General features: G+C 42.5%; 5 protein-coding genes and 1 long non-coding RNA gene across 13 annotated transcripts in view; 2 read left to right on the forward strand and 4 right to left on the reverse strand.

Annotated features, from left to right (window-relative positions):
- LOC115193946 (uncharacterized) overlaps window positions 1-3,139 on the reverse strand; it is a 6,187-nt gene extending 3,048 nt beyond the window's left edge. For both annotated transcript variants that reach the window (XR_003878266.1, XR_003878265.1), the window contains exon 1: window positions 2,555-3,139. This is a non-coding gene — a long non-coding RNA (uncharacterized LOC115193946). The remainder of the gene's footprint in view (window positions 1-2,554) is intronic.
- A 12,035-nt stretch (window positions 3,140-15,174) lies between these two features.
- Window positions 15,175-27,233, reverse strand: LOC115193948 (L-threonine ammonia-lyase-like). The gene is made up of 11 exons (XM_029753100.1): window positions 27,000-27,233; window positions 23,350-23,707; window positions 22,942-23,058; window positions 22,352-22,593; window positions 22,002-22,167; window positions 21,775-21,877; window positions 21,557-21,632; window positions 20,119-20,244; window positions 19,739-19,906; window positions 19,164-19,221; window positions 15,175-15,406 (listed from the first exon to the last, which is right to left on the reverse strand). The coding sequence occupies exons 1-11, from the start codon at window positions 27,098-27,100 to the stop codon at window positions 15,308-15,310; spliced, it is 1,614 nt and encodes a 537-aa protein (XP_029608960.1). The 5' UTR covers window positions 27,101-27,233; the 3' UTR covers window positions 15,175-15,307.
- A 30,113-nt stretch (window positions 27,234-57,346) lies between these two features.
- Window positions 57,347-207,989, reverse strand: LOC115193952 (serine/threonine-protein kinase 32C). The gene is made up of 12 exons (XM_029753110.1): window positions 207,404-207,989; window positions 160,921-160,976; window positions 111,050-111,201; window positions 95,410-95,583; window positions 81,610-81,647; window positions 80,578-80,667; window positions 80,256-80,359; window positions 79,655-79,771; window positions 73,920-74,045; window positions 72,607-72,735; window positions 71,642-71,709; window positions 57,347-59,979 (listed from the first exon to the last, which is right to left on the reverse strand). Exons 1-12 carry the CDS (start codon window positions 207,483-207,485, stop codon window positions 59,778-59,780), a joined length of 1,338 nt encoding a protein of 445 aa, XP_029608970.1. The 5' UTR covers window positions 207,486-207,989; the 3' UTR covers window positions 57,347-59,777.
- A 340-nt stretch (window positions 207,990-208,329) lies between these two features.
- Window positions 208,330-214,834, forward strand: LOC115193951 (leucine-rich repeat-containing protein 27). 6 transcript variants are annotated; one of them, XM_029753105.1, is made up of 13 exons: window positions 208,330-208,359; window positions 208,919-209,229; window positions 209,330-209,460; window positions 209,555-209,613; window positions 209,868-210,020; window positions 210,755-210,983; window positions 211,421-211,561; window positions 211,742-211,843; window positions 211,993-212,098; window positions 212,401-212,559; window positions 213,287-213,426; window positions 214,287-214,413; window positions 214,537-214,834. In XM_029753105.1, the coding sequence occupies exons 2-13, from the start codon at window positions 209,023-209,025 to the stop codon at window positions 214,642-214,644; spliced, it is 1,662 nt and encodes a 553-aa protein (XP_029608965.1). In that variant the 5' UTR covers window positions 208,330-208,359; window positions 208,919-209,022; the 3' UTR covers window positions 214,645-214,834. The 6 variants fall into 6 exon arrangements, with proteins under 6 accessions (XP_029608965.1, XP_029608963.1, XP_029608968.1 ...); XM_029753103.1 differs by having other exon boundaries at window positions 208,342-208,405; XM_029753104.1 differs by lacking the exon at window positions 208,330-208,359 and adding an exon at window positions 208,408-208,474.
- Window positions 214,835-214,880: 46 nt separating this feature from the next.
- On the forward strand, window positions 214,881-222,442 carry LOC115193949 (PWWP domain-containing protein 2B). 2 transcript variants are annotated; one of them, XM_029753102.1, is made up of 4 exons: window positions 214,881-215,403; window positions 215,677-215,985; window positions 218,209-219,940; window positions 222,309-222,442. In XM_029753102.1, exons 2-3 carry the CDS (start codon window positions 215,846-215,848, stop codon window positions 219,938-219,940), a joined length of 1,872 nt encoding a protein of 623 aa, XP_029608962.1. In that variant the 5' UTR covers window positions 214,881-215,403; window positions 215,677-215,845; the 3' UTR covers window positions 222,309-222,442. The 2 variants fall into 2 exon arrangements, with proteins under 2 accessions (XP_029608962.1, XP_029608961.1); XM_029753101.1 differs by having other exon boundaries at window positions 218,209-219,936.
- An 11,196-nt stretch (window positions 222,443-233,638) lies between these two features.
- Window positions 233,639-242,522, reverse strand: LOC115193953 (cysteine sulfinic acid decarboxylase). Its single transcript, XM_029753111.1, has 14 exons — window positions 242,399-242,522; window positions 242,036-242,190; window positions 241,615-241,741; window positions 241,377-241,467; window positions 240,897-241,119; window positions 240,734-240,813; window positions 240,567-240,621; window positions 240,162-240,278; window positions 238,812-238,876; window positions 238,508-238,589; window positions 235,465-235,664; window positions 234,483-234,534; window positions 234,306-234,395; window positions 233,639-234,163 (listed from the first exon to the last, which is right to left on the reverse strand). The coding sequence occupies exons 1-14, from the start codon at window positions 242,478-242,480 to the stop codon at window positions 233,990-233,992; spliced, it is 1,593 nt and encodes a 530-aa protein (XP_029608971.1). The 5' UTR covers window positions 242,481-242,522; the 3' UTR covers window positions 233,639-233,989.
- Window positions 242,523-253,909: the final 11,387 nt, after the last annotated feature.

Genomic DNA, 253,909 nt, shown 5'->3' on the forward strand with positions numbered 1-253,909 from the left:
AAAAAAAACAAGCACACATAAAACTTGAAAAAGCCATACACGCACATGAATAAAATCGAGGATAACACACAATAAAGTCTGGGACTTATTTCCATTGTGGTCCTCTTGAGACAAGATGGCTAGACAAGATCGAACACAGTATGGCAGTGAAATAATAAAACAAAAACAGAGTAGAACATCTCATCATTCCAGTTACATCATAGGGGTTATTCATATGGGCACAGAAGACATCTAACATATTTTTACTTTATTTTTAAAGCTGCCCAGAGAGGGCGTTGTTTTTATGGGCAGAGGCAACTCATTCCATTCTGAGGCTCCAGTATACAAAGTACCTTTCCCAGCATTACTCCTGAACCTGTATAAGCACACATCAGCAAAACCTGATCTGGTGCTGCGATTGTGTGCATCCCTAACACGAGGAAAGTAATCACTTAGATATCTGGGCGCAGGACCATGAATACTCCTGTAAACCAAACCTAGTCTAATCTGGGACATCCTAGCCTCAACAGACAGCCAGTTTAGTTCCTGGAAGCAGCTCCTGCCTATGTGAGCACGTGGACTCACCTTCAATACTACCCTGATCAGCTTATTCTGGGCTATCTGGAGCTTCCCCTTCATACATTTAGATAAGCCCCCAAACCAGGAAGTACTAGCATAGTCAAAATGGCATTGAATGAGGGCAGTAGCTAGCACTTTCATGGAGTCCTTATCAAGCAGCTTGGACTTTCTAGCCAAAAACTTAGTCCTGGCATTAACCATCCCTAGCACCTTATTGGCAATGCTCACACCTCCCAAGCTTCCATCAAGGATACATCCCAAGTAGTTAACAGAGGTTTTAGTAGTCAGCACCTCACCCCCTAACTCCACTCTGATTTCAGACAAACTACACAATTTAGGTCTGGATCCAAAAATAATTGCTTCAGTTTTCTCTAAGTGCAGAGATAGCTTATTATCTCCAAGCCATTTGCTAATGATAGTAAGCTCTGTGCTATGTATGCTCTCCAACATAGTTTTACTTTTGTGAGACACCAGAAGTTTAGGGTCATCCGCATAAAGAAAAAGACGGCAAGAACAAGCATCTTTCATATCATTAGTATACAATAAAAACAGCAGAGGCCCAAGCACGCTCCCCTGCGGAACACCACAACTCATTGGTTTTGCCTGAGACAGTGAACCATTAACCGCTACTACTTGCTCCCTTCCTGATAAATAGGACTTTACCCAGCCTAGAGGGATACTGCTTAACCCCAGTGCCTCCAGTTTGGAGATTAGGAGACAGTGGTTAACTGTATCAAAGGCCTTCTGTAGGTCAAGCAGTACCATTCCACACAGATTTCCATCAATCTCTTTCCTGATGAAATTATTCAAGTAAAGTAGACATGAATTAGTGAAGTATGTTTTTCTAAAATCTGACTGAAAATCATACATTAGACCCTGTTTGTTAACATATTCATACATTTCCTCATGTACAATTCTCTCCAGGATCTTTGATGTTACACAGAGGATAGATACAGGCCTATAATTCCCAGGGTCAGACTTACACAGAGGTATAACTTTAGCTTGTTTCATGTCCTTGGGAAAGGTGCCTTGTTCAAGAGAGAGATTAACGATATGCGTAATACGAGGGCCAATTTGCTCAGCAGAATCTATAAGAAACCTTGCAGGAACACTATCCAGGCCTGTGGCTTTGGAGCATTTAAGCTCTGCCAGCATACTGACTATTTTGGCTGTTGCTACCGTTGCAAAAAAAAAAAGAGTTTGGCTGAACCCTTAACTCTACATAATACTTCTTGACTTGGTTGCTTCCATACAAACCAGAACTGGTGAGCAGCTTGCTAACCAGCTTGCTGGCAACAGAAGTAAAAAAATAAAAATTAAAAATAAAAATAAAAAAATAGTTGAATTCATTGGCATCCTCTGCTTTTTCATATACCTCCCCCTTATACATCTCCCCCTTGATGTTCAGTCCAATACTGTTTTGTTTGTTTTTGGTAGTACTACTACAGCCTAGTTCCTTAAATGATTTCCAAAGCTTTTTAGGGTCATTTATGTTCTCAATTATTTTCTCAGCAAAGAAACCCCCCTTAGCTTCATCCATCCTGCTCTGTGCTTCATTTCTGTGACGTTTATACAGGACAAAAATCATGCTGCTCTTGAGAGTTCTTTAATTTTTTAAAGGCCTTATTCCTTGCTTGGATATATTTTAGAATCTCATGATTAAACCAAGGGCTTGATCGCTGCTTTATCCTGACCCATCTAATGGGAGCCATCACATTCACCACATCAAGGAATCTACATTTAAAGACTTCTCAGGCACTGTCTACCGCTACACTATCTAGCACAGGTGACCAGTCAATTTTACCCACTTCCTCCCTAAACATTTCAACACAGTATTTGTTGAGTCCTCTGATTCTAACGGTTTTGTGACACTTACATATATCTTTAAAAATCCTCCGTGTGCAAAATGTAATTAAATTATCACTGATTCCATATACTATTACTCCACTCTGCGATATTTTAGATTTATCAGACACCAATATTAAGTCAATCGTACTTTGCACTGTTTCACATATCCTGGCGGGAAGTGTCAATGATGGTACTGCATCCGTCTTCAAGGTTAGCTTCCTGGCAAGACCCATCGGATCTTCTCCCCAATTGATAAAGGAACTTCGCTCGAAATGCGCACAGCACCCACATACACAATCCTAATTTTTGGTGTAGCCTGTCCACCCGAAGTGAAAAAACAGCCACTAATGTCGGATGTGTTCATTCTTCTAAAATAGTGTACCGTTAAATTAACACTATGGCATCCAGTCAAAACACAGTGTGCTTTTTCCGGCATGCTGGTAAGTAAATTAGCTTGCTAGCTAAAAGTCACAACGCGAATGAAAAGGCGTTAGCTCAAGCAGAAAGATGCTGGTAACTATCTTAAAAAAAAAAAAAAATCGTGGTATACAATTGGTAGTTACAGTCCTGTCTCATCGATGCAACTCGGGAGAGGCGACGGTCGAGAGCCGTGCGTCCTCCAAAACACAACCGCGCTGCTTCTTCTTGACACGATGCCCACTTAACCCGGAAGCCAGCAACCGCGCTGCTTCTTCTTGACACGATGCCCACTTAACCCGGAAGCCAGCCGGAGGAGGAAACGCCGTACACCTGGCGAACTTGTCAGCGTGCACTGCGCCCGGTCCGCCACAGGAGTCGCTAGTGCGCGATGGGACAAGGATATCCCTGCCGGCCAAGCCCTCCACTAACCCGGACAAAGCTGTGCCAATTGTGCGCCGCCGAGCGGCGGCCGGCTGCGTCAGTTAGGACTCGAACCCAGAATCTCTAGTGTCACAGCAATGCAGTGCCTTAGACCACTGCGCCACTCGGGAGGCTTGTGCTAGCTTATGGGTTGTAAATAAAACCGTATGATGCGCACATGTGATGACGGTTTTAATGCGTTCCATAGTTATATTAGTTACGATTATATGATGCTACCATTGGTTTATAACATTTCCGGCTTTTACGTGACGTTGAAAAGCCGGACGTAATGCCTGTCTCCTGAATCCAGGCGTTTGACATGGGAGAGGGGACCAGTAACTTTATGATCAACTTTCTCAATTTACCAGCTGCAGTCATTTTTCATACTTGGGTCAACCTAGTATTCTATAGTGAGTGGCGCAGCGGTCTAATGCACTGCATCTCGGTGCTAGAGGCGTCACTACAGACTATGGCAAAATTCCAGTCTGTATCACAACCGGCCGTGATTGGGAGTCCCATAGGCCGCGCACAATTGGCCCAGCGTCGTCCGGGTTAGGGTTTGGCCGGGGTAGGCCGTAATTGTAAATAAGAATTTGTTCTTAACTGACTTGCCTAGTTAAATACATAATTATTATCAACTGGTTTCATCTAAATATCATCCAATTTGATGAAAAACATTAGTTTTACTGTAAGCAAAGGTCAATGCATTTAAATTGCATGCCCTATAACGGGTGTCAAACTCAATCAGCGCAAGGGCCAGACATAGCTTATTATGTTTGTTTAAAACAAAAACATGCATACAACTGTAACCCAAACTGGCCATTGTTTTATTAGAAAAAAAGATGGTACCTTATAATGTCCACTTATATACATAGGATGCTGTATATAGCATTTTTTACATATTAAAACAAAAGAGAGAAATTATATTTGTCCAGCCTTTGCTGCTGTGCTTGCAGATGTGCATAATAAGCTGTGACCCAAATCAATCAGTATTTAATCAGTATTTAATAACTCCAAATAACAAAAATGAAGCTAGGCTGTTGTAACATTTAGCCTAAACTTAAAACATGTTTTTTACATTTTTTTGCATTACATGGGTAACCTGTGCGGTTGAATGCAGCTTCGCTGTATGGTGCACATAAAATATCTTGTAGGCCTAGTTGAGAAGCCAGCCTAGGCTACTGCTCAAATGTTGCTGTAATAGACCTACATGTTTCTCCTTTGCGTGATGTTTTGTTGCAGGTTTTGTTTTATGGTTATTCATTGTCAAGCTTTAAAAACCAAACCCACACTGCAACATTTTAGTAGCCCAGCTAGAACTGTGGCGTGTGTCTGTACACTTTCCCTCTGGCACAGTGGACGTGTCATTATATCCATAAAACCTAGCGGTCAAACACAGTAATGGTTCCAGTCGTTTTTTCACCATTCATTTTTCACATCATTAATTTTATAAACACATCAAACTAAGTATTTGTTTGGTGTTGGCTTACCTTGGCCTGACGTTTTTGATAACCGTGTAATTCTCTCTGACAAGGTGAGTTTTATCAATATATTTATTAAAATGTACTCCAAAAATGTTGAAATGGTAATTAGCAACAGAGAAGACCTCAGCAAGACTACAAATTCCTGCAGGAAGCTCCTGCACATCGTCTCTATCCGACACTTTCAGCTACTGTTCACCAGCGTGGTCAGAGACCTGTGCCCAATCCAAGATGAATCCATATGCTGTATTGAAATGAATTGAATAGTGTTGAACTTCTTCCGTCCCATTTCTCTGTCTTAGCTAGCCACTGACTACACTTCAGCTATCTAGTTAGAACAGTAGATCAAAAAATCATTAATGTTGATAATTGTTTGTACAATATGTCAACTTTGGTGTCTATTTCAGACCTTATGTCATTTTTCAAGGATGAGCATTAAAAGGGGGAGACGACAACTATACGTCTGGCCATGTGGGAAAGTGCAGCTATAGTGAGGGCCAACTTACTGGTTTGGTCAGGGTCAGTATAAGGGATAAAGTTTATACTGTGTCGGTGAGTGTAGCTATTAAGTTAAATTTGAGCATCTTAGCAATACAATATGTTCTATACTGCTGTCAACATTCTACAAGGAAAGAGCCACTTAATCAATTATATAATCATTAACCAGATTACCCAGGATACCAGACTTAGATGAGTGATAACTCAGTTCTAGAACGTTGTCATTGATGAGAATGAATCTAAAATCTATTGACATTCAGAGTTGACTTTGTTTAGACATCCAGCCTGTGCTGTAGTTTCATGACCAGGGGTGGATCTTCAGAGGCACAGTATTTATTCGGAGTGGTACGTGCATTCACACAGTTCTGATTTGTAGTATCCTTATCACTATATGATTGATATGTCAAGTGATAAAATCCCAAGTTATCAATTTAAAGTTTATGGAAAAACTGCACTTGTCCTCATGTGGAAATGACAGATTATTACATTTTAATCCCAGGCCCCAGTCCCCACAGAAGGCCTTTTGTCTTTTGGTAGGCCCACATTGTAAATAAGAATTTGTTCTTAACTGACTTGACTAGTTAAATAAAGGTTAAATAAATAAAATAAAAGGGATACCAGGACGCTTGCGCTCAGATCACACTGGCACAGGATGTCCATGTCCATCCACCTTGGACAATGTGACAAGTGGTCCCTCAACACCCAATCCTCATGCCTCATTATTTGTTCTTGTTTCCCAATCAACAGTCTGGATCTTCCTCTTCTGCCATGGTGGATGAGATAGATACATTTTCTTGTAAATACAGGTCAATTTCTCTTTCCCACCGGAAAATGGTAGCTGCAGAGCCGAAAGATGTCACTGGTTTTCCATTCCACCCATCTGAAAGACAAACATTTTTTTTTTACTAGCTAGTTAAATTGATTACTAAAATGGTAAAATGTATATTAAAATACCATAACCCATAGTTAAATAAAGGTTAAATATTAATAAAAAGGCTTGACTGTAATGGTAAAATAGACTGGGCTTTGGTCTATCTGCACATCTAAAATCCTACTATGTGGATGGGACATTTCGGCTGGGATGGAGGAATTATCTGGAATGCTCAACTGGATTATTAGGACAGTCTAGGATATTATTTGCAAGAAGAGGTGATGTATTGCGATCAGCTATACTACTGGACTTCTGATTTTAATTCTCAAGAGGAAAGTTAAAACCCTCAGCCGTGAGTTCACTGAGAAGGTCCGACAGTGATAAGGGGGATCGTCTGAAAAATTTAAACAAACCTGTTTTTGCTTTGCCATTATGGGGTATTATGTGTAGATTGATGAGGGGGGGAAAAAAACAATTTAAATCAATTTTAGAATAAGGTTGTAATGTAACAAAATGGAAAAAGTCTGAATACTTTCCGAATGCACTGTATAACTGACTTCACAGGTCATCTGATTAGTCATGTACAGATGCACTTGTGGAATAAAACCATTTGTTTTTTCTATGGGAAAACATTGAGCCCACAAGTCCTGAGCTAGCTAGCCAGCTAATTAATGTTAGTTCACTGTTTGTGTAGTCACTTTTCCATGTGGTGACATGCTAGCTAATGTTAGCCCACCAGGCCTTTCGGGAAAGTCAGACTACACCACGGTGATATACTATGCAACGTTAGCTAGCTAATGTTAGCTAATGTAACGAGCTAGCCCACCAGGCAATATTTAACTAGCTAAATCCCTGCCCTGGTGGGCTAACGTTAGTTAGCATGTCACCACGTGAGAAAGTATGACTACACAAACCGTGAGCTAACGTTAGCTAGATGGCTTGTTCACAAAGGGCTTGTCAAAATTAAAAGGTCACAGCAGTCATAATGATAGCCTATGCAGGTTATTTTTACTGCTCTGTTAGGCTAGTTTGTCACATTGTCTACTAGCCCAGTCTGAAAATTACTAGTCTCGGGCTAGCTTCATTGCATCCCTGCTGACATTTATAACTGACTTCACAAGTAATTTGATTAGTCATGTACAACAGATGCACTGTGTGTTGTGTGGGGAAAACGTTTAGCCCATAAGTCCTTTGTGAGATGGCTAGCCAACTTTAGCTAATGTAGCTAACTAGCGAACCAAGGTGGCTAACTAGCTAGACTACCAGGCAGTATTTAACTAGTTAGCTAGTTAACATTAGCTCACGGTTCGTGTTGTCAGAATTTGTGTGTGGTGACATGCTATCTAACAGCTATCCTTGCCATGGTGCCGGCCTAACGTTAGCTAGCAAGTCTGTCTACACAAAAGGTGAGTTAACGTTAACTAGCTAACATTTGCAAAATATCCCTTCCCTGGTGGGCCAACACTAGCTAGCTTGTCACCACGTGAAAAAGTATGACTACACTAATCGGGAGCTAATGTTAACTAGCTGGCTACCTCACTAAAGACTTGTCAATAAAAAGGTCACAACAGTCATTATGCTAGCCTATGCTGCTCTTCTTTTTACTTGTAAGGAAGGTAACGTGTTGTACACGTAACTACAGTCGGGTTTTTACATTTTTTAAATTATTTTTTATTAACAGTAACATGCAAAACAAACATAACAGCCAGAGGGATTCCAAAGAAATGAGAAAAAATTAAACTATTCCATATTATATAAAATTAAATAGCGAATACATTTTTTTGACATTTTGTTTTGTATACGTTTTAAAGACTCTAAATAGTTTTACACATCAGATAAAAAAAATTAAGAAAAGGGGCTTTTTCTTCATAAATTTTAATTTGTGTATGAAACGTTTTCCTAATAAAATAAAGAGATTTATGACATACTCACGTTCAATTGTGGAATCAGTGTAGTAAAAATATTATATCAAACTTAGACATTTCAATGGTTGTATGCAATTTGAGGCCAAGATATAGTTTTACATCAGTCCAGAACACTTCACTATATAAACAATTACAGAATAAGTATTCAATAGATTCAGTTTCTAGTTCACAAAAACTGCATTCACTGGTAACATCAAGTATGTATTTAGAAATCAAACTATTACACGGATAGAATCTATGGATTATCTTAAAGGAGATCTCCTTTACTTTATTGGTCACCATAAATGTGTGGAGTGAGCCAAGCACGGCAACAGTTTACATCAAACGATGAAGCCCAACAAAATATCGCAGAGGGAATAGACTTCCTGTAGAAAATATCCCTTAATAAACGATTGTTGAATTTCGTATCTAGTAGACCAATGCCATTCACCTGAATATTGCTTACAATCGGAGATATTCTAAAATATGTATTATTCTGAAGTAAAGTTTTTATCCCACTAGGTGTAGCTTTAATAACAGTGTCATATTCCTTACTTGAAACCTCAAAGTTGTATATTTCCATAAATTCTCTCCATGTAAATAGATTCCCACTATTATCAACTAATTGGCTGACAAGAATAATGTTTTTCGAGAACCATTTATGGTTAAATAACATCTTTACATTTACATCATTTAGCAGACGCTCTTATCCAGAGCGACTTACAAGTTGGTGTTTCTATGTAATATCGACCCATTGTTCCATATAAAACATTTATGAGGTGAAAAGTTGTGTTTATACAACAAATCCCAGCACATTAAAGCCTGCTTGTGAAAATCCACCAGTTTCACAGGAAGTTTACCCACAATATATGGGCATTGTAGTAAAAAATTAAGCCCTCCGAACTTCTGAAAAACAATGAGGTATAATATTCCAGAAACTATGAGGATTTTTTATGTACCTTTTAATCCAGTTAACCTTTGATATCTGATTAAAGAGAGTGAAATCTAAGACATTTAGACCGCCATCACAAACCCTGTTGGTGATAACATCTCTTTTTATCTTATGTGGCTTGTTTTTCCATATGAAGTTGTACAAAAGCCTATCTAAGGTACAGCAAGTGGATTTGAGAATGTCAATAGATGAAAAAAGATAGGATGCACGAGATAGCCCCTCAGCTTTGGATAAAAGCGCCCTTCCTTGAAGACTTAAATCCCTCCCTAACCATGAGGATAATTTTTTTTTTACAGATTCAGTTACCGGGTTCAAATTAAGATCATTCACAGCCTTAAGATTTTTGGTGATCTTTACACCGAGGTCGGTTACAGTATCTTTTTCAGAGATGTTACAATCTGTTGGATTGACAGCTCCTTTCAAAACAAACATCTCACATTTGGAAAGATTTAATGCCAAACCTGAGATTTTGGAGAACTGCTTCACGATATCCAATGCTAATCTAGCTTGAGACACATTTTTCAAAAAAAGTGAGGTGTCATCCGCCAGTTGGGATATCTTGATCTCTCTGGCCTGGAATGTAATGCCTTCAAATTGACTTTTATGAACTAATGAGCATAACATTTGAGATACTAACAAAAATAAAAAAGGTGAAATTGGACAACCTTGTCGTATTCCTTTGTAAATGTTAAACCTTGAGGATGTTCCATGACAGAGTTTGATACAGCTATTGTCACCATTATACAGAGTTCTAATAGCATCAACAAAAAAACAACCAAATTTCAAATGCTTAAGACAATCAAAGATACAATTGTGACTTACTGTATCAAATGCTTTCTGAAAATCCAAAAATAGGATAACAGGGAAGTCATCTAATAGATCACAATACTCAACCAAGTCTAACACCAGCCTCAGATTATTAGATATATGGCGCCCTTTCATAAACCCTGATTAACATTCATCAATCAGATCATTTAAGCAAGACTTTAACCTTTTTGCAAAGATTAAGGCTATAATTTTGTAGTCGTTATTTAGGAGTGTGATTGGACGCCAATTATCAATATTTAAAAGATCCTTGTGTGGTTTAGATATAAGAGTAATAACCCCTTGCTTCAGAGAGGCAGGTAGTTCTCCCTTCTTTATAGCCTCCCTAAAGGTTTCAAGTAAAAAAGGTGCTATTTCTTCAGAGAAGGTTTTGTAAAATTCAGAAGTTAATCCATCACAACCTGGAGATTTGTTCTTTTTTAACTAAACAACCCCGTACTGGATGTCCATAATGGATAAATCTTGGCAACAAGACTGATTGAATTCTTCACTAACCGAATTAACATTCTCTATAGAATCAAGGAGATCCTTAGAGTCACTCAAATTGTTATCTAAGGAGTAAAGATTCTCATAATACTTAGTGGTAAAGTCTGATAACAACTCTCTATCCTCAGTGGTAACCCCATTAATCTTAAGTTTCCGAAGTGTGTTGAGTTCCCCTCTCCTCTTTTCCAAATTAAAAAAGTATCTACTGTTCTTTTCGCCTTTTTCAAGCCATTGTTTTCTGGATCTTATGAAAGCTCCTCTAGCCTTTTCCTCATACAATATATCTAGTTGATTCTGTAAATCATTCAATTTAGCTTTCTCATTAAGAGCAAGATGCTCAATCTCTGTGATATCAGTAATTGTCTTAGAGAGTTCAGCTACCTCACATCTCCTTCTTAAAGCAAGCCGTTTTCCATAAGTAATACAGGCTGAGCGGATTTTACATTTCAGCAGTTCCCAATATTTCCCATATTCTGCATTAGATGTAGCTAAACTCCAGTAAACAGAGAATAGATTCTTAATCACATTTTTTAAATCATGCAATAACAATGAGTTATTTAATTTCCAATAACCACCAGAGTATTTCTTACCATCATTGCTGCACATTCTTACAGTCAACCATATGACTTTATGATCCGTCACGACTGCAGGCAGTATTTTTACCTCTACAGTGTTGGGCTCAAGACTAGAGGTTATCACCCACAAATCAATTCTTGATTGTAAAGAACGATCTCTATTACTCCATGTGTATTGCATCTCTCCAGGGTTTTTTACTCTCCATATGTCAATTATGTCAAAGCTTTGGCAGAAATTCAACAACTTGTTCACACCAATGTTAGGCCTATGGGGCAATCTATCAGTCACATTAGAATAAACCATATTAAAATCTCCACCAACTATAATCTGACTGGATGGATAGTTTTTCAGAAGACTTTTAAGAATTTCTTCAATTTCCTCTAGAAGTAAGTTATTTGGAGGACTAGAACAGTATCCATATACATTACACAACACAAATAATCTGTCCATGTGGTTGATGACAGCTACTAGCCAATGTCCATTGGAGTCCATTTGAGTACACAAAAATTTCCCTTTGAAATTGTGTGCTAATATTGCAACCCCAGCTGAATGATTAGTCCCGTGGGCCAAAAATAAATGACATTGCCCCACTCATTTTTCCAATAATTATAGTCCTCTTTGCATGAATGTGTTTCTTGAACGAATACAAGATCTGCGTTGCAGTCCTTACAAAACAAAAAAAAGCTTTTCTCTTCAACTGGTTTCGTATCCCCCTGGCATTGATTGACATAAACTTCAAGTCCATATCTATAAAATAGAAAGAAAAATCCTATGCAATCTCAACTTTACCCTCTCTATAAAAAGTTGCTTCATATATGTTTTAACAGAAGTATTAACCTGTAAAACAGTAACACCATATTTCAAAACTAGAACGTTCAGTTTGCAGTGGGGAAGGAGCTACCTTGTAAACCTACCGACCGAACAAATCACCCCGGTCGTATTTCTTTTCCATTGGCGAAAAAGGCTCTGATTCCCCTGTAGTATCCACCCTTTCCTCGATTTTGGGCCTGTTGTACAAGAGGCCACAATTTTGCCTTTGCTGCCTAGTCTGCTGCAGTCAAGTCCTCACCGAATCTAAGTTCTCTCTCTTTCAGAAAGGCACTTTCCTTTGCTTTCTTCCAAACTGTGCGAAAAGCAAACTGGATGATGATCGAGCGGCTGACGAAGGCATCTTGTTTCTTCCCAATACGATGAGCGACATCCACAGCCATATCCATATATCTATCGGGGAAGTCCGGTGCCACACGGTTACAGATGTCTCTTACTAAGTGCTTCACATTCTCATCCTGGTCCTCGGGGACACCGTAAAGCCGTAGCCCCCACCTTCTCCGGTATCGCTCTGCTTCCGATAAGCGCTCTTGCATGTCTGCGATGGTCTTCTCCTGAGCAGTACATTTCTCTGACGTAGCACTGTTTGCCAGTTTAAGCTCTTCGATACTTTTGTATGGATGATTCAGAGAGGTCTCGAGGTCAACTATTTTTGATGTGTTTTCGCGTATCATTTTCTCCAGACCATCGGCTCTTTCGTTTATCTTTGCAGAGACAGCGTCGATTATGTTGACCTGTAGTTCGCGCAAAGACAATTCTTTCTGTGTCTTTTTGGGTGCAGGACTATTGACTGCATTTTCAGAATCAACCGAATGTCCAGCATCCTCCATTTCTTCTCCCGAGGAGTCAGGTGGCGGTTTTTCTCCAATGTATGAGTGCTCAGCTAACAACTGCCTTCTCCTCCCTTTGCTCTTTCGCACATTTTTTTCTTCCATTTCTCAAAGTTTCAGATCAAATTAGCGGTCAACTAAGCGTTGTTCTCTATTACGTTTACTATAAGCCAAGTTCCGTTACATTTAAGTAAGTTTGAGAGGGATAAAAGTTAAGGTTACTCGGAGCAAGCTGAAATCTCGTCTGCACTCGCCGCCATCTTCAGCGCCTCCCTAATTGAACCACTCTGCCGCTAAGCAGCTACAGGTTTGAAGCCTGCACCTCGAACCACCGAGGCTCATCCAGTCGGGGGTTATCTAGCTAATTTTCATAAGTACCTAACCATAATAGCTTGTTAGCAGCTAGCAAACAGGGCTTACCTTATCACAAAGCTCCAGCGACACCTCTCGATTACAGAGGTCGGAAAACAATAAAATGCACGTGTGCTTATCGGAGTAGTGGTTACAATCCAGTACATAGCACAGAACCATACTTGCTTCTGATCGACGGAGATACCTAAGGTTAGCTAGTTCGCTACAAAGGCCAGAGGGTAATTAAAACAATTATAGTAATAAAAAAATGCCAAAGTAGCTAGCTAGGTAATTTGAAAAATGCTAAACATGAATACACATGAGAAATACACTATATAAATTATTTACACGAGAAACTAAAAGGGCTATAATATCTACTTGCTAGGTTACTTGCTACTTGCCAATAAGAGTTTGCATGGAGAAATGTACCTTGAGGGATGACATTAGAGCTTGCAACAGGATGTGTAGTTCTGTATGATAGCCACATTAGTAGCTAATTGGCATTTCATTTTGGGGGGATAATTACAGGTCAATATATTGATAAAAGTTACCTTGTCCAAGAGAGATTTGCGCGGTCACGCCAGGGTAAGCCTTCACGAAACACACACCTTATCTGAAGTAGTTCTAAAATCCCTGACGGCTTCTTATTGTTTTTCGCTGATAGGAGTGGAACCCGGTGTGTTCTTCTGCTGCAATAGCCCATCTGTGACAAGGACCGACGAGTTCTGCGTTCCGAAATGTTGTTCTGCACACCACTGTTGTAATGCGCCGTTATTTGCCTATTTGTGGCCCGCCTGTTAGCTAGCACGATTCTTGCCATTCTGCTTCGACCTCTCATCAACGAGCTGTTTTCGCCCACAGGACTGCTGCTGACTGGATGTTTTTTGTTTGTTGCACCTTTCTAGGTAAACTCTAGACACTGTCGTGTGTGAAAAATAGTTTCTTAGTACTGACCAGGCCAAAGTTGCTTAGTACTGACCAGGCCAATGTAGCACAGCGGGGTCAGAATGTCCTCTGCTAACGAATTTAGGAATTAACCTGTCTTAATCGTCCCATCTCTCCTCTGGCGCTGTCTCCAATCATTAAATCAACGAGATATCATCTTCTGAACTATGAGGTAACTTTAATTTCAAGATCTCTCTCTCTCTCATCCTCTCTCAACAGGGAGTGGGTGTAAGAGGATCAGGTCTGATTCTATACAAGGAACCTTTGGCCCACTTTCTTTAGTTCCCACAATCTAATTAATTGATGGGTAGATGGTAAGCAGATGCTCTAACACAGCTATGAATAACGTGTTGTGCAGTTGATCCTATTGGCTGACCTTACCTGATCCTATCTCATCTGAACTGGATATACAAATTACGAAGACAAATTGTTGAATACATCATTATTATCATCTTTTATTTCCAGAACATATTTGTGATGATTGACACTACCCCTGTTGTTATAAATATAGATATGTACAACAATTCAAAAACAATGTGTATTGAAAATACTTTATACTTAATGTGTTATTATTTCTCTCAATGGAACAGTAGTGATTTTTAAGGAGAAACCACATCAAAACGCTAGCTCCTAACTAGGGGCTAACCATGAGTAGACTATGTCGGACAGTAGCTTATGCACTGGAATGTTAATGTTAATCATTATCACACTCAACGGGCCTGTTTCTGAGGCACAGATTAAGCCTAGTTCTAGACTAAAAAGTATGCTCAATGGAGAACCTCCATTGAAATAGATTTTTAGTCCAGGACTAGCTGAGCTTAATCTGTGTCCGTGATACTGGCCTAAAAGTACCCCATGAGCTCCCTAATTACAGAAGTGTTCGGTGAAAGTATTGTTTTCTCATCAGTGCAAAATATGCAGTAAATGCCATGTATTCCCGTATTTAATTGTATCTCCTCTCAGCAGCAAAGATTTCAATGCATGTATTATGTGTTAGTTTGGATACATATTCATACATATTCAATGTTTCTGTTTCAGTGTGGGTGTGATGTGTATGTGCGTACATACAGTACCAGTCAAAAGTTTGGACACACCTACTCATTCAAGGGTTTTCTTTATTTTTACTATTTTCTTCATTGTAGAAAAATAGTGAAGACATCAAAACTATGAAATAACACATATGGAATCATGTAGTAACCAAAAAAAGTGTTAAACAAATCAAAATATATTTTAGATTTTAGATTCTTCAAAGTAAACACCCTTTGCCTTGATGACAGCTTTGTACACTCTTGGCATTCAACACTCAAAACTTTTTGGTTACTACATGATTCCATATGTGTTATTTCATAGTTTTGATGTCTTCGCTATTATTCTACAATGTAGAAAATAGTACAAATAAATAAAAACCCTTGAAAGAGTAGGTGTGTCCAAATTTGACTGGTACTGCACATGCGTGTACATGCTTTGTCCATGTGTGTGTGGATGGTCAGATTGCGAGCCATGACAAGTGTTGATCACCGGTCCAGCCAGTGTAGTGTGGGGTAGCGCTCAGACAGTATCCTGCGGATCTGAGTGCTCTGTGTCTTATCCCTGGTCTCCACTACACACTCCACCTGTGGGCACACAACACAGATTTAATCCTAATAATCTCTCACTGATAGTGCTACATACACAGACTGTCTGTCAACTGTATACAAACATTGGAGTGTCTAAACTAATTATACATTGAACCACTCATACACGTTTAGAACGTACCATTGCTATGTGGTTGTAGCATCTGTCCTGCCAACAGCAGATTGACATAAAGTGTAGTCAATTTATTTCAAAGGGCAGAAATAATCTGATTGGTTAAGGGCAGAACAAATCCGATTAGTTTCTAAAAGGTCAATGGGCAGAGTGAAGAGATGCACAATTTTTGAAAGCATTGCGTAGTGTCACACCCTGATCTGGTTCACCTGTCCTTGTGATTGTCTCCACCCCCTCCAGGTGTCGCTTATTATATATCTCTGTGTTTCCTGAACTCTCGCGAGTTCGTTTTGTTTGCCAAGTCAACCAGCGTTTTTCCTTGCTCCTATTTTTCCCCAGTCTCTGTTTGTTTCTCGTCCTCCTGGTTTCGACCTTTGCCTGTCCTGACTCCGAACCCACCTGCCTGACTACTCTCTCTGTTCTGAATACCAGCCTGCCTTTCCCCTTGTACTGTTTTTGTACTCATATCTGGTTTCTTACCCCTGCCTGGCCCGACCTCGAGACTGCCTATCGTCTGGTACTGTTTGGACTCTGACCTGGTTTATGAACTCTCGCCTGTCCCCCACCTGCCTTTGCCTACTCCCTTTGTTATAATAAATATCGAAGCTCTACCATCTGCCTCCTGTATCTGCATTTGGGTCTTGCCTTGTGCCCTTATAGCATAGATTAGAACTCAGAATCTTGTTAATGAAACTTTAATTTACATATTGTAACATTTTGAAATCCTTATTGTGTTACAGTAGTCAGACAAATGTGACAATATCTCTAAAATGCAACTGGTCTCCTGACTTGAGGCAAATAGTAAAATGTAGCAAGCTAGCAGCAACATGCTAAACTAATCAGAGCACGCTTGCTAGCTAAGCATTTAGCAACCTCTTAGCTACTCATGTTGATTAAATAGATAGCGCTAGCTAGCTAATATATAGTAAGTCAGCTAACATTTGCTTTATTGAATAAGCTATATAAATTTTAGCCAAGCTAAACAGAGCTAGTTGGCTAGCAGAAAGCTATCTCTTACTAATGTTGAGTCATAGAATAGAACTAGCTAGCTAGCTAGGTCTCAAATATACTAGTTAATCACATCGCACTTTATCAAAATATTTAATTGAATAAGCCATTTAAACTGAAACATTTGAATGGACTGTTATGCTTCCCCGGGGGCAGAAACATAAAATGCTAAGCTATCTCCTACTAATGTTGAATCAGAAAATAGAAATAGCTAGCAAGTTACAGTTTATGCTGCCATTGGGGCAGAAATGTTAGTTTGGGTCAAACTACTTATGGCTTGAGGCCATAAGGACAGACTTCAAGCACAAAAGGTCATTTTAAAAAGTCTTAACTGCCCTTGGGGCAGCCATTTGAATGCACTGTTTAAATGCTTTCCCAGGGGCAGTAATGTTAGTTAGGGCTAAGATCACTTTGGTGTCCTAAGGGGAGACTTCAAGCTCAAAAAGTAGTATTTACTGCCCTAGAGGCAGCCATGACTTATCTAAGTTATATCCTATGGTTATCTTCACCCAAACTAATATTACTTCCCCTGGAGCAGCATTTAAACAGGGTATTAAAATTTCTAATTTATTAGGCTTAATCTTACCAATTATTTTTGCTCCATATAATCTTCTAATTTACTGGCATATTTGAGACCTAGCTAGCAAGCTCTAACTTATGATTTAACATTTGCTTAGCCCGTTAGTTCAGTTTAGCGTAGCATTTTACATTTCTTCCTCCAGATAAGCATAACAGTTCATTCCAATTTTTAAGTTTATATAATTAGCTTACTCAAGTAAATATTTTAAGTGGGAGTTGACTTACTGGTATATTTGAGACCTAGCTATCTAGCTCTATTCTATGACTCAACGTTAGTAAGAGATAGCTATCTGCTAGCCAACCACCTCTGTTAAGCTTAGCATTTTACGTTGCTGCCTCTTGGGCAGCTTAACTGTCCATCCACATTTTTGTTCATATAGCTGCTTCAATGTAAAGATGTCCGATGCAGAAATCGCTCCGCCATTTCCTGGTTGCAAAAATGTAATTAGTTCACCTATTTCACGCCCTGACCTTAGAGATCCCTTTTATTCTCTATTTGGTTAGGTCAGGGTGTGACTAGGGTGGGAAATCTATGTTTCTATTTCTTTGTTGGCCTAGTATGGTTCCCAATCAGAGGCAGCTGTTTGTCGTTGTCTCTGATTGGGGATCATACTTAGGCAGCCCTTTTTCCCACCTTAGATTGTGGGATCTTATTTTTGGCACTGCTGTATGCCCTACTGAACGTTACGTTTTTGTTTTGTATTCATTTTGGTTTTGTTTCGGTGTTCATCTAATAAAGAATGATGTACGCTTACCACGCTGCACCTTGGTCCGATCCTTCAATCAACGAACGTAACAGCCTAATTTTAGTTTGTGGCAAAACAAGCAAGTATAGTGTAGAGAATCATTGTAAACCGCTGTGAAATATCTTTTCCATAACCAAAAATAGTATTTTCCGCTGTTTGAAGCTAGTGTACAAAACCAAAAGTAAAAGACGCAAAAACTAAACTTAAGAACTGTAAGCATAGAAATAGTGCACATAGAACAGAGCTACCGCTTCTTGGACTTGCTTTCAATGAGAATGACAGATCTATAACTCACATTTCTATCTGAATTTGGTCGGATTGCCAAAAAAGTTACATATTGCACCTTTAACATTTCAATGAAGCAAATGCTAGCTGACTTTCTTGTATATTTGACACCTAGCTAGCTCTATTTATTAATTCAACATGAATAGCTAAGAGGTTTCTAAATGCTTAGCTAGCCAGCTTGCTCTGATTAGCTTAGCATGTTGTTGCTAGTTTGCTACATTTTATTGTTTGCTTCAAGTCAGGAGACCAGTTGTACTGTAGAGATATTGTCACATTTGTCTGACTACTGTAGCACAATAATGATTTCAAAACGTTACAACATGTAAATGAACGTTTTATTTACAAGATTCTGAGTTCTAACCTGTGCCATGTTTTCAAAAGTTGTGCGTCTGTTAAACTCCACCCAGAGCCGTATCTTTAGAGTTAGGTCAACCTTTAGAATTTTGAATATTGTTTTACTTCTAAACATTAGGTTACATAGCATTGTTTAAATATTCCCCATCAAATGTTAATAGAGCCCGCCAGCTTGTAGTCCTAAAAAACGGAAATGAGTTACTTCTGGTTCTTTCAACCATTCCTATGGGGAAAATAAATGGGGAAAGAATAGGGTTTTGGGATAAATGCCAAAAACAAGGTCTGAGGTAACAGGCTTAGGAGATCTTATAAGTTCTATGAGATAATATCAGCCAGTTAACATGACCTTTATAAATTAGGAAGGTTATGCTTTTTTTGATGACATAAATCAAATCAAATTCTATTTGTCACATGCGCCGAATAAAACAGGTGAAGACGTGCTTATTTACAAGCCCTTAACCAACAATGTAGTTCAAGAAACAGATTTGTTCTGCCATAAATCTATCAGATTCGTTCTGCCCTTAGAACAAAGTTGACTGGACTTTATGTCAACCTGCGACCCAACACTCTCCCAACACACTCAACGCACCTGAAGTCCCAATTGGGGGGGGGGGGGGGGGGGGGGGGGGAGAGAAGGCTAAGGCTGTCGTACCTGGGCCTTGAAGAGATCACCTCTGTCACTGTGTCTCCGGTGGCAAATATTCAACAACCTGAGAGAGATAGTGAGAAAAAGAGAGATAGTGAGATGGAGGATGAAAAGAACAAAAGAAAGAAACAGTGGATGAGAAGGAAGAGAGGAGCAGACTAAATTCACATTGTTCTTTGTGTTAGAGGATTTGTATGATCATCCTGCCAGTTAAAGCCTCCTCCTGTCCTGTGGCTTATTCTGACATGATTGGATGTGGGAGAACAGGGTCACAGGGACAGATTGGTCACAGTGGCATTACTGTCACTAAGAGAGAGTTGTCTAAATATGCGCACCGTAATCTAACTATACACACTCATCTCCATCCATATGTAGCACAGATATCAGGAATTTGTTGATTAATAAGCTCTGGCAGTACTGGGTTATTGTGAGTCTGTATGACCACACACTGATATGTGTGTGTGACGTGTGTGTGTTTCAGATAAATAGAGAGTAATCGACCTCTTATACACTGGGGTATTTATATTCAAATGTACAGTATAGGTCATAACTATCTGTTCTTCTGTTAGAGTTTAGCTCACTTGATGTCCTCTCTTGCCAGCATGTCCAGTAGCTTGGCCATGTCCCCCGGAAAGTCCCCCAGCTGCACTGTAAACTTGCTGACGCGGTCATCCAGAACCAGGGCGCGGTCAACACACTGTCTGATCAGGTCCAACTCCATGTTAGCACTGCTAACCACCACAGCTACCCTGCAGCGGGCAGACAAGGAGATAGATGCAGAATCAGTTCATCGGAATATCAACAGGTTACATTTTGGACACTATGGTGTGAATCCTAGTTTCCACTTAAGTCCAATTTTCATTTAGTCATGCATGTACAATATGTCAATGGGAGGCAAAGTCTTAGGATTCACTCCTATGTTTTGGTACAGTAAAAACACCATGACAGTGTGCAAACCCACCTTTTGCCCTTTAGCTCTGGTAGTTGCCCAGCCAAGATGGCCGCTAGTCCCATGGCTCCCTCTGTGTCCACTGTGGAGCGTTCAAACTCCTGGAACCTCAGCATGGCTACCAGAGAGTCCTCCTCTCTGAGGAGAAGAGATAGAGGTCAGGGAGTCTCAGAGAGAGAGAGAAAAATATTATATAATATAATAATATTATCAAAACACTCTACTGCACTCTGGGCTCAAATAAGAGACCATCTTCCTCTCATATGCTCCTAAATATTTAGCTGTACGAGCTGGAAGTGGGTCTGGAAACATATTCACCCAGATAATACATTGAATGGCAAAATTATATTTGTGTCGTTAGGCGCAACAAGCTAAGCAACAAGCCATCATTGTAAATAAGAATTTGTTCTTAACTGACTTGCCTAGTTAAATAAAGGTTAAATATATATATATATATATATATATATATATATATATATATTTCTTTAAAAAAAAAGTTCTTACATTTGTGTTTCTTGTCCGCTGCGCTCTGGCTGTTGTTACATTTGTATCATATTGCAGTGAGCAAAGTCAATAGATTGTATAATTTCACCTCATCTGTGAGAGTGAGAGGAAATTCAGCTACTCTTAAGTGCTTGTTTATTACTAGAAGTTTAACCAACTTCGGCCCTTAGATTTTATCTAGGTCTTACAGACAAAAATAAAGGAGACTTTTAAATATTTAAAAATAACCGGCTATTGGTTGGATTATTGCAACTAATCACATGTTTTGGGTTGTATTCCCGTTGGGATTAGTCCCTGAACCCATAAGAGACCATGTAGAAATATACAAATGCTTCCTTCTTTTCTATCTGTAAAAGGCTAAGGCAGAGACATATTTTTGCTTTTAACACTCTGTTTGCTCCTCAGTTCATGCACCTTGATTGGAGAGCGAGGTAGCGGCAGTGTTCACTTCCCTTTGCACCCCACCTGTGAGAACCATGGTTGCACCTTTACAACGCATAGAACTGCTAGTCTCTAGCCCAAACCATTCAAAATGTATAACTCATATGACAGGAGCTACATTTTTTTCCCTGTCTACTGCAGATTTTCAGGTCACATTTGATAATTTCATAAACCCTGTCAAGCGGGCTGCTAACTCATGTTACCTAGCTGGCTAACAACCTGGTAACTTGCCCAGTAAGATGGCCCTGGAAGAAAGGAAAGGGGATCTTGGATAGCTCCTCCGAGATAGGATTCATATGGGCCTAATCACTTTTCTGGTGCTCCTAAATACTTTGGTGCTTCTAACCTTTTTAAAGTTGGGAGCATTAGTGCTACCAATTTAGAGTCCTGGAAACACTCAGGGCACTGGGGAACTGAGGGACGTATATGTCCATATATGTAGAAAACTATGACTATGGCAAATGTGTGGTGAGAGATACCAGCCCCTTCCATAGAGATGTAGTACCTGACAGTAATGACTTTGTCCACAAATTTCTTAGCCAGCTGGAAGGTGTGGGTCCCCAGTGAGTGCTCAAATAGATCTGGGGATAGAGAGTGGGATATATGCATTAGGTTCAGTGAGTAGTGCCATGACAATTGATATCTATTTAAGAAAAAGAAAGACCATATCACAGGGAGTAGATTTGGGTTCAGATAGCCTACAGGGGTACAAGGGAACAGTACCTCCATAAAGCTTCCTGTTGGGGATGCTGTAAAGTTCACTAGTTACTGGTCTGCCTGTTTTGAGGGACTGTAGTAGCAGTGGGAATCCTTCTGGTTCAACTCCCTGTCAAAGAGAACATGGTACATGAATCCCAATATTATTTTGGAGATTTTGGAGAGCATGGTTACAACTTACTCACGGTGACAATAGTACACTAAACAAATATTGAGAGTGAGGAAACACTTACTATGACAGTGATGCGTGAGTTGAGGTGTTTGATGGCTGCTGCTGTGCTGACCAGTAGACTACACTGCCCACCTGTGGGCACAATGACTGCATCTAGTTTGGGCACCTGCTCATAGATCTCCATGCCTACAGTGCCCAGCCCTGCTACGTACACAGCACTATCATCCCTGAGAGAGACAGAAGAGGAAGAGAGAAAATAGAAAGAGAGATACAATATAACCATGTGTCCATGTACCAGGGTCACATTGTCCCCACTGTACAGTACATGTTTTGAGACAAAGGAGAGCTATGGGACAGGCACCCATCTATGTGGGGTAACCACCAAAGCAGTCTATCGCCTAGGTGACTTACTCTTCCAGGCAGAGGTATCCGTTCTCCTTGGCCAGGTGACGGGCGTGGTTCAGTGAGTCCCTGGCGGTACTACCGTAGGAGATGACCATTGCGCCGTAGTCTCGGTATATCCTGAGGTGGGGCTGGGCACAGCTGGCTGGCATGATGACAAATACTGGGATCCTCAACTCCACCGCATGGTGAGCCACGGCCATGGAGAAGCTACAGTCTTTAGCTACGATCACCCCCTTCTTCTGCTGCTCCTGTAGAGAGGGATAGGCGTTAGCTAACTGATAAAGGGATTATTATTTATTTTGCTTGTTAGCTTCTTGTTAACTTCTTGTTAGCAGGGTTGCAAAATTCCTGGAACCTTCAATAAATTCCCTGGTTTTTCAGAAATTGGAAGTTGGAAGATTCCGGATTTCCTGCTTATTCCCTCCCGATTCCGGGACTCCTCCAACTGGGATTTTGGGAAAAACAGGTAATTTATTGAAAGTTCCAGAAATGTTGCAACCTATGTGTTAGCTACTTGTTAGCTTGTTGGTTACTTGTTTTGATAAATTAGCTGTTCCCCAGCTGGGATGATTTGGGAAATGCATTGGGATTCATACCTGGTTGAGGGAGCTGAGTAGGTATAAAACACCTCTCTCCTTTACGGAGCCTGTGTAGTGGAGGTGCTCCTTCTTTAGGAAGATCTCCATGCCATACTGTTTGGACAGTCTGGAGTACTGGGAACACAAAGAAGCAGAATGCCAATAAGCTTCTGCATGAAGCAGGAGCCATCGTCTAAAGTATTTACTTTTAGAAAACAAACTACTACCTAGAATAAAAAGGTTCTTTGACCGTCCCTCCACAAAATAACCATTTTTAAGAACCCTTTGGTAAAAAGGTTTTACCTGGATACAAAATGGTTCTCCTAGACTCCTACAGGCTGGGGACTTCCAAATAACCCTTTATGGTTATAGGTAGAACCTTTTTTCCAAGGGTGTACAGAAGGCTCTGAACTGGAGCTGGCATACCGTACAAGGGGTCTTCTGCATCACTGACTGGATTTTGAAGGCTGCAGCACTGATGTCCTCGAAGCGGAGGTACTCAGGCTTGGGTGGTGGGACTGCTTTGCGCTCGCTGCCTCTCTTCTTGTTAGTCTTGGGTGGGTCCATTAGCTGGATCTCAGGGGCGCCCACCACCTTGGTCTCAAACGTTTTGACTTCCCCATTGAGGCACTCCTCCTCAATACCAAAGTCCTTCAGGCGCTCTGGGTGGATGAGCGTGGGCCGCCAGCCCGCAACCCCGTTACAGATGGGGGCGTCCTTGTTGCAGGTACTCTTGGAGGAGGTGGAGCAGCCCTGTTTAGTTGGCCCAAGACGCTGCTCCTCGCTGGTGGAGAGAGGGAGAGAAACAGGGCTTGAAGAGTAGTGGTTGGGTTTCTGTAGTGTTGGATATAGCTCTTACCGTTATACACATGCATTTCAGGTCAACAGTCTCAGCAATGGGCTGCACTCTCTCAGAAAAAAGGGTTCCAAAAGGGTTCTTCAGCTGTCACCATAGGAGAACCCTTTTTGGTTCCAGGTAGGACCATTTTTTGGTTCCATCTAGAACCCTCTGTGGAAAAGGCTCCACATGGAACCCAAAAGGGTTCTACCTGGAACCAAAAGTGTTCTACCTGGAACCAAAATGGGTTCTTCAAAGGATTCTTCTATGGGGTCAGCCAAAGAACCCTTTTAGGTTCTAGATAGCACCATTTTTTCTAATAGTGTAGAGTGACGAGAGTGAGCAGGAGGAGAGCATTTCTAAATTCCAAATTGACCCCTAACCCTTATCATTTCTGTTTCCGAAAGAATTTAATAGGAAATAATATGGTAATCAGTTCACCTTGCCTTCTGAAAGACTGGGTGGAGGTTTTGGGAGTAAGGTTTGTACGTGTGTGTGAACACGTGGGAATAAGCCACTGCTTTACATTATCTGGGAGTGATGGCAGTGACCTTGTTCTTTGTACAATATAAGATAATCTACACAGATCTTTCCATGTCCAGGTACACCAGGGTGTCCCTTATGATTACCAGAGTTTTGGCCTATTAACCACACACATATTCAAGCATGCACGCACACCTGCTCACACACACACACACACACACACACACACATGGCTCTAAGGTTAGGGAATGGTTGGAAGGAATTGATTCACCTTTCTTGTTCTCAGAGTTTCACTTCTGCTTGATATATTTAATCTCTGGTTAAAGAATGTCTGCACATGATTTATAATTATTGAATAGTCTTTCAAATCAGTCTTTGGTACACACAATAATTACCTATAGGGTAACACTTGACATAACCTGTCATAATATGGTCATAGCACTGTCATGACCCATATATTTACACCTGTTGTGACATATATTGTGTTATTTTATGGCTGGTTATGACACCTACATAAGTGTCAAAACTCACATTTATTCCAATTACTTTTTCCCTGCCAAGAAGTATATTTTCGTTTGAAAGTTTGTTTCTTAAATCCTTTGTTGTTGTTGTTGTAATCAATTCTTTACAGTCATGTTTTTTTCATCCTATTTTAAATGACTTGTAGAAAACACACTTTATGACACTCTCATGAAGCATTATGACCACCCTGAGTCACTTTACTTGGACTAAGAAAATACACTTTGCGACACTGTCAAGAAGCATTATGACCATCCTGTGTCACTTTACTTGGAATAAGAAAATACACTTTATGACGCTGTCAAGAAGCATTATGACCATCATAATCATACAAGCCAGATAGGCCTATCACGTACAAGGATGGTGTCTTGTCCTGCTCCTGAAATCTTATCCTGCATTCATTCCAGTCATCATCAACAGAGCATTAGGGTAGGTGCATGTCTGACATTAACGTGTGCACAATTAAAATGTTCATTTAATATGATCAATAAAAAATATTACAAAAAAATATATATAGATAACAAACATACTGTTGACATGTACTTTAGGCTATGGTGTTTTGGAATGTTTTGCCTTGTGTGGTAGATTTTGTGGGTTTTTACACTCTTATGTAGGTGTCATAATCAGCCATAAAATAACTATGGTGGTAGATTTTGTGGGATTTTACACTCTTGTGTAGGTGTCATAACAGCCTTAAAATAACGCAATAGATGTCACAACAGGTGTAAATATATGACAGTGCTATCACCACATTATGACAAGTTATGACAACTGTCAGCTGTTGTGACATAATATGTCATGGTTATGACCGTGTTATAATGCTGGGTGTCATGTAAAGTGTTACCAAATATAGCATGTGATGAGTAATGTAGAATCAGACAGACACTTATTGTTGATTTAATTGGATTGTTATTAATACCAATACTTAATATAATAGTACTAAAATCATGTAATTACTTTTTCTTCATGTCAAAACATTGTCGAATTGTTCTGATAATAGTTAATTAGATCGATAATATATTTCAAACATCACATTTATTTATGAAGCCCTTTTTACATCAGCACATGTGACAAAGCGCATATACAGAAACCCAGCCTAAACCTCCAAAGAGAACCAATCTAACCATGTTTTTGTGTTTATGATAGATAGTTACAAGATATTATCCACTATATACAAAACATCAAGAACACCTGCTCTTTCCATGACATAGACTAACCAGGCGACTCCAGGTGAAAGCTATGATGCCTTATTGATGTCACTTGTTAAATCCACTTCAGTCAGTGTAGATGAAGGGGAAGGAGACAGGTTAAAGAAGGATTTTTAAGCATTGAAACACTTGAGACATGGATTGTGTATGTGTGCCATTCAGAGGATAAATGGGCAAGACAAAATATTTAAGTGCCTTTGAACGGGGTATGCTAGTAGGTGCCAGGCGCACCGGTTTGTGTCAAGAACTGCAACACTGCTGGGTTTTTCACACTAATAAGTTTCCTGTGTGTATCAAGATTGGTCCACCACCCAAAGGACATCCAGCCAATTTGACAGAACTCTGGGAATAACTTTTAACACCTAATGCATGCAATCATAGAAAATTGACACTATAATTGACTTTATAATGTTGAGGAGAGACTGACATTAACCATTAAGCAGTAGACTATTTTGTATCCCTCAACAGGCTCCTACATTTTGCTCACAATATTCACTGCTGAAATGGATAGACTTCACGGTATAATTCAAACCAGCTGGTAGACTTTAACTTCACTTTAAGTTTCCATTGTGGTGCCAGCTACTGTGGACCAGGGGAGAGCAGGAGCAGGGGAGGCTCGATGGGGTGGAGGGGCTGGTTCAGGTGGAGGAGGATGGGGATCAGAGAGGGCTTTAGAGGCTTAAGATTTGGGGACAGGAGATGCTGGATGATGAGACAGTGGTTTACTGGTGGATGTAGAGGACTTGGTAGATTCTTTTGGCACAAGGAGAAGGAGGAGGAAGATGGTGGAGGGTTAAGGTTGTGACTGGCGGGCTTGGTTGACTTTGGGTAGAGAGAAGAGGCGGTGCAGGGGAAGAATGAAGGGGAATGAGGTGCTACAGGAGTCACAGCAGGAATCACTACAGGAGTCAATATAGCTGGAGGCTTTGGGGGCTCCTCTGGGTGGGTGGGGGGGGGGTGCTGAGGTAGGGAATCCCTCTCTGTCTAGTAGGGTACTCTGGGTGGTTGATGAATCTGTAGTGTCCCACCTCTGCCAGAAGGGGTCATTCTCACTGTCGTTGAATCCCACTCTGCTGGGCGATCCATCACCGGCGTAGTTGGCGTAGATGAACTGGGCGGCAAAGTTCATCCTGGACCAAAAACTTTTCAGCTATAGTCCAAGGATCCACTCTAGATAAGTTCCGAAAAGTCCTCTCCCTGCTCCTCCTGTGTGTGTGGCACGTCCAGGAGTGTGTTGGACAGTGTGCCAGCTCAGAGCGCTCCCATGGTGTTAACTGCGCTGCCCTAGATCCCTTCCTGGGGCTATTTAAGGTGGGATTAGCCTGGGGTACATGCCTAGTGGCACTCAGTCTTCAAATCCAACCTGCCTCCAGCCCTGGCCCCTCCCTCCCCTTGGCTCTATTCTAGTCCAAGATCTGGATTAAACCTCCAGGTCTGTGACGTGTTGCTAATCAGATGCTCTAAGGGGATAGATTTGGACTTACAGTTTATCTAGGGAACAATGATCTGGGGGCTTGGGCAGTCAGTCAATAAAGACACTAGGAGGATCAGAGATGAGACTGGCCGGTCAGGCCTGGATAGAGATGGGAAAGAGTGTGTGTGTGTGTGTGTGTGTGTGTGTGTGTGTGTGTGTGTGTTTCAGAGCGAGAGAGCACTGGCTTTCTAAACAGGCAGATCCTAGTTGGTCGCGATAAGAAGGTAGAAGGTTCCTCCACCACTGATCTCTAAACTAGTATGAAGATGTCCCCTACAACTTCCCCCACAGTCAATGGAGGATCAACACATCCTTTGACTTACTTCAGATAGTATAGCTGTATAGCTCACTCATTTGCATATTTCTGTACTATTGTCATAAAAACCGGACTACACCACCTGGTGGAGGTTTGGAGCACCAGAACGCTTAACGGTAGAATGGTTGAGTTCTTGTGACCAGTTTGGAACCGCAGTAACCATGAAACACCATGAGTCAAGATTTCTTTAGTAGGTAGATTGGAATTGTATCAAAAATGATGTAGGCCACCCACTAAAGGGGTTAGGGTGGAATCGATTCCACAAAAGGAAAGAAAATGTTTTAGGGGATAGGGGAACTCTGGTAGCCTGCCTGCTCCTCTCATCGCCGCTCCTCGTTTTACTCATGTTCTGTCCGCTCATCTGAATGAGCCTCTTAACAGTAATAGTCCAGTCTTCAAATCAATAGATACAGTAATGTTTAAATCTTCAACTTCAATTGTCAGTACTAAGCAGTGAGCCCTCAATAGCAAGTACAGTTGAAGTCGGAAGTTTACATACACTTAGGTTGGAGTCATTTTTCAACTACTCCACAAATTTCTTCCTTGTCTTCCATCCCGAACCATTCTGGCACACGTTGCTTCCATGGCCTTTTAATACACACCTCAATCTGGTCAAATGCCAATGGAAATGTCATTGAGTTATTGATACTTGCATTCTCATGAGGGGTTGAGAATTCCGGGAAGTGGTGTGCTCCCGTATTCCCTCCATCGTAACACTCCAATGTTGACAGCGATGCTCCTATGAGTAAACCGTGAAACTCCAAACAAGGGTAAGTGAAATGCTTAAAAATACACGATACACAGGTGCAAAAAAGGTGTGAGGAAGCCATCTCATGGTGGAATGTACAACAATAAGACCTTTTTATCACTTTATCTTCGTCATTTCATGACACTATTACATTCAGTGTGATTAAGTCAGCAACATACTATCTAGTAAATACTGTAATATTTGATGTCCTCAATATGTGAATCTGGGAATCAGTGGGAAAGGGGGAGGAACACTGAGAGAAGAGATAAAACATGAGCACAGTAGATCTCTGTATCTCTCAGACAGTATATCCACTCCCATCTACACAAATAAACACACACAAGTCTGTTTTACTATCCTTGTGGGGACCTAACAATTGATTCCCATTCAAACTCTGTCACGTCATGACCAGCAGATGGAGCTATTGTATTAGTTTTGGGGTCAGGACGTGGCAGTTTTTGTGTATGTGAATGATTGTGTTGTTGATTGGGACTTCCAATTGAAGGCAGGTGTGTTGAGTTGCCTTTGATTGGAAGTCCTATATAGGTGTGTGTGTTTTTCTTTGGGGTTGTGGGTGGTTGATTTTGCACAGCGTTTAATAGCCTGCAGAACTGTTGCTACCTTTATCGTTTTGTCAAGTGGATGCTTTACTCTTTTTTAAAAATTAAATATGAGTATTCACATACCTGCTGCGGCTTGGTCCATTTCTGAAGACAGCCGTTACAGAACCACCCACCACCAAAGGACCAAGCAGCAGAAGAGGAGGAAGCCACAGGATAAAAAAATGGAGGAATGGACATGGGAGGACGTCCTGGATGGCAAGGGAGCCTACACCTGGGAAGAGATCCTGGCCGGAAGGGATCGCCTCCCATGGGAACAGGTGGAGGCACTCAGGAGAGTGGAGGCAGCTGGACAGAGGAACCAACGGGAACGTTATGCTGGAACACGGTTGGGTAGGAAACCCGAGAGGCACCCCCAAGACATTTTTTTGGGGGGGCACACGGGTAGCTTGGCCAGGCCAGGGAAGAGCCGCAAGCCAGCTACCCGTGACTACAGGGAGGTGCGTATGAGGTGGAGGGCGCCATGTTACGCTGAGGTACGCACCATCTCGCCTATACGGACGCACAGCCCAGTCCGCCCGGTACCAGCGCCCCGCAGGTGCCAGGGCAAGGTGAGCATCGAGCCAGAAGGGGTGAAGCCAACCCTGCACTCAAGACCGCCAGTGCGCCCTTTCGGTCCGGTGTTTCCCGCTAGACGCACTAGCATGGAGGTGCGTGTCTCCAGGCTGGCACGTCCAGTACCAGCCCCACGCATCAGGAGTCTAGTGCGTCAGCCCAGCCTCGCCAGTCAACAGTCACCAGAGCTGCCCGCCAGTCAACAGTCGCCAGAGCTGCCCGCCAGTCAACAGTCGCCGGAGCTGCCCGCCAGTCAACAGTCGCCAGAGCTGCCCGCCAGTCAACAGTCACCAGAGCTGCCCGCCAGTCAACAGTCACCAGAGCTGCCCGCCAGTCAACAGTCACCAGAGCTGCCCGCCAGTCGTACGTCGCCAGAGCTGCCCGCCAGTCGTACGTCGCCAGAGCTGCCCGCCAGTCGTACGTCGCCAGAGCTGCCCGCCAGTCGTACGTCGCCAGAGCTGCCCGCCAGTCGTACGTCGCCAGAGCTGCCCGCCAGTCGTACATCGCCAGAGCTGCCCGCCAGTCGTACGTTGCCAGAGCTGCCCGCCAGTCAGGAGTCACCAGAGCCGCCCGCTAGTCAGGAGTCGCCAGAGCCGCCCGCTAGTCAGGAGCCGCCAGAGCCGCCCGCTAGTCAGAAGCCGCCAGAGCGGCCCGACTGCCCGGAACTGCCAGAGTGGCCCGACTGCCCGGAACTGCCAGAGTGGCCCGACTGCCCGGAACTGCCAGAGTGGCCCGACTGCCCGGAACTGCCAGAGTGGCCCGACTGCCCGGAACTGCCAGAGTGGCCCGACTGCCCGGAACTGCCAGAGTGGCCCGACTGCCCGGAACTGCCAGAGTGGCCCGACTGCCCGGTTCTGCCAGAGTGGCCCGACTGCCCGGAACTGCCAGAGTGGCCCGACTGCCCGGTTCTGCCAGAGTGGCCCGACTGCCCGGTTCTGCCAGAGTGGCCCGACTGCCCGGGTCTGCCAGAGTGGCCCGACTGCCCTCCGGGTCTGCCAGAGTGGCCCGACTGCCTTCCGGGTCTGTCAGAGTGGCCCGACTGTCTTCCGGGTCTGCCAGAGTGGCCCGACTGTCTTCCGGGTCTGCCAGAGTGGCCCGCCTGTCTTCCGGGTCTGCCAGAGTGGCCCGCCTGTCTTCCGGGTCTGCCAGAGTGGCCCGCCTGTCTTCCGGGTCTGCCAGAGTGGCCCGCCTGTTCGGGGCTGCCAGAGTGGCCCGCCTGTTCGGGGCTGCCAGAGTGGCCCGCCTGTTCGGGGCTGCCAGAGTGCCCTGCCTGTCAGGAGCTGCCAGAGTGGCCCGTCAGTCAGGATCAGCCCGAGTGGCCCTCCTGTCCTCCGGCCCAGCCCGAGTGGCCCTCCTGCCCTCCGGCCCAGCCCGAGTGGTCCTCCTGCCCTCCGGCCCAGCCCGAGTGGCCCTCCTGCCCGGCGCAGCTATCGGCGCCACCAAAGTGGGCGACGCCGAAGGTGGAGCGAGGTCCACGTCCTGCACCTGAGCCACCTCCAGGATAGGTGGGTTGGGGAGGGAGGGTGTAGCACAGTGCCGTCGGTGACGGCCGCCACCCTCCCTTCCCTCCCTTATTGTTTAGGGGTTATTGTTTATGGGTGTTTTCTGTTGGTAGGTGCATTCCGGGGTCTGCACCTTGAGGGGGGGGTACTGTCACGTCCTGACCAGCCGATGGAGCTATTGTATTAGTTTTGGGGTCAGGACGTGGCAGTTTTTGTGTATGTGAATGATTGTGTTGTTGATTGGGACTTCCAATTGAAGGCAAGTGTGTTGAGTTGCCTTTGATTGGAAGTCCTATATAGGTGTGTGTGTTTTTCTTTGGGGTTGTGGGTGGTTGATTTTGCACAGCGTTTAATAGCCTGCAGAACTGTTGCTACCTTTATCGTTTTGTCAAGTGGATGCTTTACTCTTTTTTAAAAAATTAAATATGAGTATTCACATACCTGCTGCGCCTTGGTCCATTTCTGAAGACAGCCATTACAAACTCTTATTTTCCTTAAGCTAGCCCCAACCTTAACCTCTAACCCTAACCTTAATAAACCTAACTCTTAACCTAACCTTAACCATAACTTTAACCCCTAACCTTAATTGTAACCCTAAATATAACCCCTAAGCCTAAAATAGCTAAATGTCGCCACTTGTCAGAATTGTCCTTATTTTAATCTCCTTGTGAGTACTTCTTGTCCCCACAAGGACAGAAAACCAAACACACACACACACACACACCAGATTTAACCCCTAATCCCTTTGTTAGTGAAAAGGAGGCATGTCTCTGCCAAATAGTTAACCGGTATCCAAAGCTGGCCTAAGCTCTTGGCAGGACAATGGGGTTTTCTAGGATCTGCAGAGTGCTTTTAACTAGGAGACTGGGCATGAACTAAGACACTGAGCATGGGCAAGCTGTCCCTCTTCCCCCACTAAATTGTCTTTGATGATGGTCTGTGTACCACACAGCCAACCACTACTCTGGAGCTTTGGGGTTTAGATGGCTGGGAGGCTCTGTTCCATTCAGTACAGCTCCCTGTCTATCTGATGATGACGCTCTTGGCAGGCTAACCCCTGTTGTTCCTGGAAAGGCTATTGGGGAACCTGGTTGTGCTTCCCATGCAACACTCCTTCCGAGAGAAAGGGAGAGAAACAAAGAGAGAAAGAGAGAGAGATATGATCCCTGCATCCACCCTCCCCCTCTCTTTCTCTCTGTCGATTTTCCCTTCATTTTCCCCACGTTGGCCAGCCCCCTAGCAATTCGTGTTCAACCAATGAGCTTCAGTCCCTCGCCATACAAGTGACAGCTAGCAAGATGCAACCACAGCAGAGAGAGAGAGATAGAGAGAGAGAGAGAGAAATGATGTGGTGCACATATTTACACGTGACGCAGTACGCAATTGTCGGGGACCCCTTTTCTCTCGTGAAAGCTACTTTCAAAACTACTGGCTAAAAAGTATACAAAAGTACCCGAGAATCCCTTTAAGTCTAAATTGAAAAGGTATTTCATTTTATGTTAAAGAACTTATCTATTCACCCTTTCAATCCTTTCGGAATATTGTTTCAAACATTTTCTCAAATTACATTACATAAAGGATTATTTGTCTTATACTGTTGAAATGTATTATGAATTTATGAGCAATGTAAAAAAAAAGAAGAAAAAAAATACGTCATATTCTGTGGTACTAGTTCCATGAATTTCAATGTAGCGTTTGCCCCCACTGTTGGACACGGACAAACAGTACACCAAACGATGCCTATTGACCTGCCCATTCGTTTGGTACTTATCTCTAAAACTAGGTCCCCTACAACTTACCCCACAGTCAAAGGTTGATCAACACAACCTTTGACCTTAGACTCACTTCAGATAGTATAGCTGTGTAAATGCTCACTGATTAGCATATTTGTGTGCTATTACACTCACTTGACTAATACTGTATTTTCTCATTGTGATTTAGATAAAACATAAAATATTGCATTCTTTACTAGATAGTGTATGTTGCTATGTTTTCAATATGTGAATCTGGGAGTCAGTGGGACTGACTATACTCTGTCAGCATGAAGGGGGAGGAACAGTGAGAGAAGAGATAAAACAGAGGCAAAGGTCACCATTGATTTTTGTTTATGAGGACAGAAGATTCCCATCTTTTCGGTACACACTACCTCGCTCGCACATTATAAATACTTTATTTGAATCCACCAATCAAATGTACATTCAAAAGGATCCAAACATTTCAAAGGTCCCTCTATGCATGGACACTCAAGGATACTGGTATTTAAGAAGTTTGTCGGGGGCCAACGTCTAACTAACTTCGATGAGATAACACAAAGATGAGAGAACACCTCAATTTTATAAAGCCCTTTTTACACAGAGAGAGAGAGAGAGAGAGAGAGAGAGAGAGGGAGAGAGACTGGATCAGCAGCACAAAAACAGAGGGGACAGTCAGGAGTCATCAGGCCAAGTAGTCCTGAGGCATGGTCCTATTTTCAAGTTTTGAAAAATGGTTAATTACTCTGAGCTTTATTATCGGTTCACAATGCACATTAGTGGCATCTGCTGGTCGTTTTTTAAACTGTTTTCATCACAACTGTGGCGCAGCGGTTAGTCGTTGGCTTTAGTAGCCCGCAATCAGCTTTGCGATTTCGACGCCTCCCCCGAAGCTCCGGTATCAAACTACAGAATGAGTAACGCTAACTTGGATATATACACGGGTTACCAGTACCGAGTCGATGTGCAGGGGTACGAGGTAATTGAGGTAGATACTGTATGTACATATAACTAGGACTAAAGTGACTAGGCAACAAGATAGATAATAAATAGTAGCAGCAAAGTATGTGATGAGTCAAAATAGTTAGTGCTAAAAGGGTCAATGCAGATAGTCCGGGTAGCTATTTGGTTAATTATTTAACTAACTATTTACAGTCTTATGGCTTGGGGGTAGAAGCTATTCAGGGACTTGTTGGTTCCAGACTTGGTGCATAGGTACCACTTGCTGTGCGGTAGCAGAGAGAACAGTCTAGGACTTGTGTGGCTGGAGTCTTTGTCAATTTTTAGGGCCTTCCTCTGATGCCGCAAGGTATAGAGGTCCTGGATGGCAGGAAGCACAAACTTTTACCCTCACAAACTTTTACAGATGCACAACTGAGAGCATCCTGTCGGGCTGTACGGCAACTGAACTGCCCTCAACCGCAGGGCTCTCCAGGGTGGTGCGGTGTGCACAACGCATCACCGAGGGCAAACTACCTGCCCTCCAAGACACCTACAGCACACAATGTCACAGGAAGGCCAACAAGATAATCTAGGACAACAACCACCCGAGCCACTGCCTGTTCACCGAGCTACCATCCAGAAGGCGAGGTCAGTACAGGTACATCAAAGCTGGGACAGAGAGACTGAAAAACAGCTTCTATTCCAAGGCCATCAGATTGTTAAACAGCCATCACTAGCACAGGAAGGCTGCTGCCTACAGACAGACTTGAAATCATTGGCCCCTTTAATAAATAGAACACTAGTCACTTTAATAATGCCACTTTAATAATGTTTATATATCTTGCACTACTCATCTCATATGTATATACTGTATTCTATACTATCTATTGCATCTTAGCCTATGCCGCTCTGACATTGCTCATCCATATATTTATATATTCTTATTCCTTTACTTAGATTTGTGTGAATTAGGTATTTGTTGTGGAATTGTTAGATATTACTTGTTAGATATTGCTGCACTGTCGGAACTAGAACCACAAGTATTTCACTACACTCGCATTAACATCTATGTATGTGACCAATAAAATTTGATTTTGAATTAGTATGACATGTCATGTTTGGTATGGCTACATAAGACAGAAGGTTACTTAAGGCAAAAATGAATAACGCGAACGTCTAGCAACCCAAAGATCGCGTGTTCGAATCTCATCTCGAACTATTAGCAACTTTGCAACTACTTACTACTTTTTAGGTACTTTGCAACTACTTAGCATGTTAGCTAACCCTTACCCTAACCCTAATTTTAACCCTTTAACCTAAACCCTAACCCTAATCCTAACCTTAACTCTAACCTCTAGCCTAGCTAATGTTAATCACCCAGCAAGCGTTAGCCACAAGAAATTGGAATTCGTAAAATATCATACATTTTGCAAATTTGTAATATACTGTACGAATTGCATTCTGTAATATATCATACAAAATGGATGATGGACATCCACAAATTAATACCTACCCTATGTGACCGACTGCCTCGATTCGGTTTTATGTAGCAAATTTGGAAATTGTGTTTTTTACATAGGATAAAAGTAGACTCAGAGCTAGAAAAAGGTATATCATACATTGCAGTTGAGGAACAATGGGAAAGTAATTCTGCTTTGAAAGTTGATAAACTTGTAACACCACTTTTGAGAAAATGGCCATTGAATGTTTTGGTACACCTACTGGAGAGCTCTTCTTTGTCTCCACCCATTCAGCATTGTTCTCACCCTCTTAATTAGGGCAAGGGGGCAGTATTGAGAATTTTGAAAAAAATATGTGCCCATTTTTAACTGCCTCCTACACCAACTCAGAAGCTAGAATATGCATATTATTGTTCACGTTTGGATAGAAAACACTCTGAATTTTCTAAAACTGTTTGAATAGTGTCTGTAAGTATAACAGAACTCATATGGCAGTCAAAACCCTGAGACAAATTCTGACAGGAAGTGGATACCTGATGTGTTGAATTAGCTTTAAGCCTATGCCATTGAAACACACAGGGGCTTATTAATCTTTGAGCACTTCCTATTGCTTCCACTAGATGTCACCAGTCTTTACAAAGTGTTTTGAGTCTTCCACTGTGAGATCTGACCGAACAAGAGCCATGGAACGGTGATGGCCGATTAGACTCTGGCGAGCGAGTTCATGTTGGGTACTCTCGTTCCAATACGTTTTAAAAGAGAACGCAATCGTCCGCCTTGAATATTATTCATGTTCTGGTTAAAAAAGGCACTAATGATTTATGCTATACAACGTTTGACATGTTTGAACGAACGTAAATATTTTTTTCCCCCTCGTTCATGAAGTGAAGTCCGGCGGGCATAGATCATGTGCTAACAACACAGAGCTTTTTGGACATAAATGATGAGCTTTTTCGAACAAAACTACATTCGTTATGGATCTGGGATTCCTGGAAGTGACATCTGATGAAGAGAATCAAAGGTAATGGATTATTTACATAGTATTTTCGATTTTAGATCTCTCCAACATGGCGGTTAGTCTGTATCGCAAAGCGTATTTTTCTGGGCGCAGTGCTCAGATTATTGCAAAGTGTGATTTCCCAGTAAGGTTATTTTTAAATCTGGCAAGCCGGTTGCGTTCAAGAGATGTAAATCTATAATTCTTTGAATGACAATATAATATTTTACCAATGTTTTCAAATAGTAATTATTTAATTTGTTGTGCTGACTTGACTGCCGGTTATTGGAGGGAAACGATTTCCTGAACATCAACGCCATAGTAAAACGCTGTTTTTGGATATAAATAACAACTTGATAGAACTAAAAATGCATGTATTGTCTAACATAATGTCCTAGGAGTGTCATCTGATGGAGATTGTCAAAGGTTAGTGCATAATTTTAGTTGATTTTCTGGTTTTGGTGACGCCTGTCTTTGAATTGACAAAACATTACACACAGCTATTGTCAATGTACTCTCCTAACATAATCTAACTTTATGCTTTCGCCGTAAAGCCTTTTTGAAATCGGACAACGTGGTTAGATTAAGGAGATGTTTATCTTTCAAAGGGTGTAAGATAGTTGTATGTTTGAAAAATTTGAATTTTGACATTTAATTGGTTTCAAATTTGCCGCTCTTGATATTTCACCTGTTGTTGATAGGGTGCACCACGGGTGGCACGCTTGCGTCCCACATAGCCCCAAGAGGTTTTTAAGCCTTAGCCCCACCCATCTCTTTAAGGATTCCCATGTGAGGCCATGTGGTAAACACACACTATATCAAATCAAATCTAAGTTTATTTGTCACATGCACAGAATACAGAAGGTGTACACGGTACAGGGAAGTGTTTACTTGCATAGTAGTAATATCAAAAACAGAAAGTGTCCAGATAAAAAAATTTTATCAATATTTTATCATTATTAGACGCACTTGTCTAAATTGATGGGTCATGTGAAGGAAATGCTATAACCACCACCCAGACACATCTATCGAGGTGGATGGGTCACTATTATCTAGACACATGTTCATGAAATACAATAGATGGCCGTAATCCCTCCCAGACACACCTGGTTTATTTGATGGATCATGTAATAATCCGGCCGAAGTAGAGTCTTTTGTTTAGACATGTAGCTAGCTAGGTAACTAGCTTGTCGCCTGGCATTAAGGCGACATAGCAGTGCAGACGTGTTTGTCATTGTCCCGTGTAGATTATGTTTTTTTTTGTCATTTTTTTGTGTATATTTCAATACATTTCAATCTCTTTTACAATTTTTTTATTAAATATACCTTCCTGCAACCCGCCTCACCCAATGTGATTCGGATCTGCTATTTTTAGACCTTATAGCTAGAACCTCCATCAGTAGCTAGCCATCAGAAGCTAACCAGCTAATTAGCTACTAGCTATTTAGTCATTGTTAGCCACTGCTAGCAGCCTTTACCTTTAGCTCAGACACCAGCCGCTTTTAGCCTGGATAATACCTGCCAGTCTGCACAGCGCGATATCAACCCTGAGCATATCGGACTGCTTTTCTCCACTACATTCTCCACTACATCACCGGATTCCTGCCGTAAGCTCTGGACCATCCGGATCATCGCAGCTAGCTAGCTGCTACTGAGTGGCCCAGCCCCGAAGCTAGCCTTGAGCCAGGCCCATCTCCCAGCCTGCTAAGTGTACCCTATGAAGCCACTACATCATAGGATTCCTGCCGTAAGCTCTGGACCTTTGCATTGAATCATCGCAGCTAGCTAGCTGCTACCGATTGGCTATAGTGGCTAATGCCCTTGTCCCGAAGCTAGCACCAGTTAGTCTCAAGCCAGGCGCATCTCCTGGCTAGCAAACGAAATTACTCCAGCTACAATACCTCTTTTGCCAATTGGCCTGGACCCTTTGTCAACACAGAACCCCGCCGACCCATCACGACTCGTCCGCCGACGTGATTCCGTCCGATGTGCCCTCAACCGCCCTTTGCCAGATGTTGGTGAAGACGCTTCTGCTAGCCCCGGCCTGCTAACTTTATGAACGCTGTGTCTCCCGCTTGCTAGCATAGTAACGACTACCTAACAGCTTCCCTGTTTCATCTATTGCTGTTCACTGGACCCTATGATCACTTGGCTACATAGCTGATGCCTGCTGGACTGTTCATTAATCACGGTACTCCATTTTGTTTATCTGTTGGTCCCAGCCTCGAATTCAGGCCCTGTGTATAGTTAACTGACCCTCTCTGCCCATTCATCGCCATTTTACCTGTTGTTGTTGTCTTAGCTGAATAGCTGTTGTTGTCTTACCCGTTGTTGTCTTAGCTAGCTCTCCCAATCAACACATGTGATTGCTTTATGCCTCGCATTATGTCTCTCTCTAATGTCAATATGCCTTGTATACTGTTGTTTAGGGTAGTTATCATTGTTTTATTTTACTGCGGAGCCCCTAGTCCCACTCAACATGCCTCAGATAGCTCTTTTGTCCCACCTCCCACACATGCGGTGACCTCACCTAGCATAACTAGTGCCTCCTGCCTAGGTTTCCCTACACTGTACCTAGACCCTACCATGCCCCTGTCTGTACATTATGCCCTGACTCTATCCTACCACGCCCAGAAATCTTCTCCTTTTATTCTCTGTCTCCAACGCACTAGACGACCAGTTTTGATAGCCTTTAGCCGTACCCTCATCCTACTGCTGCTCTGTTCCTCAGGTGATGTAGAGGCTAACCCAGTCCCTGTGTGTCCCCAAGCTCTGTCATTTGTTGACTTCTGTAACCGTAAAAGCCTTGGTTTCATGCATATTAACATCAGAAGCCTCTTCCCTAAGTTTGTTTTAGTCACTGCTTTAGCACACTCCGCCAACCCTGATGTCCTTGCCTGTCTGAATCCAGGCTTAGGAAGGCCACCAAAAATGTGTACATTTCTATCCCCAACTACAACATTTTCCATCAAGATAGAACTGCCAAAGTGGGAGGAGTTGCAATCTACTGCAGAGATAGCCTGCAAAGTTCTGTCATACTTTCCAGGTCTATGCCCAAACAGTTAGAGCTTCTAATTTTAAAAATGAATCTCTCCAGAAATAAGTCTCTCACTGTTGCCGCCTGTTATAGACCCCCCTCAGCTCCCAGCTGTGCCCTGGACACCATATTTGAATTGATTGCCCCCCATCTATCTTCAGAGTTTGTTCTGTTAGGTGACCTAAACTGGGATATGCTTAACACCCCGGCCGTCCTACAATCTAAGCTAGATGCCCTCCATCTCACACAAATTATCAAGGAACCCATCAGGTACAACCCTAAATCCGTAAACATGTTCACCCTCATATATATTATCCTGACCAACTTGCCCTCCAAATACTCCTCTGCTGTTTTCAATCAGGATCTCAGCGATCACTGCCTCATTGCCTGCATCCGTTATGGGTTTGCCGTCAAACGACCACCCCTCATCACTGTCAAACGCTCCCTAAAACACTTCTGTGAGCAGTCCTTTCTAATTAACCTGGCCCGGGTATCCTGGAAGGATATTGACCTCATCCCATCAATAGAGGATGCCAGGTTGTTCTTTAAAAGTAATTTCCTCACCATCTTAAATAAGCATGACCCTTTCAAAAAATGTAGAACTAAGAACAGATATAGCCCTTGGTTCACTCCAGACCTGACTGCCCTCAGCCAGCACAAAAACATCCTGTGGCGTACTGCACTAGCATCGAATAGTCCCCACGATATGCAACTTTTCAGGGAAGTCAGGAACCAATACACACAGTCAGTTAAGAAAGCAAAGGCTAGCTTTTTCAAACAGAATTTGCATCCTGTAGCTCTAACTCCAAAAAGTTTTGGGACACTGTAAAGTCCATGGAGAATAAGAGCACCTCCTCCCAGCTGCCCACTGCGCTGAGGCTAGGAAACACTGTCACCACTGATAAATCCATGATAATCGAGAATTTCAATAAGCATTTATCTACGGCTGGCCATGCTTTCCTCATGGCTACCCCAACCCCGGCCAACAGCTCCGTACCCCCTGCAGCTACTTCCCCAAGCCTCCCCAGCTTCTCCTTCACCCAAATCCAGATAGCAGATGTTCTGAAAGAGCTGCAAAACCTGGACCCGTACAAATCAGCTGGGCTAGACTATCTGGACCCTCACTTTCTAAAATTATCCGCCGCCATTGTTGCAACCCCTATTGCTAGTCTGTTCAACCTCTCTTTCGTATCGTCCAAGATTCCTAAAGATTAGAAAGCTGCCGCGGTCATCCCCCTCTTCAAAAGGGGGTGACACTCTAGACCCAAACTGTTACAGACCTATATCCATCCTGCCCTGTCTTTCTAAAGTCTTCGAAAGCCAAGTTAACAAACAGATCACTGACCATTTCGAATCCCCCCGTACCTTCTCCGCTGTGCAATCCGGTTTCCGAGTTGGTCACGGGTGCACCTCAGCCACACTCAAGGTACCAAGCGATATCATAACCGCCATCGATAAAAGACAGTACTGTGCAGCCGTCTTCATCGACCTGGCCAAGGCTTTCGACTCTGTCAATCCCCACATTTTTATCGGCAGACTCAACAGCCTTGGTTTCTCAAATGACTGCCTCGCCTGGTTCACCAACTACTTCTCAGATGGAGTTCAGTGTGTCAAATCGGAGGGCCTGTTGTCCGGACCTCTGGCAGTCTCTATGGGGGTACCACAGGGTTCAATTCTTGGGCTGACTCTTTTCTCTGTATATATCAATGATGTTGCTCTTGCTGCGGGTGATTCTTTGATCCACCTCTATGCAGACGACACCATTCTGTATACATCTGGCCATTCTTTGGACACTGCTCTTAAATGCAAGTTAAACTAAATATATGCTCTTCAACCAATCGCTGCCCGCACCCACCCGCCTGACTAGCATCACTACTCTGGACAGTTCTGACTTAGAATATGTGGACAACTACAAATACCTACATGTCTGGCTAGACTGTAAACTCTCCTTCCAGACTCATATTAAGCATCTCCAATCCCAAATTAAATCTAGAATCAGCTTCCTATTTTGCAACAAAGCCTCTTTCACTCACGCTGCCAAACATACCCTCGTAAAACTGACTATCCTACCGGCCCTCAACTTCGGCGATGTAATTTACAAAATAGCCTCCAACACTCTACTCAGCAAACTGGATGCAGTCTATCACAGTGCCATCTGTTTTGTCACCAAAGCCCCATATACCACCCACCACTGCGACCTGTATGCTCTCGTTGGCTGGCCCTCGCTACATATTCGTCACCAGACCCACTGGCTCCAGGTCATCTATAAGTCTTTGCTAGGTAAAGCTCTGCCTTATCTCAGCTCACTGGTAACCATAACAACATGTAACGGTTGTCCAAAGGAGTAGACCAAGGTGCAGCATGGTAAGTGTTCATCTTAATATTTATTTTTACTCAGAACAATTAAACAAAATAATAAACAATGGTAAACGACCGTCACGTCTTGCTGGCTTACCGAGCAGTACAAAAATAAGATCCCACAACTCAAGGAGGGAAAAAGGGCTGCCTAAGTATGGTTCCCAATCAGAGACAACGATAGGCAGCTGCCTCTGATTGGAAACCATACCTGGCCAAAACATAGAAATATAAAACATAGAATGCCCACCCCACACTCTGACCTAACAAAATAGAGAAATAAACCGTCTCTCTCTGGTCAGGGCGTGACAGTACCCCCCTAAAGGTGCGGACTCCCGGCCGCAAACCTGAACCTATAGGGGAGGGTCCAGGTGGGCATCTATTCTTGGCGGCGGCTCTGGTTTGGGGCGTAGCCCCCACTCCGCCCGCTGATCCTCCCGCTTCTGTGTCGCCGGAGGAACCAGACCGTGGATCATCGCCGGAGGCTCTGCACTGCCAACCGCCGCTGAAGACTCTGGACTGCAGGCCGCCGCTGAAGACTCTGGACTGCAGGCCGCCGCTGAAGACTCTGGGCTGCAGGCCGTCGCTGAAGACTCTGGGCTGCAGGCCGCCGCTGAAGACTCTGGGCTGCAGGCCTCCGCTGAAGACTCTGGGCTGCAGGCCGCCGCTGAAGACTCTGGGCTGCAGGCCGCCGCTGAAGACTCTGGGCTGCAGGCCGCCGCTGAAGACTCTGGGCTGCAGGCCGCCGCTGAAGACTCTGGGCTGCAGGCCGCCGCTGAAGACTCTGGGCTGCAGGCCGCCGCTGAAGACTGTGCTGCAGGCCGCCGCTGAAGACTCTGTGCTGCAGGCCGCCGCTGAAGACTCCGGGCTGGGGAGCGTCGCTGGAGGCTCCGGACTGGGGAGCGTCGCTGCAGGCTCCGTGCCATGGATCATCACTACAGGTTCCACACCATGGATCATCACTTGAGGCTTTGTGCCATGGATCATCACTGGAGGCTCCGGGCCATGGATTATCACTGGAGGCTTTGTGCCATGGATCATCTCTACAGGCTCCGGGCCATGGATCATCCCTACAGGCTTCTTGCCATGGATTATCCCTACAGGCTCCGGGCCATGGATTATCACTGGAGGCTTCGTTCCATGGATCATCCCTACAGGCTCCGGGCCATGGATCATCACTGGAGGCTTCGTGCCATGGATCATCCCTACAGGCTCCGGGCCATGGATCATCACTGGAGGCTTCGTGCCATGGATCATCCCTACAGGCTCCGGGCCATGGATCATCACTGGAGGCTTCGTGCCATGGATCATCACTGGAGGCTTCGGACCATAGATCATCCTTGGAGGCTTCCTACGTGGAGCTGGAACCGGTCTCACCGGACTGGGGAGACGCACAGGAGACTGGGTGCACAGAGCAGGCACAGGGTATACTGGGCTGTGGAGGCGCACTGGAGGTCTGGAGCTTAGGGCTGGCACACCCCGTCCTGGCTGGATGTTTATTTTAGCCCAGCAAGGGCGGAGCGCTGGCACAGGACAAACTGGTTTGTGCTGGCGCAGGATAACCTGGGCCGAAGAGACGCACTGGAGACCAGGAACGTTGAGCCGGCACACTTCTTCCTGGCTGACTGCCAACTCTAGCATGGCAACTGTGAGGAGCTTGCACTGAGCGCACCGGGCTGTGAGTGCGCACTGGCGACACAGTGCGCATCACCGCATAACACGGTGCTTGCTGGGTCACTCGCTCCCCACGGTAAGCATGGGGAGTTGGCTCAGGTCTCGGCCCCGACTTCGGCAATCTCCCCGTGTGCCCCCCCCAAAAAATGTTTTTGCCGCTGCCTCTCGGGCTTCCGTTGTTGCCGTGCTTGTTCCTCCCAGTATCGCTGTTCCGCTTCCGCTGCCTCTATCTCCTCTTGCGGATGGCGATACTCCCCAGGCCTTGTCCAGGGTCCTGCCCCATCCAGGATTTCCTCCCAGGTCCAGTCCTCCTGACCACGCTGCTTGGTCCTTTGGTGGTGGAATCTCCTGTAACGGTTGTCCAAAGGAGTAGACCAAGGTGCAGCGTGGTAAGTGTTCATCTTGATATTTATTTTTACTCAGAACACTTAAACAAAATAATAAACAATGGTAAACGACCGTCACGTCTTGCTGGCTTACCGAGCAGTACAAAAATAAGATCCCACAACTCAAGGAGGGAAAAAGGGCTGCCTAAGTATGGTTCCCAATCAGAACCAACGATAGGCAGCTGCCTCTGATTGGAAACCATACCTAGCCAAAACATAGAAATATAAAACATAGAATGCCCACCCCACACCCTGACCTAACAAAATAGAGAAATAAACCGTCTCTCTCAGGTCAGGGCGTGACACAACACCCACTCGTAGCACGCGCTCCAGCAGGTATATCTCACTGGTCATCCCCAAAGCCAACACCTCCTTTGGCCACCTTTCCTTCCAGTTCTCTGCTGCCAATGACTGGAACGAATTGCAAAAATTGCTTAAGTTGGACACTTATATCTCCCTCACTAACTTTAAGCATCAGCTATCTGAGCAGCTTACCGATCGCTGCAGCCCATTTGTAAATAGCCCATCCAACTACCAACCTCATCCCCATATTGTTTTTATTTACTTTTTTAAAATTATTTTACACATCAGTATCTCTACTTGCACATCATCATCTGGACATCTATCACTCCAGTGTTAATTTTCTAAATTGTAATTACTTCGCTACTATGGCCTATTTATTGCCTTACCTCCTTACTCCATTTGCACACATTGTACATAGATTTTTCTATTGTGTTATTGACTGTACTTTTGTTTATCCCACGCGTAACTCTGTGTTATTGTTTATTGTCGCACTGCTTTGCTTTATCGTAGCCAGGTCGCAGTTGTAAATGAGAACTTGTTCTCAACTGGCCTACCTGGATAAATAAAGGTGAAATAAAAAAAAATACAGATTTTAAAGGATTTATTTTTTCTTCACTCTGAATTCACCCAGTGTGTCATTACATATCATACCGTTCCACAATGATTACAACCCCACCTTCATGCCCTTCCTGCTAAATGATATCCGTGTTGGGATAGGCTCCAGCTCTGCTGAGGAGTTCCACCCTAGAAACAACCCCCCACCCCTCCCCTTCCTTAGCCCCCTCCTCAGATAAAGGGCTTTTGTTCTGCATCTAATGTTTTCACTGGGAAACTGGGTGCAGCCGAGGGAAGAGAGACAGAGAGAGAGACTTTCAATACGCTTTTGGGCACTGAATACACTGTGAGTATTTCTTTCTCCCTTTATTCCTCTTTCTTTTTTACTTCCTCCATATTTCTCTCATTGCAAGAGACAGTTAAAGACTCTACTCTTACCCTCCAGCTGGACTCCAGGTTTCCTCTCCTACGCCATGACCCGCCCCTACACCATCTCACTTGGACTCCTGCTCCTCCTCATTGGCTACGCAGCGGCAGGTAAGAGCCATGATTGGGTATTGCTGGGGTTAGAGGTCATAGGGGAAAGGGCAGGGGGCACAGGAGATGTGTAAACAAACCATCAATAGGTGTGTTGTTTACTCTGTCAGATTCTGTTCTATCTGGAACCAAAAATGATTTTCCTATGGGGACAGCCGAAGAACACTTTTGGTACCTTGTTTTCTAAGAGTGTAGCGACGCAGAGTACTCACCATGCAATGGAGTTGAATAGTTATTTGTGCTTCGTGAACAGCTGGAAATCATTTTTTAAATCAATCTTAAAATGTATTTATAAAGCCCTTTTTACATCAGCCGATGTCACAAAGTGCTGTACAGAAACCCAGCCTAAAACCCCAAACAGCAAGCAATGCAGATGTAGAAGCATAATGTGATGTCAAAACTTACATGAATTGGGGATCTTTCCACTGTAAAATGGACCTTCTCTTTAAGGAATATCAATCTTGGGCATTCAGCATATAGGTTACAGGATGTGTGTGTGCGGAGGTGATGGTTGGATGAACATGTGTGTGTGTGTGAGAGAGAGAGAGAGAAAGGCCGTGTCTGAATACCCAGACTAGAGTAGTAAGTAGCATGAGAAAAAAATATGTTTTACAGTATGTGAAATTTAGAAAGTAGTTTTCTGAATGCATCATTAAATGCGCAAATGCGTTGACTCCCACCATGCTTTAATTTTGGTGCAGCGCGTCAATTTATCTGATTATCAGCTGTTGTCGAAAAGTCGGATCAGACAATTGAATTAAAATGCCGAAATGGGTATACAGTTTATGTAGTACGCTAGTCTGGGTATTCAGACACGGCTAGAGAGAGAGAGAGAGAGAGAGAGAGAGCAGGGACTCATTGGGTTAGAACATCTGTTTCTTATTTTTAAAGCGGCATCGACCATTCTCCATGTAGTACTCCATCAGTACAGTGTTTGACTACAAACATCTTCAATTGTGTCCATATGTCCCGTGTCTGTCTCCAAACCTATCATTCCAACCTTGTTCACTGCTCAAACTGACTTCCAGAGAAAATCACAAACACTTTGGTCACTCCTCCATATCCGACTCTATATAGGCTTGAGTGTGACTTCATACACCAGGAATGGCCAACTATTGCAACAACACATAGAACCACGCATTTCTCGCTCTCTCTGCCAACACACTATCGATCCAGGAAGTACCCTGGAGATCTGACTAACGACCTGTTTGTCTTATTTCCATTGGCGGGTCTGTATTAGGCAAGAGCTGGTTTGTGGGACCACTGGTGTTGTGTACTAACTGATCTAATGCTCTGGCTCAGGCTGTGTTCTTCATTATTCACTCCACCGCAAACACGCACGCCAACTTCCGAACCCTGTCTCCCAGGGCGAAGTGTGTTAGATCAGGCTCCTGTGGGCTGCTGTTTTTTCCTTTCCTATTGGCCGGTTTCCTCTGAGTGTGTGGGTCAGTATTTCTCAACCTCCTGGTGCAACTGTGATAGAATACACAAAAGGAGTGTGCACTTCATCAGGCATGTCATCATCTGCCTCATTTGCCTTTGTCCAACACACGCTCCCCCCCAGACAAGCTTTAGCTGCAGTCTTAAGGCCTTTTGGTGTCCCGACATGTTGATAGCCAAACCAGAGAAGCACAGGCTGTTTTAACTACCAGAGCAGGGAATTCTGGCATTCAACTATGCTCAGATTACATACACTGGATAGCTATAGAACTGAGACAGCATCCTGCCTGCATCGGTGTGCCTGTGTGTTTGTTTGTATCACGTGCTAAACTTTGATTCAAAGACGATGCCCTCCATGCATCTTTCACAGATTGTGATCAATTGACATGTCTTCCTCGGAAAAAGCCTTGAAGTTTGCCGACTGGCTAATATGCCCAGATGGATTTCACATACTGGATGTTATGGGTCCGTCTGTAGTACTGACGCAGAGACATGTGGTGCGTTTTTCTATTGAATGAAATCCAAAGAGGAGCTCTATCTTACATTCATCCTTTGGGTTTCCTTGGCTTTTGTCCTGGGTCCACTTGGCATGCTCTGTGGTGGTGTAATGGAGCTTATAAAATTGTACCGTGGGATAGCGCCATAAAAACAGCACAACTGGTAATTCATGGCTGCTGTTCACAGGGCACTGGAGGACAGTCATGATGTTGGAAAAGTAAATGGTCCTTATGTTGTGTTACTTTTATGACAGGCAGGGGACAGACTACTATACATGTGAGAGAGGCCAAATTCAAACCTTAGACTGCTATATATATGTTGTATGCAACGGTCTTTGTTCTGTGTTTGTAATGCCTTTTAGTGTGCATATAATGCTACATAAAAAACGTTCCTAAGGTCCTAGGACGATATATAGTAACAAAGACATTTCCAGCTTGAATGATTTATGTTAAAACGTTCTGTGACGTCATGGAAACCAGGTACAACAGGAAGTGTGGCTGAAGAGAATAGACAGGGCTCCATGCCATAGATTATACTGTACATGTTCTATGCTCCATGCGTCATTAAGAAGACACCTGTCTTCACAGACATACGGACCACACATCCCAGCCACATTCCTCACTGCCATAGCCACCAGCGACCAGCTCTTAAGCTCACAGAGAAAAATAAGGGCTCTTAAAAAGGGGTAGGTGGTTAATTGGAACCATAAAACCTGCATGGCGAATGGAAAAAGGTGGTCGAACAATGTATGGAGGTTTCTCCACCACACCCAACCCATAAAGGTTCAAGGTTGACTCCAACTGAGAGCACCTCGCAGTTCACTGCCAGACAAAGTGTTGAGTTGTGTATCAAAGCTAAGCAAAAGGTGTAGTCTACTTGACCTAAGGTTATGCAAGTATGCAATGCTGCACTAACTCTGTCCCATACTGCACTGACTCTGGATCATCGGCATCTCTTCTGAATAAACTGTGTCACGTCCTGGTGAAAGTAAGGGTGTACTGATCCCAGTTCAGTTTGCTGGAGCGCCATGTCAGCAGAATGGCATGTGGCCAGGGGTTGTGGTGAACTGATTGGCTGGGCTGCAGGCTGCCTGCAGAGCGGAGATGTAGAGGTAATAGAAAACACGTTGAACGGGCTGTGAACCAGACAGACGGGAGAGGGAGGGAGAACAAGGAGAGGAGACAAGGAAGGCTTGTTTTGGTGACCTTTACCGATTTGCTGGATTTATAATGGAACAGAACTGAGTTTTTTCCATTTCTGCTGAGAAGAAATTAGGCTGTGGATAGATAGTATACAAAAAAAAAATACACTGGGTTTTCTCAGGGAGGATTTGAGAATTCTGCTCTGGTGTGTATTGAAGTCCATAAGTATGTCCTCTAGTCTAGCCCGTTTGAAGAATGTACAGTAAGACTAAGCTATTGAAATGATAAAAGAACCCTTGTTGGTAAAGTCAGAAATAAAGTTTAAAACATGATCTGTTCTTCAAGATAACACATATTTGTCTTGTAATCAAAAATGATGTCTGCTGGCCTATGTTTTCCATCAGGACCCGAGTCTGAGCTCCAACCCAGAGATGTCCGGTCGAGTGCCTGTCAGGACCACAGTACTCTTCATGACAGAATGGATGTAGTGGAGAAGGTGGAGTAGTAATCACAATGCTTTTCACGGTCTTGTTTGGTCACACGTTAAACAAAACATATCTAATAAATCCTTCATAAACACTTTATAAGGCATATGTTGCTGCTTCACAAACCACTCATAACCAAACATCATAGCATATTAAAAGGTGATATAACAGGTCCTTGCAAATGCTGCTTTTTAAAATTTGGCGTAACCTTTATGGCACTCTTTAGTATGACATAGTAGTATTCTTCTAAATGATTTATGTAGTAGGACTTAAAGGGTTCAATCAGACATTCGATCTTTGAAGGAATTTGGAAGATTTCCCAGTGGTTTGTAACATTAATACTGTATATCAACTTGTTTTTCGTTTGATCGACGGCCAAACTATCTGCACTATTTCCTTTTAAGGATATGATTTTTTAGCTAAAGTGCCCATCCAAACGACTTGAGCAGTGGAATTCACTTGAGCAGTGGAATTCACTCAGTTACTAACATTTCTTCCTCTTTAAATTCACGCCACCCAGAGAGTATTGATGTTGAGTGAGTATTGAGTGCATCTGAGGAGAATCTATCCCTGGCGGGTAGCCTAGTGTTTAGAGAGGCGAGCCAGCAACCGGAGGGTTGCCAGTTTGAATCCCGGGTCTGACAGGAAAAATATGTTAGGAAGTGAGCTGATAACTGGAGGGTTGCTGGTATCAAATCCTAGATGCTGTTATGCCCTTGAGCAAGGCACTTAAACCCTCACAACAGCGGTGGGTATAGGACAGTTAAAAACAATGGTACTAGCTTCAGCTTGTACATTGATATGCTTACTTACTTACTATCCAATTCTTTAAAGAGATTCTCCGGTACCTTTTAGTCATTAGTTCTGAAAGTAGGCTCACGACCCAAAAGTGGTCCCCGAAAATTGCTTACTACGTCACATATGTGCAGATATGTGCACCATGTCATTTCTCTCTCAATCGTTCTGTGTGCGCATCTTGCTAGCTGTCACTCGATTGCTTGGGGGCTGGCCCACGTGGGGGAAATGTAGGGAAAATGGCACCGCACAGCTCCAGAAAACAGTTGTTTTCATACTAGGGATTATGTGGGTAATTAAGGTAAAACAGTAAATCTGTTCATAGATTATGTATGTATGAACTACACATTGACACATCCAGCCCAAAGCGGGAGTTAAAAAACAATACTTACTAGTCGCTAAAGTTCCCGGAGCAAGTCTTTAAGATCGACACTCAGGTCTAGGTTAAAGGGATAAGGCCTAAGAATCAATGTGAGTTTGGCTGATAGATGACCCTGTCTGTCTCCTGCAGCATGTAGAGGACACAGTACAAAAGCTGGAGGCTGAGCTGGCCATGCTGCTGGACGCCATAGAAGTCCCTGAGTGGAGTCCCCTGCTGGAAACTGTTGGAAAACCTGTGGTGGACATCCTGGACGGCCAGAGACTGGGAGAGAATGGCGACTCCTGAGAGAGGAAGAGGAGAAGATCTCTGTTGAGCAGCTACTCATGCTACTTCACTCCAGCTTTAGGAAGTGATGAGGGTGCACCTGGCTAGGGCAAACAATGAAAGACTAATGTACAGTCTCTGCCGTTTTGCTGAAGTTGTATTTTGTAAGTGGACAAAAACAGTATAAAACAAGCCCTTTAAAGTGTAAACACAGGCTTAGTATATATTCTGTGGTACAGTCGATAGATCACAACACTAAAGCTTATTTTTCCCCGTAATACACTGCTCTATTCCTCGGGCACTCTCATTCTTTCTCTCGTCTTTGGCTAAACTTGAATCCCTACACTCAGGGGTAACTGTGTCTCCAGCCTCTCAGGATGTTTACCTCAAAGTCCTAAACCATTGATTGTTTTATCTGGTAATGTATTCTGTTTTGGGTGGGATTGACCCTTTTCTGTCCCATGCCTCTCTTCCGCCCCCTGGTGTCAATCAAGAGCGATACATGCAGCACCGAGTCACCAAGGTAGACCTTGACCTTTACCACAGATTAAGAATCAGGTTACCCCAACCCCCAATCCTATACAAACATTTTACATTTACATTTTAGTCATTTAGCAGACGCTCTTATCCAGAGCGACTTACAGTAGTGAATGCATTTCATACATGTTTTTTTTTTTCATATTTTTTTTTCATACTGGTCCCCCGTGGGAATCGAACCCACAACCCTGGCTTTGCAAACACCCTGTATCCGTGGTTAGGGACCACTAATAATCTCAATGTGGATGAATGACAAAAACAAAATCATTACAGACTACTAGAAGGAATGTATTTATTTATCAAAGCAGTTAAAGCAGTTTGTTTCAATACACAGAGCAGTTTGAATAGGTACAGTACATGGCTTCCACTGAGACCCAGGCTAGTTGCAAGTGTATTTATTTAGTCCCCATAAAAATCTTACAGAACATGTTCAAAATCGAATCACAAAAAGGAGAGTGGTCATAGATCATCAAACCTGTTTTCTTTTGTTCTTAAAAATAATGTACACTATTTTACTAAATGTTTCTACAAAGATCAGACACTGTTAGATGTGAGAGCGTTGATCCTTATCCAGTTCATGGTAAAGCTGCTGTGGTAGTTGGTCACTCGCTCTGTAACAACGCTGTTTGAAACACCCAGGTAAATACACTTACAACAATGTTATCCAATAAACTAGAATGCAAACACATTGGTAAGAACATATTTTCGATTTTTGCGAGTTAGGCAAGCAACATCCGATCGGGAATGGAGGTGAATTTTAGATACCAAGGGAATGATATTAGGCTACAATACTGTTGAAAAAAGCTACCCAGGGTTCTATTAAATTCAATGACTATTCATTACAAATACTAGACATAATTACATGGCCATTTCTAGCAGTGGAGACTGAGCATTCAATCAAGTTTGTTTTATCTAATCGTCATTAGAGAGGACAATGTAAAGACATGTCGAAGAGCTGTATATATACTGTATATAATAAACCTGCGGTTTGAATTGAAGAGGGCAGTCCATAAGCGTAGAAGAAGGATATCAAGGATCTGGAAGGATTCTGTATGGAGGAATGGTCTAAAATCCCTCCCAAGGTTCTCCAATTCATAAAACATTAAAAAAATGTCTCAGTACCGTTATCCTCGTGAGGTATTGAAAAAGGGTGTCAATAATTTTGACCCCTACCTTTGAAAAAAAGTAAGCTTTTTCAAGGGTGTGAATCATTTCAGACCCCACTGGATGTATGCACACAGTGCATTCGGAAAGTATTCAGACCCATTGACTTTTAAAGTTTTTGTTACGTTACAGCCTTATTCTAAAATGGATTCAATAGTTTTTTCCCCCATCAATCTACTCACAATACCCCATAATGACAAAGCAAAAACAGATTTTTTAGACATTTATTTAAAAAATGTAAACTGAAATATCACATTTACATAAGTATTCAGTCCCTTTACTCAGTACTTTGTTGAAGCACCTTTGGCAGCGAGTCTTCTTGTATATGACGCTAAAAGCTTAGAACACCTGTATTTGGGGTGTTTCTCCAATTCTTCTCTGCAGATCCTCTCAAGCTCTGTCAGGTTGGATGGGGAGCGTCGCTGCACAGCTATTTTCAGGTCTCTCCAGAGATGTTCGATCGGGTTCTTCAGGTCTCTCCAGAGATGTTTGATTGGGTTCAAGTCCGGTTTCTGGCTGGGCCACTCAAGGACATTCAGAAGCCACTCTTGCGTTGTCTTGGCTGTGTGCTTAGGGTCGTTGTCCTGTTGGAAGGTGAATCTTCGCCCCAGTCTGAGGTCCTGAGCACTCTGGAGCAGGTTTTCATCAAGGATCTCTCTTTCCCTCAATCCTGACTAGTCTCCCAGTCCCTTCCACTGAAAAACATCATGATGCTGCCACCACCATGCTTCACCGTAGGGATGGTGCCAATTTACTCCAGATGTGAAGCTTGGCATTCAGGCCAAAGAGTTCAATCTTGGTTTCATCAGACCAGAGAATCTTGTTTCTCATGGTCTGAGAGTCCTTTAGGTGCCTTTTAGCAAACTCCAAGCGGGCTCTCATGTGCCTTTTACTGAAGAGTGGCTTCCATCTGGCCACTCTACCATAAAGGCCTGATTGGTGGTGCTGCAGAGATGTTTGTCCTTCTGCTGGCCTTCCCTGTAGCTCAGTTGGTAGAGCATGGTGTTTGCAACACCAGGGTTGTGGGTTCGATTCCCACAGGGGGCCAGCACAGAAAAAAAAAAATGTATGAAAAAATGTATGAAATTGTATGAAATGTATGCATTCACTACTGTAAGTCGCTCTGGATAAGAGCGTCTGCTAAATGACGTAAATGTAAATGTAAATGCAAGGGTCTCCCATCTCCACAGAGGAACTCTGGAGCTCTGTCAGTGTGACCATCGGGATCTTGGTCACCTTCCTGACCAAGGCCCTTCTCCACCGATTGTGCAGTTTGACCGGGCGGCCAGCTCTAGGAAGTGTTTTGGTAGTTCCAAACTTCTTCCATTTAAGAATGATGGAGGCCACTGTGTTCTTGGGGACCTTCAATGCTACAGAAATGTTTTGGTACCCTTCCCCAGATCTGTGCCTCGACACAATCCTGTCTCGGAGCTCTATGGACAATTCCTTCGACCTCATGGCATGGTTTTTGCTCTGACATGCACTGTCAACTGTGAGACCTTACATAGACAGGTTTGTGGTTTTCCAAATCATGTCCAATCAATTGAATTTACCACAGGTGGACTCCAATCACATTGTAGAAATATCTCAAGGATGATCTATGGAATCAGGATGCACCTGAGCTCAATTTCAAGTCTCATAGCAAACGGTCTGAATACTTATGTAAATATAGGTATTTCTGTTTTTTATTTTTAATACATTTGCAAAAATGTCTAAACCTGTTTTCGCTTTGTCGTTATGGGGTATTGTGTGTAGATTGATGAGGAAAAACAACTATTTAATACATTTTAGAATAAGGCTGTAACTTAACAAAATGTGGAACAAGTCAATTGGTCTGAATACTTTCCAAATATGTGTGTATGTATATGTATCTATACACTACTGGTCAAAGTTTTACAATACCTACTCATTCAAGGGTTTTTCTAGATTTTTTTGTGAAGACATCAAAACTGCGAAATAACACATATGGAATAATGTAGTAACCAAAAAAGTGTTAAACAAATCAAAATATATTTTATATTTCAGATCATTCAAATAGCCGCCCTTCGCCTTGATGACAGCTTTGCACACTCTTGGCATTCTCTAAACCAGCTTCATGAGGTAGTCACCTGGAATGCATTTTAATTAAGAGGCGTGCCTTCTTCAAAGTTAATTTGTGGAATTTCTTTCCTTCTTAATGAGTTTGAGCCAATCAGTTGTGTTGTGACAACGTATGGGGGTAATATAGAAGATATCCCTATTTGGTAAAAGACCAAGTCCATATTAAGGCAAGAACAACTCAAATAAGCAAAGAGAAATGACAGTCCATCATTACTTTAAGACATGAAGGTCAGTCAATCCAGAAAATTTAAAAGAACTTTGAACGTTTCTTCAAGTGCAGTCGCAAAAACCATCAAGCGCTATGATGAAACTGTCTCTCATGAGGACCGCCACAGGAATGTAAGACCCAGAGTTACCTCTGCTGCAGAGGATAAGTTCATTGGAGTTACCAGCCTCAGAAATTGCAGCCCAAATAAATGCTTCACAGAGTTCAAGTAACAGAACAATCTCAGCATCAACTGTTCAGAGGAGACTGTGAATCAGGCATTCATTGTCAAATTGCTGCAAAGATACCACTATTTAAGGACACCAATAATAAGAAGAGACTTGCTTAGGCCAAGAAACATGAGCAACGGACATTAGACTGATGGATATTTTTCCTTTGATCTAGAGTCCAAATTGGAGATATTTTGTTCCAACCGCCGTGTCTTTGTGAGACGTGGTGTGAGGGAACGGATGATCTCTGCATATATGGTTCCCACAGTAAAGCATGGAGGAGGAGGTGTGATGGTGTGGGCATGCTTTGCTGGTGACACTGTCTGTGATTTATTTAGATTTCAAGGCACACTTTACCAGCATGGCTACCACAGCATTCTGCAGCGATACGCCATCCCATCTGGTTTGGGCTTAGTCCCACTATCATTTGTTTTTCAACAGGACAATGACCCAACACACCTCCAGGCTGTGTTAGGGCTATTTTACCAAGAAGGAGAGTGATGGAGTGCTTCATCAGATGACTTGGCCTCTACAATCACCCGACCTCAACCCAATTGAGATGGTTTGGGATGAGTCGGACCGCAAAGTGAAGTAAAAGCAGCCAACAAGTGCTCAGCGTATGTGGGAACTCTTCAAGACTGTTGGAAAAGCATTCCAGGTGAAGCTGGTTGAGAGAATGCCAAGCGTGTGCACAGCTGTTAAAATATATTTTAATTTGTTTAACACTTTTTTGGTTACTACATTATTCCATGTGTTATTTCATAGATTCGATGTCTTCACTATTATTCTACAATGTAGCAAATAGTAAAAATAAAGAAAAACCCTTGAGTAGGTGTTCTAAAACTTTTGACCGGTAGTGTATATATTTTTATATATACATATATACATATATACATATATACATAAATACAGTACAGGAACAGTCAAACGTTTGGACACACCTACTCATTCAAGGGTTTTTCTTTATTTTTACTATTTTCTGCATTGTAGAATAAAAAAAAATAACACATATGGAATAATGTAGTAACCAAAAAAGTGTTAAACAAATCAAAATATATTTTATATTTGAGATTCTTCAAAGTAGCCACCATTTGCCTTAATGACAGCTTTGCACACTCTTGGCATTCTCTCAACCAGTCTAATGAGGAATGCTTTTCCAACAAGTTCCCACATACGCTGAGCACTTGTTGGCTGCTTTTCCTTCACTCTGCGGTCCAACTGATCCCTAACCATCTCAAATGGGTTGAGGTCGGGTGATTGTGGAGGCCAGGCAATCTGATTAGGCACTCCATCACTCTCCTTCATGGTCAAATAGCCCTTACACAGCCTGGAGGTGTGTCATGGGTAATTGTCCTGTTGAAAAACAAATGCTAGTCCCACTAAGCCCAAACCAGATGGGATGGCGTATCGCTGCAGAATGCTGTGGTAGCCATGCTGGTTAAGTGTGCTTTGAATTCTAAAGAAATCACTGACAGTGTCACCAGCAAAGGACCCCCACACCGTCACACCACTTCCTCCATGCTTCACGGTGGAAACCACACATGCAGAGATCGTCTGTTCACCTACACTGTGTCTCACAAAGGTTGGAACACAAAATCTTAATTTTTAACTCATCAGACCAAAGGACAGATTTCCACCGGTCTAAAGTCCATTGGTCATGTTTCTTGGCCCAAGCAAGTCTCTTCTTATTATTGGTGTCCTTTAGTAGTGGTTTCTTTGCAGCAATTCGACCATGAAGGCCTGATTCACGCAGTCTCCTCTGAACAGTTGATGTTGAGATGTGTCTGTTACTTGAACTCTGTGAAGCACTTATTTAGGCTGTAATCTGAGGTGCAGTTAACTCTAATGAATTTATCCTCTTCAGCAGAGGTAACTCTGGGTCTTCCTTTACTCTGCGGTCCTCATGAAAGCCAGTTTCATCATAGCGCTTGATGATTTTTCTGACTACACTTGAAGAAACTTAAAAATTTCTTAACATTTTCCGGATTGACTGACCTTCATGTCTTAATGTAATGATGGACTGTCTTTTCTCTTTGCTTATTTGAGCTGTTCTTGCCATAATATGGACTCTTTCACCAAATAGGGCTATCGTCTGTATACCACCCCTAACCTATCACAACACAACTGATTGTCTGAAACGCATTAAGAAGGAAAGAAATTCCATAAATTAACAAGGCACACCTGTTAATTGAAATGCATTCCAGGTGACTACCTCAAGAAGCTGGTTGAGAGAATAACAAGAGTGTGCAAAGCTGTCATCAAAGCAAATACTTTTTTGGTTACTACATGATTCCATATGTGTCATTTCATAGTTTTGATGTCTTCACTATTATTCTACCATAAAGAAAATTGTACAAATAAAGAAAAACCCTGGAATGAGTAGGTATGTCCAAACTTTTGACTAGTACTGTATATGTATGTATGTTATTTAGCAGCCATTTATGACTTTTCACATAGCTAAGACCATCTAAGGGCATACTTAAACACTGCCCCAAACCTTTGGGCTTATACCTTTTCCATATACATAACAAAGCACATAAAACTCAAACTTACCCACATTGGAGCATAATTACTGACTTATTAAAACATCAATTTAAGGAAGGAAAAGCCTGTGCACTTGAACATATTCTTAAGACAAACTACGTGATGTCAAAAGTTACTGCATACAATCTAAAATATTATACCATCCATATAACACTGGGAATAAATGATTTGTACAGTTGTAGGAGGTTGTAAATCTTGTTTTTAGCAAACCTAGACATCACATAGACAGGCAAACAGGGCAGGGCTACACTGATTGGACGAGGCGAAAGTCAAGGTATGCTACTGCCATAGACTTTGTTAGACGACTCATCTTGGTATCTATCCCATTATAGCGTCTGAGAGCATGGGCAGCGCCATTGAAGTGGTCAAATTTCTTCTTCTTCTTTTGTGTTTGAAAAATGCATACAGCTTATATTGGTGATTTATCACCACCTGCAGTGCAGGAGTCCTGAACCAAATCTTGTGTGTCATTTATTTATTGTGGCCACTAATGGCAGTGATACAGCTTAATTAAAGCCATTTACCAACCAGGTAATCCAATTTGAAGTAGAAGCAAATGCTCTGATTATTAACTTATTGCTCCCAAGCCAAAGGAATCCCCACCCAGTTGACTACTTTAAAATTGAGGAAGCCCTCAATTGCAATGTCCATGCAAAAACAGATTATTGCCAAGTAAAGATCTCTATCCATCTCTATGGCCGAAGCTTGCATGTGCACATACTGTAAGCCATGCAAACCCTAGCATTCGGCTCTCCTACAAAATCAGATTAAAACCTTGAATAAAGGTACATGCAAGGTTTGAGACACCATCGTTGTAGTTAATGCGCTTATTTATATAGGAAAACTGCATTTTTTTCCCCACCTCACCTCTTTTTAAGAGGCATCTTGATTTTTTATTATATAATTAAATACTATTTAATTCCTCCCAAAAAACATTCCTTTATCTATAATCACAATAAATGGTTGTATACAAATGATAGTATTTTCACTTGCTGAAGGAACAGTGGTTCTATGCACAACAGAGAGGAAACATACATTCACACACTCAAAGTTCCTTAGAAATGGCTATGCAAATGGTAGAAAAGCTTTGGCATATGTGCCTACAAGTTGTGCCTGCACACTTGGAAATAAGATCAGTACAACAATGTATGAAGGTTTGGCTTCATACAACTCTTAATTTAGTAACATGTACGTTAATTTAGTAAGAAGAGCCCACATAAAACTGTGGAGAGTTAGGCTAGTCTATTTACACGTGTTACTTTGTTAGGCCTAGGGTTTTAAGGCGGACTATGCTACATGTTCCCAGATGCCCATGCTGAGAGTAAATGGCATCACCTTAAATGTACCACTGTCTCTACTAGGTGAAAGTTTCAACTACACAACTCAAAATACTGCCCAATGATAACGTTCTATATGAAGTGATCGAGACAATCATATTTGAGAGACAATTGTCAAATTCCACTAGGTTATAGTTACTGTTGTCTATTAAAGGATAATGATCAATTACGAGATTCTTTTGTAGCTATTCAAATGAAGTTGATCATTTCTGATCCATAGAAACAGAATGACTAGAACGACTGATCCCCTGTTAGTGACAATGTTTACGTTGAACAGATAAGAACTGAAGCAGTACGAGCATGTAGCCCACAATGGAACAGTGTGAGAAGAACAGCATATCTTGGCAACAGTCACAGAGATCGATGGTGAGGGAAACCTTCCATTTACACCGCAGTTGTACTTAGGGCCTTTGGAAATCTAACACTGTAGGGGATTATGTTTCGGTGGAGGAGCGTAATCGCTGTAGGAAAATCAAACTGGCATGCTGATGCATAATGTAGATATAATTACGTGTGATGAATGGCTATTGATTAACAATCAACACCATTTAAAGTGGTTTTACAGTATTGGATTAGTGATTTATTTACACTTGCAAAACCTTCTTATCCTTAATGGCCCATGCAGTATTATATGCTAATAAGGCTCACTCTCTGCGACTGGAAACAGTATTAACCTCTTAAAGTCTCTATCCACTGCACTACCTTAGAAATAGAATCACATAGAACATAGTAATATAATAGTAATCCTATTTCTATGTGAACTACACTGTATATTGGCATTGTGATACAATTATATATTATCATTGAAATGAAAGGCATTTGGAGATGGTAACCCAACAACAGTACTATTGTAGCTCCGAATAGGGTGCACAGAGAGAATGAGAGGGATTGAACGAGCTACACAGGCAAAGAAAACTAAGAGTGCCTAACTCTATTTGAATAATTCAGCATGTGAGTTTGCAGTGGGAGCTACATCTACTCGAGGCTGAAAGAGCAGGGAGGCTCTGCTAAAAAAAATTATCTTACACTCTTAAACCTGGCTCTGCATGTCATCAGGCTCATATACTGTGTCTGTGGCTACTGCTGCTTGTTATCCCCTCTCGTAATGATACCTTACTTTCATGCTATACTGTACGTTGCATAGAAGAGAGTTAGCGCTTACTCTAGGGGCGCGGAGGGCAGGGCCGCTCTGGAACCTGCAGTCCCATTCATGCCTTAACGATGGATGCTACAGAAGAAGAAATAGGGGAGCCATTTTGTGTCCTGCTGTGTATTGTTGTTCTGCTGTGCGTCCCTGTTCCCACAGTCATCATGGCTACATAGGAGAGGTTAAAGTATCTATAGGCATGGTTACACACACACACACACACACACACACACACACACACACACACACACACACACACACACACACACACACACACACACACACACACAGCAGCCTGTGAGACCACCAGGTGGCGGTGCGGTGCTAGGAGCTTCCAGGAGAGGAGCAGACCGAGCCGCACATGCTCAGTTTGGAGGAGGACTCAGGTTCGGGTTCGGGATCCTCATCCTCTGTGCCTCCCTCAGCCTCTCCGGATCCGTCTCCATCACCATCACCATCATCACCCCCCTCGGCAGCTCCTTCACACTCCCCTCCCTCTGCACCCTCCTCCTGACTCTTTTTCAACCTGAGAGACAGATGCAGACACAAGCACCAACGCACACACACACATACAAACACACAGACAGACAGACGGGACAGAGAGAAAAGGTCATTTGTGATTAAAATACATAGTGGGAGTCTAAAGACTATGATATACTCTCTGTCCAGAAATTATGCCCAAGTAGTAAAAATAGAACTCAAGCTCCATTAATTACAGCAATAAAGAAACTCCATTTGCCATGCAGGAAGAATTCCAAATTATGCTGCAATCTCATACACTGGTAAATAATGAATGAGGTATTAATTTAGATCAGGGCTGAACCAATATTCTCTCCCTCATGATCACAGAGCAGTCCCATATAGGGCTGTGGCGGTTACGAATATTCATCAGCTGGTGATTGTCAAGCAAATAACTGTCAGTCTCAAGGTAATTGACCGTTAATTAACATAAACACATTTAGCATCTCCTGGCTTCCACACATAGCCTACAAGCCATTTTAAAATGTCTAATAAATCCATGTAATATACAGTACCAGTCAAAAGTTTGGACACACCTACTCATTCCAGGGGTTTCATGTATTTTTACTATCTTCTACATTATAGAATAATAGTGAAGACATCAAAACGATGAAATAACACATGGAATCATGTAGTAACCAAAAAAAGTGTTAAACAAATTCCACATTGAGTAGACATAAATAGGAAATTACTATGAAATAATAATATATTTCAGTTATTTATACTGTACTGCTTGGCATTCCTTAAAGTCATTATCTCATCTCGGCTCAGGCAGTAGCAGCCAGCCAGCCAGCCAGCCAGACCATCTAATGTTATCTCTGTGCTCCCCATACTGTACCGTCTTTAGTCCTCCTATTTAGCTTGGCTAGCCCGACTAAATATGCTGCAGAGCTTTCTGGCTAAATCATTTTACTAGTTCTTCAAAATAGATAAGGCATACTTTCACGAATTGTCTCTATCCCTCTCATCATTGTGTTGTGTACTGTACATTCCTCTCTAATGCGGTCTATGCGGATCTAACATGAAGTAGCAGGCATAAAAGTGTATCTGTCTCTGTCTGAGACAGAAAGAACAGGTGCAATGGATTATGTTCATTGTAGTCAATTACCACGTTTCTGCGCTTAACTAGGTTGAATATTTGCTTAATTAATGAAAACCAAAATCGCCCTTCAGCCCAGCGTCCCACATAGTTCTTGACTTGATTTCTCTCATTAATTATTTGATTTCTCTCTCTCTAGAAAAAAAAACTCAATGGAATTGATGTAATTGAACCAACGTCGGTGAATTAGTTGTTTAATAAGAAAGTTTAAATTAAAAAAATGGGTTAATCGCTCAGCACTAATAGAGGAATGTCAGTGTCACCGGAAGCTACATGGTCAGGAAGGATGCAGAATATAAACAGTTATTCATCATAAAACTTAAAAATGGCAGAAACTGAAAACTAATATGAGGCTAATTCATTCTACCACGTTTTAACCCTTGATATGATGACCACATATTGCATCACTGTTCTATAAGGAATAGATACCATTGCAAATAATGGTCATAACTTATATAATCTTATCATAGAGCTAACAATGGTTTTAATGTTAATAAGCTTTTCATTAGACCCTGGGGTTCTCTTTCAATTGTTAGTTTAAATATCTCACTAGTGTGATTCACCAGAATCTCTAAGGACCTTGAAGAACCAAATGTACACGTCTGTAGGAGATAGACAAGTTGAGTGGCGAATGAGGGAGCCGCTCCCCTCATACTAAAGAGCCACTCGCCCGCCCCAATCATTCTCACCTCTCTTATTCTCAGAAGAGTCATATCTAGCTCTCCTCAGCACTTAATCTGTTTTCCTATTTAACTATTCACATGTGTGCCGTCAAGATTATGATGCCGAGCGCAGGGTTTTCAGCTCTCGTATTTTGTGTTGGGTGAATTTACTGAAAGGATTTTTACTTAGGGTAAGAATTAGCTTCACCGCTTTTCTTCCCTCATCTCCTGTTGTAGCTAACATCACAAGGCTAGCTGCTGAGACTTAGCTAGCTCAGCTGCAAGGCTTAGCTAACCAGGCTTGCTCGCCGTAAGGCTACCTATCCTACCGACTAGTTTTTCTACCTGGAAGCTCGCTCTCTCATTTAGTTCAACCCACTCCCGTGCCACGTTGACTAGACCAACCGTCTTAGCTTTTCTGCTTATCGGTTAAGAGACACGCTTTTGTTCTTCGCAAGACCAACAAGGCGCTAGCTTCCTTTAGCTGACTTTGTGCTTACAAGTTAGGCTACTAGCCCAAATGGCAAACACTAGCTACATTGACATTGTTCAAATATTAGCTTCTCCGGCTATCACTGTGTTAACTAGCAAGGCTACTTGCCCAAGTGGCAAACACTAGTTACGTTTCACTTTGTTCTTGGATTAGCTGTTTTTGTAGCCATGGAGCCTGCTCGCTCAGCCCAAGGGGTACCGAGCAAGGCCCCGGCCCCTGCTTCAGCACCGGCACATCCGTGCCTATGCGGAGCAACCATATGCAGGGAAACTATACCCGTCATGACCTGGTCATGTCTCCATTGTGTTTTTTTTGCTGCTAACACCCTCCGACGGAGAGTGCGTAGAGCAGCTCAAAATGGTTAGACTCCCACACTGAACATGCCTCGCAGACCCAGCCCTCATGGGAGAATGTCATGGATGGCTATCCCAAAGACATTTTCCACGGTTTGGCCCCGGAGAAGGGGGAATTGGACCTCGTCATCGACAAAGACAATGGCGAGGGTATGACTGACCTCCTCCAGGCAGCGGAGGAGGAAGAGGATGAGGAGGCGCAAGCCGTTACCTCTAGGCCTGCACATTCTGTACGGGAATTGAATGTTTAAGTCCCTACTACTGGCTTAACAGGCTGCATAATCTCTTAGCTATTGGCAAACCTAAACCAGACCTTTGGGATTAGATCTGTGTCATCAGAGACCTCAAACTCCAAGCCTCCAGGAGCGCCATTCAAGGCTGGAGCGGTAGAGGATGTGGCTCAACTTGTCTAGCCTCTCAGACAAGGAGAAAGCAGCCGAAGGAACTGTTTTCGCCGGCTGTCACCGCCATTTGTGGCAGAAGTGCAAACTTCGAAAGAAGGAGGGCGAAGCCTTCAATTTCTGCCTGCCTCCTAGACTGGAGAATTGTGGCTACCCGGCCGACCCCTCCACGAACCAAGGCTTAGTGGCAGTGAGAAGGCAATTCGCTGTCAACAGGGTTTTCCACAGGAATCCCTGAGTGACACAGCGGGCATCGATCCCACAGTCCAGGGATGACAGTTGGGAAAACGGTCCTTCGCTGCAGCAACATCAAGGTCCCGCCCATTTGGTTCCCCTGTAGGGAAAAACGGGGGCAGACCCAGGGGTACGCCCCCTGCGGCAGAGAGTGGCAGCCAACAGTTCTCCCTGTGTTCTGGCTTGCCATCTCTCGGTCTACAGTTACAAAGGGGTACAGACTGCAGTATGGTCTGAGACCACCTGTTTTCAACAGAATGTTTGAAGATATTTTTTTATTTCACCTTTATATTTTTAGTGACAGGGGGCAGTATTCGGAAATGATGAATGATGTGAATGATGAATGATGTGCCCAAATTAAACTGCCTACTACTCGGGCTCAAAACGTAGGATATGCATATTATTAGTAGATTTGGATAGAAAACACTCTGAAGTTTCTAAAACTGTCTGAATGATGTCTGTGAGTATAACAGAACTCATATGGCAGGCAAAAACCTGAGAAAAAATCCAACCAGGAAGTGAGTTGTAGTTCTTCTATCTAATCCCTATTCAAACTACAGTGTCTGTGGGGTCATTTTGCAATTCCTAAGGCTTCCATTAGCTGTCAACAGCCTTTAGAAACTTGTTTCATCCGTCTCCTGTTACTGGGCAGAGAATAGGAGTTCAGTCTATCAGTGGACTGCCTGGGACCAGTGAGTTGTTTACTGTGCGGGCACGTTGGTGCGCCTCTCCTTTTTCCTCTGTAATGAATACGCTATTGTCCGGTTGGAATATTATCAACGTTTTATGTTAAAAAGACCCTAAGGATTGATTGTAAACATCGTTTGACATGTTTCTATGAACGGTAATGGAACTATTTGACTTTTCGTCTCTGGTTCTGCGCTCTCGCGTTATGCCTTTGGATTAGTGACCTGAACACGCGAACAAAACGGAGGTATTTGGACATAAATATGGAGTATTTTGAACAAAAATAACATTTCTTGTGGGTGTGGGAGTCCTGGGAGTGCATTCCGACGAAGATCAGCAAAGGTAAGGGAAGATTTATAATACTAATTCTGAGTTTAGTTGACTCCAGAACTTGGCGGGTAAATGTATAGCTTGCTTTGATGGCTGAGCTCTGTACTCAGAATATTTAAAAATGTGCTTTCGCCGAAAAGCTATTTTAAAATCTGACACAGCGGTTGCATTACGGAGTAGTATATCTATAATTCTTTCAATAACTGTTGTAAAGTTTATCAACGTTTATGATGAGTATTTTTGTAAATTGATGTGCTCATTCACCGAAAGTTTTGGTGGGAATACATTTTCTGAACATCACGTGCCAATGTAAAATGGGGTTTATGGATATAAATATGAACTTTATCAAACAAAACATACATGCTAGCTAGCGCTAACTCCCCGAACGTTCAGTAAGTGTGTAGAGGAAGCCCTCACACCCCTGAGAAACAAGGGGTGGAGAATCTCCACCTACGATTACTTGCTTTGCTCCCCATCCCGGGAACAAGCAGTACGAGACACAACTTCCCTTGTAACCAACTCGGTAAACTAGACTTCAAGATTAGTCAAAAATGTATGTTTGGTGCCAACACAGAGAATAGAATACCTAGGCGTAATGCTGGATTCTCTCTCATATCAGGCAACACTCTCATCGTGTCATTCGGGAGGCTTGGTCATGTTCAAGACATGCCTCCGAGTGCTGGGGTTGATGGCATCCACAATCTCAGGAGTACCTCTCGGCCTACTGAGGATGATACACTTCTAGAGCTGGATGTTTGCCCAACATCTGTGTTATGGTCAAGCATCCGTAGATCTCTTCGCATTGCAAGAAATGTGCACTGCCCGTTGTTCTTCATGCTAGCAGGAGAACCACCACTTGGCAGAGGGTGTTGTTTTAAGATTTTCCTCCCCTCAGCCTCATACTCCCCACTCTGGCCAGAGTGAGGGAAGAATGCTTATCCCATATCTCGGTAGCACCTCGATGGCAAGGCAAGCTCTAGATAGCGGAGATCATTCTCCTGCTGTACGACGAGCCTTAGCAACTCCCGTTACCTTTCTAATCGACCTGGCCCAGGTATCCACAATAATTGAGAATTTCAATAAACATTTTTCTACGGCTGGCCATGCTTTCCACCTGGCTACCCCTACTCCGGTCAACAGCAATGCACCCCCCACAGCAACTCGCCCAAGCCTTCCCCATTTCTCCTTATCCCAAATCCAGTCAGCTGATGTTCTGAAAGAACGGCAAAATCTGGACCCCTACAAATCAGCCGGGCTAGACATTCTGGACCCTTTCTTTCTAAAATTATCTGCCGAAATTGTTGCAACCCCTATTAGTAGCCTGTTCAACCTCTTTCGTGTCGTCTGAGATTCCCAAAGATTGGAATGCAGCTGCGGTCATCCCCCTCTTCAAAGGGGGGAACACTCTTGACCCAAACTGCAACAGACCTACATCTATCCTACCCTGCCTTTCTAAAGTCTTCGAAAGCCAAGTCAACAAACAGATTACCGATCATTTCGAATCCCACCACACCTTCTCCGCTATGCAATCTGGTTTCAGAGCTGGTCATGGGTGCACCTCAGCCACGCTCAAGGTCCTAAACGATATCTTAACCGCCATCGATACTGTGCTGCTGTATTCATTGACCTGGCCAAGGCTTTCGACTCTGTCAATCACCACATTCTTATCGGCAGACTCAACAGCCTTAGTTTCTCAAATGACTGCATCGCCTGGTTCACCAACTACTTCTCAGACAGAGTTCAGTGTGTCAAATCGGAGGGCCTGTTGTCCGGACCTCTGGCAGTCTCTATGGGGGTGCCACAGGGTTCAATTCTCGGGCTGACTCACTTCTCTGTATACATCGATGATGTCGCTCTTGCTGCTGGTGATTCTCGGATTCTCTGATCCACCTCTACGCTGTATACATTCTGTATACTTCTGGCCCTTCTTTGGACACTGTGTTAACTAACCTCCAGACAAGCTTCAATGCCATACAACTCTCCTTCCGTGGCCTCCAACTGCTCTTAAATGCAAGAAGTACTAAATGCATGCTCTTCAACTGATCGCTGCCCACACCTGCCCGCCCGTCCAGCATCACTACTCTGGACGGTTCTGACTTAGAATATGTGGACAACTACAAATACCTAGGTGTCTGGTTAGACTGTAAACTCTCCTTCCAGACTCACATTAAGCATCTCCAATACAAAATTAAATCTAGAATCGGCTTCCTATTTCGCAACAAAGCATCCTTCACTCATGCTGCCAAACATACCATTGTAAAACTGACAATCCTACCGATCCTTGACTTTGGCGATGTCCTTTACAAAATAGCCTCCAACATTCTAATCAGTAAATTGGATGCAGTCTATCAAAGTGCCATCCGTTTTGTCAACAAAGCCCCATATACTACCCACCACTGTGACCTGTATGCTCTCGCTGGCTGGCGCTCGCTTCATATTCGTCACCAAACCCACTGGCTCCAGGTTATATATAAGTATTTGCTAGGTAAAGCCCCACCTTATCTCAGCTCACTGGCCACCATAGCAGCACCCACCCGTAGCACACACTCCAGCAGGTATATTTCACTGGTCACCCCAAAAGCCAATTCCTCCTTTGGCTGCCTTTCCTTCCAGTTCTCTGCTGCCAATGACTGGAACGAACTGCAAAATCCCTGAAGCTGGAGACTCATATCTCCCTCACTAACATTAAGCACAAGCTGTCAGAGCAGCTCACAGATCACTGCACCTGTACATAGCCAATCTGTAAATAGCCCATCCAACTACCTCATCCCCATACTGTTATTTATTTATTTTGCTCCTTTGCACCCCAGTATCTCTACTTGCACATTCATCTTCTACACATCTATCACTCCAGTATTTAATTGCTATATTGTAATTATTTCGCCAGTATGGCCTATTTATTGCCTTACCTCCCTTATCTTACCTCATTTGCACACACTGTATATAGACTTTTTCTATTGTATTGTTGACTGTATGTTTGTTTATTCCATGTGTAACTCTGTGTTGTTGTTTGTGTCACACTGCTTTGCTTTATCTTGGCCAGGTCGCAGTTGTAAATGAGAACTTGTTCTCAACTAGCCTACCTGGTTAAAAAATGGTGAAATAAATAAAATAAAATGTTACGCAGGGATCTGCTGAACCAGATGAACAGAGAGATTGTCCACCCTCACCTGGATGCAATGGCCTAGTCTGTGAGAGGTTAAATCTGGATGCGACAGGCCTGCTTCTAGGAGTCATTAAGACTATCCAGAGTGCTAGGGGCCCTTCCAGACACTCACTGTATGGAAATAAGTTTGGCGTTTTTGAGAAGTGCTTTGACCAAAAATAGATAATTCCTTACCAATGCTCTGTATCCAAGGTTTTATGCTTTCTGCTGGACCTTTTAGACAGAGGGAAGGCTTTATCCACTGTTAAGGTCTATCTAGCCGCTATCTCGGCCTGTCATATAACCTTCAACAAGAGCATGGTGGGAAAACACCCCATGGTATGTTGTTTTATGAAGGGGGTGCCTTGCATACAACCAGTTACCAAACTTTTACTCCTGTCATGGGATTTCTCTTGTGCTTGAGGCTTTCATAGCCTTTTATGCCACAGGAAAGCGTAGTGTTGAAATTCAGTTGAAGTCGGAAGTTTACATTCACCTGAGCCAAATACATTTAAACTCAGTTTTTCACAATTCCTGACATTTAATCCTAGTAAAAATTCCCTGTCTTAGGTCAGTTCGGATCACCACTTTATTTTAAGAATGTGAAATGTCAGAATAGTAGTAGAGAGAATTATTTATTTCAGCTTTTATTTCTTTCATCACATTTCCAGTGGGTCAGAAGTTTACATACACTCAATTAGTATTTGGTAGCATTGCCTTTAAATTGTTTAACTTGGGTCAAAACGTTTCGGGTAGCCACAAGCTTCCCACAATAAGTTGGGTGAATTTTGGCCCATTCCTCCTGGCAGAGCTGGTGTAACTGAATCAGGTTTGTAGGCCTCCTTGCTCACACATGCTTTTTCAGTTCTGCCCACAAATTTTCTATAGGGATGAGGTCAGGGCTTTGTGATGGCCACTCTAATACCTTGACTTTGTTGTCCTTAAGCCATTTTTCCACAACTTTGGATGTATGCTTGGGGTCATTGTGCATTTGGAAGACCCATTTGCGACCAAACGTTAACTTCCTGACTGATGTCTTGAGATGTTGCTTCAATATATCCACATAATTTTCCTTCCTCAGGATGCCATCTATTTTGTGAAGTGCACCAGTCCCTCCTGTAGCAAACATAACCATGGTCATTATGGCCAAACAGTTCTATTTTTGTTTCATCAGACCAGAGGACATTTCTCCAAAAAGTACGATCTTCGTCCCCATGTGCAGTTGCAAACCGTAGTCTGTCTTTTTGATGGCGGTTTTGGAGCAGTGGCTTCTTCCTTGCTGAGCAGCCTTTCAGGTTATGTCGATATAGGACTCGTTTTACTGTGGATATAGATACTTTTGTACCTGTTTCTTCCAGCATCTTCACAAGGTCCTTTGCTATTGTTCTGGGATTGATTTGCACTTTTCGCACCAAAGTACGTTCATCTCTATGTGACAGAATGCGTCTTCTTCCTGAGCAGTATGACAGCTGCGTGGTCCCATGGTGTTTATACTTGCGTACTATTGTTTGTACAGATGAATGTGGTACCTTCAGGAGTTTGGACATTACTCCCAAAGATGAACCAGACTTGTTGAGGTCTTGGCTGATTTCTTTTGATTTTCCCATGATGTCAAGCAAAGACGCACTGTTTGAAGGTAGGCCTTGAAATACATCCACAGGTACACCTCCATTTGACTCAAATGATGTCAATTAGCCCATCAGAATCTTCTAAAGCCATGACATCATTTTCTGGAATTTTCCAATCTGTTTAAAGGCACAGTCAACTTAGTGTATGTAAACTTCTGACCCACTGGAATTGTGATACAGTGAATTGTAAGTGAAATAATCTGTCTGTAAACAATTGTTGTAAAAATGACTTTTGTCATGCACAAAGTAGATGTCCTAACCGACTTGCCAAAACTATAGTTTGTTAACAAGAAATTTGTGGAGTGGTTGAAAAACGTGTGTGTATGTAAACTTCCGACTTCAACTGTATATCTCTTCTTTACGACCCCTTTACTGGTCTCCCTTACATCCGCAAAGCGAGTGGGTGAGCTATATACACTGTCAGTTCACCATTCGTGCCTACAGTTTCCCTAGGGATTTTCCAAGGTTACCTTGTTGCCCAACCCCGCTAAGGTTAGTGGCAATTACAATTGTCCCCCCTTGGAGCTTGTGGCTTTCCACCCGCCGCCTTTCCCATCAGAAATACAGTGTAGACATTGTTAATGTTGTAAATGACTTATGTAGCTGGAAACAGCAGGTTTTTTATGGAATATCTACATAGGCGTACAGAGGCCCATTATCAGCAACCATCACTCCTGTGTTCCAATGGCACGTTGTGTTAGCTAATCCAAGTTTATCATTTTAAAAGGCTAATTGATCATTAGAAAACCCTTTTGCAATTATGTTAGCACAGCTGAAAATGGTTGGTCTGATTAAAGAAGCAATAAAACTGGCCTTCTTTAGACTAGTTGAGTATCTGGAGCATTAGCATTTATGGGTTCAATTACAGGCTCAAAATGGCCAGAAACAAAGAACTTTGAAACTCGTCAGTCTATTCTTGTTCTGAGAAATGAAGGCTATTCCATGTGAGAAATTGCCAAGAAACTGAAGATCTCATACAACGCTGTGTACTACTCTCTTCACAGAACAGCGCAAACTGTCTCTAACCAGAATAGAAAGAGGAGTGGGAGGCCTCATATACAGTGCCTTCAGAAAGTATTCATACCCCTTGATTCATTCCAAATTTAGTTGTGTTACAGCCTGAGTTAAAACATTTATTGAATAGATTTTCTTTCTCACCCATCTACACACAATACCCTAGATTTGATAACCTAATTTACATAAGTATTCACACCCCTGAGTCAATACTTTGTAGGAGTCTTTTTGGGTAAGTCTTTAAGATCTTTGCACACCTGGATTGTACAATATTTCCCCATTATTCTTTATAAATTCTTCAAGCTGTGTCAAGTTGATTGTTGATCGTTGCTATTCAATGTTGTTTTGGTAAGCAACTCCAGTGTAGATTGGACTTTGTGTTTTAAGTTATTGTCCTACAGAAAGGTGGATTTGTCTCTCAGTGTCTGTTGGAAAGCAGACTAAACCAGGTTTTCCTCTAGGATTTTGCCTGTGCTTATAGCTGTATTCCTTTTCTTTTTATCCTAAAAAAACTCCCTAGTACTTGCTGATGACAACACGATGCAGCCACCACCATACTTGAAAATATGAAGCGTGGTACTCAGTAACGTGTCGTGATGGATTTGCCCCAAACATAACGCTTTGTATTTAGGATTTTTTTTTTTAAAGTATTACTTAAGTACCTTGTTGCAAACAGGCTTCCTTCTTTTCACTCTGTCATTTAGTTAGTATTGTGGATTAACTACAATGTTGTTGATCCATCCTCAGCTCTCATATCACAACAATTAAACCCTGTAACTGTTTTAAAATCACCATTGACCTTATAGTGAAATCCCTGAGCAGTTTCCCTCCTCTTCGGCAACTGAGTTAGGAAGGACACCTCTATCTTTGTATTGACTGGGTGTAAGCTGAATCAATACTTAACCATGCTCAAAGGGACATCTACAAATCGGTGTCCTTCTTTGAGGCATTGAAATAGCTCCCTGGTCCTTGTGGTTGAATCTGTGCTTGAAATTCAATACTCAATTGAGGGAGCTTACAGATAATTGTATGTTAACCACTACTATTGAACACATAATTAGTCCATGAAACTTATTATGTGATTTGTTAAGCACATTTTTACTCCTGAACTTAAGGCACCCCATAAAAAAAGAGGTTGAATACTTATTGACATTTCAGCTTCACATTTGCTATTCATTTGAAAAAAGTTCGACAAACAACATTCCATTTTGACATTATGGGGTATTGTGTGTAGATCAGTGACACAAAATCAAAATTGTATCAATTTTATATTCAGGCTGTAACACAATAAAACGTGGAAAAAGTAAAGCAGTGTGAATAATCTCTGGCACTAGAGAGCTAAGAATGATGTAACATTAATATGTTTTTTATTGGTCTCCCAGGTTCAGTAATTGGTTCTGCGTTTATATAATCTTAGTATATTATTATAGAGCTAACAATGCTTGGGTCAGGTGAAACAAACATTTATAAATATCTATTCACGTGCGTGCCAGGTGTCATGTAGTCCTTATATAGGTGGTATCTCAGCCTTATGCATACCACTTTAAAAAAGCATTCCACAATGGTTTAACATTAATATGTTTTGATTTGTCTCCAGGCGAAGGGTTTGGTTTGTGGTCTTACTTCTCGCGGTTGAAGATCATGAACTCCGACTGCACGACTTCAAGGCACTCCTGCAGGTAGTCGTTCTCCTGAGGGCAGTGTAGGAAAGAGAATAGCCATGATCATCATCACCCACACAGGTCGACAATGATGAAGTACGAGATCAATCTCACCTCAATCAATCACCAGTGAGACCTGAAAGATTACAAACACCCCCTTCTTCCCGCTTTTAAATCACGCCCAGTGATTTGTTTGTGTGCTTTCCCTCAAATTGGATGTTTGGCACAGGACAAAAATAGAAGCTTATATTTCTGAAAGCACTTGGAGGCATGACATCACCACTGATGGCTTCATAATTTAATCATCTAGGTAATAACTGAGCCCCCTCACACACTAGAAGACTGCTCAGGCCCGGAGTAAGATGGGGGCTATTGTTAGAAGATACAAGCTTTACTGCTTTTACAGCACCCAGAGATCACTCTTGATAACACTGAAGGTCAACATTAATAATGTGGTGCTCGTAATGAGGGGCTTGGCTAATGAAAACACAGCTCATACATATGGATTGTCTAAAATCCATGGTAAATAATGGGCGCAATCACAGATAACAAGGTGGATTTCTTATAATACTGTAATCGTGTAAGAAAATAACCGGCCTTTAATATAAAAAGATTCATGATATTCATGAAATGAAGGGAGAAAAATAACAAGATCTGCCACACTCTCCTAGCATTATTTAACAGGGTCATTTTTTGGGACAACATAGAACATCTCTAACTGGACAAATTCAGGTAGTCCCTCCATGTTTTCTTCCATTTGGTTGACTTGTGTCTGTATTCTGTTTGTACATTGTCTATTGCTGGCAGCACCTATTCCCTAAGTCAAATTCTGGGTATGTGTAAATGTACTTGGCGAATAAAGTGATTCTGATTGTGATTAACATGACCCAGGTACAGTCAGTAGTGACTGGTTGATGTGACACTCACAGACTGAGAATCCTTGCTGGCTTCCCGTGACCTGTTTTTGGCCAGCCTCTTCTTCTTCTTGTGGAGGGGACGAGATTCTAGTATCATCTCCTCCAGCTCAAAGGTGGGGTCGCAATGCAGACGGCCCTTCTGTGGAACCAAGACACACAGTACACTAATGAATAACTATATACCTAAATCCAGACACACGTACACACGCACACACATATGAACACACACATGCAAACATATTACAGGCTCCACAGCATGAATAAAATGGACTTGCATAGTTTATTGGCTACAATCGACTTATTATAGTTATTTATATTTATTTATTTAAGTACAGTGAAATGCTTAACTTGCAAGCCCTAGCCAACAGTGCAGTATTCAATATAAAAAAGAAATAGAAATAAGAGAGGAAGCTATTTATGTGTTGCACCGCTGTCCCTCGGTCGTGTCGTTGCCTTTGTTATCAACGTTCTACAGACACCACAGCAGTATTGATGCTCAAAAGTAGAACCAGGGCTAATGACTGTTTAGTCTAAATTACACTATAGGGGCTTGGGAATATGATGCCATTGCTAAAGTAGACACATATTCATGTTGTCAATGTACTTTAGACGGATGGCGATGTTGTCATTAACGAGCAAAGTTAATAAAAAATAGCTAGCAATGCTAATGTTAGCTAGCTAAAATCTGGAGGTCTACCCTCAATCTTAGCTAGCTAGCTAACGTTATAATGTATCTCAAGTCAATCTGCCATCATTTAAATGATGACAAAAGGTTTTCCGACTAATTATTTGCCTTCTTTAGAAATGTAATGTGTTTTCAAGACACAGTAATGCACTTTAGACCAAATCTTCATCAGCGCCCAATGAGGATGCATTGAGTAGAATGCTCAGTTGAACATCAGTCCTAAAACGAACGTTCAAAACAATATTGTGACGCAAATTGCAACCCATGAATATACAAGGTCAGTGGCAGTACCACATGTATGATGTGCAGGGATACTGGAGTATTAGAGGTAGATATGTACATATAGACAGGGATTAAGAGAAAGTGACTTGCAGCAGGATAAATAATAATACAAATAATAATAGCGAAGCAAATACTGGACATTTCACAGAATGTAACAAGTGTGAGAGACTGGGTTATGTATAAGACTACATGTGGACGTTTATGTGTCTGAATAAATGAACAAGATGAGATAATGTAGTTCATCTTATATACTGTATGTGTGAAGTGTGAATCAGTGTTTATGGTCCATAAAAAGGTGAAAACACAGCACACTGCCTTCTATGCTCCCATGTGCTAGATTTATGGTCCATACGTACGTTAGGAACAAACCCAGCCTCTATCTTCTTCTCGTACACAGCGTCCCAGTTGATGTCAGAGAGGTAGGGAGCCGTCTGCATGTCAGACAGGCTGGAGAAACGATGCTCTGGGTTCACCGTCAGCAGCTGAGAGGCACACACACAGAGATTATATTGTACATCATTTAGTTCCATTAAAAACTCAAACACTATCACCTCTACAGTATCCACTACATTGCTTTCTAATTTCTCCGCAGGGAAGAATAAAGTCGTATTGAATTGAAAAACCTTATGGCTTGTGACTAAACAGGTTGAATGTTAAATTCAGATCCAATAATCTAGGTAGTATCGACATTAGGGGGCACTCTTAAATCAGCCACAGTCTTACAGTACAGGGATCAGGTGCCTTATCAATCCAAAATAAAGACACCACCCTGATTAGCATACATTTAATTAGATAAGGATTTAGATCATTGTCAGGGGAGAAACTTGTATCAATAGTATTGTATCTACAATGAAGGGAAATCTTGGGTATTTACATAACCCCGCTTCTATGATAATATGAGTGAGATGTCTCACATATGGGGATTCGCTCTAGCAGATTCACTAAATGAAGAACCAATTACAGCATCTTTTGGAGACAGACAGGTAAAATTGGAGAAGAGGTGAGCCCCTCCCCGCCTTATAAGGTGCAACTCGCCCCGCCTCTGGTCATTCTCAAGCATGCCTTTCTTCCAAATGAAAGGAGGACCAAGGCACTTCATATAATTCATTTAAATACCTTTATTTGTATGGCATGTTCAATGGAAACAATATTTAAAAACTCATGCCTCTCTTCATTGCGCTCTTGCGAGCATGGAAATGCAGTGAGTCATCTCACTCACATTATCACAAAACATGGGTTACGCAACAACCCTGTTCTATTTCAAATGCTCGTTTCCATGTCTCACATTTGGGGATATGGCCAACTTCAGTATCGCAGACATGCTCTCCGAAGTCAGAGTAGTCCCAATAGAATCACCCCTCAGAGGCTCCGACACTGAGGACAGTATGCCCCAACAAAGGTGCAGTGAAATCCAGTCGGTAAAACCTCAAACGTGGTGGCCCAACAAGGGGTGGCCCAACATGCCGCATCGTAAATCTCTTGCAAAGAGATGCATTTGAACAGTGCCCAAGAGGTAACCATACCTTTGGTGGAATGAGCCCTCAGGCCCTCCCGGGGCTGTAAACAGGGTTGGGTAGTTTACTTTCTAAATGTAATTCGTTACAATTACTAGTTATAGTTATGTTATAGTTATGTTACTAGTTGTGTCCAAAATTGTAATCAGTAAAGTTACTTTTGGATTACCCAAGCTCAGTAAGATCAAAAGTAACTGAAAGTAATCCGTTTAATTACTTTCCCTTTAAGAGGCATTAGAAGAAGACAAAAAGCATCCATCAAACGCATTTGGCGTGTCATCATAGTGGTCTCGTACTTGTGGTCAGATTGGCTCAGGACGAACAAACTTAAATTTGTGCCTTTTTCCAATGCTGAATTTAATGTCATTGAGAAAACAGAAAGGTGTCATAATGTATCTTGAATCTAAAAGTATCGAAGAAGTAATCATCTAGTTTTCAAAAGTATATGTATTCTGATTACAATATATTTGCCTGTAACATAACTGATTACAGTTACAGTTTTCTTGTAATCAGTTACTCTCCAACCCTGACTGCAAAGCCTTGCTATTATAAGCCAATACAATAGTCACTGTCCAATGGGATAGCCTTTGACAAGAGAGGGGCCCACTCGAAGAGTTGGTCACTCTTTCGACATGCTCTCGTTCTATCAAAGCACTGGACATAAATGGTGGAGACACTCTTCTTCCATAGAAGTGAAGGGTGGCGGCTGGAAAGCCATAAGCTCTAAGAAGAGACAATTGTAATTGTCGCTGACCTAAGGCATAAATGCGGGGATAGATAACAACGTTACCTTGGATTACACCGGGGCAAACTGTAAGCACGAATGGTGGACTGACAAATCATGCAGGTCAATCACTTGCTTTGCTGATGTAAGGTCAATCACTAAAGCTGTTTTGAAGGAGAGTTATTTCATCTCCACACTATCCAGTGGCTTAAAAGGCTGCTGCAAAATTGCCTCAAGCACAATAGACAGGTCCCAAGATGGGGCTAAAGGCTTGGAAACTGGGAATAAGCGACGCGCTCCCTTCAAAAAACGACATAACCGAGGGTGTATCCCTACTATGTTATTGTCCAAGCCTATATGACAGGCCGAGATAGCAGTTAAATAGACCTTACAGTGGAAAATGTCTTCCCTCTGCCTAAAATGTCCTGCAAGAAGCATAAAACCTTGGATACTGAGCATCGTTAAGGAATTATCTGAAGGCTATTGTTCACACCACTTCTCAAAACGCACAACTTGTTTCCATACAGTGAGCGTGTAGAAGAGGCCCTTGAACTCTGGATAGTCTCAATGATTCCGATTGGCAAGCCTTTCGCATCCTCTCACGGGCCACTTCCAGAAGGCCATGGTTTCTGGGTGAGGGTGGAAAACATCTCTATTCGCTTTGGGTCAAAAGATCCTAACAGTAACTGCCAGGGCTCATTGTAAAGCAGGAGAGTAGAGCTTCCATGGCCATCAAGTGGCTACCGAGATGAGTGATAAGCCTTGTTCCCTCACTCTGTTCAGAGTGGGAAGTATCAAGCATAGAGGAGGACAAGCGTAAAGCATCACCCATGGCCAAGGATGTGCCAGTGGGTCCAACCCCAGTGGCGCATCTCCTGCTAGGAACAACGGACAGTGTGTGTCTTTGTGCGATGCGAAGAGATCTACAGTGACTAGACCGTGTATCTCCCAGATCTGGTTCACCACCTGGGGATAGAGTCTCCAATCCCAGTAGAGGGGATTCCCTCTGGACAATAAGTCTGCTCCTTCATTCAGTACGCCCATGAAATGAGTTGCGCATAATGAGAAGAGGTGAGCTCTGCGCCACAGTATAATCTTGGTACTGTAGCTATTCTGTGTAAATGCAGAGAGCGAGCACCACCCTGGCAGTTGATGTATATCACCACAGTCGAATTGTCTGTCCTGACCATGATTTGATCATTTTGAAGGAAGTGTAGAAAGTGTATCAATGAATGAAACACTATGAGCAGTTCCAGATAATTTATATGAGCGTGGTGGAGCTGCGGGGACCACAGTCCGTTTACTGCTTTTCTCTTGTGAACTGTGCTCTACCCTGTAAGTGATGTGCCTGTTGTCACTACCTTCCTTGATGACCGAGGGGCTCTTCCAGTGACGGAGCGCAAAGAGACAGTCCATGGTCACCGTTATCTTTCGATTGAGGTGCCGTTGTGGACACAGGGGATTGGCAGATACCCAACAGTGAAAGTCTCCTGTTCTCAGTAGTCCTAGCGGTACAACTGAGATGGTGGACGCAATCAATCCCAGCACTCAGAGGCAGGTTTTGAGCATGACTGAGTGCCCCCTGTGAACAGGGAGAGCCATTATCGGAACGACGTGATGTGGTCGTCCAATAGTGTAGCCCGATGAGAGAGAGAATCCTTGCCTGACAACTCAAACTGAATTCATCTGCTGCTCTATCGTTCGCTACATACTTCAGTCTGAGACTGAAGTTGTTTCTGGTGACGTCAAAATGAGGGGTGTTGTACAAACAAAGTAATCAGGGATTTAGTCATCTCTAACCAATTAGAGTAACAAAGCCAATGCCGAATTTTCAGACACCTGCTTTACGCACTGTGTTCTGTCCATGATAATGGGGTAGCGTTTTGCCGGTGAGATGGGTTAAAAGGGAAGTCATGTCGCATACCGCTTGCTCCTGTGTTGGGGCCGCTTCCACACACTTGCTGAACGTTTGTGGAGCTAGTGCTAGCCCGAAGGGGACAGCGAGGTATTCACAGGCTGTGTCTTGAAAGGCAAACCTGAGAAACTTCCCGTGTGCTGGCAGAATACTTATGTGAAAATAAGCATTGAGTAACATTGCCTCAACGAATAGAGCGAGACAGCACTTTGAGCGTAAGAATACGAAACGTGTACTTTCTCAGATAGCTGTTGAAGACCCGTAGGTCCAGAATGGGGTGACTGATCATTTGTCTTTTTGCCTCAGGTGCTTGTGAAAGCGCTGAGGGAGAGCTGTGGCACGGAGGGCACTTGGGGACAGGCCAGAACATGTAGTGACCTGTTTGCTGCCCCTCTCTACTGCTGGTGGATGGGACCTTGTTGCAGTAGCAGCGAAGGACCACTTCCCCCACTGTCGGCCTCTGTAGGAGAACCAAATTGTGGGTTCGCAGCCTGCTGCGTTGCTGGGGGTTTTGCATTGCGAAAAAACCCTGGTGCCAGTGTGTTGCCCTCTCCCTGCCGCGAAGCCTCGGCTCGTGGAGGGGTAGACCTGGTTGCCACGGTGCCCAGGTCTACGGGGCAAGCAGAAGTTGAAGGCTTCACCTTCCTTCTTCCGAAGTTCGCACTTCTGCAGGCATAAGGCCCAAACAGTTCCTTTGGCGCTATAGGAGCATTAAGGAAATCTGCCTTTTCCTTGTCCGAGAGGCTGGACAAGTTGAGCCACAAGGCTCTCTCCCCCACCACCGCAAGGCTCATGGCATGCCTACAGCCTTGAATGGCTCCTCTAATGAATGTGCAGCAGACACGTAAAACTTCTGGAAGATGGAGGCGGAAATGCGCTCTGTCTTCCCAGGAAGAGAAGTGTCGGTCTCTGACGCAGCACTGAGCTTGAGGTCGTTGGCCAGTGACAGCTCAACTACCGGGGGCTTGCTTGTGACGCTAGCTACCACCGGAGACTGAGGAGTAGAAAACTATTTATACTCTAAGCAAAACTTTCCTCTCGGTCAGTACTCAACACTATCGACAGGAGCTGAGGTCCTAGTTCTGCAGCTTAACCTCACGGTTTCGCCTGAGAACAGTTCAGTAGGAGACAGTGATCTAGTCGCGCTGAGGAGAGCTTCTCCAACAGACGCTGTGATTGGTTCTTCAGTTAGTGAATCTTCTAGAGTGAATCCCCATTTGTGAGACATCGAAACAATTATTTGAAATAGAACAGCTGTTAAGTTTCACCGTGGGACAGCATAACATAAACCTAGGAGAAATGATTGTGGGATGTAGTTCTGTTGCCATGTCAACCATCTCTCTCCAAACTCTCCCACTCTGAAAATTCAGACGAGTCATTTCTCCCAGAGGGCTGTTTAGGTCCGTCTAGGTGGAGTTCAGACATGGTAATCAATCAGCAGCCAAGCGGAAGATACAGATGCCATCGCCCTGGAGCCTCGTTGGCTCTGACTGGAGCAGACACGCACAGATTAGAGAGTAGTCCCTCAGTACTCTGACTCCCTGCCACTCCATTTGTCTATCCTCCTTGTCCTTATATCGCTAAATCTCTCCCTCTGTTCCCCTCTGGCCTTAGGCAACTCTCCCTCCATCCACTTTCACCTCAATTACTTTTCTGAGCCTTCTTCTGTCTTCTGACCACTGACTCGACTCTACTCCACTGTAGACTTTCCCCTGACAACTCTCCCCTCCACAGCAGCCCATCTCTCCACTTCTGCCCCTCGTCTCCTCTCCTCACTTTTACTCTCCTTACCTCGACTCTCCGCTCTTCTTGGACCCCAGTAAGACTAGCTGTTGCTATTGGCATCGGCTAATGGGGATTGTAATAAATCAAAAATTGAAATCCCCTCCACTCATCTTACTCCTTCCCCCTTCCACTTCCCCTCCCCTCCCCACTTACCTTCCTCATGAGATGGACCAGATCCTTGGGCCAGGTGGAGTTGTACTGCACACTGACTGTACTGAAAAGCTGCATTAAAGACTCCACTGAGTTACTGGCATGGATCTCATAGGGCCTCTGACAGAGGGAGAGAGAGAGAGGGTGAGAGGGCGAGGGAAGGAGAAGGGCGAAAGAGAGAGAGAGAGAGAGAGAGAGAGAAAGAGAGAGAGAGAAAGAGAGAGAGAGAAAGAGAGAGAGAGAGAAAGAGAGAGAGAGAAAGAGAGAGAGAGAAAGAGAGAGAGAGAGAGAGAAAGAGAGAAAGAGAGAGAGAAAGAGAGAGAGAGAAAGAGAGAGAGTAAGAGAGAGAGAAAGAGAGAGAGAAAGAGAAAGAGAGAAAGAGAGAGAGAGAGAGAAAGAGAGAAAGAGAGAGAGAAAGAGAGAAAGAGAGAAAGAGAGAAGAGAAAGAGAGAAAGAGAGAGAGAGAGAGAGAGAGAGAGAGAGAGAGAGAGAAAGAGAGAGAAAAGCATAGACAGACAGTGAGAAATGTAAAGAGGTGAGTATCAACCACATTCAGTTGTCATAACTCAAGAAGAGCTCCACTTCCCATAATGCCTTTCCTTACCCATCCACGCAGCACCTCAAAAACTGTCACGCCTAGCGACCACCAATCCACCTCAAAGGCATAACCCACCCCCCCGCTCACAAAGGACTGGAAGATCTCTGGGGCTGGAGGAGATACAACACAGACAGAGTCAGTCAGCTAGGCTACACAAGACTATAGAACACTAATGGATATTTACACAGTATGTTAGTGATACGGTTACAGATCTGTCTCGTCATAATCGTGACCATAGGAGTTGGCAAGACAGCACAAACAGATCTGGGTCCAGGCTATTGATAAGGGTTTCCCAGGGCTGAAGGAATAATAGGTATAAAAGTCTTACCCATGTAGGGCTTGGTTCCAGCTAAGGCCGTGGCCCTCTCTCCATCCTTGATTATTGTAGCAACGTTGAAGTCTGTCAGGTGGGCGTGGCCTGTGAAGACAGCGCTCCTTAGAACCAAACTCAAATATACTGTAACACCACATCCATAAAACTCCCCAAAACATGTTTCTTTCTTTAACAAAACTATCCAAAAGAAACTGAAAGCTACGGTATCTATTTTTTGTCTGAACTTGAGTAGGCTTTCTATCTTTATTGCCTGATGTAACCTAAATCAAATGTGTTGTCTCTGACTAACATTGACTAACTAACTGATAAACAAAAACAAAACACAAATAGCTTAGTAAAAACATGATTCAGTGTGTCAACGAGACGTTTGTTTGCCGGAGTCTGGTCTAGTGGTAGCGCTGCCGACTGCAGACCACATATACCCGCTGGCGACAGGGTTATGAATCCTGCCTCGGCCCCTACTCTCAGTCTCCCTCTGTATCTGTCTCCGTCTCTACCCTGTCACTGTCTGTCACTGTCCTTAAAACAATAAAATACATTACAAATATATATTTAGAAAATACTTGAAGCAGAGTCTGCCTGAGCATTTTACTGTAAGAGCTGATGTCTACAGACCACAGTAGTGAAGTGGACTAGTGTGTCCTTGTGCTTCTTTCTGCATGTCTTCATAGCATGGTGGGGTGTGAGACACACATTCTGGCTATTCTGCATGAGCGCCGACCCCATTACTGTGGTGATACCGACAGTAACATCCTGCAGAGTCATGACTGTGTGTCCTACCTGTCACCTTGGACCATTTTCTTTCTCAGAAGCTCGCTTTACATTTTTCTCTCTCACTCTCTCCCTCTCGTTCTCTCTCCTTCTCTACCACACATACTGCACACACGCACATGAGCAACTATGTCACTCAAATGGCCTACATGTGCCCTCATAAAGTATGTGACAAAGGCAAAACGTACACACGTCGTAAACATCTGATGAGTACAGGATGAGTACAGGATAAAGTCATCTCTAAGGCATTCTCACCTTGTTCATCTAACAAGATGTTGTCTGGTTTGATATCCCTGTGAGATAGAAACAGAGAGAAACACAGAAATCATTGTCTAAGAATATGGAACTGCACATGGAACTACATGTAAATCTGTACATGTAGTCAGTATAAAGCGTGTGCCGCAGACTGTGTGTTCCTGAGTTTGCACGTGCACCCGCTTGGAACAGTGTGTGGAACAGAATGGGTAGCTGTATGTGTTACATGTGTGTGCAAGTGTATCTGTACATTGAGGCTTGTAGGTCCTTCCTGGGCCGTTCAACAAAAAGAGGGCCTTTTGGGGCGTGTAATCCTGTCAAGAAAAACCTTTTATTTCACCAAATGTTTATATTCTGTCATAAAGAGAGCATGTTCCACTTAATATAAAAAAAAAATTCCACATCAAAACTATATTTTTTAAATTGCCAATTAAAGTTACAAGGTTTACCGATGATGATTTCATTTTAAAATCAGCCATAGCTCGCCTTGTGACTGGGGGAATGGAAGCAGGTATTGTGCAGCAGGGAGGGGCAATTGAATGCAAGCTTAACACATTCTTACTTAACACTTTTCTAGACCATCTACTATGGGTAACAGGGTTGACATGTTATGTTCGACTCTCAGTTTTCTACCACAAAACGCTCACCTGCTTTTACACTATGATTTGAGTGTTCAATGTTTCTTTTGAAAAAAGAATTTAAAAAGGAATAGTTTCACCTTATTCAAATTATAGTTCAGTTCATGTAACAGGGTTGACCCTTAAAATGAGGGACAAACCACTAATCACGTGAAATAAATAACCATCTTCAGAAATGACTGTCAAAGCAACAAAATAACTAGGGCTTTACAATGATGGTGAAAACGTTGGGACAATTTTGGGTTAAATGGATTAAAATGTTCCTGGAAAAACAGTGACGTGGGACCTTTCCTTATTCATATAAAAAAATCAGATTCATTACATTTTCAATGTTGTTTATATTAAAGCTAGGGTACTGCATTTAATATAACAGGCTTTTAAAATGCAATATTGGAACGACCAACCTGTGTGTGTATTACGTATGTGACTGTGTGCCGATGTGTGTACGTGTGCCCATGTACTGATCCCTACACCACTACATTGGACATAGATGAATGGGAACATTGGGAACATGGCAATTTCCAATCCCAATGCCAGGGAGGCACTCCCAGGTTTTCTCCACACATGCTTTTTATGTGGGGCACCAAAGCAGTAGAGACCAACACAAACAACAACACCTTGGTGTTAACCCACATGCACAGCCCCCTCCAAGCCCACAGCCAATTAACAGAGCCAACCCCGCTTATTTAATTATGCAGCCTGTCACAAAAGTGTGAATAATACATTTAGAGAGTCTCATACACTACACTAACATGATATCAGGCTACAGTAAGTATTTTTTAACTGGTGTTTTCCTTAAGAGGTTTAATGGAAATGTGATCACAAACCCAAGTCATTTAGTCCACTGAGTCTTTGTCTCAAACACTACACTAACATACAAAGTAACGTGCGCACTAAGGCTATGCTATATACCAAGAAGTAAGTCTCTATGTTAACTGGTGTATTTCTCAAGAGATTTCAATGGAAATGTACGGGAGGAACTCAAATATGAAAGTCTCTACACAGCCACAGTGTTTTTTTGATGCAAAATCAGCTCATACACTTCACTAAAGTAACACTCCTGTTAGCACTGACCCACTGGGAACACGCTGGTAGAATCAATGTTGCTATCAAGTCCTTCCAATGAAAAATATATAGAATTACGTTGAACCAACCTGGAATAAATGTTGAATTGATGTCTTTGCCCATTGGGGAGGCTATACTATACCATAAAAGTTAATCTCTATGTTAACTGGTGTATTTCTCAAGAGGTTTACGGGAAATGTATTCAATTCACGTGCTCTATGGCCATGGGAGAAATTCCAATATGAAACCCTCTGCCATCCCGCCGTACTGCCACCATGGTTATTTGATGTAAAACCATGCAGAGCATTGCTCATTGAACACACTTCTTCTTTGACGTGATTAGCAATGCAGTCAAACGGGATTCCTAAGTATGGAATGGAAACTCCAGCAGCGGACGACTAACAAGTTTGAGGTGTAATTCCACCTCAAAGGCCTTCACTATAGAAGAGGGAAGAGAAATCAATGTTCACCTTTTTAGTTTTTCTCCGGTGCAGAAGAAGTAAAGAGGGGGGCCATTCTTGCGTTCTTTGGGGACTTTTTTGCTTAGACTAATTCCACCTTCCTCAGGCATCATGGCACCAGCAGACTGTTGCTAGGAGACACTTCTTCCCCCATTTGGTGCAATAAAATAATAGTATTCTCCTGTCACAAACCCACAGCATGGAACCAAATTGCAGAGCAGGAGATACAGATAACCAGGGATTGGATTAGGCCTCCTACAGCAGACACAATTGTGTCAGAGTCAGAAGTGTTGATGCCAGGAGGAGAAAAAAAACACTGAATCTTCTACCAACTAACTTAATTGGTATTTAAATAATGGTAAAGCACATTCATCAAGTTGACAGGGTGAATTACTGTTTTAACTTGAGTTAAGGACAAGTGTGTGTTCATTCTCGTTGGAACTACAGTGCCTTCAGAAAGTATTCCCACCCTTTTATTTTATACACATTTTGTTGTGTAACAAAGTGGGATTAAATAGGTTTAATCGTTTTTTTGTCAACGATCTACACAAAATACTCTGTAATGTCAAAGTCGAATAAAAATGTGAAAATTGTAAAAAATATATGAAAAATAAAGCACTAATATATCTTCCTTAGATAAGTATTCAACCCCCTGAGATATTACATGTTAGAATCACCTTTGGCAGTGATTACAGCTGTGAGTCTTTCTGGGTAAGTCTCTAAGAGCTTTGCACACCTGGAATGTAGATATTTGCACATTATTCTTTTAAAAATTCTTCAAGCTCTGTCAAGTTGGTTGTTGAACATTGCTGGACAGCCATTTTCAAGTCTTGCCATAGATTTTCAAGGCAAATTTAAGTCAAAACTGGAACTGGGCCACTTTCAATGTCGTCATGATGTATATATGGCCTTATGTTTAAGGTTATTGTCTTGCTGAAAGGTGAATTTGTCTCCCAGTGTCTGTTGGAAAGCAGACTGAGCCAGATTTTCCCCTAGGATTTTGCCTGTGCTTAGCTAAATTCCGTTTATTTTTATAATAAAAAAAACTCCCTAGTCCTTGCCAATGACAAGTGTAACCGGTGTGAAATGGCTAGCTAATTAGCAGGGTACGTGCTAATAGCATTTCAATTGGTGATGTCACTCGCTCTGAGACCTTGAAGTAGTTGTTCCCCTTGCTCTGCAACAACTAATTAAGTTAGTTGGAGCGATAGCTAACGATGCTTTGAGGGTGTCAGTTGTTGATGTGTGCAGAGAGTCCCTGGTTCAAGCCCAGGTAGGGGTGAGGAGAGGGACGGAAGCAATACTGTTACACTGATGCTGTTTACCCAGATCACTGGTTACTGCGGAAAAGGAGGATGAGTGTAACCGGTGTGAAATGGCTAGCTAGTTAGCAGGGTGCACGCTAATAGCGTTTCAATCGGTGACGTCACTTGCTCTGAGACCTTGAAATAGTTGTTCCCCTTGCTCTGCAAGGGCCGCGGCTTTTGTGGAGCGACAGGTAACGATGCTTTGTGGGTGTCAATTGTTGATGTGTGCAGACGGTCCCTGGTTCGAGCCCAGGTAGGGGCAGGAGAGGGACGGAAGCAATACTATTGCACAAGCATACCCATAACATGCTTGACCCCGCTTATCATGCTTGAAAATATGAAGAGTGGTACTTAGTGATATGCTGGACTTGCCCCAAACATAACACTTTGTGTTCAAGACATGAAGTTAATTTCTTTTCCATATTCAGTTTTACTTTTTGCAGTTTTACTTTAGTGCCTTATCACAAACAGGATGCATGTTTTGGAATATTTTTTATTCTACACGTACAGGCTTCCTTCTTTTCACTCTGTCAATAAGGTTAGTATTGTGGAGTAACTACAATGTTGTTGATCCATCCTTAGTTTTCTCCTATCACAGCCATTAAACTAACTGTTTTAAAGTCACCATTGGCCTCATGGGGAAATCCCTGAGTGGTTTCCTTACTCTCTGGCAACTGCATCAGGAAGGACGCCTGTATCTTTGTAGTAATTGGGTGCATTGATACACCATTCAAAGTGTTATTAATAACTTCACCATCCTCAAAGTGATAGTCAATGTCTACTTTAAAAAAACATTTTTTTAAACCCATCTCCCAATAGGTGCCCTTTGTGAAGCATTGGAAAACCTTCGTGGATCTGTTTTTGAAATTCACTGCTCGACTGGGGGGGGGGGGGGGGGGTACAGTGATGAGGTAGTTGTTCAAAAATCATGTTAAACACTATTATTAGTGAGTCCATGCAACTTATTAGGTCACTTCATAAGCAAATGTTTACTTTGCCATAGCAAAGGGTTTCAAAGGGGTTGAAGATTATTCACTTATTCACTCAAGACAGTTCAGCTTTTCATGTTGAATTCATTTGTAAACATTTAGAAAAACATAATTCCACTTTAACATTATGGGGTAGTGTGTAGGCCAGTGACAAAACATCTAAATGTAAGGCTGTAACACAACAACATGTGGAAAAAGTCAAGGGGTATGAATACTTTCTGAAGACAATGTACATGTTTGTACATGATTGCTCAACAGCACGAATGCACAAACACACTCACCAGTACGCACGCACCCACATATTTATTTGTACTTTAGAGGAGCAATTTGCTAAAACGAGCTTTGGAGTAAAGGTTAAAACATTGACGCCAAATGGTTAAAACATTTTGAGTGGAGTTTGTGGTCTACAGGGACCTAAACACTTTCATTTACTGCACCAACACTTTGCACTGTGCTCAGCACTTTCAACAAAAGCTCACAACTGCAAGTCATACATGCTGAAGAAGATTGATTGTAACAATTACAGCAATATAGAAAAGCCTTAATTAAAAGGGAATGCCCAGGTCCTTATAGAAATAATACTGTTTAGCAAACAACAGACTGTTGGACAAACAAATAGTTTAGTTTCATAATCCGATGGAAAAAACCTCTGATTCTTAACAAACACACAAACAACTACACCACTGCCCAGTGAAATACTAGTGAATTCAAAGCTGTGGCTTTTCTCCCAACGAGCACCACATATTGGAGCCTACATCATTAGACCCAGAGCGCGGGTTTTCCAGCACTGCAGTGCGGTGAGTATCTCCTGTAGCCGTCAGGCCACACATTAGGTGTCAGAGCTGGGAGAGTGAAAAGGACAATGCAGGACTGCCCGTTCTGCCGGGGACACTCAAGACAGATGAGAAAAGGATGATGATGAATCATTACACCCCTTAACACATGTGATTCATCTCCTTTTGGACATGGAGGCGAGGGGATGTCTGTCTCTGAAACAGGGAGTAGAAGAGGGAGGGCCAGGAGTCCCAGACGTGGCACCCAGGATAGGAGTAATCAGGGAGGTACGTACAACTAAAAGCAGACAAACAGCGATCCCCTGCTGGGTGTCGCCTCTGCACAGAGGCAGTCATTTTGACTGCATATTCATTTAAAATGTAAATATCTCTGCAATTGTTTAAGTCATGCCCCCCCTCTATCCTTGACTTTCGCTAAATAAATCTATTTAACATACATATGTTGTAAGAATTTTAATATCAGAAACACCATGTGTTAAAGCTGTTTTAAGAGGACATGTCATTTTTTCCCCAATGCCAAAAAGTGACTTTTTCTAATCCTCCTACAGAGTCACATTCAGGTAAGACGAGCAGAAAGAAACGATTCTGCAGGTTTCCAACTATCACTTTTTCCAAGAATAATCGCTGTTCCTTTGCGGTCCATACATGAGCACGCGCCAGCAATTTTCAGGTTTTATTGTCACGTGCACAAGTACAGTGAAATGCCTTTCTTGAAAACTCTTTCCCAACAATGCAGTAATCAATATCAGTAGTACTATAAATAAAGTAAAGTAGAACAAAAACATACAAGAAATCTAAATAAGACGAACACGAGAAAGTAAGTAAGCTAAGTGGTCAGTTCCAGGGTCAGTGGCAATACAATATTTACTAAGTGCAGGGATACTGGAGGGGTAGGGGTAGATATGTAAAAGGGGGAAGGTTGACTAGACAGGAGCATATATGATGATTGTATGTGAGTGTGTGTGTGTGTGTTTAATCACTATTTTATTTAAACCTTTATTTAACTAGGCAAGTCAGTTAAGAACACATTTTTATTTACAATGCCGGCCTACCCCGGCCAAACCCGGACACCGCTGGGCCAATTGTGCACTGCCCTACGGGACTCCCAAACACGGCCGGATGTGATACAGCGTGGATTCGAACCAGGGACTGTAGTTACGCATCTTGCACTGAGATGCAGTGCCTGAGACAGCTGCGCCACTTGGGAGCCCGGGGAGTATGAATGTGTGTGCATGTTATGTGTGTGTGAGCAAATTAAGTGAGTATGTGTGAGTGTGTGTGTGCTGGAGTGTCAGTGTGAATGTGTGCAAGTCCTGTGAGAGTGCATAGAGTAAGTGTGAAAATAAAGTAAAACAGTCAATGCAGATAGTCCATGTAGCCATCCTGTTAGCTATTTAGCAGTCTTATGGCTTGGGGATAGAAGCTGTTCAGGCGCCTGTTGGTGTCAGACTTGTTGCTCCCATACCGCTTGTCATACAGAAGCAGAGTGAACAGTCTATGGGCTTGGGTGGATGGAGTCTTTAACAATTTTCCAGGCCTTCCTTTCACACTGCCTGATATAGAGGTCCTGGATCGCAGGGAGCTCGGCCCCGTGACATACTGGTCTAGCCGCACCACCCTCTCTAGTGCCATGCAATCAAGGGCGGTGCAGTTGCCATACCAAGCAGTGATGCAGCCAGTCAATATGCTCTCAATGGTGCAGTCAACTCCCCGTTTCCTGTAGTCATCATCGCCAGTGATCAGGCCTACCACCGTCGCGTCGTCAGCAAACTTGATGATGGTGTTGGAGTGGGTAAACACCGAGCTTGGAGGGGACTATGGTGTTGAACGCTGAGCTGTAGTCAATGAACAGCATTCTCACATAGGTATTCCTCTAATCTAGGTGGGTAAGGGCAGTGTGGAGTGCAATTGAGATTGCATCATCTATGGCTCTGTTGGGGAGGTATGCAAATTGGAGTGTGTCTAGGATGTCTGGGATGATGGAGTTGATGTGTACCACAACCAGCATTTCAAAGCGCTTCATTATTACAGATGTGAGTGCTACAGGGCGGTAGTCATTGTGGCAGGTAGCCTTAGAGTTCTTGGGAACAGGAATGGTAGTGGTCAGCTTAAGACGTGGGGATTACAGACTTGGACAATGGAATGTTTTTGCCAGCTGTTCCGCACATACATTGAGAATGCGCCCTGGAATAGTCTGGCCCAGTGGCCTTGTGAGCGTCGGCGGGTGCCCTCATGCACGGCTCGGTTTTGTTTTTTCCCGAAGTGTGCATAAAATGCAATGAGTTTGTCTAGTAGAAAGGCTTTGTATGGCATATCATGGCTGGGTCTTCCTTTGTAATCCATTGTGCCACATGCGGTGTGTGTCAGAGCCTGTATAATAGGATTCCACCTCATTCCTACTGTCACTTTGCTAGTTTGAAGCCTCTGCAGAGGTCGTAACAGGAGTTGTTTGTGTCCTCAGCCGTAGGATCGGGGGTTGGCAGTGATAGCCCTCTGTACGTTAAGCCTGGTCTTTATCTTAGTGCGAACCTCTGTGTTAATCCAGGGCTTTTGATTGGGGAAGCAGCGAAACTTCACTGTGGTGACAACGTCAGAGATGCATTTCCTAATGAAGCCGGTGACGGAGGTGGTTAGCTCGTTGAAGTTTTCAGGGGAGTTCCAGGACATATTCCAGTCGGCGCTAACAAAGCAGTCCTGTAGTATAGCCTCTGATTCGGCGGACCATTTCTCTACGGAGCGAGTAATGGGTACTTCCTGTTTGAGCTTCTGCTTGAAGACAGGAAGCAGGAGTATAGAATAATGATTGGCCGAAGGGGCGATGAGGGAGGGCCTTTTATGCTGCTTGTGGGTAGATTAAGTGGTCTAGGACTTTATCACCCCTAGTGGCGAAGGAGACGTGTTGAAGGAAGTTGGGCATCACGTAAAAAGAAGCAGCCTCCGTCCGGGTGCATGGTTTCCTGCTTGTTTATAGCCTCAACTACATATCACCTTCAGTAACATAAATGCTATTGTGTTCTTGGAAATACATTGTTTCTCGTATTCTAATGTTATCACGACCTTCATAAACACAACCAAAGGATTATTTTTCCGATAGCATGTTGCAGTCGAAATGGCTGCTCATTGGCATAGTAAGGGGATAGCGAGGACCGGCAGTTCCAGTAGTAACAGTTCGCCATCGCAGTGTGTTTGAGCTCTAAAGGAGACCCAGAGCCAGTTTTGGTTAGCGGTGGCTAAAATGAGCTGAAGTTAGTAGTGGCTGTTTATAGAAATCCAAACAGTGGATTACTGTCCTGGACCATAGATTACTGTCAGGGTAAGAACCATATAGCTGAAATCCTTTTAGCCTGACATTTGGATTTAACACTATTACGAAAGCAAGGACACACTGTGTGATGTGTGCCCTGTGATATTTTCATCGATTTGATTAAAAAAAGATTTCTGTGTATTATACGCTACATTGGACAAGGTAATGCTAGAGTGAAGACATGGATACATTATTTATATTATAATTTTTGTGTGCAACGTTCTGCCCTGACAAGAACAAATCATTGTCTTCATGAAGAGGCTTCTAAACAGCTTCTACCCCCAAGCCATAAGACTCCTGAACATCTAATCAAATGGCTACCCAGACTATTTGCATTGCTGCCCTTTTATACTGCTGATACTCTCACCACTTTATTTTAAGAATGTGAAATGTCAGAATAATCATAGAGAGAATGATTTACTTCAGCTTTTATTTCTTTCATCACATACCCAGTGGGTCAGAAGTTTACACACACTCAATTAGTATTTGGTAGCATTGCCTTTGAATTGTTTAACTTGGGTCAAATGTTTTGGGTAGCCTTCCACAAGCTTCCCACAATAAGTTGGGTGAATTTTGGCCCATTCCTCCTGACAGAGCTGGTGTAACTGAGTCAGGTTTGTAGGCCTCCTTGCTCGCACACACTTTTTCAGTTCTGCCCACACATTTTCTATAGGATTGAGGTCAGGGCTTTTTAATGGCCACTCCAATACCTTGACTTTGTTGTCCTTAAGCCATTAAAACACAACTTTGGAAGTATGCTTGGGGTCATTGTACATTCGGAAGACCCATTTGCAACCAAGCTTTAACTTCCTGGCTGATGTCTTGAGATGTTACTTCAATATATCCATATAATTTTCCTCCCTCAGGATGCCAGCTATTTTGTGAAGTGCACCAGTCCCTCCTGCAGCAAAGCCCCCCCACAACATGATGCTGCCACCCCCGTGCTTCACGGTTGGGATGGTGTTCTTCGGCTTGCAAGCGTCCCCTTTTTTCCTCCAAACATAACGATGGTCATTATGGCCAAACAGTTCTATTTTTGCTTCATCAGACCAGAGGACATTTCTCCAAAAAGTACGATCTTCATCTCCATGTGCAGTTGCAAACCGTAGTCTGGCTTTTTTATGGCGGTTTTGGAGCAGTGGCTTCTTCCTTTCAGGTTATGTCAATATAGGACTCATTTTACTGTGGACATTGATACTTTTGTACCCGTTTCCTCCAGCATCTTCACAAGGTCCTTTGCTGTTGTTCTGGGATTGATTTGCACTTTTCGCACCAAAGTACATTCATCTCTAGGAGACAGAACGCGTCTCCTTCCTGAGCGGTATGATGGCTGCGTGGTCCCATGGTGTTTATCCTTGCGTACTATTGTTTGTATAGATGAACGTGGTACCTTCAGGCGTTTGGAAATTGCTCCCAAGGATGAACCAGACTTGTGGAGGTCTACAATTTTTTTCTGAGGTCTTGGCTGATTTCTTTTGATTTTCCCATGATGTCAAGCAAAGAGGCACTGAGTTTGAAGGTAGGCCTTGAAATACATCCACAGGTACACCTCCAATTGACTCAAATGATGTCAATTAGCCTATCAGAAGCTTCTAAAGCCATGACATCATCTTCTAGAATTTTCCAATCTGTTTAAAGGCACAGTCAACTTAGTGTATGTAAACTTCTGACCCACAATTGTGATACAGTGAATTATAAGTGAAATTATCTTTATGTAAACAATTGTTGGAAAAATTACTTGTGTCATGCACAAAGTACAGTGGGGGGAAAAAAGTATTTGATCCCCTGCTGATTTTGTACGTTCGCCCACTGATAAAGAAAGGATCAGTCTATAATTTTAATGGTAGGTTTATTTGAACAGTGAGAGACAGAATAACAATAAAAATATTGAGAAAAACGCATGTCAGAAATGTTATAAATTGATTTGCATTTTAATGAGGGAAATAAATATTTGACCCCCTCTCAATCAGAAAGATTTCTGGCTCCCAGGTGTCTTTTATACAGGTAACAAGCTGAGATTAGAAGCACACTCTTAAAGGGAGTGCTCCTAACCGCAGCTTGTTACCTGTAAATAAGACACCTGTCCACAGAAGCAATCAATCAAGATTCCAAACTCTCCACCATGGCCAAGACCAAAGAGCTCTCCAAGGATGTCAGGGACAAGATTGTAGACCTACACAAGGCTGGAATGGGCTACAAGACCATCGGCAAGCAGCTTGGTGAGAAGGTGACAACACAAAAGAACTGTCAATATCCCTTGGCCTGGGGCTCCATGCCAGATCTCATCTCGTGGGGTTGCAATGATCATGTCAATGATCTCAAGGCAGCTGGGACAATAGTCACCAAGAAAACAATTGGTAACACACTACGCCGTGAAGGACTGAAATCCTGCAGCGCCCGCAAGGTCCCCCTGCTCAAGAATACATATACATGCCCGTCTGAAGTTTGCCAATGAACATCTGAATGATTCAGAGGACAACTGGTGAAAGTGTTGTGGTTAGATGAGACCAAAACCGAGCTCTTTGGCATCAACTCAACTCACCATGTTTGGAGGAGGAAGAATGCTGCCTATGACCCCAAGAACAACATCTCCACTGTCAAACATGGAGGTGGAAACATTATGCTTTGTGGGTGTTTTTCTGCTAAGGGGACAGGACAACTTCACCGCATCATTTGACGGGGCCATGTACTGTCAAATCTTGGGTGAGAACCTCCTTCCCTCAGCCAGGGCATTGAAAATGGGTCGTGGATGGGTATTCCAGCATGACAATGACCCAAGGCAACAAAGGAGTGGCTCAAGAAGAAGCACATTAAGGTCCTGGAGTGGCCTAGCCAGTCTCCAGACCTTAATCCCATAGAAAATCTGTGGAGGGAGCTCAAGGTTCGAGTTGCCAAACGTCAGCCTCAAAACCTTAATGACTTGGAGAAGATCTGCAAAGAGGAGTGGGACAAAATCCCTCCTGAGATGTGTGCAAACCTGGTGGCCAACTACAAGAAACGTCTGACCTCTGATTGCCAACAAGGGTTTTGCCACCAAGTACTAAGTCATGTTTTGCAGAGGGGTCAAATACTTATTTCCCTCATTAAAATGCAAATCATTTTAACATTTTTGACATGCGTTTTTCTGGATTTTTTTGTTGTTATTCTGTCTCTCACTGTTCAAATAAACCTACCATTAAAATTATAGACTGATCATTTCTTTGTAAGTGGGCAAACGTACAAAATCAGCAGGGGATCAAATACTTTTTCCCCCCACTGTAGATGTCCTAACCAACATGCCAAAACTATAGTTTGTTAACAAGAAATCTGTGGAGTGGTTGAAAAACTAGTTTTAATGACACTATCCTAAGTGTATGTAAACTTCCGACTTCAACACTTCAAGGAAAGTGTTGTCGTGAACTAGTGAATGGTGTGTCTGTATTGAGTGTAAAATAATGTAAAATAATGTATTATAATAATTTGTACATTGAACACAACTAAACCCAAAAGGAGATTGTCAAATACAATAACAATAATTTCAGACCTTGATTACATGGAGAAACGATCATATATATATATATATATATATATATATATATATATATATATATATATATATATATATATATATATATATGTGTCTCTTTTTGTATTTGTGGGAATACTTGAGAACAAATTTCCTAAATTAAACACATTTTTAGCTGAATTCCTGGGGATGTTAGTCTTTTTTTGACCAAAAACTAAACCCGCCCCTCCCAAAATATATAAACTTAGCAAAAAAAGAAACGTCCTCTGACTGTCATCTGCGTTTATTTTCAGCAAACTTAACATGTGTAAATATTTGTATGAACATAAGACTCAACAACTGAGACATAAACTGAACAAGTTCCACAGACATGTGACTAACAGAGATGGAATAATGTGTCCCTGAACAAGGGGGGGTCAAAATCAAAAACAACAGTCAGTATCTGGTGTGGCCAGATCTCCTCCTCATGGACTGCACCAGATTTGCCAGTTCTTGCTTGTGAGATGTTACCCCACTCTTCCACCAAGGCACCTGCAAGTTCACAGACATTTTCGTGGGGAATGGCCCTAGCCCTCACCCTCCGATCCAACAGGTCCCAGACGTGCACAATGGGATTGAGATCCGGGCTCTTCGCTGGCCATGGTTGAACACTGACATTCCTGTCTTGCAGGAAATCACGCACAGAACGAGCAGTATGGCTGATGGCATTGTCATGCTGGAGGGTCATGTCAGGATGAGCCTGCAGGAAGGGTACCACATGAGGGAGGAGGATGTCTTCCCTGTAACACACAGCGTTGAGATTGCCTGCAATGACAACAAGCTCAGTCCGATGATGCTGTGACACCAGCCCAGACCATGACGGACCGTCCACCTCCAAATCGATCCCGCTCCAGAGTACAGGCCTTGGTGTAACGCTCATTCCTTTGACAATAAATGCAAATATGACCATCACCCCTGGTGAGACAAAACCGCAACTCGTCAGTGAAGAGCACTTTTTGCCAGTCCTGTCTGGTCCAGCGACAGTGGGTTTGTGTCCATAGGCGATGTTGTTGCCGGTGATGTCTGGTGAGGACCTCCCTTACAACAGGCCTACAAGCCCTCAGTCCAGCGTCTCTCAGCCTATTGCAGACAGTCAGAGCACTGATGGAGGGATTGTGCGTTCCTGGTCTGCCACTGCAAGGACTATCAGCTGTCCATCCTGTCTCCCTGTAGCGCTGTCTTAAGCGTCTCAAAGTACAGACATCGCAATTTATTGCTCTGGCCACATCTGCAGTCCTCATGCCTCCTTGCAGGATGCCTAAAGCACGTTCACACAGATGAGCAAGGACCCTGGATATCTTTCATTTGGTGTTTTTCAGAGTCAGTAGAAAGGCCTCTTTAGTGTCCTAATGTTTCATAACTGTGACCTTAATTGCATACAGTCTGTAAGCTGTTGGTGTCTTAACGACCGTTCCACAGGTGCATGTTCATTAATTGTTTATGGTTCATTGAACAACCATGGGACACAGTGTTTACAACGAAGATCTGTGAAGTTATTTGGATTTTTACGAATTATCTTTGAAAGACAGGGTCCTGAATAAGGGACGTTTCTTTTTTTGCTGACTTATATATATATATTTTTTTTTTTTACTAACAACTTTGGGGGGACAAAATAAAACACTTTTGCCACCTGTTGCCAACCCCTGTTGTATCTCATACCAGTGCAGTGAACGCAGTGTCTATGGATAATGTCCATACCTGTGGATGATGTGCTGGTTCTGCAGGTAGTCCAGTGCCAGGGTCATCTCACACAGGTAGAGTTTGACAGCGTCCTCGTTGAAATGGACGTTCTGTTGGAGGTGGTAGCGCAGGTCTCCTCCCAGCAGCAGATCCACCACCATGAACATGTCCTCCTCGTCCTGGAACGAGTACCTGGGACACAAGGCAGGGGTCAAAGGTCAGAGGGCTCAGTCAACATCCTGCTAGGGCCAGGACACCGACAAACAGTCAGACACAGACTCATACACAGACACTCAGGATTGAGAAACACACACACACAAACAAGAGACAGAAACACACAGAGAGACACACACAGACACACGGGAACAAAACCCAGAAACACACAGGCGCAAGACAACATGCTGACCACATGCATCCTGCATAACCCTACATCAACTACCCAGAAAAAACACACAAAACACAGTAGCATATCTTACTCCAAAAACTCACTATGCATGTGTGGGACTAAGTGTGTGTGCACGACCGTGCATAGACCAGGGCTCTCAACCCGTTCCTGGAGAGCTACCATCCTGTAGATTTTCGCTTATCTACCCTAATCTAGTGCACATTATTTTAATAATTAGCTGGTTGAAAAGCTGAATCAGATTAGTTACAACTGGGGTTACACAGAAACCTACATTAGGGTAGCTCTGCAGGAATAGAGTTGGAGAACGCGGGCATAGATGAACAGCCTATAACGTGTTAATGTATCCAGGAGTTGGTGTGAGTGTGTATTCACTTGTAAGCTCAAAACAAGCACAGTGGGAGCCATTACTTTGAGATTGATCTTGATCTTAATGAGCTGCCATTTGTTGGAGTGAATGCAGGAGAGTGACTGCCAAATTAAGGCAAGAACAGAGCCAGCCTTTGATTGATGTCTCTTAACTGAAAATGGCTGGTGGATGGCTAAAGATCCTTGTCAATCAGGATTACTAATCAAGCACATCACATTGAAACACGTCCACATAATGATCTGGGTGGGGTTTGTGACAATCTACTACGCCATCTCTCCACAGGCATCTGCTAAACATCAAGCTCTACTGGCACACTACAGCAAGCCTTGTACAATAGAAATCCAATCCAATCCAAATCACACAGTACATAAACAACATAAAACGTCAGAAACCCAAAATCACCTTTCTGTAATCATGAAAAGGGAGAGATAGAGAGCAAGAGGAAGAAAGTGAGAGAGAGAGTGCGAGAGAGGCTTTCCGGAGGTTCTCAATCCGTAAAGGTAGAAAACAACTCACCTTGTGATTTCCTGTATCAAACTCAGGTTGCAATCCTGGTCGCTATTGCAACATTATTATTTATTTTTCATCTTGGCAGATTTCCTATATAGCTCCATTTCTCCGGGCTTAGCCCCACACACTCAGGGGGCATTTTGATTGGCCCTCTCCAGGTGCAATTTCCTGCTATCTATATCTGAAAAATAGAGCGCCATGTTCAGAGCGAGCAAAAATCATTCCATCTCACTGGGACATCAGTTCTGCAAAGCCAAACACCGTTCACAACAGTACACTATACCAGTCAAAAGTTTGGACCCACCTACCTACTCATTCCAGGGTTTTTCTTTATTTTTACTATTTTCTACATTGTAGAATAATAGTGAAGACATGAAAACTATGAAATAACACATAGGGAATTTTATCTTTATTTAACTAGGCAAGTCAGTTAAGAACAAATTCTTATTTTCAATGACGGCCTAGGAACAGTGGGTTAACTGCCTTGTTCAGGGGCAGAACGACAGATTTGTACCTTGTCAGCTCGGGGATTCGAACGCTTTAACCACTAGGCTACCCTGGCGCCCCACACGATTCCATGTGTTATTTCATAGTTTTGATTTCGTCACTATTATTCTACAATATAGAAAATAATAAAAATAAAGGAAACACCTTGAATGAGTAGGTGTGTCCAAACTTTTGACTGGTACTGTATATACAATCAATATGTGGACCACACTTCAAATTAGTGGATTCGGCAATTTCAGCCACACCCGTTGTTGACAGGTGTATAAAATCAAACATTGGCAGTAGAATGGCCTTACTGAAGAGCTCAGTGACTTTCAACGTGGCACCGTCATAACATGCCACCTTTCCAACAAGTCAGTTCGTAAGATTTCTGCCTTGCTAGAGCTCCCCCGGTCAACTGTATGTGCTGTTATTGTGAAGTGGAAACGTCTAGGAGCAACAGAGGCTGAACCGCAAACGGTAGGCCACCCATCTCACCGAACGGTACCGCCGAGTGCTGAAGCATGTAAAAATCATCTGTCCTCGGCTGCAGCACTCACTACCGAATTCCAAACTGCCTCTGGAAGCAAGATCAGCACAATAAATATTAATCGGGAGCTTTATGAAATGGGTTTCCATGGGCGAGCAGTCGCACACAAGCCTATGACCACCATGCACAATGCCAAGCGTCGGCTGGAGTGGTGTAAAGCTCACTGCCATTAGACTCTGGAGCAGTGGAAACATTCTCTGGAGTGATGAATTACACTTTACCATCAGGCAGTCCGATGGACCAATCTGAGAGAGCACTACCTGCCCCAATGCATAGTGCCAAGTGTAAAGTTTGGTGGAGGATGAATAATGATCTGGGGCTGTTTTTCATGGTTTGGGCTAGGCCCCTTAGTTCCAGTGAAGGGGAATCTTAACGTTACAGCATACAACGACATTCTAGACGATTCTGTGCTTCCAACTTTGTGGCAACAGTTTGGGGAAGTATTTGACGAAGGCCCTTTTCTGTTTCAGCATCACAATACCCCCGTGCACAAAGCGAGGTCCATACAGAAATGGTTTGTCGAGATCAGTGTGGAAGAACTTGACTGGCCTGCACAGAGCCCTGACCTCAACCCCATCAAACACCTTTGGGATGAACTGGAACGCCGACTGCCGTCCAGGCCTAATCGCCCAACACCAGTGCCCGACCTCACTAATGATCATGGCTGAATGGAAGCAAGTCCCCACAGCAATGTTCCAACATCTATTGGAAAACCTTCCTAGAAGAGTGGAGGCTGTTATAGTAGCAAAGGGTGGACTAACTCTATATTAATGGCCATGATTTTGAAATGAGATGTGACGAGCAGGTGTCCACATACTTTTGGTCATGTAGTGTATCTGCCTGACATCAAAAGGAAAACACAGATCAAATCGATAAAATGGTCAGATAATACTACCTTAATGAATATTCTCCATAATATTTCTGTCTGAAGCATTGGTTCAGAAGAAGTTCTTATGGACAACTGGCAGGGATTGGCAGAGATCCATGCCAAACAAAATATTTGATTTGCTGTGAACCGCATTGTATAAGGTTATAGTAAGTCAGTGATATCATCTATAGCCTAGTTGTAAAGTACAGCCTCTTGAAGCCAAAAACAGCATGACATTGGAGGATTTCCACCAGACCTTCCATCTCTTTCAGACCAATAGCAAACCCATGCAGTATCCATCCGTCGTCAGCCTGGTGACGTGTCGTATAGAAAATCATCAGACGAAGCTACCAAACCTAACCTGTGCAAGATGACGCGTCCCCCACCCAAACACACACAACTTCAACAGATGGCCAGGCTGAGATTGGTTGAGATGGTGTTTGCTGTCCACAGGTCCCGATTATTGTCACCCTATTATCACCTCCTTGTCATCCCCTGATCCCGAGAAGCATCCAGCTGATGGTGAAGGCCCTCTGTGGCAGCCAGTGTGATGCCAGTGGTATTAGAGCCCGTTTTCTGAGTCTCCTTGCCTGAGATTAGAGCAGTTTCCACATTTCCTTCACTCAGTGACAGGTAAACTGTCAGACATGGGACTGACATCTGAGCCATATGAAAGCATGGAGAGTGATAGCGTTGTCACCTTCAGATGTAACACCAAGGACAGAGAGAACAAGAGAGAAAGAGTGAGAGAAATGAAAAGTGATCATTGCAGATGAATGTTTTTCCAAATACAGCGTGTGTCTCACTAGATAAGTTTGGGGAATTCAAAAATCAGAACCCACACACAATGTCTGTAAAAAAAAATTCAAAAAGAGGCCAAGAACGCAGGTAAGACAAATGGATGATACTAACACAAGTTAGTGAAAGATGACCATTCTAATGTGTGAGACCAGACACAATGGAGTTCTTTAAATGTCTCCTTTTATCTCTTCTCCCATGCAAAAATATAATACAGAAGTTCAAGTTCAGACCAGAAACTATAAAGAGAAAGTTATAAGAGGAAGCGGTTTGAGAATGGACTTGTCATGGGTCAAATATGCCCAAAACAGATGATTGGGGACCTGGCTAAGGCCTGAGTCCTGGGAGCGTTGTGACAGAGCCAAGGATATGGGCCATGTGGAACAGCCAGGCCAGACTGACTGGGACAGCAGAGCACAATCAGGCCATGATGAAAAATGAGCTGAGGGAAGAGGGAGAGGGCGAAAGAGAGAGAGTGAGAGAGGGATGCAGGGGAGAAAGGGTGAAAGAGAGATGGGGGTGATATGGGGAGAGACCGAAGTAGAGCGAAAGAGGAAGAGAGAATGGATGAGAGAGAGACACTGGGCTCTGAATGTGGTCTGCTTTGTGACTGTGGCCTAGATAGTCTTGTGATAGAGAGAGAGAGACAGCTTGGCTGAGGCTGGTCAAGGGGCTGGATCACAAGACACACCTGGCTCCTCTGAGGATCCCTCTAACAATGCAGTGAATGAGTGAGCGCTGCCTCTCGCCCTGCGCTCCCCCGCCTAGTCCCCCCGTTACCCCCCTCTGGTCCCGTCAGCACACCCCTCTCTCCACCCCCACTGACTGGCCTTATTTCACAAGGTGCACTTCTGACGGACGTCCTACAGGAACTTAAAATGGTAAGGTGGCTCTGGAAATTTACAGTCGCAGAGAGAACAGAACACCACTAATGGTGAGGTGGCTTTGGGAAGTTACAGAGTTCTTTGACTGTGACTTTAACTCTTGTGACGTTCTGTCTACTGCAGAATAAATGCGTGTGTAACAGCAGAAGACGAAAACGAAAAGGACTAAGCCCTCTGAGGAAAATATCCTTCAGTTAGTTTTATGGATGTCAACAGAACCTAAGCTGCCACTAGTGGCGGCTCGCCAGCTAGGGCGTTAGGGGCGGCACCCCACTTGTGATTGGTCCAACCCCAAAAATATTTACCCAACAAATATATACTGCTCAAAAAAATAAAGGGAACACTAAAATAACACATCCTAGATCTGAATGAATGAAATTATCTTATTAAATACTTTTTTCTTTACATAGTTGAATGTGCTGACAACAAAATCACAAGAATCAATGGAAATCCAATTTATCAACCCATGGAGGTCTGGATTTGGAGTCACACTCAAAATTAAAGTGGAAAACCAGACTACAGGCTGATCCAACTTTGATGTAATGTCCTTAAAACAAGTCAATATGAGGCTCAGTAGTGTGTGTGGCCTCCATGTGCCTGTATGACCTCCCTACAACGCCAGGGCATGCTCCTGATGAGGTGGCGGATGGTCTCCTGAGGGATCTCCTCCCAGACCTGGACTAAAGCATCCGCCAACTCCTGGACAGTCTGTGGTGCAACGTGGCGTTGGAGCGAGACATGATGTCCCAGATGTGCTCAATTGGATTCAGGTCTGGGGAACGGGCGGGCCAGTCCATAGCATCAATGCCTTCCTCTTGCAGGAACTGCTGACACACTCCAGCCACATGAGGTCTAGCATTGTCTTGCATTAGGAGGAACCCAGGGCCAACCGCACCAGCATATAGTCTCACAAGGGGTCTGAGGATCTCATCTCGGTACCTAATGGCAGTCAGGCTACCTCTGGCGAGCACATGGAGGGCTGTGCGGCCCCCCAAAGAAATGCCACCCCACACCATGACTGACCCACCCCCAAACCGGTCATGCTGGAGGATGTTGCAGGCAGCAGAACGTTCTCCACGGTGTCTCCAGACTCTGTTACGTCTGTCACATGTGCTCAGTGTGAACCTGCTTTCATCTGTGAAGAGCACAGGGCGCCAGTGGCGAATTTGCCAATCTTGGTGTTCTCTGGCAAATGCCAAACGTCCTGCATGGTGTTGGGCTGTAAGCACAACCCCCACCTGTGGACGTCGGGCCCTCATACCACCCTCATGGAGTCTGTTTCTGACCGTTTGAGCAGACACATGCACATTTGTGGCCTGCTGGAGGTCATTTTGCAGGGCTCTGGCAGTGCTCCTCCTGTTCCTCCTTGCACAAAGGCGGAGGTAGCGGTCCTGCTGCTGGGTTGTTGCCCTCCTAAGGCCTCCTCCACGTCTCCTGATGTACTGGCCTGTCTCCTGGTAGTGCCTGCATGCTCTGAACACTACGCTGACAGACACAGCAAACCTTCTTGCCACAGCTCGCATTGATGTGCCATCCTGGATGAGCTGCACTACCTGAGCCACTTGTGTGGGTTGTAGACTCCGTCTCATGCTACCACTAGAGTGAAAGCACCGCCAGCATTCAAAAGTGACCAAAACATCAGCCAGGAAGCATAGGAACTGAGAAGTGGTCTGTGGTTACCACCTGCAGAACCACTCCTTTATTGGGGGGTGTCTTGCTAATTGCCTATAATTTCCACCTGTTGTCTATTCCATTTGCACAACAGCATGTGAAATTTATTGTCAATCAGTGTTGCTTCCTAAGTGGACAGTTTGATTTCACAGAAGTGTGATTGACTTGGAGTTACATTGTGTTGTTTAAGTGTTCCCTTTATTTTTTTGAGCAGTGTATATTATATAATTCATGGATTATGTTTTAAATGCTTATAAAAGTATGGTAAATGTGTACATTTTCCTGCTTCAAAAATATAATTGTTCAAAACAAGCTGTTTAGTTACTTACTACTCTGCCCCTCTGTGACTGCCAGCAGTGGTAGCTCCACCTCCATTGGGCGCACAGGCCGTGCAAACATTGCTTGAATTGTTTTGCCAGCAATTTGCTACGAGGGGGAACTGCCCCAATGACAGGATTTAATAGCATAAATTATAACAGCAAAGTAAATGGACCGTCCTGGGGTGCTCAAATGTGCGTTCAGTCAGAACTTCTGGGTCTGCTCTAGTCTCCTCCTCCCAAAGAGTCTCTTGAACCAGATGGCTGTGAAGGACTAGATGTGCTCTATCAGGTACAGAAGGTGCTAAAGCCAAAAGCTAATTGTAATTAACTTGTAAATAAATAATCGTAACAGTCATAGGAGCCTGGGACCTGATAAACCGGACAAGAGTCAAAAGACAGAGGGATACACTAGCTAGACCCTTCTCAGCGCTGATCTGGTAGGACAAAAAAGCATGGCCAATTTTATTGTTTCCCCCTGATGTTGTTTATCAGGTTCTACTGTTCTTATCAGGTTCTTCAGGGTGACTTGTGGACTAAAACAGCATAGAACCTGGTGTATCAGAAAGCATTATCAAATTAGCCAGCTAGAATAATTTTGAGAAACATTGAGAAATAGTTTGGTCAATTATTTTGTAAAATTCACCAGATGTTTGCCTTTGATAAGCAGCTGGCTAGCCATTGCTAGCTAGCCATTGCTAGCTAGTAGCTTGCTAACTAGTTAGCGCCCACGTCAATCTCAAGTCGTTATAAACTCATATCTGACTAACTCGGAAATATGAAGTTATTTCAGTATTAACTGAACTGGCTAGCACATCATGCTTTGTGACATTATGTTAGCTAGCTATCCCCAGTTAGATAATGTGTTTTCACTTACTGCATCTGCATGCTTGTTGGGTTATCAACCATATTGGTTAAATCAGATGTGGTCAGAGAGAGACAAGAAGCATTTATAAAAGGATGCTTCCCCTGTAGATCATGTACCTCTTGTAACACCATAAGGAAGTGTTCTAACTTTGTATGCCCTCAGACTTCTAGGACCTATGAGATAAAGTCAAGTATTTATATGTTACAGTGTTCTTGTAATAAGACTTATATTGGAAAAACGTCCCACGCCTTGGAGAACATAAATCCACTATTAGACCTCAAGATATCACCTTGCCAGTTACGAGACACTAAATAGAAAAAAATCATTCTATTAATGAATTGCGTAAGAATCAAAAAAGTTCATCCACCATGTAGATGAGGTGATTACGACAACAAATTACTTCAAAGAGAAGCCATGTGGCTATATAAATTAAACTATCTCCACATGGTTTAAATGAAGAATTCGATTTCACCTCCTTCCTATAAGCCAAATTGACTGTTATACAAGAACACTGTCCATATCAGATTTAGCATATCGTTTAACAGTTGGCCCCACATATTTATGAACGGCTGTGCCTGCTGTCCTTTGTGGTGGGCTATCTCATGAATTGATATGATGCATTCAGGTGAGTGGACACCTGGGGCAGTTGATTCGTGAGTTACCCTTCGTGCCCACTCCCATACCCTATAATTCTGTATTTCTTTGTGCCTAATTTGTATACATGTAGACCAGAAAAGCCACATCCAGATGAGTGGGAACCCTGATTAGAAGCACCTGCTGCTAATCGGTTGTTCTCTACAAATGCTGTTTTGAATAAAACATTTTTTTTTACCTACACACTGAGAATGGCTGTGAAGCCAAAACGTCTGTGTATGCTATCCTTGATGCAGTGAAAATAAAAAATAGAAATTTAATAATGAAGTAAACTTTTTGAGTGCAAACCCACAACACCTTTTTGTTTATCTGAATTCATGGGTTTTACGCACCAGCCAAGCTTCTCTGGGGGCGCAATGGTTCTCTTTTGATGCTTGTTGGGTTATCCCCTGGTGCACTCGTTCGTTCGTGAGCTGGCTGCTCGTTCTAAATAGTATAAATCTGTTCAAAACAGTAGCAGCATGTGCAGCAGTGGTCATTCGTTTTTGACATGCAAAAGTGAAATGGTGCATTTCTGCTGTTTGCACAGATCACTTTATATACCGTGCATTCGGAAAGTATTCAGACCCCTTGACTTTTTCACCATTTTGTTACGATACAGCCTTATTCCAAAATGTATTAAATCGTTTTTTCTCATCAATCTACACACAATACCCCACGATGACGAAGAAAAAACAGGTTTTTAGACATTTTTGCAAATGTATAAAAAAAAAAGAAAGAAAAATCACATTTACATTCAGACCCTTTACTCAGTACTTTGTTGAAGCACCTTTGGAAGCGATTACAGCCTCGAGTCTTCTTGGGTATACGGCTACAAGCTTGGAACACCTGTATTTGTGGAGTTTCTCCCATTCTTCTCTGCAGATCCTCTCAAGCTCTGTCAGGTTGGATGGGAGCATCACTGCACAGCTATTTTCAGGTCTCTCCAGAGATGATCGATCGGGTTCAAGTCTGGGCTTTGGCTGGGCCACTTAAGGACATTATGAGACTTGTCCCGAAGCCACTCCTGCATTGTCTTGGCTGTGTGCTTAGGGTCATTGTCCTGTTGGAAGGAAAACCTTTGCCACAGTCTGAGGTCCTGAGTGCTCTAGGAAGAGTCTTGGTGGTTCCAAACTTCTTCCATTTAAGAATGATTGAGGCCACTGTGTTCTTGGAGCTCTACTTTTCTCCCTTCATCTTTCCCTTAATCCTGACTAGTCTCCCAGTCCCTGCTGAAAAACATCCCCACAGCACGATGCTGCCACCACCATGCTTCACCTTAGGGATGGTCCCAGGTTTAATCAAGATGTGACGGTTGTAATTCAGGCCAAAGAGTCTTGGTTTCATCAGTCCAGAGAATCTTGTTTCTCATGGTCTGAGAGTTCTTTAGGTGCCTTTTGGCAAACTACAAGCAGGCTGTGATGCCTTTTACTGAGGAGTGGCTTCCGTCTGGCCCACTCTACAATTAAGGCCTGATTGGTGGAGTGCTGCAGAGATGGTTATCCTTCTGGAAGGGTCTCCCATCTCCACAGCGGAACTCTGTCAGAGTGACCATCGAATTCTTAGTCACCTCCCTGACCAAGGCCGTTCTTCCCCGATTACTCAGTTTGGCCAGGCGGCCAGCTCTAGGAAGAGTCTTGGTCGTTCCAAACATCTTCCACTTAAGAATGATGGAGGCCACTGTGTTCTTGGGGACCTTCAATCCTGCTGTCATTTTATGTTACCCTTCCCCAGATCTGTGCCTGGACACAATCCTGTCTCTGAGCTCTACGGAAAATTCACCCCATGGTTTGGTTTTTGCTCTGACATGCACTGTCATCTACAGGACCTTATAAAGACAGGTGTGTGACTTTCCAAATCATATCTAATCAATTTAATTTACCACAGGTGGACTCCAATCAAGTTATAGAAACATTTCAAGGATGATCAATGGCAACAGGATCCACCTGAGCTCAATTTCGAGTCTCATAGCAAATGGTCTGAATACATAAGTAAATAAGGTATTTCAGTTTTTTTATTTTTAATATATTTGCAAACATTTCTAAAACCCTGTTTTCGCTTTGTCATTATGGGGTATTGTGTGTAGATTAATGAGGAAAAAATTATAATTCAAGCACTTTTAGCATTAGGCTGTAACGTAACAAAATGTGGAAAAAGTCAAGGGGTCTGAATATCTTCCGAATGCACTGTATCTTCTCAAAGAAACTACTGGTAGCTTTGTTCTGTTCAGCCGGGAATCAATATTCTAAATGGACATCGAGGAGGACAGGGTGTGCATCTATTCTCCCCACAGTGACTGCTCTCTTGCCCTCTCTCTCTGAGAGGATGGATCGACAGCGGAAGATGACTGCGACTCAGCGGATCCCACTGATGACTCACACTCTGTGAGACCTTACAACCCTCTTAAAAAGGGTCTCCAAAGTCGTAGCTCATAGACGACAAAAATCCCAGTGCTCAGCGCTGACACATTCACTCCCTCTTGCTTCCCTTCTTCCTCACTTTCCCACATGGCTGCTGGGCGTCTCACTTGGTTCAGCTTTCAGAGCCTCTATCCACATCTCCGGGGAATCTGGCCAATGGTGTTTGAGAGTAATTTGTTGCAATGTAATGCTTTAGGCAAAACCTTGCTCTGGTGATGATTAACACTGGAAAGTGCAAGGGATCAATTTCACCCCGTACACTTACTGCATGTAATACTGTCCGTCTGGGTAAGGGAATATGACCTCCAATTTAGAAATACAAATTGATCGGGGGGGGAGAAAGAAAGCATCTACACCTACCTATGCTGTGATGGCTTATGGGATTTGCGTGGATTTTGTTGCGCGCTGCAGATAGATAATACTTTCAAGGTGGCTAATCCATTTAAATATATCCCACTCCTACACATCATACGGTATCTATCATCAGCAAGTGAATGGTCACAGCAATTACTGCATGCAGCAAACTTGACAGTCCTCCAGGCTTAAGCAGTCTTGTTCTAGTGATGTGGATTCAGTGCCTCACATTAGAGATTCCCTCTGATTTTCTCTGACCCAATGGATGGAGCTTCTTCAAAGAAACCCAGCAGCATTCAGGACATAATGAAAGCAAACATAGGATTCAAAACAGTGTGTGAGATAGAGAGAAGAAAGCAAACCAATAGACGTTGAAACTCTGTTTGGACAAAGTAATCAATGGTCAAATCCCTTCTTAACACTGCCTTTTACCCCCCCCCCCCCCGATTCTCAGCTTTCCTCTCTCTCCCTTGCCTTCGCTGTGATTTCAGGAATCATTACTTTCCATGATGGCTGTTTCTCTCACGCTCCCGCTCTCCCCCTCTCTGGCATTGTACCAATAAAACAACTCCTACTATTCTTAATCAAAACTGGCGTTCTCATGAGTTGCATCCTCTGATATTTACTTTGGGGAATACAGGCACTGCAGTTCCTAGAATTCATGGTTGGCCCATCTTCAGTCCATCAATAATGGAACATGTCATTGCCCAAACTCAATACTTGACATGCCCATGGATAGTGCAAATGTTCTGCAAGTCAGCAGGGATTTATGATGTGCAGAAGCATACCCACACACCGAACCAATTCAACTCCTGGTCATTACACTGTGCAAATTGTAGTAGAGTAGACCACCACTAAATATAGCTCAACATCGTTCTTATGAAAGCAAGTCAAAGTTTATGAAAGAGAGTTTCCTGTTTAAACAGGAAGTTATGTTATTATACACCAACAAAATTGAGTAATAGTCACTGAATGGGGAAAGCATTTATGTAGACCTACAGTACCAGTCAAAACATTAGGCACACCTACTCATTCAAGGGCTTTACTTAATTTTTTTTCTATTTTCTACATTGTAGAATAATAGTGAAGACATCAAAACTATGAAATAACACATATGGAATCATGTAATAACCAAAGAAGTGTTAAACAAATCAAAATATATTTTTGATTTTAGATTCTTCAAAGTAGTAAATTATATATTTTGATTTGTTTAACACTTTTTTTTGGTTACTACATGATTCCATGTGTTTTTCATAGTTTTGATGTCTTCACTATTATTCTACAACGTAGAAAATAAATGAAGAAAAACCCTGGAATGAGTAGGTGTGTCCAAACGTTTGACTGATACTGTATATACAAAAACAACCATTCCCAAAGCAAAAATAAACAATGAATCACTTTGTCTCTGTGCTGAGCTCTCCTTCTCTGGCTTCAGGAGAAAGTCTGAACTCTCTCAAGAGATTTTTCACAGAGCAAGCAAGTTAGTCTCAGCAGGACATCAGATGTCACCTTCAGCCATGCCTAGTAAACGCCAATTTATGCTTGATCCGGCCATGTGGCCCAGAGGCTCCGTACATAGGGTGTGACACAATTGCAAAGCCTTCGGAGGCTTGTGGAGGCCGTATCAAGCTCCGTACCGCATCGCCGTGCGCCTCCCAAATTGTGTAACAATGCAGAGGGCTCCGTATAACTCGCATTGACATGATTGGTTGACAGTAGTTGGGGGCGGTACATCTCGTATAAACACAAACTCACTTCCTTGACAACAAAATATCATCTTTATGATACCTCATGTAGGGATTTCAAAGACATGAAAATGAGTTTGAACTCGCGGAAAGAGATCGGGGAGGTAATGGGGATAGATGCCGGTAAAGAGGTCAATGGAATGCAGACCGTGGGGGATAGAAGAATCCCGGATTGGCACAATTTTCAACAAATTTGATCTAACATGTCACGTCCTGACCATAGTAAGATGTTATTTTCTATGGTAGAGTTGGTCAGGGTGTGACAGGGGGTGTTTTGTGTTTTTCTATATCTATGTTTAGTTCTAGTTTTCTATTTCTAATGTTTTTTGGGGGGGATGATCTCCAATTAGAGGCAGCTGGTCCTCGTTGTCTCTAATTGGAGATCATATTTAAGTAGGGTTTTTCCCCTACCTGTGTTTGTGGGTAGTTGTATTCTGTTTAGTCCATGTACCTGACAGAACTGTGAGCTGATCGTTTTTGCTTTTGTTATTTTCTTTAGTGTTCTGTGTTAAAATAAAAAGTCATTATGAGCACTCAACACGCTGCGCTTTGGTCCCCTCGCTATGACACTCGTTACATAAAGTGGATATTTGTCAATTCCTTCATGATTGCTGTATTCATTGTAGCAGGCCCACAATGTGGTTACTAAAATCAGATGTGGATACATTTGCCGGTTTTCGCTGCATAACATTTAAAAGTAGTCCCCTTTTAGGTTTAGAAAAAGTGACTGCTAAATGCTAACTCCCATTCGTATAAGCTGGTAGCATAGCTAGCATACAGAAATAGGTGGTGGTAGTCTAAGTTGTTTTTAACTGTAACGCAGTTGATTGGTGAAGATGACATGAACATGTATTGGGGTTGACATCCATACAGCATTATACTCTGACGTTTACCTCAACATAGTGTGAAATACACATATATACAATAGCCAAAATGTAGGCTAATTTTGCCGAGCGGGAATGGGGAGATTCGGGATGGAGATGCAGGTGGGAAAACAGTGCTGTCTTTTTACTTCATGCTATCTTGGCAGAGCTCCTATGTCAAGCACCGGGAAACGGACTCCAACATCTCAGAAGAGGTAAGGTGTTGTCTTTTTGTTTATCCAGTTGCTTGTAATTAGCTGGATGGCTATAGAGATTAGCTCTGAATCACTATGAGTGGTGCAGTGCAGACCAATTTATTGGCTGCACATGACAGCTCCCTGAAGCACAAGAAGTATGAATGCTCTCTCTTTTGCGATGGCCGCATAAAGTTATTTCAAAACTCCTTTCCGTTTGTTTTCTGGTGGCTTGGCATGGGACCAGGCTTGCCAATATTATGTTACAAACAGTACCGACAGCTACTCAGGTTTGGAGTCCTTGGGTTTTGAAAAGTAAACTTATGTATCAGTGACGGTGCTAGACAGGAACATCTGTGGCCCACATGAGGTTGGTGGTACCTGAATTGGGGAAAATGGGCTTGTGGTAATGACTGGAGCGGAATAGGTGGAATGGTATCAACTACATTAAACACAGGGTTTCCAGGTGTTTGATGCTATTCTATTTTCCCAGTTCCGGCCATTATTATGAGCCGTTCTCCCCTCAGCAGCCTCATGTGCTGTGGCCTGACAGGCAGGCCATCGCCATATGGGTTTTGGCAGATTTCTCCCTTTTGTTGCTCAAATCTGGTCAGTTTGATGGTGACGGCAGGCAGCTGCTTTCGCACGTGCCTCTCTATCACCTCCCCAAGATATTCACCAGCAAAGGGATACAGAATAACGCAAACGTTCTATGAACCGTCCAAAGCGTATACTGGATGAGAGTGATGTAACCAATTCCACGGCACACAGGAGTGTCTTGGGTATTGTTCGGGAGGCTGTACAAGACGAGTGATTGTTGTTTTGTTCCAGTGTCATTTCAGATGGGCTGACCACTTTCACAATTTTTCCCTTTGAAGTAGACTTGAATCGCAGGAAAATGAGGTGCAATCGAAGGAGCCCGATAATTCCCGCCTATCCATAACGCTGCTGTCTTCTGTCTTTGTCGCTATTGGGGCTTTGATGTGCCATAGATGTATAAATACAGTGCCAAGCAGAGCAAAGCAGGGAAACTAGAACAAGGATGGGGTTGGCAGATGTACACTACTTGAGGGAATTATAATATAAAAAAAGACAGGCCCTACTACCACCTCATTAAAATGAAACCTCTGCTTATTTTAGTTGGGAGGAAGCTTCTCCTTGACCATTTTTTCGTTCCCCCCCAGTGTTATTAAAACTTTGTCAACTTTGGAGAAAAAAAAACATGCATAAAAGACATACAGTAATAATCGACAGCGGGTGTGGGTGCACTTTTGTCTTGGTGTATGTATCCGCTCCAATTCTTTATGTACTAAAGGATGTGTTTGAAATGATTGATGCTCCCTATATCAATTACTCAGAGGAGATAACCACTGTGAGCTATATCATTCTACCAATTACACAGGAGTAAAGTGGTTTGGTGTAATTTGCTGTGAACATTGTGCCACCTGCCCAATTAGATTTAGAATGTGCTGCAGAGACACTGCAGGTGGTTAAATAATGAAACTGGTTCCCTACTTCACCCAGATATCATACTCCTGGGAGGGAAATATGGGGTCATCTGACATTACAGTGCAACAATTAACAAATGTGGGGTGCAATGGGCTCGCATTCACACATGCCTGAACACCCACACACACACACACACACACACACAGGGTACCAGCAGTGGCATGCAGAATGTACAAACAGTATATAAAATGAACAAAAAAACACAGGATAATCACCAGAGGTTTACTAAAAAAACATGTTCAATTTCCTGTAGGATCTCTAGCTCTCTAAAGACGTTTCGGACCTCGTCTCTCTCTATGCACTGCTGTTTGTTCATGTACTTCATGGCGTACATCTTCTCTGTGTCCCTCTTCTGCACGATGCACACCTGCAGGGGAAATAAGGACGGAAGAACAGAGAGTAGGTTACCCACTTAGGACTGGAACCAGACTCGCATAAAGCAAGTTAAGACAGACGCACACAGACAGACACGCTTGCACAGGCACACAGACACCTTAGTATACATTGATATACAGTATACCAGAGCGTGTGAGCGAATTGACTTTTCATAATGGCTGATGTTACTGCCCTCCATTAGAATATTTACAACGGGGCTTGGAAAACATGCGGGAAAATACATGTGTAAAAACACAAACAGTCTCCGACCTCATCATGTGCTCATTAAAAGTTGATGTTTCGTTGAGTGGAGAAATGTCAATGTGAAATGTCAAGAGCAGGACAGGGGGTATGGGAGGGCAGCCTCATTACTGTAACATCCAGTCATTAGGAAGCTATGACCTCAGCTACAGTTACGCAAACAGTCGCTGCAGAAAATAAACAATGGTTTGGAAAGAAAACTCACTTCTATAGAGAAGTACTAATCTCCAATGAAGAACGCCAAATTCTGGCATTATTATCGAAAATCAACTGTGCCTAGTAAAATATTGAAGGGATCAAATATTATAGTAACACACTGTTGATACCTATCCCACACCCAAGTGGAGTAATACAACAATTCATGCAAGTCTGGAACAATTTCACATAACTTTTATATACTTTCTTTTTATTGAAGAACACACAAACACAAAAACACAAAAAACAGGCAGGCAGGTGGAGCACACATCATACGTCCATCAGATGAGTTACAAGTAACATCTTTGAATTAGACGACTTCCAAGTATGGATCCCAAAATAATATTTTAGGTTTGGTAAGGCCATACTCCCCCTGTGTTATGGTAATTGTAATGTTGTATATTTCATTCTTGGTCTCTTACTGTTCCAGATAAACCTTAATATCCGTTTATCCCTAAACAGTAACCTCGGCAGGATGTTCATTTTGATTGTTTCAATTCTACTACTAAGACCCAAAGGAAGTGAATTCCACCTGTCCAGGTCATCATATATTTTCTTGTTGATGGGAACATGATTTCTTTCAGAAAGTTTTGGTGTATCTTTTGGTAGATTTACTCCAATATACTTCATGGATGAAGTTATATTTGCTATTCAGCTCTTGATGTGGGTATAATTATATACAAGGCCTTGGGTCTTGTGTACCCTGGACATACCCTGAAAATGTTCCAAATGTTTGTGAAACATTCGTCAATCTACTGTAGGTACACTTGAGCCTGGGTCTTTAAGAAATATCAGAACGTCATCAGCACACATGTATACCTTATGTTCACTGCCTCTTATTGTTATTCCCCTGAGGATGGGTATTTGCTTACTGCCTGTGCTAATGACTTATTGTTTGTGACAAATGTCCATTAAATATTTATTCTGGCAGTCGGATATGAATGTAGTGTTTTGATGCACTGTATCACTTTGTTGAAATCAAATCTATCCATAACTTGGAATAGATAATCCCATCCCACTGAATCAAATGCTTTTTCTGCATCTAGACTGGTTAATATAGCACTTGTCTTATCCTGACCGATGTGGTCCATGACGTGGTGTTCTCCTTATGTTGTCCTGTGTCCGTCTAATTTATATGAAACCAGTTTGATCCCCACCAATCAATTCTGGGTTCATGTCCTCCATTCTTTTCGCTATTATTGATGCATACCGTTAATAATCCACATTAAGAATTGCAATAGGTCTTTTGGAATTGCATTCCTTCTTATATTTACCCTCTGGAATTACAGATATTATGGCTTCTCTCCACGATGGCGTTCGAGCAGAGTCTAGTTAAAACAGGACTGAAGTAGAGGTGTTAGTTGTTCTCTGAAGGCTTTGAACCATTCTGAAAGGAAGCCATCAGTGACTGCAGACTTGTTTACTTTTAGATTAGATATTGCATTATTACATTTAATCAATGGCTATTTCTGAAGTCTAACGTTTTGCTGTGTCCCAATTGAGGGGAGATCAAGTGAGAAAAAAAAAGAAGCTTGATTGTACGTGCATCTGCCTTCTCTGGTTGCTTGTACAGATTTGTATAGTATGATTCAAATATATTCTGTATTTCATCCCATTTGAATGTAATCATTGTTGTTTTAGGGTCTTTTATTTCGAAAATTGTATTCTGTGCTTTTTGTTTTCTGAGTCTCCATTCTAGTAATTTTGTTGCCTTGAGCCGGCTTCCTAATATCGTTGTTTCAGGAACCTGAGCTTTTTCTCTACTTCTTCACTATAAATCTGATTAATTTCCTGTTTTACCTTTTGAATCTCATGCATGCAATATACACTACATGACCAAAAGTACGTGAACACCTGCTCGTCGAACATCTCATTCCAAAATCATGGGCATTAATATGGAGTTGGTCCCCTTTTGCAGCTATAACATCCTCCACTCTTCTGGGAAGGCGTCCCACTAGATGTTGGAAAATTGCTGCGGAGACTTCCATTCAGCCACAAGAGCTTTAGTAAGGTAGGGCACTGATATTGGGCGATAAGGCCTGGCTCGCAGTCAGCGTTCCAATTCATCCCAAACGTGTTTGATGGGGGTCAGGGCTCTGTGCAGGCCAGTCTAGTTCTTCCACACCGATCTTGACAAACCATTTCTGTATGGACCTTGCTTTGTGCACGGGGATATTGTCAAGCTGAAACAGGAACGGGCCTTCCCCAAACTGTTGCCACAAAGTTGGAAGCACAGAATCGTCTAGAATGTCATTGTATGCTGTAGCGTTAAGATTTCCCTTCACTGGATCTAAGGGGCCTAGCCCAAACCATGAAAAACAGACCATTATTCCTCCTCCACCAAACTTTACAGTTGGCACTATGCATTGGGACAGGTAGCGTACTCCTGGCATAAGCCAAACCTAGATTTGTCCATCGGACTGCCAGAAGGTGAAGCATGATTCACTACAGAGAACATGTTTCCACTGCTCCAGAGTCCAATGGTAGCGATCTTTACACCACTCCAGCCGACGCTTGGCATTGTGCATTACGATCTTAGGCTTGTGTGCGGCTGCTCGGCCATAGAAACCCATTTTATGATGCTCCCGACAAACAGTTCTTGTGCTGACCTTGCTTCCAGAGGCAGTTTGGAACTCAGTAGTGAGTGTTGCTGCCGAGGACAGATGATTTTTACTCGGTATGCGCTTCAGCACTCGGCGGTCCCGTTCTGTGAGCTTGTGTGGCCTACCACTTCGCGACTGAGCCGTTGTTGCTCCTAGACATTTCGACTTCACAATAACAGCACTTACAGTTGACCGGGGCAGCTCTAGCAGAGCAGAAATTTTATGAACTGACTTGTTGGAAAGGTGGCATCCTATGACGGTGCCACGTTGAAAGTCACTGAGTTCTTCAGTAAGGCCATTCTACTGCCAATGCTTGTCTATGGAGATTGCATGGCTGTTTGCTCGCTTTTATACAACTGTCAGCAACGGGTGTGGCTAAAATTGCAGAATCCACAAATTTGAAGGGGTGTCCACATACTTTTGTATATATCGTGTAAGAGGGTCTTTGAGATGACTACGAGATCGTTCTAAGCTTCCTAATGATTTATGTAATTTCATCAGTTTCTGTGTGTTAATATTTTTATTGAGAGATGATGTGGCTATGATCTTCCCTCTAATAACCGCCTTAGCTCTATCTCACAACATAGCAGGGGATACTTCCCTGTAATCATTATTCTCCAGATATAGGATCAAATCGATCTTTATTGAGTACGTTTAAATGCACAGTAATAATCTGATATTAATTTGATTATGGCAGTAGGCAGATTACGCAATAGTCACGCAAACACCTTACTCTGCTTATCTTAATTGGCGTAAGGTCAAAATCGAAGTAAGCATATGCCGATTAAAACATCACGTTTTCTGGGCAATCTTTCGAATTATTAGGACAGGTAAACACCTTAAATCGGCGTTTCAGCTGTGTATTTGATCTGCACATGTGCTAGCACCTGCCGAGTGACCCTCCCTCTTTAGCATGAGTGAAGTGGGTGCAAAACTGAATGTATGCATTTTATTAATAGTTTTAAACTCTACATGTCTGAATTCAGAATCAAATATGATTACCAAAAATAACATGATCGCTGTGGTAGAATGTTTATTTTTTGGGGGGAGATTTTCTGCAATTATCAGACCGCCATCAGAAAGCCTGATTACAGATGTGTCCATGTAAACAGGATTATTAGGGAAATTGTTATTCTTGCAGAACATGTAAACGTTTTAATCAAGCTATTATATTAATCTGATTATCCACAATAATTATATTACTGTGTGTATGTAACCGTACCCATTGATTCGTTGAATGCTGGCTAATTCAGCATGCTTGTATTAAATCAAATTGTATTTGTCACATGCGCCGAATACAACTGGTGTAGACTTTACAGTGAAAAGCTTGCATACGAGCCCTTCCCTACGATGCTCAGCGTTCAACACCGTAGTGCCCTCAAAGCTCATCACTAAGCTAAGGACCCTGGGACTAAACACCTCCCTCTGCAATTGGATCCTGGACATCCTGACGGGCCATCCCCAGGTGGTAAGGGTAGGTAACAACATATGCGCCACGCTGATCCTCAACACGGGGGGCCCCTTAGGGGTGCATACTCAGTCCCTTCCTGTACTCCCTGTTCAGTCATGACTGCACGGCCAGGCACGACTCCAACACAATCATTAAGTTTGCCGATGACAGTGGTACAGTAGGCCTGATCACCGACAATGACGAGACAGCCTATAGGGAGGAGTTCAGAGACCTGACTGTAAGGTACAAGGACAACAACCTCTCCCTCAACGTGATCAAGACAAAGAAGATGATTGTGGACTACAGGAAAAGGAGGACCGAGCATGCCCCCATTCTCATTGATGGGGCTGTAGTGGAGCAGGTTGAGAGCTTCAAGTTCCTTGGCGTTCACATCACCAACAAACGAACATGGTCCAAGCACACCAAGACAGTCATGATGAGGGCAGGACAAAACCTATTCCTCCGCAGGAAACTGAAAAGATTTGGCATGGGTCCTTAGATCCTCAAAAGGTTCTACAGCTGCCCCATCGAGAGCATCCTGACCGGTTGCGTCACTGCCTGGTATGGTAACTGTTCTGCCTCCGACGAAAGAGGGTAGTGCATACGGCACAGTACATCACGGGCCAAGCTTCCTGCCATCCAGGACCTCTATACCAGGTAGTGTCAGAGGAAGGCCAGGAAAAGTTGTCAAAGACTCCAGCCACCCTAGTTATAGACTGTTCTCTCTGCTACCGCACGGCGAGCAGTCCCGGAGCGCAAAGTCTAGACTATTTGCATTGCCCCCCCCCCCTTTACGCTGCTGCTGCCCTCTGTTATTATCTATGCATAGTCACTTTAATAACCTACATGTACATATCACCTCAATTACCTCAATTATCTCGACTAACCAGTGCCCCCGCACATTGACTCTGTACCAGTACCCGCTGTATATAGCCTCGCTATATAGCCTCGCTATTGTTATTTTGCTGCTGCTCTTTCATTATTTGTTACTTTAATTTCTTTTTTCTTAAAACTGTATTGTTGGGGGCCTCCCGGGTGGCGCAGTGATCTAAGGCACTGCATCGCAGTGAGCTGTGGGTTCGAGCCCAGGCTCTGTCGCAGCCGGCCGCGACCGGGAGGCCCATGGGGCAGCGCACAATTGGCCTAGCGTCGTCCGGGTTAGGGAGGGTTTGGCCGGCAGGGATATCCTTGTCTCATCGCACACTAGTGACTCTTGTGGCCGGCCGGGCGCAGTGCACGCTGATCAGGTCGCTAGGTGTACGGTGCCTCCGTGTTGGATGCGCGCTGTGTTATGAAGCAGTGCGGCTTGGTTGGGTTGTGTTTCGGAGGACGCATGGCTCTCGACCTTCGCCTCTCGAGTCCGTGCGGGAGTTGTAGCGATGAGACAAGACAGTAACTACTAACAATTGGATACCATGAAATTGGGGAGAAAAAGGGGGTAAAACCCCCCCCAAAAAACTGTATTGTTGGTTCGGTATATGTGATAAATAAAAATTGTATTTAATTTGATGCAAAGTTCAAAAATAGTAACACAAATAATTAAACATTTGTTTGCTATCAAGGTGCAGAGTTAGGTAAGCTCTGATAAGTCCCTCTGGCCAATCCTTAAGCCTGTGCCTATCTGCACTGTACATGAAAAAATAGTCATCTAACCTGGAGTATTCAGCGTGGTGGGCTGGGTAAAAAGTATATTCCCTTTATGACATATGGAAGTTGGCCACACATCAATCAGTCCTAAATCTTGTAATATACTATTGATCTTTTTAGCAACCTAACTCCTTTTCCTATTCTGATTCGTGCTGTCCAATTTTGAGTTTAAAATTATGTTAAAATCCCCTCCCCAGACAAGAGTCTCAGAGGTTTCTGTGGCAATTAAATTAAAAACCTTAAAGAAGACCCGGGGGCGCATATACATTAAATCATGTAAATTCTTTATGATCCAGTTTACATTTAACAAAGATAAATGTACCCTACTTGTCTTTTACTTTTGATATAAAGCTCAAATTTAAACTGCATTTGGGATCAAAATTGCAACACCCCTTATAGCTGTTTTATAAGAAGAGAAAAAGGTATTCCCATTTACTTGAGTTTCTCGTGTTCAGGAGTGGGTAATTGAGTTTCCTGCCAGAATAGTATGTCAACTCTCTCCCATTTCATCTTTGCCATTACCTTACTTCTCTTGATGGCACTCCCCAATACGTTTACAATGAGACTTATTACCTTAAATTCCTGATGATGCATCAATATTAGAGCTGACCTCATTTAGTCGACGGGTCGATTGCTTGGTGGATAGGCTGTTGGTCAACCAAGATTATTTTAGTTGAGCAGGCTAAAATATATAAATATTCTTTATGGCACGAGACACCTGTCTGACTCACCCGTCTCAGTGGACTAATCCATTGCGGAGGCCGTGGGGATGGCACACCAGTAATACATTTACTGTTAATTCCTGGTTAACTTGAATAAAGATGGGCTTATGTTTTAAAAAAACAGTTTTCTTTAGTATTTCTTAGACAAGAAGATACAACATGCTACCAGGAGTGACAGAACTCGCCTTTGACTCATCCATCATCGAGTTTTGGTCGAAGATGATGAACGGAGCCATGAGGCTTCACGTCAACTAGCTAACGTTAGCTAACTTGCCACTGGGCTAAGGAGACTGAGGTAAAAATAAACATGCCGGAGATAAGAGCGTACAGTGCATGTAGCTAGTCATTTTGCAGTGCTAGCTGACTAACGGCAAGGAGCTGCTAAAGCCTCCAACAGAACTGAAACTTAACGGCAATATTGAAGAGCAATGGAAGCGGTTCAAGCAGCGTTTCACCCTCTATCTGACAGCAACAGGAGCGGCTTAAAAGATGACGCACAGAAGGTCACACTGTTTCTCACAGTAGCTGGCTCGGACGACATTGATGTCTACAACAGCTTTCAGCTAATGGATGAAGAGCAACCAGATTATGAACTGGTATTGGCTACATTTCAGTCTTTTTGTACTCCCAGAAGAAACTAGACATTTGAGAGGTATGTTTTCAACAGTAATGTCAGAATGCAACAGAGACTGTTGAGGAATTTATTATGGACTTGAAACTGAAATGTCAGTTTAATTTTGGTCCAATTGCAGACTTGCTGATACGAGAGAGAATTGTCATGGGGTGAGAGACAAGGGGCTGAGAGAAAAGTTACTTGGTGACAATGAACTGACACTAGAAAGAGCAATACAAATGCGTCGAGCTGGAGGTGACTCATAGTCACATACGGTCAATGGACAGTGGTGTTCTTAGTGACACATTATGCAAAGTGGAGTATGTTAGCAAAGGAAGAGCAACAGCTAAACGGCTAACTTCGAAGGACAGCAGCACAGACCTCGAGTGGTTTAAAGGGAGACATTTAAAAGTCTTGGAATGGCCTAGTCAAAGCCCAGACCTCAATCCAATTGAGAGTCTGTGGTATGACTTAAAGATTGCTGTACATCAGCAGGAACCCATCCAACTTGAAGGAGCTGTAGCAGTTTTGCCTTGAAGAATGGGCAAAAATCCCAGTGGCTAGATGTGCCAAGCTTAAGCTTATAGAGACATACCCCAAGAGACTTGCAGCTGTAATTGCTGCAAAAGGTGGCTCTACAAAATGGGGGGGGGGGGTGAATAGTTATGCAAGGCACTGTAGGTGCAGTGTTGTTACAGCAGTATGGCAATAGATGGCGCCCAGTCGCATATGCCTCTAGGGCTCTGACAACTTCTGAGTATAACTATGCTCACATTGAGAAAGATGCATTGACACTGTCATATGCATGTGAGAAATTCCATGTGTTTACACATGGTAAAACACAGTGTGGGCCGAAACAGATCATAAACCTTTGGTTATTATTGCAAAGAAGGGTCTAACATACACACCACCAAGGGTACAGAGACTGTTTCTGGCCCAAATCTATACCATACATTTTTTATTTAACCTTTATTTAACTAGGTAAGTCAGTTCTCATTGTAAATTCTTATTTACAATGACGGCCTACCCCGGCCAAACCCTCCCCTAACCCGGACTACACTGGGCCAATTGTGCGCCGCACTATGGGACTCCCAATCACGCTGTTTGTGATACAGCCCGGGATCGAACCCGGGTCTGTAGTGACGCCTCAAGCACTGCGATGCAGTGCCTTAGACCTCTGTGCCACTCAGGATCTCAATATGAATGCTGATATAGAGCAGTCAGAGCCTGTGAAACATGCCAGAAATATAGGTCAAAACAGAGCAAAGAGCCAATGTGGTTTGAGGAAACAATAGGTATTGAGACCATGGGGCAAAGTAGGAATAGATATAATTTCTCTTGAGGACAAGAACTACGTTCTACTGATGCACTATTACTCTCTTAACCCAGAGATGGCTTTGCTGAAGGACACTACTGCTAGTCAGGTGATAACTCACATTAAGTCATTCTTTGCTCATCATGGGGTCTCAGAGGTAGTACGTATGGACAATGCCTCACAGTTCAGCTTTCAGAGATTTTGCTAAACTGTACAGTTTCAAGCATGTCACATCCAGCCCACTGTACCCACAGTCTAATGGGTTAGTCGAGAATGGTGTCAAAACAGTGAAACTACTGCTTAAGAAAGCTCTCGACTCAAAGACAGATCCGTATCTAGCTTTGTTAAACTACAGGGCTACTCCACTAAAACATGGTCTGTCTCCCGCAGAGCTGCTGTTCAACAGGAAACTCAAAACTAGGTTTCCAGCACTCCTAGAAACAGAAGGACGACAAGGACATTCTTAAACAGAGAGAAAAGAGTGAACATAAAAAGGTACTATGACAAAGGGTCAAAGGCGATCGGTGCACTCAGTCCAAACGATAGGGTGAAAATGCATGACGGTAATACATGGAGCGTTGAGGCCCGTGTGGTGAAAACAGTGGCAACCAGATCATATGATGAAATGACACCTGAGGGAGTTACATACAGGATAAAATAGGAGACAAGATACATCACACTACAAATGGAAAAGGTTGCCGACCCCTGGCGTAGCCTATTAGGAGCGTAACAGCAGAAGCGTAACAGCAGAATCTGCGAAGGCCAGCAGCAGCGGGAGGACGAGGGTCGAGAACAGGTTTTTTTCTTCTTCTCGTTAAGCTATCTTGATCTCTGGCTCCCTCGAGTCATTTGTGTCTTAATTATTTAATCACAGTGTGTTTGAAGCATCAGACAAGCTCAGTAGCCTCACATATAGTTGACTTCATTAAAACACATAGGGTGTGTCTATATAGGGAAAAATATGTTTAAACATTTTGACCAATCGATTAGTCGAAAGAAAAGACTACTCTAGGTCGACCAAGATTTGTTTTAGTTGGGGACAGCCCTCATTTTAATTAATTAATTAATTTAACCTTTATTTAACTAGGCAAGTCAGTTTAGAACAAAATCTTATTTACAATGACGGCCTACCAAAAGGCAAAAGGCCTCCTGCGGGGACGGGGACTGGGTTTAAAAATAAAACAATAAAATATAAATATAAATATAGGACAAAACACACATTACGACAAGAGAGACAACACAACATAAAGAGAGACTTAAGACAACAACACAGCAAGTCAGCAACACATGACAACACAGCATGGTAGCAACACAACATGGTAGCAGCACAAAACATGGTACAAACATTATTGGGCACAGACAACAGCACAAAGGGCAAGAAGGTAGAAACAACAATACATCACGCAAAGCAGCCACAAGTAACTCTGCAAGATCACGGTCAAACCAGGGGCTGAACCTGTTTTTAATTCTCATTTTCTTTATGGGGGCGTGTTTGTTAACAATACCACTGAAAATATCAAAAAAGAAGGACCAAGCATCTTCGACAGAGGGGATCAAGCTGATTCTATACCATTTTACAGAGGCCAGTTCATGAAGGAAGGCTTGCTTATTCAATTTTTTTTAGCAAGCGCCTATGACAAATCAGGACAGGTCGTTTCACTGAGCAGCCATTATGAACACAGGCTGTAAAACAGTGATCACTAAGGTCATTACAGAAAACACCAGACTGATACCTATCAGGATTATTTGTGAGGATAACATCAAGAAGAGTAGCCTTTTCTGGGTGTTTGGAGTCATACCTTGTGGGATTGGTAATAATCTGAGAAATATTTAGGGAGTCCCATTGCTTTAGGACTTGGTCAGGTGGTTTAAGTATGTCCCAATGTAGGTCACCTAGAAGAACAAATTCAGACTTAGTGTAAGGAGCCAGGAGAGAGCTTAGGGCAGGTAGGGTACAGGCCGGTGCTGATGGAGGACGATGGCACCCAGCAACAGTTAACAAAAATCTACTTGAAAGTTTAATACTTAAAACCAGCAAATCAAGTTGTTTGGGGACAGACTTGGTAGAGACAACTGAGCACTGAAGGTGATCCTTGGTAAAGATTGCCACTCCCCCAATTTTAGAAGATCTGTCTTGCTGAAACGTTTATAACCAGAAAAGTTAACATCAGCACTCAAAACACTCTTCCTTATCCACGTCTCAGTAATAACCAACACATTTGTATTGGAGCTGTGAACCCACACTTTCAATTGATCAATTTTAGGTAATAAGCTTCCAGTGTTAACGTGCAGAAAACCCAGGCTTTTACAAGAGCAGAAATCAATGAAGCAGATATCAGAGCACAAGTCAGAATTGGGGCTAGCAACAGTAGGTGGGCCAGGGTGTACATGCACATTTCCAGATATCATCAACAGTAATACAATCAAGGCACGGCATAGGACAGGGAGAACTCTGCAGTGCTGATTTATGACATCGGAATGTGCATCAGATGGCAACAAGATCATATTGTAGAGCAATTTCCTCAGGTAACATGAATACAAAACCAGCGAGAGGTGGTTAGAATGGGATGGGAGGCCAAAAGTCAGTGTAACCAATAGAGAATCAGAGTCCCGAGTGTGGGAACAAACATTGTCCCACGGTTGGGTTAAGAAAGTTCGTAGTCAACAAGGCCAATAGCGAAATACACTGCTCAAAAAATAAAGGGAACACTTAAACAACACATCCTAGATCTGAATGAAAGAAATAATTTTATTAAATACTTTTTTCTTTACATAGTTGAATGTGCTGACAACAAAATCACACAAAAAAAATCAATGGAAATCCAATTTATCAACCCATGGAGGTCTGGATTTGGAGTCACACTCAAAATTAAAGTGGAAAACCACACTACAGGCTGATCCAACTTTGATTTAATGTCCTTAAAACAAGTCAAAATGAGGCTCAGTAGTGTGTGTGGCCTCCACGTGCCTGTATGACTCCCTACAACGCCTGGGCATGCTCCTGATGAGATGGCGGATGGTCTCCTGAGGGATCTCCTCCCAGACCTGGACTAAAGCATCCGCCAACTCCTGGACAGTCTGTGGTGCAACGTGGCGTTGGTGGATGGAGCGAGACATGATGTCCCAGATGCTCAATTGGATTCAGGTCTGGGGAACGGGCGGGCCAGTCCATAGCATCAATGCCTTCCTCTTGCAGGAACTGCTGACACTCTCCAGCCACATGAGGTCTAGCATTGTCTTGCATTAGGAGGAACCCAGGGCCAACCGCACCAGCATATGGTCTCACAAGGGGTCTGAGGATCTCATCTCGGTACCTAATGGCAGTCGGGCTACCTCTGGCGAGCACATGGAGGTCTGTGCGGCCCCCCAAAGAAATGCCACCCCACACCATGACTGACCCACCGCCAAACCGGTCATGCTGGAAGATGTTGCAGGCAGCAGAACGTTCTCCACGGCGTCTCCAGACTCTGTCACGTGCTCAGTGTGAACCTGCTTTCATCTGTGAAGAGCACAGGGCGCCAGTGGCGAATTTGGCAATCTTGGTGTTCTCTGGCAAATGCCAAACGTCCTGCACGGTGTTGGGCTGTAAGCACAACCCCACCTGAGGACGTCGGGCCCACATACCACCCTCATGGAGTCTGTTTCTGACCGTTTGAGCAGACACATGCACATTTGTGGCCTGCTGGAGGTCATTTTGAAGGGCTCTGGCAGTGCTTCTCCTGCTCCTCCTTGCACAAAGGCGGAGGTAGCGGTCCTGCTGCTGGGTTGTTGCCCTCCTACGGCCTCCTCCACATCTCCTGATGTACTGGCCTGTCTCCTGGTAGCGCCTCCATGCTCTGGACACTACGCTGACAGACACAGCAAACCTTCTTGCCATAGCTCGCATTGATGTGCCATCCTGGATGAGCTGCACTCCCTGAGCCACTTGTGTGGGTTGTAGACTCCGTCTCATGCTACCACTAGAGTGAAAGCACCGCCAGCATTCACAAGTGACCAAAACATCAGCCAGGAAGCATAGGAACTGAGAAGTGGTCTGTGGTCCCCACCTGCAGAACCACTCCTTTATTGAGGGTGTCTTGCTAATTGCCTATAATTTCCACCTGTTGTCTATTCCATTTGCACAACAGCATGTGAAATGTATTGTCAATCAGTGTTGCTTCCTAAGTGGACAGTTTGATTTCACAGAAGTGTGATTGACTTGGAGTTACATTGTGTTGTTTAAGTGTTCCCTTTATTTTTTTGAGCAGTATATATATATATATATATATATATATATATATATATATATATATATATATATATATAAATAACGACTTGGGGCTAGCCATTGTAAGTTCAGAATCACTTGCTCCAACAGTGAGTGTGCTGGAGGCGAGCAAAAGTTCGGGAGAGAGGAAGATGGGTGGGGGTGTCAGAGGACTGTCTCCTGCCTCTGGAGTTTGAGGGGGATGAGCCTGACCCCCTGAGGGGCCCCTCGCTCAAGTATCAAAATGCGTGACACAGTTGCAAAAAAAACCGTATTGGTTCCAAAACGTATTGGTCGCCTAGACACATCGGTTGAATCAAAGAGAAAGGTGTATTGGTATTGTGTGCTAAGGGGGTGAGTATATAGCCTATAATAACCTACTATGTGTAAAATAAGCCATCAACCATATGCAATCCATTCATTGCATCCTCTTCATGTTATAGCCTTCCGTGACGTTGTCAGTGTCATTCATCATTGGCTAATAGATCTGTTATTAACCATACTTAAGGTGTCAGTATAGGCCACATACCTTAGGCTACTCACCCTTAAACAGCAGTGGGGAAAAATTGGGGAGCCGTTTTACCTCTTGCAAAGTCAACCATAACGGCCCAATATGTCTAACAGCTGGCTGTAATTTAAGTCCGTTAAATCCTATTCAGTAACATCTATCTTCGAGTTGGAAATTTCTGAGTCGATCTCGAATGTGAATGTCCTCTCGCTGAGGAAACCTCCCTCTTTCTCCACGACTCTGCTCGCCCACCACGGGTCATGGGGGGAGCTGCTTGAGTATTTCCAATGGTAAAGTCACCGGTCTTCTGGCGGTATACTCCACTGGGATGCCCTTCGACTTCAGGTGCTCAGACACCTCGTCCATATGCTCGTATGAAGCCGGGCTGCTATCCAGAAATACTAGCATCCTTGGTGTTTGGAAGCGAATCCCTTTCTCGTTTAGTGCCTTCTTGATAGCTGTGTATTCCTTCCTTCTTTTCAGTATCTTTCCCACGTAGTCATGATCAAATAACACCCATTGACATTGGAAGTTAACAGGCTGCACGGAGGACTCTCTCTTTGACTGAGAATTGTAGGAAACATGCAACTATGGATCTTGGTGGGGTGACGCTGAGGGGGTTTGAGGCCAGAGCTCTGTGTGTTCTCTTGATTCCCAAGTCAGTGTCATCTTCTAGTATGTCCTTGATTATAAACAGGATGGTTCAAGCCCTGAATGCTGATTGGCTGACAGCCATGGTATATCAGACTGAATACCACGGGTATGACAAAACATTTATTTTTACTGCTCTAATTACGTTGATAACCAGTTTATAATAGCAATAAGGCACCTCAGGGCAATGCTTCGTGCCTAAGAACAGCCCTTAGCCGTGGTATATTGGCCATATACCACCCCCCCGTGCCTTATTGCTTAAATAGACCCTCCACGAAATTGGGCATTGAGTCTTTTTCTGTGCCCTCGGCCACAGAATAAAGTCTAATGTTATTATGACTTGAAAAAAACGAGTTCTACCACTTTGCTTGTAGTGCGTGCTAGCCTTTCAAAGACTGCACAAGTGTGTCCTTGACTGCAGTGTTCCACGTATCCGTTTCCCCACATATTTCCCTACTTTAATCCAGTCCATTTTGAATTTGTGATAAAACTGTCATCAAGGAATGTAGCTTGTGAATCCCATAAGTTAAAATGTCATTTTTTCCATGACAAGCCACAAAGCACATTCCACCAAAAAGTTTTACAGTATTTGAAACAAAGTTGGGTCTCTGGTTTAAGATCGAGTTTTGACGTCTGTTTGAGTGCTGGATTACTCATGCCCATCCCTAGTACCAGGATGTTACAGCCCACCCCAGCTGTCACGTCTCAGGTATTATCAAGTTACTGCGGCGCCAGAGGCAGAGTGATGTGTTTGAGCTGCTCCAGCTATCCAGCACCATACAGCAGAAGGGTCTAACTGAATTGAATTGTCCACAAAGGCCCATGTCTCCTCATTACAGCTAGGCAGATGGCTGGTTTACAGCATTAGAGGAAGAAATGTCAGGAGGAAATCTATTACCCTCCAAAACACAATCTAATTGCCCGCCTCCCTTCTAGCAGGAGCACAAATAAAAGCTGCTCTCCATCTTGCTCTCCTTCCCTCTTCTTCCCTACACAGGTTTTTCTCCCTCTGTCTTTGTCATAGGCTCATTACAGTCTAGTATAAACTAATACCATTTCCCTCCTTCTTATGGATCTATGTGAGTAAGGAGAGAGGGTGTGGGAAGAGACACATCAGGTAGATGACAGGTTTGTGTTGGAAGAGGAGAAGCTTGCGGAGTAAAAGCAGGCTCTGGTTTCTCCATCATGGAAGCCGATTGGTAAAGTGGACAATTCAGGGGATGAAAGAAGTCTTTAAAAACCTATTTTGCCCTCTCATGGTGACACTGCGGTTCATGGCCCCTTTCTATTTCCTCCTTCCTCCCTTGTTGCCCTGCACACAGACCCACTTTCTCCAGCCAATCATCTGCCCTTTGCGAGGAAATAAATGAAACACTGCAATTGCTAACCAAACGTCTAAAGCTTTTACCTCTCGTCCTTCTCATGCTGTTAGCTTCCCTTATGATTCCCCTTGTTGCTGTAAAGCATGGAGAGCTGGCAAAGGCCTGTGATTTCCTGTGATCCCCAGAGCAAAGCAGTCTTTCACACTCTTGGCAGTTAAACTAAACCGAGGAGCCGACGACATATCAGATTCGATCTTGCAACCTTTTGGTTACTAGTCCAACGCTCTAACCACTAGGCTACCTGAATACATGAACATGTGTGACATGGAATGTCAATGGAATTGTGCACCCAGCCCAAAATTGTGCACCCGGCAACATCTGTTTTTTTTTTTTTTTTACAAGAAACTCGCCTATCAACAATAGAAAGTGAAAGGTTTGGGCGAGCTTGGGATGGGTTGGCATTCTCCACCACTCAGTGGTGTAAAGTACTTTGAAGTACTATTTAAGTCATATTTTGGGCCATCTGTACTTTACTATTTATATTTTTGACAACTTACTCTACTACATTCCTAAAGTAAATAAGTACTTTTTTATATCACATTTTCCCTGACACCCAAAAGTACTCATTACATTTAGAATGCTCAGGCAGGACAGCAATATGTTCAAATTCACACACCTATCAATATAACGCGTCGTTATCCCTACTCCCTCTGATCTGGCGGACTCACTAAACACAAATTCTGTGTTTGTAAATGATGTCTGAGTGTGCCTGTCTGTCCTGTAAGTAAATAAATGCTTAATATAAGGAATTTGATATAAAATGGCCTTTGCACTTTCACTCAAGTATGACAATTGAGTACTTTTCCACCTCTGTACTTAAGTACATTTCAAACCAGATACTTTGACTTTTACTCAAGTAATAATTTACTGGATGAATTTTTCACTTTTACTTGAGTAATTTTGTATTAAGGATGACAATTGAGTACTTTTTCCACCACTGCCTCCACTTACTCCTCAAGATCCAGATGAGCATAAATGATCAATGATTTTAAAAAAAAGGCTAATTTAAGTCTACAGAAATTACTACATACCCAAATGGACGTTTTATAATGGTAAAAGGAAACCTGCCACAAGAAAAAGTTACTTTACTGAATTGATATTGCTCAAATGAAGATGACCCAAAGTTCATTAACAACCTTATTCTAAAATGATCTCAATGTAACTGGAATGTTATTTGGGGGTTAATTTTAACTGTGAGCGGAATGCAACTTCAGACAAGTCATCAATACTCCTATTACTCTCATGCCCATAACTCATATTCAAGAATGTACTTTTTATTGTAAACGTTTCTTTCTTTGACTGTGTTTCTTCATGTAAATACCTTCCTAGAATAATTACGGACCATAACCCATTGTCCTTCACGTTTAAGATTAAACCTCCTATGCTAATAACAAAGACATGGCGTTTCAACACAATGTTACTTGGAGATAAGGAGTTTACCTCATATCTCAACACACAGACAGACATGTTTTGGGAAATAAATGTAGATAATTAAGTACTCCCAACTGTTGCATTGGAAGCTCTTAAAGCATATAAACTTAGCAAAAAAAGAAACGTCCTCTCACTGTCAACTGCGTTTATTTTCAGCAAACTATACATGTGTAAATATTTCTATGTGCATAACAAGATTTAACAACTGAGACAAACTGAACAGGTTCCACAGACATGTGACTAACAGAAATTGAATAATGTGTCCCTGAACAAAGGGGGGGTCAAAAATAACAGTCAGTATCTGGTGTGGCCACCAGCTGCATTAAGTACTGCAGTGCATCTCCTCATCATTGACTGCACCAGATTTGCCAGTTCTTGCTGTGAGATGTTACCCCACTCTTCCACCAAGGCACCTGCAAGTTCCCGGATATTTCTGTGGGGAATGGCCTTAGCTCTCACCCTCCGATCCAACAGGTCCCAGACGTGCTCAATGGGATTGAGATCCGGGCTCTTCACAGGCCATGGCAGAATACTGACATTCCTGTCTTGCAGGAAATCGCGCACAGAACGAGCAGTAAGGCTGGTGGCATTGTCATGCTGGAGGGTCATGTCAGGATGAGCCTGCAGGAAGGGTACCACATGAGGGAGGAGGATGTCTTCCCTGTAACGCACGGCGTTGAGATTGCCTGCAATGACAACAAGCTCAGTCCGATGATGCTGGGACACACCGCCCCAGACCATGACGGACCCTCCACCTCCAAATCGATCCCGCTCCAGAGTACAGTCCTTGGCCTTCCCTGTAGCTCAGTTGGTAGAGCATGGTGTTTGCAACGCATGGTGTTTGCAACGCCAGGGTTGTGGGTTCGATTCCCACGGGGGGCCAGTACGGGAAAAAAATGTATGAAATGTAAGTCGCTCTGGATAAGAGCGTCTGCTAAATGACTAAAATGTAAAATGCTCATTCCTTCGAAGATAAACACAAATCCGACCACCACCCCTGGAAAGACAAAACCGCGACTCTTCAGTGAAGAGCACTTTTTACCAGTCCTGTCTGGTCCAGCGATGGTGGGTTTGTGCCCATAGGCGACGTTGTTGCCGGTGAGGACCTGCCTTGTGCTAGGCATGTATTATCGACCTCCCCTTAGGTCCTCTAGCTAAGCTAGACTATAATACAAATGTTAGCGACGACACGTTGTGGTGATAATTTAACTGCATATAATTACCCCAGGATGATACATAACATGAAGCAAACAAATTGCAACTTTATTTCAAGCAACACGTATTTTGAAATTAAATCAAATTAACTTTAAAATGTTGCTTTCTGCACGCCCTCTTGATCGTGAATTTTGCTGATAATGTTTCTCTACCGAGCATGTCATCCGTAAGGCCTACCTTCATTTCAAGGGTAGGGCTTGCACTAATCAATCAATTTAATGAAGGCATGTGCAGTAGCTGTAGAAGTTAAACGTGGTATCCTTCAACATGGTTATCCTCATTGTCTCATGAAAAAGAAAAACCCACACACTGATCTTAACAGTATAAGCCTTTTCTTTGATTTCAAGTTATTGGCAAATGATTAACACACAAGTTCTCAGATGTGTGTGCTTTTCCTTTTTCTTATAGTATCATTTCAAAATGGGGAAAACATCTCAGCAAAATGTTTTTTTTTTTTTAAATGTGTGAGGATTTGCGAATCCTGTTTCAGAATAGAAATGACAAGACACATGTACAAGTGCATTGGACATGCCCACGAGGCCAATACTAATCCCATCATGTCTGCATTCGGCATGGATGCCATAAATAATCTCTCATCCACTGTAACCAAAAGGGTAGAGCATGGATAGTGGAGGCAAGAGAAAAATACCCTGGAGAGTGACCACAGTGAAGGGCCACTTTTACATGGGCTGCAAATTAGCTATGTAATACACGAGTTCCATCCCTGTATGGCTGACCAGGCCAAGAACACTAATCAAATTACACTTGTATCTAGCATGCCAACCACTGAAGGAGGACAGTGAGTGTAGCAGAATGAAGTAAATTGGCGCATAATTGCAGGAGGGGATCCTCCCGTAGCCGAGATGCTTACAGTATTAAAATATAGATACTTTCGTGATTGACAGGAGGAGACACTACTTCCAAGTCTCGGGGGGGGGGGGGGGGGGAAGACATCACATCACAATGGCTACTAGAACTCACCTGCAGCTCACGTCTGCTACAGTCACACCCCTTTCACCCCCTCCTATTCCACCGACAGTATAACTCAGTTCACACAGTCTGCTCTGCTGGCTGCTGAGGTTGATGAGGACAAGGAGGTCAGTGAGTGTAACAGAGGGGTGAGTGTGTGGCACATGTGAGCTAGTTGACAGGTGAGTGCTAGGCTCTTTCACAATTCATTCTTCCTCGATTCCTCATCTCCTTCTAAAAACCCAGTGGAGAAGAAAGTCAGAGGGGAGGGACCTTGTACCTTCTTCTCCAATACAGTTTCAATACAATACAGGTGAGGAGATAGGATGCGAGTAATCAAGGAAAGACAAAGTGAGAAAGCCCTAGTAGCCATCGTGTGGTGATGTCACCCGCCCTGAGACCTGAAGTACTGTTATCCTAGCCCAACTAAGATCAAGGTTTTGGTATGATAATGGATGCTGCTTTGTGGATATGTAGTGCTGTTGAGGATAGGGTTAAGGGTGTTGCGGTGACCATAATACCGCCACACCAGCAGTCATGAGTCATGATCGCAGTAAAATTCCACATGACCATTGAGTCGCAGAATCTCCACTTATACACTCTGGACATGCTTTGGTAGTATCCAACTGGCTAATGGCCTGGTACTAAGGGCTCTGTTGTCTTTCTAACCACTCTGACATCAATGCAATCGAAAATCAAAAAACACAAAACAGTATCGTGCTTTTAACTCATCTCACTGTGATTGATCAATTTAAAGAAAGAAGTTCAACAACAGGTTGAAACTGAGTGGAAAACAAGGTCATTGTGGATGTTGTTTCAAAGCCTAACAAGGAAATGGACAGCGCTTTCTAAGGAGATTATTTCCAAACACCCATAGACATAGAGCTTATACATACGCATAGGCTACATATGAGCCCAAGCCTGAAATACATTTTTATAAAAATAAAGATTGTGCCCTTCCTCATACAATACATATCCTACCGCATATTATGCACTGCAGAAAAACATTTAAAAAACGGATTTAAGATGTCTTTCATTAAACTAGCCTATATTCGAAATGTATACAAATTCTAGTAAATCGGCTTTGAGGGTGGACTCTGTTGTTATGCATACTGGATGGACCTTATGCTACGCTCCAAAGTTTCTATTCATGCATCTGGGAGAGAATGTTTAGGCCTAGGCGATGCAGTTGGATCATTGATTGTGCAGGGCGGCTTACAGAGTTAGCCTACATTAGTCAATTTGTATTTGATTTTGAATAGCCTAGTAATAGAGAATTTTTATAATTTCATAATTAATAAGATGACACATTAGGCTACCTTTAGCTACAGAATTTCTCACCACTGTGAGTGTCCATCTCCTCCCCTTTCTCCATCATTACTTTCTCAAGCATGCAGAGAGAGGAGCTGTCAACAGTTTAATTAAATAGGTTTGTTGTGGAAATATGTTACTTTCAATGTTCCCAAACAGATTTCACATGGTTTCCCAAAATAAGCACTTGTTAGCTTCCGGAACAGGGTTGGGGAGCCCATGGCATAGAGTTTGGATGGAATTTCACCTGTCACGCAGCGTGAGGCTGCTTGCTTCTCAAACAGTGGTTGATGTGGGAGTGAAATAACCAGAGTAGCCTACCCGAACAAACAGGCAGGAAAGCTACTTCCATTCCCTACTTGAGTGTATAACCAGATTATGTTATTTTCCCCTCTGCCCCCGTTCCTGCCCATTTGATAAACGGGCCATTCTAAATCAAAACTAATTAAACATATTAGCCTGTCCTCAAAGCATGCGCAGACCAGCTGGCTGGAGTGTTTGCGGGCATATTCAATCTCTCCCTATCCCAGTCTGCTGTCCCTACTTGCTTCAAGATGTCCACCCTTGTTCCTGTAACCAATAAACCAAAGGTAACTGAACTAAATGACTAATCGCCCTGTAGCCCTCCCTCCTGGCATCATGAAGTGCTTTGAGAGGCTAGTTAAGGATCATATCACATCCACCTTACCTGACACCCTAGACCCACTTCAATTTGCATACCGCCCTAATAGATCCACAGACGATGCAATCGCACTGCACACTGCCCTATCCCATCTGGACAAGAGGAATACCTTTGTAAGAATGGTGTTCATTGACTACAGCTCAGCCTTCAACACGATAGTACCCTCCAAGCTCAACATTAAGCTCGGGTCCGTGGGTCTGAACCCCGCCCTGTGGAACTGGGTCCTGGAATTCCTGACGGGCCGCCCCCAGGCGGTGAAGGTAGGAAACAACACCTCCACTACGCTGATCCTCAACACAGGGACCCCACAAGGGTGCGTGCTCAGTCCCTTCCTGTACTCCCTGTTCACCCATGACTGCGTGGCCATGCACCCTCCAACTCAATCATCAAGTTTGCAGACAACACAACAGTAGTAGGTCGGATTACCAACAATGACGAGACAGCCTACAGAGAGGTGGTGAGGGCCCTGGTGGAGTGGTGCCAGGAAAATAACCTCTCCCTCAACATCAACAAAATGAAGGAGCTGATCGTGAACTTCAGGAGACAGCAGAGGGAGCACGCCCCATCCACAGGACCTCTGTGGAGATGGTGAAAAGCTTCAAGTTCCTCGGTGGAAAACATCACTGACAATCTGAAATGGTCCACCCATACAGACAGTGTGGTGAAGACGGCGCAATGGCGCCTCTTCAACATCAGGAGGCTGAAGAAATTCAGCTTGGCCAATAACATGCTGACCACACCAGTCGCATCACGTGCGGAAGCATTGTAAAATAAATATACACATACATGTTATTCAAATCATTGCACCCACACTGCTCGCACGAATCAAGAGTGTCTGCGTAGCCAGCCGCTAAAATAGAACTTGGTTACATTTGTGACGCTTGATGCGCTGCAAGTTCCGCATCGCCAATCTCCTCATTGGTTTTTAGGAGCATATACACACATGCCATCTCCTCATTGCTTTTTAGGAGCATATACCCACATGGATGATTGAAAGGTGAACTGAGGTCCACACTCCAGTCCAGTTGGTGGCGGTAATGCACCTTAAAGTTGGTTGCCAACCGCCATATCAAGTCTGGAAGTCCTGCCTCCCATCAATTCATTAGTTCTCACAACGAACATACTTCCCCTAAATAAAAGCCAATGTGGGTGCTTGAAAGATGGATGAGGAGAGATTTAGTACTCACTTTTATATAGAATAGAATAAAACTTTGTCAATCCAGGATGGATATTTTTCTTTGGCATCACCTTCCATTAAAATAATCACATTCTCACATCATACACATTTAAACCAGTCAGTCCATCATGTTGCATACACTAACACAGAGGACATTAATACATTCACTCACAAACGACCACTGATCCAACTGCATTAGCTAGATAAGTACATATACTAATACAATTTATGTTGCATTTAGTAGTCCAACAGCACAGGGAACGAATTAATGCTTGAACATGTTCTTCTTGGCCATGGGCATTCTGAAGCACCGGCCAGAGGGAAGCCCCTTGAACTGAGGGTGTAGAGGGTGGGAGGGGTTGCCAACGAAAGCCAGTACCTTCGTTTTGGTTTCCTTGTGGAACAGACTGCTCAACTGTGCCTTTGGTCGACCAATTACTTTCCTGGCTGTGTTTACTATTCTGGTCAGTTTGCTTTTGCTCCTCATGCTCAGATTACCATACCAGACGGTCATATTGAACGTGCGGATGCTCTCCACCAAGCTGCTGTACACCCTCTCCAGAACATCCTGGCTGACCCCAAACCCCTTTAATTTCCTGATTAAGAACAGGCGCAGGCTTGCTTTTAAAAAAATAGTCTGCATTCTCTGTAAAACTCAGCTTGTTATCAATTTGTGTCCCTAGGTATTTAAAATACTCAACCACCTCCACTGGTTGGTCGTTCAGAGAGGGTGGTTGGGACATTGGAAAGTTGTTGCCATTGATGATCAGCTCCTTTGTCTTTCACATTGAGGTGGAGGCCACTTGACCAGCACCTTTCTTAAAGGTTGTTGGCCTGTTTAAAATAGCTGTCCCCATCTGACGTAGCATCTCTTAAAAAAAGAGTCCTACCAGAGCCATGTCATCCACATACTTAAAAAGGCTCACATTGTTTCCTTGGATCTTCATCTCGTTAGTGTAGATAGAGAACAACAGCAGTGAACCCTGTGTTCAGGGTCAGTTCATCAAAGAGGCCCCATTCTGTGGGCGGCCAGTTAAAAAGTCCTTGATCCAACCTGCGAGGCCTCCGTTGACATTCAGGTCCAGTAGTCGTTTCAGCAGTGTGTGTATTTGCATTGTATTGAAAGCTGAACTAAAATCAATAAATACAACGTTTGCATATGATTTTGCATGTTAAAGGTGACTAGCCACCATGCTCAGCAAGGTCAGGGTAGCATCCTCAGTCCTCCTCCTTTGCCTTATAGGCAAACTGTAACGGATCCAGTTGATCTGCTATGTAAAGGGTAAGGTGCTTACTAACAACCCTTTCTATGCATTTGGCCAAAAGGAGGGCCACAGGTCGAAAGTCATTTGGTGATTTGGCCCCTGGCTTCTTAGGCACCGGGACAATGGTGGACACCTTCCAGGATTTTGGCACTGTACAGGTGGCTCAGCAACAGTTGAAACAGTCGCGTGAGAACTCCCTTGAGCTGGTCAGCGCAGACCTTCAGTACTTTGCCCCGTAGTCCGTGTGGGCCCAGTGCTTTGTGTGGCTTAATGTTTAACAAGCATGAGGCCACCTCATTCTCTGTTATCTGGACAGGAGAACATGTAGGGATACTCTCACATATTTGTTTACATGCCTCTTTAAAATCCATAGTATCAAATCTTCCATAAAAACAGTATAGGTCGTTTACAAAGGATGAACAGTCTGCCATATTACTGTTCTCTCTTTTCCTTTCTCTTCCCATCATTGGATTAAGCCCTTCCCATGCTTGTCTTGGATTGCCTGTACATAACCTCTGCTTCACATTATCCTTTGTTGGGTTCTGAGAATATGAAATATACTTATGTCACTGAGGGAGAGAGGGTAATGTATAACGTTTACATTATATCAGGGATTCTATTGAAATATTGAGTGCTTAGGGTTAGAGGGTCTACACCAGAAGTTAATGGTTATCTGTAGGAGTAAGGTATATAGTTTGTGCAATTAAGCTTGTAAGGTGATGAGTGCAGGGAAAGCGATCACGTGGCAGGCATTGATAAGGGGAGAGTGCCATGGAATAGCCATGGATGAAGGGGGTCGAGGTCAGGTCAGGTCACGTTAAGGGAGAAAGAAAAGTTTGTCCCGTATCACTTAGTGTCCTGCTGAGCAGTAAAGATACAATGTTTTTACAGATGTGTAGGAGGAGACTCAGCCTAGGAGAAAGGGTTAAATATCAGTGTTTGTGTGAACATGTCTTTGTCTGAATGCAGCTATACTGACCTTCTGGGAAGAATAAACGTGGTTAAGCTTTCATATAGTGTCCGTAGAGTTTCTGAGAATCAGAACCGAACACCTTGAAGTTCTTTTTTTCCCTTTCCATATTTTTGACCTGAATTAATTTTCTTAATCTTCCTTTCATTGAGGCATATTTTCAAGTCCTTAGACACCCAGGGCTTGTTGTTGGGGAAATACTCTGACAGTTTTTGTGTTAATGACAGTATCCTCGCACGTCTTCAAAAATACTACAAGGATCCAACTAAAAAATATGCGGTCTGGAGAGAGATTGCAAAGACCATGCGCATTTCAGGTAAAGGTATAACAACCCTATGTTCATTCTCCAGTATAAAACAAACCAGCTAGCTGAATGTGAATGGCATGTGTGCTCTATGCTTTTTTTTTTTTTGAATACAGAAATCTTCCGATGCCAACAGTCATGTGAGAAAATTTGGTGCAAAATTACTAGCATTTCCATTTTTCAAAATGTTCATGTTTTTTTGTTCATTGTTGAAATAATGGTGAAATTGTACAATAGTGTCACGCCCTGACCTTAGAGAGCCTTTTTTATTCTCTATTTGGTTAGGTCATGGTGTGACTTGGGTGGGCATATCTATGTTTCTATTTCTTTGTTGGCCTAGTATGGTTCCCAATCAGAGGCAGCTGTTTATCGTTGTCTCTGATTGGGGATCATACTTAGGCAGCCGTTTTCCCACCTGTGTTGGTGGGTAATTATTTATTTCTGTGAGCCACAGTTGCGTCACGTTCTGATTCTGTTTACGTTTGTTTGTGTAAAGGTTCACTTCGATTAAAGGATGTGGAATTACATGCACGCTGCGCCTTGGCTTATTTATGATAGGGAGTTTGAAGACAGTGATCGTGACAGAATTACCCACCACAAAAAGACCAAGCAGCGTGCTCCAACTGGGAAGACAAGCTGGACCGGGGAGAATCAACCACGACGCAAGCACGAGAGGCAGCCGGGGTGGTTGGCAGAGCAGGGTGGTTGGTGGACCGAGGTTTCAGACCAAAGCCAACTCCCGCACTCGCTGTAAGGAGCGTGTGACCGTGCAGGCACCATGCTTTGCGGTTACACGTACTGTGTCTCCGGTACGCATCCACAGCCCGGTGCGCTCTGTGCCAGCTCCCCGCATTTGCCGTGCTAGAGTGGGCATTCAGCCAGGACGGATTGTGCCGGCTCAGCGCTCCTGGTCTCCGGTGCTTCTATTCGGCCCAGGATATCCTGCGCCGGCTCTGCGCACTGTGCCTCCGGTGCGCCTTCACAGCCCAGTGCGTCCTGTGCCAGCGCCCCGCAGTTGCCGGGCTAGGGTGAGCATCCAGCCAGAACGGGTTGTGCCAGCTCTGTGCTCCAGACCTCCGGTGCGTCTCCACGGTCCAGTATATCCTGTGCCGGCTCCACGCACAAAGCCTCCGGTGATGATCCATGGCCCGAAGCCTGTGGCGACGATCCATGGCACGGAGCCTCCGGCGACGATCCATGGCACGGAGCCTTCGGCGACGATCCATGGCACGGAGCCTCCGGCGACGATCCATGGCATGCGTCGGTCGGCAGTCCGGAGCCTCCGGCGACGATCCGTGGTCCGGTTCCACGGAAGTGGGGGAAGCCTCAAGTGGAGCGGGGTCTGCGTCCTACACCGGAGTCTCCACCGAGAGGAGATGCCCACCCGGACCCTCCCCTATAGGTTCAGGTTTGCGGCCAGAGTCCGCACCTTTGGGGGGTACTGTCACGTCCTGACCTTAGAGAGCCTTTTTTATTCTCTATTTGGTTAGGTCAGGGTGTGACTTGGGTGGGCATATCTATGATTCTATTTCTTTGTTGGCCTAGTATGGTTCCCAATCAGAGGCAGCTGTTTATCGTTGTCTCTGATTGGGGATCATACTTAGGTAGCCGTTTTCCCACCTGTGTTGGTGGGTAATTATTTATTTCTGTGAGTGTTTGTGTGCGCCACGGTTGCGTCACATTCTGATTCTGTTTACCTGTTTGTTTGTGTAAGGTTTCACTTCGATTAAAGGATGTGGAATTACATGCACGCTGCGCCTTGGCTTATTTATGATAGGGAGTTTGAAGACAGTGATCGTGACAAATAGTTGCAAAGTGTAGAATGAATACACAAAACAAATGAAGATGTTGTCAAAGAACTTACTGTCCCATGTTGACAAATCAGGTAGAAGGGTTTTTAACCACACACACACACACACAGTGCATCGAAGTAGGCCTAGATACAACCATTCTTTCCTGGAAGTAAATTCTGCCTGCCATAGAGGTGAAATACTTTGTAAACTTTTGCCTGACAGAAACTGCTTCCTGATCTGCTCTGTTGGCCTGGATGGCTATGCTTTTCATGCATTGCCTCACCCCTGGCCCCCTCTGCTGTAGCCACATCTCCAGATCACAAGGCTTTGTGAGGAAGTTATGGGGATGCAAATTGCAACCACTAGGGGATAAACCTTGCTTGGCAGGAGGTTGATTTTCTTGTACAGGATCCTCCATCTGGACGCAAGGATCCCGAATGCCTTCTCCACTGTCATTTAAGCTCGACAGAGACGATAGTTAAAGATGTATTTCTCGTAGCTGATGTTGTGCCCGGCCTATGGCCTCATCAGGGAGGGCTTTAGTGGGAAGGCAGCGTCCCCCAGCATTGTGTATGGTATCTTTCCCAAATCTTCACCCCCAGGCAGAAAGGCATCTTGGGGCACCTGCAGGGTTTTTTGACACCATTGCCCTTCAAGTGGGGAGTTGGCATAGACATCCGTCATCACTGTTTCTCCCAAAATCCCCCACCGGAATAGCCGTGAAGCAGTATTTGTCATCCACAAGGGCGAGTAGCACCACAGAGAAGGTTCCTTTATAATAAAAAACGTCTCCCTGAGTTTGCTGGTTTGGTGATCATAATATGTTTTCCATTAACCGATCCCAAACAATTGGGTAAGTCCCATTTTTTATTAAACTCGAGGGGTTTGTCTCTACGTTTCCTCAGTGGGTCGTGGCAGATAGAGAGAAGGATGCTGGCGACCCATGTCATCACAGGTCTCCATAATGCACTGCAACACTGTCTCGAATCCAAGACAATAGGTGAAGGCCAGGCTGCAAATAGAGTATCCAGATGGAAAGTACCTGGAATGACAAAATAAATGTTCTGTTTTTAGTTAAAACCTGTTGGGGCTAGGGGGCAGTATTTTCACGGCCGGATAAAAAACGTACACAATTTAAACTGGTTACTACTCTTGCCCAGAAATGAGAATATGCATATAATTAGTAGATTTGGATAGAAAACTCTAAAGTTTCTAAAACTGTTTAAATGGTGTCTGTGAGTATAACACAACTCATATGGCAGGCAAAAACCTGAGAAGATTCCATGCAGGAAGTGGCCTGTCTGACAATTTGTAGTCCTTCTGTTGCATCGCTATCGAAATTAGAGCATCTGTGCTGTTACGTGACACTTTCTAAGGCTTCCATTGGCTCTCTAAAGCCCTCAGAAAGCTGAATGACGTGTCTCCTGTCTCTGGGCAAAGTATAGGAGCAGAGTTTGTAAGTGGCCTGCCTGGGGACAGTGACACTGGAGATGCGCGGTCACGAGACTTCGTCATTTTTTTATTTCACTCTTTGAATGAATACAACGTTGCCCGGTTGGAATATTATCGCTATTTTACGAGAGAAATTGTATAAAAATTGATTTTAAACAGCGTTTGACATGCTTCTAAGTACGGTAATGGAATATTTCGAATTTTTTTGTCACGAAATGCGCTCGCGCGTCACCCTTCGGATAGTGACCTGAACGCACGAACAAAACGGAGGTATTTGGATATAACTATGGATTATTTGGAACCAAAACAACATGTTGTTGTTGAAGTAGAAGTCCTGGGAGTGCATTCTGACGAAGAACAGCAAAGGTAATACAATTTTTCTAATAGTAATTCTGAGTTTAGGTTGTCCCAAACTTGGTGGGTGTCAAATTAGCTAGCCGTGATGGCTGAGCTATGTACTCAGAATATTGCAAAATGTGCTTTCGCCGAAAAGCTATTTAAAAAAAAAAATCTGACATAGCGTTTGCATAAAGGAGTTCTGTATCTATAATTCTTAAAATAATTGTTATGTATTTTGTCAACGTTTATCATGAGTAATTTAGTAAATTCACCGGAAGTTTTCGGTCGGTATGCTAGTTCTGAACATCACATGCTAATGTAAAAAGCTGTTTTTTGATATAAATATGAACTTGATTGAACAAAACATGCATGTATTGTATAACATAATGTCCTAGGAGCGTCATCTGATGAAGATCATCAAAGGTTAGTGCTGCATTTAGCTGTGATTTTGGTTTTTGTGCCATATATGCTTGCTTTGAAAATGGCTGTGTGATTATTTTTGGCAGGGTACTCTCCTGACATAATGTAATGTTTTGCTTTCGCTGTAAAGCCTTTTTGAAATCGGACAACATGGTTGGATTAACGAGAGTCTTATCTTTCAAATGGTGTAACATAGTCATATGTTTGAGAAATTGAAGTTATAGCATTTTTGAGGTATTTGTATTTCCCGCCACGCGATTCCACTGGCTGTTGACTAGAGTGCTAACGTCCCACTGGCCCAGAGAGGTTAACAATCAATTCTATTTTACTTTTCACAGATGTTGAATTGTGCAAAACCAAATGGAAGTCCCTCCATGACACTTTTTTTAAGGCACCTACGGTTCTGGGGGAACCAATCAGAAAGAATGGAAATACATCAAAATATTATCATTCTTGATACCGTCCAGCAAAGAAGGTAAGTTATAATATACATTTGAATTGATTGCACTGAATTCTGAACCTCAAGGTCTTGCAGTCACCCTAGTCATAGACTGTTCTCTCTGCTACCGCACAGCAAGCGGTAACGGAGCGCCAAGTCTAGGACCAAAAGGTTCCTTAACAACTTCTGCCTCCAAGCCATAAGACTGCTGAACAATTAATCGAATGCCACCCATACTATTTACATTGACCATGCATAGTCCCTTTACAAATTACCTCAACTAACCTGTACCCCCGCACATTGATTCAATACCGCTACCCCCTGTATATAGCCTCGTTATTGTTATGTCATTTTCTTGTGTTACTAAAAAGTTTATTTAGGCAATATTTTCTTAACTTATTTATTGAACTGCATTGTTGGTTAAGGGCTTGTAAGTAAGCGGTAAGGTCTACACCTGTTGTATTTGGCTTATGTGACAAATAAAATTTGATTTATTACATTTGAATTAGTGACTATATCGGTCTATAGATTATGAATCAGTCTCTTATTACAGAGCAATGATGAAAACCAGCAGTGTTAGACTTTGTGGCCAAGATTTGAGAAATATGTTTAATTGAGCCTGAGCTGAAGTTTACTTAAAGTTTACTTAAAACACGTTTAACTTTTCATTTATATGTTGACCTTTTTTCAGCTCAAGAGGCAACCTCAGCCTTGAAAATGCTGAAATGCTGATTGAAAATGCCTTGAAAATGCTGATTCGCCTCAGCCACAACCTGTGGAGCCCGATGACACTGAGGTTGACATGTCCCCAAGCCATGACCCTGTGCTTCAGATGCCTGTACAACAGTCAAGGCCAACCACTAAAGGACACGGCTCAAGACTGGCAGCCAAGAATTAGGAAACAGAAGGTCCAACCATCAAAATGTGGATGAAGAGCTGCTTGCATTTGTCAGGAAGTCAATCCCTTCTGCTGCTAACATGGAGGATGAGTCATTGTGCACAGCCTTGTGCCAGAGCTGAAGAAAATAGGAAGAACCAAGGGACACCTGAAAGTGGAACTACTATCATTGATTGTAAACTGGGATGACCAGCATGCAACACCTCTGCTACCACCTCCACCACCACAATGGCTCTTTGATGCTCCACATGGAAGAGCTGGACTGCTGCCTATGATGTTAAGCCAGCCCAGGCATCAATACTCCTACTCACCAGGATCTAGGTCTCCAACACATAACTGGGATGACCAGTAGGCAACACCACTGCCACCACCACCGCCCGCAAGTATTCCGCATGGATGAGGTGGACCGCAGCAAATTGTTTTTTGCTGTAATTGGAACACTGCGTCTTACTTACCTTGAGTATAATGAAAATACACTATAGCACCTGGTGATCTTGCTGCTCCCTTAATGTAATGAAACACAGGCCTACATCTGTGGAGCATCATGATCACCAGTGTGCTGGAGTTTCTTTACACAAAAGTATACTGCTTTTCTCCACGCACCTGCTTACACAATACAACCTTTCCCAATAACTAATCTTAGAGTGACAGCTAGTCTTTGCTTAGGCTCTATTGTGGTCCTGTAGTTGGCCGTCTGCTTGGTGTGGTCTGGGCCAACAGACAGAAGAGTCTCCATCTCTTCTGCACTCATCCGGAAGTATCGGTGATGTCGGGCAGGGTCCAAGAGCAGCTCCTGGACAAGGTGGTAATATTGCCCATGCTCCCTTCTCAGAACATTTATGGGATGCACCCATAACATCCTCCTTCCCTGTCTGCGCCTCAATAATACAAGGGTGACCACCTTCTGTTTTAGCAGGTGGTGTCTGTTAATCCATGCTGTTTAGAAAAGCATATAAAGTATTGTTTATTTTTTGTACTTATTTGGGTGAGTATAATATTAGTTTATATCTCATACCAGAGTTGTTTGGTTTTAAGGTCAAAGAGACTGGCTAATTATAGTACTCAGCCTGTCATCATGTATACTATAGGCATATGGGAGTCTGTGAGAGGAAAGTGCCTAGATGTGTAAAACTATAATTTGCATTTATTAAAATATACTCATGTCCTGGCAATAATATCACTATTGTACAATATGCAATCATGTACTTACCCATGTTACCACTCCTCAATCGCAGTGAAATCAGAATACATTTCAACAGGGTCACTGAAAAATGCAGGCGAGAAAAGGCTCTGTCAACATCGTCCCGCCCCCAAAGTAATATCATTGGTTCAGAGTTAGTTTTGATATTTCAACCTGCGTGTCCTAATCGTAGGCCGTCATTGTAAATAATAATTTGTTCTTAACTGACTTGCCTAGTTAAATAAAAGGTTAAAAATCAACATGCGCACGATCGCCAGCATTTACAGATGCACCATTGAGCGCATCCTGTCGGGCTGTATCACCGCCTGGTACGGCAACTGCCCCGCCTACAACCGCAGGGCTCTCCAGAGGGTGGTGCGATCTGCCCAATGCATCACCGGGGGCAAACTACCTGCCTTCCAGGACACCTAAAGCACCCGATGTCACAGGATGGCCAAAAAGATCATCAAAGACATCAACCACACTAGCCATGGCCTGTTCACCCCCCTTATCATCAAGTAGGTGAGGTCAGTACAGGTGCATCAAAGCTGGGACCGGGAGACTGAAAAACAGCTTCCATCTCAAGGCCATTAGACTGTTAAATAGCCATCACTAGCCGGCTACCACCTGGCCACTCAACCCTGTACCTTATAGGCTGCTGCCCTATGTACAAAGACATGGAATCACTGGTCACTTTTATAATGTTAACATACTGTTCTACTCATTTCATCTGTATATACTGTATTCCAGTCAATGCCACTCCGACATTGCTCATCCTAATATTTATATATCTCTTAATTCCATTTTTTTGTACTTTTAGATTGTGTGTATTGTTCAATACTACTGCTCTGTTGGAGCAGTAGTATTGAATTGAGAATAGTCTGATGGGTGATAATATGATCACTTGATGAGAGAACAGTGTGTGCAGGCTGAGGCAAGGAATAGAGCGCAAGCTTTTTTTGCGACATCATCAATAGACTATAGTCGCATCATGCAGCCAATATACAGTATGGTTTTGATTTGTAAGACATTCTGAGGTTTGTATCATTAACAAATAAAGTTGCCAAATAACTATTACTAGCATAGCCTATAGGACTGGTTTCAAATGAAACTTTTACGCTCAACTTTGCCTTCATATGTGCACTCGCTCTGGAATGGGAAAAATATTATTTATATTTTATTCAGCTGAATTCAATGATATTCTTCTTACTATAAAAGAATATAAATAATTACACTTGTCTGTTCATGAACAAGACTACAGCCTATGGCATGCCACATAGCCAGACAACATACAGTAATAGGCCTACTCATATTCTGTTCATCTGAAATACATTTTCTTCATATCATGTTTCTTTAGACCTAATGCAAGACAATAGCCGGCTGACAAAATTGAATGAGCGCCAGAGCCCTAAACAGGGGTTGCATCCTAGGTCAGACATACAGGAATTGTTACACCCACATCAATGATCAAGGACATCAGCTGCAGCTGCAAATCTGTGCAATATCATCAGACAAAATGAGTGACAACCAAATAAAACATACTAACAGGGAATGTTCAATGACCAACAAAATACACTATACGTCATTTTAACAACCAACACTTTATCTCATATCATACAAAGAGCGCCTATGTAAACAGTTAGTGGGTTTAGACTTTCATCTTACCAGGAGCGCAACTACATTCTGAAATTGCATTTTTGTCCCTCCCAGTTTTATCATTGGAATGTGTGCCAAAATATGGACTTGGTCTTTTACCAAATAGGGCTATCTTCTGTATACCACCCCTACCTTGTCACGACACAACTGATTGGCTCAAACGTATTAAAAAGGAAAGAAATTCCGCAAATTAACTTTGAACAAGGTGCACCTGTTAATTGAAATGCATTCCAGGTGACTACCTCATGAAGCTGGTTGAGAGAATAACAAGAGTGTGCAAAGCTGTCATCAAAGCAAAGGGTGGCTACTTTGAAGAATCTCAAATATAAAATATATTTTGATTCCATATGTGTTATTTCATAGTTTTGATGTTTTCACTATTATTCTACAATGTAGAAAATAGTAAAAATGAAGAAAAACCCTGGAATGAGTAGGTGTCTAAACTTTTGACTGGTACTGTATATATAAAGTCATTGTGCCCCCCCCACTTCTAAAACCAGTTAGATGCTCCAGCATCTTACTCCAAAACAAAAGATGATTGAATAGTTAAATGAAGTGTCTAATACAAATAATAAGCAGTATGTCAGAGCTGGGCTGGAACAGAAACCTGCACACCCATTAGCTAGATCTCTAGGAGCAAGGTTCGCCAATCATGTTCTAGTTCTATCCATTGTTACTTAACATAATTTTTGTAGTCCTACAACCAAGTCTAACAGTAAACCAGTAGCATATACAGTGCCTTCGGAAAGTATTCAGACCCCTTAACTTTTTCCACGTTACGTTACAGCCATATTCTAAAACTGATTAAATTGTTTTTCCCCACTCAACAATCTACACAGAATTCACCATCATTTTTACTAATTAAAAAAAATATCACATTTACATAAGTATTCAGACCCTTTACTCAGTACATTTTTGAAGCACTTTTGGGAGCGATTACAGCATCGATACTTCTTGGGTATGACACTCCAAGCTTGGCACACCTGTATTTGGGGGGTTTCTCCCATTCTTCTCTGCAGATCCTCTCAAGCTTTGCCAGGTTGGATTGGGAACATTGCTGCATAGCAATGTTCAGGTCTCTCTTAAGTCCAAGCTCTGGCTGGGCCACTCAGAGGACATTCAGAGACTTGTCCCAAAGCCCCTCCTGCTTTGTCTTGGCGGTGTTCTTAGGGTTGTTGTCCTGTTGGAAGGTGAACCTTCACCTCAGTCTGAGGTCCTGAGCACTCTAGAGCAAGTTATCAAGGATCTCTCTGTACTTTGCTCCATTCATCTTTTCCTCAATACTGATTAGTCTCCCAGGCCCTGCCGCTGAAAAACATCCCAACAGCATGATGCTGCCACCCCCATGCCTCACAGTGGGGATGGTGTCAGTTTTCCTCTGGAAGTGAGGCTTGCTATTCAGGCTAAAGAGTTTAATCTTGCTTTCATCAGAGCAGAGAATCTTGTTTCTCATGGTTTGAGAGTCTTTAGGTGCCTTTTGGTAAACTCCAAGTAGGCTGTCATGTGCCTTTTACTGAGTGGCGGCTTCCGTCTGACCACTCTACCATAAAGGTCTGATTGGTGGAGTGCTGCAGAGGAACTCTAGAGCTCTGTGTTCTTTGGGACCTTCAATGCTGCAGACATGTTTTTGTACCCTTCCCCAGATGTGTGCCTCAACACAATCCTGTCTTGGAGCTCTACGGACAATTCCTTTGTCCTCATGGCTTGGTTTTTGCTCTGACATGCACTATCAACCTTATATAGACTGGTGTGTGCCTTTCCAAATCATGTCCAATCAATTGAATTTACCACAGGTGGACTCCAATCAAGCTGTAGAAACATCAAGGATGATCAATGGAAACAGGATGCACCTGAGCTCAATTTCGATTCTCTTAGCAAAGGTTCTGAATACTTACGTAAATAAGGTATTTCTGTTTTTAATTTTTAATAAAATGTCAAACATTTCAAAAATCCTGTTTTTGCTTTGTCATTATGGGGTATTGTGTGTAGATTGCTGAGGATTTAAAAAAAATCAATTTTAGAATAAGGCTGTAATGTAAATACATGTGGAAAAAGGGGTCTGAATACTTTCCGAAGGCACTGTATAACCCATTGGCCATATACCCTTCATAACCCATTGGCCATATACTCTTCAGTATCTCCAGGACTTGGGACTTTTTTTGGGACCTTCATCCACAAACAGGGTTTAGCAGCTTTCAGGGTTTAGCATGTCTCTGTATCTGAGATTAGGAAAGATAGAAATTATACCAGAACTTGCTTCATTATTATCAAGTGATATAACATTTGATATTTCATGTAATTGAGTTTTTGTATTTTAATAGTTCTCTCTTTGGGACTGGAAGTCTGTACATTAGCTCGTTAGATGAGCTACTAGCTAGATGGTTAACTTGTTGTTTTTAGCAGATCAAGCTAACGTTTGTCATAAAAAAACGAATATTGGATGGCTGTCTATCTTGTTAATATGTAGCTAGAATAGATGGTTAACTTGATAAACAACTTACCCATGTGCACACATCATCCTGGCGCTGCCACCTCCTGCTGCTGCTAATGTTACTATACATGCAGGCAACGTAGCCCGCTGCGATGCTTCTTTGGGAAATCTAGCTAAAAACTTTCTCAGGACTTAAGGACCATCCCACCCGCGAATACTATGGTTAAAAATGAAAATTTTAACCTTGAGAAAACAAGTAGACTATGTTAGCTTAGCTAGCAGCTGTTAACAATCGCAACCGGAAATTCTTTGGGATTCCAGGGTTCACTTCCGCTCCACCTAAAAAAGTTGTTAAAAAGGTCTTTATACTATACTTTAAGATTCAAATCATTGGAGATGGGCAAGGACAGATAGATTAGCATGGTGGTGGTCCCAAATTAGGACTGTAGCACTGACAGTCAGGGCGATGGCTTCTTGGTATGAGCCTTTCTCACAGTAATAGACAACAAAGTGAGCAAAAAAGGGCCATCTCTAAAACGCTAATGGGTGGTGCAGTCCAAAGAATTATGGTCCCGCTGGCTATATTTCATTGTTAAATATTAATTATGAACACCTGCTATTTAGGCTAATTTCAGAGTGAAAAAATCTGCACAGTAAAAGGTCAACCCTTTTGGAAACTGGGAGTATTTACTTTGGGCCCAACCCGGAGGATGAACTGGCATAATCGCAGGAACAGACTGTGTTGCCTGCTTCCAGATTCCACAGTTTCGGTGGTAGGAGAGGCGCCGTGGCCAGCATTGCCTGGAAGTGAGGCACATGATGTAGTGACAACGTTGGCTGAACGGTTGTCATCTCTGACCACCAGCTGCACAGCACACCTTCTTATCTTTCCCCTAAAGAGGCCTTTAAAGGGAGGGCCTGCCCATCCATTGGTAAGGTTTGATATTGATTTCCTCACTGCAAAGTCTTGGGGAGTAGGGAGTGTGCAGCAGCTGATTGATGTGGAAAGAGTCAAAGGAAAGGAGGATGCTAGGAAGCATGGAGACTAAAGATGAAAAAAACACTGGCCCTAAAAGAGATCCACACCTCAAAGAAACACTCAATCACTGGGAAGGTTGTAACTTTTTTTCTCTTCACACAATCAGTGTTCAGCGACCAGAAAGCAGATAATATACTGAACAAAAATATAAACGCAAGAAGTAGTGTTGGTCCCATGTTTCATAGGCTGAAATAAAAAATAAAAAAAAATCACAGAAATGTTGCAGAGCACAAATTTGTTAACATCCCTGTTAGTGAGCATTTCTCCTTTGCCAAGACAATCCAACCACCTGACAGGTGTGGCATATCAAGAAGCTGATTCAATAGCGTGATCAATAGTGACCAAAGGCCACTCTAAAATGTACAGTTTTGTCACACAACACAATGCCACAGATGTCTCAAGTTTTGAAGGAGGGTGCAATTGGCATGCTGGCTGTAGGAATGTCCACCAGAACATTTGCCAGAGGATTTAATGTTCATTTCTCAAATATAAGACATGCTCTTGGGGACCTTCAATGCTGCAGAAATGCTTTGGTAGCCTTCCCCAGATCTGTGCCTCGACACAATCCTGTCTTGGAGCTCCACGGACAATTCCTTCGACCTCATCACACACATGTTTTTAGAAATCTTTGCAAATGTATTGAAAATGAAACATACATATCAAATGTACATAAGTTTCACACCCCTAAGTCAATACATGTTAGAATCATCTTTGGCATTGATTACAGCTGTAAGTCTTTCTGGGTCAAATGGGTCTTGCCATATATTTTCAAGCAGATTCAAGTCAAAACTGTAACTCGGTCACTCAGGAACAATCACTGTCTTCTTGGTAAGCAACTACAGTGTAGATTTGGCCTTGTGTTTTAGGTATTACAACTTTGGAAGTATGCTTGGGGTCAGTGTCCATTTGGAAGACCCATTCGTGACCAAGCTTTAACTTCCTGACTGATGTCTTGAGATGTTGCTTCAATATATCCACATCACTTTCCTCCCTCATGATGCCATCTATTTTGTGAAGTGCTCCAGTCCCTCCTGCAGCAAAGCAACCCCACAACATGAAATCTAAACTGTATAGAAATGATAATGGCACTACATTCACACAGTTTCTTGACAGTGTTCAGCACATTAATAATCACTGAAATGAAAACTAGACTATCATGGAGCATCAAAAATTCCCTCAAAGTATGGATAGAGGACAATTTTGGGCTAATTTTCACACAGAGGAAATATATAAAATGTTCAATGTGGCTCTCCGGACCACATTGAAGACCGAATGTGCCCCCCGGGGCAAAATGAGTTTGGCACCCTTGCCTTTGAGCTTTGAGTAGGCCTATGCTTAATGAGGAGATTCTCACCAGCAAATACAAAATAACGATTGTCTGCTTGTCAGGATTGTGATTGGGAGCATTCACTTACGTAATCCCAAAGCATTCGCTAGTTGTTGCTAGCGTAATCGTCTCCTCCATTATCTACCCCAATTCCACACTCCATCCCTCTGACTCACTCTCTCCCTGTCAGGCTCTCTCTCTGCAGTTCTAATGGAGTATAAATTCTTAATTGGACCTGAAAAGGTGACGGATACAGCATATGACTGACAATTCAAAGGGAATCTGCTACAGACGGGAGACGGTGCCAAGCGTACGCCGCAAAATTAATAATAAGGGGTTTATCCGACAACGAAGTAGAGCCTGTCACTGAAAAAGGCAGGCAAAGATTTGATACAGCCTATTGGCATGAATAACTACTTAATACAAACCAAAAATGATTAATCATGCCCAAACCAGGCATTTAAACAAAATAACTGGTTTTCAGAATAGTAGGCCTATCCTGTACTGTGTATCAAAAGAAAACTCAGAACGTGTTTCTGATGTATTCAAAATATCAAAAACCCACATAAGCCATAGGTGTCAGTTTACCCCTCTCTGCATTACTAACTTACTGTAGACAGATTTTTTCATTGATTGACATTTTTTGACATTAACAACTATTGGAGCCCACGACCCCAAAAAATAAAGGATTCCAGTCTGTTACAGAAGCACACTGCGCCTCAGTTTTTACAATCAACAACATTTTAAGATGACCAGCCCTTGAAATACCTGTTTTATGGACCAATGAATAGTTTATATCCCATAATAGAGCTTTGTACTGACACATTTATGAGGTCGCTCAAAGAAGAAAAGAGAGGAAAAGTCGATAGACGGCTCCAAATGGATAAGCCTCCAAACTGGTCAACATGGGAAACGAGGCAGAACCACTTCGGCCCTTATCTAACAAACACCTTACCACCACACATATAATCTGATATGAAATCATAACAATCCCTTAAATAACATGAATGTACCTGGGTCTTGGATGCCAGGCAATACGCTACCTGAAAAGCAGGCATTTTCTGCTGCTAAAGGGCTTAGGCTTACGGTCTTTGAGGCAGGTGAATTGCACAGCTGAGGCAGTAATATTTGTTGTTCTAAAATTGTTATTTTCTTTAATTTGACTTAGAATGACTGATATGGGTCTCAGCGTGTACCCGGCTACCAATCCCATTCCTCAGCCTCCTGAATTCATTTCTCCCAGCCCCTTCTGGCTCATTACCATGTTAGCAGCTACCAGCACATGCACTTATTAAATGCTTATTAGCTGAAGTAATCCTTTAAAAAAAAAAAAGCTCTTTCATGTCGTGCTTGGCTTCAAAGTGTGGTAATGAAAAGTGGATCTCCAAGGTTGGCTCGGGATGTTTACCTTTTAAAGAACCCTTATCCCCTTGGTTCTGCTATAGTTAGAAGCCCTATCAATTGTTGTCACAGCCCGGAACTCCAGGGAGCCCTTGGCGCGGTGAAGGAAAAAGGGTTTGCTATTCAATTTAGTGTAGTCAGGGAGCACAGGATTTATTTTTCTAGGTCAGTTAAGTGCCACATGACTTTTTTTTAGGACACATGGGAAAACATGAACAACGTGAACAGCATCAGGCACCTGTCTTAAGAGATGAAAAAGAAGAATTTCCTCATAGCAACCAAACTTACTATTGAACTATGTGTTCCTTTTTCTGGGGAAAGTGCTCATATCTGTCAACATCTCAGATTGGGGTTTCAGGCTAGGTGTTGTGTGAGAGGGAGACGTTTGGTTCCGTCAGCATAATAGTCTAGTGCTTGACATACTGTATGCAAACAGACTACAATGATTGAAACAGAGTGATGCAAGCATAGAATAATATACGTCAAGACCCACACACACAAAATCAGACAAAGTGGGCTATAGCTGTCTGTTTTGTTGAGAGGCAGCGATGAGCAAGACAAATGTGTTTTCAGGCTCTGATGGACTTGTCAGCCACAGAGAAGAAGAAATAATCCCCTTCATTTAATTCATTCCCCTTGCCGCCGTCTTCCCTTATATCATTAGTGACAGGCAGGAGGAAATTCAAGTGTTTACCCATCGGGTAGCCATTTTCAGAGCTACACGACGCGCTATTAAGGCTGCCGTTGTCATTAATAACAACAGAGAGAGACTGGCCTCCATTTGACTGTTTGAGCTTGGCCTCAAAGTGAGATAGTAGAGCTTTACAGGAACTATCGCCGTCCTAGTGCTGGGGAAGGATGAAAGAGCTTTGTCATCTAACTAGTTACTTCACACTGTCCTGTGGTTGTATGGAGGTCCCCACAACATCCTGCCTGCATAAATGATACATTTTGTCTCACACAACTGATGCACGCTTTAGCTGGGATATTTGGAATTAGTTGAAAAAAGATCATATGACTTATTTCTATTTAGTCATTCAAACAGTTCCTTACAATACTGGAATAGTAGATTTCTAACAGTGAGAGAGGAAAAGCACAGGTGAGAACAGAGAAATGGGCAGTAGTCGACTAAAGAGCTGCAAGCAAGTTTGGATACAACAGGAGGTTGGTGGCACCTTAATTGGGGAGAACTGGCTCGTGGTAATGACTGGAGGGGTATCAGTGGAATGGTATCAAATACATCAAACACGGTTTCCAGGTGTTTGATGCCATTCCATCTACTCCCTTCTGGACATTATTATGAGCCGCCACTGTTGGATACTGACCTGCACTGAGATGGTCTTTGACTGTGAGGAAACAAAGGACGATAAAACAAACGCTGGAAGCAGGATGGTGAATATAGAAAAATGCACTCAAAGCGAAATGCTAAAACCTGTGTGCTTTGATTGCCTATGTGCAGCTGTACTTTGTACTCCAGGTGAGCAGAGAAGGAGCAGAGAAGGAGTATTTTTGGGCTAATAGGTTGCCTAAGGCCAAACTGTTACTGTGCCCATCTTTCCATGGCTCCACACTGCAATCCCAGGCAATCTGCAGTCTGAGCACCTGCGGTACAGATGTACAGTAATATCTTAATTTGAGCTAGTTTGCTACAGCAGGAAAATAATCTTGCACAAACAGGAAATATAAATGATGTGGATTAGAATGAATTGACGTTGTTGATACATTTTTCATAATGGAAAATCAAGTCTGAAATTTCAAAGTGGAAGTTAAAAACTTCAGAAGCATTTATAAACCCCCAAATACACCACGAGTTTTAAATGTCCTGCATTGCAGGAAAGTTCTCCTGCAAACAGGGTAATCAAATTAAGATCCTACATCTATCTGTATGAGACAAGCCTTCATAATCAACCAGTGGAAGCCTTTCCAGTCAGTCTCTATAAGCAGGATCATTTCCTTTTAGCATGTATCAGAGACTGCATCTGAAATGGGTCACATTAACCTATATAGTGCACTAGTTTTGATCAAAAATAGTCTACTCAAAAGTAGTGCTCTGTACAGGGAATACGGTGCCATTTTGGATGCAGCCATAACGTGCTGTTCTGCCTGACTATAGATCCGCTCACAAAGATCTGTCATCAGCGATCACCAGAGGTGGGATCAACTCACTATTATTCGAGTCACAAGCAAGTCTCAAGTAACAAGGTCTGAGTCTCGAGTCAAGTCCAAGTCATGCAATCTAAGAGCAAGTTGAGTCACAAGTTTAAAAAAAATAACTATACATGCAATGACTTGTTCAACTTAGTGTTGCGCAGTAGACCGAAACTTCTGTACTTTTTAGATACTAGAACATGAAAAACATTTCGGTATTAGAATTTTTGTTACTTTCGGTACTTCTGTCATACGTGTCTCATGTTTTCTACTGATTGAGAGAGTGTCTATCGGCGACGCAGCCGATGTCACCTTATAGCGAGAGCACACCGTGCCTGCACCATGCCTGCTCCACGCCTGCTCCACTTACTCATTGCTACAGTAGCTCTAGCCTGTCCTGAGGAATTACTGCACTCACTGGGAGTCTGGGCTGCATCATATTAACTCCCCACTCATGCAGCACAGAACACACTTGAATAATGCAACGCAGCATGCAGAAACAAAACATTGTCCATTACAGGCTATAACACTTTACAATGCAAGATTGAATGTATTGGTAGCTTGCTTCCATCTTTGTAGGCTAACTTTCCTTGCTAGCTAACAGCTGATGATTACATCAATTCACTACACTAGTACTTTGTTTGTTATAATATGCAAACCATAACGCAAAATATGCTGATTTCAAAGCTGACTGACACCAAAAACCATAGCTACAGTCATTGCCACAAACGTTACTCCTTCACTTTGTCTCCCTGACCTCACGTCTCTCACCTGTTACATTAGTTGATGTACCTCCAGTCTCTCTCACTGTGTGTGAATGATGTCATTAGGTATTTTATAAAAGAAGAGATTCCTTCTATGCAAATGTTGTTGATCAATACAATAAAACAAGTCCCAAACGGAAGGTAAACAGATTGTTTTTCCATCTGTAGCCCCTGACATCAGCCAAAACAAGCTTAATAACGCAATGCATGCACACACTCCTATTGAATATGCATTGACCTGTATTGTGGATAGGCCTAGGCTACATCTTGATTTACCCAGTTTATCATCAGAGATGTACCATTAAAATACATGATTACCATTGTGTTGTGTGTAGTTAGATTGTTTTTACCAAAGTCAAATGTATTTTATGATTGTATAATTTATTATTTAATGCATACATGGCAGTAACTGAAAAATGTACATTTTCTTTTATTTTTTTAAAATATAATGATATTGAACTCAAACCATCTGGCTGGATCAAGTGCCATTCTGTGACTTTAACTAATATGCCTTCTTTGTTTGCCTTGCTATCGTTTTGGTATAGTTTTGGTATGGAGTATCGTGGTGGTATCAAGTATCATGATACTAAACCTGGTATCGGTATCAAAGTAAGAATTCTGGTATCGTGACAACACTAGTTCAACTACAAATGCTACCTGACAACCCTTTTCATTATTTTGTCTCCAACACATTGTGATTATGTAATAATATATTTTAACAACAAATTCTAAATGAAAGCTTCATAAGTAAATTATACATTTCAAGCAATCTTGACATACCAAAAGACCAGTAGGCCTATGCTAGTAATTGTTGCTTGATGCCCCATTATTGGCGAGCTTGCAAAGTAAACAGTTCATATTCTTGATTACCAAACCATTTTTGGAGCTGCATATTTATTTATGGCAATCCTCTCTCCCTACAATTTGACGTTTGCACTGCACCCGATCCTATAGCTGTACAGAAAATCAGCAATCTGTTTGCTAGCTCACCCGACCTGTGTTGATTGACAGTTTGCTGGTTCAATCAGAGGGCTGAGTGCGTTTCCATAGCCAATCGATGCATGTTTTTTTTTGCATGTGCGATGCTGTGGCATCTGTCTCTGGCTGAATGTGGAGTAAACCACGGAGACTCTGTGCCACAAAATGAGTGACAAAACGTAACAAAGTCAGTCTCAAGTGAAAGTCGAGTCCCGAGTCTTGAGGCTCCAACTCCACGTCAAGTCTCAAGTTATTTTATATTATATAGGGGGAGAGGCAATTCATCCATGGCCTGTATGTGGGCTATTCCCCCTTGCCCAAGGAGGAGGATGTCAGTCTCCATCGCAACCGGGGAAAATAAACACACACACTGTGTGTGCGTGTGGAGAAGACAGCCGGAGTGGACAGGCACAAGAACCTGTATCAGCACCTGAGGTCTTTTAGAAAGCCGGTGGAGAGGTGGTCTCAGCAGGGGTCCGCAGCTCCAAACAGCTCTCCCACTGAGAGCCTCTTTTAATTTCCCGCAGGCAAGCTCCCGCTCCCAGCACCGCCCGACTCACACCCCCCCCAAATAGGAAAAGAAGGCTCCCCACGCATGCCTGGCTAACACAAATACACAAAAACGGCAGAGACATTTTTGTATTAACACAGAGGCAATGACCTATGTATGCTGCTAAACACAAACACCTCGTGAAGCACAAACACACATAGAAACAAACAGTCAGCACAGGCTCCTGTGTGACAGTCCCCTATTGGTAGGAAGACCATGCTGCTCTTTAACAGCATACATACCAAGTGCAGCTACATCACACCGCTACATATAGACATGATGGCCTCCTTAAAACTTTATCTGTAAGTCGGAGTCAGTGAGCTATATCTGTCTGTCTGTCAGTAGACATCATGATAAACCTGCAGTTGTGTTGCTATCTATCAGCTCCACCCTCCCTTTGGCACAACCATCACATACCTATACTTAGACCTTGAGCTACAAGGAAGTGTTTACAATTGAGCCTGCATTCCAAGCAATGAGAATACAGAGAATACAGCGCGCACACACACACACACACACACACACACACACACACACACACACACACACACACACACACACACACACACACACACACACACACACACACAGATATATAGATACACAGCCACACACGCTCAAAACATGGCATATGCAGAGACATGAGGTGTCAGGTGAAAGAGGATCAATGACAAATGGCTGTCAAACACAACATGTACAGGAATGATGGTTTATGGGTAAACTACTAAACAGCAAAGTTTACTACAGAGCAGACCTGGGTTCAAATACAGTCAGGTCCATAATTATTGACACCATTGATAAAGATGAGCAAAAAAATTATTTTATAAAATAAGTAATACAAATACTGAGCTATATTATATGCTAAAAAGAATTGGGAAATAATATTATTTTATACTAATACAATTGCTCAGAAAACAATATTTTGTTTAACAAGTAATAACGGATATCTAAAAAGATACGGGTCAAAATGATTGGCACCCCTGTTTTCAGAACTCTAGTACCCTCCCCTTGCGAGGAAAACGACACTAAGCCTTTTTCTCAAATGTTTTATGAGATTGGAGAACAAGTTGGAAGGGATCTTAGACCATTCCTCCATACAGAATCTTTCCAGATCCTTGATATCATTGTCTGCTCTAATGGACTGCCCTCTTCAATTCAAACCACAGGTTTTCAATGGGGTTCAAGTCCGGAGACTGATGGCCATTGCAAAATGTTGATTTTGTGGTCAATAAAGCATTTATTTTTTAAATTAGTGATTGGGAATATTGTCACAAGTGTCAGCCTCCTGGCAGTAGGCAACCAGGTTTTTGAAGGCTAGTCCAATTTACAAGACACGGTATAGAGTTTACAAGCAAGGTTACCTGAAGGCCAATTTCTTGGTCACATCTACAGTGCCTTCAGAAAGTACTCAGACCCTTTACTCAGTACTTTCTTGAAGCACCTTTGGAAGCGATTACTGCCTCGAGTCTTAGTGGGTATGATGCTAAAAGCTTGGCACACCTGTATTTGCATTCTTCTCTGCAGAACCTCTCAAGCTCTGCCAGGTTGAATGGGGAGCGTTGCTGCACAGCTATTTTCAGGTCTCTCCAGAGATGTTCGATCGGGTTCAAGTCTGGACTCTGGCTGGGACACTCAAGGACATTCAGAGACTTGTTCCGAAGCCACTCCTGCGTTGTCTTGGCTGTGTGCTTAGGTTCGACGTCCTGTTGGAAGGTGAACCTTCACCCCAGTCTGAGGTCCTGAGCGCTCCGGAGCATGTTTTCATCAAGGATCTCTCTGTACTTTGCTCCGTTCAGCTTTGCCTCGATCCTGACTAGTCTTCCAGTCTCTGAACAACATCCCCACAGCATGATGCTGCCACCACACTTCACCATAGGAATGGTGCCAGGTTTCTTCTAGACGTGACACTTGGCATTCAGGCAAAAAGAGTTCAATCTTGGTTTCATCAGTCCAGAGAATCATGTTTATCATGGTCTGAGCGTCTTTAGGTGCCTTTTGGCAAACTCCAAGTGGGCTATCATGTGGCTTTTACTGAGGAGTGGCTTCTGTCTGGTCACTCTACCATAAAGGTCTGATTGGTGGAGTGCTACAGAGATGGTTGTTCTTCTGGAAGGTTCTCCCATCTCCACAGAGGAACTCTGGAGCTCTGTCAGAGTGACCATCGGGGTCTTAGTCACCTCGCTGACCAAGACCCTTCTTCCCGGATTGCTCAGTTTCGCCAGGCTGCCAGCTCTAGGAAGAGTCTCGGTGTTTCCAAACATCTTCCATTTAAGAATGATGGAGGCCACTGTGTTCTTGGGGACCTTCAATGCTGCAGAAAGTTTTTGGTACCCTTCCCCAGATCTGTGCCTTGACACAATCCTGTCTCGAAGCTCTACGGATCATTCCTTCAACGGTGTGTGCCTTTCCAAATCATGTCCAATCAATTGAATTTACCAATAAAGTTGTAGAAACATCAAGGATGATCAATGGAAACAGGATGCACCTGTGCTCAATTTCGAGTCTCATAACAAAGGGTCTGAATACTTATGTAAAGATGGTATCACTTTTTTATTTTTAATGCATTTGAAAAAAAATACATCTAAAAACCTGTTTTTGCTTTGTCATTATGGAGTATTGTGTGTAGACTGCTAAGGATTTTTTAAGCCATTTTAGAATAAGGCTGTAACGTAACAAAATGTCAAGGGGTTTGAATACTTTCCGACGGCACTGTATGTGTTAAATGCTTGTAAAAGTGTGTGTTGTACATGCATGTGTGTGTGCCTGTGTGTCTGCACGTGCGTGAGAGAACTATCAGGGATGCCCTCCCTTTCCCTCTGGGTTTTCATGTCCAGTGAACGTCTGTGTCTCTTTCTGTAATACCTTTTTGGATACTAGTCTAAGGCCAGATGAGTCTAATGGCTCAGCCTTTAAAGCCCTGGCTGGATGCTGTGGATTTCATGCCTTACTGCAGATACTCCCTCTAACATGATAAGGGAAGTGACAGCAGCTTGAGGGAAAGAAGCAATAAGTAAAATTAACATAAATTCAGATGGTAATGTATTCTGCAGCTGGGGCTGACTTGCTGTGTAAAAGAGACACTTATTTGCCAAAGATCCGATTTTTAAAAGAGCAAAGAGGAAAGATTGCAAAAAGGTTTGCATAGACTGGAAGTATAATGAACATATATTAGTCAAGATATTCCAGAGGATTTAAAGAGTTGTGGTATTAAGTTTCAAAATGAGCACACACGCACGTGCACACACGCACGCATACAACTTCCCTATTGGCATTTCATTACACAAGATAAGCATTAAGCAAAATGACGATCTGAGCTATTTTGCCTATCTGTAATTAGATTTAAGACAGAGGGTTAAATCTACTTACATCTCAGCTGACACAAGATTAAATTTAAAGAAACAAAATGCAGCTACAGTTAAATTAATTAGCCGCTACGTTTAAGATTAATCAGAATTAAAATGTAATTACTTTAGGCCCAATTCACCAGACCTTCTCTGCTTCCTTGATGAGAATAATGAGTGTGAGGGGTAATTAGTGCCACAGAATTACCCAGAGTCATTTGAATGCCATACTTTTGCATTTGTATTGGGATATTGAATTTGAATGCATTTTTTTTACTTGTAATGCACCAATTGAATCATTGAATTTGTATTTAATGAATACTGCATTCAGTTTTAAAATTATATTTCAATTTAATCTTCACATTAAATATGTACATATTCAGTTTCAATATGGTAGATATTGCATTCATTGTCCGTGTATCAAGTTTACAAACTATAATTTCACGTTTATCAAAGTTTCAGATATTCAACTTCTCAGATGCATTCAGATTCAATATTAAAATGCATTTATTTAAATTCAGATTCAAAAGCCAGAGACAACATCCTGGTACTTTGCCAGCCAGGAAAAGTAGAGGAGAACAGATAGAATCGAAAGCTCTCTGTGGCAAACAGTATGTTCTGGCGGTTTCTGAAGCCAGTAGGCACTTTTCCATTGATCCAGGTTTGTTTGACAAAAGCAAATTGTGCCCCAAAAAATTGGGAGACGTGTAATGGAAATAGAGATATTGGAGAAATGATCTAAAGATCAACAACATTTGTATCCATTCGTCAGGGGTGCTTCTGAAATAAATGATGATTGTCTAATCATTTTGAAGGCACCTAGGACATGTGACGTTACCGTGTAACTATAAAGTTCCACTCACAATTCATTCTAAATGCCTCTGTCTTGCAAAATAAAAATTTTCCAACTATAAAATGTTTCTTTGCAGAACAAGGATTGTCCTGACTTTCAAGAATGCCTGAATTGCTTCGCCTTGCTTTTCTGGTTGGCTGGAAAGTTTCACTATCCAAGTTTCACCATGGCACGGACCGTGGAAATATGTTGGCGCATGACAATTATTACAATATGGCGAATATTAGTCAATTGTTGCATTCTATCCATCCTGGCTTTCGCGGTCTACCTGAGACATGAAACAGATAGGTGGGAGGGCAAACAGGCTAACGCCTATTTATTCATGCGCAATTTGCCTAAATGGGTAATGGAAACACTTCAACCACTATACATTTATTTGACACTAGTTAAATCATTACATCCAGCTGTTTTCATCGACACAAGAGATTTAAATGGAAACGCACCCTAGCAGGCAACTGTCACATCTATTGTTTATGCAAAACTTTGTAAATATTGACAAAAAAAGATAGATAGATAAATGGAAACAAAGCTACTGTGGCATGCTGAATACATTTTCTTCCTATGAATTTGACTCTAGCGTTTGCATCATTTTGGCTATAACCTTTTATGACCCCATTCCTGAAAGCTAAGATGCTCTGGAACATGGTTGTGCCTTCTGTTCCCCTCTATAATTATCACAGGCTACGTAGGACACGTTAGAAGGGAGTGTCACAGAAACTAATTTGGCCTCCATAAGAATATAGTTGAATAGCCCTGTCATAGACATTTTACATTTTAGTCATTTAGCAGACACTCTTATCCAGAGCGACTTATAGTAGTGAATGCATACATTTCATAAAACATTTTCTCCGTACTGGTCCCCCGTGGGAATCGAACCCACAACCCTGGCGTTGCAAACACCATGCAAACACCATGCTCTACCAACTGAGCCACACGGGACTAGCCCTTCTAAGGCTAGCCTTTCCACTCCCTATTTAATCTTGCTCTTGTGACTGACTGGGTTCGAACCAGGTCTCCTGCACGTCACAAGATTGTGTTAGCCCACTCAGCTTATGCCTGTGGCGAAGAGTTCAGGAAGTTTATGTAAAGGACGACACTTTGTTCCCTCAGGGAAACAGAAGGCATGTCCATGTTTCAGATCCTCTTAGCTTTCAGGAATGGGGTCATAATAGTTTATAGCCGAAACGGTTCAAATGCTAGAGCCAAATTCAACAGAAGAAAATAAATTCAACATGCCACACTTGTTTCAGAAACTGCCAGAAGCTACTGTTTACCACAGAGAGCGTTTGATTTTATCTGTCCACCTTTCCTGGCTGGCAAAGTACTAGGATGGTGCCTCTGGTTTTGAATCTGAATTTAGAGAACTGCATTTAAAAACTGAATCTGAATGCATCTGAGAAGTTGAGTATATGAAACTTTGATAAACTTGAAATGATAGTTTGTCAACTTGATACACAGACAATTATGACCCCATCTACCATATTGAAACTGAATATATAAATATTTAACTTGATTTGAATATTCAATTACATTGAAATAGAATTTTAAAACTGAATGCAATATTCATTCAATTCAGTTTCAAATCATAAAATACAAGTTCAATTCATGAATAAAATTATTACATTTGTGCATTACAAATGAAAAAAAGATTCAATATCCTAATACAAATTCAAAATAATGGAATTCAAATACAATTTCTGTTGGCACTGAAAGCGCATACGCACACACATTCGCACACACAGAGCACATAGAGAGCAGTGGGAGTCAGAGCGCCGGCTACATTACCTTTCCGAAGCTTCCCTTCCCAATGGCCCGGAGAATCTGGAAGTGGTCAAAGGTTACTGGGAAAACAAAGAAAACAAATCTGTCAGTGACACAGATCGGACAGGCAAACAGATGGTGATAAGTTGCTTTGTTGGCGTCATACAGTAGTAGCATCAAACATTTTGACAGCAGTTTAAGGAAATACTTGGGTCAGCGGTACAGTAACAGGGAAAAGGCTATTACAGGTTATTACTACAGAAACATCTACAGACAATAAGCTCCATTTCTATAGACTATGAGATCCTAAAAGGCTCAAGCCAGTGTGCTATTATACAGTAGATCATAATCCATTACTGTGAAATAATGAGCTTTTTGTAACACTGGTAATTTACAATGTGAATGTGGATCATTTGCAAAGCTCACAAGCGATTAGAGGGTATCATCTCTAATGCAGATCAACAGTAATAAAACGATCATGCCGCTGCGTCATTGACGATTGAAAAGAAACAGTGTAGCTGAAAACCACTAATTTGCAATTAGTGTATCTGATTGGAATGTCATGAGCAGCAGGTTAGCGGTTTTCAGCATGAATCGTATTCTGGAAGCAGCTATGCAGAGTGGTCACTATCTAGCACACCCACAAAGTAATCAAATCTGAATTTAAACCTAACCCCAATGCCTAAACTTAACCTTAAATTAAGACCAAAAACCAAATTTTAGTTTTCATGAATCTTTTCAATATTGCCCATTTTTAATTTGCAGCTGGCCTCTCTAAGGGAAAATCTCTCAGTTCTGCCTCCAGGATAAGACTCTTGACATTAATAGTCAACCTGCATGTCATGATGGGTAAGGACCATGGGGGGCAGGAGAAGGGAGCCTCTGCTGCCCTGTCGGAGTGCGTGTCGTGTGGGTGTCATGAGGGCTTCCGCTGGCCTCACCCTGTGGCGTGTGTGTGTGTGTGCGCCAGGCTGGAGCTTCCCTGGGCAGACGGCTTCTTATTAACTTACTCCACGCTTTGCCATCCACCAGACCAGACCTTGGCACACAGGCCGTGACTGAGAGGGCACTGCAGAGGCGCCACACAAAAGGCATCAGGCCTGGTTTGCATGTTTTGCTCTGGAAGACGAGCTAATCCTCCCTGGATTCTTCCGGTTCAACATTTTGTACATAGCTAATCTTTAAATATGGCAGAGCTTTGATGGAACCACAGCAGATGAACGGGGGAACAGTGGAGAAGACGGGGGAAACACTGACTGTACTTGTAATGGAACTAGATGATTTAAATGGATAGGTGCACAGAAAACATCAGATAGGACCAAATCCATGTTGTTGTTATACAGGAGTCAACCTACATTGCAGCATTTTTGCAGCATAAACATCTTTCTATCTCGGGTCAAATAATGTTGCAGAATAGTTTGGGGCTCTGTGAAGTGGGTTCGGGAGCAATATTTGTGTAAACAAATACGCAACATAAACAGGAAACCCTATGACAGATTTGATTCAATCCAGTTTCCAGTCTCAGATAGCCTACAGGGAAAAACATTCTATCCACACCAGTGAGTTGGATTTCTATAGCAGAACATTCTCTAGGCTACAATAAGTCTCTGTGTGTATTGAGATTGCCTGTCATACACTGAGTCTGACAAAATGCTGTGTATGATGGAGGTCCAAAAGGGGAAAATATACAGCATGTTGCATTATGCCACCTCAACCTTTCCAGCCATCTCATCAATCTGGATCTTCCTTAGAAAGAGTGAATCATTGTAAAATGGAAAATATACAAAACTGCCCTTGCCTCTGCCTAACAATCAGCCCGTAGTAGCCCTGTGAATCAGGCCATTCTTTTGAATTAGTGTCAAGTAGAAAAGGCCTTGGGCCTCATTTATAAACGTTGCGTACTTTCAAAATATACCCTAAAAACATGCGTGCACCAGTTCACGCAAAAGTTGGCATTTAGAAACTCAACTTGACGTGAGAATGTACTTAGCTTCCCGTAAACCTTAGGCCATGCGTATGCAGTTTGTAGTAGTTGAAGACTTACATTGCAAGCAGGAAAGTAACTAACGCTTTTTCTGCAAATGGGGGATATAATGACACCCTTATGAAAAAAAAGAAACAGGTAAATATACTGAACAAAAATAAAACGCAATATGCAACAATTTAAGTTTTTACTGAGTTACAGTTTATATGAAGAAGTCAGTTAATTGAAATACATTAATAAGGCCCTAATCTATGAATTTCACATACCCCGGCCAAACCCTCCCCTAACCCAGACGACGCTGGGCCAATTGTGCGCCGTCCTATGGACTCCCGATCACGGCCGGTTGTGATACAGCCCAGGATCGAACCAGGGTCTGTAGTGAGGCCTCTAGCACTGAGATGCATCACAATGGGTCTCAGGATCTCGTCACGGTATTTCTGTGCATTCAAATTGCCATCGATAAAATGCAATTGTGTTCGTAGCTTATTAGTGAGAAGAGTGAATTTTTTTCCTTCTCCATCTTTGCATTCTTAATAGGCATAGCAAATGTAACTATTTATGCCAAAAACAAGTCTTGGGTTACCAAGTTATTGAAGGGCTTATTGTGTAAAAAGAATACTGCTTTCTATGAGGGCAATGTCACTGCTAAAATGGAATTTGGAATCAGGTGAGATCAGAAATCAAGGAGGCCAAACTGAAATATAACGAGAATATTGAGGGTGAACTCAGTAGCAACAATCTTAGGGCTGCCTGGAATGGAATGAGAACTATGGTTGGGTTACAAGACAAGGGAAACAAGATGATACAGGTTGATGGTTTTAACAAAGGACTGGCTGATGAGCTAAATGGTTTTTAATTGCAGATTTGACAATCAGAACTTTAGTGGAGAAATTACTGAGATGCGTAGGAGGACAATTGCTACTCCCAAGACGGAATTTAGCATCCAGTGTCGCCAGCCTATTCAGACAGACCAAAGTTAAAAAAGCCCAGGACCAGACACCATTAGTGGACAAGTACAGAACAACTCAGTGGCATTTTTTCATCACGTTTTCATGCTGTCACTCGAGCTGCAGAAGGTGCCTAAACTCTGAAAGCATGTTACTGTTGTTCTTGTGCCAAAATGCAAATCCCCCAAGGTGGAAAATTACTTTAGGCCAGTGGCACTGACATCCTTGGTGATGAAATCATTTAAGAAGCTAATCAAGACGGATGTACTGTGTCAGATTGAGAATTCCCTGGACCCCCTGCAGTTTGCTTACAGGGCCAAGCGGGGGGTGGAGGACACCACTCTAACCCTACTCAACTTCCTCTACAAGCACCAGGAAGGCCCAAAAACCCATGCGAGACTTCTGTTCATCGACTTATCGTCGGCCTTCAATACTATTCCAGCCTCACATGCTAGCAGAGAAGCTCCTCTCCCACTTCAAGCTGGACGTGAGCATTGTGGGCTGGATAGTGGACTTCCTTACCGGTCCCAACAAGTGCGAGTAAATGGCGTCATGTCAAAGCAGCCCTGCTCCTCCACCGGATCCCCACGAGGTTGTATGCTCTCTCTACTCCTGTACATACTATACACCAATGACTGTCGCAGCAAATATAAAAACAGGCACATCATCAAGTTTGCTGATGACTCTGTCATCGTCAGTCTACTACAGGATGGAGAGTCTGAGCATGGGCCTGTGGTAGATGACTTTGTGTCATGGTGTGAGAACTGCTTCCTCCAACAATGTCTCCAAAACTAAAGATATGGCCATTGACTTTAGAAGGCAGCCACTGAACCCCCACACCCACTGTGGTTGTGGGAAATGACTGGTCAGTACTTACAAATACATGGGAAAAGTGCTGGACAACAAGCTGACGTTTGAGGAGAACACAGATGCCATCTGTAAAAATGGACAACAGCAGCAAAAAAAAAATTGTTGAAAGATGAACACTGTTTTACAGGAGTTATATTGAATCCCTATTGATGTTCGATGGTGGCCTGGTCTGGCAATCTTAATGTTTGCAACAAAAATAGGTTGGACAGGGTGGTCAGCAAGGTCATCGGCGTGCAACAGGCACAGGTCTTAGTGACATTCAGAAAACAAGTTGTGAGGGGAGCTAACAGTATCCTAGACTGTCCTGACCACCCCCTCTTTGACGATTTTGTGCTTCTCCCCTCTGGGAAGTTTAAAACGACAAACCTAACTCAACAGCAACAGATACAAGACCTCTTTTATCCCACAGGCCATAAACTTTCTGAAGCTGCACATGAAAAAATATTTATTGCTGCACTTTTGCACAATTACTCCTTTTTACTCCTTTTAACTGTTTTTAATGTTGTTGTTTTTTAATAGTTGTACTTTACTTGGCTCATCTCTCTAGTGACTCCTTGTGGCGGACCGGACGCCTGCAGGCTGACTCGATTGTCAGTTGAACAACGTTTCCTCCAACACATTGGTGCAGCTGGCTTCCGGGTTAAGCGAGCGGGTGTTAAGACGCGCAGCTTGGCGAGTCATGTTTCAGAGGACGCATGACTCGACGTTCGCCTGTCCCGTGAAATACATTCATGATATTGAATGATAAAGACGAAATTACCAATGTAACAATGGACTAACCGGTGCCCCCGCACATTGACTCGGCACCGTTACCCCCTGTATATAGCCTCACTATTGTTATTTTCAGGCAGAGTTTTAATGCTCGTTCACACCTGCAGTTTCAGGATGGGTCTGATACTATAACTGGAAACATGCTTATGTATGGCGTGCACAAGTTTATAAAACTCAATAAGTATGTACATGTGCCATCTTTTTAGAAATGACGCAAGCAGATATTTTGGATGAAATGTACGCAACGGTTATTTTTTATTTAACTTTATTTATCCAGATTAGTCTCATTGAGAAAACATCTATTTTTCAAGAGAGACCTGGTCCAACCAAGACAGCAGCAGGGGAAAACAATGTTTGAGACAAATATCAGACATACTGTAACTGTCACGTCTAATCTCGCTCCGCTGCTTTACTAACCACTGGTCCTGGCAACCCATCATTATGCACACCTGGCAACCATCATTACGCAAACCTGCGCCCCATCATGAGGCACACACCTGGACTTCATCACTCCCTGAAGCAACCGGGGACGCCTCGGCCGAAGCAACCGGGGACGCCTCACCAGGCTCCCCTCGGCCGGCTCTCCAGGCTCCCCTCGGCTCAGCCGGCTCACTTTGGCTCTGCGCCTCAGTAGAGGCGACCGGCCCACTCCTGGTCCTCGGGACCGTCCCTCTGGTCGGCATCATCCGGTGGCTGGAGCCGCGCGTCAGGGAGGAAGTACCGTCATGTTTACTCCCTATACGGCGCGCGACGCCGCCAGTTGTCTTATTATTACGCACACCTGCCACCATCGTTACGTGAGATTCACCTGGACTCCATCACCTTCCGGATTACCTCCCCTATATCTGTCACTTTGGTTCTTTCCCCAGGCATTATTGATTCTGTTCCTGTGTTTTATGTCTGTATGCTGCTCGTTTTTCTTGTTTTGTTCCATGTTAGTTTATTTATTAAATTATTCCCTCCCTGTACTAGCTTCCCGATTATTAGCGTACGGGTTAAAGTTCCTATTAAACGCAACGACTGCACCTGCTTCCTGACTCCCTGCATCTCTGTTACAGTAACAACTTACAGACATAGACACACCATAAAAAAATACATACATTTCAATTACAGAAACACACAAGTGTAATATGATAGATAAAAATCTATGTACCACCACATCATGACCTAATGACAATCACATTCCTCAATACCAGCTTGGAGTTTCAAGCTGGTCTGGAGAGAATTCCAAGACCACCGAGCTGAGTTACTAAAACACTTTTTGCCATGATCCATTCAGATTTTAGGAACCATTAAAAGTAAGTAGAAGTGAAACAGTAACTGGTATTTATTTTCTGACCTTAAAGAAGAACATGGTTTTCCCAAAATGACCTTAAAGATCATAGTATACCAATGTTTAAGTCAACAAAGACCAGCCAACAGCACTATAGAGATCACAGTGGTGTGTCAGATGCTTTTGGTTGGTAATAAACATAAGAGCTACATGATACATGGACTCAAGTGCCTTCAGGGTAGTGCTTGAGGTCTGCATATAAATTCCATCACCGTAGTCCAAGACAGACAGGAATGTACACCGTACCAGCCCTTTTCTGACCGCCAAAGAAAAACAAGCCTTATGCCGGTAATAAAAACCTATTCTCAACTTGATCTTCTTTACCAGGTTCTCAAAATGATTAGAGAAGCTCAGCTTCTCATTCACCCAAACTCGAAGATATTTGTTAGTCTTGACTTGCTCTATTGATTTTCCTTCCAAGGTAGTAATAATATAAATGAGGTCCCTGGCCTTGTTTCATGCCGCGGGCAATTAGAAAGGACACGCTACTTCCTGGAGCCATCCATTTATTGTCAGAGGCCCTAGTCTCTCCCCATGCCTTGCTAGCTCACAGTCATGCTGAGAGCTTGATTATGGGGAAGGCAGTGCCGTGCTTTCATGTTGCAGACCTCCCGGACATGGATTAAGCCTGCTTCATAACGCAAATACTCTTTAGCTGACGGTAACTCGTGACTAACACATCTCTCCCGCTGGGATTCGGTAAGTGTAGTTCAGTCCAGTTAAACACATTTCACGTTATTTTTACCCAAAGCATGTTACTGCAGTGTGGGACACAGATCCTGCCTCGTCTGTAGTCGTTTTTTCTACTGTCAACTCTTCCTAACCTTGGCATTATACGACCACTTCAATAATGTGTTTGCTTCCAATTGTCTTCTTTTCTTGCACATGACACGGAATAGCACTCATGAACTGATTCCTATGAGTCTAAATTGAGAGATAGTGGTTGCCTACTTTAGGGTTAATGCACACTGAACGAAGTGACACTTAAATTACGTTATTGCAATCCATCTTCTGAATCAGCTCTTCTGTTAACTTTTTGGGAAATTACCTACAGTCCGAGGAGGAAATGTCGATATTCAAACAACAAAGGAGTAAAAGCTTCCTGTAATTTGGGTTATTTCTGGGTTAAGTGGTGTTCAACAGAAGATGGTAGCATCTGAAATCACAACATTGACTCTCCTCCCCTTTCCTGCCTCAGGTTTCTGTTAGTGCTGCATTAGGGCTGTGGGTTTTGGCCTTCATGCAGAGACAGAGTGGCATGCGTGGTGCAGGTGAATTTGAGCTTCTAAAGTTAGAGATCTGCGAGCATGGTGACTAGGATTGCACATTTTGGGAAATATTCAGAGGTGGAAACTTTGTGTGATTTAACATTAATACCATTTAAAATGTTTTTTTGCATTGGATATATTTACTATATCATATGGAGATAGAAACAAACATTTTACCTTATCATAAGAAGACATGATTGCAAATGATTAAATCCTTCCAATGGCCTTCCCTGTAGCTCAGTTGGTAGAGCATGGTGTTTGCAACGCCAGGGTTGTGGGTTCGATTCCCACGGGGGGCCAGCACAGAAAAAATGTGTGAAATTGTATGAAATGTATGCGTTCACTACTGTAAGTCGCTCTGGTTAAGAGCGTCTGCTAAATGACTAAAATGTAAATGTAAAAAATATATAATTTTAGTTACGAATTAAACTTTAATTAAAATGAGTTGACTCTTCACATGGGATGATTTCACTGAACAACAAAATAAAGGGAATTTTGAATGAACCCCCAATGATCCATCGCATCTCTCAAAAACATTTTAAGGTCTCAAAATATCCGCTAGTACATATCAATGGTTAAACAATAAGCACACAACATACATCTGTAAAATGATAGTCTAGAAACTAAAGCTTTGGTTGTTTTCCTCTCATGTTTTCCTCTGCCATGTCTTCTCCCTGGACCTCAATGTCCACCTCTTGAACATCAGACTCTGAGGCCTCATCTTCACTGTCCAACCTTGTTGAGGATGGCTCGTTGTCAGGCTCAAAAAGCCAAAAATTTGCCAGGATGGTCACCAATTTTTCAACCCTTGTATTGGTCAGCCTGTTGCGTGCTTTGGTGTGTTCCCAAACAAGGACCAGTTGCGCTCTGAGGCGGCTGATGTTGATGGGATTTAGAGGATGATGGAGGCAACAGGGGAAAGAGCCTCAGATCCACAAAGTCCCTTCCTCCAGGTGGCTGATGAGATATGTTGGCACGACTGCCATATTGCATCTCCATCCCAAAGCCCTTGCTTGGAAGTGTACTTCGCCAGACTGCCAAGAACCTTGCCCTCAACCAGGCCAAGGTGTTGAGACATGGTAGTGATCTCTGCATCAGACAGGATGCTCTTGACAGCATAATTGGGGTCCAACATGTACGCTGCGGCGTGTATGGGCTTCAGGCAGAAGTCTTCAGGCTTTTTGATGTATTTCAGAACTGCAGTTTCCTCTGCTTGGAGCAACAGTGAAGTGGGCAGGGCAGTATGGATTTCTTATCTTACATCTGCAAGCAGAGTCTGAACATCAGACAGGATGACATTGTCTCCCTCAATCCGTGCAATGGCTACTGCTATAGGTTTCAGGAGTTTCAGGCTGCTTACTACTCTCTCCCAAAATACATCATCCAGGAGGATCCTCTTGATGGGGCTGTCCATATCGGCAGACTGTGATATGGCTATTTCTTGCAGCGATTCCTTCCCCTCCAGGGGAATGTGAAACATGATGACAACACCACCCCAATGGGTGTTTCTGGGCAGCTTCAATGTGGTGCTCTTATTCTTCTCACTGTGCTTGGTGAGGTAGATTGCTGCGATAACTTGATGACCCTTCAGATACCTAACCATTTCCTTGGCTCTCTTGTAGAGTGTATCCATTGTTTTCAGTGCCATGATGTCCTTGAGGAGCAGATTCAATGCATGAGCAGCACAGCCAATGGGTGTGATGTGAGGGTAGGACCCCTCCACTTTTGACCAAGCAGCCTTCGTGTTCGTAGAATTGTCTGTCACCAGTGCAAATACCTTTTGTGGTCCAAGGTCATTGATGACTGCCTTCAGCTCATCTGCAATGTAGAGACCAGTGTGTCTGATGTCTGTGCTCTTGTAGAATACTGGTCGAGGGGTGGAGATGCTATAGTTAATTATTCCTTGCCCACGAACATTCAACCACCCATCAGAGATGATTGCAATACAGTCTGCTTTCTCTATGATTTGCTTGACCTTTACTTGAACTCTGCATCCAGCAAATTAGTTAAAAAAAGTAATATTTTATTTAACTAGGCAAGTCAGTTAAGAACAAATTCTTATTTACAATGACGGCCTAGGAACAGCCTTGTTCAGGTGGAGAACGACAGATTTTTACCTTGTCAGCTCGGGGATTCGATCTAGCATTCTTTCGGTTACTGGTCCAACACTCTAACCACTAGGCTACCTGCCGCCCCCATATAGATAAAGCATGTCTGGTTGGAGAGGTGTATGCTGGGTGAAGAACATTCAGAAATCTCTTCCAATACACATTGCCTGTGGGCATCAGAGGTGAACCAGTTGCTTACACAGCTCGAGCAAGACATTCATCAGCATTTGACTACGTTCCTCCATTGACTCAAAAAAACTTCTGATTCCAGGAGGACCATGAGCTGTTGCTATTGATAAGGTGTCCGATTCACTTTTGTCAGGGGTTGCTTGTTGTGAGCGCTGAGGGAACTTTATGCACTTGACCAGATGATTCTGCATCTTTGTTGCATTCTTCACATATGATTTGACACAGTATATGCAAATGTACACAGCTTTTCCTTCTACATTAGCGGCAGTGAAATGTCTCCACACATCAGATAGTGCCCGTGGCATTTCCTGTAAAGATTCGAAAAAATGAGAAAGAATTACCCAAATACAATTCCATGTACAGATAAATAGTTAAGCAGTTAGATTAATGCTTTAAAATGAAACATGTATTGAAACAGGTGAATTAACATTCCTCAGTTAGCAGGCTCAAGCAAGCTGAAACCCACATGGTATCAAAACCTTACTAGCAAAAATTGTTAACAAATTAGAAATGATTTAAACACACTTTGCTGTAGGCTACTATTTACTAGTTAACAAAAAAATGTCATAAAATATATATTCACCCCACCCAGTATTGTAATCAAAACTTACCAGAACGCATATAGTCCTTGGCTCAGACAGTGTATTAGTGTGGGCTCAATAGCATCTCATTAGTGTGCAAGACCTTGAGAATCAGCTGTACATGTGATGGAAGAATGCACTGTGCATGCAGAGAGTTGCAATTCCATTGAATTGGGGATTGTTTAACCAAAATATGCCACAACACCTAGAATTGCCATGTGTATCCCACAAAAAAAGGTTCACTGTTATAAGCAAACTTTTTTTGATGAATTTAAGCAAAACTCCCCAGATTCCCGGGCTTAACTTCCCATTGAATATTTCCAGAAAAATTCAGAAAATTTACCGGAAAGTTTCCGACCCTTTGCAACCCTAATGGTGACATCCACAATAAGAGGCAGATTGCTGACCCACCGGGAGGAAGTGCTGAGCAGGCTTCCCTGTGTGATGGGCTTCTCTCTGGGTGATTGGTTGGCTCCTGGGAGGTGTGCTGATGTTGGCCCAGAGCCCACAGAGTAAGTGCCAGAAAGTGTGCGTGCGTGAAGTGTGTCTGTGAGACCTCTCTATTACACTTGGGTTAGCCTCCATGACATACTGCAGCCCGATTGTAAGATTTGACATGACACACCGCGACTGCAAAGAAGGCATTTAACTTCAGACACCAGATAAGCCAGAACGTGAATATCATGTTAAATCTTTTCATCAGCCTTTCTGATACTGCATTCCACTCACTGTGCATGGCACTACATCATTTTGACAAATAGATAGATTTGATGGCTACTATGCAGAGGCAGCTTAGTGTAAAAAGATAATGCTTTGAGAGACAGCTCAACTGCAGGCCTCACGGGGGATATAAATGGTGGGTTGAGGGAAGAGGGAGGATCTCACCCTCCCTCTGGCTTGTTCTGACAAAGGACAGTAGCTGTTCTGGGACTGGGAGCACAACACCCTGAGCAACTCTGGCTCCAGTGATAAAACAGGAAGTGCCTAGGGGGACAGAGAGAGAGAGAGAGAGAGAGCACCATACTGTAGCTCGCAGGTCTATGATCCTATAACCCTATCAAAACCCCCATTTCAACCATCTGGAGCTGCAAAAATTATGCTGATATTGAGCAAGGACCACAACACGGTAACAACCCTTGTTTAGGAAGGCTCATAACAATCTTCCCTAAGTAGGTTAACAATACCGGAGTAGTGGTTAGCAAGTTTACCTACGGGTTGGGAGACATGGTAACCATGCTGAGTTGAGTGAGAGACTCCAAGACTCTGCAAGGTGGGCCATGATCCAACAGGATCATTACCGAGACTCATTCTACCCAAGGCAATACTGACAGCTACAGTTTGGGTTCTGGAAACACATTCCTTCCAACCTTTCATATAAAAAAGGTTTTTTACTTTTTCACACAGCAAGTTACAGCAAATGGAGAAATGGAATGAGGAAACAGCAATGAAAACAATACAGTGGGAACCGTACTTAGATATTCTGTGCTTTAATAAAAAAAACTAGAGACCAAAACACGGTGGGGTGTGAGACAGACTTTGTAAGGCTTAAAAAAAAGTGTAATACATTTTCATACATTTGTGATAAATCTATGAAAGTGTCATGTATGAAAATGACAAATTTTCTTCCAGGCGCTGAGCTTCTTCAGTCATATTTTGGCAGTAATTGTGAATCCAGAGATGATGTAATTTTCATGAGCCGTTCTTTATTAATCACCATCACAGTCACCACTCCCGGCACAAAGAGTGTTGGGTGGGGGGGGGGGGGGGGTTCATCAGGAACGCAGATGCTGTTGAATTGTGAGATCAGTTCTATACATTAATGTGGACCTGCAGTTCGGATAGTGCAGAGATTATTAGCTAAAACAGATGTTCAAAGCCAGGATGTTCAGGGTTAATGCAGGTTATTAACCTTTATATGTAACCTTTAATTAACAAGGCATAATGCAGGGTCATGTTGGTGTTTGTGAGAAATGGAGGGGGTAGGAAACAAAAATATTAAATAGACATAAGGACATATCTATAAATGCTTAAATGTTAATACCGATAAATATTACGATTGAATTATCACTTCGCAATTCAGTATCAAGTTCAAATAAACCTAATATCATTGGAAGAAGAAGTCACCTGTTGCCACGACAGTTCCTTCGGACAGGGCTTAAGTGACCCTCAATTGGCTTGAAGGGAAAACCACAGAGACTTGGTGATGAGCCAGCCATTGATGCATTTTCTTTGTAAATCATAGGCCACCAAAGACACGCCATGCTACGGTATGCAGCATGACTGGCCTCTTAGATCTTACTTTTGTGGACCCCTGGGTAATTTAAGTGGGTGAGCGTCTCATCATAATCAATAAACTAGGCGGTCTGATACTGTCCTCCCTTTATCCGAAATGGAGGTACTATAGACCATATGTGGGATGTTTTCAAGGACTAGAGAGAAACAGGAGTGCTTGCCTAGGGACCGGGCAACTCGATACCCTCGATGTCTATGGAGCTACAACTGAACCCACAGAGAGAGAAATGGTATAGCCTAAGCCTACTGTATCGAGCTATACTTTAGGTCCAGTATCTAAGGAAACACTTTGAGAGCAGAGTAATGCCACTAAAATGTATATTGTATCTTGTGACAAGCAAATGAGTACAGACGCTACTACTGTTACAGTAATTTATGTCTTATGTAAAGACTAGACTTGCCATTTTTTCAACCATGCATAAAAAAAAGGTAAAATATTCCACCGTTTCCTTTTTTACAAGTTGGCAATTCAGTCCTCCACTATTCCTTTAATTTTATTACGTTCACCTTTGATGTCGCTGTGGATACGGTCTGGAAAAATGAATAAATGTTCATTTGAGTAAGCGTCTTTGAGCCTTCCAGGGGGTGACCCTTGGCAGTTGGAAGGTGAATTGAAACTATTAAGAGGCCCAACATTAAATGCTTGCAAATGAAAGAAAAACACTTCTTGAGTATGGATGAAAGGAAAAACTCAACTGAAGATCCAACTCCAGGCTCTGACATTCACAGAATACACACTGAAAAAAAAATATAAATGCAACAACTAAAGTGTTGGTCCCATGTTTCATGAGCTGAAATAAAAGATCCCAGAAATGTTCCATGAGGACAAAAAGCTGATTTCTCTCAAAATTTGTGCACAAATTTGTTTACACCCCTGTGTGAGCATTTATCCTTTGCCAAGATAATCAATCTACCTGACAGGTATAACTGATTAAACATCATGATCATTACACAGGTGCACCTTGTGCTGGGGACAATAAAAGGCCACTCTAAAATGTTTTGTCACACAACACAATGCAATGCAACAGCTACCTCAAGTTGAGGTAGCATTCAATTGGCATGCTGACTGCAGGTAATTGAATGTTAATTTCTCTACCATAAGCTGCCTACAACATTGTTTTAGAGAATTTGACAGTACTTTCAGCCGGCGTCACAACCGCAGACCACATGTAAGGCGTAGTGTGGGTGAGCGGTTTGCTGCTGTCAACGTTGTGAACAGAGTGCCCCATGGTGGCGGTGGGGTTATGGTATGGGCAGGCATAAGATACGGACAACAAAGATAATTGCATTTTATCAATGGCAGTTTGAATGCACAGAGATACTGTGACGAGATCCCGAGGCCCTTTGTCATGCCATTCATCCACCACCATCACCTCATGTTTCAGCATGATAATGCATAGCCCGTGTCGCAAGGATCTGTACAGAATTCCTGGAAGCTGAAAATGTCCCAGTTCTTCCATGACCTGCATACTCACCTGAGATGTCACCCTTTGAGCATGTTTGGGACGCTCTGGACCGCCGTGTATGACAGCGTGTTCCAGTTCCCGCCAAAATCCAGCAACTTCACGCAGCCAATGAAGAGGAGTGGGACAGGATTCCACAGGCCACAATCAACAGCATGATCAACTCTAAGCGAAGGAGATGTGTTACGCTGCATGAGGTAAATGGTTGTCACATCAAATACTGACTAGTTTCTGATCCACCCCCATACCTTTTTTTTAAGGCATCTGTGACCAACAGATGCATATCTGTATTACCAGTCAAGTAAAATCCATAGATTAGAGCCTAATGAATTTATTTCAATTCACTGCTTTCCTCATATAGTGGCTTGCGAAAGTATTCACCCCCTTGGCATTTTTCCTATTTTGTGGTCTTACAACCTGGAATTAAAATGGATTTTGTATCATTTAATTTACACAACATGCCTACCACTTTCAAGATGCAAAATATTTTCTCTTGTGAAACAAACAAGAAATAAGACCAAAAAACAGAAAATTTGACCGTGCTTAACAATTCACCCTCTCAAAGTCAATACTTTGTAGAGCCACCTTTTGCAGCAATTACAGCTGCAAGTCTCCTGGGGTATGTCTCTCTAAGCTTGGCACATCTAGCCACTGGGATCTTTGCCCATTCTTCAAGGCAAAACTGTTCCAGCTCCTTCAAGTTGGATGGGTTCCACTGGTGTAGAGCAATCTTTAAGTCACACCACAGATTCTCAATTTGATTGAGGTCTGGGCTTTGACTAGGCCATTCCAAGACTTAAATGTTTCCCCTTAAACCACTCGAGTGTTGCTTTAGCAGTATGCTTAGGATCATTTTCCTGCTCAGATCTCTGGAAGACTGAAACAGGTTTCCCTCAACAATTTCCCTGTATTTAGCGCCATCCATCATTCCTTCAATTCTGACCAGTTTCCCAGTCCCTGCCGATGAAAAACATCCTCACAGCATGATGCTGCCACCGCCATGCTTCACTGTGGGGATGGTGTTCTTGGGGTGATGAGAGGTGTTGGGTTTGCGCCAGACATAGCGTTTTCCTTGATGGCCAAAAAACTCAATTTTAGTCTCATCTGACCAGAGCACCTTCTTCAATATTTTTGGGGAGTCTCCCACATGCCTTTTGGCGAACACCAAACATGTTTGCTTATTTCTTTCTTTAAGCAATGGCTTTTTTCGGGCCACTCTTCCGTAAAGCCCAGCTCTGTGGAGTGTACGGCTTAAAGTGGTCTTATGGACAAATACACCATTCTCCACTGTGGAGCTTTGCAGCTCCTTCAGGGTTATCCTTGGTCACTTTGTTGCCCCTCTGATTAATGCCCTCCTTGCCTGGTCTGTGATTTTTGGTGGGTAGCCCTCTCTTGACAGGTTTGTTGTGTTGCCATATTCTTTCCAATTTTGAATAATGAATTTAATGGTGATCCGTGGGATGTTCAAAGTTTTGGATATTTTTTTATAACCCAACCCTGATCTGTACTTCTCCACAACTTTGACCCTGACCTATTTGGAGCGCTCCTTGGTCTTCATGGTGCCCCTTGCTTAGTGGTGTTGCAGATTCTGGGGCCTTTCAGAACAGGTGTATATATATACACTGAGATCATGTGACAGATCATGTGACACTTAAATAAAGTCCAACTGTGTGCAATCTAACTAATTATGTGACTTCTGAAGGTAATTGGTTGCACCAGATCTTATTTAGGGGCTTCATAGCAAAGGGGGTGAATACACATGCACGCACCACTTTTCCGTTTTTTAAATATTTTTTTGGACTACTTTATTTATGTCCATTACATGAAATCCAAATAAAAATCCATTTAAATTACAGGTTGTAATGCAACAAAATAGGAAAAAAGCCAAGGGGGATGAATAATTCTTGAAGGCACTGTATGAACTCTAACTCAGTAAAGTCTTAGAAATTGTTGCATGTTGCATTTATATTTTTATTCAGTATATTCTCTAAAGTGAAAGAGTAATCGGATCTCGCAGTGAGTGAAAACTCCCGTGTGCACTATTGAACTGAGCTGGCACAGATTGATTTTAGCTTGATCCCAAAATCTCCCATCATCAATCACCCTGTGTTTTTCTCTGAGAATATGCATGAACACATGAGATTCCACCACACCGCAGTGATCATAGTATCATATCGCTGTCAAGGCTGACATATAAAAACCCTGGTTAAGAGACCATGACTATTTCGCACAGGATTACTGAATATTTCCTTGTTGGATAACACACACGCTGCACAGGCTTTAGTAGTAGAACTACTCCTAACACAGGGACAGAGTCTTTGATGACGATCACCCGAACAAGGCCATCTAAAGCAGGATGAGGGAGACAAGTATGTTCAGCCTGGATTTGTGACAGCTTTGCTGGTGGTGTTCTTCATTTTTCATGAGCTCAATGTTGGAGCGCAACTTGTAAAACCGAACTCATCTTGAGGCAGGCCTTGGCTCGGCTTTGATCTTTTTTTATCCACCTCTTATTGGGAGCAAGAGGAGAGAAGACTCACATGTTCGTTTGAACTCTTGTCTATGGCAGCATGAGGGGCAGCAATTCTCAATTTCTGAACCCGACACGTGCATTGGTCTACCCTCTCTACATGGTGAATTGGCTATAGCATCTTGTGTTCAAGAATGATAGTGAGTCATTGCCTATTCTCCTGGAATTGCATTACCATATAAGTTGAGGAACAATCATAAGACATGGTAGAACTACATAATTGATGAGCTTTAAATGGATTTGCCCATTTGCAAAGTGACAAACAAAAGACTGCAAAACAACAAGTGACAGCAAACACTTAACATAAAAGTCAGTCAACATGCATTAAAAACAGGGAACAATGCCCCCACGCAACACGAAAGGCTACATCTGTTTACTTCAATTCCTGTCATCATTAAGCAGTCATCATCATTTGACCCTTTTACACTGCAGCCCTAATACAGTGTAATTGCTGGCTCTCCAAACAGACACTCTCATGCATACTTATGAGCAGTAGCAGGTCCAATGTCTCTGCAGGCTGGAGAATCTCAACTAGGCATTTCCACTGATCTATGGACAATAACGATGTTGAGATAAACAGAGAACATTGCAACTTGCTGGGCATAAAGTCAGGTGGCCTGTGTTTGGTCCACTTTGGTTGACTTGCATGTGAATAAGCTTTCTTTGAGTCTCTGGCTTCTGTATTAATTGTCCATTGGACTTTTTTTTTTTTTTTTTAAATCTCTCATCCTCAAATGCAGTGTAATACCCCACATCCCATGTCGGACTGCTTTTATGATAACACAAAATAAATAGACTTACAGGGAAATGAAAGCGGCCACTGAAGCTTGGATCAGGCTGTTGTGCTATTCTCTGTGTGTGCATTGTATGTTCCTTCTTCCACGCATGTTGCCCACTTACTAAACTGATTTACTAATGCAATGCACATCTCTTCCAAAACATACAGTGAGGCATATGAAATCCATCCTTTTTTTCCCCAAACCTGTCTAAACTTGCTGATCGCTTTAGAATTAACTCGAACTGTGAGAATCTCAGTCGGATCAATAGAGGGCACAGATCACAGGCTTGTGCATCAACACTCTCCGCATTATTGGGTGGCTCAGCAGCAGCAAATGGAAGTAATTGATTTTCCCCCAGTGCGGTCTGCCTGTTAATTTAAGGATCCACGTCCTCTATGATTGTGTTCCACAGACTCGGACAGAGGGGGAAATAGGCTCAGTAACCAGGTTTCACAAGTCTACCGCTACAGTCCTCTCCAAATTGTCAAAATCTTCCCCACAATCTCTTTTCAATTTCCCCTCTTTATTGCTTTCAATAACACTCTCTTCAGCTTGCCTAGGTCTTTGTTCTTCTAGATATTGCCTGTGAACATACCAAATATTTGGTCTACTCTCTCTTTATACTTTCTCTCTACTCCATCTTACCATTCTTTGGAGGCCTATTAAATATAAAATATAATAGACGCCTTATCCCTGATCGAGGTTTTCACATGATGAGCCAACCTCATTCTGCCTGATTCTCTTTAGATACCCTGTCATTACGGGCTCTTGCTTACAATAAGCAGTGGCAGGCACCCTCCCCACACCGCTGTTAGACTGATGTGCCTCGTTGGATGTTTGTACACACAATGCATACGCACAAACATACACATACTCTGAAAGCACTGCTGCTCTACACATCTCAAAGTGGCTTGTTAAGAGCAAATTCTCCACACTCAGCAGAAAGAGATCCAATTGGCTATGTGTGTGTGTGTGTGTGTGACACTCATTTGTAAAGTTGAAGGAGGTACAATAAAGCCAAACAGATTCACAGCAAATCCACACAAACAGGGATTCATGCGGATGAATGTGAAATTTGACTTTGCACACAGCATTCACAACAGGACACTGTACAGTGATTCTAAGGGGGAAGGCTGTCAAAATAGAGGGGGAGAAAGAGAGTACAGAGAGACCTTTCTCTACCCTACAGTTGATTGCTCTGTGCCGACGCATGGGGACTCTCATGCAATACGCACAGTTGTGCGGCTTGCACCACAAAGCAACATGACCAAAATCCCCAAAAAACATCTGAGGTTACCATAGTAACGATATGACACATCGTCATAGAACACCATCATCATCTGTTTGCTGGCTGCATTCTCTCTGCTGAACTGACGTAAGTAATTCACTGTGATTCCATTATTTTACTATTATTCTCCTATTGGTCAGATGAGTCATCATAAAGACACTCCAGGATCATATTAATTAAGTACCAAACAGAAGAAAATGGACTGAAACAAAGAGGGACTACCGGAACTTGTCCAATATGAAATAGGGATGCACGATATATCAGTAAGCATATCGGAATAGGATGATATTAGCTAAAAATGCCAGCATCAACCAGATGTCTAGTTTAACGCCGATGTGCAAAAGTGATGTCAACGCTGACGTGCATACCTATATAACGTAGGTAGATGACGTAACGACGCCACGAAAAATACAGCGCTACACTTGCAACACAGCATTCCTAACCTAGCCCACAATGTCTGCTGTGTGGCTCTATTTTGAAGTTTCAAAGGAAGATAACAAAAAGGCCATATGCAATGTTTGTGTTGCTATTATTTCCCGAGGGGAGAAAGTGAAATCCTTCAATACCACAAACCTAATTACTCATTTGAAAGTGCATGACCCCCAGACGTTCAGCGACTACTTAGAACAAAAGCAGAAAAAAAAACTAAGAGCACACTTCCAACAACGAAACAAGTTCAAGTCGAGCAGTCATTTGAAAGAGTAAGAACATTTCAGCGAGACAACTCAAAGACGAAATCCATTAAACACCAAGATAATGGAATTCATTGTCCTTGACAATCAACCGTTCTCTGTCGTGGATGATGTTGGCTTTCGCTGACTGGTCGAGCACCGGTACACACTACCAAGTAGGTAGTATTGTTGAAAATGCACAACCATGAGCTACTTGCTACGGGCGTCACTGCTATTAGCTTCACGATTGACATTTGGATCAGCAATGTCAGCCCCATGACAATGCGGAGTCTGACAGCACAGTGGGTCCGACAAGGATTTCGAATTGAGGAAAGCCATATTGCATGCTCAAGAATGTGCTGGTTCTCATACTTGGAAACATGAACACACTCCTACCTCCATTCGAACAATTGATTCGAGAAATAAGCTTATCAACTGTGTCTGCAGCAGACGTGATACCCTCTGTCATGGCATTGAAGTGCCTACACAGGCTGTGGGGTTAAAACTTGTAAAGGTACTCTACTAAAGGCTGTGAACAAGCGATTCAGTGGCAGTCTCTCTGAGCCTCTTCACGGTGTCGCCACCATGCTCGATGCTAGGTACAAGGACCGCTATTTCGATGCAGACAAGAAACAGGGTTTTCGCGAAATGTTAGACACAGCTGGACAAGATAGAAACGGACACAGCTGGACAAGATGGAAACGGACACAGCAACAGTGCGCACCAAGGAAGAGGACCCACGACAGAAGAGGCTACGGACAGACAGAGCTGAAACTTCACTGCTTGACATGTATGATGAAATCCTGGTTGAGAATGAAACGACTGAACAAATGCACAACGAAACACAGCAAGTAAGTGAAATAGATAGGTTTCGATTATGTTTTACTGGTAATAGGGATATACGTAAATGCCAACAAAATAACTTTGGTCAGTGTGTGTGTTTCACCTATTTAACTGTACTAGAATGCTTTAAAGGCCGCTCAATTTTTTTCTTCCCGATATCGGGTTTTTTGGCAAGGAATATATCAGAATCGCCCAAAGATTTAATATTGGTGCATCCCTAGTATGAAATGCTCATTTTTGTTTTCCGTTGCTAACTATTTTGCTATGGCTATTTCAAATAGGAGGGTTACCTACTGATCATAGCATTTGTGTTCCGAGACTGTCTGATCTGAAATCCCGCAGCTGTGGCCTTGGACTGATTCATGTAAATGTCATTTGAATTCGAAAATGTATCTTATTGTAATTCTGGCTTCTCAAACCAACGTGGATATTTTTTTAAATGACTGACTTGGTTAAAAAAGTCTGTGCCAGACTCTGATGTGTCTCTAAATGGATTTCATTTTATAGATCTGACAGAGGTGTGGGTATTGCCATATTCCTAAAATCGACTTTGAATGTCGCTGTGTGTATTACCACCTCTGTCCCCAAGCAATTTGAATGTCTTGTCCAACATGTGGGCCTGGGTAATAATGCCCAACTAACGTCAGTGGGAGTTTATCACCCTCCGTTGGCCCTCCCCATTGCTCTTAGCAAGTTGTCGGACTTGTTGTCTAACTATGCTAAATCTGAATGATTAATATTAGGTGATCTTAACCTGGATTGGTTGATGCTAGTTTTGACTTGAAATATATTTGTATTGAGCTAAATTTAACTAAACCAACCTGCCCCACCGTAAAACACCCTGATAAATCTACTCTTTTGGATATCATTCTTACAAACGCCACTCATATGTATACAGCCAATGTAATCTTTGCTAATGAGCTCAGTGACCATTGTCCGATTGCCTGCATTAGAGATAGTAAGCAACCTAAACCGCGCAGCGCATTATTGAAAAAAATGTATTTTAGAACTTTGAATCAGTAACATTTCCTGGAGTTTTGTGATTGGGAGGTTGTGTCCTCGATCTCTGATTCGGATCCTTAAAATGTTTTACCTCTCTGTTTAACTCTGTTGCAGATAAGCATGCCCCATATAACAGATTAAGGGTAAAGGACAGATCTAACTCATGGTTCACGCATGAATTGTCTAAAAGATTTCATGAAAGAAACTTAGCATGGGCTAAGGCTAGACTGACTGATTCTACCTTTGACTGGCAGTCCTTCAGACATTTGAGAAATGGATGTTGTACTCTGGTTAGAAAAGCAAAGTCAACATACTTCTTGAATTGTATATCTGAGAGTGGTGGAAATCCAGCTACATTCTGGAAAGTGGTCAAATCTATTGAATAAAACACCACCCCATATTGCCCAACCAGGTTATGACTGCCTCTGGTCCCATAACAGACAAAAAATACATTTGTGGGTACTTTAAATAACCATTTTGCCTCAGCTGGCCACCTATTTGAAAGAATAGTTTATGAATATAGGTTCCACTAGAGGGGGTCCCCTATTCACCTAGCAGAGAATGTTGCACTTCCAGGCACTGACTTTTTATTAATTAATTTTTTAAATCATTTTATGTCAATGATGTACTAAGTGCCTTGTAGTTTTTTTTTTTACAAAAATCCACAGGATTTACTGTAGCTTTCTTCCCCCCTTCAATATAGAACCTTTGATCCAAATTTTATATTCAACAATTTCTTCTGGTGCTATCCCTAAGATCTGGAAGGCGGCGCATGTCCTCTTCTTCACAAAAGCGGGGGATCCTTCTGACCTAGATAAGTATCGCCCTTATTTCAAAAATATCTTGCCTTGCAAAAATATTAGTCACTGGCAAACTCTCAACTAATAACTAACTTCAAATTCTATGCTTAACGTGCACCAGTCTGATTTTAGATCTGGACATACCACCGTCTCAGGAGCTATGCTAGTCTTAAATGATGTGTTAAATTGCTTAGATCATAGCAATCACTGTGCTGCCATATTTATAGACCTAGCCAAGGCCTTTGATACTGTCGACTATCCCCTACTCATCCAAAGGTTGTCTGAAATGGGCCTCGACCAGGCATCTTGCAAGTGGTTTGGGAACGATCTGTTAAACAGGACACAATGTGTGCTTTCTGATGGTGTCAAGTTACCTAGATTTTACTAAAGGTGTCCTGCTATGGGTCGATTTTGGGACCCGTCCTCTTTACATACATATTATTGGTCTATCTGCAAAAACCTGTAACATTCACCTGTATGCAGATGACACTTATGTATGCTATTGCCCCTACTGCTGACCAGGCTGTTAGAGCTGCAATCACATTTTGTTGCCTTGCAGAAAGCCTTGTTGATTGAAAATTGCTACTTAATGCGTTATTTTCTAATTATCGTAGACATATTTCAGATGGTTTACACATTTTTGCATTGGACAGTTCTCTCATCGAGCAGGTTTCTGCCGATAAATATCTGGGCTTTTGGATTGACAAAAATGTGACATTTAAGAAACATACGGATGAGCTAGTTAAGAAGTTGAAATTTAAAGTAGGCTTCTTTTCTAGAAATAGATCATACCTCTCCCTAAACCGCAGGTACAGGCAGCTCTGGATTATGGTGACACCATTTATCAGAATCCAGCAGCCACTATTCTAAAACCCTTGGATGCAGTGTACCGTAGCGCGCTTCGCTTTATCACAGGTGACAGGTTTAATTCTCATCACTGCATCCTTTATCATAAGGTCAGCTGGACCGCTCTAAATTCACATAGAGCACTTCATTTCTCCCAAAGTTCTGCTGCACAAGCTTAAAAAATATCTCACTTCTCTGTTAAAGAATAAAAATACTAGGCACCAAACCCGCTCACAGGGTTTGTTAACTCGAGGTCCCTTGTGTATCTACCAACATAGGCAAATAAAACTAAAGGCTTAACGCCCCCCCCACCCCCCCCATCAACAAAAATGTGCTACGTTGTGCCCTTATGAATACAACTCAGGCCAGGGCTCCACCCAGACCAATATTAAAGCCATTTGTCCTGAGTGCATCCTGAAGTACCCTCTCTTAAGGTCATACTGCATCTCCACACTCAGAGTCTGCACAGCCGCAGCAACCAGGTCAGCATTAACGGTCTCCATTCAGACCACAGAAAGCATAGTCAGGTCAGGGGCTAAGAGAGGGGAGTATGATTATCACCATCATCACTATCTTCTTATTCATCATCATCATAGTACTGCATGGCCACATTGAGAGTGCTCGGAGTCTGTCTGTTGTTTTGTTTTGTTTGTTCGTAATATGATCAAGCTATTGAATTGATCATAAACATGATCGTCATCATCACTCATCAATCATCACTGTCCTCTACCCTCTTCCTTCGCTCTCACTGAATCAACAAACCATTTGGCAGGAAGAAGTCCTGGTAAAGTATTGGCCCATGCTGCAGGGTTAAAATGCCATGTTATCCTCTTCACAGAACTGTCACCGACTAAAAATCAAATGGTTGAAATGTAAAATAAATAAAAAAAACATGTATTTTTCCATATATAGACCCACCTTATGTTTGAATAGAATGAACTATATCTAAGCTACTGAGCTTGTCTGATGCTTTGAGCACTGCGACAAAAAAATGAAGACATAAATGACTAAAAAAGGAGCCAGAGATCAAAATAGCCTAACCAGCAGAAAAATAAACTGTTCCCGACCCTCCTCCCGTTGCCTGCTGCAGCTGGTCTTGGCAGATTCTGCCATTACGCTGCTAAAGTTGCTGGTAATAGGCTACACCAGCGGTCGGCAACCTTTTCAATTTGAAGTGCCAAGTTATCGTACCATTTCTACTGATCTGCATGCCGGTTATGGTTTTCATGTGCACATTTTTGTGGAACAGCTAAATATCTCAAAGTCGATGTAATGTGGTTAATCAAAATTATATCTAAATGAAAATGATACAAATCTAAAAAGTAACTTCTAATGTCAATATGTAAAAATTGACTACATAAACCAACAAATAAAAACATTGCAGCCTACAGGAAGAATATATCCTGATAAAAAATATTCTATATCACATTGGCTACGCATGGCCTATCTGCAAGGAACTTGAAACATTGTATCAACTATTAACTTGGTCCAGCCTGAACGTGTTAGCAAACTTGCAACATTGCATAAAATATTCTGGGCCCTAACAATTTCATGTGTCTGTGAGCTCCTGACAAACAGACACAGCTGTAGACTATTTGAGCAAAGGATAAGAAGTAATCAGGTAGGCCTATTTCATGACATTTCTTTTCCCATTTCATGCTGAGTGGTTATCGAAAGGGAGAGAGATGGATTTTTTTTTCTTCAAATAGGCTACGTTGAGGAACTATTCTCATTCTCAATGGATGTAAAAACAGACGTTTCCAGCGCTGCAGGAGCTGTGTTTCCTTTGTTCCGGAACAATGTGGACCACGGTGACTTTCAATGTAGCAACTGCTTGCTTGCAGAGGACTACAGGGGCGAAGTGGATACTCTTAGCAAGCAGGTAGCAAACTTACACAAGATTCTGGGGAATCCACACCCAGCTACTTTTTATTTATTTTTCTTCCACCCCAGTAGCCGGATGCCACTCTGGTGGAAGTGTCGCCGTCGTGTCGGCTCTCCACAACGTCACTCGCCGTGGAAGTCTAAGAAAGTGTCCTCTGGCAACGGGGGTCTCCTTGAAGATGTTAAGCCCAGACCTGACACAGACCAGAAATGGCTTTGCCGGCCTGGATCCAGAGGTTCCAGCGCCTTCTTCAGGGCTTCCCATTCGAGATCGGATCTGGAGGTACCTGCATCTTCGTCCTCTGTTCTGTCTCCCTCTCCGGTGGCTTCTACCTCAGGTTCAGATTCTCAGAGCTCCCACCCTCAGACTGTGAAACTGCCTGAGAGACCGGCCCATTCAACATCACCAGCTGTCATCATCGGCAGCTCTATGGTGAGAAACAACATGTTCCCAATGCAAAAACCCTGTGCTATCCAGGAGCACGAGTGCAGGACATCACAAGGCTGCTTCCAACCATTCTACAACAGATGCTGGGAGCCGACTCTGTCGTAGTCCATGTGGGGTCAAACGACATCAGGAGGGCTAGCTCGGAACATCTGAAAATAACTGATTTTAGCATTAAGACTACAAAAAACAGCCAATAATTTCACGTCCAGTACCATCGTTGGGCCAGGGGTGTGAAAGATTCAGCAGGTTACTGCATTACACATCCGGCTAAAAGATTACTGTAGCTCTGCTGGAATCACTTTTATAGATAACTTTGACACCTTCTGGAAACAGAAGATACACTACTGGAATGACGGAGTCCATCCAAATCATCTTGGCTCCTGGACTATGTCCACGCATTTCAAGGCTACATTGAAACAATGACTTGAAACAAGACCATCTCAGTTAATCCCTACCATTGTGACAATGAGTCTTTATAATGCTGCATCGAATGTACATTATCCTAGGGGCATTGGCAGACAATATAAGTAACTTAGCTTATGTCCCCCTAATTGCCTTGAATACCTCTGTGAACCGACAGTTAATCTATGCAGTAATCATGAGCCTATGAACCAGAGTTACACTGTTAGCAATGAGGCATTGTGCCCTAATAGGAAGTCCACTGTGTGCAGCTCACCCTGCACTATCAGCTCCAATATAAATAACATAAGCAAGTCTACTTATGATAAGCTTCCCAGTAAAGCATTAAAAACAATCAAGCAAACCAGAAAAATGCTACAAAACAGCCCATATTAACATATGCAGCCTGAGAAACAAGGTCTATGAAGTCAATAACTTGCTTGAAACAGATGACATTCATATTCTGACTATCTCTGAAATGCACTTAGATAATACCTTTGATGATACAGTGGTAGCAATACATGGTTATAACATCTACCGAAAAGACAGAAATGCCAATGGGGGTGGTGTTGCGGTCTATATTCAAAACCACATTTAAGTAAAGCTTAGAGACGATCTCATGTTAAATACTGTTGAAGTAATATGGCTACAGGTTCATCTGTCTCACCTTAAGCCCATTCTGGTGGGCAGCTGCTATAGACTACCAAGTGCTAACAGTCAGTATCTGGATAACATGTGTGAAATGCTTGATAATGTATGTGATATCAACAGAGAACTATATTTCCTGGGTGATTTAAATATTGACTGACTTTCATCAAGCTGCCCACTTAAAGAAAAAGCTTCAAACTGTAACTGGTGCCTGCAACCTGCTTCAGGTTATCAGTCAAACTACCAGGGTATTTACAAACCGCACAGGAATTATATCCTCAACATGTATTGATCGCATGTTTACTTATGCTGTCGAAATTTACTTTAAAAAGAAGTATCCAAGTCCATAGGATGTAGTGATCACAATATAGTAGCCATATGTAGGAAAACCAAAGTTGCAAAGGCTGGGCCTAATATAAGTATAAGAGGTCATACAACACGTTTTGTAGTGATTCATATGTTGATGATGATAAATAATATTTTCTGGTCTGTGGTGTGTAATGAGGAGCAACCAGACGCTGCACTTGACACATTTATGAAATTGCTTATTCTAGTTGTGTTTTGTAAATAAGATTTTATTCTTAACTGACTTGCCTAGTTAAATAAAGGTTGCACACATTTACTAATAAGCACTCACCCATTAATAAAATGACTGTAAAAACTGTTACATCCCCTTGGATTGATGAGGAATTGAAAAATTGTATGGTTGAGAGGGATGAGGCAAAAAGGTATGGCAAATAAGTCTGGCAGCCCAACTGATGGGCAAACGTACTGCAAATGAAGAAATCATGTGACTAAACTAAAAAGAAACTACACTATGAAACAAAAATGAATGATATAAAGAATGATAGTAAAAAGCTTTGGAGCACCTAAAATTACATTTTGGGAAAAAAGCCAAACTCGGCTCCATCATTCATTGAATCAGATGGCTCATTCATCACAAAACCCACTGATATTGCCAAATACTTGAATTACTTTTTCATTGTCAAGATAAGCAAACTAAGGTATGACATGCCAGTAACAAACGCTGACACTACACATCCAAGTATATCTGACCAAATTATGAAAGACAAGAATTGTACTTTGAATTCAGTAAAGTCAAATGTGGAAGAGGTGAAAAAAAATTGTTGTCTATCAACAATGACAAGCCACCGGGGTCTGACAATCTGGATGAAAAATTACTGAGGATAATAGCGAACGATATTTCCACTCCTATTTGCAACATCTTCAATTTAAGCCTACTAGAAAGGGTGTGCCCTCAGGCCTGGAAGGAAGCTAAAGTCATTCTGCTACCCAAGAATAGTAAAACCCCCTTTACTGGCTCATTTAGCCGACCAATCAGCCTGTTACCAACCCTTAGTAAACTTCTGGGGGAAAAAATTGTGTTTGACCAGATACAATGCTATTTCACAGTAAACAAATCGACAACAGACTTTCAGCACGCTTATAGAGAAGGACACTCAACAAGCACAGCACTTACACAGATGACTGATGATTGGCTGAGAGAAATGTATGATAAAATGATTGTGGGGCTGTCTTGTTATACTTCAGTGCAGCTTTTGACATTATCGATTAGTCTGCTGCTGGAAAAACGTATGTGTTATGGCTTTACACCCCCTGCTATAATGTGAATAAAGAGTTACTTGTCTAACAGAACACAGAGGGTGTTCTTTAATGAAGCCTCTCCAACATAATCCAGGTAGAATCAGGAATTCCCCAGGGTAGCTGTTTAGGCTTTGAGTAAAGCCAGTGTGTCTATGTATGCGGATGACTCCACACTATAAACGTTAGCTACTACAGCAACTGAAATGATTGCAACACTTAAAGAGCTGCAGTTAGTTTCAGAATGGGTAGCAAGGAATAAGTTGGTCAGAAATATTTCCAAAACTAAAAGCATTGAAATTTGGGACAAATCATTCACTAAACCCTAAACCTCTACCACATCTCGTAATGAATAATGTGGAAATTAAGCAAGTTGAGGTGACTGTCATGGTCAAAACATATTGATACAACAGTAGCTAAGATGGGGAGAAGTCTTTCCATAAATAAGCTCTGCTCTGCCTTCTTAACAACACTATCAACAAGGCAGGTCCTACAGGCCCTAGTTTTGTCGCACCTAGACTACTGTTCGGTAGTGTGGTCAGGTGCTACAAAGAGGGACTTCGCAGTTGGCTCAGAACAGGGTAGCAAGGCAAGCCCTTAAAAGTACACAGAGAAATAACATTAATGACATGCATGTCAATCTCTCATGGCTCAAAGTGGAAGAGAAATTGACTTCATCACTACTTGTTTTTGTAAGAGGTGTTGACAAGCTGAATGTACCGAGCTGTCTGTTGAAAATACTTGCACACAGTTCAGACACCCATGCATACCCCACAAGACATGCCAGAGGTTTCGTTACAGTTCCCAAGTCCAGAAGAGACTATGGGAGGCGCACAGTACTACATAGAGCCATGACTACATGGAACTCTATTCCACATCAGGTAACTGATGCAAGCAGTAGAATCAGATAAAAATGAAAATACATATTTCTTTTAACCTGTTTAGGATAGGGGGCAGTATTTTCACAGCCGGATGAAAAAACATACCCGATTTAAACTGGTTACTACTCTTGCCCAGAAACGAGAATATGCATATTATTAGTATATTTGGATAGAAAACACTCTGAAGTTTCTAAAACTGTTTGAATGGTGTCTGTGTATAACAGAACTCATATGGGAGGCAAAAACCTGAGAAAATTCCAAGCAGGAAGTGGAAAGTCTGAGAATTGTAGTTCTTCTTTTGATTCTCTATCGAAACTACAGTATCTGTGGGGTTACGTTGCACTTTCTAAGGCTTCCATTCACTGTCTAAAGCCTTCAGAAAGTGGATTGAGCCTTCTCCTGCCTCTGGGCAGAGTATTGGAGCTCAGTTTCTGAGTGGTTTGCCTGAGGACAAAGGGATTGGATATGCGCATTCCCGCAAGCACGCGTTTTTTTTCTTTTTTTCTCCTTGAATGAATACACTATTGTCCGGTTGGAATATGATCACAATTTTACAATAAAAATACCATAAAAATGTATTTTAAACAGCATTTGACATGCTTCTAAGTACAGTAATGGAACATTTTGACTTGTGTCTCGAAATGCGCTCGCACGTTACCCTTTGGATAGTGACCTGAACGCACGAACAAAACGGAGGTATTTGGACATAAATATGGATTATTTGGAACAAAAACAAAATTTATTGTGGAAGTAGCAGTCCTGGGAGTGCATTCTAACAAAGATCAGCAAAGGTAATACAATATTTCTAATACTAATTCTGAGTTTGTTGCCCTGCACTTGGCGGGTGTCTGAATAGCCATGATGGCGAGCTATGTACTCAGAATATTGAAAAATGTGCTTTCGCCGAAAAGCTATTTTAAAATCTGACACAGCGATTGCATAAAGGAGTTCTGTATCTATAATTCTTAAAATAATTTATGTATTTTGTCAACGTTTATGAATAGTATTTTTGTAAATTCACTGGAAGTTTTTGGTGGGAATACATTTTCTGAACATCACGCACCAATGTAAAAAGCTGTTTTTGGATATAAGTATGAACTTGATTGAACAAAACATACATGCATTGTATAACAATGTCCTAGGAGTGTCATCTGATGAAGATCATCAAAGGTTAGTGCTTCAATTAGCTGTGTTTTGGGTTTTATTGACATGTATGCTTGCTTGGAAAATGGCTGTGTGGTTATTTTGGTCTATGTACTCTCCTAACATAATCTAATGTTTTGCTTTCACAGTAAAGCCTTTTTGAAAATCGGACAATGTGGTTAGATTAACGAGAGCCTTATCTTTAAAATGGTGTAAAATAGTTGATTGTTTGAGAAAATTGAATTGTGGTATTTTAGTTGTTTTTGTATTTCGCGCCATGCGATTCCATTGGCTGTTGGCTAGGGACAGGTTTTAAGGTAAAAATACACCTTATGAAACAGCGGGGACTGAAGAGAGACACACAAATGTACAGACACATGCATACGCATACATTGTGATATTGTTGTATGGTGGTATTAAACATTTTGTATTGTAGATATGTAGTGGTGTAATAATGTTATATGATGTACTGTTTTATCTTTTGTTTTATATGTAATGTAAGTGCTTTAATATGTAATGTAATTAGCTGATGTGCTTTAATTAGCTGCTGCCTTGGCAGCAGCTAATGGGGATCCCTAATTAGCACAAAAATACAAACCAAACAATCGACCAGTCAACTACATGGGGTCAGTCCTACAGAGCACACAGGAAAACACTTGAGATCTATTTAGAGACCACAGGGAGAGAGAGAGGGATGGAGGGGAGGAAATGGAATAGAGGAACAAGACGGGGGCGAAATAGGTATAGTATATTCATAGAGTATGTGTAGCAGCCTTCAGTCTTCAGATTGGAGGAGGTTTCAGGGGGCTATGGGTTGGATGTGAGGAGAAGGCATTACACCATAGTTGCATTTTGTTACTCTTTCCGAAGTGAAAAGTAGGCAGAGGGATGAATAATGCATCTTTACACAAGCTGTCCACACACACACGCACAAACAAAAACAATTATGGAGTAAATTAAAAGCATGGTGCAAAGAAATGGGAAGAATGAAAACCCCAAAAATTATACTACTTTCTGGCATGTTTGGATTCCTAACGAGAAGTGATGATGGCAGATACAAACTTCAGATGTGGAGGTTCAGAGAGGAAATGGAGGCTGGCCTAGTTCTCTGTCCAGTTCTTGGTTGGGGCTGCGGCACGACACGTTGAGTTCTGGCCCAGATACACCTAACTTCTGAGCCTTACTAGATATCTAGGACACAGTGCTCCATCCACTATACTGTTCATGTATTCACACAACGACACACACACACAAACATATAACGCACATACATGCATACTGATGCCAAACACACACGCTGCAGCTACTGTCTATTATCTATCCTATTGCCACTTTACCCCTACCTATATGTACATACTGTAGCTACCTCAATTACCTCTTACCCCTGCACATCAACTCGGTACTGGTACTCCCTGTATATAGCCTATGTTATTTTAACTCATTATTCACAGTATTTATTCCTTGTGTCACTATTTTTATTTTATATTTTTATCTTTAACTGTTGGATTAATTTTCCATTGTTGGAAAAGGACCCGTAAGTAAGCATTTCACTGTTAGCCTAAACCTGTAGTTTATGAACCTGTAGTTTATGAACCATCTGACAACAAACATTTTATTTGATTTGAAATGCATGCATGCAGACACACATTCATCATTTTGTTCTCTAAAAACGCTGAAATAAACACACTGTTTACAGTAAATTGGGAATGATGTGCATCTGCCATCCACACAAACAGTCATAGTGGAATTGCCATGATATCTGTGTATTCTTCTTCAAAAGCTTCCATTCAGTTGGGAATGACAGATCCCTTGTGGCACCTGCATGAAGCCCTGTGTTTTGAAGCACCAGTGTGGGAGTTCTTTGCAGGTAGGTTTGCATATACGCTCTCTGAGGGACCAATGGGCAACTGAGTGGGAGGGGCCTCTGTCAGCGTTGATGGCGTCACATTTCAGGGCCGATTCATGGGTTCAGTGAGTAGTATTTCATCAATGAACCAAGCTCGCTGCCACTGTGAGAGTGACACCACTCCCTCTGGCATCACGAGTGAGGCCCACAGCTCTACAGAGGCGTGGTGTGGTGAAGGGAGCTCATATCAAGGGAAATGTCCTAAGCCCAACAGGGTGCATGTCCGCTAACTCTAACACATTGGTTGGTTGTATTCATATTATCACATCTCAAAAAGGCTGGAACCATATTAAAGGGATCTTGCGAGATTTTGCCAATTCAACTATTTTTCTACTTACCCAGAGTCAGATGAACTCATGGATACCAGCATGCTAGCTGTTCCGGTAGACTTCCAATCATTGTGCTAATACTAGTTACCAATGGCTCTTCAACTTCCTTCAAACTGCACACAGAGACATAGAAATGGTATCCATTAGTTCATCTGATGCTGGGTGAGTAGAAAAGGGCTTAATTGACAAAACCTTGCCCTATCCCTTTAACGATATGCCAGTCAAAATGACATTAATCCAATAGAGCAATCAATATGCACAGTGAGGTAGACAGGCAACTAGCCTGAGAATAAAGCACTACAGTAACCTCCCCTGGCCTCATTCTCTTACTGTTATGGTTGTGTTGCTGGACACAAAATACAATCTCTGCCTGTCCCTGACCTCCAAAGAGTCACATGAATAAATTAACACTCTAAACCTCTCCAAGGCATCTCTTATTCCTGTTATATAACAGTAGTCAAGTCCAGTCACATGGTGTAGAACTTCCCTAGCACAATCTGAGGCTTGTTTAAGATGATCTGTAAGTGGAGCCTAATTGGTTTCAAGGGGCATCTCTGTGGAATGTCTAAAGCAGAGTGCCCCCCCCCCCCCAAAAAAAATGCAGGAATCTGGGCTGCTTTCAGTGCACTCCAAGGGATTGAGAAGAAGCTCCAGTACTCTACTTTGAACAAGCAACGCACGCACACACACTCACTCACTCACACCCACATTAATGAAAACAGCTGGTCTGAAAAACAGAGCCTGGATTTACACATACTGTAAATTAAGCAAAATTACATATGATTTTGTCAAACATCTTCGTTGATATTGTGGTTAAAAATCTACATCTTTATCCTTTCTCTTCTATTTAAATACTGTATCTTTCTCATGGACAGTGAATATGCACTTTGAATTTCAAACAGGCTACTAGGCTTGGGCGGTATACCAGGGTATTTTGAAATACCCACGGTAACATTTTCAATACCGTCATTTGAATATTTGTTATATACCTGCAGTCAACTCGTGCACTTGGTTAATAGATAAATTCTTCATTTCACCTTTTGCATATTTTTTTCATTATGGATCTATTCCCCAAAGCAGCTGATTGTAAACAAACATACCATGTGACTGGCTCAAAGAGCATATGTCGGAAACGGAACGATACACCGAGAGCAACAGGTGGCAAAAGAGCTGAGCACTTTGGAAAAGTGGCATATATTCATGGATGCCAAGGGAAGCCAGGCTTCCTCATGAAATGAAAATAAAAAAATAATTTAAAAAACTCATTCTTTAGCCAATCAGTGAGTGAGCTCAGCTGTGAATGGTCCTGCCGCACCCAAAAAAAACATTTTCAATGGAAGCCAGTTTGGATTTAGCTTCAGACCATTCACATCAGATGCCAAACGTCATTGAAGGAAAAATACTTAAATTGTTGCATCTCATTTTGTTGTTGTCCTTTGGGAGAAATTGGAATGCTGACTGTGAGCCAGGCCTAATCTCCCACCATAAGTGCCCGACCTCACTAATACCTGTGGCTAAATGGAAGCAAGTCCCAGCAGCAATATTCCAACATCTAGTGGAAAGCCTTCCCAGAAAAGTGCAGGCTGTCATAGCAGCAAAAGGGGACCAACTCCATATTAATGCCCATGATTTTGGAATGAGATGTTCGATGAGCAGGTGTCCACATACACTACATGACCAAAAGTACCTAACTAAGTGGTTAGCTTCTTCAAAAATCAAGCATTTTCTTGGTAACAGCAGAGACGCCTGACGCCCTCCTGAATCAATAGCCTTGCTGGTTAATATTAGATTTGTGAGTGCATCAAACTGTGAGTAGCATTTTTTATTTACTTGTATAGTTTAGGTCAGAAACTGTACGAACCGCCCTTGCTGTCTCTGCCTGGCCGGTTCCCCTCTCTCCACTGGGATTCTCTGCCTCTAACCCTATTACAGGGGCTGAGTCACTGGCTTACTGGTGTTCTTCCATGCAGTCCCTAGGAGGGGTGCGTCACGTGAGTGGGTTGAGTCACTGACGTGGTCTTCCTGTTTGGGTTGCCCCCCCCCCCCCCTTGGGTTGTGCCATGGCGGAGATCTTTGTGGGCTATACTAGGCCTTGTCTCAGGATGGTAAGTTGGTGGATGAAGATTTCCCTCTAGTCTTGTGGGGGCTGTGCTTTGGCAAAGTGGGTGGGGTTATATCCTGCCTGTTTGGCCCTGTCCGGGGGTATCATCGGATGGGGCCACAGTGTCTCCTGACCCCTCCTGTCTCAGCCTCCAGTATTTATGCGGCAGTAGTTTATGTATCGGGGGGCTAGGGTCAGTCTGTTATATCTGGAGTATTTCTCCTGTCTTATCCGGTGTCCTGTGTGAATTTAAGTATGCTCTCTCTAATTCTCTCGGAGGACCTGAGCCCTAGCACCATGCCTCAAGACTACCTGACATGATGACGACTTGCTGTCCCCAGTCCACCTGGCCGTGCTGCTGCTCCAGTTTCAACTGTTCTGCCTGCGGCTATGGAACCCTGACCTGTTCACCGGACGTGCTACCTGTCCCAGACCTGCTGTTTTCAACTCTCTAGAGACAGCAGGAGCGATAGAGATACTCTCAATGATCGACTATGAAAAGCCAACTGACATTTACTCGGGGTGCTGACTTGTTGCACCCTCGCAACTGTGATTATTATTATTTGACCATGCTGGTAATTTATGAACATTTGAACATCTTGGCCATGTTCTGTTATAATCTCCACCCGGCACAGCCAGAAGAGGACTGGCCACCCCTCATAGCCTGGTTCCTCTCTAGGTTTTTCCTAGGTTTTGGCCTTTCTAGGGAGTTTTTCCTAGCCCCCGTGCTTCTACACCTGCATTACTTGCCGTTTGGGGTTTTAGCCTGGGTTTCTGTACAGCACTTTGAGATATCAGCTGATGTAAGAAGGGCTATATAAATACATTTGATTTACTAAATGTTCGCAATGCGCTCGTTAGCATTTAGCAATCTGGATACCGCCCAACCCGAACTTGTGGTTTTACTTAATTCTCCGTACTGGCCAATGATTATAACAGCAATTCTGATACAACCAATAATCATACGTTGTGCCCCTGGCCTGAAAGTATGGAAGTTCAACATGTAGCTAAATGTAGTAGGCTAATGTTAACTAGCTGGCCTGGCGCATCGTTGCCCATAAAAGGAAGTTAGGCTAGCAAGCAAGCATTTTAACAAGGTAGCCTAGGACAACAAAAACTAAAAGCAGGGACTGTATGACAGAGTCATAGACACTTTAGCCAACATGAAAGAGGAGGATGGCATTGGCGTTTCTCTACAAGTATGGGTGAGTTAACATGTTTATTTTCTACTTGCACGCATGCACTGGATTTTTAGCTTACGTTGATTGGGCTAAATAGTTTTTGGTATCTTTAAGTTGTCACTGTATTAGATTAAGCATAGGTAATTGGATGATGCTGAAATGTTGAAGTTAAAATGGCCCTGGAATAGTGGAGGCATTTCCATTGATGGCCAAAAAGCTCAATTTTAGTCTCAATGACCAGAGCAACTTCTTCAATATTTTTGGGGAGTCTCCCACATGCCTTTTAGCGAACACCAAACGTGTTTGCTTATTTCTTTCTTTAAGCAATGGCTTTTTTCTGGCCACTCTTCCGTAAAGCCCAGCTCTGTGGAGTGTACTAAAGTGGTCCTATGGACAGATACTACAATCTCCGCTGTGGAGCTTTGCAGCTCCTTCAGGGTTATCCTTGGTCACTTTGTTGTCTTTCTGATTAATGCCCTCCTTGCCTGGTCCGTGAGTTTTGGTGGACGGCCCGCTCTTGGCAGGTTTGTTGTGGTGCCATATTCTTTACATTTTCTAATAATGGATTTAATGGTGCTACGTGGGATGTTCAAAGTTTCGTATATTTTTATAACCCAACCCTGATCTGTACTTCTCCTCAACTTTGTCCCTGACCTGTTTGGAGAGCTCCTTGGTCTTCATGGAGCCGCTTGCTTGGTGGTGCCGCTTGCTTAGTGGTGTTGCAGACTCTGGGGCCTTTCAGAACAGGTGTATATAAACACTGAGATCATGTGACACTTAGTTGCACACAGGTGGACTTTATTTAACTAATTATGTGACTTCTGAAGGTAATTGGTTGCACCAGATCTTATTTAGGGGCTTCACAGAAAAGGGAGTGAATACTTATGCACCACTTTTCCGTTTTTTTTTATAGAATTTTATGAAACAAGTTAATCTTTCCATTTCACTTCACCAAATTTGGACTATTTTGTGTATGTCCATTACACGACATCCAAATAAAAACCTATTTAAATTACAGTTTGTAATGCAACAACATAAAAAAAAAACACCAAGGGGAATGAATACTTTTGCAAGGCACTCTATATATCATAGTGTCAAGGCATTTCAACTAACAGGTTATAGAGAAAACAATGCAATTATCAGAACACATCCGTTGTAATATGGCTTACTTTTCTGTCTTGGCTTCCCCGGTCATTTTACCCAAGCATGGCTACTGATTTGTGACCCAATCCGTTTGACTGTGATCCTGGCTCAGTTGACATACGGGTAAGTGAAATCGAACAGCTGATCGAGCTGTCGTGACCGGAGGCTGCAGACAACGCATTCACGGGTCACTACGGAGGAGTCTCGGTTCCTGACTCAAAGTGAATACCCTACAGTCTGCATTAAATCCAAATATCGATACAGGTTGGATGTGACAGCAGAGATGAGGTGCGTACTGTCGACCACTCCCCCTGACTTTGAGAAAATCCGACACGACATGCATCAAGCACACTTATCTCATTAGTGCTGCTGAGATAAGAGACATTATGACAGACTAATTTGCAATTGACCGTCATAGCTCAACATGAAACGGATGTGATGGTGAGTTGAGAAGACAATCAGAAATACTGTCAGAATGTTTTTCAGTTGACTGCCATAGCTCCAAATAAAAAAGTTAACATTGGTTGTTAATTCCCCCCCCCCCATAAAATTACAGTTGGGGTTGTGAGAATTTTCATATGAAAATGGGGTCATGAGCCAAAATAGCCTAATACGGGGGTTCCCAAACTACGTGAGAGGTTATAGACCTAAAGTCAGTGTCAAGATTTCAGTTAGGCTATTAGATTTAACGCACCTGAAAGGCTGCCTACAGTTCCTTGATGTGCCATTTTGAAGTCCCCGTCTTGTGACTGTCGAATTTGTATAGCACCTCACAATCATCAAACATAACATAGCCGGTGTTGTGCTGAAAAGCTCCCCCCTGCCAGAATTCTCTCCCCCCCCCCCACTTTGCGTGAACGCACACACACACTCAATTCTCCATTGCTGCGACTTGCTTGCAAGTTGATGTTTCTGATCACATTCGGCTGCGTTTCATTAAATGTTTTATGTCGGTTTCATCGCGGGGGAGTAATGTCTGCAGTTTTCGGTTTGGCTATTTGCTTCAAGTATATTAGTCCATAAATAAATCTCTTTGCCAAAATTCGTCATCTCTCCCATGTCTTATTTGACTCGTAGTTGTTCTGATATGTTTATTGCTTGCCTACATTTTACTCCCTCCTATGTTTAATATAGCACACATACATTAATTATTAATTTCAGTTGCCTATCCTGACATGAAGTTTGTTCTATGGAAAGTATTTGACTCTGATGTGTGCCACAGAAAGTATTGGACTTTAGCCACAAAATTAAGGAAATTAGAAGGGGGGAGGATTTCGGCAAGGCCCTCAATCAAATCAAAAAATGTATTGGTCACATACACATAGTTAGCAGATGTTAATGCGAGTGTAGCGAAACGCTTGTGCTTCTAGTTCCGACCATGCTGTAATATCTAACAAGTAATCTAACAATTTCGCAACAACTACCTTACACACACAAGTGTAAAGGAATGAATAAGAATATGTACATATAAATATATGGATGAGCGATGGCCGAACGGCATAGGCAAGATACAGTAGATGGTATAGAGTACAGTATATACATATATAAGATGAGTAATGTAGGGTATGTAAACATTATATAAAGTGGCATTGTTTAAAGTGACGTGATACATTTATTACATACAATTTTTTATTATTAAAGTGGCTAGAGATTTGAGTCAGTATGTTGGCAGCAGCCACTCAATGTTAGTGATGGCTGTTTAACAGTCTGGTGGCCTTGAGATAGAAGCTGTTTTTCAGTCTCTCTATCCCAGCTTTGATGCACCTGTACTGACCTCGCCTTCTGGATGATAGCGGGGTGAACAGGCAGTGGCTCGGGTGGTTGTTGTCCTTCATGATCTTTTTGGCCTTCCTGTGACATCGGGTGCTGTAGGTGTCCTGGAGGGCCCCGGTGATGCATTGTACAGACGACACTACCCTCTGGAGAGCCTTGCGGTTGTGGGCGGAGCAGTTGCCGTACCAGGCGGTGATACAGCCCGACAGGATGCTCTTGATTGTGCATCTGTAAACGTTTGAGAGTGTTTTTGGTGACAAGCCAAATTTCTTCAGCATCCTGCGGTTGAAGAGACGCTGTTGCGCCTTCGTCACCACGCTGTCTGTGTGGGTGGACCATTTCAGTTTGTCCGTGATGTGTACGCCAAGGAACTTAAAACTCACCACCTTCTCCACTACTGTCCCGTCGATGTGGATAGGGGGTGCTCCCTCTGCTGTTTCCTGAAGTCCATGATCATCTCCTTTGTTTTGTTGACGTTGAGTGTGAGGTTATTTTCCTGACACCACACCCCGAGGGCCCTCTCCCCCTCCCTGTAGGCCATCTTGTCATTGTTGGTAATCAAGCCTACCACTGTAGTGTCGTCGGCAAACTTGATGATTGAGTTGGAGGTGTGCATGGCCACACAGTCATGGGTGAACAGGGAGTACAGGAGAGGGCTGAGAATGCACCCTTGTGGGGCCCCAGTGTTGAGGATCAGCAGGGTGGAGATGTTGTTACCTACCCTTACCACCTGGGGGGGCCCATCAAAAAGTCCAGGACCCAGTTGCACAGGGCAGGGTCGAGACCAAGGGTCTCGAGCTTAATGACGAGTTTGGGGGGGTACTATGGTGTTAAATGCTGAGCTGTAGTCGATGAACAGCATTCTTACATAGGTATTCCTCGTGTCCAGATGGGTTAGGGCAGTGTGATTGCGTCATCTGTGGACCTATTGGGGCGGTAAGCAAATTGGAGTGGGTCTAGGGTATCAGGTAGGGTGGAGGTGATATGATCCTTGACTAGTCTCTCAAAGCACTTCATGATGACGGAAGTGAGTGCTACGGGGCGATAGTCGTTTAGCTCAGTTACCTTAGCTTTCTTGGGAACTTGAACAATGGTGGCCCTCTTGAAGCATGTGGGAACAGCAGACAGGGATTGATTGAATTTGTCCGTAAACACACCAGCCAGCTGGCCTGCGCATGCGGCTAGGGATGCCATCTGGCCGGCAGCCTTGCGAGGGTTAACACGTTTAAATGTTTTACTCACATTGACCGCAGGTTTTGGTAGCGGGCCGTGTCGGTGGCACTGTATTGTCCTCAAAGCGAGCAAAGAAGTTGTTTAGTTTGTCTGGGAGCAAGACATCGGGGTCCGCGACGGCGCTGGTTTTCTTTTTGTAGTCCGTGATTGACTGTAGACCCTGCCACATACCTCATGTCTGCAACTCTACTTTGTCTCTATACTGACGCTTAGCTTGTTTGATTGCCTTGGAGGGAATAGCTACACTTTCTATTCGGTCATGTTTCTGGTCGCTTTGCCCTGATTAAAAGCAGTGGTTCGTGCTTTCAGTTTTGCACGTATGCTTCCATCAGTCCACGGTTTCTTTTTGGGTAAAGTTTGAATTGTCGCCGTGGGTACAACATCACCGATGCACTTGCTAATAAACTCGCTCACCGAACCATCCCATCATGCTTTTCCCTCATGGCTTTTCCTACATCCATCTGGATGACAGCACATCATCCGCAAGACGGATGGGGGGGGGGGGACTGCAAGGCCTGGCACACTTCATAATCATTTTGGTAGCTCATGTTGACCAGTAGTGTGTGCCACAGAAAGTATTTGACTCTAGCCACAAAATTAAGAAAATAAGAAAGAAAAAGAAAGACTTTCTGATCCCCACCCCCTGCAAATGTCCTTAATTTTGTGGCTAGAGTCAAATACTTTCTGTGGCACACACTACTGGTCAACATGAGCTACCAACATTATTCAGAAGTGTGCCAGGCATTCTATACTTTCTATAGAACAAACTTCACATCAGGATAGGCAACCAAAATTAATAAATGCGTGTTATATTAAACATAGAGGGGGAGTAAAATGTAGGCAAGCAATAAACATTTCAGAACAACTACGAATCAAATAAGACATGGGCGAGATGACGAATTTTGGCAAAGAGATTTATTTATGGACTAATACACTTGAAACAAATAGCCAAACCGAAAACTGCAGACATTATTAGTGCCTCCCCCACGATCAAACCGACATAAAAAATTTAATGAAACGCAGCCTAACGTGATCAGAAATATCAACTAGCAAGCAAGTCGCAGCAATGAAGAATTGAGTGCGTGTGCGTTTACGCGAAGGGGGGGGGGGGGATTCTGGCAGGGGGGAGCATTCGGCGCAACACCGGCACTGCTATCATCCTTCTTTTACAACTTCACCAAATCTTTCCCAAACATTAAACTACTGTTCTGGCCCCCCTATTTATTTTCAACTCTCCATTTCACAGCTTTTCACTTTAATTCAATAACTCCAACATTGTCCTTTTTGCCTCAGTGAATCGACGTCAACTTTTTCTGTTCCCAAAAGCATCTGGCAATTGGTGTGTATTTAGCGCCCTCTGTTATGCCCTAATATTTAAGTTTAGGCTACGCACTAATGCCATGCAAAAATAATGAAAGAAAACCTTAAATGTAGCCTATAGATATGAATTGCACAATAATGATACATTTATGGAATGTTAATGCATTGTTTTCTCTTTATTCAACCCTTCCTCCTGCCACCCACCCACACAATATGTCATGACCCTAAAATCAGCACATCCCGCAGATATAACCACAGGGACTGCAGGTTATGAGTCAACCGTGCATCACTAACGCGCACCACAAACACACACACACACCACACCGAGCGACCTTTCTCCTTTCTGTTTTCATCTCAGCACCCAGCTGAGCTGATCTCTTTGAAGACACTTTCAGTCTGAAACTATAGTTTTGTTATGAACACAGTCTCCTGTTTATCACCAGAAGCGAGTACAAGGTTAGGGAATTGTAAACATTGAATACCTTTAGAAAGTGGCATGTTCTGTCAGTACAGATATATACCATTTTAACAAGGCTATCTACAACCTAAAAGGATTCTTCAGCTGTCCTCATAGAAGAACCCTTTGAATAAACCCTTTTGGTTCCAGGTAACACCCTTTTGGTTCCAAGTAGACCCGTTTTGGGTTCCATGTAAAACCCTTTTTACACTCTTAGAAAAAAGGGTTCCAAAAGGGTTCTTCAGTTGTCCCCATAGAATAACTATTTTTTCCCCCAGGTAAAAACTATTTTTGGCTCCAAGTATAACCGTTTTGGGTTCCGTGAAGAACCCTTTCCTGATATATGGTGTTCATTCTGTAGTATCTGATTCGTGGTGGAAAGGAATACCTCACCAACTTCACAAGTTGGACATACTGTTCTGTAATAGGATAGCAATAACATCACAAACAACCCTTGGACTTTGGGTGACTGATAGACTACTTAGAACTATCCCCTTTTGTGTAGTAGTGGGCTACACTCCTCTTAACAAAAAATATGCTATCTACAACCTAAAAGGATTCAACAGCTGTCCTCAATGAAGAACCCTTTGAATAAACCCTTTTGGTTCCAGGTAAAACCCTTTTGGTTCCAAGTAGACCCGTTTTGGTTTCCATGTAGAACCTTTTTACAGGAAACCCTTTCTACAGCCAAGGAAAATTAGTCAGTACTAGTAAGAGGCTAAAAGCTGCAGGCACAGGGCTACCGCTCTGTTTAATAGATGGAGAGAGAGAGCGAGAGAGAGAGAGAGAGAGAAATTGAGAGACTAATGCTGAAGATGATAGAAAACTGGGACTCCGTATTCCATGCAATCTGTCATCTCTCCATCTTTCTCCATGTCTGCCCCGCTGTTTTGTTCTTCAAAGCCTCATGCTCATGGAACGCACATACATGAGTCACAAACTTGCACACACTACATTGAGCGCATTACGCACACGGTGCATTACTGCAGTGGTAAGGTGAGGTTTTGTCAAAGCAAAGTGCTTCTTTCTCTTGGGACTTACCTTTGCTCATGCTTCAACACTTTCATCCAGCTAGTGTTTGCATGACCTTTGTAAAGAAAGGCTTGAGTGTTGCAGTGGGATCCAGCCATATGACGGTCTGTTTATACGACACTAGTTTATACGACACTAGCTCTAAGTGGTTCTGAGAAATAATGCAATGCACAACAGCCATGCAAGGAGTGCCTCATTCAATCCTATAGGCTCTCCCTTATTTCCTCGCTATAAATCAAAAAATCTACTAAAATAGCCCTCTGGCAGCTTCTCTTGGACATCAATCTGAATACTCGATTATGGTCGAGACCTTTGTAGGCAAGGAACGCTCTAATATTACTGCCTAATCTAGGCCATATGCAGTTTTCCAATATGCCAAGAGATACTGTTCCTTAGAGACCCAGGTAGAAAGATACACAACACTTAGTGGATGCTCTTGACATGAAACCAACTCAGCAACTTCCATACAATCGACTGAATGGCATGGCACCACTACCGTTTTAATGTGTAGAGATCAGATACGTCGATGGATAACGCATTAAAACTCCAACAGCCCCACCGTGACGCTGGCACGTTTTGGACTTCTAACCCCTTTTTAACATTGTGTGTTTGAGCTACAGACTGCTGGGTTGTTGCATTGGATTAGTCTATTTCTTCTGCACCATTAGTCTGTGTGATTGACGCGGGCAGAGCTAGAGCGACACAAGTGTTGTTAGAAGGTAAGAGATTCTTCTACATAGAAGATCATAGGAAATCCCAGGACATAGTGTCTATAATACTGTAATAAGCTCAAAGTTGCTGTCACACAGTTGTCGCTGACTAGTTGGATATTCATGTCCCACTGAGCTAACAATTTCTGTACTTACAGCATTCTTATTATCAGGTTTTTGCTTGGCGGACATTTGTCAATAAAACTCATGAATGCAACTGTATACGTCAAATCATTTTGTGTTGTTCTTGTAACACTGGATGTCCTGAAAATAAAATGGAAAACACTTCAAAGTGAGGCTAAACTGGGACTGACAAAGTCTCTCTCGCGCTCTCTGCAAACAGTCTTGAATTAATGCCCTCAAATGTTCACGATGTGAAAGGAATTCTATCAACCGCCCCCTTGCACCACGGCATAACATTTACTTAATGTATGTGCATCTACGCATAATGATAATGGGGAAGGTGATGAACATACACAGCATGCTCATTCTGGGTGAGGTGGAGTGGAGGCGGGGTTGTAACTGAAGTAATTAGGTATTCATGTAACTTGTGATTCAGAAAAAAAAAAACTGGATGTTATAGAACGCAAAGCAATCACCCCGGCCCATAGAAATGATATAAGACTTTAAAATTGAGAATATATGTCGTCTCCTCCCCATTTCTTCCATGCCAGCCTTGAGCCTCAAGGCTCCTCCGTTAATCAAAAGTAAAGGGGGGACAAAAACAAACTTAGAACTGCCTCCCTCTTTCCTCTGGAAACAGAACCTCCTCTATAACTTTGAATTTGACAAACTGTACACAGCTCCATATGAAAATGAACACTGACAAAAACAACAAAGATTGTAATGGGAAGCAGTGAACCGTGCACTTTCCATTACTTTTACATAATTTTCACTGATGTCTGTTGATGCATTAAAAAGTACCATTTTAACATTATGGACAAAATGTAGCTTCTAAATGGGTAACCCTTGTAGCCAAAGGGCATTTCCATGTAAAGGACCCATGAGCAGCAACGTGTTCATAGGAGCATGTCAAATTGGGTATCAAATGAAAGCTAAGAGTCCATATTTTGGAGAAGAAAAGGCATAGATACATTTTTTAATAAATTTTCCATCTTAAAAATTAGGCATAAGTAATGGCTTTGATTTCTGGTCAAACAGATGCAAATGGGTCTTAGAAAACATCTAGCAGAAAAAGTCTTAAAAATGTATTAGAAATACTTCAAAAAAACACAATAATGTTGAAGTAAAGACCCCTGCAAAATAATATCAACACATATATTCCGTTTGAGAAATTACTTGAATTAAATTAAGTTTAAGAAATATTTCCTTGTGCCACATAATTCTGTTACCAAAAACCCATATATACACCTCATGAGGGAGGATAATAAAAGTTCACAGAAGTAAAAAGTAAAGGTAAACCTACCAATTAGTTATAATGATTTTACTGATATACATTTTTGTTTATGACTTAAGTGATCAAACTCCTAATTCTGTTACCAAATCGGTAACAGAATTACCGAAAAATCTGTAATGGGATTACTGCAATTGAATTGGCTACAATGGGAAATCATAGTAGTCACAAACCACAATTGGTCACCTGCTGTCCTCCCTTCCACTGGCATACTGTTATGTTCAGCTCATAACTGTTTTCTTTCTGTCATCTGGTGGTCAAAATGAGTGTGAAAACAGTCTGGACAATCTCTCTCCAGTTAATGTTACCTCTCCTCTCTTTCCATTTACTGTAACAAGCATCCACACCCACTGAGCACCGACCTGCACCAAACGTCCATGGACATTGAAAAGCAGTTGAAATTTGGTCAGTCCACCATGTCCTTGATTTCAACATCCACAGACATTGTTTTTTGATTTCAACATATATATATACACATTGAGTTTGGACAGCACAGTGAAGAAAAGTAGAGTTCAGTACTCTAGTTTGATGTGCTCTATACCTACCAGACACTCTTATCCAAAGCGACTTACAGGAGCAATTAGGGTTAAGTGCTTTGCTTTAAATGTACATCAACATATTTTTTTCACCTAGTCAGCTCTGGGATTCGAACCAGCGACCTTTCGGTTAGTATCCCAACGCTCTTAACTGCTAGACTACCGGCTACCTGCCACCTTTACTGTGATGTCCAAACTTGTGAAACATAGACATCTATGGTTGGTTCAGATTTGATCCGGTTTGTATATTGCATATTCAGGACACATCACCATGAAAAGAATGACATGTATATACATAATTACGCATTTCTGTGGAGTACAGATCAGGGACCTATGATGTAATTATGTTACCGGGTGTAAATCCACTTCACTTACTGTAGTTCAATAACCAAAACAGATTTTTTCAAACTTAAGGTGTCATGTCAGAGCTGACACCCCATTCTTTCTGCAAACATCTTAATCTTTTTTTTAAAAACAGAGGGAGATTTTACCGTAATTCTGTTACCAAACTTTGCATCCGCACAGATCATCCAGTAAATGTGTTTTTGTGAAATGTTCTGTGTAAATTGTTCAAAGTAGTCCTTGTGCATATGGTTTTATAGTTTGTTTAACTTTGAAATCAATGGTTTCTGTTTGGCATACATTTTAAAGTGAAAAATCTGAGTCTCAGCGTGATTCTGTTACCGTAGAATTTCTCCCCCACCCCTTATCATATGACCTCAACTCTGTAGTGAACGGAACTCATTTAGTAGGCTCTTCTGTCATTTTAGAAAACTCATTGGCAACATTAGTATTTTAGCTCATTAAGGGGTATTGGTGATTCAAAGCAAGGTATATTTGGTTAAGCTCCAATAGGCTTACTCTCCTTTACACTAACAGCCATAAATTAGCCTTACTTTCATGCGTGCCACTGTTCTTGTCTTAATTCTTCAATTATTGTTATTATTCAGTCCTGTGTAGCTCAGTTGGTATAGCATGGCGTATGCAATGCCAGGGTTGTGGGTTCAATTCCCATGAGGGATCAGTATAAAGAAAGTATGAAAACTGCACTTACTGTAAGTCACTCTGGATAAGAGTGTCTGCTAAATGACAAAAAAAATAACACAACTTCACATGCTCATATTTCTTTGCATTCAGCCAACACTATCTTATTTTTTACAGAGAATGATAGGGAAAATGTTCCTTCTGGAAAGGCTGAAGAATAACAAGAAAATAATTTAATAATGAGACTTCTGCATTGTATGTAATCATCATAATGTAATGATAATGGCTTTACGACACTGTAACCACTTGATTGATCTAGAGAATAAATAGATTGCAACCAATATTTCAGTGTCATCTTTCTGGAACAGTTGTTTTCTTGTCATAAAGAACAACAACAACAACAAACATTACATTGGCATAGCTTGGCAAAAACAGGTGTGAAATACTGTGTTAGTTGCTAGACTATGTATGGCCTACATTTTACATTTTGTTTCACTGTCCAATCTAAAGTTGAACACCACACCCCCCACCTCTTCTTTCATATCTAGGCTGCAAGCAAGACCTTGCTTGAGGAGGCTATCATTTTAGAAATATTTCCTCCAAAATTCTCGAGGTGGAACGAGTTTAGCCTAGAATGCTCATCGTCACCTATTGTGCAAGCAGTAGGCAACATAGTGATGAAATTGCTTGATCCAATGAATGTAGCCTTCAGAGGCTACACTGTAACTTTGACTCACGTGCAATTTGAGTGGCGCTACAATGTTGCACTATAGTTCACCATGAACTCAAACGAATAGCAATGCTTCGTGTTTTCTTACCATCTTCCTTTTCATCGTAGACCGGTCTCTTAGAAGAACTATTCGCGCCCATCCTCTTCTTCCACTTGCCCCAGTGAAACATTGATGCGCGAGCTCAGATAGCATTCCTCGCCCGTTAAAAAAAACTACAGCTGTGTGTTGGACACGTTGAACAAATGCATCGCTCCCTCCTCTGTTGTTTCTCTATTTTTTATTTTTATCGCATTTACGCACTGCGACTTTGCCTCACTAAAACAATAAAAACGAGAGATTAGATCGGATAGTGAGCCTCAATTCTGTTTTAAAAAGAAAAACAATCTGCTTTCCTATTTTTCTCTTCCGTCCTCAACTGACTTATGTTCGCGGAGCCGTGTGTGACAGTTCCCTAGTCGACGTTGAGTCTCACTGTCATGCATGTCAAGAACCCAGCCTCTCTGCAGCTCTCGTGCTAGCGGCTAGACCTTAAGAACATTTTCAATATTATAGGAAGTGCTGCTGTATATTCTCTAACTGGATACGGTCATTGCGAAAATGCGAATCTAATTAGGAAAAGGGTGGCGCCAGATCATTGAAAATGGGGTTAACACTTTACTTCCCTGACCTTAGAATAGGCTACATCATTTACAGATGTGAGATTACACTTCATGCTTCATCATGGCATACAGTGGGAATGGGATATGTCTAGATTTATGTAGGAAACTGATGCTAGTTAGGCACGGAGTGGATGATACTTAATGTGACATTATAATAATACTATAAATCATTTGATTTTCGTTCCTTTCCTCAAGTAAAAAAAAAAAGTGTTTTTTGTTTTTACTTTTGGTTTGTCTGTCAACCTAAAAGTCAACAAAAACGGTCCCTCTCTTGGCCAATGATGATGAAGAGACTTGTTAATTGCGTCACATGCCAATTGTACGCACGGTTTGATTATTGATACGCCCTGTAGTTGATGTTGTCCTGCCACCACGGTTACCATGGTAATAGCTGATCACACGACTAGCTGGCTAACTACTAGCTAGCTAGGTAAATAAACTACCTAGCTAATGCCTCTACAAAAGTTGAATGTATTTACTTCAGCTTGTTGATAATCCTGTAATTCATACGTTCTTATACATTTTAGTGATTGCTTGGTTTAGGATGATGAATGACGCGTTGTACAATATATTCACCAAATGTTTTGGGTTTGCATATCTAACGCGTTAGCGAGCTAACAGTTATGGTAACGCTAAATGCATAAGCTAACTAACGTTAGCCTACGTTTAAAATGTTGCATGTCAGAAATATTCCATGTGGTCAAAGTAGCCAACATAGCTATAGCTAACAGTTGTTCACATTTCAGTATCAAGAGTTCAATTTTAGTTGTATCCAACAATTAGGTGTCTATGCTGGTTAACGTTACATCAATATCTGGTCGAGAGTTTTTACACATTTAATGATCCATTTCTCCCAAAGGGCCAGGACATTAATTTGACTGTCACTGTATTTAACTGGAAGATGAGTTTCACGTCTGACATATTTTCTTGTTTCTCCCTCTAGCCATCATGGGCGTTGACAATCTGGTTTCAAGATGGCACTTTGATGACGGGCTGAAGGATACAACTGCTTATTAACCGACCAAATGAGATAACAGCACAGCAGCAATGTCTTCCTTAGGAAAGGAAATGACTGACCTTCATTTAAGCCTTGATTGTGGTGATAATGCTGTTAAAACACATACCCCACACATTCAACCAGAGTGTGTTGGACCTATACAGATCACTGAATATGTCACATCTGACACCCTAAATTTCAGCAGAAGAAACTTAAAATATGTTGTGGATTGCATTTTGAAGGATACTACTTTAAAGGTAGGCCAAGCAGATTTTTCTGATGCTATTATTTTCAAGAATATGCTTTGTTATTCAGAACTAACTGTATCCTCTCTAACTATCTTCCTGTTGTTTTAAGAATTTGTATCTTGAAGGTAATGAAATATCCAGGCTTCCGGATATGCTGTTCACCAGTTTGTCAAACTTGGTGTGGTTAGATCTCAGAAATAACCAAATCACGTCCCTTCCTGCGAAAATTGGTCTACACAGGTATTTTAGGCTAGTTTGTATGGGCTTTTCAACCAAAATATTTGTAGATGTGCTGTGGATTTTAATGGATTCATGTATTAATTGGTTGACGCAGATGTCTGAAAACGTTGCTGCTAGAAGGGAATCCTATCACAGAGCTTCCACTGGAACTGGGTGAGTTGAACTCTGTCACCTTGTTTCCGTTATCCTTTACACAAGAACATCATTGCATTTCATCAACAGTATTCAGTGACTTTGACAGTATTTTGGGATAGGCTGCATGTCCCTCTCAGGATGCTTGGACTTCATTTCCTTTACTGGAGGAGTGGGTGGGACATGTAATTTTTTTCCCCAGCGTATTCTTCAGTGACCCAACTCCAGCTGTGAACTGCATTACATTTTCTGACATATGTGTTTGTACTTCTCAGGTAACGTGATTACTCTCAAGGCCCTGAGTTTGAGGCATTGCCCCATCACGTTTCCACCTCAAGAGGTTGTGGGGCAGGGCCTCCAATGCATCCTACAGTACCTACGGAGTGCCATGGCCGAACGACCGGTTAGTGTGCGGAACTCTCTTCCAGGTGAATGATAACGATAACTGTAATGTCACCTGATGAAGTTGAACAATGTGACGGCAAGGTGTTTGTGTGGTGTCCGCCCTTCTGAACACGCCCACCGCCATCTGTTCGATTGTATAAGAAAGGCTGGCCACCAAAATAGCTCCTTGCCCTTGTTCCACTTCAGTGGTGTGACTTCTGTTCCCTTGGAGACGGTGCATGCAGCAGGCAGACTTTTTTGTGCAGCTCTACCCAGTAATATTTTTAGCCCGATTTAAAATGATCGATAACCAGTGGGCTTCTAACAGAGGTGCTTTGTCATCAACCACTGTCTAGTAGTGCCTATGGGTAGCATGACTAGCCAAGGCACCCCTCAGCAGAAAGCCTACACCTAGAACAAAGGTGCCCTGTTATATCTTTATATATTTATGTTATTTAAAAAAAGGATCAAGGCTCACTGTCTCTCTGGAAAGGTAATTTCATCTTGATTGATATTATGTTGTCACTGGCAGGGCAATATGCCGGCATTCAGATCATGTCACACCAGATTTCATCATGTTATTTAATGAATGAGGGGACATGCTTACTATGGGCTCATTACAGCTTCAACTTTACATCTAGTATTCACTAAAATGTTTTTTTCAGCATAGATGCAAAAGATCCAAAAGAGGACAATTGTTTATATAGGAAGTGACAGAAATGTATTATTTTGCTACCATAATCATTTTCATGGAAAGTTCTTGTTGATTTGGTTGCAGACATGCCCCCAGTGGAGAAGCTACAGTTGACAGAGCTTATGAAGTCCAGTTTGGACCTTTGTGAAGAGGTGGTGGATGAAGATGAGCTGCAGAGGTTCAGAGAGCTGAGGCAGAAGATGAGCCAAATGGACAGAGCTGAGTTTGGCTATGCCCTCCCTATTTCACGCCTCCCTAGAGCAGCAGAGGGTGATAGAGGCCACAAGACATACCCTCTGCCCGTCATTAAAAGGTCAAGTCAAAAAGGTTCAACCTCTGGTAAAGTTTTGGGAGAATTGACAGGTGTCTGGTAACTGCAGATCTAGGGGAAACTCAGTAGTCTATGGTGTCCTCTCCTTTTTTGAACTGCCAAACTCTTCAACCAGACATGCCACTATACTCAGGACAGGGGACAGTATGGTTTACGAGGCTAGCAATGATAGGTGAAAGCAATATGGTGGATTCTTTCTCTGAGGAATTAAATGCCGTGAAGGAAAGGTGAAAAGAGAGGGAGCCACTGTAGACGAATAGGCTATTGAGATGGAAAATACTGCATGGACAGTTTAAGAATATTTTCATGACAGGCTCTGAGGAGGAGGCCTAGTGATAAAATCTCCCAGGCTCTGTAGGGCCACGGTCCTTCTGAGAGCAATAAAAAAATAAAACATTTTATTTCGATTTCTTTGTCAGAAAGAAAGAGATTACCAGGGGAAATATATTTCCCGAGCTCCCTCCCTTTGACATGCAGTACTGGAAGAGGTCAGAGGAGAGAAGACTGGCTGCAATGAAAGAGCTTAAAGAAAAACAAGCAATTCTTGAACAAAGGAGGAAGTACGTAAGTTAATACTGTTGGATTTTTATAGAACCCAACAGAATTATCTCACATCAGTAAGCTATACCTCTGACTCCCTACTGCGTTTGTGGCCTTTTGAATCACATTAATTACATACCATATTTAGTTGCCAACTATGTTATACCAGGGGTGAGAGAGAATTGTCTCTCTACTTGCAGTTTCAGAAAGCAGGGGTGTATTGTCTCAAATTGGCATTTGATGAAGTCCCAGAAAGGGAGGGATCAATATTATGTGTCTGCAAAAACCAATGCCAATAAGGGGTAGGTAAAGAAATCCAGCAAGGTCTAAGATGAGTTTATCCTACCCCAATCCTAACCTAAACAAAATAAAACCAAACTTAGATCAGTGTTTATAGGGTAATGAATTCCTCACAGTGCTTGATATGGCCCTGCCTTTCTTTTCCACTTAGAGACCAAGAGCTCCTCAAGGAATGGCGTACTCATGCTAGGGTCATGCAGGAGAGGAAAATCTTAGAGCACAAGCAGGAAAGGCGTGAGCGACATAGAAGAGAAGAGGTATGTCTGTTCTGTATGTCTGCTTTCACTCCCATTCTATTTTTGGAATACACTATTTTGTTCACTCACAGAACTGAAAGCATTTTTCTGATTCAAATTTTCTCCCTTTCCAATGACCAGAGGAGGGCAGCATAACACCAGCCTGAGGAAAGGCTTTCACAGTCATTGGAAAGGGAGAACATTTGAATTATAAAAATGCAGTCAGTTCTGTTCTTGTCATAAGGAAACTGTCTGAGAGAAGTTAGAGTAGAGTAGAAAGAGAGAGACTGACTGGAGTCCTTGTTTTCATTCTGGGTGAGCAGACGTTGAAAAAGATAGCGTCAGGCTGCGCAGACACTCAGCTGAGGCTGTCCAGGTCAGGGGCAGCGACAGGCCTAGCTAACGATGGGTCACTGTGCCTCCAGTGTGCCGAGTCAGTCATCCTGCAGTCAGATGTCCCCAGTGAGGCTGCACCACAGCTGGTAAACATAACCCTTCCACACAACGCTAGCGCACACACACACAGTCAGATACACAGCAGCAGACTAGACTGCGTGGCCGCACACAACTCCAACACCATCATTAAGTTTGCAGACGACATGACGGTGGTACGCCTGATCACCGACAACGATGAGACGACCTATAGGGAGGAGGTTAGAGACCTGGCAGTGTGGTGTCAGGACAACAACCTCTCCCTCAACGTCAGCGAGACAGAGGAACTGATCATGGACTACAGGAAACAGAGAGCTGAGCACGCCCCCATCCACATCGACGGTGCTGTAGTGGAGCGGGTCTAGAGCTTCAAGTTCCTTGGTGACCACATCACTAAGGAATTATCAGGCCATCATTGTAAAATAAGAATTTGTTCTTAACTGACTTGCCTAGTTAAATAAAGGTAAAATAAAAAAAATGTAAAAAATCATGGTCCACACATACCAACATAGTTGTGAAGATGGCACGACAATGCCTCTTCCACCTCATGAGGGTGAAAAGATTTGGCATGGACCCACAGATCCTCAAAAGAAAAGAGCAACCCATAGCTGTATATCTAATATCTGACCTCTTCAGCAATGTGCCAGGATAGTAGTAGTCAATCTGTGTCACTGACAGATCTATCATCCATCCTTAACTTTCGGTAAGTTCACAGTTTTGGTTATATGAAGAAAAGACTAGCTTTCTATAGAAATGAATGTATTTTTTTTGTTACAGGTACCGATAAACGCTCCATACGCCACAGAGTCTCTGTGTAGTGTTGTTGAAAGTGGTGAGGTCAAGACCCACAACCCCCCACCAAAGAGGATCCAGAGACAGAGATCGTTCCAGTCCCAGAAGGAACACAAGGAAGCCAGGTATGATGTAGCTATGATGTGTCAATCAATGGATACACTGTTGCAGCTAATCTACTAACAGTAGCCACCAAAGGAAGCAATGGCAGATCAATCAAAAATGTTCAGAGACATTTAGTGGAAAGAGGGTTTTTTACAGACATCTCTTTTGTTCAAAGCATATATTTTGTCCCCTCTGTCAAATACTTTGGTTCAGCTGATTGTTTTAATTAATTACTTTTTTCTGTTGTCCAGTACTGTACCTCGACTAACCGGTGCCCCTGCACATTGACTCTACCGGTACCCCCTGTACATAGCCTCGCTATTGTTATTTTACTGCTGCTCTTTAATTATTTATTATTTTTTTATTTATTTTTTTACTAATCTATTTTTTACTTAATTTTTTTTCTTAACTGCATTGTTGGTTAAGGGCTTGTAAGTATGCATTTCACTGTAAGTTCTACACGTATTGTATGTGACCGATTTTGATTTTGACAATGAAATACTAAATACTGTACATGTAAACTATTGATTCAAAAGAGTACACCCCAGTACATAAGGTTTAGTTTATTGTCAGCTGTACAACATTGGCAGCTAAGAGCTGAATTTCAGCGTACAGTCCATCGAAATAAATAAACAAATAATTAAATCAATCAATCGCGTGAAATCGTGTGATAAATGTATATGTGGAGAGAGCATTGGTCAGTCACAGCCTGACAGGGTCAGACAGGTCCGGACTCCGAGCAACTGGTCTCTGTAGTCTGTTGCTAGCCAGCTACTCCTCCACCACAAACAACATGCAGCACCCACAGTGGTATGTAACTAAGAGAATCTTTAGTTTGTGGAATGGTGGTTCATTTTACCCTTGACCTGTGTGACCCCAGGGCAGCCCGCGACCGTGAGTTAGAGCAGCGGATCAGGAGCCATGTTCAGATGATCCAGGAGAGGCGCAGGAGGCCCAGTGGCACTGCCCAAGAGGAGACAGAAGCTGCAAGGCAGGACATGGAGGAAGTACGTTACTATTCCACTGTATGTCACGTCATTTTCAGTGCTTAATGACAGCAGCCCCAGGAATTGAATGAATATCTGGGTGTTTCTTTCTTTGTGATTTTCTTCCATTTGCTTCTGTTTCAGGCCAAGAGATTGCAGTCGCAACTTGCTGAGAGGAAACATGTGAGCGACATCGAGTATCGATTCATCGCATTTACTGGGGAGAACTCACCAAGATGCTATGACAAGTGAAAGTATTTTTGTGTGTGTAGACCTACTGCCATTTAGAATTGTTGCCGTATTAAATGAATTGGCATTGTATGCAAAGAAGTAGTACAGGACAGGGTCGTATGGAATTATAGCACTCTACAAACAGTTTACTCAATCACAATGGCATCCGATACCCATTCATCAATAAACATTTCAGCCTGTTACACGCACATCATTAGTTAAGTGTAAAGTGCTTGTGTTCCAAGATAAACCAACCCTCATTCATCAAGTCAATCAGTGCTAAATAGCAGCCTAATAGGTCACTGTATTTCAGGTCCTTACAACTGTACAGCAGCTACACAGGGATTGATCATGTATATTTATCTGACTGTATATGTGCCTATAGCCTAAATTCAGTGCTTGACTTTGACTTCAATAGGTTCCGGTACTCCTTTTGGGTGCTGGTACTGTTTATATTTAGGTGCAGAAGCGCCACAATACTTTTCAGCTAATATTCTATAAGAGGAACAGGAGCTCAAGCAGTAGAGCTCCTGCCCAAGTCAAGCAAGTTACTTATTGATACAGTTGGCTTGGATACAGACAGTAAAGATGGGTGTGATTCATGTTAGCCAGGGCAGTTTGAAGGTAGGAATATATGTAATTTGGAATGGCACGGTGAAAATGACCTGAAGATAATGTTAAAATGGAAGGGGGTTGTATCAGGGGCGGCTGGTAGCCTAGTGGTTAGAGCGTTGGGCCATTAGCCCACATGTTGCTAGATCGAATCCCTGAGCTGACAAGGTAAAAATCTTTCGTTCTGCCCCTGAACAAGGCAGTTAACCCACTGTTCCTAGGATGTCAGTGTAAATCTAAATTTGTTCTTAACTGACTTGCCTAGTTAAATTAAATAAATGTATTTTTATTAGCTAGATAATAATGATGAAATAGCTATTGTTCTGAAATTGTGGCTTCATGAGCCAACAATAAACGGAAAGCCAAATGGTATAATTTCAAGCAAGACAGAGGGGCAACCTCAAAATATTTTTATCCTCTGTCTTTGTGTGATGTCACCAGTGGCAGAACTGTTGTAATTGACTTGGTGGGGGGTGATGGCGTCATTTCGTGCCCTGGTGTACCCTCCCGTGCTCGAAAGTAGAAGGGAGAAGCATCTTTAGCAGAGGCGATCGTGGCTCCCGAGGCCGGGATCGAGTACCGCCAAGCCGGACACCTCACGCCGGAAAATATGGAGGCTGTGGCCGAGGAGCTGCGGGCCGGCTCTCGGATTCCTGTCACTGTTGATCAAATAGTTAACGATACACTAGTAGTGACGCTTACCTATCAAGAAAGGTGCTACATGGGGATATTACTCGATTGCAACAAAAAGTGAGTCTTATTTATTCGAATAATTGTATACTTGTATCACAAACTAATTAGCTAGTTAGCCTGCTAATGTTTGCTGGCTAATTTAGCATGCTAACTAGCTAGCTACATGGGCCATCATACAATAGACTCCAAGGGGTTGTAGCTAGCTTGCTAGTTAACGTTAGCCAGTTAGCTCTGATTTGCTGACATTTACAGCGAACATATTAATAACATATAAACACGTGTATCATTACTATGAAGTTTGGATAAAGCCAACCACCCTGTGAAAGTAACGTGATGGGCATTTCAATAAAAGCTATTCCTACGTGGGTAACGTTACCTCATTGTTAGCTTAACTATCAAGCTAGTTCAATGTTGGCTAGATTTAGACTGCCAACAATGTAGCCCAGCTATGGCTGGCCTTACTGAAACACCCTGTCTCATATTAGACTTTTGTACATACATTCTTATAGCTACATATCTAGTAATGATTACATTAAGGTTACATGTTTTAACACTAGATATGCAAAGTGATGGGCATCACATCATTCTAATTTTGCCTACTACTGTTCTTGTGCTTTCAGTAATGTAGGCCTATGTTAAACTCAGTCATCCAACGTTACCCTTAGCTAATGATACAATCAGTGTAGGCCTATTTATAAATGATTGACCTGAAATTCTAAATAAGAGATTATACAGCTGTGTTTTGCTGTTTAAAGATGGCACTAATTGTCGAGTTTCCAAGGAAATTAGACACCAGAAAAACTAGGCTATAGGCCTACTTTGTACTTGACAAAGGGTGAACTACACAATGTTGGCAAGAAATCCCATTTATGCCTATGTATAGGGTGTTAACAATAGAGGTAAGGTATAAAATGTTATTTGAATGATTGGTATTCATATTGGGCATGTTATCTGGCTCGCAGTGTGTGTCACATGTACTGGCCTTGTGTTGCACTAGTACATGCTAGTGCAGTGGGTGCACCTTTTTTAAATGCCACTGGGTTTATTTATTTATAGACTCAGAATCTCAGCATCAGAATCTTACCAGCTTTTCATATCGGTAGGCCTTCACGTTCATGTGATAGATCACTCCAAATGCCTTGAGATTGACCTTCCCCAGTGGAAAAGATCTAAGCTTAAACAAAGAACAGCGGTTTGGCATACAGGCTTATTTTGCTTTGTGAATGTCAAAATGTGAGTTCTTCCTTTAGGTTTATAGCAATGCATTTCCCTTAATTGTGTGTCTCCAGTTTCCATGTCATGTATCCTTTGTGCAGGATCTCTTTATTTGGTTGTAGTGTATGTACAGCATTATATTTTAAATGGAAACAGTGGTTAACAGGCCATGACAAACCCTATGTCCAGCCTGTGTCAATCATTGTGATGGCTGAGATTTTGTTGCTCAAGAAGGGCCTTTAAAGGTCTCCTCTAAAGCACAGGAAACAGGCCTCGCCGGGCCTCTTTATTTAAATGTGACAATAGCTGCTCATGGGGAAACGCCTTTCGGGCTGCCTAAATGTGCTTTAATTAATAATCTCATAACACACAAGCACCCAGCAGACACTGATGCGAAAACAAGTGAATCTCCTGGCTCTCTCTGGGTCCCGAGTGATTCACGGGGTTGTTTTTGTTCAGTCAGATGGAGTGGAGGGGGCTCCTGGGTATCCTGTAGCCTCTTTGTCTGCTGTCTCTGACAGCAGAGTGGAGCACAGCCATGTTGCTGCTGCTGCCTTGGCTGCTCTCAACTCCCTTTTCAAATGGCTCCTTAGAGAAGCCCGGCTTGGACACGTCACGCCTGCAGTCCACAGGCATGAAAAGGAACATGTGAATTTACAGAGAAAACACAGACTCCAGCTTTTTCAGTTTAAACGCAAGGCTGTAGGCCTGGGCTATAGGCTAACTAGACAACGACCTGCTTGCTTGTTGTCTCCCAACCCCCACTCCAGTAGAAAACCCAACACAGGTGATAAATGTGCTGCCTTTTACACAAACTTAAGTGTTGCAATCATAAGAGGTTTGGTTGCAACAAGGTCAGACAGAGGAGTGCATTTGTTGTGCTTAGATTTAGTCGAGCTAATGTTCTTGACCTGAACAGGAACTTAAACTAAAGAGTTTAAATTCTTGCATTATCCACAATGATAAAGTTGAGTGCAAACAATTTGACTTCATCATGATTGGATCTTATAATCCAGAAGCTACAAAGCATACTAAAGTAATTTTCTTTCACACTTTTTCTTATAGGACTGGGCTTTTCTGCCTACCGGATATCACAACAAAGCCAGTGGAATGCCCAGCATTGAAACCTGGTTGTGAAATCCCTGAAGTCCTGAGAGAGGAGCCTGTTACTAAACCTCCCAGCCAGGCTTCACATCATAGACCAAAGGATGAAAACACGCTCCCTGAAAATGACCCACTAGGTGCCAGTCTCCCTGCCCCTCTGCCCACACCAGTACCTGCCGGGCAGGGTCCATACCCTCCATATTTCGAAGGAGCTCCCTTCCCTCAGCCCATTTGGGTACGCCACAGCTATGGTCAATGGGTACCTCAGCCACCTCCGCGAACCATTAAAAGGAAGAAGAGGCGGACCCGAGAGCCCGGGCAGATGACCATGAGCACCATCAGACTCCGCCCCAGGCAGGTGTTGTGCGAGAAGTGTAAGAACACACTGAACAGTGACGAGGACAGTAAGGACGGGATGCCCACAACCAAGGCTTCCAGGAAGGAGAACGCTCCACACAGCGATGAAGACTCCAAAGACGGGTCTGTGAAGTTGGCCAGGAAAGAGGATGCAGATGCCACCAAGGATAACAGCAAGAGGCGGGAGAATGGCCCCACCGGCTATGACAGCAAGCGGCTCCGGAAGGACAAGAGGGATGAGGAACCAAAGTTCCCTGCAGTGGACATCATTCCCCACAGCCCGGTCATCAAGATCTCATACAGCACTCCGCAAGGCAAGGGCGAGGTCATGAAGATCCCAGCTCGCGTCCACGGCTCTGTCAAGCCCTTCTGCCCCAAGCAGCTGATGCAAAACAGCCTAAAAGGCCAACAGGGCAAGGTGCCCGAGCCCACCACCCTAACCCAGACCCAGGAGCAGCGCCACATCCTGGACGCCACCAGGACGGGCCTGACCGTGTCCATTCCCAAACTCAAGCTCCCCAGGCCCCCAACAGCCGGCCTGGACTTCCCCTCCCCCAAGATCCGAGTGAGGACCCTGGGGGACGGAGAGGACAGCCTGACGGTCTACGATGCGGAGCTGGTAGAGAGGCAGAGCAGAAAGAGCCTCAGGGTCCCGGTCCTTCATCCCCTGCCCCACTCGGAGGACTCTGGGGAGAAGACCCCCATGGAGCTGTGGTCGGGGAGCTCTGGAGAGGAGGCAGACCGAGGCCAAAGTGACCTTGCGCTGCTCATCAACCTTCGCAAGAGGAAAGCGGACTCCTCCAGCCTGTCCGTGTGCAGCACAGACAGTCTAGACGAATCCAAATCCTTCAGCTCAGACGGCACGTCCCCAGAGCTGTGCGACCTAGCGCCCGGCGAGCACATTTCCTCCATGTCCTCCTTGATCTCACAAGACGACAGCAAGACTGTGCCGCCACTCACCGTGCGCCTGCACACACGTAGCATGACCAAGTGTGTGACGGAGGAGGGCCACGCGGTGGCCGTGGGAGACGTCGTGTGGGGGAAGATCCATGGGTTCCCCTGGTGGCCGGCGAGGGTGCTCAGCATCAGCGGCAGCCGCAAAGAGGAGTCTATCTGCGAGGCCCAGTGGCCAGAGGCCAAGGTGGCCTGGTTCGGCTCGCCCACTACCTCCCAGCTGTCCGTTGCCAAACTCTCCCCCTTCCGGGAGTTCTTCAGGTCGCGATTCAACCGCAAGAAGAAAGGGATGTACCGGCGAGCCATCGTGGAAGCTGCCAAGGCCGTGGGCCACATGAGCCCCGAGATAACCTCTCTACTCACCTCTCACTGCGAAACGTAGGTGAGTCCACAACACTCAGACCATTTGTGAGTTTGTTCACTAAATACACTATTCCGGTACCTTGGATTAAGGATACATGTTGGGCAATGTTCAGGCAAAATACCCACCCTCTCTTTGAATGTCTAAACTACATTTTTGCTTACCTCATACATACAGGCATGGAAATGTTGTATAGTAAAATATTCTTAATTTAAGTTTTTTGGGGGTTGTATTTGCTTAAAGAATGTTTGGCATTTTTACAACTAACTAAGCAGGGCCTGGTTTCCCGATAGGGATGGAACTGAAGCTTACAAGTGTTTTTAACGATGCATCGTTCTTAAAACGGCCGACGATGTCACATGCATTTCCCGAAACGCCTCGTAGAGAGAACGCTCACCAAGTGCGTCCGTCGTCGGAGCATCTGTCAATACTGACAGGATCAAAAGAAAGGCAGCGCTGCTCTCGGATCATAAACATTAGAATTCTTCCACAATACTGACGACAGATCAACTCTAATAGCGATATTATCACCTGGCCTATATGGCTGCTAATATTGAGTCGGCTTATTCTAATGCTTAGACTACTCTATAATAATGCACTAATTCACAGATTTGGCTCATCATTGCGCACATGTTGTTACACATCATGAAGTAGTTTATTGAGGTAACAATTACAGACAGTAGCTTAGCCTACAATTAGCAAAAAAATAACTAATTTATTGAACATGAAATTGGTTTCAATATGATTTAAATATACAACCCTATGTAGCATATACTGTATTTATCTTTTAATGGATTCATCTGTTTTCATTTGAAGCATCTTTTTGTCCTTACCTTGTTTGTAACAATTGCGAAGACATTTGCAACTTTGGTAGTTGACTACAATGGTAGTCAACTTTGTTGTCATCTGCGGTCACAAAGAGACAGTGAAACATATTTCTGTTTTAACTTTTTTATACATTTGCGAAAATATCTAAACATGTTTTCACTTTGTCATTTATGGGTTATTGTGTGTAGATGGGTGGGGGGGAAAAATAGATTGAATCCATTTTTAATTCAGGCTGTAACACAACAAAATGTGTAATAAGTCAAGGGTTATGAATACTGTCTGAAGGCACTGTAGAATCACGAGAATCGCAATACATATCGTATCAACACTTAAGTATTGTGATAATATCGTATCGTGAGGTCCCTGGCAATTCCCAGCCCTATAAATAATGAGTGTTTTTCAAGTGCAACTTTAGTTTCAATGGTTTTGGGGAAACTGCTCAGAGATTTAATGATGCTCCTACGAAGGTTCTAACGAACTAAGCCTGTAAAAAAATGTATGCACGCATGATTGTAAGTCGTTTTGGGAAAAGCTTCTGCTAAATGGCATATATTATATTACTTTAAACAGCCACTACAAACTTAAGCAGATTTTAGCCATGGCTAGCTATAAATCAGTGTGAGTTAAACCATATCACCTTTTCAGTAACGTCGCACCAAGTCATTGAGTTAATTTGGTCATGAAATTTTAGAAAAGTGCACGTTTGCGCCCATCATTCTGGTAGATTTTTAGCTTGTGGTGGCTAAAGTTAGCTGAAGTGTAATGGCTGTGTAAAGAAATCTGAACCATACATTTGTTTATCCTGGCTCATAGAATGCTTTCAGGGTAGGGAACCATCGAACTTTAGTTAGTTGTAAAGTGCAAGACCTGTTCATTTTTTAAGTTTCATGATTTTGGTTGACTGAACCCAGGGACTTATGATTTGGTCTCAGCCTGCCTACCCCGTAGTTGTCATAAAACATTGTTAGGCCTGATCAATCAAAAGCCCAAGCCCTTGTTCCCCTGGTATCCGTTTGTTGATTGTGTGGAATCAGACCCCATGTAGCCAAGCACCAGGCCCTTCATACATACACACACACACACACATACACACACCTCTAGGTTAAATATTGTCTCAGGGTGATATGATACAGCCAGACAGCTCCCAGGACCACTGTTTGCTCTGGCGACGCCTCAGTAGCTCTGTGAAGGTACCTGTACTGAGCTCTGTTCATAATGCTCACCAGAAGCTCTTGAGAATGCCACTCTTTCTATCACTCATGATGGAAATAGTTTTTGCCATGTCAGCTGTCCAGAGATTTTCCAAGCGTGACTTCTGAAAGTTAAGACGGTGTCTTGGATTCACGTCGAAATGTTCTGTCTTGAATGGTGAAGTAAGAATCCATCCATTCTACATGCACAACTCTCCCAGTGCAAAGTCTAGGCCTGCAGTTAGAATGTCCCTCCATGGGAAACTTGTACTGCCGTTATTTGCTCAATCTCATTACTCTGTTTGTTCTTTCTCCCTCCCTCTCTCGCTCGCTTGCTCTCTCTCGCTCTCTCTCTCTCTCGCTCTGTGTAGAGTCTGAAGACTGAAGAATGGTCTTCTGTCAGAGGTTGCGGAACTCTAAGACTCTTGAGTCGTCTATCCCCAGGAGAGAGAGAGAGGGAGCGTGTGCAGTTTCCACGGTCACTATTTATACAGCATTTCCCCCCCCCCCCCCCCCCCCCCCCCACATGGCTGGAGGAAAATGGCCGCTCAGGTGGAGTGTTGTTGACTGGATAAGGGAGCAAGAAAGGGCAATTTTGAGGCATCTCATGGACTACACGGAACAATTCCTCAATTTTGTATTTTATTTTTTAGATGTAACCATATTTCAATAGAACTGAATAGCAACACACTACAAATCAGAATGTATTTATTATCTGTAACCATTTATTATCCATAACGATTTAAGTTGACCGTTCTACAATCCCATAAGATCTCCATACTGCTGCTTTTGTGAACGATCCTCTCGACCGATTGGTCGTGAAGCGGTTCATCGACAACCAGTCAGAGGAACTTGTCAGGTCCGTTCAGTCCCAGTGCCATCCTCATTGGAAGCCCAGCAACTCTTTTCGAATAGACCAGGAAGTATATCCGCAACATTGCTGGTGAAAAGTCTTACTCTTAAGTGCTTTACTTTCCAAATGTGAAACTGTTCCATCCAGAGATAGTACTGTAGTTTATTCTATCATACAGTGTTTCATCCTTGTAGCCTTCTTCAGCATTGCTAGTTGGAAATGTCGATGTAACGTTATTTATACTTTTTTTTTTTCTCCAAACGTTTTTCTCTTCCATTTCATTTTGGTTTGAATACTTCAGAAGTGTGGTATCTATGGGTTATTTGTGAGAGATCCTAGAGTTCATTTCTACTCACTTAATTATTTCTGTCATGTAAAGAAAAGCACTTTATCTGTACCTTTTGTGGCCTGCTGTAAGCTCATTGTCCGAACACTAACTGGAGTTACAGCACTGACAGGCAGCGGGAGTTCAAATGTCCCACTTTGACTATCCATGGCCTTGGAGATTTACTTTTTTAAAGGTTTGGGATGCCAGAGATTGATCCCTTCAGGGGTGGTTGTGTACACTGTATTCTTGCATTTTTGTGTCCGGTGTGTCTTTGTACATTCTCTCAACCCACCCCAGTTTTATCCCCATCAAATGTTTCCACTGGAGAGAGTGGACAAAAGTGTCAAACACTATGCATCAATTAAAGCTTTATAGTCACTCAGAAATGCTGTAAGAATACTGTGAATTCAACTCTTTGAGTGTGCGTGTGAAGGTGTGGGGAGATCGGTGGCTGCTCACTACTGGCTACATGTCTGGAGATGGAGAGACTGCAGGATCGACCTTTATTGATCTTAGTTGAAAGCAGCACTTTTGGAAAGTAGGGGGAAGGAAGGGGAGTCACATATACTACATGGCCAAAAGTATGGGGACGTTCTTGGAATTAGTGTATTCGGCTATTTCAGCGACAGCCGTTGCTGACAGGTGTATAAAATCGAGCACGCCACCATGCAATCTCCATAGACAAACATTGACAGTAGAATGGCCTTACTGAAGAGCTCAGTGACTTTCAACGTGGCACCGTCATAGGATGCCACCTTTCCAACAAGTCAGTTTGTCAAATTTCTGCCGTGCTAGAGCTGCCCCGGTCAACTGTAAGCGTTGTTATTGTGAAGTAGAAATATCTAGAAGCAACAATGGGTTTTCATGGCCTAAGAGACACGCACCAGCCTAAGATCACAATGCGCAATGCCAAGCGTTGGCTGGAGTGGTGTAAAGCTTGATGACATTGGACTCTGGAGCAGTGGAAACGCGTTCTCTGAAGTGACGAATCGCGCCTCACCATCTGGCAGTCCGATGGACGAATCTGGGTTTGCGGATGCCAGGAGAATGCTACCTGCCCCAATGCATAGTGCCAACAAGTTTGGTAGAGGAGGAATAAAGGTCTGGGGCTGTTTTTCATGGTTAGGCCCCTTAGTTCCAGTGAAGGGAAATCTTAACGCTATAGCATTCTTGATGATTCTGTGCTTCCAGCTTTGTACCAACAGTTTGGGTAAGGCCCTTTCATGTTTCAGCAGGACAATGCCCCTGTGCAGAAAGCGAGGTAAATACAGAAATGGTTTGTCAAGATCGGTGTGGAAGAACCTGCCTGGCCTACACGGAGCCCAGACCTCAACCCCATCGAACACCTTTGGGATGAATTGGAACGCCAACTGCGAGCCATGCCTAATCGCCCAACCTCACTAAAGCTCTTGTGGCTGAATGGAAGCATGTTCCAATATCTAGTAGAAAGCCTTCCCAGAAGAGTGGAGGCTGTTATAGCAGCAAAGGGGGGACCAACTCCATATTAATGCCCATGTTTTTGTAATTAGATGTTCGACGAGCAGGTGTCCACATACTTCTGGCCAGTGTCGGTAGTTCAGTACGCCCCAAACGGAAGAAAAAAGCAAGGACTACCTGTACTTGTCCAATAAGAAATTGCTCGTTTTAGTTTTCTGTTGCAAAATGTTTTCCGTTGCAAGCCCCAATGAACACGACCAAGAGCTCCTGATGCGTTTTCCTTCCATTTTGAATCCCTTTGGTTTTTGTTAACTCTTTAGGAGTGGGGAAGGAGAGAGTGCCTAGCTCCTTTCACCTGTTTTATGATTAAGATGGAAGCGGATGTCAGGAAATTCCGTGTTTGATGAGCAACATGGCTGTCTGCTGTTGCCCTCGTTGGTCAATGTTATTGGCCACTTTCAGTTTTTTTGTATATGTACTGTACATAAAATAAAATATACAGGCAATACTTGGCATCTGCTGGTTTGTGTATTTCAACGTACTACTATCAGTTATGACTACCTTTTGATGTAGTTTAATTCTCATGTGTCAGGAGCACTACTGTGCTATATGTCCAGCCTAGCCAGGCTTAACTTTATGCAACCATTCACCACCTCTTTACTCACTTGAGGCAGTAGCCATGTCTGAAATCTCTTGCCTATTACTAAACTACATACTGTGTACAAATTGTACTACATACTATTTTGAATGTACTGTTTTTAGTAAAATGAATGCGGTAAGCAACAAATATCAGCAAACTAGGCACAACCATCCTGAGAATGTGTCATCTGATGCCATTTGTTCATTTGGGTACAGCGTGTCCTCATTATCAGTGTCAAACACAAGTCAGTCTAGAAAGACAATTCTCTTCCTCAAAAGTGTGCAGTGAATTCTACTAGATGAAATGACACTAACATCCTGGCATTTTAAAGCATACAAATGTTTTATTTATTTGTATGTCACATACTATAAGACTTTTTTCGCATACCTAAAATGGCTACTTCACTGAACAAAAATTTAAACGCAACATGCTACAATTTGTAAGATTTTCCTGAGCTACAGTTTATGTAAGGAAATCATTCAATAGAAATTAATTAGTTAGGCCCTAATCTATGGATTTCACATGACTGGGAATACAGATATGCGTCTGTTGTGGATCAGTGGATCAGAAAACCAGTCAGTGGGTGACCTGTCTGGTGAGTATGCAGGCCATGGAAGAACTGGGACATTTTTAGCTTCCAGGAATTGTATACAGGTCCTTGCGACATGGGGCCGTGCATTATCATGCTGAAACGAGGTGATGGTGGTGGATGAATGGCATGACGATGGGCCTCCCAGGATTTTGTCACGGAATCTCTGCATTCAAATTGCCATTGATAAAATGCAATTGTGTTCGTTGTCCGTAGCTTATGCCTGCCCATACCATAACCCATCGCCACCGTGGGGGCACTCTGTTCACACATTGATGCCCATACAGCGCCAGACAGTCTGCCATCTGCCCGGTACAGTTGAAACTGGGATTCATCCATGAAGAGCACACTTCTCCAGCGTGCCAGTAGGAATCTAAGGTGAGCATTTGTCCACTGACGTCGGTTGCGACTCCAAACTGCAGTCAGGTGAAGACGACAAGCACGCAGATGAGCTTCCCTGAGACCGTTTCTGACAGTTTGTGCAGAAATTATTTTGTTTTGCAAACCCACAGTTTCATTAGCTGTACGGATGTGGATGTCCTGGGCTGACTTGTTTACACATGGTCTGCGGTTGTGAGGCCGGTTGGACGTAGTGCCAAATTCTCTAAAGCTAAGTTGGAGACGGCTTATGGTAGAGAAATGAACATTCAAATCTCTGCCAACAGCTCTGGTGGACATTCTTGCAGTCAGCATGCAAATTGCATGCTCCCTCAACTTTAGACATCTGTGGCATTGTGTTTTGTGACAACTGAATATTTTTAGAGTGGCCTTTTATTGTCCCCAGCTCAAGTTGCACCTGTGTAATGATCATGCTGTTTAATCAGCTTGATATGCCACACCTGTCAGGTGGATGGATTCTCTTGGCAAAGGAGAAATGCTCACTAAACAGGGATGTAAACAAGTTTGTGCACAGAATTTGAGAGAAATAAGCTTTTTGTGCGTATGAAACATTTCTAAGATCTTTTATTTCAGCTCATGGAACATGGGACCAACGCTACATGTTTTGCGTTCATATTTTTGTTCAGTATATTTAGAACGCAAGTATGGCTATTCGCACAGGCACAGTATCTGGTACATAGTGTAAATCAACTACTCGTCCTCCAGTCGCCTCATTGGTCATATGATAGTCATCCTCCCCTTATTATCACAGTGATTTACTACCAGTGTTGAACTATTTTCATGAGTTTAAGTAAAGAACGAACTGCTAATCGAATTGAAATCTAAACTCTCATCTACCCATCCTGTCGTCCATACCTCTCCGCCTCGTCGTCCCCAATTTAACCCTTGCTTGCATTATACTGAGTTGATACTAACGGGCTGCTTTGTTGCTCTACTCTTTCCAGCATCCTGGATGCCTCTCATTCATTTGAAGTCATGTCAGTGTTGATTTATATGACCCCCTGACTGCTGTGTCAGATATAGGACTGTATCTATGTCATTATTGCATAACCAGGGGGACAGCAGCACGCCGGCCAATCCAGGATTAGGTGTTGTCCCCCCCATCTCCCAGATCATCTTACCAGGAACCTCAGAAGCTCAGCCTTGTGCTCTCACCCCAGACTCCTCTCATACCACTGACCTGCTCTTCTCCCTGCTGCCAGAGATTTCATACCTCTCATTCCAAGCTGTTTCCTTTGGCCCTAAACTTGTCCAAATATGATGAATAAAGACCGGATACTGCAGATAGCTCGAGGCGCGCCCCGTTAAAATGTCAGTCAGCTATGTTTTCTGTAACAGGCATACAGCAAATTGTGCTTTTGATAATTGCGTGTGATTTTTCTACCATGGTTATTGTAGTTGTTTTGTAGGTTTTACGTGTTTTCATGGCTCGACAAGTACCGTCTTTGCCTGTGGGCATAGTGCTGACCATCATGCTCAGAGCTGCACTTTGCTCAGTAATTGTTGCCAAGCATCCATTCCACCCCCAGAACCTCATTCTACGCCGGTGAAGTAAGGGGAAGGAATGCAGGCTTGCAGTGTTTTCGAAACCCTGTGGTGAATATGGTTGTGTTGGTTGGTTCCAAGAATTCCTATCTTTATTCTAGTTTGTGCTCAGAGGGGCACACAACACACGTATACACACCTCCAACAAAGAGACTATTAGGAGACCTTCAGAATGATGGTAGTGACCAATGGGGAAAGGAGAAGTATCTGTTATACAGATTGTGATATCCAGTGTAGCCTACATTAAGTGATACAAGCGCACTAGCAGCCTACATTCTAGCTTCAATTCACCGTAGTGCAGTGGTTATTTTGTAACGAGCACAGCATTCAGTTCAGAACCATTTCTGTTCCCATAACCATATTTCAGTAGAGAAGAATAGGGTACTGAATGCCTATCTCAGCCAGAGGGTCTCTCCTGCCCTCTGTCTCTCTGCAGGTGCCCTGCCTAGTGGGACACCGCAGTGGGCTGCATCTCTGCTGAGTGGGCCCCAGCCATCTGTCTGCTCGTGTAGAAAGGAGAGGGGGAAACAGGCTAATTGCATCTGGGTCTTTAAATCTACAGCTCCTGTATGTCCTGCATGTCCCAACCGGTCCCCTGGAGCAGGGAAATGAGCGACATCAAGGTTAACCGCTCCACTGTTTATATAAAAACACACATGCTCACACAACAAACACACTCTTTAATCCCCAAACTTCCTGACATTGAGCTAAGGGTCGTTCACAAATGCTCTCCACAACCACACGTGCGTAGAGCCCACACTGATGCATGCTCACATCCCAAGTATCTCACGTGTACTACCACTGAATAGGAGCATGTACGAAAGCAAGCACACACCAAATATACTGAACAAAAATATAAACGCAACATGCAACAATTTCAAAGATTGTACTGAGGTACAGTTCATATAAGGAAATCGGTCAGTTGAAATAAATTCATTAAGGCCCAATCTGTGGATTTCACATGACTAGGCAGGTGTGCAGCCATGGGTGGGCCCGGGAGGGCATAAACCCACCCACTGGGAAGCCAGGCACAGTCCATCCAATCGAAGGCACAGCCAGTCAGAATGACTTTATTACAGACAGAAATGCTCACTAACATGGATGTTAACAAATTTGTGCAAATTGTTTTTGAGAAATAAGGTTTTTGTGCGTGTGGAACATTTCTGGGATCTTTTATTTCAGCTCATGAAACATGGTGCCAGCACTTTATATGCTGCGTTTATATTTTTGTTCAGTGTATGTCTTCTATATATTTCACCAAAGTTACACCTCAAGCAGCATGTGTGGGGCAGTGGAGGCTCCTGAGAGGAGGAAGGGGAGGACCATCCTACTCAGTGAATTTCAGAAATGTTTTAAATAATGAGATAAATCTATATTAAATATGTTCACGTCACCAAATACCTGATTTAAAACTAACTGTTTTGCAGTATAGCTTTACAATAGTCTCTAAGATAGCTCCATGATGTAGCCGGAGGACCGCTATTCCCCGTCCTCCTCTGGCTACATTGATTTCAATACAAAACCTAGGAGGCTCGTAGGCCTTACCCCCTTCCATAGACCTAGAAGGTAATTATGACCACTTCCGGAGGACGTCCTCCAACCAATCAAAGCTTTTGTATTATGAACTGACATGTTGTCCATCCAATCATAGGATTAGGATCAGAGAACAAACCTAGGGTGGTATGCTGTTGTTTTGCCGGTATTAATTTAGCAAAGGCGATAACACGTCACTCTGGTCAGACACAAGCAAAAACTCTTTAAATAAGTGTTGCTGTATAGGCACACCCAAACATTAGAGATCTGACATGCAGTATGGGATGAAAACAAGACGATTTTTCAGTCTGATCAACTGTAGGCTACTAATAATACCAACTGCGTACTGCCTATGCGCCCTGTCCATCTGGTCGGTGTAAACAAATTGTTAACGTTATGTATTTATTGTCCATTTGTTTGTCAGGAGAAAATGTGAATGTGATCAAATTTGGTTTGTATTCAAACGTGGGCTGGCTAGACCGCTTTTTAATCCCAAATGATTAACTGGAATGAATCAGTCAACATAATAGTGATGACACAGACTGTGAGTACATTTTTTATTAGGTCTACAGTTGCATAGGCCTAACATACATAAAGCAAGCTCAGCCCTGTGAGTTGTATTGTCCATCAGTTGTTGTCTCTGTAATTGGGTAGAGAGACCCCTCCTGTTAGTCTAGTCTAAATATGATTTGCTGTCATTTGACAGGGTTTTCATCCCCCCCCCATGGCCAGGAGTTGTTTCCAGGAGTTTTTTCAAAACCATTTGACCTGATTAGAAAAGCGGTTCCCATCATAGCCTGTATAAAACCTTTTTACAACTGATTAATCACTGTTATACCCTATAGGGTTCAGAGATTTTCTGGTTAGGTTACCAGAAAAGGGAAACTCCAGGCCCCAAGGGGGGAAAAATTGTCCCACCACTCTGGGACCTACAGTATGGTGCCACCAGTCTGGACGCAGTTGTCAGTTATTGTCAGCTAGTATGTGGATGATCAGGGCTTTATCCAGGAACATTTCTTGGGCTATTTTTGATGTGTCAAGTGGGAGAGATGCACAGTCTGTGTTTGACTTTGTGAATTCTGAGATGTCTGAGTTTAACTTCATGGAGAAACTTGTTGACCAAACCTATGGTGGTGCTGCTGTTATGGAAGTATGTGCTTTTTGTATGTTTCCTCTCCAAGCACTGTGAGTAGACCTGTCAATTTTTTTACGTAGAGTCAATCACATACACAAAGACAATCACATTATTACACATCAATGATTTTACTCCTTGCTTGGACTAACTCATTCTTAGCTCTTTTGTTTAGCTGTGTAGTGTGTTGTTATTGTTTTTTGTCTTCCCAGTCAAATCCTGTCCTGCCCTCAGTGGATGAGTTGAGTTCTTCTCCATCCCCATCCATCCATGATGAGCCTGTGCTGCACTGAATCCTCTGAACACCTCAACCCCTGTGCTGCACTGAAGTCAAGCCTCTGAAAACCTCAACTCATGCCTGATACCCTCATTGAATCACTGCTGTGATCCCTTCCCAGCACTGTGTAAGTAGCCCTCTCATTCCCATTCCCCATACTATTGTACTATAAATGTCTCTATGAAATGATTTAGGTTAAAATAATTAGTCTGTCACAACGTTTTAAACACGCTTTGTCGTCTCCGTGCGGTCCTCGCCTATACCGTGGGTCTCCCATCCTCCTCGATTTTGCAAGTCACCAGCCTCCACTGGTGTGGGGGTAATACGATGCTTTCGTGGATCACTGATAGAGAAGTCTGTGGTGAAAAGGGAGGCACATGGCAGTAGAATGCTGTGTGCAATTACTGCTAATGATATGGCCCCATGCAAGCTGTGGCCAGAATTCATTCAGGATGAGGCCTGGGATGGGTAAGCTCTGGAAAAGAACAAAAAGCACCTAGGGCTGCACTTAGCCCAATGCTGGGAACCAAACATGCCATGAATACATTCAAATATCATATTTGAAACTGGTAGTAGTGATTACTGGCTTATTTGGGGTCCAGTGTCAAATTCAGGAGGGGGCCTCGGTACGGCGCGTTCAGATAGAAAGGTAGGCTTTTGTGTAGAATAGTCATGATTCGCTTTCATGAAGAATAGGGTGACTTCAGCGATATTCACATTTCGAATAAGCCCCAAACTTCTAACCTTTCTTAATGTCACTATCATATTGCCCCATAGGTCTGTGTTCCCATAAGGACATTTTACTCCAGACCATACTGGGGTTATAGTACAAGATAATCAAGACACCTGTGAGAGTTAAAGGACTCTCTTTGGCAGCACCTGTAATAATAGGAATCTGATCCGGGTCTGGTGGCTGTACATTTGAAATATCCAACCTGCTCCTAGTATAGAGTTGCTAGGCAAATGGTAAATGGTCCTGATATACAAACCAGAGGAGGCTGGTGGGAGGAGCAATAGGAGGACGGGCTCATTGAAATGGCTGAAATGTAATTCATGGAATGGTATCAAACATATGGACAGCACATGTTTGACTCCGTTCCATTAATTTAATACCAGCCATTACAATGAGCCCTTCCTCCTATAGCTCCTCCCACCAGCCTCCTCTGATACAACCAGAGATCCTGGCACATTTCCAGACCCTGATAGACAGAGTTCTGTCTTCTGTCCTTGATAACTTGGTTTAATTGTACTGTCCTCGTGTTTTTTATTGGTTGGTTAATCTTTTTATCAGATCGGTTTAATTAATTCAGGCTCAGTAATCATTTGGAGTTTTTTTGCATAGAAAATTCCTCATGTTGAAATTCTGTGAAACCCAGCTGATCAGTTCTGCTTCTACTGTAGCTAACTACCGCATTGACTACATTTTACTTGGCTCGTTAAGGCCAACTGATCAAGCTTCATTGGAGAATTGCTTAAAATTAGAAAGAAGTCATTACTAAGATTTGTTTTAAAACCAGCTGTCTATTTGCAAACTCACTAGGGCTTGCCTAACTTGCTGCATTCCTCAAATTGATTCATGTTACCGCAGGAAGACAAACTGTGTCCTTTTGAGAGCTTTAGGCGTGGCCCATCTCTTTGGCCCCAAATGCAAACATGGCCCTCAGGGTGCAGTGACCTCAGTCAACCTCAGTCAATATGCACGGTGGGTTTGAAGGCAGGAAGTCTGGGCCGGCTCTAGGCATAAGCGACATAAGCGGTCGCTTAAGCCCCTCGATCGTTAGGGTTAACTGAAGTGTCGGGGTCTCAATTTACTGTTAGAATAGTAGAATACACCAGGTGCAATTTCAAAATGTTGTTGTGCATCAGCAGTTTTCCTCTTCAGCAGTCACTCAATTGGCCCATGTCAGCTAACATGTTTTAGATTTGTGAATTAGTCAAGCCATTTATCTAAACTTAGGGAGCCCCCATTGATTTTGTTAGTCACTCTTACACAGATATCCTATAAACATGGCATAAATCATGGCAAAATGTGTACAATTTCAGGAAATTAGCTTTAAAAAGGCAAAACATTAGCTCCACCGCATGGCGAAATGAGTTATTAAATGACTAAAACAATTCTTAGCCACATGGCAAAATGTGTAGAATTGTAGGAAATGAACTTTAAAATGTAGTTTTTTTTGCTCTCCACCATCAAAGTGGGGGGCCCCCCAACCAAATCTTACTGACGGACCCGAAAAGGCTAGGGCCAGCCCTGCAGGAACTGGCCTCAGAGAAAGCTTCTTCATGGACTTGTGACCCCAGCAGAGTGTTTATGCATCACACCTATGTCAGCTGCAAAGCCTTAGCTCCTCCCCACCACCCCTCCCCACTGTACACACTCACACAACTGCTTAAACATTAACATAAGCAGACACATTGAGTAAGCATCCACCCTTCTCAGACAAGGCCATCTTTAATCCAGGCACGTTGGGTCACTCAAGTTCACTGTTTATGCAGGGGCGACTTCTTCCATGCAACGGTGTCCAGGATGTTGACACAGTTCCACTGCAGCCCACAGCCCATGGGCTCCTCTGTCTTGTCTCAATGCATCATGGCACTGATCAGGGTTCCCTTGGCCTCTGTCATGGGTATTTTTCAGAAGGATCTCCTACATCATGTTCTACAACCAAATAAGACATAAAGGCCATGCAATATATATATATATATTAGTACCGGTCAAAAGTTTGGACACACCTACTCATTCAAGGGTTTTTCTGTATTTTTACTATTTTCTACATTGTAGAATACTAGTGAAGACATCAAAACTATGAAATAACACATATGGAATCATGTAGTAACCAAAAAAGTGTTAAATACTACTCCCTTCACAGAACAGCACAAACTGGCTCTAACCAGAATAGAAAGAGGAGTGGGAGGCCCCGGTGCACAACTGAGCAAGAGGACAAGTACATTAGAATGTCTAGTTTGAGAAACAGACGCCTCACAAGTCCTCAACTGTCAGCTTCATTAAATAGTACCCACAAAACACCAATGTATTAAAGCCCTTGAATGAGTAGTTTGACTGGTAGTGTACTTTATCACAAAGTAGTTTGGTAGTAGTGAGCTACTTTTTCAATGTAACTTTAGTTAAGTAAATTGTTTTTCTTAAGGGTATCTTAACTTCTTCCATTGAAGTAATTAGTAGCTTGGTAAACTATATTTTCAAAGTATCTTCCCCAAAACTGTAAAAACACAAGTAATATTATTGTTGGAAAACACAAAACAGATTCTGGGAGTCAGTGACATAAATGGAGTTGCAAGACCATAACCAAAATGACTATCACAGATTATTCCCTAGCCTCTCAATCTCATCCAGAAAGAAGGTCATATCTTTGTAGGAGAGCTGCGGAGAGATGACTATCATGCGGAAGAAGTTGACACGTCCACCCTGAGGCTGGTAGCCCACCATCATAGTACCCTGCTTAATCATACGCTCCTTTATCACCGGAGCCACCTGGTGATGAAGATACAAGATCACAGCATTATGTCAGCCAGACCGACAGAAACTAACTGGTTTAAATGTAGAATATGTCATAGAAATTGAGTTGAAAAAATAAATAACTGGCATCATAGTAAACAATTTGACACACACCTACCTTTGACAATCTGTCCTGGTAGTCTGGACTGTTCTCCTTTCCCCTCAGACTGGCTGGTATGAACCAGAAACACACGTTCACAAACTCAGGCTGTTTAACAGGACAAAACCAGAAGACAGGTGAGATGAAAATGGGAGAAGAAAATGTTAGTATACATTTGATAAAACAATGACTTACCTTCCCTATAAGTTGAAAGCCCTCTCTCTTCTTCATCTTCTCCACCAGATATCTACGTGTGGGACAGTCAACACACAGATCATTGTTCCATAACATTTGAAACATCTTTAATTGACATAGATTAGATTAACATCTTTAAATGAGAGCTCTGAGCTGTTTTAAGTGAGGAGCTTGACTAGTCAGAATTACAGCTGAAGGTTCTGTAAATGTCCCAGCTAGCACATAATGTTCTGAGAACCATATGTTTCTTAGAGCTTGGTGAGTGTAGTTATCCTATGGCCCTCAAGCTCAACTTTGGACCTAGAAGCCAGTTCCACTGCAGTTTCTCATTGTTCCCCTCTAATCAGGGACTGATTTATACCTGGGACACCAGGTTTGTGCATTTAGTGCAACAGAAACCCAGCAGGCTCCGGACCTTGTAAGGTAAGAGTTGAATAACCCTGTCCTATGATTATTTTGTATACAACCTTCCCATATTGTTCTGGGAATGGTGCAGGATAGTTTCTTGGCTTTAGAACATTCTCAGCACATTTAAGATACTTGACACAAAAAAAACTTAATTCAATGGCTAGAGAACAGAATATAAAATGTGTTTGCATGATTAATACCTAAGCCAATGAATTTCCATGTGTCCTAAATTCAACACAGTTAATCTAAGCTAGCCGTGTTAAGTCTTATTGAAACATGTTCTCAGAATGTTATTTAATTACTTTCAAATAATTTTAGTTCTAAGAACATTAATAAAACCTCCAAGGAAAACTTTCAGGGAACCATAGTAAAACATCCTCAGAACCTCCCTGTAACCAAAACATTTACATTTCGAGAACAGGCGGCATTTTCACTTCCTTTCTCAGAACATTTAAAAAAAGTAACATTTTACCAATCAGGAAACATATGGCTTTGTTCCCAGAACCAATGGGAAAGCAAAAATATACATTCCCTCAACTTCCAAGGAACCAAATGTGCTAGCTGGGGTTTGTACCTTGTATGGGCGAAAGCCCTGTCCACACGCTCTTCCAAGCCTTGTGACCCCACAGCTTTCCACATCAACCACAGCTTCAGGCAGTCAACCTTACGGCCGCACTGTATCGACTTGTCCCCTGTGTCCAGACTCATGTCATAGAACTTGTCCTGCTGGAAGAGGTATGTTGCATCTGCACTGTGGCAACGTTTCAACAGGTCCTGTGGAAAAGGGGAAGAGATCAAGAATAGCTGAGAATTTGCTCAATAATAATGGTAAGACAACAAAATGGATCTTTAAAATGTGTACAGTGCCTTCGGAAAGTATACAGACCCCTTGACTTTTTCCACATTTTGTTATGTTACAGCCTTATTCTAAATAAAGGTATGTTTTTTTTTATTTTAATAAAATAAATTTCCACAAGATATAGTCCTGACTCAAATTTAGGGTTACTACACAAGCCGGCTGGTCGTCCGTTCTATCGGTTTGGTTGCCAGAGATGCGACTCAGTCTTTCGAGCCCTGAATGCTGATTGGCTGACAGCCGTGGTATATCAGACTGTATACCACAGGTATTTTTACTGCTCTAATTATGTTGGTAACCAGTTTATAATAGCAATATTATCACATCAGTCACCGGCTTCATTAATAAGTGCATCGACGACGTCGTCCCACAGTGACCGTATGTACATATCCCAACCAGTCAACATCCTCACAGAGCTAAAGGCTCCAGCTGCCGCTTTCAAGAAGCGGGACACTAATCCGGACTCTTATAAGAAATCCCTCTCCAACTTCCGACTAGCCATCAAACAGGCAAAGCATCAATACAGGACCATGATCGAATCCTACCACCCCGGCTTTGATGCTCGTTGGATGTGGCAAACTATCACGGATTACAAAGGGAAACCCAGCTGCAAGATGTACAGTGACGCGAGCCTACCAGACGAGGTACAGTGCATTCGGAAAGTATTCAGACCCCTTCCTCCACATTTTGTTACATTACGGCCTTCTTCTAAAATGTATTAAATCAATGTTTTTCCTCATCAAGCTACAAACAATACCATATAATGACAAAGCAAAAACAAGTTTTTAGAAATGTTACCATGATAATGGATAGTCCTGAATGAATCTTGAATAAGGATGAGTGAGAAAGTTACATTAGCACAAATATATCATACCCCCCCAAGAATGCTAACCTTCCCTTTTATTGTAATGTTGAGAGGTTAGCATGTCTTGGGGGGTATGATATTTGTAGGTCTGTAACTTACAAACTAATGTAACATTCAACCTTAAAATGAATAACACCTCCATAGTCACATTAATGTTACTGTAACTATACAGTATATTCCTTTAATGTAATTATATAAATCGTGCATGTTCAAGTTAGCAGGTCGTCTCAGGTCTGTGGAGATATTTGCAATTGCTCTAATGCAGAATCTCGAATGGCATTGATCACTTGCACCATGTACTGTATTTTTAAAGATGCGCTATGCAGAAAAATTGCTCCACCGTTTCCTGGTTGCTAAAACAAATAGTTTGCCTAATTTCAGTTTATATGACAAAATAAGGTAGTATAGTGTAGAGAATCATTGTACCATCCAGACCACTGAAATGTTTTCCATAAGCAAAAATAATGTTGTTTCAGCTGTTTGAAGCTGGTGTACAAAACCGAACGTAAAATGTAATGGTAAGCATAGAAATTGCACACATAGAACATATCTACCTCTTCTTATACTTGCTTTCAAGTAGAATGATAGATCTATAACTTGCATTTCTATGTGAATTTGGTTGGGTTGCCAAAAAGTTACATATTGCCACTTTAATGTAATCTCAACTGCAATCCAGGACATTTGGTTCTTTTATTAGATGAAGCACATTGATAACACTAATCTGTTGTATAAATAAATGAATACATATCTGACATTGTATTCTCATTTCAACTTGCTTTGCTTTTAAATGGTTGAAAGTGCAGTGACAGCCATTTGGGTGCCAACTAAACCAGAAATCAGACATTGTTTTTCCATTGTAATTTGGTTGGGCTTTAGGATGGTTGAAAGCATAGGGATAACACATTTGAAAGTCAACTAACTTTTGGCTGTCTTTTTGAGTGGGTGAATATAGGTTGTAATCTCATTGATCAACGTCTCAACCAAATATTACCCAATTATCCACGTTGAAATGATGTGCCCAGTGGGTACCTTCAACTTCCTTCAAACTGCACACAGACATAAAAATGGTATTGAGGAGATTCTGACTGAATAAGTAAAACAAATGGCTTAATTGCCAAAATGTCCAACTATCCCTTTAAACAATGCAGGAACATAAAGTTTTTGATTATAAAGGACTTGCATTATGTTTTATCATTGACAAATAGTTCAATAAAAACATGTATGAGGTGTAACTATTTGTCATTTTACAGTGTTTTTCATAATTGTGAAGGCAAGCGATGCAAATGCCACAGCAGTTCAACAACAACTCTTTGGGTGAGGAATATGATAAAGCAACCTGGACTCAGGGGTAGACATAACATAATACATGTAAATCTGCCACACTCCAAATAGTATGATATGTTACGTTTTGTATGGTATGTATTCATTTGTGGATGTCCATCATCCATTTCGTATGATATGTTACAAATTACAATTTGTTAGAAATGTTAAATTGCAATTTGTACAATATGTTTTGAATTCTAATATGTTCTGGCTAATGTTAGCTAGGTGGATAACGCTAATATTAGCTATGTGGCTAACGTTAGCTAGGCTAGGGGTTAAAGTTATGGTTAGGCATTAGCTAACCTTAACCCTTTAACCTAACGTGAAGTAATTTAAAAAGTAGTAAGTAGTTGGAAAGTTGCTATTTAGCTAAAATGCTAAAGTTGTCAGTGATGATTCAAACATGCAACCTTTGGATTGCATATACACCTACCCATCCACCCAAAATGTGTTTTTGCCTTAAGTAACCTTCTGTCTTATGTAACCATACCAAACATAACCTACTAATTTGAGTTTCTCAGATTTACATTACTATGAGACCAGGCTGGGTGAAGGGATGTTGTGTTGTCTTACCGTGGTGTCCTTGAGCAGAATGGCTGAACACTGCAAGCCAGTCAGCATCATCTTGTGTGGATTCCAAGTTACTGAATCGGCTCTGATCACAAACACATTCACATAATTACACTCAGGATTCAAAGTCATATGTTGAGCCAATACGGAAGACTAGCCCAGTCATGCGAAACATCAAGACACCTAACCTATACTTTGGTACACTTTCTCACACATGCTGAATTACATTTAGTTTTTTGCAGCACATTTATATAGTGTAAAATTGCATTCCAGCAACTGTATTCCTGAGCATGCACCTGGCTCCCACCTCTCAACTCCTCTCATGAGATGTCGGTGTTCCTTTGAGAAGAGAACACTCCCTCCCCAGGCTGCCTGTGCCAAACCACAAGACAACACCAATCAGTATTCTTCAGCTCAAAATCACATGGGAAAGATGGTCACTGTTGCAAAGGATTTAATTAGACGGTGGCCATCTCAGACATTATTTTGGGTTATGAAGTTTGATCTACATAACAGATGCTGTCGGGAATAATCTTGACAGAAGACTACTTTTGTGGTCTGAAAACGTTGGACCAAGTTTGATTTTGAATGAAAGATCACTAACTTCTTTGGGATAGGGGGCGGTATTTTGACGTCCGGATGAAAAGCGTGCCCAAAGTAAACTGCCTGCTACTCAGGCCCAGAAGCTAGGATATGCATATAATTGGTAGATTTGGATAGAAAACTCTAAAGTTTCTAAAACTGTTAAAATAATGTCTGTGAGTATAACAGAACTGATATGGCAGGCGAAACCCCAAGGACAAACCATCCCGCCAAAAAATAAATTAATCCTACCACTGATTTCAATGGCTGGCACTTTTATAATAGGGCGAAATCGTGCCAGATTACAGTTCATAGGGCTTCCACTAGATGTCAACAGTCTTTAGAAAGAGTTTCAGGCTGCTTATGGAAAAATGAGCCAGAAATTGTAGTTTTTCTAGGTGGCTCCCATTTTGACTGTAGTGTTTCCAAGCGCATGAATGAGAGCGCGTTCTTTGGTATTTTTCTCCGGTAAATACAATAACGATTCTCCGTCTTAAATTTGATTGTTTGCGTATTCGGGTACCTAAGGTTTGATTATAAACGTTGATTGACTTGTTTGGATAAGTTTTGGTAACGTTTGGGATTCATTTAGTATGCATTTTGAAGGAGGGAAACCAAGTGGATTATTGACTGAAGCGCGCCAGCTAAACTGAGTTTTTATGGATATAAAGATGGACTTTATCGAACAAAAGGACCATTTGTAATGTAACTGGGACCTTTTGGAGTGCCAACAGAAGAAGATCTTCAAAGGTTAAGGATATATTATATCTCTATTTCTGACTTTCGTGTCGCAACTCCCTGGTTGAAAATTATTTGTTATGCATTTGTGCGCTGGGCGCTGTCCTCAGATAATTGCATGGTTTGCTTTCACCGTAAAGCCTTTTTGAAATCTGACACGGCGGCTGGATTAACAGCAAGTTAAGCTTTATTTTGATATATTGCACTTGGGATTTCATGAAAGTTTAATATTTATAGTAATTTAATTTGAATTTGGCGCTCTGCAATTTCACCGGAAGTTGTCGAAATCGGACGCTAGCGTCCCACTGATCCGCAGGAAGTTTTAAGAAGGACTCACATCAACATGCATCCATAACCCCTGTCTGTCACAGATGTCAGCGATGGGCTCCAGGGGGTCAAAGGCACCTCGTACCGTCGTTCCTGACGTGGCGTGGACAAGGAATGGTACTGCCCCCTGGTAGGTGAGGAGGGGTAATGAATGGTATCCTTACATCTCCACTTGGTGCTTTGCAGTGTGATATGTGCTTTGCCGATAGATTACTAGGAATTGCAGATAAACTACTTTGAATGCTGACGGAGTACTAGGAATTGATCAGATCCTTGTGTAAGATATCACCGATTGTCTATCAGCAATTCCCATTAGTCTAGTGGCAATTCCAACTGTTATCTGTATAATTACTGTATCACCACAGATATAATAAAATTGACACAGTAAATTACAAGGTAACCACAGTAAACTTGCTTGAGATTTCGCCAGCTCAATTTTCTCACTAAGGTCATCTGTAATCATGCAACCCCTGTAGGATAACAGAGAGCATGAGTTAAAATCTGTAAATCATGTATGCCTAGGAATCATAGATGTTAATGAGATGACTTACAAGAGTCAAAGGAAGGTTCTTATCACTTTACCTATCATCCACTTTGACCTTAAACACGTTCTCTGTCCCAATACCCTGAAAGGCAGCTGCTTTCATCACAGAGTAATGGCTCTGGAGGAAAGTTTTATAGAATGAATTAATATATGAATCAGAAGTTTAATAGTGTATTACTTCTACCATACTGTTTTCCCCACCTCTTGAGATGTAAAGACAGCCAGTCGAGGGAGGGCCCGCTGTCCCTTAAGTTTAACTTCTGGGAAGGCCCGATAGCGTGCTAGGTTCATGGCATACATGTTAGACACAGTACCGCCTGGGCAGAAGATGCCATCTCCCTGTGCCCACCCAACTAGAGAACGTAGCTTGGAGAGTACCTCGTCTTCCATCAGGACGAACACTGGCGCTACTTCATAGGTATACCTGTAAAATAAATTATACAACTGTCCATCACAAGCCCCTTCATAACATACTTTATGGAATGTATATATGCATAGATATCAGTGGAGGCTGGTGGGAGGAGATATAGGATGATGGGCTCATTGTAATGGCTGGAATGGCACAATATCAAACACAAAGATATGGAAACCATATTTTGTACTCCGTTCCATTCCAGCCGTTACAATGAGCGCATCCACCTAAAGCTCCTCCCTCCAGCGATATATATTGCTCCCTCCTACTGGCTAGTGTTAAGAGCCTCCGTAAGGAATCGTCCTGTCAAGGCATGGTAGTCCACCCCTGCAAAGAGCTGATTGAAGAACCGTGGATGATCTGGAAAGAGAGATGCTCTTTACTTTAGTGCATGCATTCTGGACAGTCCCAAGCGATTGTGTTTCCCAAAAATCGACTGCAACCAGAACTACACATCTCATTCTAAGGTTTCCCTGTGGGGTTGGGGTAGGCCCGGGGTGGACTTACTGGTCTTGACGCTGTACTTGGCCACGTCCCGTACTCTCTGCAGCAGCTGGTGCTGTTGCTCCCCATTCTCTCTCAGCTCCAGATCTAGCAGAGTAGCCAACTCCTCTGGCTCGTGCCACTCACACACCTATGACCAGGGGTATAACAAGCACAAGAAACCCCTGAAAATACAGTACTGAGTGTGTACCTCTATGGTTAGATTGTGATGCACAGTCAGGTGTGAAGATGATATCAGTTAACATAATGGTACTAGCCCAGTGGTTCCTAAAAATGTTTGCTACATGACCCACCAGGACAGCTATCTGTCACTCAAGACTTACCAAAAGGCCTGTGCAGCACAACATCTAACAATATGACACAGTGCAGAGAACAGTCACGTTAGGCTAGAGACAGTCAACAGTTTGATTTAGGGATGTGAGACCTTCTCGTTGACGTCTATGCCCTTACATAGCACCTCCTCAAGGATGACTTTAAAAGCCTCGGTCAGGAAGCGCTGACCCGCTCTGTGGTCCAGAAGAGGTTCATTCAGGTGCTGCTGACCATAAGGTTGAGAAGGTGCTGTAGTTGTCACATAGTCTAATGAGGTAAAAGCAGAGAGGTTTGAATAGAGTCGTGGTAATCTGATCCTAAAGTCAATAATTACAACCACCAACGAGTTCTTTGCATGGTTTAGATATTTATACAATACCAATTCATGGCATTGTAGATATCTATTCACAGGTTGAGAGCCCTGGAAAGTACACGCTCCTCCCATCAGATAACACAAAAAAACATTTAAAATCACCTTGCTCTGAGACCTTCTGATTACTCCACCAGTCAATGAAGGAAGACCATCCCAGGTTCCAGAATCTAGGTAGTTGACTCATGACTTAAAACCACACTGCAAATAAGATCAAACATCCCTTAACAATTTCACATTTCTAAAGGGGTAATTTACACTACATACATTTACAAGAGAGTTTAATACCTGCGTGCACACATATTACTGTAGTGTACATTTTTCATATCTCGTATGTCACCTTCGTAGGTCGTGTGCGAGACTGCTCCTAGACTTGCCCCCATCCCAAGCAGTAGAGTTTATAGTTGTCTCAAGCCAAATGCTCGTACAATAAAACATCTTAATAGCAGAGAAATCTTTTTAAAACAGCTGAAATATATAGACATTTTCCATATATTTGAATCTTGTTTTATTGAGTTTACCTGAAATTACAGTAATAGCCTGTTTTAATTGTCGCAGTAGCTTAAAAAAAATGTATATCAAGAGAGTGGTCATTTCAAATGGAAAGGCAACATCAGCAAGCAGGTTCATCTCCCCAGTGAATGAAACAATTTCAGTCCCAATTCACTTTCAGCTCATAAATGTAAATGTAAAAATAATGATTTACATGATGTTAATCAAATTAAGCCTGTTTTGTTCTAAGGTCACTTTTATATGCTAAAGTTGTAATGTATAAGCTGTTTAGCTATGGTTCAGCTGGTAGCTAACATTAGCATTCAGCTAATGATCTATGTTGATTAATTAAGTGGGTACTATGTGATAGATATATAGCTCGCACGCGACCTGTTATGTCACTGAGTCTACCTTTAACAAAGTCTATCAAAATGTATATCTGACTCCATGAAGATATATCAATGTGCAAGAAAATATTGTTGAGTTACAGGAACAGACTATCAAGAAAGGTCTGAGAATTGCAGTCTGTTTAGCTATCATTCCATTTGATAGACAATTCTATCAAAGGCAAATATTTAAATACATTGTAAAATGTATAAATTCACATACAAGGCAAAATCTCAGAAACTAAAATCACAATGAACACACAGTAACATAGCTAGCATCACTCTTACAATATGAAGTCCACAGTACTGTGGTGAAACTGTAAAAAAAAAGCGAGCAAGAAATGACATCACCAAATCATGAACTAATCGCTCTCACCTGTGCCTGCTTGTGAACTGTGGCCAGAACCCTGGAGAAACTTTTATAAGGCAGAGGCGAGAGCACAAGCAGGTGATTGGGGGGGGGGGGGGGGGGGATGGTGCTTTGATGAGCATTGGGTAATGTTGCCCTTGCTTGTATCTTTATTGCACTCACTCAAATGGTGGGAGAGTGTCGTTTGCCGCTGTGTAGGGCCGCCACCAACGAAGACAGGGAGGGAATTGGGAACGAGATAAGATAAGGTTATTATAGTTGTGTTTTTCCATTCATCTTTATTACTATTCGTTTATTTTTTTTTTTTTAACCTTTAGTTTCAGTTAGTTTACAGACCTATTTTGTTATTCTTTATTTAGTTTAGTGTTATTTCGAAAATGTTTTGATTTTCTATTATTTAGTTATGTAGTTCTTGTGTTAGAGACAGAAAGTAGGAAAACATACAGATTGTAGCTTTAGAGGTAGCCTACAATCTAAATGTTTTATTAGGCTACCCATTGATTCTCGAAGAATAGGCTACCCATTTTATTAGGCTACCCATTGATTATTGATGAATAATATCAAAACTTATAAATGCCTCATAAGCTTTAGCACAATTGTCTTTCTCGATCACAACCCCAACAAATTTAAACCGAACATAATTTGTTGGTTTTTATTTTAGTTTGCTTTGCAGCGAAAGATAGTTTCAGTATTTCTACTTTCTCAAACAGATCTGATAATGATTTTATTTCAGTTCACAAAATATTTTTTTCATGGCTAGATTTAGTCTGCGTTTTAGTTTACTATAATAACCTTGGTTTCTAGGAGTGTTCACAATGGCAGTGACTCAAATCAAATTTTTGGGAATATCTGTCGTTTTCCTGAAGTCTAAACTGCCAAAAAGCACATGGAATCGGATACTTCAAGCCACATTTCAAACCGCCTTCGTAGGTGGTTTGAAATCAGATAGAAATCTGATTTCTGGCAATGTGATTTGAGTCTGAACGGTCAAATATGATTTATTTGCCATCAAGTGGTATTTAGACTTATTTGACATATCTTGCTGCTTGCTAGCTATTCTGTTGACAGTTGACAAGGACATGTGGTGGTAACGTTAGCTCATTATCTTGTTAATTGTTTACAAACAAATTAGTCAATGTTCTAGAAAGCTAAACAGCTAGCTAGCCAAAAATGACTGATTTTGAAAGTTGGATCATCTTATCCGTTGAAGCTTTAATAGTTCTGACACTATGATTTTGAACATTCAAAGCAACTGGGAAATGTCCATGGCAAATTGCAACATGACTTTTTAGTGATAGGAAGCACAAGCACCACCAATCAGTCTACACCACTGCGCGCACATCCATCGTTACTATGACAACTGGCGTAGCCATGTCAGCAAATGACTGTGGTCTGAACACACACATCCGATTTGGTCACTTTTAACTTGCCATTTGGACAGTCAGTATTCCATTATGAATTTGAAAAACAAAACTGATTTGAGCATTAAGGCCTGCAGTGTGAATAAGGCTTAAGTGCACTGTAGGCGCTTGCTTACTATCAGCTTTGCCTCTGCTATGCAGTTGGTTCAGAAAGGTGCACACCCAATGGTGTGCGGCGTCAGTTCAACGTTTAGTTTTCATTTACATTTGTTTGAGTTGTTAACTATTGTGAATTCAACATGACATTTTTTAAAAATGTCACCATTTCATTCGATTTAGGTTAAAAGTTAGGTCAAAAAATGAAATGACGTGGAAACAACATTGATTCAACCTGTTTTTGCCCAGTGTGCATGCTCAGACCCCCACTGGAGTGTCTCATTGGCTGGGCAAGTGTTTTTAAGTGCAACATTTAAACGTTTAGTGTAATGTCTGTGTCTTATTGTTTTGGTCTAGTCTTGTTTAATGTGTCTAGCTGTTAGGTTTAGCTTTTTAAAATACAATGTGGGTCAAGAGGGGATGACAGTGCCTCTATGGCAGCCTCCTGTATTCAAGTGGGCTGGGTGGGTCTAAATAACAGTATCATGTTTGATATTGGCTTATCCTCTGTCCCAATTTGGGCGAGGTAGACTGTTAAGATTGCCAGGTTTCTCCTTACATTTGTCAAATTGAGAATTAAAGTGGTTGAAATGTAGGTTGAAAATGTATATCCTATACATATCACATCAAACGAGAACTCTGCATGAGAGAACAAGCATCCATCCAAAACACAGGGCTCTGTCTTGAGCTATATTTGCCCCACCTCTTAGGTGGTCTCAAGATTTAATGTAAGCACTAATGTAATTTTTTTTAAAGGGTTTCCATCATCCAGGGTGACACTAAGGACTTGGGGCGAACAGGGAGGAGTAAACTATTGAAACTCCCAGCGGCCTCCCATTGGCCCCCTTGTCAGAGCAGGGCCACCGAGGCCATGGCCAAATTAGTCTTTGGAGCCGGTAGCGATATGCAGTTTGAACAAATCGTTATTTTTGAATGACTGTTTTTCAATTCAATTCATAGGGCTTTATTGGCATGGGAAACAGTTTTATATTGCCGAAGCACGTGGAATAGATAATAAACAAAAGTTAAATAAAAAAATCAGAAATTAACAGTGAACATTAATCAAAAGTTTCAAAAGAATAGCAGACATTTCAAATGTTATATTATGGCTATGTACAGTGTTGTAACAATGTGCAAATGGTTGAGGTATGAAAGGGAAAATAAATAGATAAATAGTTTGTATTTACAATGGTGTTTGTGCTTTACTGGTTGCTCTTTTCTTGTGGCAACGGGTAACAAATATTACAGCTCTGATGGCACACTGGTATTTCACCTAATATATACAACAAAAATATAAACGCCACATGCAACAATTTCAAAGATTTTACTGAGTTTCACAGTTCATAGCAGGAAATCAGTCCATTGAAATAAATAAATTAGGCCCTAATCTATGGATTTTATGTGACTGGGAATACAGATATGCATCTGTTAGTCACAGATAAAAAATAAATAAAGTAGGGGCGTGGATCAGAAAACCAGTCAGTATCTGGTGTGACCACCATTTGCCTCATGCAGCAAGACATCTCCTTCGCATAGAGTTGATCAGGCTGTTGATTGTGGCCTATGGAATGCTGTCCCACTCCTCTTCAATGGCTGTGCGAAGTTGCTAGATATTGGCGAAAACTTGATGTCGATCCAGAGCATCCAAACTTTCTCAATGGGTGACATGTCTGGTGAGTATGCGGGCCATGGAAGAACTGGGACAATTTCAGCTTCCAGCAATTGTGTACAGATCCTTGAAACGTGGGGCTGTGCATTATCATGTTGAAACATGAGGTGATGGTGGCGGATGAATAGCACAACAACGGGCTTCAGGATGTAGTCACGGTATCTCTGCACGCTCTCTCAAAACTTGAGACATCTGTGGCATTGTGTTGTGTGACAAAACTGCACATTTTAGAGTGGCCTTTTATTGTCCCCAGCACAAGGTGCACCTGTGTATACAGGCACCCAGGAAGAAGTTTTGGAATTCCATGCTTATCTAAACTCTATGAATGAACACCTTCACTTCACCATTAACTATGACCTATCACAAATCAGTTTCTTGATGTGATGGTTATTAAGGACAAAACCTCCCTCTCTACAGATCTATATAGGTAACCTACAGACAGGAATCCTTAGAGGTGACAGCTTTCATCCACGTCCACTTATTAAAAGTCTCCCTATGAGTCAATTCAGACGTATCAGAAGAATATGCAGCTCTGATGCTTCTTATCTGAAACAGACAACGGACCTCAAACAAAGGTTTAAGGAAAGGGGGTACAAAAACAATTGGGTAAAACATGTCAATGATCGTTTTGAAGGACTAACACAGTTGGAAAGTCTTCAACCAAAAGTTTTAAAAAAGCAGAACATGTCCCATCATGCTTTACCCAATACTCACCATTGGGGAAGGCATTTAAGGACATTATCAGGAAGCACCGGTACATTATTGATACTGACCCACAATTGAAACACATTTTTAAATATCCCCCACGTATGGTTTTTAAAACACCTCCAAAAGTGAGAGATATTGTGGTCAAATCTGATTACCCACCAGAGAAAAAGGAAACTTTTTTGGACAAGATTCCTGAGGGTAATTACAAATGTGGCCAATGTGCTCAATGCAGCAGTCATTTACCCACCCCGCACAGGACAAAGATTTAAGATCAAGGGCCTGATTACCTGCATGTCCACCAATGTTACACAGTTGCATCCATCATTCTTAAATGGAAGAAGTTTAGAATCACCAAGACTCTTCCTAGAGCCTGAATGCCAAGCGTCACGTCTGGAGGAAACCTGGCACCATCCCTACGGTGAAGCATGGTGGTGGCAGCATCATGTGTGGAGATGTTTTCCAGCGGCAGGGACTGGGAGACTAGTCAGGATCGAGGCAAAGATGAACAGACCAAAGAGATCCTTGATGAAAACATGTTCCAGAGCGCTCAGGACCTCAGTCTGGGGTGACGGTTCACCTTCCAACAGGACAACAATCCTAAGCACACAGGCAAGACAATGTAGTTGTGGCTTCGGTACAAGTCTCTGAATGTCCTTGAGTGGCCCAGCCAGAGCCCGGACTTGAACTTGATCGAACATGTCTGAAAATAGCTGTACAGCAACGCTCCTCATCCAACCTGACAGAGTTTGAGAGGATCTACAGAGAAGAATGGGAGAAACTCCCCAAATACAGGTGTGCCAAGACGCGGTGCTGTAATCGCTGCCAAGGGTGCTTCAACAAAGTACTGAGTAAAGTGTCTGAGACTTATGTAAATTTAATATTTCAGTTTCTTATTTTTAATAGATTTCTAAACCAGTTTTGCTTTGTCATTATGGGGTATTGTGTGTAGATTGAGGGGGAAAACATAAAATGTAATCAATTTTAGAATAAGGCTGTAACGTAACAAAATGTGGAAAAAGTCAAGGGGTCTAAATACTTTCCGAAGGCACTGTAGATGTGGGAGTTTATCAAAATTAGATTGTTGTTGTGTGTGTCTGTATAATCTGAGGGAAATATGTGTCTCTAATATGGTCATACATTTGGCAGGAGGTTAGAAAGTGCAGCTCAGTTTTCACATTTTCCAAGTCTTTGAGTGGATTTTAGTCATTTGTTTGGCACTGGAGACATGCACTGATAACCAACTTTCTTTCATGTGTTTGTGCAGGAAAATGGATCATGCTGCAAGCATTATAGAAGAAAAATACATGTTTAGATTAGAACTGATAATTGATTGCATTGTGCAAGAATTAACGCAATTAATTGATTAGTGAATGTTAGATGGGTTTGTAGAACCAAAACATATCCTGCCTCTGCACAACAAACTAACTCAAGAACGAATCATTTGGGGTGCTGCTGCAGTTTGCAAACAATATTGTGCTAATCTTCCTCTCAGCAGACAAGTTAGCTTCCAGTCTACAAATTAACATATTGACATGCCATGGTTCATTATTGGCCGTTAAGGGAGTCCCGCATGATCTGGGCATGACCGACTCAAATGAACAAAACTATTTGAAATATTTGTTTTTTTGACTGAACAAGTTAAACAGTTTGGAGTCATTAAAGAGCTGAACTTCCCATCACTAGGAGACGGGTTGTGGAGGTGGAAGCACAACACCCAGCTAGCACAATGTTCTAAGAATATGTTCCTTAGAGCTTGGTGAGAGCATGGTGTCCTATGTTATTTTGCATGCAACTTTCTGGAAATGGTGCAGGATAGTTGCTTGGCTTTGAAACACTCTCAGCACATTTAAGGAATTTGACAAAACTTTGTATTGTATTTCATTACTTTAACAGAACGTTTCCTAAAAGTTAAAACATTGCATTTTAATTTTGATAATGAACTTGGAACGTTTTCCAACTGGTGTGACATTGGGAATGTTCTCATAGTTCAGAGAATGACAAACTATTTTTCTTTGGGAATTGCAGTATTTCAAGCATAACATTTCCTACAGGTTTACTCGGGGTTGTTTGTTCTCAAATTATTCTGGGAACATTAAGAACTTAAACCACAACTTTAACGTTCTAAGAATAATTTAAAAACATTCTGTTCTCAGGACTTAAACTTTTCATTAAAACCAAAACTTGAATGTTCTAAGAATGTTGTTTAAAAGCATATACAGTTGAAGTCGGAAGTTTACATATACTTAGGTTGGAGTCATTAAAACTCGTTTTTCAACCACTCCACAAATTTCTTGTTAACAAACTATAGTTTTGGCAAGTCGGTTAGGACATCTACTTTGTGCTTGACACAAGTAATTTTTCCAATTCCAGTGGGTCAGAAGTTTACATACACTAAGTTGAATGTGCCTTTAAACAGCTTGGAAAATTCCAGAAAATGATGTCATGGATTTAGAAGCTTCTGATAGGCTAATTGACATCATTTGAGTCAATTGGAGGTGTACCTGTGAATGTATTTCAAGGCCTACCTTAAAACTCAGTGCCTCTTTGCTTGACATCATGGGAAAATCAAAAGAAATCAGCCAAGACCACAGAAAAAAATTGTAGACCTAAACAAGTCTGGTTGATCCTTGAAAGCAATTTCCAAACGCCTGAAGGTACCACGGTCATCTGTACAAACAATAGTACGCAATTATATACACCATGGGACCACGCAGCCGTCATATCGCTCAGAAAGGAGATGCGTTCTATCTCCTAGAGATGAACGTACTTTGGTGTGAAAAGTGCAAATCAATCGCAGAACAACAGCAAAGGACCTTGTGAAGATGCTGGAGGAAACAGGTACAAAAGTTTCTATATCCACAGTAAAACAAGTCCTATATCGACATAACCTGAAAGGCCGCTCAGCAAGGAAGAAGGCACTGCTCCAAAACTGCCAATTAAAAGCCAGACTACGGTTTGCAGCTGTACATGGGGACAAAGATCGTATGTTTTGGAGAAATGTCCTCTGGTCTGATGAAACAAAAATAGAACTGTTTGGCCATAATGACTATCATTATGTTTGGAGAAAAAAGGGGGAGGCTTGCAAGCCGAGGAACACCATCCCAATCGTGAAACACGGGGGTGGCAGCATCATGTTGTGGGGGTGCTTTGCTGCAGGAGGGACTTGTGCACTTCACAAAATAAATGGCATCATGAGGAAAGAAAATGATGTGTATATATTGAAGCAACATCCCAAGACATCAGTCAGGAAGGTAAAGCTTGGTCAAAAATGGGTCTTCCAAATGGACAATGACCCCAAGCATACTTCCAAAGTTGGAGTGGCCATCACAAAGCCCTGACCTCAATCCTATAGAAAATATGTTGGCAGAACTGAAAAAGCGTGTGCGAGCAAGAAGGCCTACAAACCTGACTCAGTTACACCAGCTCTGTCAGGAGGAATGGGCCAACATTCACCTTATTGTGGGAAGCTTGTGGAAGGCTACCCAAAATGTATGACCCAAGTTAACAATTAAACGGAAATGCTACCAAATTCTAATTGAGTGTACGTACACTTCTGACCCACTGTGAATGTGTTGAAAGAAATAAAAGCTGAAATAAATCATTCTTTCTACTATTATTCTGACATTTCACATTCTTAAAGTAAAGTGGTGATCCTAACTGACCTAAGACAGGGAATGTTTACTAGGATTAAATGTCAGGAATTGTGAAACTGAGTTTAAATGTATTTGGCTAAGGGTTATGTAAACTTCCGACTTCAACTGTACATACCATTCTCAGCATCAACAAAACTCTATCTTGTTAAGTGTGTTCCGGTGTTGGCTGCGCCCACTAATTGGCCAGACACCTTAATGGGGTCTGTTTGAATAGACTAAAGTGAACAGCTTTGTATGTGTAAAAAATAACAGCATGCTAGCTCCATCCTGGTGGCGCATGGACATTAGATCATAAATTAAAATCCTACTGATGCCGTATCACAATAAATGTGTTGCATGATTAAATGAAATTAATTTCCATGTGTTATCTGTAAGGTATGCGTAACTGGCTGCAGGGGAGTCAGGCGCATGAGAGCAGAATTTGGGTAGCAAACGGAGTCCTTTATTACAGCGAACAAACACACGGCACTAAGAACACTAAACAAATACGGGTTGACAGACTGGTTTGCGCCGGGTTAACGTGCACATACACGTAACAACAAACAATTTCACACACAGACATGGGGGGGGAACAGAGGGTTATATACACGTCAAATAATGAGGGAATGTAAACCAGGTGTGTGGGAAAACAAGACAAAACGAATGGAAAATGAAAGGTGGATCGGCGATGGCTAGAAGACCGGTGACGTCGACTGCCGAACATCGCCCGAACAAGGAGAGGAACCGACTTCGGCGGAAGTCGTGACATTATCTGTGCTTGGTGTTCAAAAAAGTTTAAAAGTCTTATTGAAACATTCAGTTAAGGTTTTAATGAAGTTATTCAAAAACGTTGAAATTACCTATAATTTCTGTTTTCAGACTGTTAATAAAACCCCTCAGGAAAACGTTCAAGGAACCAGAATAAAATGTTCTCAAAACCTTCCTGAAACATAAAAAAATGTTCCCAGAACAGGCAAAATGATAATTTCTGTTCTCAGAATGTTCAACAAATTTTCAATTTTACTAGTCAGGAAATGTATGGCTTCATTCCCGCAAACAATGTGAAACCAAAAACATACGTTCCCACAACATCCAAGGAACCAAATGTGAGAGCTGGGAAGTCTTAGGCTTTTAGGTAAAGCAGTGGAAAATCCCCAGTGGAAAATTTCCAGGGGAAAATCTCCAGTACAAAGTCTATATTCTTATCATGCGATGACAATGCAGTGTTGTGTTGAGCTTGACCATTTCATTACTAGGCTTGTGGTTGAAGAGTGTCAGAAGGTAAAATGACCCCCACTGGGCAAACCACATCATTTCAATGTGGACAATTGGGTAATATTTGATTGAGATGTTGATCAATGAGATTACAACCTATTTTCACCCACTCAAAAAGATAGCCTGAGGTTTGTTGAATTCACATTGTGTTATCACTTTGATTTCAACCATTTAAAAGCAAAACCAGATTTTTTTGGGACTGTTTAAAATCTGAACCAAGTTCAAATGAGAATACAATGTCAGATATTTTGTTTATTTATACAACAATTTTATAACTTAGATTTTTGGTTGAGATGGAGAAGTGAATCCAACATTAATTATTAACTTGTAGATTAAATTTAAAATCAACCAAAGCTTGAAACTCTAGGCCTATATGTATGCACCCAATGACCCCAGGTTACATCATTGATGATGTGTCCAATGTCTCGTCATCATTACACACACCTTGCTCCAATCCCCACTATCAATGTGTATATATACAGGGGTGGCAGGTAGCCAAGTGGTTAGAGCGTTGGGCCAGTAACCGAAAGTTTGCTAGATCGAATCCCCGAGCTGACAAGGTAAAAATATGTCCTTCTGCCCCTGAACAAGGTAGTTAAACCACTGTTCCTAGGCCGTCATTGTAAATATGAATTTGTTCTTAAATGACTTGCCTGTTTAAAAAAAATATACTCTGTCGGTCATTGTAAATGTTGCTTGTTCTGATATAACGAGTGCGCTGAGATTCGGGAAGCAAGTTCAGGGAGTGAGTGTTTTAATAAATAAATGAAACACAAACAACGCACTGACATGAAAACAAAGTCATTAACACCTGAGGAAAGAACCAAGGGGAGTGACAGATATAGGGAAGATAATCAAGGAGGTGATGGAGTCCAGGTGATTGTCATGAGGCGCAGGTGTGTGAGACGATGGTGACAGGTGTGCGGGATAATCAGCAGCCTGATGACCAAGAGACCGGAGACGGAGTATACGTGACACCTGAGAGGAATCTCTCCTACTATTTCCTGAGTACTTTATTATTTTGCACTTTGGGTTTCGTCCCACTTTTCTATATGGTGCTTGAATAAATTCAGTAGTTCTAAACCTGCAACTGCCTCCTGCCTACTCCTCTCTACTCCTCTCTACACTTGTGTCTCCTTTTCCGGTCCAAGCCCTGGATACGTGGCCAGTGGGATCCGACACAGTTACGCACATCACAGCACCACTCACCCTCACCGTGGGACCCATGCACCAGGAAAGCCTTCTCTTCCTCATCCCTGCACCTGTACACAAAGTAATCCTCAGCCTCCCGTGGCTCTTTAAACATTACTAATGTTTTCTTATGGTTTTTATGGAACGTTTTCTTTATGTTCTGAGAACATGGCTTTAAATAGAGGAAAGCTGCAGAAAACAGTATGCTGATGTACTGAAATTCCCACAGAAGAATGTTGTTTCTTAATATTCTCTGAAAGTTGTAAGAACATGACAACCGACTACGAGCATAGCAAGTGTTTGTGGAAAGATCTGCAAGAACAGCCGAGGCCTAAACGTTCATCAGTCCCAGATGAAATATTTGGAGGGAGAGACG

Source organism: Salmo trutta, chromosome 5 (assembly GCF_901001165.1).
Source record: "Salmo trutta chromosome 5, fSalTru1.1, whole genome shotgun sequence".
In the NCBI taxonomy this organism is placed as follows: domain Eukaryota; kingdom Metazoa; phylum Chordata; class Actinopteri; order Salmoniformes; family Salmonidae; genus Salmo; species Salmo trutta.

Coding starts and splice junctions, on each gene's coding strand:
- LOC115193948 (XM_029753100.1), bottom strand. CDS start 27,100: ATGAACTTTGCCGCCCAGTTCATCTACGCCAACTACGCCGGTGATGGA. Junction 23,708..26,999: donor AATGACCCCTTCTGGCAGAG/GTGGGACACTAC, acceptor TCTCTCCACCAG/CGAGGAGCAGCGTCTTGGGC. Junction 21,633..21,774: donor CAACAGGAAGCTTTATGGAG/GTACTGTTCCCT, acceptor CTCTATCCCCAG/ATCTATTTGAGCACTCACTG.
- LOC115193952 (XM_029753110.1), bottom strand. CDS start 207,485: ATGTTTCACTGGGGCAAGTGGAAGAAGAGGATGGGCGCGAATAGTTCT. Junction 80,668..81,609: donor CATCTTGTTAGATGAACAAG/GTGAGAATGCCT, acceptor CTGTCTTCACAG/GCCACGCCCACCTGACAGAC. Junction 72,736..73,919: donor AGGCTGGGTTTGTTCCTAAC/GTACGTATGGAC, acceptor TTGGTTCCACAG/AAGGGCCGTCTGCATTGCGA.
- LOC115193951 (XM_029753105.1), top strand. CDS start 209,023: ATGTCTTCCTTAGGAAAGGAAATGACTGACCTTCATTTAAGCCTTGAT. Junction 209,614..209,867: donor AGAGCTTCCACTGGAACTGG/GTGAGTTGAACT, acceptor TGTACTTCTCAG/GTAACGTGATTACTCTCAAG. Junction 212,099..212,400: donor AGCGACATAGAAGAGAAGAG/GTATGTCTGTTC, acceptor CTGGGTGAGCAG/ACGTTGAAAAAGATAGCGTC.
- LOC115193949 (XM_029753101.1), top strand. CDS start 215,846: ATGGAGGCTGTGGCCGAGGAGCTGCGGGCCGGCTCTCGGATTCCTGTC. Junction 215,986..218,208: donor TTACTCGATTGCAACAAAAA/GTGAGTCTTATT, acceptor TTTTTCTTATAG/GACTGGGCTTTTCTGCCTAC.
- LOC115193953 (XM_029753111.1), bottom strand. CDS start 242,480: ATGAGTCAACTACCTAGATTCTGGAACCTGGGATGGTCTTCCTTCATT. Junction 240,814..240,896: donor CTGTCTTTACATCTCAAGAG/GTGGGGAAAACA, acceptor ACTTTCCTCCAG/AGCCATTACTCTGTGATGAA. Junction 234,535..235,464: donor AGGGCTTTCGCCCATACAAG/GTACAAACCCCA, acceptor TCCCACACGTAG/ATATCTGGTGGAGAAGATGA.